Source organism: Clytia hemisphaerica, unplaced genomic scaffold (assembly GCF_902728285.1).
Source record: "Clytia hemisphaerica strain Z4C2 unplaced genomic scaffold, Clytia hemisphaerica genome assembly, whole genome shotgun sequence".
NCBI classification, from domain to species: Eukaryota; Metazoa; Cnidaria; class Hydrozoa; order Leptothecata; family Clytiidae; genus Clytia; species Clytia hemisphaerica.
Window position 1 is genome coordinate 685,415 of NW_027103741.1, and position 235,085 is coordinate 920,499.

Below are 235,085 nucleotides of genomic sequence, written 5' to 3' on the forward strand. Positions count from 1 at the left end.
GTTCGTATACAAAATTTCAACATCAATGAATTTTCAACTTCAACAAATTTCAACTTTCAATTTCATCAATTTTCAATTAAATTTCAACCAAATTTTCAAGCTCATTCAGGGATATTCATTTGGGCTAACTTGGTAAGATTTTATTTATTTATCATATTTATCAAAAACACTTTGTAAAAATTTATTCATAGACTTCAATGACACATGGTTTTATCAATATTTCTTTTTCTGTTGAATTCTCAGTGTGCTATTTTCTTGCGAGTTCATGTGTCATTTTTTCTTTGTGCGTCTCATTTGCTCATTTTCTGTTTGTTCAATCACATTTTTCTCAGTTTTCATTTACGTCATTTCAGTTTAAGTATCTTATAATTTCAATTTTCAAATTTTCAAATAGTCAATCCTTGTCATTATTTACTTTTCAATTCAATAGTTTGAACCTGTCAATCGTTACAAACGTCTCAAGTTTTATATCCCGCCACAGGGTTAGCAGTGTCTGGTAAGCGTGGTAAATTCTCTATCCTAGGGTAGGTATCTATCCAGGGATAGGGCCCATTCCGAATAGTTTGGAGGGTTCACTTTTCTCTTCTCTTACTTCTTCAAATTATGTACTTTCAAAATGCTTTAGAAATACGTTTGGTTGAACTCCGTTGAAGTATCAAAACAAACTTGTTGTCAAAGAGATTTAACAGTAAGTGAAAATACAGTCAAGAAATCAACCGCCCCAAGATCTGACCAGTCGTCCCAAGTTAGAGCAGTTGACGGTAGCCAACAACACTATGCCAAGTGTCGTGATTAGCTTTAGACTGTCCAATATTTCTTGTCCAAATGATTTAAAAAGCATCGTTTTTTTACTAATGCTGCTTTGTTATTTAAGAATCAACAAGTAAGCCTGTTAGTGTACACTTAATATAGACAGTCTATGCTTAAACTCCTATATAAAGATTACGGGACTTGGAGTCCGGGCCAATTTTATTTACTTTCATTTTCAGTGGTTTCACATTCGATTTCCAGCCATCTTAGCAACGGGGTGCTCGTCCATAGTTTCAGGGGTTTGTGCAAAAAAACAAACATAGAAAGTTTTCCAAATCCCCTATTTCAATTCAACCAATAAAAAATGAAACTTTTACATGTTTCACTTTTTTGCACCAATTCTTAAAAATGAAAATATTTAAGATTTAAAGTTCTTTTTTTATTCAATGATTTTTTACGGCACTTTGTTGACAATCTAACTCTTGCATCTAATTCCCGCTTTCTTCAGTAAATTGAAGATGGGAAAAAACTTAAGCCTTAGGATCACAGATTGAAACAAATATATGAAGGCTGAGATTTTACAGCCCCCCGTCGTGCAAGACCTGAGAGGCCAAGGGTGCCAAAAAGAAGGGCCATAAGAAATGCAGCAATCTCATTGGTGGAAATTTGGAGCAAAGGAGCACCTGGAAGCAATCAGTAGAAGAGACCACTTTCGTTTTTTTGGTTGAAGATTTCGATATATACTTCTCTCACAGGGATTACTTGTCATTACGATGTGTTGTGTCAACTTGTCAGCATTGTATTGTTGTAAAGGGAAAGATAGACTAGCCTGGTTTCTAATCCTGATATAGGAGTTTAAGATTAGACTGATAGAGATATGTGATACTGTGATCATTTGGTCCAAATTTCAGCAAAATCTAAGAGGGTGAGGTATCACACTTTCTTTATTCTGAAGATTTAAAAAAAATGGCTCTTAACTGTGAGCAATTGAGGCATAGATACATGAAATGCACAGATTGGCACATTTAAGCATATGTCTAAAGTTCACAATAACGACTTTCTTTTTATAACTGAAACCAAACCTCTCTGGCCACTAAGCAAAGAAAAACAGTTTCAACCTTTCTATCAATTTCAGCTGATAAAAAGGGTGTCCAAATTAGAGGAGGGATGTTGACATTAGACCAAGTTACGGTACGCCGGTACGCAGCTTCGCTCGCAGCACATTCTGATAAATAACGAGATTGCTCACGAGAATTTTTAACCCGCGCGAGCAAACCCGCACCTGTCAATCATTTTTTAGACCTGTCATCATTTTTTAGCTGCTTTTCTTTTCACTTGTGGTTCTGAAAAAAATAAAACCAGAAAAAGTTTGGTCAATGCTGACAAAATAACACAAACTCCAACGCACCGTATAGGATTCGAACTCTCGAAAATGACTTTCACAAACTTCCCAGCTCTCCGCCTTGTCCACTCGGCCACTCAAGATGTAGTAAACCGTGAACAATGATAAAAGATATCATATCTTTATTTGCCAAGACCTGTATAATTTCATTTACCCTGTCAAGGTATTAACTTCTTAAACAAATGATTTTAGATCATTTCCAACATGCGGGAGCCGATCGCCGATTCTCAACAGTAGACAGAATTCACAGAGGGTACACGCGCGGGCGATTAAACACGATCGCTCGGAATGCGGGTCAAAAAATTCCTGTGAGCAATCTCGTTATTTGTCAAAAAGTTTCGCACAGCTTTACTCTACCATTTTTGTTTTGGTTTTAAATTTGTATTTTAAGGACCAGACAGGTCATTCATTTGAGGGCCATGCATGTTAGCCTCCACTGATGCAAGTTACCCTACTTCACGGTATGTGACGTAAAGATGCTTCACAAATCAAAGTACTTCCACTAACTGTTATCTAGTCCACCTTGTGTGAATAAGATATGAATTAGTTTTCATCAACGACATGCAGGCATCAGGTAGGAATGAATGGATTAGTGGAAGGATTTCTCATAAATACCGTGAGTGGTCCTAAATCCGACAGAGTTGCCTATAAATCTGACAGACTTGTCTAATTCCGACACCCCAAATAACTGTTATGAACAAAATTCTATGATTCTGTACAAACATTCCTTCTCCAAAGTTGAGCCATAAACTATTGCAAGGACTCTCGAAACAAAACATCTAACAAGATTATCAATTAATGTGATCAAGAAAGTGTGAGTTGTAAAAATAATTACCTCTATTATTCTGAATGATAGTGAGGTCAGGTAGCACATAAAAACGCAAAAATACTTCAGATGGTGATTAAAGCATGAAATTTGGCACAGATGATCCTTAGAGGGTTTAAAACTTAATTTTAAACAGTAACACCAAATTTTGCCACCTGGCCACCTGCCAGATGATGTCATCAGATGGCTTGGCAAAAATTTATTTTTTTGAAAATATTTAAAATCGGATGGTATCAGCGGAAAGAGCATGAAATGCTGATGAAAATCGAGGTATAAAACATGCCTTCAAAATCTTCCTATCAAAAGTTATGAAGGTTTAAAGTTTTGTGATGACGTCATCATAAGCCTTTCCAGGCAAAACTTAAAAACCTCGTAATTTTGGTACAAAAAAACCAAATTTCATGTTTTATACATGAATTCATATCAGAATTCATTGCTTTTTCCGATTCCGATGTTCAAATCAAATTGAATTAAAAGCTTTTTAAATCCTACAGAATACTAAAACTTAGATTTTGAGCTTTACAACTACAAGGCAAATCAACGCAGCGTTCTCCCTTCAGGAGCACAGTGTACAACCAACTATTTTTTTTTGATGTTTTAAGCCTTCCTACTGCTTCCTATGTTGTTTAGACCCAAGCATCAGAAGGAACTTCAAATTTTGACATGGATTCGTGTCTAAAACACTAAATTTGGTCAACTAGTTCCGTTATTACGGTATTTTAGGTTTTGCCTGGAAAGGCTTATGATGACGTCATCACAAAACTTTAAACCTTCATAACTTTTGATAGGAGGATTTTGAAGGCATGTTTTATACCTCGATTTTCATCAGCATTTCATGCTCTTTCCGCTGATACCATCAGATTTTAAATATTTTCAAAAAAATAAATTTTTGCTAAGCCACCCGATGACATCATCTGGCAGGTGGCCAGGTGGCAAAATTTGGTGTTACTGTTTAAAATTAAGTTTTAGACCCTCTAAGGATCATCTGTGCCAAATTTCATGCTTTAATCACCATCTGAAGTATTTTTGTGCTAACAGACCTCACTATGAATCTGTTGCTTGTGTTTAAAACGTTAACAATTTATGTAATAAAAAGAAGCACAATTATTGTAATTTGGTTAGAATCATTGTGTATCAAATTTCTCAGTTTAGTTGACACTTTGGTATCTTCATTGCGTCAAAGCAAAAGGTTTGTTTTTATCTTTGAAAGACCCCATCAGATTTAGCCAGGGCTGTCAGATTTAGGATCACTCACGGTACCTATCCTATCTTTTTATGCTTGAAAAATGGATGAAAACCATCAAGTGTCCAGACGGTGTCAATCGAACGAATCGAACGCCGAATCAATTGAACGCAATTGAACGCAATTGAACGCAATCGAATAATTGCAATTCGATTGTCGAACGCAATCGAATCGCAATTGAATATCACCTAAGATTTGCTGTTCGATTGCTTCGATTACGTTCGATACACCTTTCCCGTAATTCGTAAAACTAATGCGCGCGCATTATTTTGATGCTCTCCACCGTTTGGTCTCTGAAGGTAAACAAACTCGTTTTTGCCTGCGTTCCCTTAGGGAAAGTTGGTTTTTTGAGCTTTTCTTAAGTTCTGTCGAACAAAATCCCCTCAAATTTTAGTATGTTCAATCTATTCATGATATTATACCACCCTGAAAATATTTTGCCAAAAGAAGGTTGCTGTCAAAAATTAGAGGCTCAAATGCCACTTTCTCTAACCCCTCACAGGCAAAAACGCAATTTTTTACCTCCCAAATAATTTTATACACAACGGTGGAGCGCACATTTTCCCGGGCCATTTCTGAGAAATTTGAATTACGGGAAAGGTGTATTGTATTCGATTACGTTCGATTTATTCAATTATATTACATTTTATTCGCTTTGGTAAGGTACTTAAGCACTCGGCCGCCCGCTAAAAGCCCTAACAGAGTGATCCAATTTAATTTAATCAAACTCATCAAACATAAACCTAATCGCACGAAATCAAAGATTATTCAACAATCGAACATAGTTCAACTATCAATCGAACCAATCTAACCTTACTCAAACGCACTTGAACACAATCGAATATTACCCAGGAATCGGCCGTTTGATTGAGATTCGATTACGTTTGACAATCGAATCGCAATTATTTGAGGAAGTGTCAAGGACTTTAGAATCTTCATCAAAAGTTATACATGAGTTTAAATCTACACGAGTTGAATCTAGTTTGAATTTTGACATAAAAATCATGTCACCTTCAACCTTCCAGTGAACATCAGCAAAACAAGTCAAATTGCCTCATGTGATGTGGTTTTTATCGACTTCTTGAGTGAATTTGCTTCAAACATGAATTTTTGACGCTACCATATTGGTTTGCCGACTTTCACTTTCACTTTCCAGGAGATCCAGATCACGTGATCCTGGAGTCTTGCGCGTGTGCTGCTCTATCTGATCTAGCCTAGAGAATAGTTACATCCAAAGTAAACCAACATAATACCCCAACTAGATCCAGTCCCTTTTTGGAGAAGAACACAGGAAGCCATGGCGGGGGGGGGGTACGGGTTTGACGGTGTGACGGTATCGACGGTATTAACCCTTTTTTCTGTCGGTGATTTGGTGTTTGAAGAAAAAAGTGACGGTATTTCAGTGTCAAACATGCCATGCCCGGGGGGGGGGGGGGGGTACCATTGAGTTTCAAGCCCGAAGGGCTAGAGGTCAATCTCCTTGGTAGGATTTGAAGCCAACAAATCCTACCAAAGTTGCGCGGCCTTGAGCGACCCGCCTGGTTTTTACACAAATGACGGATTGAAACTAAAATTTACCGCTTCATTTTGAAAAATATATCACTCGAAAACAAAGGAATTGCTAGATTCAATCCGTCATCAAAAATACGGCGCATATTTTAAGGCTTCAATTTTTCTTGCCTGAGAAAGGTTAGAGATTGACCTCTAGCCCTTCGGGCTTGAAACTCAATGGGGGGTACTAGGGTTGGTGAATGAGGGGTATGTGCGGACGGGACCTCCGAAAACCGACCCTTAGAGAGACCAAATGTTAGTGAAATAGTGACCCTTACTTAGAGAGACTTTGTCGAAAAATTTTCTATGATTTTCAAAAATTTCCTACCCTTGGTGAGACTTTTTTGTAATTTTGTTCTCTCAAAATCAAATTTTTTTTCTAAAAATCGTGATTTTTCCCACCCTTAGAGAGACTACTTTGAAATTTCCTGATTTTTATAACCCTTAGAGAGACTTTGAAAGGTGAAAAACCCGAGCCTTACCGTCCGCACATACCCAGCATCTATTTTTGCCTAAGTACCCCCCCCCCGGATGATGCCATGCGGTAACCAAATAAGGATTTTACCCCAGTCTGGAAATTGCGGCTTGTGCGCCGGAGATCTCCGGCGTAGATTTGAGGTCCCTCCGGCGTAGATTTGAGGTTTGATATCTGCTCCCGTCAACTTTTCCCAGTTAAGTAGGCGCAGCTCCGGCGTAACATTTCCCTCCTTTCTAGACTGGATTTTACCAAATTTTTCTGTCGGTGTTGACGGTAATCCAAGAAATGTGCGTCGGTATTTCGGTGTCTGCGACCCCCGTACGCCCCCCTCCATGACCAATCGATTGACCAACTCTTTTAAAATTTGGGAGGTATTTTTTTTGTTTGATGGGATTTTTACAGGCTCGGCGGAACAACTATAAAAGTGGGGAGGCCAAGGAATTATAAGAGGCACTGGATAAATGACTCATAAAACGGCAGAGAGCGACCATTGTGTTTCCTTTGTTTCAGAAAAAAATTGATGTTCTAGCTATGTCCGCAAAGGTCAACTGTCATGGCGGCTCAAATGTACCTGATTTTGAAAAATGTTTATTAAAGTCTATTCACGATAAGTGTGCACTCTTTTTTCATTTACTTATAACCTTTGAAGGAATTCTTCAATGTTTATAAATTTGGTATCATTGGAAAGATATTAGTTAGTGGAACAATTTGAAATAAAAAAATCTTTAAAATAATTCTAAAAATGAAGATGAAAATGAAGAAGAAACAAGCTAGATGCCGAATGGACCTACCTGATGATGAAAGTTAGATAGCAATGCGAGGAGAAAAATGAAAAAAAAATCAGTCAGAAAATATAGCGTTTAGCGAAAATGCATAACGCAATAAATTCATCATTGATTGTTGATGGGGGGAGAGGGAAGGGTTGTAGGGAAAAATAAATAGAAAGTTCTGGTCGCAAAAATCAGTTTTATTGACAATTGAATCATGCTTGATGGTGAGCATTGTTATCAATAATGTTTTTGTGTAAAAAACATAGAAATGAATATAAGGAAAAAATCCAATGAAAATCTGCAAACACGGCGATTTCCGGCATTTTCAACCGGAAAAAATTTTTCTCAATAAAATAGAACTCGGTCATGTTTTGGGCATTGTTAATACGCATCTTTGAGCAAAAAATCAGAAAAAACCAATGATAAAATCTTGGGAAAATGCCAAAAAACAGTTTTTCCGGCATATTTCCGGCATTTTCGGCCGGAAATGAATTTTTCTCACAAATCGGACTCGGCCATGTTTTGGCAATTGCTAATACGCATCTTTGTGCAAAAAATCAGAGAAAACTATTGATGAAATCTCGAGAAAATGCCAAAAAACCGGTTTTTCCGGCCAGAAAAGTACGTTAATTGAAAATCAGGCTCTGTCATATTTTAGGTATTGCCATTTTGCATCAGTGTGCAAAATTTCATGAAAAAATATAAAGTACAGCTCGAGAAATTCAAGAAATACCGTTTTTCCGGCGAAATTAGGCTGTTCCGGCGATTTTTAGAAAGTTCCGGCTTCAAAAATCACTCTTATTGACAATTAAACCATGCTTGATGGTGGGCATTGCTACAAATAATGTTTTTGTGTGAAAAAACAACGAAATATAAGGAAAAAGTCCAATGAAAATCTGCAAAAACGGCGATTTCCGGGATATTTCCGGCATTTTCAGCCGGAATAGAATTTTTCTCAAAAATCGGACTAATCCATGTTTTAGGCATTGCTAATACGCATCTTTGTGCAAAAAATCAGAAAAAACTAATGATGAAATCTCGAGAAAATGCCAAAAAACCGGTTTTTCCGGCATATTTCCGGAATTTTCGGCCAGAAATGAATTTTTTTCGAAAATCGGGCTCCGTCACATTTTGGGCATTACCATTTTGCATCTTTGTGCCAAAAATTAGGAAAAACTAATGAGCCAATCCCGAGAAAAGCTAGTAACGAACGGACGAACGAACGAACGAACGAACGAACGAACGAACACGGGTTAATTTATAGGACCTCCAAAGGTAGGTCCAAAAAATGAAGATCTTGTAGAAAAGTGATATAACTATCATTTTCACTGAAGTGAAACCTTGATTATCGAACGTCATGACTGTGAAAAAATTTCTCAAAAATAATCATTCAGTCAAACGATATCAAACTAAGTTATAAGCTGATTGACGTCTAAAAACGCAGTTTCTGCTGTTTTCTGCTGTTTTTTGGGGTCAATCACTTATTAACTTTGTATCATAACTTTGTATTGAATAGATATTTTAGTGAAATTTCTTCACAGTGATGACGTCCAAAGATCAAAGAATCTCTCCACTGAAAATGAAAGTTATAGCACTTTTCTACAAGATCTTCATTTTTTTCTTCTTCATTTTCATCTTCATTTTTAGAATTCTTTTGAGGATTTTTTTATTTCAAATTGTTCCACTCACAAATATCTCTCCAACGATACCAAATTTATAAAGATTGATGAATTCCTTCAAAAGTTATAGGTAAAAGAAAAAAGAGTGCACACTTATCGTGAATAGACTTTAATCTCATTTTAAAAAAGTTCTCTATAGCGTTTTCTTTTTGTACCTTTGCAGGGGAAAAACCTTTAAGTAAGGCTAGAATATCAAGCCGGATACATTTGTGAAATCTGATGTGAGAAAACATCATTAGACAAGAAAAATCAAACAAAATGCTTATAGTAACACGAGATTTTCAATTGGGAATATCTTTCCAAAACCGTTACCACAAGAGCTAAAAAGTAACAAACATTAGATATGAGTGTCTTGGTGTCACTGTGGTATGAAAATCTTTTGGAGGCACTTGGTGGCAAGGGGTCTTTTTTGTGGTTGAAGTTTGAGAATTTCCAATAATATCATTACTGCGGACATAGCTAGAACATGAGAAATCAGCAAAATCAGCTACTTGTATATCCAGTGTATAATAAATCCTTGGGGAGGCTGAAGGCTAAAAATGAGATAAAATTCGGCTACTACTTAATGTATCTTGACTATAACATTAAGGAGATAATATCTACCGTATTCCTATATACCTACATTCCTACATTCCTATATTCCTATATTCATACATTCCTATATACCTACATTCCTATATTCATACATTCCACTACATTCCTATATTCATATATACCTACATTCCTATATTCCTATATACCTACATTCCTATATTCATACATTCCTACATTCCTATATACCTACATTCCTACATTCCACTACATTCCTATATTCATATACCTTATTGGAACTAATTTTCGCGGGTTTTAATTTTAGCGTTTTTCGCGGTTTTTCGTCAAAATCGCGAAAATTTGATCCCGCGAAAAATTTTGAGAGTTGAAAACCGCGAAAATTAATTCCCTCGAAATACAATTTTTTCCAATTTTATCGAAAAATTTGAAAAATCCCTAGGAAAATGAAAGAAATTTGTCCAAAAAAGGGCAAAACCGCGAAAATTAAAACCCGCGAAAATTCCAGAATGGAAAAAACCGCGAGAATTAAAACCCGCGAAATGCAATTTTTCGGATATTTTTTTTCGACCGCGAAAATTAGTTCCCGCGAAAATTAGTTCCAATAAGTTAGTTGATGAAAATCAGTTCACTACGCACGTGACGAACAAAATGGTCCTTTGGGACCAAATTGTTCTGTAAAATTGTGTTCTCTACGCATTCCCTAAAATGAGGAATATTATAGAAAACAGCTACATTAAGTTAGTTGATGAAAATCAGTTCACTACGCACGTGACGATGATTGTGACGTCATTAAGGGATTTTCATAACTGAACTCACGTTAATGGGATTGTATTACAATAATTCGCAATTTCATGGTTTCCGATTTTAAATCGGATCATTATATCGGAAATTCTTTTATAAGTTTACAATATGATTCCGATTTGATTGACTTATTTAAAGAGAACGTTTTCCCTGATTTCAATATTAAAGTATCTGACCCCTTTCTGTAAACCGTAAGCCCTTCCTTCAACCCGTCATTTTCCAGCTAAATGGCTCATAAGCCCTTGGCCCTTTATTTTTTCAACATCCTTACACAAATAGCTATTATATACAAGGGTGTCTGGCGTTTTAAACACCCTATAATAGACTTAAATAATTCCAAAATAATTTAGACTAGTGTACTTACCCTTTTGAAACTTATGTACTCGCATGATTTCACTATTTGAGTCTGAACCATTTTTGAAAGCCTTTAGCCCTTCCTTTAGCCCGCCATTTTCAAGCTAAATCAATCATAAGCCCTTGGCCCTTCTTATTTTGACATCCAATTCAAATGAATAATTTGCTTTCCTATTGGTGGAGGGCGCCCAACCCACTCTTCAATGAATAAAGACTTTGTTTCTCTAAGTTTAAACCTCTTTTTGAAAGAAATTGAGTCTTTTTTATCTGCGTAGTAGCATGAATGGTTGACTTTTGTATCATGTCAAAAGGGTATTGTCTGAATCAGAACCCTTATTTTACATCCTTGGGCCCTTCTTTGAGTCCGCCGTTTTTAAGGTAAATTGTTCATGAGCCCTTGGCCCTTCATTTTTGGGACTTTGATTCCAAATTATTTTCGCACCCATGGGTGGATAACGTTTTGACCACCCTTACATAAACTTATACCATTTTAAAAATGTTTACTGTCTGGATTCTGAACCGTTTAGGTTAGCCGTTAACCCTTATCGAAGATATGAATATTACCATAATTCAGATATTAATAACGTCAATCTAGTCGAACCCAATTTCAATCTATTTTTAAACCCTTCAAATTCCCTTGCAAAACCCGTGGAGCCCGTGGTTTGGTCCGTCCTTTTCGCTTGGATTTCCTTGTGGGCCCTCGAGCCCGTCACTTCAGAGAAATAGAATATAACGACACCCTGGGGTGGTTGGGCTGGTTGGCGTGCTACACCCACCAAATTTGATTTTAATTTTTGAAATCCTTCAAAGTCCCTTGCAAAACCCGTGGAGCCCGTGGTTTGGTCCGATCTTTTTGCTTGGATTTCCTTATGGGCCCTCGAGCCCGTCACTTTAGAGAAATAGAATATAAGGACACCCTGGGGTGGTTGGCGTGTTACACCAACCAGATTTGATTTTAATTTTTGAAATCCTTCAAAGTCCCTTGCAAAACCCGTGGAGCCCGTGGTTTGGTCCGTCCTTTTTGCTTGGATTTCCTTATGGGCCCTCGAGCCCGTCACTTCAGAGAAATAGAATATAAGAACATCCTGGGGTGGTTGGCGTGTTACACCAACCAGATTTGATTTTAATTTTTGAAACCCTTCAAAGTCCCTTGCAAAACCCGTGGAGCCCGTTGTTTGGCCCGTCCTTTTTGCTTGGATTTCCTTGTGGGCCCTCGAGCCCGTCACTTCAGAGAAATAGAATATAAGAACACCCTGGGGTGGTTGGCGTGCTACACCCACCAAATTTGATTTTAATTTTTGAAATCCTTCAAAGTCCCTTGCAAAACCCGTGGAGCCCGTGGTTTGGTCCGTCCTTTTTACTTGGATTTCCTTGTGGGCCCTCGAGCCCGTCACTTTAGAGAAATAGAATATAAGAACACCCTGGGGTGGTTGGCGTGTTACACCAACCAGATTTGATTTTAATTTTTGAAACCCTTCAAAGTCCCTTGCAAAACCCGTGGAGCCCGTGGTTTGGTCCGTCCTTTTTGCTTGGATTTCCTTGTGGGCCCTCGAGCCCGTCACTTCAGAGAAATAGAATATAAGAACTCCCTGGGGTGGTTGGCGTGTTACACCAACCAGATTTGATTTTAATTTTTGAAACCCTTCAAATTCCCTTGCAAAACCCGTGGAGCCCGTTGTTTGGCCCGTCCTTTTTGCTTGGATTTCCTTGTGGGCCCTCGAGCCCGTCACTTCAGAGAAATAGAATATAAGAACACCCTGGGGTGGTTGGCGTGTTACACCAACCAGATTTGATTTTAATTTTTGAAACCCTTCAAAGTCCCTTGCAAAACCCGTGGAGCCCGTGGTTTGGTCCGTCCTTTTTGCTTGGATTTCCTTGTGGGCCCTCGAGCCCGTCACTTTAAAGAAATAGAATATAAGAACACCCTGGGGTGGTTGGCGTGCTACACCCACCAAATTTGATTTTAATTTTTAAACCCTTCAAAGTCCCTTGCAAAACCCTGGAGCCCGTGGTTTGGTCCGTCCTTTTGCTTGGATTTCCTTGTGGGCCCTCGAGCCCGTCACTTTAAAGAAATAGAATATAACAACACCCTGGGTGGTTGGGCTGGTTGGCGTGCTACACCCACCAAATTTGATTTTAATTTTTGAAACCCTTCAAAGTCCCTTGCAAAACCCGTGGAGCCCGTGGTTTGGTCCGTCCTTTTTGCTTGAATTTCCTTGTGGGCCCTTGAGCCCGTCATTTTAGAGAAATGAAATATGAAAATAAAATATGCTTGTTGAATTTTTAAGAGGCCCGTTAAGACGGGCCTCATGGATTTCAAAGTCTATTTAGAATAACAAGAGGCCCTTGATGACGGGCCTCATAGATACAAGAGGCCCTTGATGACGGGCCTCATAGATACAGGAGGCCCTTCATGACGGGCCTCATAGATACAAGAGGCCCTTGATGACGGGCCTCATAGATACAAGAAGCCCTTGATGACGGGCCTCATAGATACAGGAGGCCCTTGATGACGGGCCTCATAGATACAGGAGGCCCTTGATGACGGGCCTCATAGATACAAGAGGCCCTTGATGACGGGCCTCATAGATACAGGAGGCCCTTCATGACGGGCCTCATAGATACAAGAGGCCCTTGATGACGGGCCTCATAGATACAAGAGGCCCTTGATGACGGGCCTCATAGATACAGGAGGCCCTTCATGACGGGCCTCATAGATACAGGAGGCCCTTCATGACGGGCCTTGCGTATTTATCAAGTATTACATGTTATTCTATGGAACTAATTCAAATGATTTCGAAATTCTTTCAAAGAAACGACGGGTCGAAGGGCTCATAAGCAATATAGGCTAAAATAGAAGGGCCTCTCACGGGCCAAATGGGCTCAACACGGACTAAGACTTTGAATTCAGAAATGTCAAAGTTTAAGTTCTTAAAATGAAGGGCCCAAGGGCCTGTAACAAATTTTGCTTGAAAACGACGGTCTCAAAGAAGGGCTCAAGGATTTACAACAAGGGCTCAACTTTTGAGAGATTTACATAAAATTTCTAAGTTCAAATGGGTGGAACGCCAACGCCTTCCACCCTTTTCTTAATGTCAAGATCACAAAAATGAAGGGCCCAAGGGCCTTTAACCAATTTTGCTTGAAAACGACGGTCTCAAAGAAGGGCTCAAGGATAAACAACAAGGGCTCAAATTTTGAGAGATTTACATAAAATTTCTAAGTTCAAATGGGTGGAACGCCAACGCCTTCCACCCTTTTCTTAATGTCAAGATCACAAAAATGAAGGGCCCAAGGGCCTGTAACCAATTTTGCTTGGAAACGACGGTCTCAAAGAAGGGCTCAAGGATTTACAACAAGGGCTCAAATTTTGAGAGATTTACATTAAATTTCTAAGTTCAAATGGGTGGAACGCCAACGCCTTCCACCCTTTTCTTAATGTCAAAATCACAAAAATGAGGGGCCCAAGGGCCTGTAACCAATTTTGCTTGAAAACGACGGTCTCAAAGAAGGGCTCAAGGATTTACAACAAGGGCTCAAATTTTGAGAGGTTTACATAAAATTTCTAAGTTCAAATGGGTGGAACGCCAACGCCTTCCACCCTTTTCTTAATGTCAAGATCACAAAAATGGAGGGCCCAAGGGCCTGTAACCAATTTTGCTTGAAAACGACGGTCTCAAAGAAGGGCTCAAGGATTTACAACAAGGGCTCAAATTTTGAGAGATTTACATTAAATTTCTAAGTTCAAATGGGTGGAACGCCAACGCCTTCCACCCTTTTCTTAATGTCAAAATCACAAAAATGAGGGGCCCAAGGGCCTGTAACCAATTTTGCTTGAAAACGACGGTCTCAAAGAAGGGCTCAAGGATTTACAACAAGGGCTCAAATTATGAGAGGTTTACATAAAATTTCTAAGTTCAAATGGGTGGAACGCCAACGCCTTCCACCCTTTTCTTAATATCAAGATCACAAAAATGGAGGGCCCAAGGGCCGGTAACCAATTTTGCTTGAAAACGGCGGTCTCAAAGAAGGGCTCAAGGATAAACAACAAGGGCTCAACTTTTGAGAGATTTACATAAAATTTCTAAGTTCAAATGGGTGGAACGCCAACGCCTTCCACCCTTTTCTTAATGTCAAGATCACAAAAATGAAGGGCCCAAGGGCCTGTAACCAATTTTGCTTGAAAACGACGGTCTCAAAGAAGGGCTCAAGGATAAACAACAAGGGCTCAAATTTTGAGAGATTTACATAAAATTTCTAAGTTCAAATGGGTGGAACGCCAACGCCTTCCACCCTTTTCTTAATGTCAAGATCACAAAAATGAAGGGCCCAATGGCCTGTAACCAATTTTGCTTGGAAACGACGGTCTCAAAGAAGGGCTCAAGGATTTACAACAAGGGCTCAAATTTTGAGAGATTTACATTAAATTTCTAAGTTCAAATGGGTGGAACGCCAACGCCTTCCACCCTTTTCTTAATGTCAAAATCACAAAAATGAGGGGCCCAAGGGCCTGTAACCAATTTTGCTTGGAAACGACGGTCTCAAAGAAGGGCTCAAGGATTTACAACAAGGGCTCAAATTTTGAGAGATTTACATTAAATTTCTAAGTTCAAATGGGTGGAACGCCAACGCCTTCCACCCTTTTCTTAATGTCAAAATCACAAAAATGAGGGGCCCAAGGGCCTGTAACCAATTTTGCTTGAAAACGACGGTCTCAAAGAAGGGCTCAAGGATTTACAACAAAGGCTCAAATTTTGAGAGGTTTACATAAAATTTCTAAGTTCAAATGGGTGGAACGCCAACGCCTTCCACCCTTTTCTTAATGTCAAGATCACAAAAATGGAGGGCCCAAGGGCCTGTAACCAATTTTGCTTGAAAACGGCGGTCTCAAAGAAGGGCTCAAGGATTTACAACAAGGGCTCAAATTTTGAGAGATTTACATTAAATTTCTAAGTTCAAATGGGTGGAACGCCAACGCCTTCCACCCTTTTCTTAATGTCAAAATCACAAAAATGAGGGGCCCAAGGGCCTGTAACCAATTTTGCTTGAAAACGACGGTCTCAAAGAAGGGCTCAAGGATTTACAACAAGGGCTCAAATTTTGAGAGGTTTACATAAAATTTCTAAGTTCAAATGGGTGGAACGCCAACGCCTTCCACCCTTTTCTTAATGTCAAGATCACAAAAACGGAGGGCCCAAGGGCCTGTAACCAATTTTGCTTGAAAACGGCGGTCTCAAAGAAGGGCTCAAGGATAAACAACAAGGGCTCAACTTTTGAGAGATTTACATAAAATTTCTAAGTTCAAATGGGTGGAACGCCAACGCCTTCCACCCTTTTCTTAATGTCAAGATCACAAAAATGAAGGGCCCAAGGGCCTGTAACCTATTTTGCTTGAAAACGATGGTCTCAAAGAAGGACTCAAGGATTAACAACAAGGGCTCAAATTTTGAGAGATTTACATAAAATTTCTAAGTTCAAATTGGTGGAACGCCAACGCCTTCCACCCTTTTCTTAAAGTCAAGATCACAAAAATGAAGGGCCCAAGGGCCTGTAACCAATTTAGCTTGAAAACGACGGTCTCAAAGAAGGGCTCAAGGATTAACAACAAGGGCTTAAAATGTACAAAAATTACTTCAAAAAGACTAAGTCAAGTTGGGAGGAATGCAATCCACCCAATGGGTGCAATTAGTTTATTCTTCAAATGATGAAGGGCCCAATGGCCTGTAACCTTTCTTGCCTGAAAACGACGGTCTTAAGTAAGGGCCTGAGGGCTTCTTAGAAAGGGCTCAAAATGTACAAAAATTACTTCAAAAGTGGGTGGTTAAATCACCAAACACACTTAGATTTAGTAGGAGGTTCAAAAAATGAAGGGCAAAGGGCCTTTAATCAAATAACCTTAAAAACAAGGAAGGATTTGAAATGAAATACACACAATCTGAAATACTCAAAGTTGAGATGGGGTGTATATACCGCCTAACACCCTCAACTGTTAAATTGATCTTGAATAAGATCGCCAAAATTGAAGGACCAAGGGCCTTTAACCAAATTACCTTAAAAACAACGGACTTGAGCAAGGGCTGAAGGCTGACAAAAAAGGATTTGAAATGCGGAGTACAAACAATTTGAAATACTTAAAGTTGAGATGGGTGTATCTACCGCCTAACACCGTAAACTGTTAATAGCTGAAGGCTGAGAAATAAGGATTTGAAATGCGGAGTACAAACAATCTGAAATACTAAAAGTTGAGATAGGTGTATCTACCACCTAACACCCTAAACTGTTAAATTGATCTTTAATAAGAGTGCCAAAATTGAAGGTCCAAGGGCCTTAAACCAAATTACCTTAAAAACAACGGACTTGAGCAAGGGCTGAAGGCTGAGAAATAAGGATTTGAAATGGAGTAAAAACAATCTGAAATAATAAAAGTTTAGATGGGGTGTATCTACCGCCTAACACCCTCAGGTGTTAAATTGATTACGAATCAAGAGTGCCAAAAGTGAAGGACCAAGGGCCTTTAACCAAATTACCTTAAAAACAACGGACTCGAGCAAGGGCTGAAGGATGAGAAATAGGGATTTGAAATGGAGTACAAACAATACTAAAAGTTGAGATGGGGTGTAGCTAACGCCTAACACCCTCAGGTGTTAAATTGTTTATGAATCAAGAGTGCCAAAAAAAGTCTTTTTTTAACTATCAAGTCCAATAGAGGGAGGTTCAAAAAATGAAGGTCTAAAGGGCTTATGATAGATTTAGCTCGAAAATGAAGGGCTGAAAAAAGGGCTAACGGCTAAGAGAAAGGGGTCGGATTCAAATATTGAGATCATCTGAAATATTTTAAGCCTGACAAGGCAAGACATTCAAAAAGTGTCAAATCTTTTTTAAACTATCAAGTCTAATAGAGGGTGGTTAAACACCTAACACCCTTTGGTATAATAATAAATTCGAAAAGGATGAGTAAAGATCAATTTTAACGGCTCAGGGATAAGGGGTCAAACTCAAATAATGAAACCATCTAAAATATTATAAGTTTTGAAAGGGTGCATACATACACAAGTCTAAATCATTTTGAATTAGATTAAGTCCATTAAAGGGTGGTTGAAACTCCAGACACCCTTTGGTCTAATCAAGGGCTTATGATCGATTTAGCTGGAAAATCACGGGCTGTAGAAAGGGCTAACGGCTTACAGAAAAGGTTCATACTCAAATAGTCATCTGAGTACATACATTTCGATAGGGTAAATACTTTAGTCTAAATCATTTTGGAATTGTTTAAATCTAGTATAGGGTGGTTAAAACGCCAACCACCCTTGGGCGTGGTAATCAATTTGGGAAGGGGGTTCAAAAAGTGAAAGGCCAAGGGCTTGTGAATGATTTTTCTTGAAAATGACCGGTTGAAGGAAGGGCTAAAGACTTACAGAAAAGGTTCAGACTGATATAGTGAAATCATCTGAAAAAAGACTAAGATTGAAAAAGTTGAGTGTTTGCCGTTATTCTCAAAACTTAAAATCATTTGAAATTATTTAAGTCCATTGTAGGGTGGTTAAAACGCCAGAAACCCAAGGGTTTATGATTGATTTAGCTTGAAAATGACGGTTTGAAAGAAGGGTTAAAGGCTTACAGAAAGGGTTCAGAATCAAATGTTGAGATCATCTGAAATAATGAAAAGTTTAGAAGGGCTAAATACACCACCCATCAGTTCAAATCATTCTAAAAAAAGTCCATAAGAGGGTAATTAAAACGTCATACACCCTAGGGTGTTAAAATCAATTTAGCGAAGATGTTCAAAAAATGAAGGGCCAAGGGCTTATGGCTGATATAAGTTGAAAATGACGGGTTGAAGGAAGGGCTAAAGGTTTACTGAAAGGGTTCAGACTCAAATAGTGACATCATCTGAAATATTTTAAATTTCGAAAGGGTGCATATATACACAAGTCTATTTTATTTTGGAAAAGAGTTCTTAAACCAGTACTGAATAGTCTACACTTTTTATTATCATAAATCAATAATTCTAAAATGATTGATGTCATCTGATAATTAATCAAAAATTGGTAGTATGAAAGCCAAAACAATGTCAATTCCTCATTTAGATATTTGATTCACACATTGATGAGACTTATACAGTTGATGAATACATCAGGCATTTTAAAAAGAGAGTAACAATACGATTTTGATTACACTATTATCAATTTTAGTACTCTAATTTAGGTAAAAACATAAATCCCCATATTGTCATAACAGTGAAGGCTTTGATAGGATTGTTAGTGCAAAATTGCAACTACAATGCTCAGTTAAAGACACCCATTTTCTAGATTTTATTCAAATTCATTCATGTTGGTGAAAAGCTCAATGATAAAAAAGCTTATACTAAGTTCAAATTTATGACAGAAAATTCAGTACCCTACTATTACTTCAACTTTCAGTAAAGAAGCCAAAATTTTGATCAACAGAATGAAAAAAAACAATGATTTAAATGTACCTTTTTTATGCATAATGACTTGATATATTACAATGCTATTCTTATATACAAACTGAATAGAGCAATAAAAGAACCCTTTACTAATATGATGAAAACTGCAATTATGACATTGAAAATGGTATAAATATTTTTGGATTTTACTAATCATGTTATCAATTTATGTGGATAATTTACCTTTTATTCATGTTAACTTGTGCCTAGGACTGCAAAGTTAATTATTGTTCTCATTAGGTTTCAATCTTTCCGAATTGAATTAAACCGAAACTAATTAAAAGACCTTCAAAAGTCAAAAAGCAATCTGAAATCAGTACATTTAATACTTCTAAGGTTACAGGCTAGATATTTGAGTTCAAATTGATAACATATTATTATATATGACATATATACTATATATGTTATAATATAATATAATATAATATAATATAAAATGATATAATATAATATTTATATAATATATATAATATATTATATTATATTATATTATATTATATAATTAAGTATGATGTCATATTTGATTTAAAAGAGACTAGCCTGTAAACCAATTCATCGGATGTTTCTGAAGTTAAAGGTTGGATTAATCGAAATCAAAACCACCGTTAAAAAAGAATGTTTTGGCTACAATACTTAGCAGGACATGATACATTACAGTATATATCACAATATAAGTTATATTGTATAAATATTTTTTTATTCTAAAATCACTTATCAACTATGGTATATCTTATAATGGAAACTGTTTCTTGAAGGCTGCAGAGTTTGATCTTATCCTCAATGAATCTCTGGTCCTTGATTGGTGAAACTGAAACTCCTTGTCCTTTAGAATAGAAGCCCAAGCTGCTCGGCCATACTTTTGGATACCTAAATTCAAAAAATGGTCCTCTTCGCTTGTAAATTTGATATTCTTTGTCTTTTTAGTCGATGCATTTGTTTCATTTACATTTTTTGTCGCCATTATTGGTGCCATTGCTTTCAATGGTAGTTGTGAAATTAAGGGTGCTGTAGTGGTTGTAGGAGTCGAAGTAAAATCTGTTGATGTATCAAAATCATCATCAATTGGTTGGTACGGATCAAGATACTTAGAACAAGTGGGTTCTTGATTAATTTCTGTTGTTTGGTTGGCTGCAATTGGTGGGATTGTGGAAATGATTTCTTGACTTTTTTCTAACACTTTCGGATCAAAATTACTATCCAGATTGTTGAATAAATTAATAAGATTGTCTGTATCACCTCTTCCTCCTTTCGTCATTTTATCCATGCATTTTTTCCCTTCGATTGCCACCTGTCTTGAATGTTTCTTCTTATAGTATATCTTGGCAACTTGTGAACTGTGTTTCTGGTCCTCTGATACGAATCTCTGTTCTTCAATTGATAACCTTTCACTGCTTTCTGTTTCAATGATTTGACGGTATCGAGTTGGATTTATATATCTCTGGATTGCTTGATGAACGATCATGATCATTGCATTAGTTAGTGACTGAAACTGAGTTCCATTCGACGATATCAACACATAATCACAACTAGGTGACAACCGAGGTCGAACAAATTCGATATACATGTCAATAATATCTAATACATCTTGTGTAAAAATCAATGTATCGAATAGGTATGTTGCCGAAGTTTTAAATTCAGTTTGATCGACAAAACCTTCATTTTCCTTGGCCTTTTTAATCATGTTAACAGTCAAGTACTGAAAGGTCATTGGTCTCGTACACTTAACTCTGAGAAACAATAAGGTAGTGATAAATCTTGTAGAGAAAACTAAATCACCTTTTGTAACAACACCGTTTTGTCGACAATTTTCTATTACTCCTTTAAATTTTGGTAGGTGAAATGGTACGACCTGCTCCATTTCCTCAATTGTAGCCCAACTGTCTCTTGCCATTAAGGTCTCTAAATCTAAGTTTCGAGTACATTCTACATTCTTTCTCTTTCGGAGGTTCTCTTTTGCTCGCCTTATGTAAACTTCAGTAATGGTAAAACTCCTCAAAGTAGCATCAGACACGCCACTCGCCTTTCTAAAATCTACCATGTCACCAATAGCTTTAACATAGTTCAATGAACCGGAGGAGCTCATCTTCCATGATTCTTCTAAAGTTTTCAAAAACGATATGATAATGCTTGCTGATCCAAGACAACAATCGACAAAGTCATAAGTAAAATCAATAGAGTCGTCATTATTACCAATAGCCTGCATAAAGTATTTCATTGTTCTTTTACCAACTTGTAGTGCTTCTTTTTGAGTCTTTCCACCACCACAAGAAGTTGTCAACCATTGCATAAAATCAAGGCCGATTCCTTCCTCAAGTGAAAATGAAGGTTTCTTGGCAGTGAATGCTTTTTTCCTATTGGTTGGAACTTCTTCAAACATGTTTTCTTTCTTTACTTCCGGTTGTTGATCAAAGTAAAAGTACCAAGGATGCTTATTATTGATGTGTTTGCGCAATCCTCGAGCACTTTTGTAGTCAGCATGTAAACAATGTTTCAATAACGGACATGGAAACGAACCTTTGTTGTTTGGTCGAATTTCCAGTTTTCTTCTTCCTTGCGCAGCACCCTCTAGAGATTTCCAATCCACAAGTAGATTTCGACTGACCTTCATGGTCAATCTGTCTTTATGATTTCGGAATGATTTGCAGAGTTTTTATAGAGACAACAATCTCACATTATTGATAGGGGGCTAAAACACTGAATTTGATTTGTCAGATCTTAAGAATAAAAAGTTTCTCCTTTGTTCAATGTTCAATTGTGTATTAGTTTACCCCCTGTTCCTTTTAGACCAATGAAAAATCGCCGCCATTTTGTATCCACGTATCAATGTGCTCTCACTTAAATTTGCGCGCTAATGATTTATGTAATAATTACGCAATAGAACGAAGGCGTTGTTCCCTTTATAGATTGAACAAAATATGCCAGCAAGTAGTGGAATAACAAGTTCCATAAAAACACTGAACAAAATGATCACTTTAGTAGAGACTGAAATGTGTCTAAATATAGTGTCCATTTAATTCTTTAAAAAGGAACAGAGAACAAAGCAGTCAATACCAATTTACAATGGAACAAAATGGACTCAAGTTAACAAATTGTTCCATTGATTAACTACAATTGAACAAAATGGTCCTTTGGGACCAAATTGTTCTGTAAAATTGTGTTCTCTACGCATTCCCTAAAATGAGGAATATTATAGAAAACAGCTACATTAAGCCATTTGATTGTTTTCTATTCCCTGCGCGAATAACACAATATATTATAAAAGGAACCATTTTTTGTTGAAACGATATAAAAGGATGCGAAAATTTTGTGTTTTCATTCCTAAACACACATTAAGAGAGAGAAAGAGTGTGTGTGTATGCAATATTCTACAACATGACTGGAAAACCTGGCCATGCCCTGCAGAACAAAAAGGTGATTGCTGCTCTGGAAAGCAACATTATTTTGAACGTAAGTGAAATTAAGTTCCTTATAGTTTTTTGTCAGTTTGCAAGTTTGCAAACATTCTCTTTTTTCTTAATACTACTATCTACTATTTACACCAAAGACAATTTTAGATTTCAATTTAGTTTGTAAAATATTTAATTTTTGATCCACCAAGTTAGTTTTGCTAATTTTTCAAAAATTCAAAAGGAAAGCCATTCATAATATTTCTTTCGCTGTTTTGACTCGTAGTTTATTCAGTTGAATATGTTTTTTAATATAAACCAAATATTATATGTTTCAGATTCCAAGAACATGCCCAACGATCAGTTTGCGCGTTTTGTCAAAGGAGGGGGAAGCACTGGCACTACGTCAAGAAATGGACGTGAAGATTGCACAAATCGCTGGTGTCGAATTTGTAATTTCGTGCCTGACAGGCACGGAAAACAATAAGAAGTCAAAGAAAATTTTCGATAAACAACAAGAGAAAGATGAGGAACAAAGCACAATAAAGAAAGGAGTGGCTTATTTTGTTGTGGTGGCGACCGGCGGTGTTGAAGATGGAATCAGACAGGTGATTGCGTCCGCTGGTTTCCAGTCTCAAATTTCTTTTATATGTCCACGTGGTGACAAACGGGAATCAACAGACCGTTCTTTGAAAATGTTGGCTTCAGTAATGAAGGTATGTTCATTTGCAAAATAAATTTCACACAGAACGGAAAACAGGTGATATTTCCAAAACTAAAACAAGAGTAGCAATAAATTCTGAGATGACAGACTACGAAACTTTGAAACATTGATAATGTCGTTCAAACTAGATTGAACTTGGTAGCCCTGTGTAGCCCTGATGTAGCCATGATGTAGCCCTGGACTTTTAGCTTGGAAAAGGTTGGGTAGCCCTGGATATTTAGATATGTTTTGACTTTTTTTCACTGAACTTGGTAGCCCTGTGTAGCCCTGATGTAGCCATGATGTAGCCCTGGACTTTTAGCTTGGATAAGGTTAGGTAGCCCTGTAGCCCTGGAAATTTAGATATGTTTTGACTTTTTTTCACTGAACTTGGTAGCCCTGTGTAGCCCTGATGTAGCCATGATGTAGCCCTGGACTTTTAGCTTGGAAAAGGTTGGGGAGCCCTGTAGCCCTGGAAATTTCGATATGTATAGACTTTTTTTCTACTGGGACGATAACGAAAGTACTCGATATTTTCAACTGAAAGACTTTGAAACATTGATAATTTCGTTCAAACTACATTGAACTTGGTAGCCCTGTGTAGCCCTGATGTAGCCATGATGTAGCCCTGGACTTTTAGCTTGGAAAAGGTTGGGTAGCCCTGTAGCCCTGGAAATTTAGATATGTTTTGACTTTTTTTCACTGAACTTGGTAGCCCTGTGTAGCCCTGATGTAGCCATGATGTAGCCCTGGACTTTTAGCTTGGAAAAGGTTGGGAAGCCCTGTAGCCCTGGAAATTTCGATATGTATAGACTTTTTTTCTACTGGGACGATAACGAAAGTACTCGATATTTTCAACTGAAAGACTTTGAAACATTGATAATTTCGTTCAAACTACATTGAACTTGGTAGCCCTGTGTAGCCCTGATGTAGCCATGATGTAGCCCTGGACTTTTAGCTTGGAAAAGGTTGGGTAGCCCTGTAGCCCTGGAAATTTAGATATGTTTTGACTTTTTTTCACTGAACTTGGTAGCCCTGTGTAGCCCTGATGTAGCCATGATGTAGCCCTGGACTTTTAGCTTGGAAAAGGTTGGGAAGCCCTGTAGCCCTGGAAATTTCGATATGTATAGACTTTTTTCTACTGGGACGATAACGAAAGTACTCGATATTTTCAACTGAAAGACTTTGAAACATTGATAATTTCGTTCAAACTAGATTGAACTTGGTAGCCCTGTGTAGCCCTGATGTAGCCATGATGTAGCCCTGGACTTTTAGCTTGGAAAAGGTTGGGTAGCCCTGGATATTTAGATATGTTTTGACTTTTTTTCACTGAACTTGGTAGCCCTGTGTAGCCCTGATGTAGCCATGATGTAGCCCTGGACTTTTAGCTTGGATAAGGTTAGGTAGCCCTGTAGCCCTGGAAATTTAGATATGTTTTGACTTTTTTTCACTGAACTTGGTAGCCCTGTGTAGCCCTGATGTAGCCATGATGTAGCCCTGGACTTTTAGCTTGGAAAAGGTTGGGAAGCCCTGTAGCCCTGGAAATTTCGATATGTATAGACTTTTTTTCTACTGGGACGATAACGAAAGTACTCGATATTTTCAACTGAAAGACTTTGAAACATTGATAATTTCGTTCAAACTACATTGAACTTGGTAGCCCTGTGTAGCCCTGATGTAGCCATGATGTAGCCCTGGACTTTTAGCTTGGAAAAGGTTGGGTAGCCCTGTAGCCCTGGATATTTAGATATGTTTGACTTTTTTCACTGAACTTGGTAGCCCTGTGTAGCCCTGATGTAGCCATGATGTAGCCCTGGACTTTTAGCTTGGAAAAGGTTGGGAAGCCCTGTAGCCCTGGAAATTTCGATATGTATAGACTTTTTTTTTTACTGGGACGATAACGAAAGTACTCGATATTTTCAACTGAAAGACTTTGAAACATTGATAATTTCGTTCAAACTACATTGACCTTGGTAGCCCTGTGTAGCCCTGATGTAGCCATGATGTAGCCCTGGACTTTTAGCTTGGAAAAGGTTGGGTAGCCCAGTAGCCCTGGAAATTTCGATATGTATAGACTTTTTTTCTACTGGGACGATAACGAAAGTACTCGATATTTTCAACTGAAAGACTTTGAAACATTGATAATTTCGTTCAAACTACATTGAACTTGGTAGCCCTGTGTAGCCCTGATGTAGCCATGATGTAGCCCTGGACTTTTAGCTTGGAAAAGGTTGGGTAGCCCTGTAGCCCTGGAAATTTAGATATGTTTTGACTTTTTTTCACTGAACTTGGTAGCCCTGTGTAGCCCTGATGTAGCCATGATGTAGCCCTGGACTTTTAGCTTGGAAAAGGTTGGGAAGCCCTGTAGCCCTGGAAATTTCGATATGTATAGACTTTTTTTCTACTGGGACGATAACGAAAGTACTCGATATTTTCAACTGAAAGACTTTGAAACATTGATAATTTCGTTCAAACTACATTGACCTTGGTAGCCCTGTGTAGCCCTGATGTAGCCATGATGTAGCCCTGGACTTTTAGCTTGGAAAAGGTTGGGTAGCCCTGTAGCCCTGGATATTTAGATATGTTTTGACTTTTTTTCACTGAACTTGGTAGCCCTGTGTAGCCCTGATGTAGCCATGATGTAGCCCTGGACTTTTAGCTTGGAAAAGGTTGGGTAGCCCTGTAGCCCTGGATATTTAGATATGTTTTGACTTTTTTTCACTGACCTTGGTAGCCCTGTGTAGCCCTGATGTAGCCCTGATGTAGCCCTGGGCTTTTAGCTTGGAAAAGGTTAGGTAGCCCTGTAGCCCTGGATATTTAGATATGTTTTGACCTTTTTCTAGTGGGGCGAAAACGAAAGTAGTCTTGAATATTGTGACGTAATACTAAATATTGTTGAAGATCTGAAAATCCAGGGCTACAGGGCTATATAAGCTCCTTCAACCTAAAAAGCCAAGGCTACAACAGGGCTATGGCAGGGCTTCGCAAGGCTACCCGTTTATTTCATTAGTCTCATGTTTTTTTTTGTTCAATGGAACTATACAACTTTTGGCACTTTTCTACTGGGGCGAAAACGAAGGTAGTCTTGAATATTGTGACGTAATACTAACTATTGTTGAAGATGTGAAAATCCAAGGTTACAGGGCTACATAAGCTCCTTCAACCTAAAATGCCAAGGCTACGACAGGGCTATGGCAGGGCTACCCAAGGCTACCTGTTTATTTCATTATCCTTATATTTTTTTCAAAGTCAAGACAGCCTTTGCTCTGAAAATTTAGGATTTTAGCATTTGGGGAAATTTTGGATTTGTGTTACTTCCCCTGGGAATAAACATTAAGTAACCTTAAGTTTTTAACAGAAAGACCTTGAAACATTGATAATATTTTATTTAAACTGAATTAAACTTAGTAGCCCTGTGTAGCCCTAATATAGCCCTGATGTAGCCCTGGACTTTTAGCTTGGAAAAGGTTAGGTAGCCCTGTAGCCCTGGAAATTTAGATATGTTTGACCTTTTTCTAGTGGGCCGAAAACGAAAGTAGTCTTGAATATTGTGACGTAATACTAAATATTGTTGAAGATGTGAAAATCCAAGGCTACAGGGCTACATAAGCTCCTTCAACCTAAAATGCAAAGGCTACGACAGGGCTATGACAGGGCTACCCAAGGCTACCTGTTTATTTCATTATCCTTATATTTTTTTCAAAGTCAAGACAGCCTTTGCTCTGAAAATTTAGGATTTTAGCATTTGGGGAAATTTTGGATTTGTGTTACTTCCCCTGGAAATAAACATTAAGTAACCTTAAGTTTTTAACAGAAAGACCTTGAAACATTGATAATATTTTATTTAAACTGAATTAAACTTAGTAGCCCTGTGTAGCCCTAATATAGCCCTGATGTAGCCCTGGACTTTTAGCTTGGAAAAGGTTAGGTAGCCATGTAGCCCTGGAAATTTAGATATGTTTGACCTTTTTCTAGTGGGCCGAAAACGAAAGTAGTCTTGAATATTGTGACGTAATACTAAATATTGTTGAAGATGTGAAAATCCAAGGCTACAGGGCTACATAAGCTCCATCGACCTAAAAAGCCAAGGCTACGACAGGGCTATGACAGGGCTACCCAAGGCTACCCGTTTATTTCATTAGTCTCATGTTTTTCTGAGTTCAATGGCGAACTATACAACTTTTGGCACTTTTCTACTAGGGTGAAAACGAAAGTAGTCTTGAATATTGTGACGTAATACTAAATATTGTTGAAGATGTGAAAATCCAAGGCTACAGGGCTACATAAGCTCCTTCAACCTAAAATGCCAAGGCTACGACAGGGCTATGACAGGGCTACCCAAGGCTACCTGTTTATTTCAATATTTTTATATTTTTTTCAAAATCAAGACAGCCTTTGCTCTGAAAATTTAGGATTTTAGCATTTGGGGAAATTTTGGATTTGTGTTACTTCCCCTGGAAATAAACATTAAGTAACCTTCAGTTTTTAACAGAAAGACCTTGAAACATTGATAATATCTTATTTAAACTGAATTAAACTTAGTAGCCCTGTGTAGCCCTAATATAGCCCTGATGTAGCCCTGGACTTTTAGCTTGGAAAAAGTTAGGTAGCCCTGTAGCCCTGGAAATTTAGATATGTTTGACCTTTTTCTAGTGGGTCGAAAACGAAAGTAGTCTTGAATATTGTGACGTAATACTAAATATTGTTGAAGATGTGAAAATCCAAGGCTACAGGGCTACATAAGCTCTATCGACCTAAAAAGCCAAGGCTACGACAGGGCTATGACAGGGCTACCCAAGGCTACCCGTTAATTTCATTAGTCTTATGTTTTTCTGAGTTCAATGGAACTATACAACTTTTGGCACTTTTTCTAGTGGGTCGAAAACGAAAGTAGTCTTTAATATTGTGACGTAATACTAAATATTGTTGAAGATGTGAAAATCCAAGGCTACAGGGCTACATAAGCTCCTTCAACCTAAAATGCCAAGGCTACGACAGGGCTATGACAGGGCTACCCAAGGCTACCCGTTTATTTCATTATCCTTATGTTTTTCTGAGCTCAATGGAGCTGTACAACTTTTGACACTTTTTTACTGGGGCGAAAACGAAAGTAGTCTTAAATATTGTGACGTAATACTAAATATTGTTGAAGATGTGAAAATCCAAGGCTACAGGGCTACATAAGCTCCTTCGACCTAAAAAGCCAAGGCTACGATTGGGCTATGACAGGGCTACACAAGGCTACCCGTTAATTTCATTTAGTCTCATGTTTTTCTGAGTTCAATGGAGCTATACAACTTTTGACACTTTTTTACTGGGGCGAAAACGAAAGTAGTCTTAAATATTGTGACGTAATACTAAATATTGTTGAAGATGTGAAAATCCAAGGCTACAGGGCTACATAACCTCCTTCGACCTAAAAAGCCAAGGCTACGATTGGGCTATGACAGGGCTACACAAGGCTACCCTGTTATGTTGATAGTCTCAAGACTTATTTTTTCTTACGTCTGTTTTTTTACCATTTGCATTTGTCTTTAGGATCACAAAACAACTTTTGGCACATCGCTTGCGACCGAGTTGGGCCAGCGGACGGCTAACATTATCACTTACTGCCAAAAGTATTTTGTGTTAGTACGAAATTGGGCAGAAAGATTACGGACTGCTGGTGTCCATTTTGACGTCATTTGTGGAGCACCAAACTCCTGGGAAGAAATCGTCGACAATTGGGTGCCAGGAACACAAATTGGCCGTGCATTGGAGTCGTTGAGAGAAGCTATGAAGTCTGGTGATCATGCAGCTTTCCGAGGAAGAGTGTACCGGAAGTATGAAAAGGGTAATTTCATACTTGACATTTTTATCAATGACCTTTCCAACGCTTTTCTATACACCTAAGTCATTATCTAGATATTAATACTCATTTCACTCCTTTTCTTTCAGCAAACTTTGCCTATCACAAAATAGGTAGCGCAAAGACTTATCTTAATTCCATCATTGTCATTCCACAAATCCAAGATGCGATCATGCAACACAAGGCGGCATTACTAGGGATTCTGTCCGACCCTGGATGTAATGTAAGACATATTATTTCTATACACGTCGATACCGATTCTATATAGTCGATTTTTCTAGCTTTGCTAGCTAACAAACAAACAAACTTGGCTTTGTTTTGGCTTCTTCAATAAACAGAAGAAAAGGAAAAAATCAAAACGTAATAGTCTGCATTAAAATACAAAGAACTCGATTTTCTTGGAATAGATTTTAATTGTTCAGGAAAATACTCCAAATTTACGATTCTCGTGAAAATGAGCTCTCACCAAACAATATGAATATGATGATATATGAAATATTTTATTTCTGAAATATTTTAATTGCATTAAACCGTGTTTTATTTTCAGGCAATCAGTCAAATTGTATTCGATCCCGATATAATCGAAATAAGCGGTGGACTGTATTACAAGCTATCAAGCAGATCTCTCACGTCATGCCCCTACAAACCAACAGATAAAGGACGCATTTCGCCGCGTATATTTAAAGAAGTACCGGACAAAGTGGATAAAACTGGTGGTGTTTTTGCCGACGCTGTGAAAAACAGTTTTCCAGATATTAAAGAACAAATGGAATTCATTGTCAAATTTTACCAGTGCTTGCTTGCATTTCAGCTACCACAAAAGACAACAAAGCTGGCACTGGTTGGTCCAAAAAATTCAGGAAAAACCTCGTTCGTCAACGTTGTCAGAGGATTGACCCATCCTGAATTTATCGCCTCTTTGTCAAAGGAAAAGATCTTTGGCATGTCTATGATCAACAGTGACACTCAATTCATCTTTATCGACGAGTTGAGTTCCGAAATCATGGCTGGTGATCAAGCCAAAATCCTTCTTCAAGGTGGTCCAATCACTGTGCCAAGAAAGCATGAAGAACCTGAAATCGTTGACAACCAAGCAGGTGAGCCAAGAAAGTTATTTTCAAGAAAAGCTTTATGTGCAGTAAACAGTGACAGTTCTAGTACATATTTTGCTTTTAACGCATCTGACTTTTTGTTTGTAAAAAGACTTGTCCTTTCTGTTTTAAGGAATTTTCGTCACATGCAACGCGAAACCAAATTATGGCGATGATCAGAGGAACGTGGAAGACAGACTCAATTACATGGACACGGTACCATTGGCAGTGACGGACACAAGCGCTCCAGAGTGGATCTTGGATCACAGCTTCGAAATCTTGCTGTGGATGGTTGATCAGATGAAGAAATACAATTGTTACGTGGCAAGAAAAGAACTGTTTTTCGTCCGTGATGTCACCGACTACGTTCAACCAAAGGTAAAATTCAAAGTTAACATTTGTGTTAGTTGGTAACAGATACTCGGCGGATTTATATTCTAAGGCATAGAAACAAATTTTTCATTCGTAATTCTATTTTTTTAGATCACACTTTGTCTGCCACAAGGAGATTTGATGAAACTGGCAGGGGTACGTTGTGAAGCTCAACAGCAAAACGCTCAAAATCATGGTAAATATATTATATTTCTAATTCCCAGTAGCAATAATCGAACAATGGTTTTTCAAGATTTCACCAAAAGGAACCGTCTCATAGTTGTGCTCAATTATTTTTCAGATTGTAATACAAGTTCTTCGACGAACTCGAGCAGCGAACGGGTGACAAATGATCGACCAGGATGTTCGAAGTGGCACAACGATTCACCTTCGAGTGGCTCTGAAGGTGCCATTAGTAAGTTTTTTCACTCATAATCTTTTGAAATCTAGTGTAATTTATTGGCACTGCATCCATGTGCTGACTAAGTATCAAATCCAACAATGAACCTTTTAATTCGAATTTAATACATTTTTTTCTTTTATTCAGCTAAACGTTTTGAGAGAATCTCGAAAAGAAGGCTCACAAAGAAGAGACGTATAGAAGAGAGTAGCGAGGATGAATCGGAAGAAGGTAATTTACAAAATATACTACAGATATACTTTATATCTAGATATATCATTATATATTTTTATATTATATCATTATAATGATATCATATATCAATTTACTCTCACAAACACCACAATCATAACATGTGATTTGAGGCTTATGGATAATCTAAAACTACCTAAACTTGTGGCTAACATGGCCTGAACATAAAAAAATCATCTGAATCTAAAATGGATACCGAGACAAATTTCTGATGCTAAAGTGTGCCATTCTTTTTATTGATTTAGAACAACCACCAAAACGCCAAAAGCCGTTAGCAGAATCAATAGCGGATAAAGAACGTAAAGGTAAATTATATTATATACATGGTGTTACAATCGGATTTTAGGTACATGAAAACAACAAAATATTTGAATTTCAATTAGTTGTGTCCAATACCTCATTTGGTCTGGCTGATTTTTTACTAACCTTTTTCCCTGCATTTTTAGATCATGAAAGTTTAATGAAAGATGTCAACGAGACGATGAACTACCTCTTGGCACAATTGGACTATTTTTCTTCGTCTGGTGAGTCAAATATTGTCAACATAAACAATGTAGTTTAAAAAAAAGAAACCAGGGTTCGCGCATCGGCTTGTATGCTTAGAAAACTGAATCTGAAAGGGAATTAGAAACAGGAAGGGAAGAATCTGTTTATTCTTCTTTCTTATATTTTTATCTTAATAATGACATAATATACATATATAAAGAACTTTTTCAACATTTAGACGGTGAGCAATCGATCGATTTTGAGGCGACCTTCATAAAAACAAGCCGTGCTCATTTTGTTCATAAGGCCGAGAAGAATGATAAAACCATCTTCAGATACGTGGACATAAATACACCAAAATACTGGGCAGAGATGACTCGGCTCATCGTCAAGTGGTTTGACAGAGGAACAAGATTGTCATTTGCGCATTACAACACATTCGATGACAATTTCATGAGGCATGGTGGTTTGGCGAGGAGAGGGGCTGTTCCGACTATTGATGCTTGGTTTTTGGTGTCTGGAAGGGTTCGGAACGGCTTTGACATCCTTGGCTATTTGGACACATTCCCTTGGATCGAAAAGGAGTTAGAGTCGATCCGTCGACACCTCGACATCATTGTAAAGAGAAAATTGATTTAAATCTTAATAAAACCTGTCTATTTTATTTTTTGGCATACCTTTGATCGAAAATATTCTGAAAAAACTTCTCTCCTTTTATCAATATTCCTGAATTCCTGAAATTTTGTTTTAATTTACAAAACACAAAATTTATAACAAAACAGTAATTTGCTACCTACGAAACAGAGATTTACATTACATAGCACAAATCAAAGTGAATAAAATTTAGGGTAAAATTTAAAAAATTAAAACAACAACAGTTATGCATCCAACATCCAACAAACAGCAAATATCCATATTTTAAGTGTTTTTAATTTTGGCCTTCTCTCCAGTCTTTTCATCACAACAGGAAGCTTTCTTTTTCTTCTTTTTTGAAACTTCTGCGTCGCTCCCGTCTGCATCGCTCAGCAGCCAAGCTGGAGTGGTTCGTTTGAATCTGACTTTGTAGATTTTTTTTCTGCCCATGTGTTTGACAATTTCGTCCACAGTCTTTAAATTTTCTGGTATCTCATTGTCTGTTTCGGACGTAACATAGTCTTCGGAAACCACCACAACGTCACTCATGATGTATGTGACGAGAATGAACTGATTTTTTTATTCAAACGTTTCCCATTTTATAGATTTTTGGTAAGGTAGACCCCAGTCCTTTATTGTAATTGAACTTTGATCGACGACGTGTACAAATTTCAATGGTTTAAATCTGCTGACTATGCTGACACCTTTAACCCTAAGAAACAATCTTTCTTTCTTGAAAATAGAAGAACATGCTTACAATAAATATCATTTGTGCATGTTTTGAAAATTGATAGACAACAAAGCTCTTTGAAATTGGATAGCCCTGAGTAGCCCTGTTGTAGCCCTGTTGTAGCCCTGAAATTTTAGCTTGGCAAATGTTGGGTAGCCCTGTAGCCCTGGTAATTTAGGATTTGTGACATTTTTGACGAAACCGAAAGTAGTCTTACATTTTCAACTGAAAGGCTTGGAAACATTGATAATCTCATTTAAACTAAATTGAACTTAGAAGCCCTATAATGTAGCCCTGATGTAGCCCTGGAGTTTTAGTTTTAGTTTTTAAGGATTAATCGAATTTGTTCTTTTCTTTGACATATTTTTTTATAAATAAAAAATATTAGATTAAATTTGATCAAATTTTACAAATCTTACAAAAAATATCAACTGTCATCATCAAATAGTTTTCTAAAACAGGCACTGTCAGATCTAACCCTTAACGAGTCTCTAGTTCTTGATGGATGAAATTGAAAACTTAAGTCCTTTAAAATCAGGGCCCAGGATTTACGTCCGTACTTTTGGATACCCTGTTTTAAATAACGATCCTCTTCGTTAGTAAATTTCACATTCTTTGTTTGTCTCTTAGTAACTTGTTGTTCAGCAACTTCTCTTTTGACGACAACATTATCTTTTGGTACATCTAAAACATGACGAGAGCTGTTTGCTGACATTGCAATATCTTCACCCTCCACTGTGTGTGTGATTGTCAGGTCTGTAATTTCATCAAGTGATTCTCTTATTGGCTGATACGGATCTCTTTCGGTTTGATTTGTCGTCTGATTGATGTGAGAACTTGAACCACGAAAACTAGGTTCTCCTCCCTCTATTATACGCTGACTCTGGCTCAGAACCTCGTTGTCGAATGAGCAAGAGATGTTATTGAACATGCTTACCAGGTTTTTGTTAACGTCCGTTCGCGCTTCCTTTGTCATCTTGTCCATGCATTTCTTTCCTTCGACTGCAACGATTCTGGATTGCGTCTTCTTGTAATGTACCTTTGCAACTGTCGAACTGTGCTTTTGATCCTCAGTAATAAAATGTTGCTCTTCTAGATTGAGTCGTTCGCTGCTTTCCGTTTCGATTATTTGCCTGTACCGTGTTGGATTGATGTGTTTGCCAATTGCTTGATGAACGAGAATTGTCATAGCAGAAGTCAGTGACTGAAATTGAGTGCCGTTTGTTGAGAGCAGTAAGAAATCACATTGCGGATTTAAACGAGGTCTTATGTGTTCCAAATACAAGTCGATTATTTCAATTGTGTCGTCCGATAAGATTAAAGTGTCAAAAATGTACCTGAAAATATAAAACAAAGAGTTTTATGTTATGATTGTGTTTTTTCTGTTTTTCATCATATTCAACACAAATACATATTTGCCAACTTTTACTTTCATGATGATGATATGTAATGATCTATAATAGCTTTGATTAAGAAAAGTTTGATTCGGTGTATTAATTATAATGGATCTATTTTGATTAAATATTGATACCTTGATGCTGTTTTAAACTCTCTCTGGTCTACAAATCCACCATTCCCTCTTGCTTTGTTTACCATTCCGACGGTAAGAAATTGATAAGTCATAGGTCTTGAACATTTCACTCTCAGGAACAATAAAGTGGTAATGAATCGAATGCAAAATACCAGTTCGCCTTTTGTTAAAAGTCTAGCTTCTTCACTATTGGCAGACTTTTGGATGATCGTTTTGAACTGTCCCATGTGATGAGGTATGACTTGCTCCATGTCTTCTAACGTAGCCCAACTATTTCTAGCAATGAGAGTTTCCAAATCGAGGTTACGATTACAATCAAGGTTCTTTCTTTTACGAAGGTTTTCAGTTGCTCTCCTTAGATACACCTCTACAACAGTAAAGCAACGTAGAGTATTATCAGATACACCGTTTGCCTTTCTAAAATCGATAAAGTCACTAAGAGCTTTCACGTAGTTCAATGCACCTGAAGGACCAACCTTCCAATTAGTCTCTAAAGTTTTCAAAAATGAAATAAAAATTGAAGCTGATGACAGACAGCAATCAACAAATTCGTTTGTCAGCTCAATGTCATTTTCATTGTTTCCCATGGCCTGCATAAAATATTTCATTGATCGTTTTCCAATTTGCCGGGACTCTCTGTTGCTTTTTCCTCCTCCACAGGGTGTTCCAAGCCAGAGCAAAAAATCGTATCCTATACCTTTATCGAGTGAAAAAGACGGCTTACCGGCAGTCCAAGCTCGTTTTGTAACTCTAAATGTGTCAACCATGTCTTCACGTTTAACCTCGGGTTGTTCATCAAAATAGTAATACCATGGGTGCTTCACGTTTATGTGTTTTCTCAATCCGCGGCAACTTTTGAAATCTCCATGTAAACAAAGTTTTATTGGACAAGTGTAAAAGTTTTGCCCATTTGGACGTAATTTTAGCGTTCGTTTTCCATGAGCGGCACCAACTAAAGTCTTCCAGTTGACCTGCAGTCGCCTTGAGCGACGCATCGTGAATGAAAGGAGCAAAGTTTTCCCTTTTTATGTAATTTACAAATTTAACTCTGTTAGGGGGTTTGAAATATAAAATTTCCATTGATTTAGAAAAGGGAGAAGCATCTCTCAAACCCCCTTTAAAAAAATGCCCAATGAGAAACGTGCGCGCGTAGCAGATACCACCAATGAGGTACGATTGGAAATTAAAATTCCCACGGTAGCGAACAATTTGAGTTAATGCAAAGATCAAATTGATCTTAATTAAAAGAAAATGATACTCGTTTTTGTAACCAACACACAAAAAGAACGAGAGAACACTAAATTCCTACACACTATGAACACTTTATTCCCTAGACAAGGAACTATTCGTACAAGCACAAGAAAAGAACGATAAATTCATTTGCACTATGTACACATTTTATTCCCTAAACGGTGAACAATTTATTCAGTAAAAAAATCTGAACAGTTTGTTCGATATTAAAAGGAACAAAGGAACGTTTTCTATACCTTTGAAGTTATAAAGAATAAACTATTCTTTAGAGAACATTTTATTCTTTCAAAGAAAACTAAAAAGAACAGAAAGTTCCTTTGGGAACAAAAAGTTCATTGAATAGATGTTCCTTGGGAGTTCCCTAAATACAGTGTTTGACCAAAGATCAACTACATTAAGCCATTTGATTGTTTTCTATTCCCTGCGCGAATAACACAATATATTATAAAAGGAACCATTTTTTGTTGAAACGATATAAAACGATGCGAAAATTTTGTGTTTTCATTCCTAAACACACATTAAGAGAGAGAAAGAGTGTGTGTGTATGCGATATTCTACAACATGACTGGAAAACCTGGCCATGCCCTGCAGAACAAAAAGGTGATTGCTGCTCTGGAAAGCAACATTATTTTGAACGTAAGTGAAATTATGTTTCTTATAGTTTTTTGTCAGTTTGCAAGTTTGCAAACATTCTCTTTTTTCTTAATACTACTATCTACTATTTACACCAAAGACAATTTTAGATGTCAATTTAGTTTGTAAAATATTTAATTTTTGATCCACCAAGTTAGTTTTGCTAAGTTTGCAAAAATTCAAAAGGAAAGCCATTCATAATATTTCTTTCGCTGTTTTGACTCGTAGTTTAATCAGTTGAAAATGTTTTTTTAATATAAACCAAACATTATATGTTTCAGATTCCAAGAACATGCCCAACGATCAGTTTGCGCGTTTTGTCAAAGGAGGGTGAAGCACTGACACTACGTCGAGAAATGGACGTGAAGATTGCACAAATCGCTGGTGTCGAATTTGTAATTTCGTGCCTGACAGGCACAGAAAACAATAAGAAGTCAAAGAAAATTTTCGATAAACAACAAGAGAAAGATGAGGAACAAAGCACAATAAAGAAAGGAGTGGCTTATTTTGTTGTGGTGGCGACCGGCGGTGTTGAAGATGGAATCAGACAGGTGATTGCGTCCGCTGGTTTCCAGTCCCAAATTTCTTTTATATGTCCACGTGGTGACAAACGGGAATCAACAGACCGTTCTTTGAAAATGTTGGCTTCAGTAATGAAGGTATGTCTATTTGCAAAATAAATTTCACACAGAACGGAAAACAGGTGATATTTCCAAAACTAAAACAAAAGTAGCAATAAATTCTGAGATGACAGACTACGAAACTTTGAAACATTGATAATGTCGTTCAACTAGATTGAACTTGGTAGCCCTGTGTAGCCCTGATGTAGCCATGATGTAGCCCTGGACTTTTAGCTTGGAAGAGGTTGGGTAGCCCTGTAGCCCTGGATATTTAGATATGTTTTGACTTTTTTTCACTGAACTTGGTAGCCCTGTGTAGCCATGATGTAGCCCTGGACTTTTAGCTTGGAAAAGGTTGGGAAGCCCTTTAGCCCTGGAAATTTCGATATGTATAGACTTTTTTCTACTGGGACGATAACGAAAGTACTCGATATTTTCAACTGAAAGACTTTGAAACATTGATAATTTTGTTCAAACTACATTGAACTTGGTAGCCCTGTGTAGCCCTGATGTAGCCATGATGTAGCCCTGGACTTTTAGCTTGAAAAAGGTTGGGAAGCCCTGTAGCCCTGGAAATTTCGATATGTATAGACTTTTTTTATACTGAGACGATAACGAAAGTACTCGATATTTTCAACTGAAAGACTTTGAAACATTGATAATTTCGTTCAAACTACATTGAACTTGGTAGCCCTGTGTAGCCCTGATGTAGCCATGATGTAGCCCTGGACTTTTAGCTTGGAAAAGGTTTGGTAGCCCTGTAGCCCTGGATATTTAGATATGTATAGACTTTTTTTCACTGAACTTGGTAGCCCTGTGTAGCCCTGATGTAGCCATGATGTAGCCCTGGACTTTTAGCTTGGATAAGGTTGGGTAGCCCTGTAGCCCTGGATATTCAGATATGTTTTGACTTTTTTCACTGAACTTGGTAGCCCTGTGTAGCCCTGATGTAGCCTTGATGTAGCCCTGGAGTTTTAGCTTGGAAAAGGTTTGGGAGCCCTGTAGCCCTGGAAATTTCGATGTGTATAGACTTTTTTTCTACTGGGACGATAACGAAAGTACTCGATATTTTCAACTGAAAGACTTTGAAACATTGATAATTTCGTTCAAACTACATTGAACTTGGTAGCCCTGTGTAGCCCTGATGTAGCCATGATGTAGCCCTGGACTTTTAGCTTGAAAAAGGTTGGGAAGCCCTGTAGCCCTGGAAATTTCGATATGTATAGACTTTTTTTCTACTGAGACGATAACGAAAGTACTCGATATTTTCAACTGAAAGACTTTGAAACATTGATAATTTCGTTCAAACTACATTGAACTTGGTAGCCCTGTGTAGCCCTGATGTAGCCATGATGTAGCCCTGGACTTTTAGCTTGGAAAAGGTTTGGTAGCCCTGTAGCCCTGGATATTTAGATATGTATAGACTTTTTTTCACTGAACTTGGTAGCCCTGTGTAGCCCTGATGTAGCCATGATGTAGCCCTGGACTTTTAGCTTGGATAAGGTTGGGTAGCCCTGTAGCCCTGGATATTCAGATATGTTTTAACTTTTTTCACTGAACTTGGTAGCCTTGTGTAGCCCTGATGTAGCCATGATTTAGCCCTGGACTTTTAGCTTGGAAAAGGTTGGGTAGCCCTGTAGCCCTGGAAATTTCGATATGTATAGACTTTTTTTCTACTGGGACGACAACGAAAGTACTCGATATTTTCAACTGAAAGACTTTGAAACATTGATAATTTCGTTCAAAGTACATTGAACTTGGTAGCCCTGTGTAGCCCTGATGTAGCCATGATGTAGCCCTGGACTTTTAGCTTGGAAAAGGTTGGGTAGCCCTGTAGCCCTGGATATTTAGATATGTTTTGACTTTTTTTCACTGAACTTGGTAGCCCTGTGTAGCCATGATGTAGCCCTGGACTTTTAGCTTGGAAAAGGTTGGGAAGCCCTTTAGCCCTGGAAATTTCGATATGTATAGACTTTTTTCTACTGGGACGATAACGAAAGTACTCGATATTTTCAACTGAAAGACTTTGAAACATTGATAATTTTGTTCAAACTACATTGAACTTGGTAGCCCTGTGTAGCCCTGATGTAGCCATGATGTAGCCCTGGACTTTTAGCTTGAAAAAGGTTGGGAAGCCCTGTAGCCCTGGAAATTTCGATATGTATAGACTTTTTTCTACTGAGACGATAACGAAAGTACTCGATATTTTCAACTGAAAGACTTTGAAACATTGATAATTTCGTTCAAACTACATTGAACTTGGTAGCCTTGTGTAGCCCTGATGTAGCCATGATGTAGCCCTGGACTTTTAGCTTGGAAAAGGTTTGGTAGCCCTGTAGCCCTGGATATTTAGATATGTATAGACTTTTTTTCACTGAACTTGGTAGCCCTGTGTAGCCCTGATGTAGCCATGATGTAGCCCTGGACTTTTAGCTTGGAAAAGGTTGGGTAGCCCTGTAGCCCTGGATATTTAGATATGTTTTGACTTTTTTTCACTGAACTTGGTAGCCCTGTGTAGCCCTGATGTAGCCATGATGTAGCCCTGGACTTTTAGCTTGGAAAAGGTTGGGTAGCCCTGTAGCCCTGGAAATTTCGATATGTATAGACTTTTTTTCTACTGGGACGACAACGAAAGTACTCGATATTTTCAACTGAAAGACTTTGAAACATTGATAATTTCGTTCAAAGTACATTGAACTTGGTAGCCCTGTGTAGCCCTGATGTAGCCATGATGTAGCCCTGGACTTTTGGCTTGGAAAAGGTTGGGTAGCCCTGTAGCTCTGGATATTTAGATATGTTTTGACTTTTTTTCACTGAACTTGGTAGCCCTGTGTAGCCCTGATGTAGCCATGATGTAGCCCTGGACTTTTAGCTTGGAAAAGGTTGGGGAGCCCTGTAGCCCTGGAAATTTCGATATGTTTTGACCTTTTTCTAGTGGGTCGAAAACGAAAGTAGTCTTAAATATTGTGACGTAATACTAAATATTGTTGAGGATGTGAAAATCCAAGGCTACAGGGCTACATAACCTCCTTCGACCTAAAAGGCCAAGGCTACGATTGGGCTATGACAGGGCTACAGAAGGCTACCCTTTTATTTCATTAGCCTCATATTTTTTTCAAAGTCAAGACAGCCTTTGCCTTGAAAACTTAGGATTTTAGCATTTGTGTTTCTTCCCCTAGAAATAAACATTAAGTAATCTTAAATTTTTAGTAGAAAGACCTTGAAACATTGATAATATCTTATTTAAAATGAATTAAACTTAGTAGCCCTGTGTAGCCCTAATATAGCCCTGATGTAGCCCTGGACTTTTAGCTTGGAAAAGGTTAGGTAGCCCTGTAGCCCTGGAAATTTAGATATGTTTGACCTTTTTCTAGTGGGTCGAAAACGAAAGTAGTCTTGAATATTGTGACGTAATACCAAATATTGTTGAAGATGTGAAAATTCAAGGCTACAGGGCTACATAAGCTCCATCGACCTAAAAAGCCAAGGCTACGACAGGGCTATGACAGGGCTACCCAAGGCTACCCGTTAATTTCATTAGTCTTATGTTTTTCTGAGTTCAATGGAACTATACAACTTTTGGCACTTTTCTAGTGGGGCGAAAACGAAAATAGTCTTAAAAATTGTGACGTAATACTAAATATTGCTGAAGATGTGAAAATCCAAGGCTACAGGGCTACATAAGCTCCTTCAACCTAAAATGCCAAGGCTACGACAGGGCTATGACAGGGCTACCCAAGGCTACCCGTTTATTTCATTATCCTTATGTTTTTCTGAGTTCGATGGAGCTATACAACTTTTGACACTTTTTTACTGGGGCGAAAACGAAAGTAGTCTTAAATATTGTGACGTAATACTAAATATTGTTGAGGATGTGAAAATCCAAGGCTACAGGGCTACATAACCTCCTTCGACCTAAAAGGCCAAGGCTACGATTGGGCTATGACAGGGCTACACAAGGCTACCCTTTTATTTCATTAGCCTCATATTTTTTTCAAAGTCAAGACAGCCTTTGCCTTGAAAACTTAGGATTTTAGCATTTGTGTTTCTTCCCCTAGAAATAAACATTAAGTAATCTTAAATTTTTAGCAGAAAGACCTTGAAACATTGATAATATCTTATTTAAAATGAATTAAACTTAGTAGCCCTGTGTAGCCCTAATATAGCCCTGATGTAGCCTGGACTTTTAGCTTGGAAAAGGTTAGGTAGCCCTGTAGCCCTGGAAATTTAGATATGTTTGACCTTTTTCTAGTGGGTCGAAAACGAAAGTAGTCTTGAATATTGTGACGTAATACCAAATATTGTTGAAGATGTGAAAATTCAAGGCTACAGGGCTACATAAGCTCCATCGACCTAAAAAGCCAAGGCTACGACAGGGCTATGACAGGGCTACCCAAGGCTACCCGTTAATTTCATTAGTCTTATGTTTTTCTGAGTTCAATGGAACTATACAACTTTTGGCACTTTTCTAGTGGGGCGAAAACGAAAATAGTCTTAAAAATTGTGTTGTAATACTAAATATTGCTGAAGATGTGAAAATCCAAGGCTACAGGGCTACATAAGCTCCTTTAACCTAAAATGCCAAGGCTACGACAGGGCTATGACAGGGCTACACAAGCACAGGAAAAAAATTTCGATTTCCAAGGTTGGAAATTCAATATTTTTGGGTTGGAAATTTTGGTTTTATAATTGAAGGTTGGAAATTTGAGCGATTACCTTAAGCTGATTTGGAAAACGTAAATTACCCATAGGTTTTGTAGAATAAACCAATGCCCTTGAAAAATCAAGTGAAAAAAACCCATGTAGAAATGACAATTTTCCAAGGCTGGTTGGAAAACATGACTTTTTGGGTGGGAAATTTTTATTTTCCAAACAGTTTGGGAATTGTAAAAAAGGTCAAAATCGATGTGAAAATACATATTTTAGTAAATTTGATACCTCAAGTTGAAAAACTAGACTTTTTGGGTCGGAAATTTGTGTTTCTCCCAAACAGTTTGGAAATCGTTAAAAATCCATGTGGAAATTACATTTTTCTAAGATTGAGATCCTTTCTTGGAAAACTAGACTTTTTGGGTTGGAAATTTGCGTTTCTCCAAACAGTTTGGAAAACGTTAAAAATCGATGTGGAAATTACATTTTTGTGAAATTGAAACTCTTTCGATTGGAAAACTAGACTTTTTGGGTTGGAAATTTGTGTTTCTCCAAACAGTTTGGAAAACGTTAAAAATCCATGTGGAAAATACATTTTTGTAAAATTGAAACTCTTTCGATTGGAAGACTAGACTTTTTGGGTTGGAAATTTGTGTTTTTCCAAACATTTTGGAAAACGTTAAAAATCCATGTGGAAATTACATTTTTCTAAGATTGAGATCCTTTCTTGGAAAACTAGACTTTTTGGGTTGGAAATTCTTTTTTTTTTTTTTTTTCGTTCAAGCATTTTCGGAACGTAATATACTAGAGAAATTAAATACAAGTCGGTATTGAAAAATATAAAATATACTATATACCGGAGCCTGTCCCGGCATGGATCTTTTGGATTTAAATAAAATTCTACTAGAATTATGGATTATGTATAAGAAAGGAAAAATAAAAACTTAAACTTCATCTTGAGGGAGTCGTACTCTACCTCTCGATCCACGGATGCATCTCACTGTAGATCTAACGAGCGAGAAGCATATGATAGTTCTAATGCTGTTAGTAACTTTTGAGAAAGTTTCATGTCTTTTGTCTGCTATCATTTCAGCTAGACGCTTGTAAAATAACGTACATTCACGTCCCATCGCACCATTTGCCGCAAAAACAAGCGGAGAAAAAGTCCCATTTTCGGCTTGCAAAATACGTTCACCATATTGTCTCTTCTTTTCGCGTTCATTGGATGATAAGCAGTTCTCAATTTTTGAATTGGTGTACCTTCGAGCAAACGGGTTGAAAACCCTCACATCAAAAAATGCTCTTTGGCCAGCAGTCCAAAAACTGAGAGCGCTTATATCCAGTCTCGCCTCGCGTGAGACATTTGCATGTCTTGGTAGATCTTCGTTATTAAGTTCGTTTAATAGGGGTTCAGTTCTTACATCTACGCACACTTCTCTTAGCAATTTGGACGTAATGTCTCTAATTTCATTGTGTCTCAAAGACACGAATCCTCCCTTCTTGCACGAGAGCGCGTGTGCTAGATCGAACGATGATCCGCACGCGCAAGTTGATGGTAGTCGGTCGAGAGGCCAGTTGTATCGAATTCTGATGGCATCCCAAAACTCTTGCTTGGTCAGCTCGAAACCTTGTTCATTCAAAGGGATGGATGTCAGCCAATTTGAAACACCTTTTTGATTGAGCGTCTCCATCGTTCGTTTGGTGTTGATGTCGGCTGTCTCCAAGAAAGCTCGTAGCTTTTCCTGGTGACGTTGCTGCCGTTCGTTGTGAAGACGAGACTTGGATTTCGCTTCGGGTGCACCGTCATTTGTTTGAAGGATTTGATTCTGCAGTGCCACGGTTGCACTCATCGAGTCTCTGTGATCGTGGCTCGATTCTTCGGCGTAGATTTTCAGTCCCATTCCGCCGAGACGTGGAGGTAAGGAAAGCATTATTCTTTCCTGGTCGTTGATGATGCGTCCACCAGTTAGTGATGGAATCAGTCGGTGCCGCACAGCTTCGTCGACTCTTTTCAGCTCGTCATTGATCGTTGGGATGGTGCGTAGGAAGTACGTCAGCTTATGTTGGTAGCTGCTGACGTAGGCTGAGTAGGCTGCTTGTGGATAAGTTGCTGCGATTTCAGCAAGAAGATTAATCTCCTGGGTCCAATCGTCGATCTTTTGGTTGATGTACTGACTTTTGTTTTCATCCGTACCAATCACCGCCCCGAGGTGCCGTTCGCCATCGGATGTTATTTTGATATCGGTACCAGCAAACTTTTCCTGTGCTTGTTCGAGTTGGTCGGGTTTAACAATCAGCCAAGATTTTGTTGGTTGTGGATAATAACCGTAGGATGGACCGATCTCGAGGAGATGATCCCACCATTTCTTCAATGCGTCCAAGGACCCAGCTGCTGTGATATCGTCGGCGAAGGCGACCATTCGGTTGTGGTTGTTGCCTATACCAATGAGGAGGATGTTAAGCATCGGTGTAACACCCAGAGCGTAGATAGCCATACCGAGTGGATCTCCTTGAGTGGTTCCTTCTTGGGATTTGATTTCTAGACCTCCAACGACGAAAAGTCTAGCTGGGCTGGAGTAGCAGTTCGTAACATATGTTGCGATTTCGGGACAGATATACTTGATATTGTGGATCAGGGCTTCTCGATTGATGTTGTTGAAGGCGTTGGCTGCGTCGACAAGGATGACAGCGTCTGTTCTTTCGTTGGTATACATCCGTCTCATGGCGTGGATTGCACCCTCGCTCCCAGAACTTCGTCCGCACATTTGCGCGTCAGATGAACCACGTACAACGTCTTCAGAGAATGCGGCCATCACAACTTTCCCCATGATTCGTCGGAGGACTTCTCCAACACCTATCGGTCTAAGTCCAGGGTTCTTGTTGAGAGGTACAAGACGTGAAGCAAAAAGTGGTGCTAACGTTGAATCCTTCACATCGATGGAGCATATCTTTCTGATGAGCGCTGCAACTGATTTTCGGAGGTCTGTACCCGTGTCTCCGTAGTCTCTTGATACGAGGATTCGTCTCCATCCGTCCGCATCCAAGCCCGAGGGTCCGGAACCACCACGAGTGATCTTTGCAGCTTCGTACACCATCTTGTCGTCAATGACGTCAAATATTACATTTTCGACGGTTTGAAGTGGACCTTGCAATTTGACGTCTTCTTCAGCTTTACGTCCTTCTGGATGTTTGACTTTTAGTAGATCTTTCGTTTGATCATTCAGTGGTAGGATTCCCCCTTCCATATTGTTCGACAGAAGCTTGATAGCTGAGTTCAAGTTTCCTTTTGATACGTGCTCGCGAAATTTTCGAGAAATGACATTGATGTTTTTCTTTCTATCAACTTTCGGTAGTCTCTTTTGAAGGGTGTCTGCTTCTCGAAACAACTGGTCAAATTCTCCTTGCTGCCAGAGTTTGAGCCTTCGATTTAGTGCATCGACATGATGCTTACTCTTGGAGTTCTTGGCCGGTTTTTGCAATAGAAGCGCTGGCATGATATGTACTGCGTACATCGCACATTCTTTAATCGGGCTGTCGGCTAACCATTCGTTGATCAATCGGGTAGTTTCTTTGATGTAGTCTTTCCCGGTCGAACCTTTCGGCAGCATAAAGATGTTCTTCCTCCAGTACACTATCTTTTCATAGCATTGTTTCAGTTCGTGAGTTGCTTGATCGCCGTTGAGTTGGCCCCACATGAAATGATGTTGTACCATGGGTTCTTGAGGTGGAGGATCCGGTGGTCTGGGTGGTGGTGGAACTGGAAGTGGTTGAACGGGTCCATTGCAAAATGGAAGATGTTGTAAGACGCCGCGTTGTGAACGAAATCTTTGCTGTCCACACCTTTCGCACGCCACTAAATTGTTCACGTTTGTTCGATTGATTCGGTTTTCAGCATTTTCGGTCGGATCAGCTTCGTTTGGCATTTTGATACTTAAAACCGGCTGCGAAAGAATCTTTACAGAAGACAATCACCTTTTGTTGCAAATTTGGTCTGCTTTTTGTATCTGTTTATCTTCTTTTTTGCTCGGTTTTCTTCAATATTACCGGAGCGCTGAACTTAACGACCGTCCGCCATCTTTTCTTAACGAATCTGTGTTGTTTTTCCAACCTTGGGTTGGAAATTTGCGTTTCTCCAAACAGTTTGGAAAACGTTAAAAATCGATGTGGAAATTACATTTTTGTGAAATTGAAACTCTTTCGATTGGAAAACTAGACTTTTTGGGTTGGAAATTTGTGTTTCTCCAAACAGTTTGGAAAACGTTAAAAATCCATGTGGAAAATACATTTTTGTAAAATTGAAACTCTTTCGATTGGAAGACTAGACTTTTTGGGTTGGAAATTTGTGTTTTTCCAAACATTTTGGAAAACGTTAAAAATCCATGTGGAAATTACGTTTTTCTAACCATTTTCTGCGCATGTCCTAGGGAAAACCACAAGCGATTTTTCGCTCAAAACTGTTTTGATATATAGCTAACCTAGATATTAGGTTATAATATGAGCAGTCAAGCTGTAAGTTTCCGTCAGGTGAGGCGTCTCTTCGGAGCGGCCTCGGTCAATCGTAGTGAGTTCGCACAGTGAAGCACATAGGGTACTTGTGTCATAGTTTCAAATAGCGCCCTGCTGAGCTGTGTGAGTGATCTAAGATCAACCACGTATCTGTGCGAACAATAACGAGAGATTGACCGGGAGCCATCGAGCCTAGGCTAGCGAGTGACTGTTCACAAAAACAAAAACCTTGTTTAAGATCTCTTTTCCACATCTCTGCCATCACCTTTTGGATTTTGGCTTTTTTCAACGTGAATTTTAAAAAATTCCAACCTTGTTAAGTTTGGATTTTGGCTTTTTTCAACCTGGATTTACGAAAATTCCAACCTTGTTAAATTTGGATTTTGGCTTTTTTCAACGTGAATTTTAAAAAATTCCAACCTTGTTAAATTTGGATTTTGGCTTTTTTCAACCTGGATTTACGAAAATTCCAACCTTGTTAAATTTGGATTTTGGCTTTTTTCAACCTGGATTTACGAAAATTCCAAGCCATGGAAAATGCAAAATTTTCAACCTTGGAGAATGTCCCACATTTTCAGGTTGGATTTTCCATTGGATTTTATCTTTTTTCCAACTAAGAAAACTTGAAATTTCCAACCTTGGAAATCGAAAATTTTTTCCTGTGAAGGCTACCCGTTTATTTCATTATCCTTATGTTTTTCTGAGTTCAATGGAGCTATACAACTTTTGACACTTTTTTACTGGGGCGAAAACGAAAGTAGTCTTAAATATTGTGACGTAATACTAAATATTGTTGAGGATGTGAAAATCCAAGGCTACAGGGCTACATAACCTCCTTCGACCTAAAAAGCCAAGGCTACGATTGGGCTATGACAGGGCTACACAAGGCTACCCTGTTATGTTGATAGTCTGAAGACTTATTTTTTCTTACGTCTGTTTTTTTACCATTTGCATTTGTCTTTAGGATCACAAAACAACTTTTGGCACATCGCTTGCGACCGAGTTGGGCCAGCGGACGGCTAACATTATCACTTACTGCCAAAAGTATTTGTGTTAGTACGAAATTGGGCAGAAAGATTACGGACTGCTGGTGTCCATTTTGACGTCATTTGTGGAGCACCAAACTCCTGGGAAGAAATCGTCGACAATTGGGTGCCAGGAACACAAATTGGCCGTGCATTGGAGTCGTTGAGAGAAGCTATGAAGTCTGGTGATCATGCAGCTTTCCGAGGAAGAGTGTACCGGAAGTATGAAAAGGGTAATTTCATACTTGACATTTTATCAATGACCTTTCCAACGCTTTTCTATACACCTAAGTCATTATCTAGATATTAATACTCATTTCACTCCTTTTCTTTCAGCAAACTTTGCCTATCACAAAATAGGTAGCGCAAAGACTTATCTTAATTCCATCATTGTCATTCCACAAATCCAAGATGCGATCATGCAACACAAGGCGGCATTACTAGGGATTCTGTCCGACCCTGGATGTAATGTAAGACATATTATTTCTATAAACGTCAATACCGATTCTATATAGTCGATTTTTCTAGCTTTGCTAGCTAACAAACAAACAAACTTGGCTTTGTTTTGGCTTCTTCAATAAACAGAAGAAAAGGAAAAAATCAAAACGTAATAGTCTGCATTAAAATACAAAGAAATCCATTTTCTTGGAATAGATTTTAACTGTTCAGGAAAATACTCCAAATTTACGATTCTCGTGAAAATCAGCTCTCACCAAACAATATGAATATGATGATATATGAAATATTTTATTTCTGAAATGTTTTAATTGCATTAAACCGTGTTTCATTTTCAGGCAATCAGTCAAATTGTATTCGATCCCGATATAATCGAAATAAGCGGTGGACTGTATTACAAGCTATCAAGCAGATCTCTCACGTCATGCCCCTACAAACCAACAGATAAAGGACGCATTTCGCCGCGTATATTTAAAGAAGTACCGGACAAAGTGGATAAAACTGGTGGTGTTTTTGCCGACGCTGTGAAAAACAGTTTTCCAGATATTAAAGAACAAATGGAATTCATTGTCAAATTTTACCAGTGCTTGCTTGCATTTCAGCTACCACAAAAGACAACAAAGCTGGCACTGGTTGGTCCAAAAAATTCAGGAAAAACCTCGTTCGTCAACGTTGTCAGAGGATTGACCCATCCTGAATTTATCGCCTCTTTGTCAAAGGAAAAAATCTTTGGCATGTCTATGATCAACAGTGACACTCAATTCATCTTTATCGACGAGTTGAGTTCCGAAATCATGGCTGGTGATCAAGCCAAAATCCTTCTTCAAGGTGGTCCAATCACTGTGCCAAGAAAGCATGAAGAACCTGAAATCGTTGACAACCAAGCAGGTGAGCCAAGAAAGTTATTTTCAAGAAAAGCTTTATGTGCAGTAAACAGTGACAGTTCTAGTACATATTTTGCTTTTAACGCATCTGACTTTTTGTTTGTAAAAAGACTTGTCCTTTCTGTTTTAAGGAATTTTCGTCACATGCAACGCGAAACCAAATTATGGCGATGATCAGAGGAACGTGGAAGACAGACTCAATTACATGGACACGGTACCATTGGCAGTGACGGACACAAGCGCTCCAGAGTGGATCTTGGATCACAGCTTCGAAATCTTGCTGTGGATGGTTGATCAGATGAAGAAATACAATTGTTACGTGGCAAGAAAAGAACTGTTTTTCGTCCGTGATGTCACCGACTACGTTCAACCAAAGGTAAAATTCAAAGCTAACATTTGTGTTAGTTGGTAACAGATACTCGGCGGATTTATATTCTAAGGCATAGAAACAAATTTTTCATTCGTAATTCTATTTTTTTAGATCACACTTTGTCTGCCACAAGGAGATTTGATGAAACTGGCAGGGGTACGTTGTGAAGCTCAACAGCAAAACGCTCAAAATCATGGTAAATATATTATATTTCTAATTCCCAGTAGCAATAATCGAACAATGGTTTTTCAAGATTTCACCAAAAGGAACCGTCTCATAGTTGTGCTCAATTATTTTTCAGATTGTAATACAAGTTCTTCGACGAACTCGAGCAGCGAACGGGTGACAAATGATCGACCAGGATGTTCGAAATGGCACAACGATTCACCTTCGAGTGGCTCTGAAGGTGCCATTAGTAAGTTTTTTCACTCATAATCTTTTGAAATCTAGTGTAATTTATTGGCACTGCATCCATGTGCTGACTAAGCATCAAATCCAACAATGAACCTTTTAATTCGAATTTAATACATTTTTTTCTTTTATTCAGCTAAACGTTTTGAGAGAATCTCGAAAAGAAGGCTCACAAAGAAGAGACGTATAGAAGAGAGTAGCGAGGATGAATCGGAAGAAGGTAATTTACAAAATATACTACAGATATACTTTATATCTAGATATATCATTATATATTTTTATATTATATCATTATAATGATATCATATATCAATTTACTCTCACAAACACCACAATCATAACATGTGATTTGAGGCTTATGGATAATCTAAAACTACCTAAACTTGTGACTAACACGGCCTGAACATAAAAAAATCATCTGAATCTAAAATGGATACCGAGACAAATTTCTGATGATAAAGTGTGCCATTATTTTTATTGATTTAGAACAACCACCAAAACGCCAAAAGCCGTTAGCAGAATCAATAGCGGATAAAGAACGTAAAGGTAAATTATATTATATACATGGTGTTACAATCGGATTTTAGGTACATGAAAACAACAAAATATTTGAATTTCAATTAGTTGTGTCCAATACCTCATTTGGTCTGGCTGATTTTTTACTAACCTTTTTCCCTGCATTTTTAGATCATGAAAGTTTAATGAAAGATGTCAACGAGACGATGAACTACCTCTTGGCACAATTGGACTATTTTTCTTCGTCTGGTGAGTCAAATATTGTCAACATAAACAATGTAGTTTAAAAAAAAAGAAACCAGGGTTCGCGCATCGGCTTGTATGCTTAGAAAACTGAATCTGAAAGGGAATTAGAAACAGGAAGGGAAGAATCTGTTTATTCTTCTTTCTTATATTTTTATCTTAATAATGACATAATATACATATATAAAGAACTTTTTCAACATTTAGACGGTGAGCAATCGATCGATTTTGAGGCGACCTTCATAAAAACAAGCCGTGCTCATTTTGTTCATAAGGCCGAGAAGAATGATAAAACAATCTTCAGATACGTGGACATAAATACACCAAAATACTGGGCAGAGATGACTCGGCTCATCGTCAAGTGGTTTGACAGAGGAACAAGATTGTCATTTGCGCATTACAACACATTCGATGACAATTTCATGAGGCATGGTGGTTTGGCGAGGAGAGGAGCTGTTCCGACTATTGATGCTTGGTTTTTGGTGTCTGGAAGGGTTCGGAACGGCTTTGACATCCTTGGCTATTTGGACACATTCCCTTGGATCGAAAAGGAGTTAGAGTCGATCCGTCGACACCTCGACATCATTGTAAAGAGAAAATTGATTTAAATCTTAATAAAACCTGTCTATTTTATTTTTTGGCATACCTTTCTTGAATAGTTGATCGAAAATATTCTGAAAAAACTTCTTTCTCCTTTTATCAATATTCCTGAAATTTTGTTTTAATTTACAAAACACAAAATTTATAACAAAACAGTAATTTGCTACCTACGAAACAGAGCTTTACATTACATAGTACAAATCAAAGTGAATAAAATTTAGGGTAAAAGTTAAAAAATTAAAACAACAACAGTTATGCATCCAACATCCAACATCCAACAAACAGCAAATATCCATATTTTAAGTGTTTTTAACTTTGGCCTTCTCTCCAGTCTTTTCATCACAACAGGAAGCTTTCTTTTTTTTCTTTTTTGAAATTTCTGCGTCGCTCCCGTCTGCGTCGCTCAGCAGCCAAGCTGGAGTCTTTCGTTTAAATCTGACCTTGTAGATTTTTTTTTTGCCCATGTGTTTGACAATTTCGTCCACAGTCTTTAAATTTTCTGGTATCTCATTGTCTGTTTCGGACGTAACATAGTCTTCGGAAACCACCACAACGTCACTCATGATGTATGTGACGAGAATGAACTGATTTTATATTCAAACGTTTCCCATTTTATAGATTTTTGGTAAGGTAGACCCCAGTCCTTTATTGTAATTGAACTTTGATCGACGACGTGTACAAATTTCAATGGTTTAAATCTGCTGACTATGCTGACACCTTTAACCCTAAGAAACAATCTTTCTTTCTTGAAAATAGAAGAACATGCTTACAATAAATATCATTTGTGCATGTTTTGAAAATTGATAGACAACAAAGCTCTTTGAAATTGGATAGCCCTGAGTAGCCCTGTTGTAGCCCTGTTGTAGCCCTGAAATTTTAGCTTGGCAAATGTTGGGTAGCCCTGTAGCCCTGGTAATTTAGGATTTGTGACATTTTTGACGAAACCGAAAGTAGTCTTACATTTTCAACTGAAAGGCTTGGAAACATTGATAATCTCATTTAAACTAAATTGAACTTAGAAGCCCTATAATGTAGCCCTGATGTAGCCCTGGAGTTTTAGTTTTAGTTTTTAAGGATTAACAGAATTTGTTCTTTTCTTTGACATATTTTTTTATAAATAAAAAATATTAGATTAAATTTGATCAAATTTTACAAATCTTACAAAAAATATCAACTGTCATCATCAAATAGTTTTCTAAAACAGGCACTGTCAGATCTAACCCTTAACGAGTCTCTAGTTCTTGATGGATGAAATTGAAAACTTAAGTCCTTTAAAATCAGGGCCCAGGATTTACGTCCGTACTTTTGGATACCCTGTTTTAATAACGATCCTCTTCGTTAGTAAATTTCACATTCTTTGTTTGTCTCTTAGTAACTTGTTGTTCAGCAACTTCTCTTTTGACGACAACATTATCTTTTGGTACATCTAAAACATGACGAGAGCTGTTTGCTGACATTGCAATATCTTCACCCTCCACTGTGTGTGTGATTGTCAGGTCTGTAATTTCATCAAGTGATTCTCTTATTGGCTGATACGGATCTCTTTCGGTTTGATTTGTCGTCTGATTGATGTGAGAACTTGAACCACGAAAACTAGGTTCTCCTCCCTCTATTATACGCTGACTCTGGCTCAGAACCTCGTTGTCGAATGAGCAAGAGATGTTATTGAACATGCTTACCAGGTTTTTGTTAACGTCCGTTCGCGCTTCCTTTGTCATCTTGTCCATGCATTTCTTTCCTTCGACTGCAACGATTCTGGATTGCGTCTTCTTGTAATGTACCTTTGCAACTGTCGAACTGTGCTTTTGATCCTCAGTAATAAAATGTTGCTCTTCTAGATTGAGTCGTTCGCTGCTTTCCGTTTCGATTATTTGCCTGTACCGTGTTGGATTGATGTGTTTGCCAATTGCTTGATGAACGAGAATTGTCATAGCAGAAGTCAGTGACTGAAATTGAGTGCCGTTTGTTGAGAGCAGTAAGAAATCACATTGCGGATTTAAACGAGGTCTTATGTGTTCCAAATACAAGTCGATTATTTCAATTGTGTCGTCCGATAAGATTAAAGTGTCAAAAATGTACCTGAAAATATAAAACAAAGAGTTTTATGTTATGATTGTGTTTTTTCTGTTTTTCATCATATTCAACACAAATACATATTTGCCAACTTTTACTTTCATGATGATGATCTATAATAGCTTTGATTAAGAAAAGTTTGATTCGGTGTATTAATTATAATGGATCTATTTTGATTAAATATTGATACCTTGATGCTGTTTTAAACTCTCTCTGGTCTACAAATCCACCATTCCCTCTTGCTTTGTTTACCATTCCGACGGTAAGAAATTGATAAGTCATAGGTCTTGAACATTTCACTCTCAGGAACAATAAAGTGGTAATGAATCGAATGCAAAATACCAGTTCGCCTTTTGTTAAAAGTCTAGCTTCTTCACTATTGGCAGACTTTTGGATGATCGTTTTGAACTGTCCCATGTGATGAGGTATGACTTGCTCCATGTCTTCTAACGTAGCCCAACTATTTCTAGCAATGAGAGTTTCCAAATCGAGGTTACGATTACAATCAAGGTTCTTTCTTTTACGAAGGTTTTCGGTTGCTCTCCTTAGATACACCTCTACAACAGTAAAGCAGCGTAGAGTATTATCAGATACACCGTTTGCCTTTCTAAAATCGATAAAGTCACTAAGAGCTTTCACGTAGTTCAATGCACCTGAAGGACCAACCTTCCAATTAGTCTCTAAAGTTTTCAAAAATGAAATAAAAATTGAAGCTGATGACAGACAGCAATCAACAAATTCGTTTGTCAGCTCAATGTCATTTTCATTGTTTCCCATGGCCTGCATAAAATATTTCATTGATCGTTTTCCAATTTGCCGGGACTCTCTGTTGCTTTTTCCTCCTCCACAGGGTGTTCCAAGCCAGAGCAAAAAATCGTATCCTATACCTTTATCGAGTGAAAAAGACGGCTTACCGGCAGTCCAAGCTCGTTTTGTAACTCTAAATGTGTCAACCATGTCTTCACGTTTAACCTCGGGTTGTTCATCAAAATAGTAATACCATGGGTGCTTCACGTTTATGTGTTTTCTCAATCCGCGGCAACTTTTGAAATCTCCATGTAAACAAAGTTTTATTGGACAAGTGTAAAAGTTTTGCCCATTTGGACGTAATTTTAGCGTTCGTTTTCCATGAGCGGCACCAACTAAAGTCTTCCAGTTGACCTGCAGTCGCCTTGAGCGACGCATCGTGAATGAAAGGAGCAAAGTTTTCCCTTTTTATGTAATTTACAAATTTAACTCTGTTAGGGGGTTTGAAATATAAAATTTCCATTGATTTAGAAAAGGGAGAAGCATCTCTCAAACCCCCTTTAAAAAAATGCCCAATGAGAAACGTGCGCGCGTAGCAGATACCACCAATGAGGTACGATTGGAAATCTAAATTCCCATGGTAGCGAACAATTTGAGTTAATGCAAAGATCAAATTGATCTTAATTAAAAGAAAATGATACTCGTTTTTGTAACCAACACACAAAAAGAACGAGAGAACACTAAATTCCTACACACTATGAACACTTTATTCCCTAGACAAGGAACTATTCGTACAAGCACAAGAAAAGAACGATAAATTCATTTGCACTATGTACACATTTTATTCCCTAAACGGTGAACAATTTATTCAGTAAAAAAATCTGAACAGTTTGTTCGATATTAAAAGGAACAAAGGAACGTTTTCTATACCTTTGAAGTTATAAAGAATAAACTATTCTTTAGAGAATATTTTATTCTTTCAAAGAAAACTAAAAAGAACATAAAGTTCCTTTGGGAACAAAAAGTTCATTGAATAGATGTTCCTTGGGAGTTCCCTAAATACAGTGTTTGACCAAAGATCAACTACAATAAGGTATGCTGATATTTAGGCTTTGACTCTAGCTGGGCTGCTGAGGTGTTAGAAAAAGTCTCTAAACATTTCAACTTCCCTTAGCGACTCGGTCAAAAGACCAGCAAGCCCATGCATACAGATCCATTAAGGTCTGCAATTCTATAATATTTATGATATCCAGGAATAACCGAGAGAACTTTTTTTCTTATCCAGGTCCTCAATTGCCTGAACTATCAGCGAAATCGAAGATCTCTGCTAGCTGATTGGCTAAAGCAGTACAAATATATCTCGCTTAACGGCCTAACGGTTCGGAAAAATTAATTGGAATAATCTCGGAAGTCGTAAAATAATTCTAATATTGTATTTACATCCGTATGCTCATAAAAATATAATCATGCTCTGATCACCAATAGAAACTCCAGGTTGACAGATATGAAAGAAAACTTCATCACCTGTTTAAATGCGACCTCAAAGGAAATGGAGTAGATAACGGGACATGCTGTCTATTTTTATTAAAACATAAATTTCATAAGAACATACGACTTAAGGCGAATTCGAAGTTTTTCTTATGTTTAGTCATATATCGATCCTATCAAACTTAGTATTCTGCTTAACTTCAAACCTATCTCGCTTTTTCATTCAAAAATCAGAAATAATTTTGTTTTGGCCTAAACTAACCATTTTGAATAATTTATCATATTTTTTATGTTTTATCATAAACTTTGTTTGCAGGTCCACATCAGTATATATACCACTTCATAGCCTATTTTATCAAATAAACCAAACAAAAATAATTAAAAAATCTGACTCTGGCTCTGTACCGTTATACTGTTGGCGTTGCTGAAGCCATCGCCATCACAAAATCAGGAAGATCAGATTCAGGAAATGGCTTCTTGTGGCTAGATTTCCGGGCTAGGCATTGTAAAACATTATAGATTCTAAAAGCATTCAATTTTTTAGGAACGTATATCAAATCGCCGTTTATTAGATCATCGCTAAGAAGGCCTTAAAGGTTTTGTTTTTAATAAGAGTCTTATCGTTTGCTTACTCATCAATTTTAATTTACAAGCTTTTTCATATTGCATTGACAGGGATGTGGAGCAGGATGGGTCAGAAAGAGGCAAAGAAAAACATTTTTTTGTTTACATCAGCATAACATAACAATAGGGAGATATTGTCTTGATATGAAATATGTGTCTGATATGAAACGGAAACGCTTATGTAAAATAAAACCTTTAAACCAAAAAGGTCTTATAAAGCACACGAACCAGTCAAAATATACCAGTTCTAGTAAAAAAGCGTGAATCACATGCAAAAGACGGCGGAGAGTGTTTTTGCAGGGAAGTACAGGAAATCATCTTAACTCTCATTATCTTCATCATCACATTAAGGAGAAAATTATAATCCCCTCCAATTTCCCATCACTCGTTCACTATGAGACGCTAATGCAGACATGGAGGAAATTGCTTTCAGCTTATGACTGGATCAAAACGTTAGAAGATGCTTTCATTGCTTTGAAGATGAGATATTCTTGTTTCAGATAGACCCCACTCGATTTTGAAAACAACCTTACGTTCTGCCAAAAATCAGATCTCTAAAATCGGGCCCTTACAGTGCAGGAAAAAATTGGCTAAAAATCTACCCTCGTCATAGTGAAATTTTTCGAAATCAATGTTTTGAAATTTCTCAAATTTTACCACAAAATTTGGTATTTTCTCAAATTTTACACCCTTACAGTGCACTTTTTCCCACTTGCTCACAAATCAACCCTCACAGTGCAATTTCCAAATTCCAAAAAACCTACCCTTAAGGGCCACACGTCCGGTAGGTCACTTACCTGGAGTGCCCCCCCCCCCCGAGAGACCCCCCTCCTACAGACCCATTAAGATTCTTTTAGCCAGTTGGAGTAAAAATAACGTACTGAAATTCAGGACTTACATTGGGCTCTTCCAGAAAAAATCCGTTCATGGGGGGTGGAGGATATATTATTTTTTTCATGAAATACCCCTGGACATTTCGATTTTAAACCCCCTGGACACGGGTTACACCCCTGGACAAACATCAAATCAACCCCTTGAACACAAAAAATTACCCCTGGACATTGGAATTTACCCCCTGGACATTGCAATTTTTTGGTATTTTTTCAATACCCCTGGACAATTCATCCTCCACCCCCCATGAATGGATTTTTTCTGGAAAAGCCCATTACCATGTTTTTTATGGCTTGGGATTTTAAATTTCATTGTTCTTAGCTCAAAAGATTCAGTGGGGGGATGGCACAATGTTTTGGAGCGAGGCTTTGTTTATTTAATTTTTCTCACCAGGGACAGAAATTGGATATTTGCCAATTTTCGAGTGGGAGCAGGTCCTACAGGGTCTGTGAGAAGGGGACGTGTATGACAGAAGATTTCGTAAAATAAAATATCGATTCATCGAGTCAATTTTGTAAAGGAAATACAAAAATCTCGAACAATAAGATATCAGCTAAAGTCTAAATAAAAACAAAAAAGGTCTGTTTAAATTTTGGTTCAAAGGGAAATGTCAGAACAGGCCAGCGAAAGAGGTCTACGAATTGAGTGCAATCAGTTTTCGAACTTTCATATTGTGGCAGAGGAAAAAAATTCAAAATAGTTTTACGTGTTCACTCAAATCTGATTAAAATTTGGCATACGCAAAAGATAAGTTATCATATCTGATAACATTAATGTCTGTTTCGTACTTACAAAAATTTCCTCAATGGACTTTGGCTTCGGTGATTAGATTCCATGCCCACGTCAGTGTCACTGCTCAACCTTTAAGAAAAAACTTACTACGAACCCATACAGTAGAGTCTCTTTACCTCGAACCTATGTAACTCAAGCAAGCCTTTTAGTTTCATTGGTTAACAATACCTTAAACCTTATTTCATAACTTTTTAATAACTCGAACAAATTTGTGATCCCCGTGCGTGTTCGAGTTATGGAGACTTAACTTTTCAGAGAACGCGCCAAGAGGAGTATTGGCCGGTGATCGGTAATTCGGTTGAGCACGCAAAAGTAACCAGTTTTCTATGTAGAATACTAAGCTTTATATACCCTCATCGACCAAGCTGTACCCGCCATCTTTGATCAGAGCATTTTGAAAAGTGGTACCTTAATAATGATAGCAGGACAATTTATTTTATAATCAATTTTCAGTTTTATAATCTTTTCACCTGCAGCGAGTAGTGCTGTCATTACACTTACAAAAATTCCGATCAATTGCTTGGCCGGCATCGAGAAACTTTTTCCAGGTCAGTGGTGTTGAAGTTTTTCAAGCTAAGTAAGTTACAACTTCCACCATTATGGAAGCAAATACTCGGTTTGCGTTAGGAGTTCGAACATAAATGAGCTTAATTGAACAAAATAATTCGAGCTTAAATAATGGCGGATTTTCGTTGCGTAACATTAGCAAAACCTCTGAAAAACTTGTTTTTCACGGAACAGTGATTGGTGTTACCGCATTTCTTCCGCATTTCGAACCCCTTAAAGCCAAATACTTAAGTGTGACAGTTGGAAGAGTAATAAGGGTCCCGCGTATAAGCTGTAAAATAAGTTGACGACCTCTAATGCGATTTTCAAGGGAAATTGGATTTTCAAATAAAAGAGCGTTATCTTTTTTGTTGACGAATTTCTTGTCGACGGTGACTTGGTGAAATTTTATCGAATAATGGAGCGTATCGATGGTAGAGCTTCGAATTAGAGAGCGTCAACTGTAACTTATAATGGCCCAGCTGACACACAACGTTTTTTCGACGCTTATCTAACGTTCACAACGTCCATTTAACGTTAAATGAACGTTGAAACAACGTTGTGTGCCAGCTGAGGGTTAAGAAATGTTTACGGAAATAAAGAAGCCAAGAAAAATAGGAGGAAAATTGTTCAGTCATGATGAACTTCCATAATATTTGCGTGACCCTTAAAAAAGAACAACTTTCTATCGGAAGGGGGTAGAAGTGCCCCTCAAAAAGTGTCTGAGAGGGTTATTAATAGGCTTAGGTTGTTTTTAACCGTTTTCCATACACGTTTTGTTTTATAAGAACAAAATATTTAAGAACACAAGTCTTTGATGGCCGAAATCTTAAGAATAAGTTAAGAACATTTCAAGGCTTTGCGGACTTTAAAACATCAAATATACGAAGTGGTGAAAATAAGAACATATTAAGAATATTTTTAGGCTTAAAACTTAAAAGTTAAGAATATCCAAAAGCTTAAACAAATTTGGATGTTCTTATGAAAAAACTTTACATTTTTCATGTCAAGTTCGTTTGCACTGTAAACATATTTGAGATTATTGCTCCTTATTTGTCCTTCAAAAGCTTACAGTAATTGATTTGTTGTCCTCAACTAAGATTGTTAGTTTAAGCAAACAGTATAAACGCTATTTTGATATTCTTAAAGATCTGAAATTTTCTTTCGAACTATAATTAAACCACGATAATTTGTTTGTTAAAGTTTCTAAGAGACATTTCTACTTTTACTTTTTACACCTCGTTAATACTCCCGAAAAACAACCGCGTTTTATCAACCTCTTTCGTTGTCATTCAATATACACAAACATTTTCTAGAACAAAACACAGATCATTTTATTTTACTGTAAACAATTTAGCCTTTCCAGGGAATTCGCCCCCGAGAATTTTGCACCCCAGATCATACTCCTGGAAACTTAGGCAGGGGTCAATTATTTATCTTCTTTAATTCATTCTTTAAAGTAATAGCCCCCCCTTGCCCCCCAGTTGCTACGGCACTGCTAGTCTCACAGACCTACTGGGAACCCTTCCCACTTGAAAAATTGGCCAAAATATCGTTACAGTGTAAAATTATACTCTAATTATGTCCCCGCTGAAAATAATCAGATAAGCAAATCCTCACTGCAAAATATTATGCTATTTTTTTATCCCTACTAAATTTTGTGGCTAGAAGACAATGGAAATTCAAATCCGTAACCATAAAATACATGGGAATATCAATCCCCATTGAGTTTCCATCCGTTGTTTTTATCCCCACTGGCTGATCCCACCGGGTCTGTGAGGTGAGGGTGTATAAGTTGGCTTGCTCGTAAAAATCCTTGCGAACAGTTTTCAAAATTCTTCAAAATAACAGTTTCGACCCAGGGGTTTATTCCCGTCAAGGTTTCAAGTCAAAGCTTATAGAATTAATGAAAACGTCAGGTTGGGGATACGAGTGGTGTTATTTCGGGTTAAATTCAAAGAAAATAAATTTCATACGAAATGATTGGGGACGTGATGTAGACCAGTATTTTCACGTAAAAAGAAGCAAAAAATATTTCCTTTGATCTCAAATTTGCGTACATCATATGTCAGATTTCGCTGCTTAATAATACCCGAAACAATTTTCTTTTTGAATGTTTAAGCGCAGTAAAAGAGAAAGGCTTTCGTCATTATGAAATCTCACATCAATTACGCGATTACCGAAATGAACATTTGATTACGTAAGCCATAGCTTTCAACACAGAATGGGTTAACAGTGACGTAACTTTAACTTGAACCTCTATAATCGAATTTTTCCTTGACTCGAACTTGTTCCTTATCATTCTTCGTCCCTTCAGTCAACCAATGCCTTATACTAAATCTTACTCAATACTGTATCTCGAAATTTCCTTCACTCGAACTTCTTTCACTTCTTGAAAGTTTTTAACCATTTTTCGGCAAAATATGGTTCGAAATTTTACACCCTTAGAGTGCAATTTTCCTCCTTTTGCTGATTTCGACTCTGAGTGCCCCCCCCGGATGCCTCTCCTCTAGAAGCAACTGTTGCAATATTGTTGGGTGTTGCTGTTGGGCGTAAAAGATTCATCATTCAGAAATGGTAAACAAAGTATTGTATTTAATAACAATTATTTTGAAGAATCAGCAATATGCAAACTAACTACGCATGGACCTTAGACACTCAATGAACAGAAAATACCACACTGAGTGACGTCACTGAAACATTTATTAATGGAAAGATATTTACAGCGATAATAAAAACAAACAAACAAAGTTGTTTATCCATCTCTGGGTGTTTCGTTTATCATAAGATACTTCGTCACAAATCAGAAGTAAACAAAATATACGAGAAAATGGGACGACGGCCGTTGCAACTGGGCCTCTCCGGTCTGTATTAGCGAAGGTAAGCAAGTGTTTATTTAGACGATTTAATGTGATATCGTAGGCCTGTACATAAGATTTCATTTGTATGGTTTTCTTTGGCAAGTTATGTACAGGCCTACGGTATCGCACTTTACGGTCAAAATAAACCCGTGCTTAACCTCGCTATTGTCAGATAAACTAGTCCGTTACACGTTGTTTTATAAGAAAAAACTATATAAGAACTTGACGTCTCAATGTCTAAAATATTAAGAACAATTTAAGAACATTATAAGACTTTATAGACTCTAAAAAAAGCCATATATGATGAAGTTCTGAGAGAGAACGTAATATCGTGAAATGAAAAAGCAGTTGAATTTACTTTTTGCTTATTACTAAAAAAAGCTATCGGTGCTCTCAAAGAAGGGATAAAAAACAAGTCTTATTGGCAAGCTGTGTAGCCTATAGCGACAAAATGATGTCTCTACTGACGGTATACACTTTTAATGAGAACATAGGATGTTCTTAAAATAAAATGTTCTTATCTTCAGCATTTTGAGTTTATTTTTGTCAGTCGTATGTCCTCAAAGTCTTAAAAAGTCTCCTCAATGTCCTTAAAATGTTCTTAAATTGTTCTCAATATCTTGGCCATCGGAGCCTTATGTGTGGGGGGCGTACGGTTTTACGGAATTGCGGAAATCGACCCTTTTTTCTTCGGAATTTCGGAAATCAGGCAAAATTCTTTCGGTACTTCGGAATTCTGAAATTGTTTCGGCATCGGAAACCCGTGAATTTTTGCTTCGAAATTTCGGTATTATAAAGTTTTTATCCCCTTTTTTCGGAATTCATACATGAAAAATCAAAAATTAGTCAAAACGGGGGAAAAAACCCCAAAAATCGGTATCGGAATTGCAAGTATTTCTTTACGGAATTTCGGAAATTTTGGCAAAACTGTCCGGTATTTCGGAAATCGCAAACCCCGTACGCCCCCCCCTTATGTGTATACACTAATGAGTTTGAGCTCAGTATAGAACAACTTTGAGAGAAGTTTGTTGATGTACGATTTTGGCTGCTCTTCATTTCCAGGGTGATCTTTTGAATTGAGTATAACAAGATTTTCGACTTGCCCTCCCTTCTATTAACCTTGTACAAAAGGTGACCTAATTATAGCGATCACTGTTTCTATAAGTGGAGGTGTTTTCCACTGCCCAACTTCTCAGGCTTTTTCCTTTCTTTCATTCATTTGATGATTGGTAGACCACTAACTAATCAATAGGCTGCTCCACGGATTATATTACTGTCTGGGAAGGAGACCAACCATCACGAATGCTGATATTCGTTGGTTTAATTGCTACGTCAAGAGAAAGAGAACATAAAGCTAACACAGATATCTTACGAAGTTACTCCGTCCCTTGCCGAAATTATGCATCATCTTTGCAAGTAGACAGTAGAGATGATGTCGACTGTAGGGGAAATATTCCAACTGTATCTTGACTTCTCACGTCTGATTTCATTTCCTGAATTGCTAATTTCAATGCAAAATGGTGATTAACACAATCATCAATACTATGTACTATATGTAAATACATTTATCTTTTACGAAATGTAAACAACGTATACCCCAGTTCGGTTCCGGCAATTCTTTCAAGTAAGACCATTCTCTCGCCTCCTCGCTACATAGTATTATATATAGATGTCTAAGACGAGTTTCATCTAAGAGGAACAAACGTGAATACGGTTTTTTTGGGGGGTAGGTGTTGTCGTAAACACAGACTCTATCCACCGCGCAACATATTACGTTTTATGATATACAAACTATATTATATCATAATAATATATTATACGGACGATAGCATCGTCTAAGTATCATATATTGATGCATCTGTGCTAATCAACCTTTTGCATTGAAATTAAGATTCAGGAAATGTAATCAGACGTGAGAAGTCAAGACACAGCTGGGACACAACGTTGTTTCAACGTTTATCTAACGTTCACAACATCCATATAACGTTAGATGAACGTTGAAACAACGTTGTGTGCCAGCTGGGAGGACACAGATGGGATATTTTCCTTCAGTCGACACCATCTCACCCTTTCAAACTTTTGTAAAGGATAAATACAATCAAATTAATACCACTAATATAACTTGCCATACAACTGTCTTTTCTCCGGAAGTCATCAAAGAGTAATAGAATCAACTTTCTAACAACACGATTTGGACCGTGACAATGGTAGTACACAGGAATTTAACGGGGAGCAATGCATGCAGTATTTTGTGGTGTTTTTAGAATCAAATGAAGATTAAATTATCTGCGAACCATTAAAAGTTGAAACAATAGATTTATAAGTCTGCTGATTCAATGTGTCAGTCATCTTTGATCCTGAGGATTTTATGATATTATGTGACACCCAGCTTCCTCAAATGTCAAAATAATGAAATCAAAATACAAAGATACCTCTATAACTCGAACCTCTATGACTCGAATTTCTTCTTAACTCGAACGATTTATAAACCAGTCCACATAACTCGAAATTTCCTTAACTCGGACGATTTTGCTGGTCCTCTTCAGTTAACAAAGCCTTATAACCAGTCCACATAACTCGAAGTTTCCTTAACTCGAACAAAGTTGTGTTCTCCGTGCGTGTTTGAGTTACTGTGACTACACTGCACTTTGTAACCGGCTCAATATTATCCTATTTTATCATCGAAGAAAGCATTATGTGGAATTCTAATTTCCGTAGCCTATAGTTCTGTGTAGGTTAAATTGTTTAATAATATTCTAGCTGATTTTAAAACTTTGACTTTGAAGGGGAATTGAATCGAAATGAATTTCCTTAATCCCTTTTACTTCAAGACATAGACATCAAGGACATCAAGATCTCAAGGGTTTTTATGTTCGGCAGATAATAATGCGGTTTTTTGTCCGTCAATTCATCACAACATTTTATTGGAAGACCACAGAAGAATCAGTGATGATTGAAACATATTTGATGCAGGAGTGTTGTGTTTTACAAACAATTCATCTTATGTGTGATCAACCTCTATTATTTGGACATGCACAGTATGTAGACGATTGATGTTGATAGCAGTTGACCTTTCCTCTTGTCGTGACTTTCCACTCAAATGTCGATACCATTGATGTGTGCATACCACTCAATGTTTGTATAATAATGTACCAAGCTTTTATTATTTCTACCAATTGAGCTTGTGTTTCTGCACGAAAAACAGAATAGTCCGGAATATGTTTGAAATAACTTCCGATCTCAACTAAGCATCGATCAATACATCGAGGAATGATTGCAACATTTCCGCGACCACGTTTAGTTAAAGATGGTGTTAGTCCGAAATTCACCAAATCATGACATTCAGTTTGATACAGATTCAGCTGACTAATGTTCACATATCCATACAACGTTAAGATGAAACGTTGAAAGAATGTTGTGTGCTAGCTGGAGAACCGCCAGGTGTAACCGTGGACTGGATTTCGCTGCACAGAGGAAGCAAAGAAAAACAGTACAACAGTCACAGAGACACATCATTTTTTTAAATAAGCAAGTTTCTAACCCTATACCAGGCTCACATTACGCTTGGCATTCTATTGTTCTTAAACAATAGAGCCATTGCTTGGCTTGAGTACCAAAAACTGAGCCTGTATAATGCTCATAAACGGGTTATAAACGTTATGCTTATATAAAAAAACACATATTGGATTTGATAAACCACTAAGATGGCCACACGCCATGGAACAATGAGGGCGGATGTCAAAAGAGAGTAATTAGTATGATTGGAGAGATACTTGGTCACATCATAACAAATACAAACTTTTTCCAGCTATTTCGGTTGACAAAAACAGGAAAATCCTGTTTCAAAATTGCCAAATTTAAGTATTAGGCAAGATCGGAAAAACTTTAAAGAAATATTTGTCTCTCTGCGGAGCACGACACTCGTGCTAATTTAGTGGTTAGCCGAAAATATGCCATTAGTGAAAATTCACTTTAATCGGGTAACTATTCTATGACGGAAATCGGTCAGTTGAAATGAAATTAATTTCCATCCAAAAATAAAAAAGCCATTGATTGTAAACATATTTAGCGAATAACTTGGCAACTATAATACACTTGCGGTTATTTTGAGGTGTGTTCTAGACATTAGTTGTAATAATTTAGTTTCATTTTACTAAAATTTGAATAAAGCTTGGTTACAATTGTAAATTGATTATGTATCTTCTTAAATATAAAGAAAAACCAAGTGAAAGGTCCGTCTATGTGCCGAAAACACTGAACACTGAAGTAAAATTGTACTTGATTCTCATTTGATCGAAAGAGACATTAAGATCTTTGTATAGTTTCGTCAACTTTGTATAGTTTCGTCAACTTTGTGTAGTTTCGGCAACTTTCCATGTATAATTGCAGCCTAGGTAACTTAGCCCGTATTAACAAGGCTAGGAGGACACACGGCTTATGGAAACATAACGTTTTCGGTGCTTTAAAGATTTTTCATATGTACGAATTTTAAGTTTGCCTTGGAATACTTGTTATTCAACCACAACTTACCATCAGGTTTATCCTAGTGATTGAATCAAACTTACAAGATTTCTAAGCTAATGAAATCCTAGTAGTTCGCAAAAAGAATATTATTTAGGCGGTGTAAAGTGTCTTAAATGATAAAAATCTGATCATTGGGAAGGGAGAAAGGTCAAATATGTCATGATGAGTACAGTTGGATTAACGAATTGTTCCGCCTTATATTACAAAAATGCATATGCAAAGAAATGTGTCGCATTTTTGTATCTACAAATGAAGTTAGCAAGCTTCCCCCGTTCGCAAGTCGATTAAAGCAAATAAAATAATTTGATTTGTAGGGATTAAAGGATACTTAACTTTCTCATCATCCTTTTAATGCAATCAAAGCAAATAAGCGAATGATGATATCTCTCTGCTGCAACTAACCAAAAGTTTTGAGACTTTGTCATTTCTGATGATTTCGAAATCTCGACCGCAAATAACGGAACTTTCGGGAAATGCTAAACCTCCTTCTTCTAATACACGGTTTATTATAAGAACATATTCTGATAAACTATATTATTCATGATAGATGAATAGGTCAAGAATATCATAGCCATGGAATTTGGCAACTGAACCTAAAATTGTGATTTTTAAAGCATTTTTATCTGTACAATGCCATTTATCTTACAGCAATACCCAAAACTTTCACCAAGTTCAGTTATGATTTGGATCCTAACCTATAAAGAAAACCTTAAATTAATATTTCAATATGATATTTCCCAAAAAGTTAAGAATATTTATGATGCAATAGGAAAACACCATTCTTATAAATAAAAGAACGTGCAAGATAACATCTTTATTGGAAAAGTAGCGGTTGAAATGCATCATCAAGAAGTTTGTCATGAAGTATACATGAAGTGGTTCTTAGCAATTTCTTTAGTCACGGGATCAGCAAAATATCACAACCACGACGAACAATTTAATGAAAATAATCTGTAGCAGTGAAAGTCGCTCTTACCAATCATGGACTACATAGTAGAGATTTTGCTAAGCCACAATTAAGGCTGGGTAGCATTATTGAAATATTACTGAAATCATAGTCACAGGTCCCTCAAATAAACACAATGCGCTCATTGAAATTAAAATCTATGACGAATAGAAGCCACAAATTTGTTAATATAAGCTGACAGTGCAGATCTCTGTAACTTAGTAGCAAATTGAATTAAATAGAACAGAAAAGATTAGCATGATCCCATATTATCAAAAAATCCATTTCACACATTTCCTTGACATCAGTTCCATAATCTTTTGATGGATTCAAACAAATGATTGTTTGTGGACTGGTGGGTTTCATTGAAACATGACGACAAATTGAACATTAAGTAGATTGAATCATGTTGCAAGAGATGTGAGAGAAACACTGCATGTGATATTAACCCACACCTTCAAGTGCAAATCACTTTTGCAAAGAAACTATCTATAAAGCCCACATGGTCTCTCCATGTTGATAATTTGTCATTTATGACGTCATCCTTGGGACTAATGTACATAGAGGAGCTTTCCTTGAGAATTCGCAAATCATCATTGCGAAATTGAGGTTCAAAGATCGAACCCTGATGAAGTATATAGACCTATCATATGGGTCAAGTTATATGTTTGCATGGGCTTTAAAGATTTGGAAATCCTTCCTCCCTTATCTTGAAATTTATATCTCCCGCACGGCTTACTTCGATTAAGAAATTCGTTGTGACGTCACTTTGGGACATTTCGACCACGCACGCGTACGTTGATCAGGTCAGATCCGTTAATGGAAGAATGATGTCATAACTTTGGAAAGTGGCCACCGGAGGGAACGTGTTAAGAAAGCGGCTCTTTAATTGACTTGTTGAGACCATTATAAGAGAAGGAAAAACTGAACTAATATATTGTATAGTACCCCTGTAATCAAAAGTTATTAGGCAATATTCTGTGAGGTAACATGCTGTGTTTACTTTATTTTCTTTCGAGTATCTGTAAGTGCCTATGACACGCATTACCCGAGAAGAAAAAGTTAATGATGTGTGTACAAAAATAGCCACACCAAGAAAGAAAAACAACGAGGAAAAGCAGCAGTTAACATGTCAAATAACGGCTTATCAACACTGCATGGTGCCCATTATTTATTCCTCTAAATCATTTATTTTAATCTGACCCTACTGTCAAACATCTGAAACACTCCCTCCATCTCAGAGACTATCTAACGAAAGATATTTTATCGTACGAAAACTGAGAACCGAAAACCATATGAAGGGAAAAATACCCAACAATTTCAGCCCCACTTTGTCAACTATTATTCAATCCAAATTCGAAATTCAATAGAAAAATTACACTCCAATGCCATTTCTACTGGACTTTTTGAGCTTGGAACAAAAGATTTCTATCCCCATTGGGATACTGAGAGAAACCTTTATTCCTGGCGCAGTGGCAACAAATTCCAACGGGATATGAGACAGGGGTGTGAGACAGGGATATGAGACGGGGGTGTGAGACAGGGGTGTGAGACAGGGATGTGAGACAGGGATGTGAGACAGGGGTGTGAGGCAGGGGTGTAATATAGTAAGTTATAGTAAGATTTTCGGAGGATCGTCTATTGGCCCAAAAACTTTCAAAAAGAAACATGCGAAGAAGAGTGATTAGTTTTAAACAAACATAACGGATTGTTGTCTCAAACGTCGCCTTTTTGTTGTTCTGGTTGTCATGTTTGTATTGTACACACGTTCTTTTATAAGAACATCCAAATTTTTTTGAAGTCTTCAGATGTTCTTAACTTTCTGAGTTTTAAGCTTATTTTCACCATTTTATGAGCATTTTTATTTAGTTTTCTAAGAAATCGGCCATTTTAGAGACCGCAAAGCCTTAAAATGTTCTTAACTTGTTCTTAACATTTTGGCCATCGAACCCTTATGTTCTTCATTAGTTTGTTCTTATAAAAAATAAAACCTGTATGGATCACATCAACACAGATTTGTTAAAACAGACTGTTTAGTGAAGTCAAAACCACTGAAAACCTCAGATTAGATGTCGAACCCTAGAATGAAGTAAGCCAAGAAAGGATATTTCAAAACGATGGTTTTCTAATAAGCTCCCCTAGCTGACGGAATATCAATCAGATGTCGTGGGCTATGTATTTATTAGTTCTCAGTTTATAAGGAGATAGAAAGAGAGAAAAAAATGAGATAACTGATATGATCAATTAAAAGCCTTTTTCCTGCGATCACGTGACTAAAAAAACAATTGTTTATGAATGGACGAATTTGATTGGCTGTTTAGAAAACACACAACATAAAAGTAAAGTTGATGGATGATTATAAAAAAAGACAGAAGCGTCCTTTCGGTTAATATCAAAACAAAACTTTGCATCGCTCGGTCATAGTTTTAAGAAAAGAGGCTTAAAAAGCACAACCTCGCGATTTTTGTTTATATTTTGAAGTTTCAGTGCTGCTGTCTTCACTACGTACGTTTTGTATTGCAATCAGATCGTTATTAAATCAAGATGGAGTTTTATATGATTTGTTTTTTGTTGTTTTCAACGTGTTTATTGGTTGTTGTTTCCAAGCCTGCAAAACCTAGTAAGTAATTCATGTAGATTTACATATTGTATCTCTGTATGGACTAATGCTTGAACCCTAGCCCAAAATAGTCTTTTCAAGGCTTGCTAATAACTATTCTTCAAGCCATACAACTATTTTTGTATGGACTAATTCGTAGCTTGATGCTTGAATCTTAACCCAAATTAGTCATTTTCAAGGCTTCCTAATAAGCTAATAACTACTCAAGACTTACTCCATACAGTATAGCATTTTTGCAGAACAATTTTGTAGTCTGAAACAACGTTAGGATACTATGCTATGGCCTTGGTGAGAAAGATGAAGGATTTTCTTGGCATGAATTTGAATTCTTCAAGAGATTAACCAACGGGGAAGGAAACTCGACATGACTGGGTCCTAGCATATGATAAAAATCTCATTCCATCCAAAACCGTTCTTTTAATTTCCTGCTAATTTCTATTTTTTATCAAAATAAAAAAAACTTGTCATAAATTGCAACATTTAGAACATTGTTACAATACATCAATAACATGTAATTAACGTTAACTGCGTTCATCCAAGCAAATTGATAAAAAGCTATTGCATAATTTCTTAATGTTTTGTTTAATATTGACTTCATAATTAATTGCAAATAAAGCGTGCTGTTTCTTGCACAGTTCTCCGGGTTGGCTTTTCCAACCCAACCTTATACAGGGTGTCCGAGAAAAAAAGTATAATAGCAAAACATGTTTTGAGGACTAAAGGTATTTTATGTACTTTGTATTATTGCGTATTAACAAAAGATAAAGGGAGAAACAAACTTTTTTCCAGACACCCTGTAGTAAAATTTCGAGGTAAAATTCAACATTTAAAAGCGAGGGAACCCATAAACTATAAAAATGTTTTAAAAAGGAATATCTTTTTCATTCAGTAATGAACGGAATCTAATACCAAGCCACAGGAAACACTCAGTTTGCGCAATTTATAGATCACAATATAAAACATCTTTTCTTTGGTGAACCACATGAGGGCCAAGCATCAAGGACATACTTTTCCCACAAAATCCCCTCTCTACTCTAAAGCCCTCATTTTTGCATTTCTATTCTACCTAATCCTTTTTGCATACACGAACAAACTATATAAGAACGTAAAAGGCCTCGATGGCCAGAAAATTAAGAACAATTTAAGAACACTGCGAAGCTTTGCAGACCCTAAAACACCCAATTTCTTAGGTACTCGCACAAAAAAGACTCACAAAATGGTGAAAATAAGATCACTTTTAGGTTTTAAACTATTTTAAACTAACTATTCAAATTGAAAGGATTTAGTACATCAACGTTATATCAAAATTGTTTCTACTGACATCCGTTTCGTACTTCATATATACAAAACAACAAAAGCTTTATATTAAGAAAATGTTTTGTTGTTTTTCTAGATAAGGGAAACGGTGTATATTTTTGAAACAAGTGTTTGGGGAAGGTTTGTTTTAAGATTTTTCATCATAATAAAGAGCTATCATTATATTCATCTCAAACTCATTGAAGGATTGTTGATACGGAACTTCTCATAAGCTACGGATGTCCATTGTATAAGCAGCCACAAATTGACGGATTGTTGGTACGGAACTTCTCATAAGCTACGGATGTCTATTGTATAAGCAGCCACAAATCCCATTCTCAATTTCCCGATAAACCCTTCCATTGTGACAACACAACTTCATTGATCGCTTTTGTAAAGTGATCCCCACAAAACTGGATCAGGAAGTGCTCACATATACGCAATCACAATGGCAGAATACAGCTACTTAAAGCTGAAAAACCTTTATTTGATGCCAAAAGATTGAGCTAATCTCGTTTGAGGCATATCAATCTCATGCAAGTTTGCATTGACTTTCGCAGGGTGCATTTTTCTTACCATTGACGTCAAAAGAATAAAGCCCACTTCCGGACTATTGCAAAGTCGCCCTAGTCTGATGCATGATTTATTGTTTAGAGCCTCGAATGTATATTATGGGTGTTGGCTTTCAGAAACCCGAGCAAACAGGATCAATGTTAAAATTTCCAGGGGATAATGTATATCAGACCTTAAAATAGACGAAGAAAGTTTGTGATTGTTTTAAAAAGTTTGATGAAAAACGAAAAACCGCTAAGGCGATATAACGATTAAACAAGGGTATTAAATAAAAAAAAATATTCTCACTTGGGAGACTTATCAAAATGTAACTGTCCAAAAATTTCACTTTTTATTATCTGTTGATAGAGTGTCTCACCGTATATTTGAATAACCAGGAAAACATATATCATTTTATCATCAAAACATCAAAACAAGTGAAATTGATAGCCCCCTCTTAAAGAAGATTTATCAAAAATATCGTGGGTAGACAAGAAAAATCAGCAATAAGATTTTTATCATGTAATCTTTAAAATGAAATCAATATCTTTATGTTTACCAAAACAGTAGAATTGAAAATAAAACGTTCCCCAGATAACGGAAGAATTTCAAAATATTGGACACCCAGGCTAGTTGTAAAACATATGATTGTGTAAGTTAGACCATCGGCTAAATACTTCCTAAACGACTTAACTTGACCTTTACGTATTTCACCCGGATTAATTTCTTTTAAAGTGACAGTTATTTTTTTTTACTTTTTTCGCGATGTATTAAGAAAGAAAAGGCGGCGAATCTTAAGAAGCTAACGGTCTTACATGAAAAGAGAGATTTTGAAAAATGAAGTGTTTTGATCTTCTGTCAGTAAGTTTGAAAAAGATGTCAACTTTTTTATAAAGTAAGAAAAATCTTTAATAAGGTGATGACATACAGCACATTCAAACACTTTTGCGACCGCGACGTCCATATAAAGTTGTTTTAACGTCCATAACGTCAATATAACGTAAGATGAACGTTGAAACAACGTTGTGTACCAGTTGGGTGTCTCGCTAACCATTCCAGACAAGTCGCAGGTCACGAGATTTTTAGCCATTCTATAAATTATTCGATCATTGTTTAATTCAGGAAATAAAAAGTCGATAATTCGTGGTTAATGATGGTATTTAGTCAAAAGAAAAGAAAGCAATCAGCTTCATTTGTTGAAAGACCACCTCTGGTTAAAATCAAATAATCTTATTAAATGTCGAAAGAGACTTGAAGCGTCCAATCTTTCCTCTCATCCCCTAGGTAATCATTTTGCATGAACAAGCAAAAGTCTTAACTACTTCATAATCCTACCAACTGATGGCATTAACATTCCATTCCACTTTCAAGAAACTGTCTGTGAAAGTCATCATCAAGAACTTGATAAGCCACTAATAAGACAAATACAAGTTGTGACCTTTCTACTATTTTAAGTGACCATAAATTGATTGCAATACTGTTTTTCAAAAAACTCATGAAATTAAACAGCAACAGTATATATATTTCATGTATTTTTGAAGGAAAATCCATCTCTAAATCTTAGAACTCAACATGAATAAGACAGCAGCAGGATAGATTTCATGTATTTTTGAAGGAAAATCCATCTCCAAATCAAACTCCTGAGAGTTCCATGAATTCATCATTTAAAGAGAAATATGTATTTTTGAAGGAAAAAAGATATAAAATCGCAATTCTTTTCTGTATGGGAGGAGGTTGTAAATTTTTATGGGGGAAGAAGAAACCAAACTAATGATATTTTTTCATTCATCTTACAGTTCTCATCGAAGGAGACATCGTCCTCGATCCGAAATTACGAAAGATTCGCGCTAACGCCATCATTCACGAAGAAGGAGAATGGAGTTCACATAAACGTGTCAAACGGGGCAACACGCTCACCAACAAGAAACCTCATGAACATCGATGGAGAAATGGTTTCATCCCTTATAAACTATCATATGAATTAAGTAAGTTTTGGAATGATACACGTTTTTTATTATAAAAACATCCAACATTTTTGAAGCGTTTGGGTTTTTTTTATTAGCTGTTTATCCATAAATTGTTCTTAATATGTTCTTATTTTCATCATTTTGAAAGTATTGAGAAGAAGAAATTAGGTGTTTTAGAGTCCTCAAAGCCTTAAAATGTTCTTAGCTTGTTCTATATAAAAACATGCTAGACAGTTATTTCATTACAGGACAGACTAAACTTTTTAGTCGAAACAAAAATCTCTCGAACAATCTCGTTTAAAAATGACAGTAAATCGTCTTTGCGAGATAAACATCTTATATGCCTATTGTCAGTCTGCGATAAGAGTGAAAAGCTGAAAAACGAGGAATCTTAGAGTAATCACCTTATCTGGGTAGTAGCTTAGGAAACAGTTAGAGGTGACGTCAGCAGACACACGGAGTCGATAAAGGTCGACTTCATTATACATTAACGGTAATTGTAATTAATGATTCGAATATTCATGAACTATCTTTTCCTTTCTTTCTGTAGGTGACATAGCAAGAGAATCAATCAAGGAAGCATTTTACGAAGTTGAAAAATATACATGTATTCAATTTTCACCGTGGAAAGGTGAAGATGACTACGTGGAATTCGTAAAAGGCGTTGGGTAAGTTTCAACATCACTAATTTGTAGTCCCTTGTAGCCTGGATATCCAAACTTTCCTTTTCTGGTTTACGATCTGATCCTCCTAAAAGATTTTGCATTCATTTACCAGAGACATGTACTTTGGTGATTCAAATATCGCACGAAGATAAGAAATGACCTACCCTGGTAGGCATCTTTAGACCAAACTGTAAAAAACAGAAATGTCAAAATAAGAAAATAATTTACAGCTCGGATATCCATGCTATATATGTAGTCTCTAGTGTGGGTGGATAAGGTGTGAAATATGAGTGCTCAATATTACCCCTTGTACAAATGATCAAACGCTGATTTCAAAATGGCACTGGGATATTTCTTCAAAAAAAGAGCACAGTTATTTGTCAGAAGTGCAAACCAAACGTCAGTTTTAAGCTAAATAACATACCTAAATCAAAACAAACTCCCTAATATTTTTCTACCGAATTATCCAATGCAAATACACAGAGCCCAGTGGTCGAACTAAAACAAACAGAATTTGATCTTATCTTGCGGTTTGGTGGTTGTGACACTTGGTGACAGCCACGAGCCGCTTCCAATCACACTCTTGACTTGTGACGTAATTAAATAGCAGAATACTGAAGAGGCCTGTCTGTTCCACTTCAAAACACTCTTAAGTTGCGGGATTTCATCTTAACAACATTTTATTTTGGTTCCTTCTACGGGAAGCCTAATCTCAAAGCGTGCCGAAACTTACTCATCATCTTCTATCAATTTTCGCTTAGAACTGTTACACTCTAGCATGCTAGACGACTTATTCCGACATAGTAGAAAATAGCAAACCATTAAGAATGGCTAAATTAAATTTTTATACAAACTGATGTTATCTCGTATTACAATTATCGTATTATCAAGCACCACCACAAATGTATGTATTACATGAATTAAAACGACTCCAGTCTATAACAAATTATTAATTTTCATTATAGATGTTACTCCAGCGTTGGAAGACAAAACGGGCGACAAGTCGTTTCAATTGGTGAGGGTTGTGAAACAACAAAAACGGTTGTTCATGAGTTACTTCACACTGTGGGAATGTTCCACGAGATGAGTCGGTATGACCGTGGTTTATACGTCAAAATCTTGTGGTGGAACATACAAAGAGGTGCCGAGAAAAACTTCGCTGTTTATGATCACGGTGTTATCGATTCAATGAATTTTCCATACGATTTTGAAAGCGCAATGCATTATTATAATAACGAATTCACTAAAAATGGACAAGATACGATCCAGTCTTTAGAGAACCCCAAATTAAGAATCGGTAATTATCATGGCATGAGTAAAATGGATGTCAAAAAAGTATACCAGTTTTATAAGTGTTACAAGAAGAAAGAACGTCCGCAAAAGAACGAATGCAAGGACAAATATAATTGGTGTAAGAAATATGAAAATCATTGTTCCACGCAATGGTTCGCTGAAAGTTACTGTCAGAAGACATGTAAAGTTTGTTTATAGAATCCATTATAATCAATTATCATTTATTTTTAATTAGGTAGAATTTTTCAATTTTAAAATCTGAAATGGTAGTACTGGACTTATGAACTTGAAGATTCGCTTAAGCTTCAAAAGCTATAATTTTAAAATCTTTAAACACATGATATTCGTGACGTGATGTTTTATACGGATTAGCCCGGGCGTTTGTCACTAGTTTTATCGTTTAAAATTCAAAATCAGTGGCAAAAACCCGGTCTTTTTTTGGGTGCTTCTATATAAAACATAACGTCATGAATATCGAGAATAGTATTACTGAACTTATGAATTTAGATTCGGTAGAGCCTCGAAAACCAATTCTTAAACGCATGTCATTTGAATTAAATGTTAAAAGTTTGTTGCGAAATGTTTTAATTACACGCTTTTTTTTTTATAAGAATACACTTTATAAGAATGTCCATGATGAAAATGGCCAAAAAATTAAGAATATGCTAAGAATATCACCATCATAGAATTTTGCTACTCAAGCTAAGAATGCCATTTTTAGACCATTTTTTAGTCAATTAGGATCCTAACCTAAGAACCTATTTTAGGATGATTTTCCCAAAAAAGTTAAGAATATCCATGATGAAATGGATTTACACCATTCTTATAAGAAAAAGCGTGTAATGTTTGCGTTTGCTAAAAGTTGCCATGAGTACTATCGTTCAGAAAGAAACAATTTAATGTAATATAGAATAATGTAAATATTAAAAAATATATATTTAGAAACTATACATATTGAGAGATTTGTACTATATCGAGAAGTATTGTAGATTTTATTGCCAGGTATCGCCTATGGGTGCCGAAGTTGATATTTTTAAGGCGACGGCATCTATCCACCAAAAAAATTGGCTTATTTTATTTATGAAAAAGAGATTATACATTTATATATGCTTTGTAAATAATATCGGGTGCTTATATAAAAATGAAAACAAGTTTGAAAAAAAAACACAAAAGAAACATTACAATTGATAATTTGCGCATTTTTTTATTGTTCCCCTTTTGCTGAAACTACTGAAGTGGGAACAACCTTAGTCTGGAGATCCATACTCTCTATTCAAACTTACACCACATAAAGTAAAATCCCATCAGAAGCTACTCATTGAACATATGGTATTTTTGACCCAGTTTGAATTTGTTTACATTTGGTTTGAATTTTGTGCCAAAAACCGTTGATAAGGTTAGCCAATCAGATTCGCGCACAGACTTTCAAAAACGTTGCCAAAAATATTTCGTTTTGCTCACTTTTCACACCCTTACAACATTTAGAGTGCATACACTTTTGGAAGCCTGAATTGTTAAACAGGGTTCATTTCGTTGTCGTCGACTAATTTCTTGTATAAACTCCTCCCAATATTTGTGTAATGTTGAATCATCTGCACTTGCAATACGAAAGATTTGCAATTTATTTGCCCCACTAGCTTTGCAAATGTTATTTCAGATTTATTTATATTTGAAAATTTTGTAACAAGCTTTTGATATTTAATTGAGTTGAGATGGAACGTAAGACCTTTTTGATTTTCTTTACATATGTGGCAAACCATCACCATCAGCTGAAATGAGATCTCTGGTTCTCTTAGCCGTCTTCGTGACAGTGTCCTTTGGTAAGTTACAACTTCTTTCTTTTAAAGGTTTTGTTTTGATTAAAAGGTCTGACGATGCTGATGTAGTAAAAACAAGTGCGACAAGATTAGAAAAAGGTTTTAAAAAAATGAAAATACATTAAAATAAAAATAAATTTGTTCGAAATCAACTTTGCTTTTATTTTTTTTACAAAAGCAATAGAATGTGAGGTCACATCTCAAAACAACTTTCGATCTTTCACTTGTTTGCAGGATATTGTTGCGTAAAAAAGTAGCTTTAATTTATCTGACTCAGCATGAAGACACTGCCTTAAAATAGGCTCCTTCTGTTCCCATAGAAAACCTTTCATAAAAGCATTACACTTGTTTTCTTTCATAAGAACAATTCTTTAAGAACAACGAGACTGAAAATCGCCAAAGAATAAGAATAATTTAAGAACTGATCCTGAAATTACTCAATTTCAAGCAATTTAATAATAATAATAATATATACCTTCCTATAATATAGGACTAGGCCTCAGTGAAGCTGAGGATCACAGCACAATAGTTTGACAGAAAAAAGAAAACACTATCAAATTTTACTCAAAATACTACGCCATTAAGGCGGTCACAAGCCAAAACATCCCAACCATCAACGTTTATATTAGCAAACCGCAAGGATTTCTTCAACGACCTTCCAAAAGTGAATTTAGGGCATCCTCTAGGTCTTTTAGAGCGAACCCAACAGGTTAACATCTTACGAGGGAGTCTTTCCCAAGGCATTCTAAGGACATGACCAATCCAACGCAGTTGTTGTTTGACAACATAAGAATCAACTCGTTTGAGATCAACTCTGCGAAGCAAATCATCTGTACTAATGTGCTCTTTCCAGGTGCGAAATCGGTTTACATGACACATAGCACGAACACAACGATTGTGAAAAGCACGTAATTTAAGAAGAATTTTTTCGGAAAGACACCAGCTTTCTGACCCGTAAAGAAGAATGGGAAGAATGCATGTCTCATAAATTTTACCCTTGATTTTATCTCTGACATTTTTGGCCCCAAAGACAGACTTTCTGAGTGCACCAAACGCATTACTGGACTTTCTAATTCTCGCTTCAACATCCTTGTCGTCTGTACAGTCACTTGAAACGATACTTCCAAGATAGCTGAACTCTTGAACGATTGGTAAGTATCTATCATTGATGATAATGTCTGACAGGTTAGCGTTATCATAGCAATCTGGTGAAGTGTAGAGTGAATACGGTTTTGAACAGAATAAAACTTCGGTTTTAGAGGTCTCCCTTGGTTCAAGGGCACCGGTGTGAATTTCAGTTCCGAAACGATCAAAATGTTCAATCATACCAATAGAACCTTCAACAATATCTTTACGACTATTAAAAATAACAGCAGTGTCATCGGCGTACTCAGAGTCAAGAAGAGGAAAGGATTCTCCTCTTGCAGTATGTCTTCTCCCGGTCATCTGCGTGAAGCAAGTTAGGGTCAAGGTAATAAAAATTGAGTAAAAGGCCTAAATCAACATAAAAGGGCTTGCGGAACGAGCGTTCTGTTTTCGCAAAGCGAAGAAATTTCAAAATGTATAAGAAATCGAAGAGCTTCAACAATTCTGGATGTTCTTATGAAAAACAACGTGTAAACCAACAGAGGAGGCTGTAAGTAGAAACAACTTCTTTTTCGTGGAATTTCTAGCTGGCAGATGCTTCCAAGGTACTGGATAACATCATATCATTTCTTCATTATTATTTCAGCTTGCGAGGACAAGATCACCACCTGCTACAAACTTTCGAAAGAATTTTGTCAATACAAATCATGGCGAGAATCTTGTCCACGTTATTGCAACGTGTGTACCCCACCTACTCAACCTCCAAGAGAACGTTCAGGTAAGAACAGAAAGCTGTCATTGAAACTAAGATATTTTCGGCACCTGCTTTAAAGTCTATTCGCTTCAAGTATGCAATGGACTTTGTTTTAGCGTCAGGTATAACCGCGATCTTTACTTTTGAGATAGATTGAGTTAGTTTCCTCGCAATATTGCAGAGTTCTTGGTTAATTTCCTTTTTATTCGAGAAATCGAAGTGCATCAATTTTTTTTCTAGTTTTTGTGCTTTACAATGTCTCAAATTGACAAAAACTAAAGGTGATCAATTTATTGAGGGAGTTCCCCTTTGATCTGTTATAGATTGCCGTGATATTAGCAGTTTGTGTTCAAACTACAACCGTTACGAATACTGTAAAAATGGTTATTATCAACGAGTGTGCAAGAAACGTTGTGGATTATGTTCGAAGACAAAGAAGACTACACCAGAGTTGGCAACAACACCAGGATTGACAACACCAGGTTTGGCATCAACACCAAAATTGGCATCAACACCAGAATCGGAAACAACACCAGGATTGACAACAACAAACATACCAGCGAAACATACCTCAGAAATTCCATCTGGTAAACTAATTTTAAAGGGTGTAGTAACTGTAAATTATATTTCAAAAACGGATTAATTTTCGTCCTCGCGTGGATTCGCGGTATTCGCGAATTTTGGCCGCTTTAGCCCTCGTAAAAATTACCACAAACCGTTAAAACCCTAAAATTTAAACTAAAGAGTTTTAAAGGTGAAAATGGCTGATTTACGAAAGGTTGTCTGCGAGCGAAAATTTAAATGTACGATTCTCTGAAAAGGGGGCTGAAAACATTCCTTACGAGAATTTATCTAGCTTCCTACACCACCCTTTCTTTTACTGTTGGACGTTACACAATAATTTCTTGATCCCTATCATATATATGAAAAAAGAAACGAAGAAATTGTTTCGAGTTTGACATTATATAAAGCTAAGACTAAGATCCGACATATCCTATAAATCCAATACCATTTCCCTGTTTTATTTTCGTTCCATAGGATGTCAAGACACACACAAGGATTGTCGGTACATGAAGAATCTCTGCAACAATTACGAATTCGTTCGAGGATTATGTCCCAAACTTTGCAACATGTGTTAAATTTAACAGATCAAAAAACTAAATTATTAACTTTTGGGCACCAAAGCTGTACTAAATGCAAATAAAACGATTAACTTACCGATAATCAAAGAAATGTCGAAGTTTTTTCAAGTTTTTTTTCTATCAAGTTTAGCCTCTATGTCCATCTCAGAGGTCTGGATCACATAGTGGCCAATCTCAACCAATTCTATCAACCTCAAATTCTTGGCTCATACATTTTGAAAATTAGAAATATGTAGTGTATGTATGTTTATTTTGAGAAATTTTTTAAAATTGTACACGTCTTGTTATTATTATACCTACAAGCATAAATAGAGCATCAATCATAATCAAATATAAAAAAACGGCGAAAAAATTCTCATTTTCCTTCAGGTCCTTCAGGTTTCTTCTGGTTTCTTAAATAAAAAATTAATATTTGTAAAATCTAAAAAAACATCAGTAATCGTCTGCGTCTATTATTTCCGCTGACAAGAAACTGTATTGGAAGGTTAAACTTCATTCAGTTAATTATTCCTTGGCTATATTTCACCTCTCTATTGACAATTTCTTTGGGAATTTGTTTGGGAATTCACCAGGTGGGAATCTCACCCGCGGAATTTTTCGGATACGGTTATCGTTCATCTCAGATTTAGATGTGCTTTTAGCAATCTAGAGACGCTTATTTCTAAGTTTTCTCTCCCAAAAGAATAGGCTATTTGCCTAGATGGACGAAAACGACTTTTTGACTCCACCTGCTGCGCACACTAAAAATAAATAATTAAATCTGCGACCACAGCAGTCACAGGGAACCTGAAGGCATTTCTTACGTTTGTTATCAACCCAAAGATATGGAAGGGCTCCACTTTTCCTCACTGGATTGCCCCATTTTTATTGATCCTTTCTTTAATTGCTAAGCATCAAGCAGAGAGCCATCAAATTAGCTACCAAGTACCATTTTTTATACTAAGTACTAAGTCTTTGGTGTAACCCGGGAAAAGAACCAACGACCTTGCGCGACGTAGCCTTTGCACTATGGTCGCTGCGCATATTTTGGTTTCAACTCAAGAATAAGCAACGGTTCAAATTTCCAAATGTTTTAAGAAAAACTGATCATAAAATCATTTCTTTGGTCAAACAGCTCTCAGAGTTTAAATATTAAAGTGATATCTTGCAAACATTATTTGTTTAGTAAGTAAATTTCAATAAAATACAAAGACAGGTGTATTGATGCTGTCTTGTTAAAGCACAAACACAAAATCAAATTTTGTCGAAAAAAGGCAGGTTACATGTTTGGTGAAACCACATATTTTTCACAAAATCAACATGAAGAGCGTTGCGATCCTTATGCCCCTGTTTGTCCTGGATGTAGGTAAGTGAAAAACTAGCCAGGGGGAGGGGGTCGGGGGAGGGCGTCACTCAAGTTAAGCGATTTACACATTTTTTTATAAGAACATCCAAAATTTTTGAAGCCTTCGGATGTTTTGAATTTTTTGAGTTTTAAGCCTAAAAATGTTCTTAATGTGTTCTTATTTTGACCGTTTTGTGAATATTTTTTTACCATTTCACTAAAAAAATTGGGTGTTTTTAAGTTCACAAAGCCTTAAAATGTTTTTAACTTTCTTTGAAATTTCTCTTTGAAATTTTGCCATCTACCAAAAGAAAAACAACAAAGTTTTATTTCAAAATTGAGCAAAAGCTTTTCGATTAACTTCTTAACTTGTTCTTAACATTTTGGCTAGCGAAGCCCTATGTTCTTATATAGTTTGTTCTTATAAAATAAATGTGTACCGTAGGTGCAGACATAGAGTTGATAATTTGGGAGGATTTTGCACGATAGAAGAAGTTTAGAAAAATAAAAAAATGGTTTTTATTTTTAGCAGACAAAACGGTGGAGGGCAACAAAATATGCGCTTATTACTTATCACCGAAATCCAGGAAATTTTTAACCAGCCTCTTTAAAAGTTTTACGGCAGGGTTAAAAAGAATACTCTAAATAGAATACCTCAGTGACCTAGTGGACTCCGAAGACCCACCGGGCTAACTTTCAAAAAATTGAAATTACAACCGTGTTTATTTTCTACAAAATAGAAATTCAGAAGGAATTGTTGCAAAGTTTGACTTACATTTCTTTGGGATGATGACAAAGCATTAGCGACCACTTATTTGCGTTCAGCAGTGATCTTCATTTCTGTACTATGTTCACTGCATCAACATCTGACCTAACATCGAAAAAAGGAGAGAAAATAAAGTATTTATTATCTGGAAATGAACTGATTTAAATGTCTAAGACTGCTTCGTCATCGTGGAGTAGTTTAAACCATTGGTTAGCCCTAGGAGAGAAGTTTGGCAATAAAAGAGTCTAGATTGCCTGAAAACGTACCCGGGGGGAGGGCACTCAAGGTAAACGTCCTACTGTCCTATGTGTGGCCCTTAAAGGTCCTTTCCAAGCTTCCCAAAGTACACTGTAAGGGTCGAAATGAGCAAAGATTAGAAAAAGTGCACTCTGCTCAGACGGCACACAGCATCAAAACAACGTCCATGTGACATTCATAACGTCCAAAAAACGTTGTTTGAACGTTGAAACAACGTTTTGTGCCAGCTGAGAAAGGGTGTGAAATTTGGAAAGTCTGACCATCTGAAGTTTTCAAGAAAATGCACAATTTTTCGCCAAAATTTGCTCAAATTGGCTAAACGTTTTTTAATCGAGTGACAATATTAAGTCAATGTATGCCAGACTTATTAGGGAGACAAATGCCCTTTCTGATAATCTTGAGTGGTTTCGGTGGTAGGATCCTGTCTCTTTAAAATAATACAATGCTATACTTTGTAAAATACAATGGCCTTACCTTTGTTTATATTATATCGACACAACTTTTCCACCAACGACAATGATCAGTTTTTCAAACATTTTTATTTTTCATTAATATTTTTTTTTGTATCGGCTGAAAAGAAAACAGCAAAGTTTAAATATGCATGCACCTTGTGTATTGTATTGTGGTCATTGGGCTCTTCCAGAAAATGTCCGTATATGGGGGATGGAGGGGTGGAGGATAGTGTCCGGGGATTTTGAAAAGTCTAAAAAATTTGTCTTGTCCAGGAGGTACAGTAAACTTGCTCTGTTTGGGGGCAATTTTGCTTTGTTTTAGGGTATCTTTTAATATCCAGGGGGTCAACTGATGCTTGTCCGGGGGTTAGACCTGCTATCCGGGTGTCAAAAGTAACAATGTCTGACGGTAAATGTCCAAAAAATGTTAAATCCTCAACCTCCCATATTCATTTTTTTCTGGAAAAGTCCATTTTAGTAAAGTTCTCGTGTACAACTTTTGTAACCTGATGAAAAAATATCATTAAAATCAATGTCTCGTTGGAAAGCTAACTTTGAGTGGATTAATCTTTTTGATCGATTGAATTTTTTATTATTATTTTTATTTTAGCATTCGGGACAGCGGCAGACACTGAAGGTATATTTAACATCTATTGAAAATGGGCCATTCCATTTTAGCCCATTTTATAACCATACACGAGGGTGGACAAACATTTCCAGGGGGTAATCCGGGAAGAATTTTCAGGAGTTCTAAAGAAGTGTTTTTTCGTGTTTCCAGGGGGTAAAAGCTATATTAAACTTTCCAGGGGGTAAACGACTGATAAAAAGAAATTTCAAAGAAATTCGTTTTGACTTGAAGAGTTCGTCCACCCCCCTGTTTGGAATTTTTTTGGATCAGCCAAATGAAAGACTTTGATCCTATCAAGAAAAGTTTTTAGAGCCGGCCGTTGCATGCGAAGATGGTATACAGGGTGTCGTAAATATTACTTTTTGACATACACACACACACACACAAAATTTCTACTTGTAACACAGGACTTTTTTTCGGGACACCCTGTATGTTGTCGTTTTAACATATTTAAGCAATGTTGAAAAATTCATGTACGCACGCGCATATATTTTATATTTATATTTACTAAAGATTCGCTGCCAGCATAGTAGCCCTGGTCAGAATTCTTGATAAAATCTTGGAAGAAATTTCAAGATCTGACACATCACAAGATCTTGCAGGATCTTGGAAGAACTTTCAAGCTCTCTTACCAAGAATTTTGACCAGGGAGCGTTTGGTTCAACTTCATTGTATTGACATTATCTTTATAATCATAATCTATAATATTTTTAGATTGTCGAAATGTGAAATCATATTGTCACTATATTCCCAAATCCATCATGTGCCATTCACTTTTGAATTGGAAATGCAGGAAGTATTGCGGATTGTGTGTCATCAAAACCACTAAAAGACCAGGTTACACTTCCTTGGTTACACTTCCTTGGTTACACTCGTTTTACACATAGATATATAAAGCCCGAATTGGACTTGATGTCAAGTTTTAAGCTCTTCCAAACAAAAAAGTGAATATCGCAAAAAATATTGCTGCTATTGTTTTCGAAAACCTGCGAAGCTTCTGATTGGCCAAGCGCTGAAATTCTATTGTTATGTCACGGGACCTAGGTATTCCTACCTAACCTCGGCACACTTTTCATCCAAGGCACGACATCTGGCCTTCCGGGCTTTATAAATCTATTGGTTACACTTCCTTGGTTACACTCGTTTTACGCATAGATATATAAAGCCCGAATTGGACTTGATGTCAAGTTTTAAGCTCTTCCAAACAAAAAAAGTGAATATTACATTTCTGTAACGAGCAGTTCAACTTAATTCTTCAGTACTGTCAGAAAGACCATATTCACACGTTGCCGTTCCGTTGCACTCCGGTATGACTTTCGTTACGGATCGAGTGTGTTCATATTGAAAAAGGAGACGCTCCGTTCCGATGAAAAAAGTGGAGCGAAACCATTTCGATCTGTTTTGCTTTGTAACGTCTTTTGACGTTTACACTTGTTTCGGAACCGTTTCGGAACCGCTTAGGAACGGAACGGAACCGTAAGGTCTGAATATGGTCTAAGTTTAGAGATTTGTTTCAGTAAGTCAAATTCAAACGCAATTTCATCGGCTTCGGCTTAAACAGAAAAGGTCGCTTTTGGGTTCGTTGGAAAGCTCTTTTCAAGATCCATCTTTTAAGCGTGTTGGAATGAGGTTCCAATAAAAATTACCAGCAACCGAAAGAATCATCCATAAATTAAGGAAATTTAGCTGGACAGTACTGAAAAATTTCTAATAGTCTTCTCGGTAGAACTGTCTACGCTATAACACCACTGTCTGCCATCTAGCTATATACTGATACACAGTTATTGGGGTAAGAGTGTTGATCAGGTGTGAACGACTAGGGGACAAGGTTTACGTAATCTCAACTCCTCCACGACGTATCGATACCTAGCACAGTCACTGATGCTTCAGCACCCAATTCCCTTCCATTAAAAAAATATTTCGCGAGGACGCTTTTTAATGGAGTCTTTTAAGTATCTGGGATTTCAAAGTTTTTTTTTAAATCGTTTTTCAGAGACTACAAAAAGAATGACAACAAAACCAACAACGCCATCAACAACCACCACAGAACGTGAGTCAACAGTTGATTAAAGATTCTAGAAGATGACTTTACAATGTCTTTTCACGTACCTGCGTGAAGAAAATGTTTATAAAGGATTAGCAGGCGAAACTTATTAAGTTTCATATGGCATTTAAAGAGAGACTTACTTTCACCGAGTTACACCATGTCCACCTTTTCATCGGAGCGGAACTTCTCCGGTTTATTGCTCCGAAATATTCCTAAACGATAATGCACATTCCCCTTTCGGTAACGAAAACTATACCGGAGTAATACGTAACCATGACGTCTAAGTGGTCTTAAAATTAGCAATATATTTTGATCGTTTTCAGAGACTACAAAAAGAATGACAACAAAACCAACAACGCCATCAACAACCACCACAGCACGTGAGTCGACAGTTGATAAAAGATTCTAATTTTCATAACAAGATGATGATGAGTGAGGACGCTTTTTAATGGAGTCTTTTAAGTATATTTGGGGTTTTAAAAGTTTTTTTAAATCGTTTTTCAGAGACTACAAAAAGAATGACAACACAACCAACAACGCCATCAACAACCACCACAGCACGTGAGTTAACCATTGATAAAAGATTCTAGGATTCTAGTTTGAATTATTAATTTTAACTTATAAGTCTTTTAAACAGGCCTTATAGGATACACTTTCGAACTTTCATTTTACTCTCATTTTTAACAATGACTAGATTGCAGAAGCCTCTGTCCCTCTTGACGATTGAAGTGTTTGAGGCTATATTAAAAAAGGCTTTCCTCCACCGAGTTAGTCTTTTAACGTCCCTGCTTTTAGAAATTGTTTTTTGATCGTTTTTCAGAGAGTACAAAAAGAATGACAACACAACCAACAACGTCACCAACAACCACTACACCACGTGAGTTAACAGTTGATTAAAGATTCTAATTTTCAACAAGGTCTTTGGTGATAAAGACTTAAGTCTGCCTGGGACCACGACTTATGTGAATTTATCGAAAGTATTGAGAAGGCACCCTAAAAATTAAAAACAATTTCAGTTTTGGCAATGACTTATTTTACCACCATCTTAGGATCTTTTTGAAAACAATTCCGAAGGGACGAGCTGCCCAAAATTCGTCAAAATTATAGTTCCTCTACATCCCATTCAATTATTTTCTCTTTATTTTGCAGAATGTCGAGATCTTAGTGTACTTTGTCCATCAGTCCAGAAGAGCTTTTGCAAAAACAGTGTTTATCAACAAACCTGTCCAAAGCATTGTGGGATGTGCTCACGCCCTTCTACAAAAACCACTGAAGGACGTAAGAATATGACATATATATAAAAAACATCATGAAATCATCATTTAATCAAAATTGTTTTTGGAAAATTAAGTAGAAATAAAGTAGATAATTTTGAAAAAAAGAAGAATTCAGTCAGTACCCCTTCAGTATCCTGTCCGGGATAGGTATCCTGGTATCGAGAAATACAATATAGAACTATTAAAGTCTATCCTCACAGATAAATCTTCAGAGAAAGGCACACTTTGATCAAGCTGAGATAGGTGACATCAACTCAAACAAAATCGTGTAAATTGATCTATAATGCCAGACTTGAAGTTGTTTCAATGTACAAGCTTTTTTTTAAAGAACCAGTAAATTTTGACTCAGGCTAGGCTGTTCTTAAATTTTTGAAATTTTCAGGCTTAAATGTTTGGACGATGTTCTTATTATGCCTAGTTTCTTTACTTAAAATCTGTTAAAATCAGTAGTTTTAAAATTTCTGAAATCTGAGGCTCAGATTGTTTCTAATTTATTCTTCGGCCAATTTTTAGCCTCTTAAAAAAAGCGCATAGTTATCTATTATTATGTATAGGGGTTTAAATAATGGTTGTTTTGTACTAGTAATAACATGGTTTAGAGGGTGATTTGGGATTAATAACCCCGAGGTTCATTGAAAACATTTCAAAATAGCCCGAACGTAGTGAGGGCTATTTAAAAGTGTTTTCAATGAAACGAGGGGTTATTAATCCAAAATCACCCGAGAATACCATGTTATTCCGCGTTAATTATATGGTCAAAAAAAGAATTGAAGAACACTCAATCGCTATTCTTTTCGAAACTTATAAAAACATTCGAAACTATGAATAAACATTCGACTGACACTCTTATTTTGATTGGCTTAAAAATTTCTTACGATATTTTATTAACCAATCAAAATATCGTACGATACTTATATATTATCTTTCAACCAATAGAAATTTTTGTTTACATCAGGGCGATTACAAAAAAGCGGGGCTATTACGGATTTATCGCCCCGCTCGTCCTTTACAAATCTAAGCTAAATGTAATCAACCATATAATTAGACACTTTACACAAACTTTAAACCAATTATTTCAAGACAAAACGTATTTTTCTACACAACCAGTTACTTTTCTTAAAACTACTTCTAAAAAACCTTCAACCTCAGCGGTGCTACCAACAAAACAGTTTACTACGACCACGGCTTCAACAATCCCAACGACAAGAAGATTGACTACAAAGAAACCTATCACCGTAGCAACGACCATGTCTACAACACCAACCCAAACTACAGCAAAACCTTTAACCGTATCTTCAACGACCATGTCTACAACATCAGCCGTAACTACAACCAAACCTTTAACCGTATCTTCAACGACCATGTCTACCACAAACAAAATTACAAAACCTACAACCTTATCAACGACCACTCCTACGCCGACAGCCCAAACCACAAAAAAGCCATTTACAAAGCAGACAACTAGAAGATCAACCACATTGGTACCTGCTACACCAGACAAAACAAACGCACCACCACCTAAAGGATCTTGTGGATATTCTCAAATCCCTCAATCTAGAATCATCGGCGGCAAAGATGCAAAACCTCACTCATGGCCCTGGCAAGTTGGAATTTACAGGTGATAATCATAGATTTATAAAGCCCAAAGGGCTAGATGGCGTACTTTAAATAGTTGAAATGTGTGTCGTGGTTAGCTAGAAATCCTACATAGGTCACGCGACATTACAATAGAATTTCAGCGCTTGACCAATCAAAAGATTCACGGGTTTTCGAAAACAATAGCAACAATATTTTTTCCGATATTCACTTTGATTTGCTTTCTTTGCCCTGTTTAAGCCATTGCTTAAAGCTTGACATCTAGCCCTTTGGGCTTTATAAATCAATGGTGATAATCAATTTATTGGACAGTAATAAAAATAAACCTTATCGTTATTTGACGTCTTGGTTTGTCTGATTCAAACTCTATAGATAACTTCCTACAAAAAAACTTTTCATTGGAGTAGGACGAGCAAAAGCCGTGACTTTCTTATAATATAGTTAGACCAAGTTTAGTAATCTAGACCTTTTAGGTATTAGAGTGTTAAAAAATAAGTTTCTGCATCGGGTAAAGGTTTGTTTTTGGAGATTATGTACTGGTGAAGACGGTGATTTTCTCATTGACTTTACAAAATTCGTACACCCCTGTTAATGAGATCATTTCTCCGTTCCTGGGTAATCAGTAAGTAGGGCACTTGATTTGAGTTTTCTTCAAAGTCAAAGTGAAATCACAAGGAAAAAAAATTTCTTAATTCCAAAGGACGCTTCCTTATGAATAGGGCGATGATTAAGGTAACTTTTGGGATGTTGCAAAACTTGTAATATGAGTTTTCAAAATTTCATTAAAAGCTATTCGAGATGACATTTGAGATTGACATTCTTATTTCAAAACGTGTAACATCTTCAATAAAGGTATTAAACTAAAATTGGACTGAAACTTCTATAAAAATGTTATGTAGCCATAACTTCAGTTAAAAGCATCGAAATGTTGTGTAGTTGTCTTTAAAAGGACTAAGAAATGATTGAATGGTAATTTAAAGTTTGTTAGGGCTGGTTTCCATTCTTGAGGAAACTTCTCCAGAAAAACATCCAAACTCAGGCAACTGCGAACTAGAAATTGGCATATTTACTTCCTGATTTGACACCTGTATCCCTGATGCCAGATAATGAAAACCACAGATTGCTTTCCTCTATTATCTATCAGAAAATATCAATGTCTCCAGTAGTTAGAAATCAAATTTCGATACTAAATACAGTTGACAAGAAATTTTTCTGGTGTATCGCATCAAATTTTATCATAACACAAAGTTTGTACCTCATTTAAAGTTGTTTTGGTAGGTCCCAGTCTTGTGTCAAAATTCAGTGAAAATACCCAAATTTTCCCTATATTTGCCCCAGGTAAACCCCCAAAAACCTTTTGCTAATGATGATCACCAATCTATCTTGAAACTTTTGGCTTTGGCTTTAGTTTCAAAGCAATAGACCTTATCGGATTTTTTGATTTTTATAAAAAGCGATGCATTGTGGGATTGTTTCGAGTGTATTACAATAGAAATCTCTTAGGAATTCCTCGAGGGAATTCTATTGAAATACACTCGAAACAATCCCACAATGCTTCGTTTTTTAGAAAAATCAATAACTCCGATAAGGTCTATTGGTCAATTTATTCATGAGATATGGCAAATTAAATCATACATGGAAAGATATTTTCCTTATCAAATCCTTACAAAGGTTAAAAAGTACCCCCTAAACTCGGGCCCAGTATGAAAAATTGACTAGGAGTTAGCTTTGGGGACCGACCATTTCTTAAACTAGGATAATTGAGGATTCCAAAAATGTATAGTTTATCCTGTAGAATCTTGGGTTAAGCAAAATGCCATTTTTCAGGTTTGGCTCCTTTTAGCAGCAGTATTCCCTTCTTTAGAAATAGTAAAATTAAATTTGGTTTACAGAAATGGTAAATATGCTTGTGGAGGAACGCTTATCGACAGTCGTTGGATTGTGACCGCTGCAAATTGTGTTTACAGAAGACCTGTCAAAATTTTCACCGCAAAGTTAGGTAATACTCTGAGGTCTCCATAGGAGAACCCAGGACAAATTTTATTTTCTGGGAACAGAACCCCAGAAACGGCGCAGTTCTGCGTCTGAGCAAATTTATCAAATCACTACAATTCAAATACTGTCAGATCTCTCTAATTCGACTCTTAAATTCGAATTAAAATATTAGCCCCCTCAGATGGAAAATCATATAAAATACTTTCTGTAATTCGAATCGTTCTCTAATTCGAAGAAAATGCTTGGTTCCTTAAAGATGGAATTAGATAGAGTCAACTTTGATCTCATGAAAACTAACAAAGTGAATTCCGATTAAAGTATCAACTTAAAACAATTTAGCTCTAGTTTAGACGGTCAACTTTTCGCCCTGCCTATTCTAATTGTTAATTAAAGTGGGCAGATAGTTTGTTGTCTAAAGTCAATGCATTGCCCTCTTTTGACGTCAATGCAATGTCTTCTTTCAAACTTTTTCAAGTAAAGATTTTAACTGCCCACTTTTTGCCCACTTTTCGCCTACTCTAAGTCTAACAGGTAGAATAGGCAGGGCAGAAAGTCGGCCGTCTAAACTAGAGCTTAGTATCTTCTGATACCGTAGGATGGGTAAACTTTCTCATTCTCGGGAAAATCTTTCCTATTGCCACTTTACAACGGAAAAAGTCCAACACTCTGCATGGGAACAAGATAGCTTAAACTTGAGTGTTATCTACGCATATGTACGCAGCAAGTATGCCGGTATGCCTGTAAAAACAGCAAAAAAGATCCCAGAAATATGCCGATGTTTTCCCGGTAAGAAGAAAGTTTAGCTATCCTGCGGTATCAGAAAAAAGAAACGTAAGAGAAAAATCCTTTTTCGTAATTTTCAATCACTAGGTGATCACAACAAAGATGTAGATGAAAATGAACAAACGATCCAAGTATCTAATTATATTGTCCATGAAAATTACCAAAACCCGCGGTTGAGTAACGATCTAGCTCTCGTGCAGCTTGCAAAACCAGTGATCTTTGGAAGAAATGTACAACCAATATGTTTACCGAAACAAGGAGAAAGGACAGATGTTGGAAAGAAATGCTACGTCACAGGTTGGTTAAAAAGTTATGGCTGAATGGAGCAAGGCTTAGTACACGTTTTTTATAAGAAGATCCAAAATTTTTTAAGCCTTTAGATGTTCTTAACTTTTTTAGATCTAGCCTAAAAATGTTTTTAACATGTTCTTATTTTCGCCATTCTATGGGTATTTTTGTGCGTTTTTCTAAGAAATTGGGTGTTTTAGAGTCCCTAAATCCGAAAGATTTGAAATTTTGGTGAACTATGCAGAATTTTGAAACGGAAAAGCTTCTTTATATACTTTTCCAAGACGAGAGTCCATCTTAAACAGAACATCTTTTGAAAATTGAAACTTCGTCTTTCTTATTTGGGCGACCATCAAGTAATAAATGAACAATAGGCAAAGCAAATAACCCAAACATTATTTGAATGCTGTGCCGCTTGTCCCGTAGTCTGTACACAAACTCAATATCTACGGCTAATTTCAAAATTCATTGCCTACGCTACGATAATCGTGAGATACTCTCTGGTACAGAGTACTTGTCCCGCAAAGAAAACTCTAAAATACATTTTCTTCTCCCAAATCAAATCTCAGGTTGGGGCAAGACGAGCAATCCTGGGATGGTGAACAACATTCTCCAACAACTTCCAATGACGGTACAAAACAAAACACGATGTTCAACAATGAACAGTAAATATGCACCATTGACTGATCAAATGTTGTGTGCAGCCAATACTGAAGCCGTAGAGAATCAATCAGGTATCGTAATGCTTTCAGCCACCCACTTCTCACAGACCCGGTAGGATTTTTTCAGCCAATGGGGATAAAAATAACGGACCTAAAACTCGATGGGGATTGATATTCCTGTTTTTTATGGCTGGGGGTTTCAATTATTTAGTTTTCAAGTTAAAAAATTCAGTGGGGATGAGATTCAAGAATCTCATAAAGAGAATGCCTTTTAAAAGAACTCTCATCATTCAAAATTCTACTTTTGTCACTTTTCTTTCTCTAGTTTGTCATGGAGATTCCGGCAGTCCGTTCGTTTGCCAAGAAAGCAATGATTCATGGACATTACATGGTTCGGTGAGCTGGGGATCACCACAATGTGACATCAAAGATGCTTTCACTGTCTTTGCAAGGATCAGTGAATTTAGAAATTGGATTGATCAAAATATGAAATAGAAATAACTGTTTTACTCGAAGATGATACTTTCAAAGAAAAAGAGTTCTAAAGTCTGAATCATTTTCTTCTTCATTCCCTTTTGTTCTTGTACTTTTCTGTTTGATAGTACATACTCAAACACTCAAGGGGAAAACATTTTTGTTCGAATTATGGAAATTTCGAGTTATGGGGTAAGGTTTATAAGGTATTGTTAACTAAAAGGATTGAAAACTTGTTCAAGTCAAGGAGACATTTGAGTTACAGAGGTTCGAGTTAAAGGGGCTCCACTGAATTCAAATTTGATTATCTTTCCAACAAGCACAAAACCGTAATCTAATTCGAATTCTATCAAAAATTACAACCGTTTTTGTCATCACTGCAGATTATATTGAGAGAGACTCTGTAGTGTTTTTTAAATAACCTCGACACAGCTCCTTCTCATAGGCCCGATAGAATTTTTTCAGCCAGTGGGGGTAAAGGGGTAACGGATTGAAACTCAATGGGGATTGATATTCCCATATTTTTTATGGATAGGGATTGAAATTTCATTGTTTTCAAGTCAGAAAATTCAGTGGGGATTGGAGAAAAGCATAATATTTTGCGGACAATAATTGGAGTATAATTTTCCACTGGGGAAGAAATTTTGATCAATTTTTTCAGGAAGGGGTTGTTCCAGTGGGTCTGTGATAAAGGGGTGTCTTGACTTACGACTGGTTATTTTTAACTTGTTGAAAAAAAAAAACGAATACGATTCATTGGTTTCTAAAAGGTTTTCGAAAGGTATTTTAAGAGCTTACAGGACTCTCGTCCACTCGGCCTCCGTTGCATGCCAGATTACTGGTAGAGTTGCGAGTTCTGAACAAAATACAAAATTTGAAATTTTGTATTTCCATAAAAAAATATAAAGTACAGCTCGAGAAATTCAAGGCATACTGTCTTTCCGGCGATTTTTAAATAGTTCCGGCTTCAAAAATAAATTTTATTAAAAATTGAAACATGCTTGATGGTGGGTATTGCTATTAATAATGTTTTGAATGAAAAAACAACCAATTATAAGGAAAAAGTCCAAACGAACGAACGAACGAACGAACGAACGAACGAACGAACGAACGAACGAACGAACGAACGAACGAACGAACTACGAATTCTATGGAATGTCACGTGACTTAGGTAGGATTTCCTACCTTAACCACGGCACACTTTTCAGCAAAAGTACGCCACCTAGCACTTCGGGCTTTATGAAGCTATGGATCCTACTGTTACACGATTAGGAGTCAGAGTTCAGTCAGAATCATTTCACTGATATTCATAAACCACAGAAGAATTTTAAAAGAGAACTAGAATATGTAATTATCAAGCTTAAGATAACGTGATGTCCATCTTCGATTTTTTTATTGAAACATGCGCTACAAAATAATTTTTAAGTCCGTCGCAACAGGCTAAATTTCAAAGGGCTGCTCACAAATTTTGATCAAAGTTGTGTGTGTAATCAGTTATATAGACTGCACAGGAAAAAATTTTCGATTTCCAAGGTTGGAAATTCAATATTTTTGGGTTGGAAATTTTGGTTTTATAATTGAAGGTTGGAAATTTGAGCGATTACCTTAAGCTGATTTGGAAAACGTAAATTACCCATAGGTTTTGTAGAATAAACCAATGCCCTTGAAAAATCAAGTGAAAAAAACCCATGTAGAAATGACAATTTTCCAAGGCTGGTTGGAAAACATGACTTTTTGGGTGGGAAATTTTTATTTTCCAAACAGTTTGGGAATTGAAAAAAAAGGTCAAAAATCGATGTGAAAATACATATTTTAGTAAATTTGATACCTCAAGTTGAAAAACTAGACTTTTTGGGTCGGAAATTTGTGTTTTCTCCAACAGTTTGGAAAACGTTAAAAATCCATGTGGAAATTACATTTTTCTAAGATTGAGACCCTTTCTTGGAAAACTAGACTTTTTGGGTTGGAAATTTGTGTTTCTCCAAACAGTTTGGAAAACGTTAAAAATCCATGTGGAAATTACATTTTTGTGGAGTTGAAACTCTTTCGATTGGAAAACTAGACTTTTTGGGTTGGAAATTTGTGTTTCTCCAAACAGTTTGGAAAACGTTAAAAATCCATGTGGAAATTATATTTTTGTGAAATTGAAACTCTTTCGATTGGAAAACTAGACTTTTTGGGTTGGAAATTTGGTGTTTTCCAAACAGTTTGGAAAACGTTAAAAATCCATGTGGAAGTTACGTTTTTCTAACCATTTTCTGCGCATGTCCTTGGGAAAACCACAAGCGATTTTTCGCTCAAAACTGTTTTGATGTATAGCTAACCTAGTTACTAGGCTATAATGTGAGCAGTCAAGCTGTAAGTTTCCGTCAGGTGAGGCGTCTCTTCGGAGCGGCCTCGGTCAATCGCAGTGAGTTCGCACAGTGAAGCACATAGGGTACTTGTGTCATAGTTTCAAATAGTACCCTGCTGAGCTGTGTGAGTGATCTAAGATCAACCACGTATCTGTGCGAACAATAACGAGAGATTGACCGGGAGCCATCGAGCCTAGGCTAGCGAGTGACTGTTCACAAAAACAAAAACCTTGTTTAAGATCTCTTTTCCACATCTCTGCCATCACTTTTTGGATTTTGGCTTTTTTCAACCTGAATTTTCGAAATTTCCAACCTTGTTTAGCTTGGATTTTGGCTTTTTTCCAATTGAATTTACAAAAATTCAAACCTTGTATTTCGGCTTTTTTCCACCTGGATTTTTGAAAATTCCAACCTTGTTAAATTTGGATTTTGGCTTTTTTCCAACTGAATTTAAAAAAATTCCAACCTTGTTAAATTTGGATTTTGGCTTTTTTCAACCTGAATTTTCGAAATTTCCAACCTTGTTTAGCTTGGATTTTGGCTTTTTTCCAATTGAATTTACAAAAATTCCAACCTTGTATTTCGGCTTTTTTCCACCTGGATTTTTGAAAATTCCAACCTTGTTAAATTTGGATTTTGGCTTTTTTCCAACTGAATTTTAAAAAATTCCAACCTTGTTAAATTTGGATTTTGGCTTTTTTCAACCTGGATTTACGAAAATTCCAACCTTGTTAAATTTGGATTTTGGCTTTTTTCAACCTGGATTTACGAAAATTCCAAGCCATGGAAAATGCAAAATTTCCAACCTTGGAGAATGTCCCACATTTTCAGGTTGGGTTTTCCATTGGATTTTATCTTTTTTCCAACTAAGAAAACTCGAAATTTCCAACCTTGGAAATCGAAAATTTTTTCCTGTGCTGACTGGTCACATTTCAAAAAGGTTTTTCATTAATTTTCGAGTGATCATTAATTTTCTTTCTGAAATGAAGGCAAACGGTTCTTTAAAATTAAATATTGAGCTACACTGAAAATTTAATATCTGCCAAAACTTAATATTTACGTTTTGAAGAACGATACAATCCAATAGGGTATAGACTTTAAGAGCAGGTGCATGTTTGATATTACTTAGCGCAAATAAGAGAACAAGTCTCGTTAAATTAAAGTTGATGAAAAAAATAGTTTGAATTTTTGTTACACCGTAGCCTGCAGTTTGATATTAAAAATACCATTTTAAGATGAAAACTGCAGCAATCATTGTGATTTTGGTCGCCCTCAATGTTGGTATGAATCTTTTTTTGTCGTCAGACATTCATTCATTTTGATTTCAACATTTTCAAGGCCTTTTTTACGAAGTTCAATATGCTCGAGATTCCTTTTTAAAGCAGGGATGAAAGATTGAAGGTTGTCGAGTCGTCGAGAGTCGACAAAAGGATACATTTGAATTTAGTTTTGTGATCAGTGGCGTGGTGGGAAAATTTCTCTGGGATGGCCAAGGCAAATGTGGCACCCTTTTTAAAGATTTTTTGTGTGCGAGCGAAGCGAGCCAGAAAATTTTTAGTTTTTGAGGTGATGAGGGGTGCCATTTTTATTTCGATGTGGGCGCCTGAAAAATCCTAATTGGCGCCCCTTATTTTAGGCGCCCCTTCTCAAAAGGGCTCCGCTGGGGGGGCCTGGCCCACTGGCCCCCCCTGCCACCACGCCACTCTTTGTGATGCAATATTATTGCATTCTTTACTTTTTAAATATTTTTCTTTTGTTACATTTCAGCAACAGCGACACATAAATCAGGTAAATTTGTTCATCAAGCAAAAAAAAAAAAGCCAAATAACACGTCATACTTCATAATTTTGCCCTTTATATAAACATCCAAATAATTATTTTTTCCTCTTTGTTTAACCCTTTAAGTGCCAATGTCAGTTGTATATATCAGACATGGGCTATATATGTAGGAGGACGAAGCCCTCCTGTAATGCCCAGTTTGAGTTAAAAATTGTCATTTTTTTCTAACTCGTAGGAATTGAATTAGGCTTCATGGTCAAGCAAAAAAAAAATAACCAAAAGTGAGTCTTTGCAGCGAGATTTTAAGCCAAAAAGTCAAAAAAATGCAAAAATTTGACAAAGATCCACTTTTTTAAGATCTTGACCGTTTTTTGACCATTTTTGGTCAACGAGTGATCCAAGAACCTCCAAATTTGGCCCTGTTTTACTTGATTCTTTGACCTTTAACCGTGGCACTTAAAGGGTTAATAGCAAGGTCTCAGCAACTATAAGCCATTGAGTCCTTGATCACGCTATCACGCCAAAAATATTCTCTCATCACGCAATATTATTGTCGTGGCGCTCTTTAAGAGGGTGGCGCTGAATAGAGGAACTGCAGTACTCCATTTTATATGTTATAGGATGTCGTGATTTAAGCTCGACCTGCTCGAAGTACAGCAAAACCAACTGTAGATCGAGCAAGTTTAACAAATATTGTAAAAAGTATTGTGGATTATGCTCGTCAGGTAATGTTTCAAAGCACGGATTTCTAATTTCATGACTGGATGTGGCTTACCATAAAAACGGATTTACAAGATGGCTAGTCATTCTTCTAATTTAATCCGTCCTCTAATTAGTACGAATTAATTATTTTGGCAAAATGAAATAATTTATCTAACTCTAATTATTAGTACCTTAAGGGAAGAAATTTTCGCGAGAAGAAATTTTCGCGGAATTTAATTTCGCGAATCAGAGTTTTAAAATGGCAAATTTCGCGGAATTTAATTTCGCGAATGAGTCGATTTCAAAAGTTTCACGGAATTTAATTTCGCGGTTGAGGGAATCATTTGTCTACGAAAAGCCCTATTTTGCCCTAAAAAGACCAATTTTAGGGGTGATTTTTTTAATTGTGAGAATATTCGTGTTTCGCGGAATTTTATTTCGCGGTTTAGCCATTTTGGTGTGTTTCGCGGAATTTAATTTCGCGAATTACACCCAAATTCGCGAAATTAAATTCCGCGAAAATTTCTTCCGCGAAAATTTCTTCTCGCGAAAATTTCTTCCCTTAAGGTACGAGTCCATGATCACGAATTTCTGATTTTCCTCTAATTTAGTACGATAAAGGTCAAATTTTCCTCTAATTATAGTACGAATAGTAAAAATAAACGAATTTTTTTTGTTTCAAAGACACTTCAAAGACAAGGAGGTATGGAGATACCAGCTGATTTCATTTTCAAAACGGTCAATGCAAAACTTTACAGTCAAATGAGAGAGAAAGTTCTCAAGGAACTGGAAACTTTTGAAGAAAAGAGAAAAGTTGGTCAAAATAAGAGTTTGAAAAAGAAAGAAAAAATAAATAAAAAGTACCAAAAAGTGTGTTTTTAATTTTTCAACCCCTAATTTAATACGATTTGATATCTCTTTTACTCTAATTATTAGTACGACAATCAACGTCAATTTCCAAGGTATTTTATTTCCTCTTATTATTAGTACGACCCCTTCAAAATAATTATTTTTTCCGGAGGATTAAATTAGAAGAATGACGGTACTGTACAATGCGTTAACTTACGGATTCATGATCCTTGTAGATACACTGCATGTTTTGTAGAGGTCTGTGATTCAGACTAGGTGTAAAACGACATAATAATGCTTTTATTCCCCTGCTTGACATTTACATGATTCGAATGTTTTAAAATTCAAAATAAAAAAGATACAAAAAACTAGTGTTAAACATAATCGCCCCCAAACCAAAAGAAAAACGGTCATAATCTAGGCTTTCATATTTTTTAAACCAAAAAATAGAAGTTGAAGAGGAAACAACAACAATTTCACTTTAATCTTTACAAGGAGATTCAAATCTAAAATTGTGCCCGATTCTTGAAAATCTTCATCGTGGTAACAGTGTTGATGATCGACCCGACCCGCGTAAAATTTAGTCGCATTGTTTCCACCAAATCTCTTTACTCTTTAGAATGTCGCGATTATAGAAGATATTGCTACAAGGTCCCCAAATCGTCTTGTATAAAGAGTGTTTATAAAAAAAGATGTCCGAAACATTGTGATGAGTGTCCGAAACCCACCAAAAGTATGACAACAAGAACGGTAACCACTACAAGAGAAGGTTAGTTTTCCTTACTTTTGGCTTTCCATCATTCTCTTGCTTCTCATCAAAGGTTCAATAAGAATACTTTCGTTTATTGAAGGATACCAAGTGCAAATTACTACCTTATCTGTGGAAAATTTCATCGTCTAAAAGAGACGAAAGAATTGCTCGGTTACCAAATCTTTAGCCGACGAAAGTTTTTAACCGACGAAAGAATCCGAGGTAATCGATAAGGTATTATAATGAAATTCACAGATTAAGGACTGACGTTCCTTCTGATAGTGAACTCGAAATCTCTGGCTTGCCAGGCAATTAATCGTTTTGTTGCTACAATCGGAACCGAAATATTTGGTACAAAAGGGGAATTCCCTCAAAACTATAAAACCGCAAGTGATTTTTAAGTGCTTTAAAGTACGGTTAGAAAGTAGAGTTTTAAATCTGAGTTTTAACATTAGACTTGAGGCTTAGGAGGACCTTATAGGATCCCAGTATCTAAAAGCTCAAAAATGTTCCAATATGGCAGCCACTTTAACCCCTCCCAAATCGAAAAATTCACTGGGACAAAGTGGATGTACTGAAATTGCAATTCTCGCCCGAGCTTTAAAATTGTGGAAAACTTTAAAATACCCAAAATTATCAATATATTTGGGCGCTGATTGTAGACTAAGTGATATTCTTTGTGATCTAGCGCCAAATCCCAAATCAATCCAAGAACTTTTGTTTATTATTTAGAATGTCGTGATCAAAATAAATTTTGTCCTTGGGTCCCAAAAGATTCATGCAAAAGGAGTATCCACCTTAAGAAATGTCCTAAACATTGTGGCTTCTGCTCAGAGCTTACCACACCAATGAATACTAAATCAACAACTACGACAACTTTTTTCACTAAAGCATCAACAAGATATACAACCAGGAGCACAACACCGACAAAAAAAGCTAAGACAACTAGAAGATTTACACGAAAACCTAGGACAACTAGAAAACCTACAAAAACAAAGCTGCCAACAAAAACCGCAACACCGACGTCAAAACAAACGACACATAGGAAAACGACAACAAAACCAACCGCAAAGATATCTACAACAAGGACGCTTCACACAACAAAAACATTGACAACACAAAGAACAACATTTCAAACAACAACCAATACAATCACAACAAAAGATAAGTTTACAAACTTACCAACAACACACCACCTATCCACCGCAGCCACCACCAGAAAAACCACATCAGCACCTAAGACAGACAAAACAAACTCACCACCACCTAAAGGATCTTGTGGATATTCTCAAGTCCCTCAATCCAGAATCATCGGCGGCAAAGATGCAAAACCACACTCATGGCCCTGGCAAGTTGGCATTTACAGGTATGAAGCACAAATATATGCCCGAAGGGCTAGATAGGCAACTTTAAGCTTTCTCCAGCAAAAAAAAAGTGAAGCAAAAATTTGACTTTTTAAATTCCGTGCCGATGGATAGGATCTAGCATTTTAATTGTTTTCGGAGCGCGAGATCAAAAAAAGTAGGCGGCAAACGCTATTTCGCATCTCTCAAACCAGTAAAATTGCTTGTCGTTACGTGATTTCTTTGGTAGGAAATCCTACCAAAACTTGCTTCACTTTTCGATAAAAGCCGCGGATCTAGCCCTTCGTGCTTTACAGATCTCTGATATGGAGCCTTCTTATTTTTGTGTAACCAGTCTGATTCGCAGTCCTTTGCAGTAAGAAAGATTTTTATTGAGAACTTAACCTTCCCTTTAATTATTGAGCATCAAGTAGAGAGACATCAAATGTCATATTTTACTATAAGTATGAATTCATTGGTACAACTCGACCGGGGATTGAACCTACAAATTTGCACATAGTAGCCGAATGCACTACCTTTGCACTACGGTCGCTTTACATAATCTGTTGAGAAGAAACGTCTACTTAACAACACCTTAAATATTCTTAAACAGAAATGGTAAATATGCTTGTGGAGGAACGCTTATCAACAGTCGTTGGATTGTGACCGCTGCACATTGTGTTTACAGAAGACCTGTCAGAATTTTCACCGCAAAGTTAGGTATGGAATTCTCGAAATCGTGATATTTTTTGCGTTTTTGCAAGTAGTGGCAAAATGTAAGCTAAAGATGAATTTGCCACTACTGGCAAAAAATCAGGATGTTTCCTAAGAAAACTTTTGCTTATTTTCAGCCCTAACTTATGCTTATTTATATGCTTCGACTTCAATTTGTTGATTTTCTTTTGGTTCATGAAAATTTCATTGATTCGGCTCAAAGAATGAAGCAGCACTGCCCTAAAATAAAAACATCTTTTCGCATACTTTAATCGGTAGGAGACCACAACAGAGACATCGATGAAGGAGAACAAACCATTCAAGTATCTAATTATATTGTCAATGAAAATTACCAAAACACACGACTAAACAATGATCTAGCTCTCGTGCAACTTGAAAAACCAGTGATCTTTGGAAGAACTGTTCAACCAATATGTTTACCAGAACAAGGAGAACGGACAGATGTTGGAAAGAAATGCTACGTGACAGGTTTGTAACACCCAAAATAACAAACACTTTCAAGAAGGCTTGACTGACAGACAGCTACAAGTTATTAAGTTGAAGCTAAAAAGATCATAAATTTGGATTTAATACAGGTTAAGTCGCGGTTTAACTTTTATTTGATAATCGCTACATCATTCTAACTGCTGGGTGGTTGCCCTCCGCCAACTGAGTCTACTTTGCTCGTAGCCGCTGCGGATTTTTTTTCCGTCAACGAACGAAGACCTACGCTAGCGGCCGAATACCTTTAAAACTTTAATGTGCGGTTTTCCAGCGGCCGAAGACCTACGCTAACGGCCGAAGACCTACAAATTTAATGTGCGATCAGTTTTCAGCGGCCGAAGACCTACACAAACGGCCGAAGACCTGCAAAACTTAGAAATTTGAGAATCTAAATCTGAGCCAGCGGACGAATACCTTTCTTTGCCGCATGAAAGTTTTTCGCACCAAACTGCCGTTCAAGCAATAAATTTTTAATATTTCGAGAAATAAATTCTTTTCGTGATAAGTCACATGAAAACATAATGGTACTCTTGTAAACATGGAGAGGGATTTGATTGCTGATATTTTTGAGGAAATCGAATCAAAGTACGAAATTGTTACATTTTCTTGTGATGAAAATCATGAAACTGATATTGAGATAAAATGTGATATATCTTTCAGCACAGATCTCAAAAATTTTATTGAAACCTACTCAAAATACACGGGTGAAACCTTGAAAATTAGGACCCGAAAAAAGAACACTGAGAAGAGTATCTATTCGGAGCGAGTGTTTTATAGATGCTACCACGACAAAAGGTACGAAAAGACAAATGATGTCAAGTCAATATTGGAGAAGAAACCAACCAAAAGATTCAGGAATACTTTTTGTCCCTTTCAGATGTCGGTTAAAATACTTAAAAGTGATTCTAATGAACAAGCAACTCCATTTAGATGTACCATAGATATAGAGCATAAACACAATCACCCCTTAAATTCTCTTCATGCTTTAAGCTTTAAATTGATTTCAGAGGAAACGCAAAATCATATCAAAAAGCTATTTGAATCTGGTATGACTCCATCACAAGCATATGCTGAGTTTCTAGGTGAATTTCGTAGGAAATGTGCTACCGAGTACCATTATGTTTTCATGTGACTTATCACGAAAAGAATTTATTTCACGAAATATTAAAAATTTATTGCTTGAATGGCAGTTTGGTGCGAAAAACTTTCATGCGGCAAAGAAAGGTATTCGTCCGCTGGCTCAGATTTAGATTCTCAAATTTCTAAGTTTTGCAGGTCTTCGGCCGTTTGTGTAGGTCTTCGGCCGCTGAAAACTGATCGCACATTAAATTTGTAGGTCTTCGGCCGTTAGCGTAGGTCTTCGGCCGCTGGAAAACCACGCATTAAAGTTTTAAAGGTATTCGGCCGCTACCGTAGGTCTTCGTTCGTTGACGGAAAAAAAATCCGCGTAGCCGCTTGATGTCATGTTCATAATGGCCATCGCAACTCCTTGTCGACGCTGTAACTGGAAGCTGAGAGGAAAAATATTTTTTGCCTCCTTCTCTCCCTGCAGTAATGGTTGTAGGCGATCCTCACTTATTTATGCTAATATTGTATTTATCGGGACAAATTTCCCCTAAAACTTATTATTCGAGGATTAGCCATAATTTTACGCTAAACCTATATCTACCGACTCACACTTTACTTTTCAGCCGTCTGACTACTTGATTGTTTTTTAATCCTAATCTAAATCATAGGCAAATGGAAAGTTAAAGTCATAACTTTTGGAAATCCCTGTAGTGAATTACAGTAAATATATTGTTTAGAAAACCCATTCATAATTAAAGTCCATTGGAAACTTCGTAAGTATAGTAAATCCCTTGAGAATGGTTTCCACATGAGAGCAAAACAGAGTGCACACGATTGAGTTTCAAGCCCGAAGAGCTGGAGGCGAGACTTTAACGCTTCTCAGGCAAGAGCAATTGAAGCCACTTATTTCCCATCCAAACGCACAGAGAACGCGCTGTAATCATTACGACAGATTGTATCTAGCGGTTCCTTTGTTTTGGATGACTACATTTTTTGAAATCTAGCGATAGATTTTAGTTTCAGTCCCGCGTTAGTGTAAAATCTACGCGCGGGCGTTCTGGATGGGAAATAGGTGGTTTCATTTCCCATCCAGGAGTCTCGCCTCTAGCCCTTCGGGCTTGAAACTCAATAGTGCACACCCATAGCGAAGGAACTTTTTTTCCTTTTCCCAAATCAAATCTCAGGTTGGGGCAAGACGAGCAATCCAGGGATGGTGAACAACATCCTTCAACAACTTCCAATGACGGTACAAAACAAAACACGATGTTCAACAATGAACAGCAAATATGCACCATTGACTGATCAAATGTTGTGTGCAGCCAATACTGAAGTGGTAGAGAATCAATCAGGTACAAGTCTTACTTCAGGCACCCAAATATCTCACAAAATCTTTTCAACATCTTCTCTGATGTTGAATACAACTACGGATCCTTAATGTATAGAAGTTTGCATAGGACCGAAATACAAATACCTCCTTCGTCGATCTAGGTATGTGAAAACTACAATAACATCAGTGCCGTAGCAGCTGGGGGGGGGGGGCAAGGGGGCTATGACCCCCCCAATAATTTTTTCAAAAATTGTTATTTTGCAAAAAGCAAAGTTTTTCTTTTTTAATTTGTCATAATTGTCTTTATCTGCATGGTTTGAGAAGTTCACTAAACTTCAGCCCCCCAATATGAAAATGCTTCCTACGGCACTGAACATACAATACACCATTATTATTAAATTATTGACACCCCTTTCTCAGTGACCCGATGGCCTGTGTGGATAAAACGGGAGGAAGGTTAATATTTAGTTAAGTGGGTGAAAATCTCTTTGATGTTTTCAATGTGATTTTCTAGGGATTCTAGGGATTCTAGATTGCAGCGAATCATTCATTAGCCGTTAATGTTTTTCGATGTGGGGTTTTAGTATAGTTTTCCAAAATAGCCATAGAGTTTTGGAGCATTTTTTTCTAAAGGGAAGTGCGAGGGGAGGGTGGGTTCCTGTGTATTTGTGATGCAAAAGTGCATACAATCAGATTTTGAATCAATTACAAGACAATAACATTGTAAGCAATCAAACAACCTTAAAATTCTTTCTCTAGTTTGTCATGGGGATTCCGGCAGTCCGTTCGTTTGTCAAGAAAGCAATGGTTCATGGACATTACATGGTTCGGTGAGCTGGGGATCACCACAATGTGATATCAAAGATGCTTTCACTGTCTTTGCAAGGATCAGTGAATTTAGAAACTGGATTGATCAAAATATGAAATAGACTTTTTGCGATGTGATGTTTTGCGATTTATAGTTAAAGACACAATAACATTGATTTAAAAAAGTGTTTCTATTTTTCCCTCTTCATGGAATCCGTTGCCTGTACACAGACCCAGTATCTACGGCTGATTTCAAAATTCGTTGCCGTACTACGAAGCGATAAACGTGAAATACATTCTGGTACAGTCTGACAAGGCTCTTAATTAGAGAAAATGGAAAAGGAAAGTACTATGGTATGTAGGGTAGTTATGATATGCACCAACAGGTGATTGGTTGTAAGTGACGTAAAATCTGTCAATATGTCACTTTCAACCAATCAGCTGTTGGGTCCGGTGGAAGACATTGCAATGATGCATATCATTAATATTTTCCTCGACTGACAAGGGTAGGCCGACCCCGACCAGGAGGAAAAAGTGGGTCGTATTTTGATTTTAAGCTAGGCTTAAAAAAGCGAGTTTTTTTACATACAGTTGACTGCACGCTTTTTTTATAAGAATGGTTTTTTTTTTCATTTCATGATGGATATTCTTAACTTTTTTGGGAAAATCATCCTAAAATATTCTTACAGCATTCTTAGGTTAGGATTCTAATTCAGACTAGATTTAACATTTGATAAATTTACCTAAAGCATAAAATGACAATTGGCAATTTATAATTGAAAATTATCTAAAAATGACATTCTTAGCTTCAGTAGCTAAATTCCATGATGGTGATATTTTTATTCATATTCTTAATTTTTTGGCCAATTTCATAATGGATATTCTTATAAAGTATATTCTTATAAAAAAAGCGATTACGTATTAGTTATCGCATAGTGCAGAGTGCAATCCCAATATGGGATTTATTTTTCGAGTTCTTTTATTTTTTGCTCCTTATTTTCACGAGCCTTTAGGCGAGTGATAATAACAGCAAAAATAAAAGAACGAGAAAAAAAACCCATATTGCACGAGGTATTATGTGATAATTGGTTTATCGCAAAGACTTGAAAAATCTATCTTTTTTTATTTCTCAAAGAAATTGACGTCAAAAAAATGAAGCATTGATCATGTTGCATTGATCAGTGCAATACAGAGTTTATGTATTTGCACTTTTGAGAACGGTAGAGTGACTGAAGCGATTTGGAAAAACCCGCAATTCCACCCCGCAAAATCGAGGACGGTAAAAGTGCTGATTTACCGTCGTCCTCAGCTGGTCAGGATCTACTCAAATTAGAACCTTACCGTCTCCGTCGCTGAAAAACACACATACATAAACTAAACTCGCTAATAAATGAAGCGCGACAGTGCAAATAAAACGAACAGTGCAATAGATGAAAATATGACGTGTATGCACTGTAATGTAACCAATCAGATTGCAGATATTTTACACGTCATGCGATAATTAAGCAATAGCCGTGCATTAAATCTATTCTATAAGTTAGTGATGAATTTATTTACCTTAAGTGCGTGAAATAGCATAATTAATTGAAGCATCTAAAACCTGTATATTAATTGTACCATCACTTCCAGAATTAGCGACATTGTCTAAATTAATACCCATAGATGAATTCTCATTTTGGTTTAAATTCAAATCTGAGTTTTGATCTACAACAAGAGTTCCATTAAGTGTTAGTGTTTCGTTATCATTGAGTACACTGTCTTGGAGGTTCGGAATCTCCATTTTGACTGTCGGTGGAGTTTGTAGGATCAGTCCTGCGTTTGATGTAGTAATGTCTTTAATGTTTAAATTGGATCCATTTTGCGGTGATACTTTCTGGTTATTTGTTGTCACAGGCCGTGCATTTGTATTTGTAAAAACACTGGGATGTTTGTTCCTATTAGTTCTAAATGTAGACTCGATTTTGGGTAATATCATTGCTTGGTTTATTGTCTTCGAAGAATCTAAAGTCAGTTTTTGACTTGTTTTATTAGATGATTGAAGATTTGACGAGAAAGAAGATATTTCTTGTTGTTTTAGTGTCCTAGATGGTTCCAGGGTCAATTTCTTATTTGAGCTATTAGCTGATTGTAGATTTGATGCAAAATAAGGTACATCTTGTTGGTTCAGCGTCCTCGGCGGTTCCAGAGCCAGTTTCGGATTTGAGTTACTAGCTAGTTGTAGACTTGGTGTGAAAGAAGGTACATCTTGTTGGTTTAGCGTCCTCGGCGGTTCCAGAGCCAGTTTCGGATTTGAGTTACTAGCTAGTTGTAGACTTGGTGTGAAAGAAGGTATATCTTGTTGGTTTAGCGTCCTCGGCGGTTCCAGAGCCAGTTTCGGATTTGGGTTATTAGCTAGTTGTAGACTTGATGCGAAAGAAGGTATATCTTGTTGGTTTGAACTATTTACTAAGCGTATATTTGGTGCGATTGAAGGTGTATTATTTAAATGGTTTGATGTTCTCAAATGTACTGGTAAAACATACCCCGGCAGCTGGTTAGTCGTTGTGGTTACTATTGATTGAGCAGCATTTATCAACGACTCGAACGAAGGGACATTTTGATTGGAGGCGCTTTGATTTAGTTCGTGCTGATTGGTTGATAGAGTAAATGAAGAGTTTTGATTGGTCGATATGGATGGTGTGAGAACAAGGCCAACACGTAAAGGTTCGTATGTCATGTTTGTAGGGAACGTATAGATTTGAGTAGGGACGGTTTCCGTATCTGAAAAAACAAGCAACATGCTGAATGGACCTAGCTGATGATGAAACTTAGATAGCAATAAGGAGAAAAACAATCATTAAGAAAATATAGCGTTTAGCGAAAATGCATAAAATTTCATCATTGATTGTTCATCATTGATTGTTGATAGGGGGGGGGAGGGGTTTAGGGAAAACAGGGGAAAAAAGAAATAGAAAGTTCCGGTTGCAAAATTGCAAAAGTTTTATTGACAATTGAATCATGCTTGATGGTGGCATGGCAATTTTTTTAAGTGAGAAAAACAAAGAAATATATGGAAAAAGCCCAAATCAAATCTGCAAAAACGGCGATTTCCGGCATACTCCCGGCATTTTCGGCCGGAAAAACATGATTCTCAAAAATCCGAATCGGCCACACTTAGGGCATTGCTGATACACATCTTTGTGCAAAAATCGAGAAAAACGATTAATGAAATCTCGACAAAATGGCAACAAACCAGTTTTGACGGCATATTATCAGCATTTTTGGCCCAAATTTTTTATCTTCAAAAATCAGGCTCCGTCACATTTTAGGTATTGCTATTTTGCTTCAGTGTGCAAAATTTCATGAAAAAATATAAAGTACAGCTCGAGAAATTCAAGAAAAACCATTTTTCCGGCGATATTCGGCTGTTCCGGCGATTTTTAAGAAGTCCCGGCATCAAAAATCAGTTTTCTTGACAATTGAACCATACTTGATGTTTGGCATTGATATCAATAATGATTTTGCGTGAAAAAACAAAGAAATATCAGGAAAAAGTCCAATGAAAATCTACAAAAACGGTGATTTCCGGCATTTTCGGCCGGAAAAATTTTTTTCTCGAAAATCAGACTCGGCAATGATTTGGGCATTGTTAATACGCATCTTCGACCAAAAAATCAGAAAAAACTAATGATAATATCTCGAGAAAATGCCGAAAAAGCAGTTTTTCCGGCATATTTCCGGCATTTTCAGCCGGAAAAAATTTTTTCTCAAAAATCGGACTCAGCCATGTTTAGGGCATTGGTATTAGGCACCTTTGAGATAAAAATTATGATAAAATCTCAAGAAAATGCCAAATAAACAGTTTTTCCGGCATATTTCCGGTATTTTCGGCCGGAAAAAAATTTTTCTCAAAAATCGGACTCGGCCATTATTTGGGCATTGTTAATACGCATCTTTGAGCAAAAAATCAAAAAAAACTAATGATAAAATCTCGAAAAAATGCCAAAAAACCAGTTTTTCCGGCATATTTCCGGCATTTTCGGCCGGAAAATTTTTTTTTTCCAAAATCGGGCTCCGTCACATTTTGGGCATTGCCATTTTGCATCATTGTGCCAAAAATCAGAAAAAACTAATGAGCCAATCCTGAGAAAAGCTGGTAACAGACGGACGAACGAACAGACGAACAGACGAACAGACGAACGGACGAACGGATATCGGTTAATTTATAGGACCTCTACCCCACCAGGGTAGGTCCAAAAAACAAAGGTTAAATGGAATGGGATGATGAGTTTGCCAAAATGTATTCGTTCGTCGCGTTGACAGACAAAAAAAAATAGGTTGACCTTGAAAGAACCATAGATTTATAAAACCCAGGCTAGATGTCGTGCTTTGGCTGAAAAGTGCCGAGGTTAGGTAGGAAATCCTACCTAGGTCACGTGACATTACAATAGAACTTCATTACTTTACCAATAAGAAGCTTTGCAGGTTTTCGAAAATTACTTTTTTTGCTTGGAAAAGCTTAAAGCACGCCATCTAGCCCTTCGAGCTTTACAGAAATCTGTGGAAATAACCTTAAATTGAGTTTGGGAATATCTAGCAGAAAAAAGGATCGATGGCTGTAAAACAACACTCACTATGTATAGTTAAAGTTATAGACGTCACCGCCTCTGGTTGGTCAGGTTGAGTTGTCCCTTCATTGTCCACATGTTCTGCTTTCACTTTCGATTTCTTTTTCTTTTTTGTTTTCTTTTTACATTGTTCCAATATGGCGTCAACGTAGGGGCCTTGTAAATGAGTTAGGATCTCAAGAAATGAACATGTCTTGTAGTTGGGCACCTGTAAGAGTAGATAACGAAAGGGACGTTAAGAAGTAAAATGTCACAGATACCTTATATAAAACCCTAGATAGAGGTTTTCAACCCTATTTGAAGCAAAACAAGAAGCCCAGAGGGCATGAAGGCCCAGCGAATAAAAATATGAACTGAACAAGTCTTGAGTAGCAGAGGGGATTTGAACCTGGAGCCGCTAACACAAGCCATAGACGCCTTAGACCATTCGGCTATCTCTTATTTACAACTGAGTAATAATTCATAATATTTAATCTTATATACAGAGATGTTACTTTTTTTCCTAACACGTGAACAACTGAACTGTTCACATGATAGAGAAATGTAAAAACAACTTTTTTTTAAAAGAACATCTTCCTAAAGAGAAGAAGGTTTGTTACGGTTATTTCTGTGTAAATCACATTGTTTTTCTTAAAACGTACTACATCTGTTATATTCTTATAGTTTTAATAGTTAATTGTATTTTCTCCTTTTATGTTTTTAACCAATAAAGACGATTTCAATTGTTTTTTACTCTGTCAATCATGTTCTAACAGCCAATCAAATCGTTCATAATATGTACTAGCCTGTGCTGTGTTTGAAAACGCGTATCGCCTAGTAAATTGTTACACACTGACACCGGGCAGAATGCTAATGAAAGGCCCAGTACGCTAAAGCTAGCTGGGCCAATAATTCGCCATCTTGAATGAAGTGACGTCAATAAAGTCATTGCAGTGTCAAAAAAATTTCAACAGTGAAAACCAATGTTTCTACTGTGGTCTACTGATCTGTGGTCTTAAGGTTAAGATGTCGGGTTAATTTGCTTCACCTGCCGTTGCTTGGGAAACACAGAGTAGCTATATCCAGGGATTTATATAAGATATCTGTGGTAAAATGTAAACCATGTGTAAAGCAAGTGTCAGTAAACGAGACAATAAGATCACGTGTGAAGCAAATTTATAGAGCAATACAGAAACAGCTAAGAATAGCTATCTTGATAAGTTTTTTGCTTTGTTTTGACGTGTGACATTTGTTATTTTTTGTGTAAGGAAAGACGAAACCATCCTCCAGTTTTGCAAATTTACTTTTTCGATTTTTAGAAAAGCATGGCCGGTCGGGCCCGTAGAACAATAACTTGATTTAGTCTCGCCTAACGCTACAGACAGTTTGTATATAATTTGTATATGTAATCACATGATAACGATTGCAATTTTCGAATTGTACGAGTTATTATGTGATTACGAGCTAGTCGCACAATGGGTTTCACTACTTTTTCCCAGTTAGGAAAGTAAATTACAGAAATTACACTAAAAGTTTTATATTTTTCTCTTCTTTCCATCTATGTTTTTCTTTACCTGTTGTTTATAGGTTTTTTTTCTAACAAAATGGATTTCGAATGCAATTAAAACGTTCGATGAAAAAAAAAGTAAGAAAAAACATTAAAATCAATTTTATAAACATTAGCGCCTCATTGGAGAGTGTGATTAACGATTAATTGCTCTCTACAGGATGCAATTAACGATTAATTGTTCTCTTTGAAGGCGCGCCAAATAAGAAAAAATAACTCATTCTGCGATTACACGAGAAATTTGATGTCAATTCAATCAAAATTCAATCTCTAGCTTAAGCGCATCGTAGACTTTTTCACGCTACGACCGTTATATGTATTTGCGCTTTTGAAGACGTTAAAGTGACTGAAGCGATTTGGAATATCCGACAGTTTTGCCCCGCAAAATCGAGGACAGTAAAAGTGCTGATTTACCGTCATCATCCTCAGCTGGTCAGGATCTAGACAAATTAGAACCTTACCATCTCCGTCGCAGAAAACCACACATACACAAACTCGGTAATGGAAACATCTATGACGGCTTAAAATAGGGAATTTATGAATCTGTGATTTTCTGCGGAGGAGACGGTAAGATTCTAATTTGTCTACATCCTGATTGACTGGAGACGACGGTAAATCAACACTTTTACTGTCCTCAATTTGGCAGGTCAACACTGCGGGCTATTCCAAATCGCTTCGTCCACAAAAGTGCAAATACGTAAACTAGATAATGAAGATGGAAAAGCATACTTCTTTTTTCAGTTTCCACCATTTCATGCGTAACCATTGCGGTGAGCGAACGCTGAAACGAAAGTAGCAAAAAATATCAGTTATTAGTTATTTTTCACATGACTCTTTAAAGTCTATACAGGCAATGTCTTTTCAAAAAGCATGTTTTGTGACGCAAAAAATGAAGGTTTTTATTTTCAATCAGAAAATATAACTTTGAGCAAAATCTAACATCTATTCAAATACCCGAAGTTTACTTGCCATCAAGATCTAAAAACTCCTTATACTTGAATATTTACCAGTAAAGTTGACTCTTCCTAACTCGATCTTCAAGGTACTAGAAGATTTTCTTCGAATTAGAGAAAGGTTTGAATAACATAGAGTAACTTATATCTCCAGCTGAGGGGAAAATTCTAGTTTGAATTATGAGGTAGAGAGAGGAGTTGACGGTCCGAGCATTAAAAGGTCAAGAAAATACTATAGAATCGATAAATTTCTGAAATGGAATTCATCGACCTGGAGTAAAAATTACGTACGAGTTTTTGTTTTTATAAGAACAAACTATATAAGACCATAAGATTTCGACGACCAATATATTAAGAACAAGTTGAGAACATTTAAGGCTTTACTGACTTCTAGAACACCCAACTTCTTAAGGAATGGCAAAAAAATATTCAAATAATGGTGAAAATGAGAACATTTAAGAACATTTCAGGCTTCAAACTCAAAAAGTCAAAAACATCTAAAGGCTGGCAAGTCTTTTGGATGTTCTGAAGAAAAAAAAACAGAAACGTTTAATTCAAATAATGAAACTCTCACCTTTCCCAACCGTTCGAAAGTTTGGCCCAATCCAAATCATTTTCACAGGTTACGCATGCGTAAGCCACTCTACTGATCAGTTCAATCTCGTCCGTCTTGATCCATTTCTTGCCACCAGCTTCTTTCCAATTCAGAAAGTTCAGCCTAATATTTCAACAAGAAATGGTAGTTTAAAACAGTTTACAAGTCTTGAAATGACAAAAATGTAACTTTTTGGCATTTAATGCTATGGAACTCGAAAAATGAATATCCTCAACAGGGCGGGTATAGAAAATTTCTGGAGAATCAAAGAAAAAGATAAAACAAACCCAAATATTATATCAATTACCACTTCCCGAAGCACTGTTTCTCATTTCTAGTCCCTAATTTCTCAGCCACCAATTTCCAATTGATTCCCGTGGTCACACTTTCACCAACTTTTGTCTTCGTGAGTGTGTGAACAGTTTCGGACAAGAGTTTTAATTCATCGTCTGACCAATGACCTGTTGGAAAACAAAGATTATATTGTAGGATTGAGAATTTTTTCTCTAGGCTGGTATGGGGAGGCGTTAGTTAAAGTCTGTCCAGATATAATTGGCAGTGGAAACAAGAATGCCTGTAACTTTTGATAGTCAAATATAATTATGGAAATTTTTTTTGCTTGTTTTAGAGAATCAAAAGCGCTATATTTAAATGTATTTTTGGTTGAAAAAATCGCGATTTTTAGTGGTTAAATTTGCGATTGCAAAAACTGAGCTTTTTTTCTACTTATGCTATAACGTTCATTTTTACATCAGTGGTAGTTCAACCTTAGGTTAAGAAGTTTCTTAAATTTCAAGGGAAACAGAAAAGTCCTTCAGAAGATATGGGACCCGAAATACCCCTTGGTAGCACTTTTCTGTGAAATATCAAATCTCCAACTTATTACTAAAAACGGGGGTTATATGTTATCATGTTTTTTGAACAGTGCAATTAAAAGTTGGAAAATGTTAAGTGTTGGTTCATTGGTACTATTGGTATCATTGATTATTTCGAAACGAAGTGAAATCACAGTATATAATTGTTTTTATTGAAAAGATAAGCATGAACTTATATTGCCTTTGTTATTTTTAAGTCATTAAAGAACTTTGCTAATTCCCAAAACACTAAACACAGTTTGGCTATGAGGTCATTAAAAAGATCGTAAAATGTGTTATGATCGAAAAACTGTTTTATCAATCATATCACTACCCCCGTTTTAAGTAATAAGTTGGAGATTTGATATTTCACAGAAAAGTGCTACCAAGGGGTATTTCGGGTCCCATATCTTCCGAAGGGCTTTTCTGTTCGCCTTGAAATTTAAGAAACTTCTTAACCTAAGGTTGAACTACCACTGATGTAAAAATGAACGTTATAGCATAAGTAGAAAAAAAGCTCAATTTTTGCAATCGCAAATTTAACCACTAAAAATTGCGAATTTTTCAACCAAAAATACATTCAAATGTAGCGCTTTTGATTCTCTAAAACAAGCAAAAAAAATTTCCATAATTATATTTGACTATCAAAAGTTACAGGCATTTTTGTTTCCACTGCCAATTATATCTGGACAGACTTTAGAAAGAAAATTGCAAATCAAACCAAAATGCAAAAAGAAAATCATTATTGGCAATAAAATAGACCTAAAATCACGCATTGTCGTGGTTTAATAAGGACCAAAATAAAGAAGGCCTATGATCCCAAAAAAGTGGAAGTTTAATCTATTGTTCAATTATGAATCGAAGGGCTGCGGTTTATAGGTTTAAAATATCCCTGAAGTTTTTGAGCTCCTGGAACAGTAGTAAGAAGTGAGCGCGATCAGTATCGTTATACACACTGCTTTGGAAATCTACATATAGAAGATATACGGATGCGTATCACTTACCTTTGACGAGGATATCACGATACTTATCGTATACACGTTAAATAAAAAGGTGACAGTGGCGCACCAGCGGTCTACTTAAAGCTTTTTGATAGACTGGATGGCGCGATTAAGTGGCCCGGTAGTATATGGTAATACGCTTTTGCTTTAGTCTACTTTACTGGACTCGGCGTCGTAAAAAAATAATCAAAAAACGAAGTTCAGCTAGAATCTGGTCTACTTCTAGAAGTAGATTTTAAGCTTCTTAAACAGATATCATTGATGAGTGGAATGAAATTGATTTTGATACGGACTAAAAAACTCTTACCAGTATTCTTCTTATTTTTTAACAATCGAATTTTATCTTTAACTGAAGCCGCACTTCTTCCCATCGCTTGCCCTATGTCTGTCCAATTGCCTAGAAATAGATGTAAAAATATGATAAGACGATTGGTACGCTATAGGTCCAGTTCTTATTGCATAATGCGCATGTTGTAGAGGGACCTGAGAGTGCCGTGTACGCAACATGCCTTCCAATAACCGGTCCAATCGTGACCAACTTATAATTTCAATCTTTCAGCCCCTTTAGTTTACCAAGGGTAAATCTCTTCCTTCCGAAAATTGAAATTCTGTAAAAGCCCCCTTTTCGGGAAATGTTGAAATTCTTCAGCCATCCTCAGTCGAAATGGGGGCAAAGAGCAAGGAAAAGGAAATTTTGGTGTGAACAAAATTTCGCGAATCAGAATCTTTTTCACCCGATTTCTTTCACTTTCCTATGGATTTTGGCAAAAAAAAAAACACCCTCATTTCAAATTATAGGCGAACGAGGGGTAGCATACTTCCGAGTTCTTCGTGAAGCTCCATCAGTCTATCTTCTTCTTCTTTGTTATACTTCCCCGCATAATTCCTCGTGTCGTAAATTCGCCTGATCTTACGGTAGATGGCAAACAAAGTCCGATTCAAACCTTTATCTGAATAGAAAGCCGAAAGTCATTCCTTGGTGGAACCTCTAACACAATAGTAGATAAGAAGGTTTAAAGATTCAATCACACAAAGAAAACTCTCATCCAGACTTTTCTATAAATAAAGAAAATAATGCAGGCCATATTCTAGAAGGACAGGGTAGCGTCAGATTTGCAGCTAAAAAGTGCACATTTTCGTGTGTTTTTTCATGAAAAGGCCCATATTTTAATATGGTAATAATGGGACTCCCAATTAAAATCCTATATCCTTCCGCTTCGTAAGATACGAGTTTTGAGTACTGTAAGTGTTCATAAAGAAGGAACTCGAATATACAGTAAGTCAGACAGCCTTGACTCAAAATAATGATTTCAGGTGAGTCTGACAAAATGTCCGATCAGGGTTTGGGCAAAAAAAAGACCCTACAAGGGTACAGCGACTCTCCGAATATATCTTTCTCTTTAGAACTGTCTAAAAGCATTATTTAGTTTGTACACCTACCAACCCTTAGCGTTTTTGAGGAGACTGGTAAGGAGAATACAAGGAAAATTCTTCTCGACGACGGTATCGAAAACGCAAGTGAAAATGTAAGATACCCTTGCATTGAAGCGATAAAGTAACGTCAATATAGTTAAGTTATTCGAATGCTAGAAATAGTTTGCACTCTACCTCAGAGAGACTCAGGAAAATGTTGCTATAGTTTTGACGGGAATTTGCTTGGTTTAATTTAGTTGCAGCCAACAAATGCCATATATAACATATGTTTCTTGTAAATCTAATATTGCCAGTCCCCTAAAAAGCCGACTACGCCGCTAAGGGTTGCTAAGTGTATTACCAGTATCACTTACTAATTTCGCGATAAAAACTTCTTCTTAAATCTTTTATTTCCGAGTAGATCATCAAGGTTGGGTCGACAATACTGTTTCTCTAGAGGAGGGATGGAGAAAGAAAGAATTTGTTAAAGCCATGCTGACAAATCTTGCAAAAGCAATAAAGAATGTGATTATTAGCGAAAGAAGAAAGAATGAATGGAGGCGTTCATCAAGTACCTGGGAGTGAAGTTTTAGTTTATGTAAGTATCTAAATGTAATGTAATATTCATCAGGTGGCTGTTGGCTGAGTCGTGAGTTACTTAGTTTTTTCTATTTGCTCTAGAGCCTGGAGATTGAATACTGAGTTGGAGCGCCATACCTACTCTATGCTCCAGTTTCCTTACTGGCTAGATCAGATTACCCAATCTAAGTGCCTCATTGAGTTGCCGGTGACCGGGAATCGGACCGACAACTTTCGGCTTGTGAGGCGAATGCTCTATGGACTGAGCTACCCAGGCACTTTACATTACATAATAAAGCTGGTTCCCTTCACTTTTCCCAGAATTTTAAAAGGAAAGAAAGATTATAATTTGTACTTCGCAGTAATTATCAATATTGGTTCGTAGTAATTCCTCTTCTTCTAAGCTCCACGGGCCATCTTTCCATGCAACACCTAATTAGTATGGGTGAAGACAAAAATGATTATACATAACATTATGCATTATTTATGACCACTGAACTCTCATTGTTAAAAGAATGACATGGAAAAGTACATAAGTAGATGTCATTTTTTTCAGTCGGCAATTTCTACGGAGCTAAGGGCGGTTATTATTTCGTGACCAGTTCAGCGTAACTGAAAATGCACATCCCAGTTCAACAATTGTTTAAAAACACACGATAGTCGAGTGAAAATGAAAGCTCTCCAAAAATTATTCAAAAATTTATTTGTCAGGGCAATTGTTTTTTTAAGTCTTTAAGTTCACATTGAGAACACCTGAAAAATCCAGAACCTAACAGTTTTTAGCCAGTACCTCACCAAAAATATTAATGTTGACTTACGCATTATCAAAGATAATAATTTTTAGAAATTATTCACCTTGTTCTTTGGCGGCTTCTCTGTCAACTCTTTCAGTCAACCAACTTCTGTTGGCGACATAATTATCTTTCACTTCCACTGTTTCCAGTGGCCTGTTCAACACCTGCGTTTGGGAAGATAAAACAAAAACGATTAGCCCCCTGGCTAGGTAATCAATTTTATTGGGAAGAAGGAAGATAAATTTAAATTTTGATGGGTTATTTATTAAATTCGTTTCATAACATCAAAAGTTATGTTCAATTGGATAAAAAAGTTACTTTCAGAAAGTGCTCGAAAACGTTAAAAATCGACGACTTCTTTCCCATGGAATAGGAATGGTTCTTTTAATTTTTTTAAATATCGAGAAAATTAGTTTTAAAGAGAGAAACTTTTTTGTGGCACACCCAGTAGAAGGAAAATGAACTAGGAAAATCAGTTCAATGTATTAATGAATTAAAGCAAAAGAAATTTATTGTATTTTAGAAGGTATCTATGAAAGAAACTGGATCTATTGTATCTCAAAAGGAAAATCAGGGAAAAAGTATGTTATTTAATGAAAATAATTTCTCTTCGTCATTGGCAAAAAAGAAAAGATCATATCGAATCTTGTTGATTGCAACTCACAATATAAATTTGAGTCTTGTATTGGCATATTACAGAAAAATTCAAGTTATAGAAAGTATGCTATAGGTTGAGACGTTGATTAATTCAATTTCATAAGAACTCAAAGGATTCAAATAATTAGAAAGAGCATATTGTACCTCAGCTGGTAAGGAAGATTTCCGATATTTAGCCGGAATATGTCGTAGTACTGTCTCGGGCTGAGATTCTCCAGCCATTGGGAAAAGATCATTTAACTAAAACGGGAAAAAGAACTCGTTTTATTGAGGTTGTTATCTCGTAAAATAATTGAAGCAAAAAAAAAAAAGGTAGGGGTACTTATTTTAGACAGGGTTTGGCTCAAAGATCTATATCAGAGAAACCAATATCAGCACCTCATCGGGCTTCCAATAAGCATGTTCAGTTTTAGAGACACGACCACCTTTTTTATCGATTCTGGTCGTCGACAAGCGCGATTCGAATATTTTGAAAATTGAAAGTTCAAAAATATAAGGTAAATTAGTAAAAAGAAAAGGCGGACTAGTCGACTTCAAAACTGCACACACTTCCACGGGAAATCTGTGAATAATCGATAGGGAGTTGGAACGTTCGTCAAAATTCTGGAACGTTAAAAAATACGTCCTCTAGAGTTCTTGGCATATCTTAAACGTCTAGGAACTTTCCTTCCTGTTTTTTTACCAGAACTTTAAGTCACATCTGATGACAAATATCGTATTACAATACAACAATACTTTTTCAAGATAAAAATGATAAAATTCTATAAAAGGTTGATGAAAAAGAAATATTTTTTTAACAAAACAACGTAGAATAACGTAGAATCTTCATCTATCCCTCCAAACGATACCCATGTATGTGCGTTTTTCTGAGACGGAGACGGTAAGATTCTAATTTACATCCTGACTGACTGAGGACGAAGGTAAATCATCACTTTTACTGTCCTCGATTCTGCGGGTCAGAACTGCGGGTTATTCTTTACCGTCCTCAAAAGTGCAAATGCATATTTACTCGCTAATGGTGTACGAGAAAGAAAGATGGCTACTATCAATGATTGTAGTGCTTATACACAAAACTAAGCTCTAGTTTAGACGGCCGACTTTCTGCCCTGCCTTTTCTAATAGACCTTATCGGTGTTTTTGATTTTTCTAAAAAAGCGATGCATTGTGGGATTGTTTGAGTGTATTACAATAGAAATCTCTTAGAAATTCTATTGTAATACACTCAAAACAATACCACAATGCATCGCTTTTTTTAGAAAAATCAAAACTCCGATAAGGTCTATAGTTAGAGTGGGCAGAAAGTGGGCACAAAGTTGGCAGTCAAAATCTTTGCTTGGAAATTGAAAGAATACATTGCATTGACGTCAAAAAATGGCAATGCATTGGCTTTAGACAGCCCACTTTATGCTCACCTTAAATTCACAATTAGAATAGGCAGGGCGAAAAGTGGGCCGTCTAAACTAGAGCTAACCTCGTCTTCAGTGAAGTTTGTATTCTTCTCCATTACTGGCTCGTCATCATCATCATCATCATCATCTGTAAGTTTATTCTGTGAATCATCAGCATCATTATCATCATCATCGTCGTCAGCATTTGTACCATAGAACATTTGAGCTGGCAATATGGGACCTGTGATGTTCTCATTGTACAACCCGAAAGCATCGTCATTTGTATTGATATGGTTATCTACAGTAGCACCAGAATAAAACAGTCAGATATTTACTTCATAAGAATCTTCGAAAATCTGGGTTAGGGAAAGTGTAAAAAGCCACACTTTAATTGCAAAATTTTATCCGTTACATCCGTTTCTTTTGGAAAATCTTTGTGAGTTTATCAGTTTTAGTCCGCAGGATCTTTGTATCATTGAAAGATAAAACATGACGTGCTAAAAAAACTTTCAAATTGGAGGATTTGTTTTATTTAACAAACGTAAACATAGACAAGCGCTGGCTCATTTACAAAATCATATATTTTTGTCTACATTGCAAAGACTTTATTAAAGCCAGGTTGCAGGAAAAATATATATGTACAGTATCACAACATACCATCCATCATTAGATTGAGAGCGTTGGCATTGACCGAAGTGAAGCTTTTACTCATGTTGTTTGATAGTCCAATAAACATTTGTGATGGGTCCATTGTAGCTCGATCTAATAAAAACAAAGGGCATAAGTAATAAAGTATCAGAGCACTTAGTATTTATACGACAAGGCTCTTTACCCTAAAATATAAATCCGAGAGGTATCACTGATAAAATTATGTCAAGTTTAGCACTTGGAGAATGGTGTCTTAAAGTTTTAACTGGTCGAAAGCAACGAGATAAGAAAAGACCTTTGGCAAAACTACTGCTGAGATTTTTTGAATTATATCACTAAACATATCGATAAGTCTCATCGGATGGGGAGATTCATCTCATTGAAGGGGCTTGCCAAGTTAGTTGTTGTATTAGCCGACGTTTATGTAAAGTCCCACAGGGGGTGAGTACTTAGGCAAAAATGGGTGCTGGGTATGTGCCAATAATAAGGGTTGGTTTTTTTATCTACACATATATACATGACATTCTCAACCGCCCTCCCCTAGGGTGTAAAATAGAAAAAGGTGCTCAAATTAAGAGACTTAAAAAAAGAAACTTAAAGACATAATGATAAATCTACTCACCAAACCTATCAATAGAGTCTGAAAGTAAATCGATTGCACTATCATCATTAATTCCATGCGAGTCATAATCAATAATGGGTAACATAGGTAGTTCACTGTCACTATTAGCACGTCGTTTACGCATCGATCGTCTCCATGATGGCCTTGATGAGGAAAGCATTTGTGAACGATTCTGTTGCAATGGTTGTGAAAAGAAGTCTGCTAAATTCGTGTCATTAATCATTGTTGCTAATTTATATTTTGTCTTTTGATATTGTTTCGTGTTACTTTAAAAGAGAAAATACATAATTTGAAATTTTAAAACTACTCAAGTAAGAAAATACTGAATCAATTTTCAATTCTGATGGTACGATTCTGGACTATTATTAGCAAACAAAACACAAACAAAGTAATAGTGGGTTCATCTGATGATTTTATAATTTCTTTTTTAACAAATATAATGGGGAGTGGCTTGGATCACGAGAATTTACGTTTGGTTAACTTTATTTAACTAGTTTTAAAAATAGTAAAAACAACAGCATAACAATACAAATTAGAATAATATAAAATTTCAAAGATACACACTTATACGTAGTACAAAACCCTCCAAACTTGAAAAATACTGATCCTAGAAGCTTATGCTTTCCGAGTCTTTCAATTTGACTGCTTTAGCTTACAATAAGGAAAATTCATGTGATTGCCTCAATCAAAAGGATGTCCTTTCTTAGCACCACTCCCATTTTGAAGACACTTCCAATCTTCGTCTTAGCTTTTTCTGAAGGTACCATCTCCTGACCAAAAGAAATTTGAGTTGAACCATGCACAATAATAAACTGCGAGATGGTCTCATGTTGACAACCTCATCCATTTCTGCAAGTCTTCCTTAAGGATAGGAATGAAAAGGAAGTTCAGAATCGCTGATTGAAATCATATCTTTACTTATAGCAGCGAAAGGGAAAAAATGAGAGTGAAAATATGGATTGTCCACATTAGACCAACTTATGGTGCAGAAATTGCATAGAATTACAATCACACCCAATCTTGAGTAGGAAATGAAACATTTTCTAGTGGTGGTTGTAATGAAACTGGCAGCTGTGATGGCGGAGGAAAGCCGGATGGTAGTCTATATTTTGGTTTTTCATCATAGATATCTTTATGCTTTTTCTTCCATTTTTCAACCCAGTTATTAATTTTATCAATATCAATTGTTTTCATGCTTGAGTTATTCTCAGTCTCACGTTTAAGTTGCATAACATCTTTATGTGAATATCGACAATTATCTCCAAAATCACAATGGCCTGTTTTGAAGAATCTATGACAAGGATTCTTTGTGGATTCCTCTTGTAATATTGTAGCAGCATCCTTGAATGAGTCATAATAAAGTTTTTTTGCTCTCAAATGCTGACTTGACTTCAAGTGTTTTTTGCGTACAGACAGAATATCAGCAAAACCTCTGTTGCAAAACTCACACCAATAGTTTCGACCCATGCCTTTATTATTATATGCTATTATCACACTATGATAGATAGATATAACTGTTGTTTTAATTTGAAATAACAATTTTGACAGTTTACCTAAAAGACTTTTTATCAGGTTTATGGGATTTGAGTGCAGCAATAGTTAAAAAGGGCGCCCTATCAGTGAAAGTTATTGTGACCAGGGGGAGGGGTCAGGATCCAGATACCAAACCCAGGGCCGGGGAGTGGTGTCAAATTTTTTTCAAATTTCTAAAAGTCAAGTTGGTATCAATACCAAAATGAGGGGGTGGGTCCCCCTTTTTTCAATTTTTGCTGAATTTGAAATTGGTATCTGACTTAAAAAATGTTGTATTTTAATGTAAGTAAAAAAACTTATTTGAATCGTTTACACTATACCCTGATTCCATATAAAAGCATTCTTCGTTCTATAATTGAAGTTAAATTTTTATTTAACTTTTACTGCTCTCAATCCTTTCAATCAACCAAAATTCATTCAAAACTAGAGTTGAAAAAACTGAATCAAGCAGATATTAGAACTTTTTTAGTCGTGATAAAATTTTTCTGTACTTGTACATAATGTTCATCATAATATAGGCTATGTTACAATGCTAATACAATGAGTTTTTTATCTAGTCTAGTTTATCAACTAGTTTTATGAATTTGATACATTTTGCCAATTTAGTTCAAGAAACTTAACTTACGTTGTGTTAGAATGAGAAAAACTTGTTTTCATTTTCAGTAGTCTAAAGTGTGGTACATTATATTTAAGTGATTAATAAGAGGAATGTTCTTTGAATAAAAACATCCACAGATTTTGTTTAGTGTCCTTTGTATGCAGTATCCTATGCATACAACCTCTTGCATTTTTACTGATTGCCAATTTAGGGGGTGGGTCCCCCCTTTTTTAGAAAATTAAGGTTTTCAAGTTGGTATTGATACCAATTTAGGGGGGGTGGGTCCCCCCTTTTTTAGAAAATTAAGGTTTTCAAGTTGGAATTGATACCAATTTAGGGGGTGGTGGTGTCTACTACTTTCAAATCTCGAAAAGTCAGGTTTTTGGGCCCTGGGTTGGTATCCGGATCCTGACCCCCCTGCTGTGACATGTTATGACAGAAAGTATGATTGATAAACTTGGTGGAGTTATCAAAACAAATTTGTTGTCAAAGAGATTTAACAGTAAGTAAAAATACAGGCCAGATTGTCAACAATCCCATGTTTCCACCAATCGTCCCAAGTTAGAGCAGTTGACGGTATGGAAGTATCAAATTTGTCTAAGTTTTCCAGAAAACAAATCAAAACTGGCCAAGAACAACAAGCCATCTTTGTAGATTTTTATTTTTTTTGTTAATGTTTTGATTTAAACAGATGATTCAAATGAAAATCTTTGATTTTATTAAGGCACCATTTACACTAGAATAACTAGAAGGAGTGAGTGTTACGCGGACAGGGCAGATATGTTGTAGCTGCGGTTGTGTGGTGTGTTGGGAGTTCAGGCTTATGACCCTGCTCTGTCTCAAATCGATTTTTAGAGTGCCTCTTATTTTGCTAGCAACTTCCGAATGGAGGTGGAGTCTGGATCGCTTCGCAACCCCTTTGCAATAAGGCTAGTTCTACTATAAAACACTATTTCTCTCTGGAAGTTTCCAAAGCTCTTCCAGTGCTTCTGGAGAACGTGATTTTTAACAAGTTCTAAAAACTGTTTAAACATGGTTCACAAAAAATGAAATATTTGTCCCCGTACGTTTGGTTTGGGAACGCGAAAACGAACGCGAACTACCCATGTCTAAACTTTTCAATACAGTATATCTCCAGAAGTAACAGATTTTTTGAAATTCTATAAAAAATACCAAGTTCCTGAATAGTTTGTCCTGTGAAAAAATCATAACCATCAGTCAAATAACTCGTTCATCTATTTAAGATTGAAGACAAAAATTTGTGAAGAAAAATAAACCTTGAGCACAAAAAATACTTTTTTAAATACTTTTTTCCACCGAAAAACAAATAACTTTTATAGACTTACCTTCCCCAAACATTGAAAAAGCCTCTACTAATTACAGTAAATGAGATAAGATAAGATAAAACCTTAAAATCAACCAGAATTTACAACCTTTCTTCCAAAGCAAAAGACGCGCTTTTCTCATCGCCATCTTGTTTTAGAATGAAAATTATTTCCGGTCCCAGTTCCCACGGTCTTTTTTCATCCAATCAGATTGCGCGATTTCACTTTCGCTTTCTCTAGTCCAATAAGACTGCGGGATTTGAGTCATGTGACATCTCTATTAAAAAACCCGCGCAGAATAAAATAGAAATACAGGGGGTCACACTACTGGCTACAGGAACTGAAAGCTAGCAATTAAGGCCAATTGGTTTTTCTAAGGACAAAAGGTATAGAAAGCTTTACTGAAGGAGGGATAATGCTGGGACTATCTATTTAAAAGATATGGACAAAAAAAGGCACTTTTTTGGGTGATAATTAAGATTTTACTTAGAAACTTTAATTCTCTTACCCCCGTCTCGGGCCCCCCTGATATGAGCAAGGGAACCATGTTGGCCACCCCTACTGAAAATTTCAGATCAAAACAAACAAGGAATTAATTCCTGTAACTCGAAGAAAATTGGAAAAAGCTGGTTTTTGACTGTTTCTGATCTTTGAAGTGCTATTTTTTGGTAAAAGCTATGCAATTTATGTTTGGATTTCTAGAAAGCTTACCCATTCATTGTTAGTACATTTTTTATTTGAAAGTAATCTCTTCGTGGAATAAAAAGATATAGTCGAATCTTGTAGGGTCATTTTTCAAAAAATTTTTGCCAAATTTGATTTTCGCATTTCTCCATTTTACCCTACGCAAACGCACGTGGGATCGATATGTGATCGATGGATTACTTAACGATCCAGATAGGAGATCGATAGAGGATCGATACTGAAGATTTTTTTAAGCTTATGACAGTCAGGCACATCCTGGCAAATGAACGGGGTGAGCATTTGCATGGGGTATTCGTCACCCAGTGTAAATGAGATAGGCAGTCGAGCACACTGTCATATTTTAAACGACAAAAAAATGAGTAATCACATCATTTAGCGCCACACTAAACAAAAGAAAAAAAGAAAGATCAAAGGCTTAAAACAAAAAGTACTTAAAACTTTCAATAACACGTCGTGGTGAAAACAAAAATACGATATTCGTTTAGCGGCTCTTATAAGGAACACATAGATATATATTTCTGCTACCCCACAACTTGCAGTCGAAAAATTGAGCAAAATATTGAAAATATTTCTGCGGTGAAGTTTTTCAAATTTCCTTATAGAAATCTCATGTTTGGCACTCCTACACGGTAGAAAAAGTGAAGAGATGAGAAATATGACGTAAACACGATGCAAGTAGTAATTATATTCCCAAGTGATTACGAAAAGTTATTCTTTCAACAATGGTAAGTTTTTTATTACGTCTATTAGGACGTCTTTGCAGATTCCTGTGAGAGTTACTTTAAGAAGGTCATTGATATGCGAATGAATTCAAGGATATTATCTAAGGCCCTCTTTATATCACGATCAATAGGGGATAAAAGCTTGCTTTTTATGCTTTCTCACAAGCATTAATGTATATTAAGGCAACGTAAAAAGCTCGGTAAAATAGTGGGAAGAAATATTATTTTATCAGGTACGTATTATCCCTGTATCACGCGAGTGGTATTTTAGCTCTCCCGCCTCTCGCACCTCCCTGTCTCACAACAAAGGAAATATACCATATTACATCCCTGTCTCATGCGAGTGTGCGAGTGATGTTTTTTGTTGCTTTCCTATATCCCTGTCTCACAACGAAGGAAATACACATCCTGTCCTTGTCCGAATACACATTACATCTCTGTATTGTGCGAGTGGGATTTTTTACTTTCTCGTCACTTTTGTCTTAATGACGCGACTTAGAATACCGCTATTATTACCCTAAGTCGATTAATTTTCGCATGTACTTTTTTTAGAGAATTGAGAATTTAAAAAAATTCGCTGCGAAGCAGCCTCTTTTTCACTAGATTTCACCAAATTTCTTTAGTTTTGACGGATTTTCAATTTATAGCAAGAACTAAGTTTTGCGTAAAGGGCCAAAACTCATGAAAATTACGAATTTACCATTTTTATCGACCTCTAACGTTAGAGGTCGGCCATTTTCAATTACTCCACGCGAAGTTATGGCGGCAGATATGTAAGGTATTTGAGTACAGAATTTCACCGGTTTGGGGACTGTAATGTAAAGATCTTCTAACACCACATGATGGACATTTAAAAATGTTAGAAAGGTTTTGAAACGCTTTTGTGTGTCAACTGTTTCATATTTGATCGGTATTAAGATGTGGTTTTGCCAGTTGAAGATTAAAATAATTTGAATATATTGCTTTTTTCTTTCTAGATATTCCAAATGGACTTGCCGAATAATGGTACAGCTATCAAGTATCCCGGATCGAGAAGTCAACGCATCGTCATATTGCACATACAACATTAATTAGGAAAAGGTATTTCGTTCTCGAATGTTTCACCTGGTTTTATCGTCATCCTTTATACCATTTTAATATGTATCTTTTCTTCTAGTAAAATAATTTTGTCATACACCCCTATTTAAGGTCGTTGACTTCTATCTAAAGATAAGCTCAATAATCTAATGAAGCCCTGAATATACCGCAAAATTAGTTTCATGACAATTTTTTTTAATTCATTCGTTGCCTTTTATAGGGACCACTGGGTGAACCGATAATCGAGATCGTTCTCAAGTAGACATGACTCTTAATTGTCAACTTGACTAAAACACGACAGAAAAATCGTTTGTTCACCATCGAAGCGCGAAGAACTATGCACCCGATTGTATCCACAGAGATTATATATACAAATTCTTTTATTACACCCCTATATCAGTGACCCGGTCAGCTCCACTCAATGATGAATTACCCGGTGAAAGAAATTGCATAGAACCCAAATCAAAGATCTTATTTATGGTCTTACCGTCTTACCCCGGTCAATCTCAGTTTTTTTAAGAATTCTTGAATATTAGTTGAAAGTCAATTTTTCCCTACCAGAGGAAGTTAAAGGTTATCACTTAGTGAGCTTTGGAGATCCTATATTAAGACCCGGTGGGTTTCAAAACTTCACTGGGTCACTGAGAAAGGGGTGTTCTATTATATATGAAATATAGAAAATGTACGTCTATGCGTGTTAGTAAATGTCCCGGGACAATGTATATCATCCGTTTATGAATTGGGGAGAGAAAAACTCCATATTGAGTAATTAAGTCATTCTGAGGGGCTGAGATAGCCGATAGAACTTTCCAAAGGGGATAAACTTGAAAAATTTGGGGGGAAATGATGAAAATTTCGAAAAGTTAACAAAAGTACACACCGTCGCAATTTTTCCCCGACCATTTAAAACCCCAAATTTTCTTCCCCGTTAAGATATTTTGCAATAGAAATTTCCCGCTGTAGGTCCCCACCGGGTTCTGTGATACGAGAGTGTTGTGCAGATTATTATGTTCTTCTATTGCTCGCTTATCCTTCTGACATGTGATCTTCACAGCTTTGGTAAAAAAAAAAAACGCAAAGCAAATGCTTGATGAGTTTTTTTGTTCTTATAAAAAGTCTTCGTTTCTTGCTCCATCTTGATTCCAAAGAAGACAGGCCCTAAAAATGAAAATCGGAAAAATGATCAAATTATATCTAATCTCACTAATTATGCCAATTAACTAAGTGTTAATAACATTTTCAAGTTTCAATTTATACCGTTGCAAAATCAATTTGCTTGCGTGTTTTCGAGTTTTTGGATATCGTGGGATTTGAAGATTTCTAGTGTTTTAATTGCTTTGATAGATTCAAAACACAAGTTACTCTGCGGTGGAACATTATGAAGTTCTCATTCGATAGGTCTTTTTGCTTTTCTTTTTGGCCCAGAGCTTTAGCGTACTGGGCCTTTCAAGAGAGTCGTGCTCGTGTGTTACGCTAAGCTATTAGCCGCATTCCGTCATATAATAAAAAACCATCCAGGCTGTTTGGCTATAATGGAGAGGCTTGAACAGATAAATAAAACAATAATTGAGATCTACAACTTCGCGCTATATTTTTTGTTCGGGAAAGACTAACAGGTTGGTTTAGAACTTAGATTTTCGTTCAGACCACAATGTTCGTTATTTATAATTCAATCAGCCTATGCCCAGACTAGCTCTCAACAACGTGGTTGGATTTCTGCGAAACTTCCTTTCAAAATCTTATCGAGAAAGAAGAAGGATGCTTGTATACAATTTCTGTTTAAGAGCATGAGTCTGCTAATGTCACCCATTTTCGGTTTTGTCAACTTTTCAACTTTAAGGCTCCAGTGAAAAATCTAGGTGCATGCAATAATGATACCAGCTGATGTTTTTTATCAGTCTTGATACTGGCAAGCTTAAACAGTCATTTTTTCACTTTACAAAGTACACAATTTTTTTCAGGACAGCTTTTTACATCAAAATGTGAACGGAAAATGAGGTTTTTAGCAAATTGTCTAAGTTCATTATTTAATAATCTAGCCCAATCATGTCTGATCATACTTAATTTTTCTTTTTATTACAGCCAAGGGATATGAAAAACAAAACCTACAAAAAGATTTTTCAAAATGAAGTTTTTCCCAGAATAAATGCAAAAAGTTGCGGCCATAACTTTTTCCGTTCACAAAGTTATGTCCGCACACAATTGATTTGCTAGAGAAGTGAAAGTGTTAATATCTATAGTTATTTGATTTTTAACCCTTCCCATCCATTAGAGAACCAAACCAAGTAACACTAAAATACCAGTTGTCCTTCATTGAAAAATATTCCATTTTGAAGTGAACAGAGTATGATTTCCGTTCACAATTTTGAGTTATGTCCGCAAATTATTTTATCCTTTAAATTTTCAAAGGAGTTATTCTTACTCAGCTGAATCATTTTTCTATATCAAGGGTCATATTTGGGGTCATTTTATACAAATTTGAAGTCCCAAAGGCTATTTGTTGGGAGACGGTGAAACAAAATAGTTTCTCCAAAAATTAGTTATGTCCGCAACAAAAAGTTATGTCCGCAACAAATCATGAAGTTTTCTCAGCCCCCAAACACCATTTTTAGGTTTCTTTGACAAATTATTGCATTTGAGGTCATTATAAGTTGGTTAAAACCAGAAAAAAGTCTGATAATTTTCCATTGGCAAGATTTCAGTTTTTTCACCTCATATCATATGTATTTCATGTTGCGGACATAACTATTTCATCTAAAATGTTGCTGATAAAGTGTATTTGCAAGCTGGCATGATGTTTTATTATATGGAAGTAGTGCTTAGGCTATTAGAAATAGAAAACAAATACTCTGATGCCAAGTTGAGGTCCAAAATTAAAATTTTAACAGAAAAATAACCTTTTTGTTTCTTTGAAAATGATGGTTCTGAGCCTGTGAGCTTGAATAACGGATAAATCATGCATTAATTTGCATATTAAATTCATTGTGTAGTGTTCACACAACATAATCTACTACACATTCACTTACAGACTGGTTAGAATTGCTCCAATTGTTCAAAACAGAGTCATATTCTGTAGCAAATTGTATGTTGCGGACATAACTATTTAAAGTATTTTATCAGATTTTTGACCCCCTTAAGCAGTTATACTAACACTTTGACAATACTAAAGAGTTACATTTGTAAAAACCATGCATTTCCTTGTTTTTTTAAATTTTTTGTGTCCTCTAGAGGGTCGTTCTTCTATTAGAAACATGAGAAAGTTCTAATATCATTGATAAGTCTTCTTTTGTTCTTTTCAAAGAAAAACATGTAATAACTGAAATCAAACCAAACCAAATCTTTTGGTTTTATATTGATTTAGTCTCTATAATATTCGTTAAATTTTGGCAATAGAAAAAGACACTCCAAAATCTTTAATTCAATGATGTATAATGTTCTAGGGTTCTACCCTAAGAAGAAAAAGTTATGTCCGCAACACAGCATTATTATACATTTAACCCTTTCTATTGAAAAAGTTTAGTGACTCTCAAGGAAAAATCATATTTAATGATTATGAAAATGTACAACAGTTGATGTCAAGCTCAAATCTTAACTTTTAAGATTAGATTTTAACAAAAAATTATATATGATTTGGATTCTCTTTTACAAATAAATCTTCAATTTTCAGGAAATCATAGTTACAAAGACCTTTCAAGACAACAAATTTCAATGATTAAGTTTTGGTTCAAGTACAGCAAAGTATTAAAAGCCAAATAATAACTCAATTTAATGTTTATTGCTGATTTTAAATCAAATTTAACAAAAAGTTATGTCCGCAACCAACAAGGTTTCATTTTCTAATTTTTATTGGCTAACTGAAATATAGCAAACTTTTGGTTTTTTGGAAGCCTTGTGATGAGTCCTTCAAATCTAGAATGAAACTACCTGACCATAGCCAGTTTTCTTTTCATGAAGTCAAACTTTATGGGAATATTTTTTAGTATTTTAGATTTTACTTTGAAAAAAGTGTCAGAATTTGAAAAATATGCCATACTGGAGGGTAAAAATTGCTTTTCAATGCAGCTTAATATATTAGCCATGAACTGAAATCTAAGACAAGTATTAGATAATGCATATCTTACTTATCTCAAATTAAGTGTAAACTACAAAGAGTTTTTTGCCAAATTTGTCTGATTATAACTACTCTAGGTTAAATTTATGGACCAAGCCAGTTTGATTAAGCCCTGATACTTATGTTTTCTGAAAATTGAAGTCATTAATAAAAAAATTATCCAGGAACAAAAGTGAAATTCAAAACTTTATTTTTTCCAAATTTTTTCACCTATTTGGGTGACATTACCAGACTCATGCTCTTAATTTTTTTGTCATTCAACCGTGTTGTGGCAACATCTCTCCTGCTTCCAAGTACCATGAACAATAAGGATTATAATGTTTGAAAGGTATGTTGGTTTTTCCTTGCTGTCAAAATAGATAGCACTTAGACCTTTTTATTTAAACTTCGTCATCTTTATTGGGCCATTCCAGTTTTTATTCGTTACCCCCCAATGGACGACATGGAATTTCCGTAGCAAATTGCTTTCAAGAAAGTCCAGAATTTCCGTAACAAATTTACAAAATACCTATCAAAACCGTGGAATTCCGTTACTGTAACCAAAAAAGTCATGGAATTCCAATACTTTAATGCAAAATTAAGTAAAATTCATGGAATTCCGATACTTTCTCTTCAAAGTTTGTCTGGAATTCCGTGCCAAAATTTATTTCAAAAATTGATGTCATCCATTAGGGGTTTTTTTTTCTGGAATGGCCCATTTACCCCTGCAGACGACATAGTTTTCTGTAAAAATCAGGGCCTTGGAATTTCCTTTCAGACCCCTGCGCTCAATAGGATGAGATGTGATTTATGGATTACTTATTGATCCGGATTGGGAGATCGATCAAAGATTGATACTCAAGATTTTATAGGACCGTGCCGACGCACCGGACTGTCTGGTGTATTTGTCCGGTGGCAAAAAGTATCCTTTCGCTACACCGGACGCAATAAGTCCAGTGTCAGTCCGGTGTTACATACAGGGAATTTTGGACGCCGGACATTTATGAAACAAAAAATTAAGAAACACCGTACGCACCGGACTGGTCATGTCCAGTGTTTTGATTGTCCGGTGGGAAATAATATCCTTCTCCGACACCGGACATCCGACTTCCTTAATCATTTAGACTTAAATTCTGTGTCGTCTACCCCGCCCCCCCATTTACAGACTGGAATGGTAGACATTTGCATACGCTTTGGAACAGGGGTGGGGGGAACCCAAATTTGGACATTTTCAGTGCACAAATACAATGTGGACAGCCCCAATAGTGGTTTAAATTTTCCTATCTAGGTGGCAAGCTAAAATATGTTCCGTTCACATCGCCCAACCGACTCACCTTCAAAACATTAATCCCGAGTCGTACAAGTCGGCAAAATGTCGGAAAAAGTTTTTGATAGCTAAGCACTTCTTTGAATCATCATTCGCTACGAGTTTTTGTTTACTTAACCCACATTGAGTCGCGTTCGAGCTTTTTCATGTACCCTTATTGAAATTTTCAAGTCGAAATTCGGCGACGCGGTAGGGCCAATACCCCCGAGAGCCAAAAATAAGGTCTGCTTTTAAGGTTCTCACATGCGCGCGCACATTTAATTTGGCAAATTAAAGATGGTGGCAAGAGATTTTGTTGATTGCCGACTTGATTCTTTGGGATTTACTAGATTTAAAAAACCCGACAAAATTTACTACTGACCGACCGACTGGATTTGAAGATGACGCGAACGGAACATGTTTTAGCTTGCTGCCCTATTGCGTGGATACAAAATAGGGGATGCATAACATTTTTTATATTGTTGCTGTAAAATCAAAAGGTCTACAGTATTGCTGGTATTTTATTGGTTTGATTGTCGTTTGACTGGCTAGTTCGAAACGCAGGTCACAATTTTTCTCAAAAGAACGTGGCAATAGAGCAACAGTACTCTGAGGCCAGAATTCCCTCTCACCAAACCATTTTCAAAAAGTGACCCAGGAGGGGAGTGGGTTTGAGTCTGCCCTAAAATTTAAGAACCTTTGTTTTAATCCCAGATGCGTCCAAAAAAGCAGTAGCACAAAACAAGTCAGGAGAAGTTTTAACTTAGGTGAGAACTGACTTGGGTGTAATCAGTGAAAAATACTGTTATTTTCAGACAGATACTAATCTTTTTGTTTTCTTTACAGTGTCCTGCGCTGGTCTGCTCAATCAACCTTAAAGACATGGGCAACAGAAGATCAATACTGATACCCAATTTTAGGTGAGTTCTCTGTCACTTTCTCGGTTTGAAGTGGAAGATAACGCTTGAGTGATTCTAAATAATCACACTTTTTCCAAAAACATACCTGACCTTTACTATGAGCGTACTGAGGCCACTTTTTTCATCTACTCTTCAAGCCCTACCAGTTGGTCATATTAGATATGAGAATTTCTGACCTCCAAATTTTCGACATCAACCCTGTGGATTTCTAAATCCTACGTATCAGTGAGCAGGGGGGGGTCAAGCCTCAGGGTACTAAAGCATAGCCTAGAGAGGGTACTTATCTAAAAAAATTTTTGACTCATACCACCCACCCAAATAGTACCCGGGTACTTAATGACTTTTCCCTTCTAGACCCTATACCCACCCAAAAAGTACCCGGGTACTTAAGGACTTTTCTCTTCTAGATCCCATACCAACCCAAAAAGTACCCGGGTACTTAAGGACTTTTCCTTCTAAGACCCTATACCGACAAAAAATAAATTTATTACTTATTAATCTTTCTCAATTCTACACTCATCAAAATTAAACCCACCCCTATAACTGTTAATTTTAATTTTCCTTTACTATTAGCCCAACTAATAGCCCCACCAAAGTCAATTTCAAAGTATGTCAATCCACAAATAAAAATTTTTCTCTTTGTTTTTATTTCAAAATGTTCGAACACTTTGTTATGATATGATTCGAAAGTACTTAGTGCTCTGTTTACATTGAGAGATCAACCTTGTTCTCAAGTGATACATTGTTTCTTTTTTCTTAACTAGCTACTCGGTACTCGGCAATCATAATGAATGAGGACTTAGGTATTCATCAAAATGTTGTACAGTTACAGTATACAAAAGGCAAAATATTATTTCCCAAGTAAAACGCAGGAAAAGCCTCTTCAGGAGCTTTGCTTTCTTATGGGCTTCTGATTCACAAGCTTCTGATAAAAGATTCGAACGTCTAGGAAACTTTTCGAATGTTTTTGTAGTAGAAAAGAAAAAATGTAAGAGAGAGAGAGAAAATATATCAGTGAAAATAAACACTCAGAAGGAGTTCATTACATCACTATTTCACGTGAAAACATAATAGAATAGAAGGAAAGGGAAACACTCAGATGGAGCTCGATCAAAACAAACAAAACAGGACCTTGGCTTTCACTTTCACTTCAAAACTTTTCCCTAACCTTTCTTTTTCTTGGCAGGTCTTTTTATGTTTTGATATTACATCAACAATATAAAACAATTTAAAACTTTCTTTTCATCGATAATATTTTTATATAGCAGAATCATGTTTTTATCCGTTCTTCGTGTCAAATTTTATGCTAGAAGTAACTTATTTTTAACCATCCAATGATGGAATAAAAATGTCACAGGTTTTTAACAATACTTAAGTCTCAAAGCCCTTAAATTATCTTGAAAACAAAATAAAACTACTCACCAGTACTCACCAAAATTGAGTCAAGGTACTTATTTAACAAAGAAAGTTCACATAAGACCCACCCAATTAGTACCCTGGTACTTGTTTGATTAAACAAACTTGGCTCCCCACCCACCCAAAAAGTACCCGGGTACTTATCAAATTTTTTTTGGAAAAACACCCACCCCACCGGCTATGCTTTAGTACCCTGAGGCTTGACCCCCCCCCTGCAGTGAGAATAAAAAACACTAAGAGAATTGTTCTATTGAAAAGTGGTGCGACAGCAAGTCATCGCCTGGTCTATTTCCTCAAGATTAGTCAGTCATAGTCCAAACCCCTTCAAAAGTGCAAAAGAGGTGGGTCTGAGAGAAAAAGTTTCATAGAAAGGAGATGCAACAAATATTTATGTTATATAATTAATGAAACTCCTTGGCAGTGATAAAATTAAGTAATTATTCTTTGTAGGGAGCTCAATCGCATAGAATCACATCAACAGATCAATGTTGCTTTATTTTAGCACACCCCTTTTAGTTGAAGATCTTGGGATGTATACATTTAATATATTGAATTTTTTCTGTTTTAGGTGTCATTGCATCATCATCATCATCAGGTGGAGTGCAACAATAGTATAAATCAGCGAACTTGCATCTATTCAGCTTTCACGGATTTACTTTGGAAACTCAGCTAAACTTGAATCTATTCAGTTTATACGGATTAACTCGACAAACTCGTTTAATTGTTACACTGATTTATTCGGAAAACTCGGCTAAACTTGAATTTACTCGGCTGACATTGATATACTCGGCATCTACTCGGTTTACTCGGCTCAGATTTAAATAGCGAATTCAACCCATCTTGTAGCTTTCTCAGCCAATCCGAATTCCTTGAGTTTGCTAGGTTTAAAAGAAATAAATACATTGATATTGTTATTTAACTCTCATTTCTTGTACCTGTTCCCTTCTAAATTTTCCAAAGCATGATTTTTGCGATCCCACTGTGCGAAATTTGTGCGAGTAAGGATTGAAACTCGGCCTTCAAGGAAGCGAAAACAAACTAGATATGCCAAAGCCCTGTTTATTGGTTTTTAGACTCTGGGCCTTCATGCCCTTGGGCCTCTTGTTTGTATAGAGATGACTTGAAAAGATCGCTCAGTACTCGACTGATAGGACGTCTCAGGCTAAAAGCGTGAAAATGAATAAAAATGAACTTCAAACTGAAAAAGGGAAAAAAGGAAGAAAACTGGGAACTTTATTTTTTCGTTAAAAGTTTCTTCAATCTTCGAAGACAAAATTGACCCATGGAAAAAAAATTTCATCTATGCAGTTCTTTGAAATGAAGCAAAATATTTCCAACCCGGTTCAATTAAACTGGGTATTCGGCGCTATTACGTCACTTTCGTTTTCTACCCTGTTTATTTGCCAATGGTCGCAAGTGAAAAATACCCCGTTCATTTGCCAGGATGTGCCTGACTGTATGATTAGTTATCGATTATTTATCGACCTATCATTGATCTTTTATCGATCTCATCAACCCTATCGACTCATACTCGATTTATGATCTCTAACAAAACGATTAACGATCGATGACGAATTGATTAACGATCGATATGACGAATCGGTATATACTCGATTGAAATACTAGCTCGATAATGGATCAACGAAGGATCGATACTCAAGACTTTTTAATGGCTGAATCTTCCATCGATCTCCTATCCGGATCGTTAAGTAATCCATCAATCATATATCGATCCGTCATCGAGCCGTTCCGATGATCGATCCCATCGAGAGCGCGGACATCTGGTTTTAAGGGAATCAGCACCATCAAATTTAGAAAGAAACACATCAAAGAGTTTATCAGGGACTTTAGAGCAAAGCTTACTTTAACATAAAAGACAAGTTATAGCTACCAAATATTGAGCATCACACAACCATCATCTAGTCATCCTTTCCTGTGTCTGCCACCTTCTGCCTGAAAAGCTTTATTCTCGGGAAACTCGCATGTCAGCCTGAACTGTGAACGCACGCAACTTTGCCAGCATCTTTGTTTTTACTTTTTCATCATGTATCCAGCGTGTAGGAGAACTTAGCGACTTCTATTCCTCCTTTTTTGGATTTCGTAACCTCCCTCGGTTTGCTTTTGGTATTGCTCCACAAATCTTTGATTCGACTCCCGCTAAAAAGGAAACAAGGTAGAGCGGGGCACAGGGTCCTGAAGACAGGACACATTAAATGGCTGAAATCGTCGTCACGAAGAAAGGGAAATCTGCTGAGAATTATTCTGCAAAAGACCAACCTTCTTCTTTGTTTTTCTGTCTTAAGTTTCTGTTTATCATGGCTCATATTTTTGCATTTATGCTATGTGCTTTTATCATCTTCCTCTCACAACCTGGGACGTGTAAGTATGTTTCATTATAAATTATAAACTACTTCCTTTTCAAGAGCAGCCGCGGGTTAGATTTTTTTGAAATATATCTGTTCATTTTTCCAGGAGAATAAATTTTATGGATAAATCTAGGAGAGACTTTCCTCAAAACACCCAAGTAAAATCCAGGGGTCGCCTTAAAGACATCTTGATCTGTTCTCACATTTCAAGGAAAAACATGTATATATATACAATACACCTTTCCCGTAATTCGTAAAACTAATGTGCGCGCATTATTTTGATGCTCTCCACCAAGCAATGTGAGCTCTACCGTTGTGTATAAGATTGTTTGAAAGGTAAACGAACGCTTTTGCCTGCGAGGAGTTAGGGAAGGTGGGTTTTCAGCTTCTAACTTTTGATAGCGATCTTCTTTTGTCAAAAGATTGCGGGAAAGGTGTATTGTGAAAAACACAACCAGATGCCAGATTTTTTTCCCAGGAAGCTTCATAATTTTCTTAAAAGGTCTCATTTTCTAGAAGCATTTTAACCTACTTAGAGAATAGCTGTTATATTTTTCCAGGAGCGTAATATTTCTACACAGAACAGATATACCTTTTCCAGGAGGAGTCCCAGTTTTTCCCAGAACAGATACAGATAATATAATCCAGGAGAGATTCTAGCATGCATATTCCAAATTTAAATGTAAAAAAAATGAGTATAGCTGGCAGTTTTTGAGTAATTTACATATTAAAACGTTTAATTTAAAAATTAGAGGAGTGTTTCTTCCAGGCTCTAAATAAAAGCAGCTCAAACTGCCCAACCTGGAAGAAACAAGTAACCCCACACCTGCAACCTGCAACCTGCTGGATGTGACTAGCTCTCGATCCTGATTACTTTTTGGGAATTAATTTATTACCCATCTGCCTGGCCTAGCTTGAAAACAACCTTAGGCATAAACATTAAATGTTAGATAAATCATGGCATGAACCCCCCCCCCAGCCCGCAGGGGGGGGCTACAACCAAAATCTTCCTGAAAAAGGCTGGGGGCTAGATTTTTTTTCAATTTCAGGGGGTACCTATGATCTCTGGGGGTATCTAACTTTTATGCAGTAAGGTCTGGGGGCTTGGGAATTATATTTTATCTTGCTTTTATCTAACTATAATTATTCTTTTTAATTGTAAAAATATACAATTTTTCTCATTTCTTGACATATACTCAAGTCACAGGGGGTACCAATCACAGGGGGTACCTACTAACGTCTGTTGTATGGGGGTACCTAAAATTCAGGGGGTACCTATTTTCTTAGGGGGTAGACCTAAACCCCTGGTCCATGCCATGTAAATCATATTCCTTACTCGTATTGTGTTTTCTTGGCTCCAGAAGGCGATAACTTTTACCCAAATCAACAATTTGACATTAGAGTTCTCAAAAAACGAGTCTTTTCGAACAGAGTAAGTTTATGTTTATGTTTATGTTTCTTTTCTTTAAAGTTGATGCAAAGTAGTACAATGTGTACTTAGCTCGAGGCTAATCAATATCAACTATTAATTACAAATCTATCTAGAATGTTGATACTCAAGATCAACTATTATTTACAAATTAATTTAAATTCAATCAATGAAACCAACGCCATGGATAAAAGTGCGACAGTTTCGGCAAGGACAAGTAGTGGGCCTCCATTGCTTGATTTCTTTTTTAAATTCGTCTAGGTTTTTAAGTTTTTTAAAGTCATCAGGAAGGGTAGCCCAGATTTTAGGTCCCAGGAAAGCTAAAGACGATTTTCCATTCATTTCACTTTCAACTACTCTACTACGAAAGGAATTCCTTTTTCTCGTTTTGATCTTACATTGGTTTTTGAGAAATATTTTACTTTCTGATTCATTGAGTTTTGATTTAAATAGCTCTGTGGATAAGGATTGAATTGCTCGTTGATGGAAGGTGGAACCGTTGTCAAGTTTCAACAGATCATCGAATGATGAGTTGTAGTCTGAGTAAACGATTCTCAAGCATCTTTTATGTAGATTGTTGATTTTATCCTCTAGAGATCTGCTATGAAACATCCATATGAGAGGACAGTAATTGAAGTGGCATTTAATGAAAGCATTCATCAAGCGTTTCTTTTTTTCTAAAGTGAGATATGTGCTCATTCTGGCTAAGGCGGTTATTTTCAAACTAGCTTTCTTGCAAAGATTTTCTATATGCGATTCAAACGTTAAAAGATTATCGAAGGTTACTCCAAGAATCTTTGACGTTTTGGTATTGAAAACAGTTTCTTCTCTAATATTTAGATAGAGCGAGTCGTCAATGATATTAACTATTAGCTGACATTTGTCAGCATTACCAACCATTTGATTAATCGAAAGCCATGTGAAGATTTTTTCTGCTACAGAGCTTAGTTTACCACTTACTTCAATCCAGGTAGGAGCACTAACATAGGGTGTCGTATCGTCCGCATAATTCGCAACCTTGGTATCCTCAATGATGAAAAAGAGGTCACAGATATAAATATTGAAAAACAGAGGGCCAAGGATTGATCCCTGGGGAACACCATCCTTGATCTTGATCCAGTTACTCAGTTCGTTGCCTACTTTTGTCCTTTGTTGCCTATTTTCTAGATAACTCTTGACTAACCCAGTGGAAAGGTCATCGAACCCGTATGCACTGATCTTTGCTACAAGTAATTTGTGGCACATGCAGTCAAAGGCCTTAGAAAGGTCGATGAGCAGTGCCCCAAAAACATCTTTTTTGTCATTGGCTAGCTTCCAGAGCTCTTCCATTGGGAGAAGAGAGGTTTGAGTGGAATATCCTTTCCTGAAACCACATTGTTGTTCATCAAAGTAGTGCTCAAAGTATTCTGATATTTGATTGTGATATACTCTTTCGTAAATTTTGGATATTACCGGCAGTATACTTATTGGTCTATAGTTACTTTTATCGTTTTTAGAATTTTTCTTGTAGACTGGGGTGACTGTCGCGAACTTGGAAATGTTGGGAAAAATACCTGAGCTGAAGGAGTCATTTATGCTTATAGAGAAGCAGCTTGCAAATAAGTGAGAGTATTTTTTAATTATTTTCGCTGGTATATCATTTTCCGCTTGAGACTTATTTGTCTTAAGGTTACTAATTATCTTCTCTACTTCGTCTTCGGTGGTGTTTCTAAACTTGAAGGAGTTTTCATTGTTTGATACCTTTTCTTTTATTTTGAGTATACTAGGGTGGTTTCTAAAAAGCATTATTTCATTTTGAAGAATATTATCAGAAAGTTCATTGAGAGGCACTGGTTCTGTTGGTGGTTGATTGAGATTTAATTTTTCAGTGATATTTATGAAGAACTCATTAAACATTTTTCCAATTTCTTTATCATCTTTAATCAGTTCATCATTTTCGACTAAGGTTATTTTCTCACTTATTGGTCCTTTATTAGAGAAAAAAGGGCGCACAGTTTTCCAAAATCTTTTATTGTCAGTGATTTGCTTTTCATCCAGAGATTCATAAAATCTTCTTTTAGTGTTTCTCAGGAGATATAAGCATCGGTTTCGCTGTTGGTTGTAATTATATTTGTTAATGTTAGAGGGGTCTTTTCGTTTACTGTTATTAAGTCGAGATCGATGCATCATGGCCTTTCGTAGTGATTTTGTCATGAAAGGTTTATCATTACCTCTTAGTATTTTAGTTTTTATCGGTGCTTCAGCGTTTAGAAGATTTACTACACTTTTCATTTTATGTTCAAAGTTGCGATTCGACTCAAGTACTTGTGTTAAATGATTTTTGAAAAGATCTTCGTTAAGATTTTTGTAGCATCTATATTTAATGGCTTTAGGTGGACACTTTTCAAAAGTGGTTTTTAAGACGCTTATTGTGATGTTGTGAAAGTCCGATAGGCTATTAGATACAGAGGAAGAGCCCTGAAAACTTCTTTGGTAATTTGTTAGCATCAGATCAATGCATTTTGGATTTTCTGCGTTTTTGAAGCACGTAGGTTCATTTATCAAGCTAGAAAGCTCCCTGCTAGCAAGAAACTCAGGCATTTTATGTTTGTCGATTTCACAATTGAAATCCCCCAGTAGTAAAAGTCGGTCATGATCTCCTATAGAATCAAGGCTATTTTGTAAAAGCTCTAAATGTGAATTTATATTGTCTACATGCGGATTATAAGAGCAACCCAGTAGCCATTTTTTCTTCAGATTGACCTCGATGAATATAGCTTCATAATTCTTGTCTTTTAATACGAGTTTAGAAGGAATGCCCTGACGTACGTAGAGTAGAAGACCTCCTCCCTGTTTGTCCCTGTCCAAGCGATATGGACGCGAGTAGTTTTCAATAATGAAATGATTTTCAGGGAATGATTCGTCAATCTTAGTTTCAGATACCAAAAAAATGTCTACGTTATCTTTGATAACTAATTTGAGACCTTCAAATTTGTATCTTATCGAGTTGATATTAAGATGTCCTATGATGACGTTTGCGACGTTATTAATACGGATTTTTCTCAGAGCCTTTTCTTCGAATTCATAAGACTTTTCCGTTGGTTTGTCAAGCAATGGGGGACCATCTACATACCTTTCACTGTCACCCTTTTCTTTGTTGTTGGATTCATCGTTGTCTGTACTGTTTTTGTCGTTTTCATTGGTTTTGTTGGTGATTTTTATGTTTGTGTTTTTTCTTGGTATTTCTTTAAGGTTCGTTGTGTAGGGTGTTAATGTTGGTTTTCTCTTCGACGAAACTTCCTGAGGCCGTAACCGTTTTTTGAGTTTCCCCGAACGCGATGTACCCATTCAGTATCGTCTAGGTTCAGATTATTTGCTTTATCCAGCCATTCCTTTAGAACTGCTCTTTCAGTTCGAGTTAGGTCTTCCGTAATGCTTATTCCTTTATAGTCGTCATTTCCTTTGAGGGCTGATAGGCTGTGAAGGAGGGACAACTTTTCTTTTTCTGAACCAAGGACAAGTTTTATTGGTCTCTTTTTGTAGGTTTCCTCGGTGTTGGTGCATTCACGACATCTCCTGAGGTAAAGAAGGAGAATTCTTCACATTATGTCCCATTGTACCGGGTGACTCAGAAAAAAGTATAGGGGTTTGACAGTGTAATACACTGGATTAACATTATAGTAACTAGCAATTAGCTGACCCTACGAGTGCTCCATTGAATTCAATGATTATAGACACTTTAAAAAGCCAATTGACGATTCAAATCAACAAATTAGATCGAAGGACAACCTTTGAAAGCAAATGGATTGTATACTTTAATCGTAGAACTTTTAGTGAGACTAATTTTAGCGTTTTAGCGAGTTTTCCCTATTTTCGCTAAAATGAATCTCGCTAAAACACGTCGAATCGACAGATCGCTAAAATTTATCCCTGCGAAATTTCTGAAAATATTGTTTTGATACATTGTTATCAATAGGAAGGGTTTCAGTGCAAAGAAATACTAGAAAACGAATATAGTCAATAATGTAATACAAGTATTCGCTAAAATTTGTCCACGCAAAATCATTTGAAATCGTGATTCGCTAAAAAAAATCAAAAAAAAATCAAGATTTTCCTGACGCTAAAATTAGTCTCGCTAAAATTTCTACGATTAAAGTATTCGATTATCACATACGTATAATCGAAAGACTATGCTCATTCTCGAACCGAATTGCCGAAAGCCAATTTCCCTTGGATCGCAAGTTATCGATTAGTTTCTTAAGTATAGATTTGATGCTTATAAGAAAAAAAGGCCATTGGGCAGTTTGTTATAAAGTTGAAAAATACGGTCCTTATTAAAAGGTATGCTTCTGTGCTAGGTATCTAGCGCCGTTGATAACTGAAGAAACATATCAACATCTTCTGACCACCCACCGCCGCCGCAGAAAGACTATCGTAATATATCGAAATTAATAATAAATCCCTACTTACTAACGCTTTTGATTATTTGAAAGCTCCATATCCACGTCATATTCGTGTTTATTTCTATTTTTACATCTTCGTGACCTCGCCAAAACACCACGCTGCATTAGTTCGTACGTTAAAATTCCTTCGTCGTCGATTTGTGTAATCAATGCAAAATTCATCTTGAAATTATTTTTGTTCTAAGTGAAGTGAAGTTCTCGTGTGTGGTTTATCCTTATATAAAAAGTTTTGGGGAATCACCTTTTCGTATGAAATCTTTTAACCAATCAAATATACTTTTTGTCGGCCCATTCTTTTTATCTACCACCACCTGCGTGTATATTGTTGTATTAATTATCTCCCAATTATCTGTAGATTATATACTGTAGAAACAATTTTTTCTGAACACTGTCAAAATACTAATTACATAACAAGTAATTGCTGTCAAATAATGTCGGTCCTTCAAAAAGCTCCAGAAGTGTGAAACTTGAATTTAGAAAGAAAGATAGAAAATTATGGAATATAATTGGTTGGAATTAGAGACACTTAGTCACCTGCCTGTCAAAGAAAAAGTTAAGCGGTTATTAATATGCTATGTAATGTGGGGGCGTACAAGAATCTGTGTCACCGAAATACCGACGATTTTTTTGAATCACCGAAAAAACCAACAATTATTTAGCCAAACACCGACACACCGACATAAAATTTTTCGAAACAAATGAATTCTTTTGCCGTTTTCGTGTTGTATTTTACCACCTTCTTCAACTTTCATTTGAATATTTGGCCAAAGTATTTTTTACTATATCTCTGTTCTACAGGTCTCATGACGGATATTTTCCTTTAAGTAAAGTATGTATTACATCAGGCCATGCATGAGGTGATCATACGAGCATGCTGACGCATGCAACTCATTAGCAAGTGCGAAAATATCCCCGGTGGTTATTTATAAAAACTTACCCTTAAAAACATCACAACCCGTAAGTTGGATTATATGAAAATCTAATGTTTTGCAAGAATTTTTCCAAATATCAACTGCAGCGGGAGAATTTTCCGATTACTTCGATTGTATGTATGTGACGTTTGAGCACCCAGGCGTAATGCCAATTTTAATGAATGTCTGTACTCTCTGATCTCTAATACAATGTAGACGTCTCCCCCCTGCTAATTAAATTTTTAGAAATTTTTTTACCCAGGACATTCTCATTTCCAATCCCCCCCCCCCCGCTTATTATTTTTTGGGAAAATGTTTTTGAAAGTTCCTTCTTTTGCACTAATTCTTCTGTATGTAAGTTTTACATTTTTTCCAACCCCCCCCCCCCAGCAATTAAACTAATACTTTTTTCCATTGAGTAAATTAATCTTTTTGTGATGTTTTGATGTGATTATTTTAAATTTTCATCCTTAAGGTAAAATTTTCCTGGATCTTTAGAAAACATCAGTAACATAGGCAAACGGCGGCCACCCAAGGGTAATCGCGGCCACTTATTTTAGAGGCTAAATTTTACACGTTTTTAAGTGGAAAAAAGGAAAGATTTTTTATAGCTTTGGAAAGCTCAGGATTTCTAATTTCCAAAATTACTATACCTACATACAAAAAGTCTGAGACAAAACTCAATTATTCTCAGCCCAAAATCTTTTTAAACTTTTCAAAAAGTGAAATGCAAGGGCATCTTTCTATTTTTTCCAAGGGTGGCCGCGATTTTCCTACGAATTTTGCAACCATACATGTTGCCGTTCAATGACTTTTAAAACTTATAAATTGCTTGGTTTTTAAAAACAATTGAACTACCATTCGATTACTGATGTATTTTACTATACTCAGCCGAATTTTCTAACGAAATAAACAAAGAGTCTTGGAGAAATCCTGACGTTTGTACAAAAATCCAATGGAGGCAGTTATTTCACTTTTTTGCACTTTTTCAACATACCCCAAAGAAATCTCGCCTAACCGCCTCTAAATCTTCTTCTTTTAGAAAATCAAAACAGAATTGAAAAATCTTTACTCGTTATCCTGGGATTACGTTTTAGTGACCTTATTTTTTGACTGGTCAGCGGTTGATAAAGGTTTGCGCGATGACGTCACCACCTGTACGGTGACGTCATCCAATTCAATTTTTCCTGTGAGGTCCTTTCAAGGTACAGTATATGGCCCGCCCCAAACGGAGACGGCCCCCAAAACGAAGGTTTTCATTAAAATGAAAATTCTGACTTGTAGATTCTCAGAATTGAACGATTTTTTGTTATTTTGAAAGAATGATGGTTATACTTAAAAATGAGCATGTTTTTGCTGGTTTGAGACAGATTCAAAATAACATATTTGCGTCTAAAGGAAATATTTTAACACCTAAATTAGATAAAAATTGCATATAACTCACTCTAGCTCCTTGGATATTGAAAATAAGTTATGAAAACGTGGTATAGGAAACTTTCTACATCTAATGACGTTCAGAAAATGCAAATACATCTTTCACTTTAGAGGCTGGGTAAAAGATATAGCATCTTGAAAGTCAACCAGGGGTATACTGTAAAAATTTTATCAGATAAATCTATGCCCAAAACCCTCTAAATCATATTTCAAAACTATGTTCAAAATTTGTATTCATATCTTAAAGATATCTCGAGAAATCGCTAAAGTTTCAAACCTCCGTTTTGGGGGCCATTAGAAAAAAGCTACATATCTTTAAGTGATTGAAAAATATTGTTGAAATTGAAAATTTTGAAAAAGAACTTCCAGGAAATAAAGTAGAGATGTAAAAGATTTTCATGCAGCAAAAATTTTTGTAAAATCTCTTTTCCCCTAGATTTGAGAGAAATTTCAAATTTGATCGCCGTTTTGGGACCACATACTGTAAGGCCCATTCCTGCAAAGTTTCACGATTAAAACCCAACTAGATCATAAGTTATTAAAGCCTGGTGGAAAACACCCTCCCTCCCCCTTAGGGATACTACTCTCAAAAAAGCTTAGGGTAAATAGGGTTAAAGTTATGTATATACCTGTACAATAAAAATATAAATTCACAGATTGCTAAAGAAAGAAATCGAGCGAAAATAGGAATTTTGAAATAATAAACTAACTTATTGCTACACGGTGTTTCATGCTATGCAATCGTCAGGCAATTGGTTGCGGTTTTTTTTTTGCAACCATATATACCTGTACATAAACAACAAAGATGAAAAATGACTCGCTCAAAAATGAAAATATTATTTAAACACACCATTATTATCCATAAAGCGGTCATTAAGTAAGCCATTAAATATTCGAACGGCGGGCGGTATTGAAAGGTTCTATGACTCAAATAGTCAACCCGCGCTGAGAACAACTAAGGCGTCGCGCTTCAGAGGGCTAAATATCAAAACCGCCCTGGTTATAGGGCGATAACGTCATTTGCGGCCCGCTCAGAACTTTATTGAAGTCGTTGCATTGAAGCGAAAAGACTAAACTAACTCCGCTTCGCGTCGGGCCAAAATAACACTCTCGGGCTAATAATCAAACTGCGCGGGCAGAAAAATAACAACAACGACCTCAAACCGAATGCTATTGTTATATTATTCCGAAGGAATTCAGCTTTGAAGGGGTTATTTAACAATTTTTATGGGGGGAACATGGATTTATCGGACTTTATCGTGCCAAAATTTCAAGTTTTATTTTACACAAACGCGAACAAGGAATGGTGTGAGTTGTTTCAAAGTATAACATTAAGAATAACACTCTCCCTTTGAAACGGCTTTTCACATTTTCAAAAAGCTCCAGAAGTGTGAAATAACTTGAATTCCAATTCCAATTATGGAATATAATTGGTTGGAATTAGAGACACTTAGTCACCTGCATGTCAAAGAAAAAGTTAAGCGGTTATTAATATGCTATGTAATTGCACCCCAATAAAAAAACTTCCCTTTCTTCCCTGCCCAACTTATTTACACGATAAACAATAGTAAACGATTTTACTAGTTACCAGGCTTAATGATTTGAGGATTCCCAGGATTCGAAAATTACTATTTATTTGCATGTAGTGGATTTTTGAACTAGTAATTGGGATCTAGTAATTTGTTCAAGTAGTATCACGGTAACATAATGGCAGCGAATGCAGTACATCGGGGATTCATGCAAAGATGGGGTGCCCTACTTTTTGGTCGTGATAAGGCAGCAATTATTCACTTTCTGCAAGCTAGAAGTTGATTTCTGTGCGAAAAGATTGTCCAAATTGCCAAAATCCAATGCACATGGAAAGAGATGCAAGATGCACTGATGGTTACCGCTGGTAAGACTATTTAATTTTTTTGTTAAACAGTTTTTGTTTTTTTTTTGTTTATTTTATTGGTCTATTTTAGCCATTTCAGACCGTTTTAGCCCCTCTTCGGGGACTGTAACTTCTGATACAAGAAAGATATGAAAAATCTGACTGAGCACAGATTTGAAATCACCAAAGTTTAAATATTCTAAAAAGTATTACAGTACTTCATGATTTCTAAATCAGTAGAAAAAATCTTCATTTTTTCTTCTTCACTTTCATCTCCATTTTTCAAATTTCAAAAAATTTGATTGATTTTGAGCTGTAAGGTACCGGGTGTTAAAAAAACGGAACAAGTTTGAAAAGTTGTGAAAAAATTTTACAAATGCTATCGACTTAATTTGTTAGGCTAACTTAAATTTTGAGTTTTTAAATTTGCTTTATTCGTTCAAAAGTTATGAAGAAAAACGACAAATTTTCTTTTAAAATAACATCAAAAAGTTTTTCCGTTTTTTTTAAACACCCGTGTAGTTCATAAAATTTTAAAATTTTAAGGATATCAGAAGATTTAGATATCCAACGATTTTATATCAGAACAAAGTGTAGAACATTCATAGCCAAAAAACGTTGTTTGGAATTTTATTATTCTCGATGATTTGAAAATTTGAGAAGATTTCTAAAAGTCTCGAAAAGTCAAGAACAGCGCCGAGTCTCGACCAAATTTTATCCGTTCTTATAAAATAGTGTGCGCCTTGAGAGTCTTTAAACATGCATAAACAAGTATTATTTTCATTTTTAGGCTGGAGTAGGACGCGTTGCCCAAAATCCGGTATGGGTTTTTGGCTTGGCCGATACGAGGTTTGTACCCGCCAAAGGATATATGGAAATTGTCCCAAGGAGGAATCGCGCTGTTTTGACTGGGGTGATCAATCGTGTCCTAAATGCCAACAGCATTATCCATAGCGACGAATGGAGGGCATACATCAATCTCCCACAATTCGTTCCAAATTGTATTGGCCATGACACGGTTAACCATACGTACCACTTTGTAGATCCTCAAACAGGGGCTCACACGCAGGTAAGCGATAATTACTACTCTTTAGAAGTTGAAATTTGTCTTCAAATTTCTCATATATTTCTGAACGGATCAAAAGTTTCAGACCAACAAGCTAGAGTTAAAATGGCAAAAATGGGCGAAACGGGCCAGCTTTTTGGAGCTATAACTTTACATAAATCAAGTTAAGATTATTTCGTTAGAAACCTATTTCTTATATTTTTAGAATATAGAGTCATATTGGAACCGCTTCAAATTGAAAATCAAGGCTATGAAAGGGATCAGGCGTGTTGATCTTCAAAGTTACATGGACGAGTTCATGTGGAGGTAACTAAAAATTTAATAGTTTTTAGAAATTATGTTTAAAGGTTTTGTTTTGTTATGCAAAGTTTTCGTTTGCTAACTCAGCTTTTTTAAATTACAAGCTATTTTGTATTGAATAGACATAGATGTTTAGCAATTTTCGATCGAAAACCAAGAAAATTCAAAATATTTGTTTATCTCAGCGAAAAAAGACAATATGCCGACTCTGGTCTAATATGAAATATATGCCCAATCTGAGACAGAGTTACTTAAGCTAATACAAAGCCTTTATTTTATCCAAAAATAATTTAAATAAACTCTGTTAACTATTGACTGTCTTGTTTTATTACAGAGATTGGTACGGACTTGACCAGCCATTCGACAACATCATCGCTTGTATTAATATCGACTACCCCCAAACATGATTTTGATGTTGCTCCAGCTATTTTGTTTATTCCCTTGTATATATATTTCATAGTACTTTTTCAACATGTGAAAGAAAAGTTGAAAGTTGAACATCTTTGTCCATCTTCTTATTGAAATAACCATAAAACTTCAAAGTGGCCTAAATACTTGTAGCTTGAGAGTTAGACAATCGTTTTGGTACCATTAGAAGGCTATTTTTATTCTCTTTCTAAAAGCATTCAGTCCATGCCCCTTTAAATTAAGCGGTCAGGAGTTATTACCAAAAGTCTGTGGTTGGTATTTTGGATTATTCTGGACACATAAACTAAACACGTCTTCCGATTTTAAAGGTTTAACATTGTCAGAGCTCCGGATAGATTTTAGGTATACACGGGGTAGATGATATTTACTTGTGGTTTTGGACCTTAGAAAGGTTATTTCCTTAACATTGAACATTGGGGGACATTGTTAAACTGAGTCAAGGGGGCATTGTTAAACCGAGTTAAGGGGACATTGTTTAACTGAGTTAGGGAACATTCTTTAACTGACTCAAGGGGATATTCTTAAATTGATTTAGGGGAGATTCTTGAACTCAGAGTTAACTTTTTTCTATTGTTTAAATCCGCTAATTTCGCCATTTTTATCCGTTGGCATGAGATTTTCAGTAACGAGATACTCTACAGTCTTGGTTGAATCGTTAAACAGTTTCGGGTGAATCGTTAAACAATCTTGGGTCAATTGTTAAACAGTCGTCAATGTGAATAAACATCTTTGTCAATTGTTAAACAGTTTAATCTTGGGTTAATTATTAAACAGTTTTCGGGTGAATCGTTAAACAGTTTCGGGTTAATTGTTAAACAGTTTCGGGTGAATCGTTAAACAGTCTTGGGTCAATTGTTAAACAGTTTCGGGTGAATCATTAAACAGTTTCGGGTTAATCGTTAAACAATCTTGGGTCAATTGTTAAACAGTCTTGGGTCAATTGTTGAACAGTTTCGGGTGAATTGTTAAACAGTCTTGGGTCAATTGTTAAACAGTCTTGGGTCAATTGTTAAACAGTCTTGGGTCAATTGTTGAACAGTTTCGGGTGAATCGTCAAACAGTTTCGGGTAAATTGTTAAACAGTTTCGGGTGAATCGTTAAACAGTCTTGGGTCAATTGTCAAACAGTTTCGGGTGAATCATTAAACAGTTTCGGGTGAATCGTTAAACAATCTTGGGTCAATTGTTAAACAGTCTTGGGTCAATTGTTAAACAGTCTTGGGTCAATTGTTAAACAGTCTTGGGTCAATTGTTAAACAGTCTTGGGTCAATTGTTGAACAGTTTCGGGTGAATTGTTAAACAGTCTTGGCTCAATTGTTAAACAGTCTTGGGTCAATTCTTAATCTGGTGGAGGGCAGATCGTTAAACAGGTGGGCAGATTCTTTATCTGGAGGGGAGTACATTCTTTATCAGGTTTGGGGCAGATGCTTTATCAGAAAGGCAGATTCTTTAACAATCTTGGGTCAATTGTTAAACAGTCTTGGGAGAATTCTTTAACAGTTTTAAGTGCCTTTTTTCAATAAATCTGGTCAGTAAAATCATCGTTGGGCGAATTCTTTATCTGGCTCGAAAACTGATAAAGAATTCAACCAGCGCCCACGGAAACCTTACCTGATCCTGAAATTGTATTGAAAAATTGGTTTATCCCAAAAGATTTGCTGATTTTATTGCTTAAACAGGTTTTGCAACAAGATCACCTTGAGATCAGTGAAGTTCCCCCAGTCAAAATCTCCTAAATTTATGGTTTCCCCCCCCCCTCTTTATTTTCCCCCAGCAAATTTCAAATTTTTCATTTTCCCCCATACTTTAAAAAAGGGCCAAAATCAGAATCCCCCCCCCTTTATAAAGGGGGGGAGGACACTATGTCCCCCGATTTTCCGATTTGGAGCTATCCGGCATTTTTGTGAGGTGAAGTTGACAGCTATGAAAATATCTATCAAACCGTGGAATTCCGTTACTGTAACCTAAAAAAATCATGGAATTCCAATACTTTTAATGCAAAATTAAGTACTGAATTCTGTGCCAAAATTTATTCAAAAAATAGATCTGTCTAATTAGTTGGGAACTATCGGGCCATTCCAGAAAAAAAAACATCACCCCCTAATGGACTACCCATTAGGGGGTAATGTTTTTTTTTCTGGAATGGTCCGATAGTTCCCAACTAATTAGACAGAGCCTAGGTTGATTACTTTGTTCTTCAAAATGAACTCAAACTCAATCATTGAAATAAAAACGATAGCAGCTCAAAACCTTCAATATGTTCATAACAGTAAAAGCCTTGATCATGAGGTCTTGTTACACTCCTGCTTTAATATCATCGCTATATAACACTAGCTGTCATAGCGTCAGCCTGGGTTTAGATCCCAGGCAAAAATTAGGTCCCTCCTGAGTTTTAAGTCCCCCCAAAGATTTATGAATGTTTTGTTTAGCCCCCAGGACTTTTGAGCCTAGACACTTTCTAAAATTTGATCCAGTAAAAAAGGGTTTTCCAATGTAAATTGAGTTCAGTTCTAAGTTTTAAGATAAAATATTTTGCACACTTTGTATAAAAATATCGCGGCACAGGCGAAAATCTTTCAGATCCATGAGCTTCAATTTGGGTAATTGAAGCCAACTATTAAGCTGAATTATTTTAGCCCCCACCTTAAGTGATGAGATTTTAGCTCCCCCCAATTTCATAGGTCCCCCCAAAAAAGTGGTGTACTTCGAGCCAAAATTTAGAGTGTAACTAGCAATACTTTTGCAGTACAATACTTTTTGTGTATCAAAGATTAATGCTGCAAAAGTGCTATATATATCGTTTACTTGACTCACAAGCAAAAAAATGTGCTGCGAAACTACTAAAGGGATTCATGAAAAAATAAACAACAGACAGCGCTTTTTAATGAAATTAACACTTTCAAAAACTATGAGAAATTACCTAAATTTTTGAGTTATAGATGAAAAGATTTGAACGGAACCAACTTTGGAAACTAATTTAAAGAACAACTTTCCAAGAAAAAGGTGCTTCAAGCATCAGTCATTAATTTATTGACAAATTTAAAACTTACTTTAATTCCCCTTTAAGAAACAAGAAACAATTTTCTTGGGTAACAGTGAATTTGTAGATTTGAGGGTGCTTCACCTTTTAAAAGAAGAAAATTCGTGGAGGGGGTATTTTTATTGTTGGAGAAGCCCTGAGAGGTTATGTACTAGATTGGATGTTAAAAAGGTGTTATATTTTACTATACTAAGATATATGGCAAGGTCTTAAGTATGCTAGCATGGTTTCATCACCCAATCAAACTTGGGGGGATTTAGAATTTTGTCAAATTTATGATGGACAGGTATTTTTTTTTAAAAATACGTATAGTGTGGGGCTAAGGCCGATGGGGCGAAAGATTTTATGATGGGGGGTTATTTTTGTGTATAAGTATTTTCGTATTTTCTATTTTTAACCATTGTTAAAATATTTTAACATATTGATAGTTTAGTTTTACTTTTATTTAAACATGCAAAAGCACATATGCGTAGGAGATACCCTGCAAAATTTATGGGGTTATGCAGACGTTTATGACATATTCATTATCTTTTGATAAAATAAAGACAATAATAACAGTGTCGTAAAAACCGCTCTCATCCATAAATTTTGCAGGGTATCTCGCTACGCCTATGAAAGCAAGATTCCTCTACGTAACTATGAGTAAAATCATCGTATGCTGTTTCTTGTATTTTTATTCAGAGATGAGGGGAAAAATGACAAAAACCTTTGATGGGTCCTCAAGTTTTATTGGTCATGGAAGGGCTAAGGCTGATTTAACCTTTTGATTGATGGGGGATTTAAAAAGCTGGATAAAACCATGGCTAACTGTAGTTAAGTTAAACACAGCTGCATGGTGGGACCTCCTTTAACTCTAAGATAGGGTAGTTAAACCTCATCATACTTTTACAAGGTAAAAAAGGTAAAACCAGATTTTAACGTCCCGCCCTATATGAGTGCAATCCTCCAGAGCCAGAAATCTGAAAAAGAGCTGCCCTCCAAAGAGAGCGGCACCCCAAAGAGTGGCACCTGTCAGAATTTTATAGGCATGTTAGCCATAATTTGATGTTTCATTAGAAGTTTTACAATTTTGAACTTGTAGTTGTAGCAAAGAAATTATACAGAATCAAACCATACAACCCAAATAAATAAACGGTAATAAAAGCTGAAAAATCTGTAGGTTTAAATGCATTTGAAAGATTTCCTTTATTCAATACTTCATAAGACCATTATCACAGCAGGTGTGGGAATCGTGAAATATTTAGTAAACTCCTTGTAGCTGTAGAATAAACATAATATTCAATTCAGGCGCCTGGGAAAATTATTTTTGTAAACATATTCTACACAGTAAATCCTTCTTCTAGCCACCAGTCACTTAAGTTTTTTTAAGATGTCCAAGTTTTATACCTTCTCTTCAGGAATAGCATCAAATAGAATCTCCATTTCAGTTCATTTTGATATCAATAATACATGTTTCAAGGAAATTGTATCCAGACAGAAGGCATATATTTTCATATTAATTATCAGTCTTACTGTATGTCTATTTTTTCATGGAAAATCTGTCAGTTATCGTATTTTCCAAAGAATTAGGGACATCGTATGTTACATGTATTTTGGATGTTATGGAAGGTTCAGAGTGGATGTTTTTAACAATATGCTTGGTTGGACTGTTGATGTTGCTTATTTTTTTGTGCTCATTTGAAAGCATATTTTTTAATAAGTATGTGGTCTGTATTTGTCTAATCCTCACTTTTATCACTTGTTTGACTTAATGTATTTATTATTTCCGCAAGCAATTCAATTATGCTAATTGCATGTCAAACCCGCCTATTTTAACTGTCGTAGTTCAAAAGCTTAATATGGTGCCAATTAACTGAATTTGTTCCCTATTCTAAAACTCTATTTTAAAAATGCAATTTGTAGTAAATTGAGGATTTTCTGTGCATGGGATTATGTATGGTGCTTGTTTCATGTGACTAAAGATTGTTTTTCCAAGATTAATCGTTGACAACATTTCATGAAATATTCCCCCTTTTTTTCGGGGGGGGGGGGGTTTACTGGAAGGTAGAAATGAATTTTGAGATCAGGAAAAATGGTAAACAAAATCTTCAAAGTTCAAGGATTTGTTAGCCAAAGCGTCTAATAGAACAAATCATAAGGGGCTGTCAATCAAGACATTTTTACATGTAATTTAATATCTTTCCACTTCTGAAACCCACATTATCAGCTCTTTTGTTTGATTTTTTGCAATGTAATAATAGTCTATAATAGTGATGAAAAGTTGATTACAAGTGCGTTTAAAAATGCTTAGTCAGCATGATGAAGAGCTTTTTTTATTTAAGACAATGTTTTGTGTTCAGATATATGATGATATAGAAAACTCTTTCTATCCTGTTTTTGTTATAAACTTTAGATGGCTTGCTTCTTAAGTAATAGACATGCTGTGTTATAATCGTGTCATGTTTTAGGAGAATTATTGCAAATCTCGAAATCTCACTTTTATATATATTACCTAAGTTTGGTTTACTGCAACGTGTAGGTTTTTGATGCTGTAAAGCTTTGTATGAAGTACTTTTCTTACTGATCTTTGCATTTTATTAGTTTCTCATTTTTGCAACCCGTTGCAACGGAGAAGGCTAATATTTGTCTATGTCTAGATCCTGACCTACTGAGGATCGCAGTAAATCAGTGCTTTTAGTTTTCCGTACGTTTTGGATTAGCTTTCTTTATTTTGATTCAAATATGTAAGCAGCACGAAGAAAGGTGAAAGTAAACAAACTCTATTATATTATCAACGTGCGCAGTTTTCACTTAAGGACCAAATTTGTAAAGCTGACATTGTAATTATTATTGGAATGCTAATTATAAGAAGTAAAGCCAAAGAATAAAGCCTCCTATCATGAAAGAGAAAAACTTTTTATCAAAAAGTTTCAAATTGTTTCAAAGTGTTTTTTTAAAGCTGTTTAGGGTAGTAGGTCATGGAATATTGGTTGCCTATTTCATTTGCCTAGCCTAGCAAATCTGAAAGCGTGGGATGGCAGATTCATGATGTATGAGAAGAAGAAAGCTACATTTTTTCTCAGAATTTTGACTAAGGGATTTTAGTTTATTTAAGGGGATTATATTGTAACATTATGGTCTAATTTTATACGGCTGTAAAGAAAGGAAACTCTTTCAGATTAAATTTTGTCAACAAACAAACTTTTTGTTTGTAATCTGTTTGACCATTTTTTCCTGTAAACTATTTTGGAGTCAAACATTTTGCTCCATAACTCGAACACGCACGGGGAACATAATTTATTCGAATAATGGAAATTTCTTATTTATGGTTTATAAGGCATTGTTAACTGAAGGGACTAGAAAACTTGTTTCGAGTCAAGGAGAAATGCGACATACAGAGGCTCGAGTTATGAAGACTCCACTTTGTAGTATTTTAATTAACGACAGCAAATACTTTCTTCTTTCCAGCTCTGTTCTCATGGCATCCGACGTTGATGGTCCTTGGGGTGAGAATATCACTTCCTTACGTTCTATTTTAGCCTTTCGGTGCAATATTTTTGTTATCACAGATTTTATTTCAACTCATAATCTGAATCTCTACAAATTCTGACATTTCCAATACTGTTTTTTCCTCGCAGTTTTCGAATTCGAACGGGAACGTATTTATCATAATCAGGATCCTTGTAAAACACCAGGTGTTTCTGTATGAAAAATAACTTAATGAATATTAAGAATTCTTCAGTATTACTGGATATCTGTCCGAGGGATGTAATCTTTTATTAATTGTTGAATTTTGCTTTTCAGTTTGGACTGTTCATGTTCGAAGCCATCCTCTTATTTTCACCATACAGCTCCCTGTTGGGTGCATCTGATCGTCAACTGAAGGTTAAATATCATTGGATTCTTCAAGTCCTCGCTGCATTATGTTTCAATCTTGGATTCGCAGTCATTTATTACAACAAAAATCTAAACAATAAACCCCATTTTACCTCGTGGCATGGCAAAATTGGATTCTGGGCCGTTGCTATATCAACGTTTCAAACGATGGTGGGGCCATCTTTAATTTACTATAACAACCGGATTTTGAATCCGATGGGTACATCATTGGCCTTACGGAAGAAAGTACATGGCGTTGTCGGAGCTCTCGCTTTTGTCTTAGGAGATGCGACCATGGTTTTGAGTTTGTTTTCCAATTTTATGGTTAAAAATACCAGTGAGACATCGTGGTATTTCCTCTTAATCTTGAAAACCATAATGGCTTCTGTAGTTGTTAACCAGGCTAGTTCGAAGTATGTTTTCAAGTCTAAGTGAGACAATAACTAAAGGTAAAATAAATTTTTCCAAAAAACCTGATTGAGGTAAGCATTTGAAGCTCACGTTGAATGTCAAGTGTTGGTAAATAAGTTATGATAAACCTAGATTAATAGACAGGTTTTTACAGTACTTTTTACCATTATCAGAAATATAAATATATACAGATATCACATTCGCATTCAGAAGCAACTATATATGAAATCGGTTATTTATAATTCCTTATACTCGCACCTTATTTTAATATTCTATAACATGAAACAATGTTTAAAATTTTCTATAAATATGATAGATTTTCTTAACTTTTAACATTTTTTAAACACCATGCATAATTATTTGATATGTCAAAAAATGTCTGATATGGTTTTTTTTGAACTCGTCTCATACCAGTCATACCAGCTTGATTGTATGACAGACATCAATTCTGCCAAAAACTGTCAACGGAATAAAACTGGTCATACAATTTAAACCGGAGGCGAGGCAGGGCGAGGCACCATTGTAATGGTCGAAATGAGAGAAAGTACGCTCTAAGGGTGGATGAAAATGTTCCCGTATTTAATCAAATAATCTAGTTGAGGCGCTCTAATTCGATCTTCAAGGGGAATTGGATTTTCATCGAAGCTCACTTAGAGTTTATCGAATAAGGGAGCGTCGTTTATGAGAGTTTCTTGTTGACGGGGACTTTAAATTTCATCGAATAAGGGAGCCTATCCGATAGATAATCGAATAGTAGAACGTCGACTTAGAGAGCGTCAACTGTATCTATTATGAAGGAATTTTACGTTTTTTCTCTCTTTTCTTCGATCCTTTCCACAGTAAAAATTTCATACCTTTAATTTCTTGTATTTTATAGTGCTAAAAATAAAAAGTAACCTTAAAAAGCTTTACCAACTGAATACTTGAAATCACATCAAAATGGCTGAGTCAGCAAAACCAATGGGAAGAGAAGAATCTGTACCAGACTTGAAAACTTATGTTGCACAGAAGAAAGATGTGAAATGTGTTGTCTTACTCGGTGCTTCTGTAAGTATCACATGTACCTATTTAAAACGCCAGGTGGGGCTTCTCTGTCCCTGTCTGAAGCATAATAATGACCCATCTTTAAAAGAAGCTTGCTCCTTGCTTCGCGTCATGCTAGTTGTTTATCTTGATTTGTTTAATTGCTGGTACAAAACTATAGTCTGCTACCGTGGTCTGCTCACTACTACTGATTAAAGTTTCCGCATTATTTTGCTTTAATTGTCGTCGCCCTGGAAATTGAGCTTTTTGTACCGTGACATTTATTTGCCACGACAATTTTCTGGTTCATTGAATTTTGAAATACTGCAATACAAGTCAATACTCTTTAAAGTAAAGTTACTCTTAAAATGAACATAAATTCTAAGTAAACAGGACATACTTGATTTGGTGGCAGCTTTGGCTCGGCCGATTGGCTGAATGTTGAAAAATTCATGTGTTCTTTAAATTATTATCTTAAGAAATTACTGTAATCAGACTGTTTCTTTTGTTATTTAGGGCGATTTGGCCAAAAAGAAGATCTATCCTACCTTATGGTAATTTGATATATTTTCTTCAGAAAGTTCTTCTTGAGGATTACAAAATAATAATATTGTACTGACTGACGTGTTCCGTATTTCTTCAAAAAGGCTAACGGTGTTCTTTTAATTTACAAGATTTTAGGTGCGGCACTCACAAGAGAGCTGCGATCATGAGGTGAAAAAGAAAATATTTTCTAAATTTGAAGTTTTTACAACTCTATACCTGTTATTTTTTATATTTCTTTCGCAGGGAGTTGTTTAAACACGACTGGCTGCCAGCGCACACTTTCTTCGTCGGTTACGCTCGTTCCAAAATTACGGTTGACGAAATCCGAAGAAGATGCGAACAATACCTTAAGGTACTTAAGAAAATTTACTTTGTTTCGATTTCTATAGGCTCTTTCATAAATTATTTTAAGTGTAACGACTGCTTCGTTTCAAAGGGGACAAAACCTCTTAAGTCTTCAAGTGGTTTCAACTTCTTATGAACTCCCATGGAAAAGCAATATTTTGAAAACGAGATAAGCGTGACGTAATTTATGAAAAGGTCAATCGATAGGCTAGATTTCAGATTAAAACTTTACTCCGAAAAGACTTCTGTACTGAAACCTATGAGGTCTTTTCGGAGTAATTGTATATAAGGGCTACTAAGACTACACAATAAACAGCGACAGTAGCACAAATGTAGAACATTCGCATACGATGCGTAAGGATGCTTGTTTCTTAACTTCATGCAAAATCACGTGAATTCTTCCATGATTGCAGGCCATTATATTATAATTACAACGAACTCGAAAGGCCTCTTAACACTTATTTCGTACTCATAGGTTTCAGAGGCCCAAAAAGAGAAATTGGAAGAATTCTGGAAAGTCAACAGCTACGTTGCCGGTGGTTACGACGACCCTGAAGGATACAAAGCCCTCAATGATCACATTCGAATGAAAGAAACTACCGCTAAATCGGATCGTATTTTTTATCTGGCATTACCACCCTCCGTCTTTATCCCTGTCACGCAGAAATTACACGACCATTGTGAATCTCAAACGTAAGTATCTAAATTTAGTTTATTCATTTTCTGTTTATTGAACACTTCTCATTTATGCCTAAAAAAACTGTTCTTATTTTTGGAACTTTAAGCCTCAAAATTTTTTATCGTGTCCTTATTTTATGTGAGCCAAACTCTAAGCGACCTTAGTGCAGTAGTAGAGCATCTGGCTGCGGTTCGCAAGATTGTGGGTTCACCCAAGCCGGGTCATACCAAAGATTTCCAAAGTGGTACTTGATGCCTCTCTGCTTGATGCTCAGCAATTAAGAGAAAGATCAAGGGTAAGTAAGTGGAGCAATCCAGGGAGAAAGTGAGAGAGAGTGGAGCCCGTCGGAGACTTATTCAAACCTCGTCACTGTTCTTATAAAAACAATAAACGATCTTTTTTATAATAAGAAAATCTATTATTTCAGAGGATGGACGCGTATCGTCATTGAGAAACCGTTCGGTAAAGATTCGGCATCGTCAGCAGTTTTATCAGACCATTTATCCAGTATTTTTAAGGAGAATCAAATCTACCGTATCGATCATTACCTTGGTAAAGAAATGGTCCAGAATCTGATGGTGCTCAGGTGAGTGAGATAAACTACTCTTGTCTCCCGAATAGACGCCCCCCGCTAATTGTTAATTGAAAAAAAATCCATCCCCCCCGCCCTTATTAAGACCCCCCTGTAATTAAATTCGAGTAATTCAATATTTTATTACAGTGTAGAAAGACCTTAAAATTGTGAAAATTTTCCTCTCCGTTAGTATTGGTTCTTATTTTACGTGTTTATTTGTTAAAGTTGCTTGTTGTTGAAATTGATATCAGTTAAAAAAATTATGTCTTCAAATTACCCCCCCCCCCCCCCGCTTGTTAGAATTTAGAAAATTTTCCTACCCCGCTGCTTATTCGGGACCCCCCCCCCCCGTCTATTCGGGAGACAAGAGTACTGAGGTACAAAAAGTCTAAAATCTGTCAGATTAAATGAAAGGACATCATATAACGTCAGATTAGATGAACGAATTTCCTTACCATTTACTTGCACAACATTGAGCATAACTTTTGAGAAATTTTTCTTTTTATTCTGATTTGTCAGCATAGAGGTGCGCCTCCTTTCTATATCATAAAATGGAACATCTTTAACTTTGTAACAATTTCTGAAAACCATGTGTATCTCGAAGCCTACTTATGTTTTCTTATGGGTTAAACTAATTATCACGATCTCTTGATGTTTTCTTTAGATTCGCGAACCGTTTATTCACACCGCTTTTCAACCGTGACAACATTGCAAGTGTGACCATCACGTTCAAAGAAAACATTGGCACGTATGGACGAGGTGGATATTACGATGAATTTGGTGTCATCCGGTATGTTTTCTTTGCAGACTGGGATCTATTTGGTAGGAGTCTTATTTAGGCCTGGTGAACGACGAATTTTACCGGTCAAAGACACCGAAAAAAAATTCGACCTGCTGGTTTAAAACTTGGAGTGGCGCTTTCATTCACGATAATTTGTAAATCTTATATGAAAGATCTTTAAATTTCATCAGATTTGAATTAAGAAATTGAAAAAGGTTGTTTTCCCAAATTTGGGACAACTCTCGACGGCAACTTTATACGCGCCATGCATCCATATGTCAGAGGGAATGCAAGCAGCCTACAAATTTTCATGCTATTAAAGTAGCTGAAAGATTCAGAAAATATTTCCTTAATTTGGAGACTTTATATATTTGAAAATGTTTTTTTCTTTCAGTGATATTATGCAGAACCACATTACGCAGGTGTTGTGCTTAACAGCAATGGAGAAACCCGCTTCCAAAGATGCTGACGACATCAGAAACGAAAAAGTGAGAGAATACCATTTTTATGTCTTTTTTTCTTTCATCGGCATAACGTGAAAGGAATCTTCGATTCTGGCGAAAATTCTTTTCATAGTGTGCAGAGGGGTCCAGTCCCCAGCATTTTCAGGGGGGGGGCAGTTCTAGTACACAACACTCCCCGAATATTTTTTGAAAAATACAGCCCCCAATCAAGCAAAAATGGTTTAGTCCCCCCCCCCTAGGGGGGGTGCATTCTATGCTTTTTTAGCAAAATGAAAAGGATATAATAAACCAGAGTCAACACATGAGTGGTATATACAGGAAAGTCTCTTCAGGGTACGCGTATTAATCTAGTGGTTATCGGTCTTTAAATACGCCCTGGAGGCTAGGGTTCGATTCCTATTGGATTTTGCGAGGATTCTAAGAGTAGTGATTTCGAATGCTCCAGAAAAGGGGCTCTGAACATGCAAATGATTTTTTATTCCTTATTTTCCCAGTTGAAAGTGTTGAAGTGTATTAAACCACTCACAATGGATGACATTGTTCTCGGCCAATACAGTGGAAACCCTGACGGTAAAGGCGATGAGAAGTTTGGATACAGTGACGACGCAACCGTACCTAAAGGCTCCAAGACGCCGACTTTCGCCTGTGCTGTGGTCAATATCCAGAATGAACGTTGGGACGGCGTCCCGTTCATCTTGAAATGTGGAAAAGGTAAATTTCGACTGCTGAAAAGAATTACCACCTCATTGGTGTGGTAGAAAAAAACTTAATATCTCCTCAGTAGGGAAAATGACGAAATGTGACTGCTTTAAGAACGACACAAGAAGAAAGAAGGCTACCTTAACGGTATCATTACTGTCGGTCAATCTATAAACCAACAAGAAGCCGAAGTGGCATAAAAGCTCAGCGACATAGTTTGTTCGCAATATGAACACTTCGTACCAAAAGGCGAAATCTCTTCCAAAATAAACTTAGATTAAAAATGCACTACTTCTTCAAAAAAAAAAACGAATATACAGCACCACGGTCAGCGACATACTAATGAAGGGCCCGATGCTGGGCCAATGAAATCTCTCATTTTTAAGATTGTTTTGACCAACATTGAATAATTATTGTACTATTAGTGTATCACTTTCTACGAAAATCCCGATAATCTTTTTCAGCCTTGAACGAGAAGAAAGGTGAGATCCGTATCCAGTTCCGAGACGTGCCCGGAGATATTTTCGATGGTGAAACAGTTCGAAATGAACTTGTCATCCGTGTACAACCGAAAGAGGTGAGTTTTTAGTGTATCTTATCGGCCCTTTTTACGCCGGTCCTTTATAGGCGTTATTTTTACGTCGCCGACGTAATTAGGGCCGATGGAAGGGATTGGAATTAAATTGAAGTCGGGTTAAAAATGGAAAACATGATTTTCGGCTTAATAAAGGCAGACGTAAAAGTGGCTGGGGTAAAAATTGGCAGATGAGGTATATAACTTTCAAAAAAATGTTGAATTTTTATGAAATAATGGTTAGTTGAATTTGGCTGGGAATCTAATTTTGCGAAATAATAAATGTTGAAGGTCTTTTTTTCTTTTAGGGAAGGGGCCGATTTTAGCTGAAATCGCAAAATTCGCCAAATTGAATTCCCGCCAAAAATGAATTCACTTAAGGCACTTTAAAAATATTTACGGTGTTTTGTTTTTTTCCAGGCTGTCTACTTCAAGATGATGACCAAGAAACCAGGGATGTTTATCAACCCGTTAGAAACTGAATTAGATTTATCATACTCTGCACGATACAAGGTAATAATTTTCTTTTTCTTCTTTTGAAAGATTTGAAAGAATTTCTTCTTAAATTGTAGCCATTCTATTATCGGTCAAAGTTAGGGTCAGCGGCATTTCTATCCAATATGATAGCTTTATTTGGTAACATGTATAAATATGATATAAGATATTTGATACTGATACGCCCCCTGATAGAATATTAGGTTTTGAAGAAAAGGTGTTACTTGTGTTTTGCTTTTTCTGACTTTTATTTTAGATTACTACCTGTCACCTTACCATGTTACATTTAAAAATCAGATTTTATCAATATCTATTCTGATTTTTTAGGATGTTCACATGCCTGATGCTTACGATCGTTTATTATTGGATGTGTTTTATGGATCGCAATTGAACTTTGTCAGAAGGTAATATTTCGCCATGTTTAAACTTCTATATCTTTTTACTTGAAAGGGAACTAAGTTTACTAAAAATCCGTTTATACCCCAAGGAAAATGAACGGAACTTATTCATAACCTCCGCTATTTAGTTCCCTTTAAGATGTTGCTTTTCTGATTCCACTTTGTAACAAAAACCTTCTTGAGGAGTGTTTATAATCTTTATTTGTTGGCCGATTTTCAAAAGTCTGGAGAGCAAATACAAAATTTTGACAGAGTGCGATGACATTTGCAATGTACGAAAAATATGTTTTAAGTTTTAAGCTAGTGGCTGAGTTCTGCTTCGTTGTTGTTTTTTTTGTATTTTGTTGTGCTCCATTAAAATTAGCCTGAGTAAAGCGCCTAATACTCACTGTCTCTTAAACGAAACCATTGAAATGAAATTATATGATTACATTTCTTTCAGTGACGAGCTAGCAGAAGCATGGCGCATTTTCACACCTATCTTACACGAGTACGAATCAAAGCCTGAACACCAGCCAATTAAATATCAATTCGGAAGGTATAAAACCTTTATTTCTTTTCCATTTTCATTTACTACCTTCTTTAGTGCGGTATGCAAAATAATGCATATACAATAAACCTATCAACTCTTAAGCGCGGTCGGCTTTTTAAGTAGACTGGTGATGAATTTTCAAGGAAATGACGTCAAAATTCTTTGCTTTTGAGATTGTCAATGCAGGGGAAGAGCTGGAGTTTTTATAAGATACTTCACTAATTGGTCATTTGAAGTGATAGAGATGACTCGTTCTTTACAAAAAGTAATAAGATTCTTTTATTACTGGTTAACGACCAACCAAATTAAATAAGAGCTTGTAAAAACTCCAGCTTGTCCCCCAATGCAGCAGCTCATTCTTCTCCTGGCAAACAGGAACCCAGTCTCCTCACGCTTTAAAGGTTGATAGGTGTATCGACTCTCTTTCTAATTCGACGTCGAACGAAATTAAGAAATTCGAATTAGAGAAGAAATAATGAAAAATGAGGTCACTGTATCATTCTTTAGCCCAAGGTAAATCGCTCTCGTCATAAAACCTTTCGTTTGAATTTGTCCAGGCAGCAGCTTATATGTTTATTGCCGATTCTTTCAACTTTCCTACTATAAGCATAGTTTCTGTGGTAGCATGTAGCATTATGACATAATGCAGATTCTCTTTTGCGGATTACGTAAATCAAGTATGTGCATATTATGTTTCAAGTTCAGGAAATTTTGCGTTGAAATTGCGTTTCGGAGGAAGCGCCCCTTGCGACGAATGCTCATCACACAAAAACTTCTCCATGTCATTTATGGATTAGGTTAAAAGACCTTCTGCTTTAGCTACCGTATACCTTGACAGAAACGAGTGCTTCATGTTGTTTTTTTTAACAAAGTGGAATGGTTAAGAGCTAACCAGGAATTCTTAGCGACAATGTGTTCGTGTTAAGTAAGTGATACTTTACTGGGATATTTTCACAGTATTTCGCTTGTGTAAAAATTGTAAAAATCTTTTTAATGTTCCAGTCGTGGACCGAAAGAATCGGATGAGCTCGCTAAGAAACATGGTTTCATTTATTCTGGCACTTATAAGTGGGAGAACGTTTACAGCAGCTTGTAACGCAAATGAACTGTCCCATTTTATTTTATTAATATTATTAAAAACAGAACAAAAAATAATGTAAATATTAGAATATGGAAATTTAAAAGAAAGCTTATTTTACGTCAAAAATTGAAAACGTAACCAAACTAATAAACAGCTCCCTCACAATCATAATCGGGTTAATAACACTGAAATGGTTTCCACAATGGGCTTTGAAGCCCAGAAGACGCTTATCATAAAGCGATAAATTCTCTCATTGGCACATTCTTATTTTACCAATTTATAGGGTCCCCAAATATTTAAGCCCAACATTTCGGTCACATATCGTTTAAATCGAATCATGGTGATTTAAAAAAATGAAATCGTCGAACGTTGTGAAAAACGGTTCCCCAGTTTTCTAGAAGATTAGAAAGTAAATTGCAATTTGATTGGTCCAAAAAATTCCTTTTACCTCCAAATGAAAAAATTTTATAAATGAGTTTGTGAGTTTAGTCATGAAACGATCAGTGTTGCAACTTTTCCGTCTGTAGACGGATATCCGTCCAGTTGAGATACAAATATATCATTTCCGTCTTGCCAGTAAGAGGGTTTTTGGTTCAAATGACCATCTATAATCCTAAGGTTTCCGTCCATATTCACAAAACCTAGTTGCAACACTGAACTAGTTCTCTTTTTTCTCATTTTTTTCTCCATTTTTATAAACTTTTATAGTCGTGGACCAAAAGAGGCAGACGAACTAGCCAGGAAACACGGCTTCATTTACTCTGGTACATACAAATGGGAAAATGTGTACAACAAATAAGCTAGAATTAAGCTTACTCTCTTGGTATGATTTTTTTTGATAGTCTATTTTTGACACTTGTAAACTTTAGTATCGTACACGTAATTGCACTATTTTTCAAATTCAAAATCAGGGAGGACTCATAAAACTGATGTTTCATAAGTGCTACTTTAAAAAAATCAGACCAATTGTCTTTGAGCAGAAAGGTGTAATTATTATGCCGAGCCTTCTGGTCTCTCTCCTCAAATTTACACTCCCCAGCTAAAAAATGAATACATATATGAGATTAGGAATATCATTCCTAGCCGACTTGGTCAAAAATGCCAAAGAAATGCCTGGATTTGTCAGTATAATATGATTTGCGAATATCATTATAGCTGTCAACAATTTCTCAGTCGTTTTTGGACCGCCTACTAATCACCAATTGATTAATAACGATCCCTAATCCAATATTTTTCTACACGCAATATTTCTTACATGCACTGACACTAATTCACCATCTTCTATTTTTTTTGTTAATTTTTTGATTGAAGAGAATGCTTTGTTATTGTTATTATATTATTTGATAGATATTATTTCATAATTTATTTGTATTTTTTTGCTTTGACTTGTTTGGGAAATAAATTTTCGTTTTTTACGAATTAATTAACTACTTATTGAACTACAGTGACTGACGCTTTCGAATTCGACGTTTTATTATTCGATACGCTTCATTATTCGATGATATCGATAGTCACCGTCAACAAGAAACTCTAATTCAAACTCTCATGAATTACGCTCTACAATTCGATAAGTGCCCTTGTAAATCGAATTAGAGAGCGTCAACTGTAATTTTTTTATGAAAAATCTTTTGAGTGAACCATTCCAACAAGGCCCATGGTAAATGGTGAAAATAAAGCTTCAATAATGAATTTTTTTTTGAAATGTTGGTGACCACGCCTTCAATCAGCAAAATTTATGGACTGAAAATCCTTCTAAACTAGAAAAAAAACGACATATTCGATTTCAGATGTAAGAATGATAGAAATGCGGAAATTTCACAGAATGTGCATAATTAATTGAAAATTGTGGCTTAATTTCTTCAATGTTTAGGGGCTGTGATACAAGGGTATTCTTAGGTTGAGTTTTCTTTATATTTTTATACCATTCAATTAAATATCTTTCACTCCAAACAAAAATAATGAAATAAAAATATAAATAGTTTATTAAAAAAATATAGATTAGTAAGTAATAAGTAAATTAATATTCAGTGATTGCTTCATATCATCTACTCGAGTACACTTTTTCCTCAGCAAAGGTAAATGTCTCAATGCGTAGGGGAAATAAAATATCTACAAGCTACGTAAAATTCATGTCATAGAGCCTTTGTTATAAAGCTTTGCTAGGGGACTAGTAAACTTGTTGAGGTTGCACAAATTCGAAGAATTGTTCGAGTTATATAAAGAATTGTTTTTCGATTTTTAAAACATTCGAATTGTACATGTCGATGAAACACGTTTTTTCATACGAACAATCTTTATAAAAACATAAGGCTTCGATGGTCGAAAAACAATCAAAGTCATGATATTTGAGAAAAAAAGGGAAATTCCCACGAAATTTTACAACCACAAACGATTTGGAAGCGCTCTAAATTAGGTTGGACGGGTAGAGTTTTAACTCTAAGTTTAAACGCTAGACTTAAGACTAAGGATCCACAAGTTCAAGAATGGCCCAATAGGACTCAGAATATAGCATGGAAGTCAATAAACCCCTCCCGAATTAAAATGTTCAAATAAATTTATCAATTTGTCCAAAAGCGATTATTTCGCCCGAACTTTAAATTGCTGAAAACGAGGAATTAACCAAAATTCCCAATACATTTTGACCAAGATTGTACGAAGAACATTTTAAGGCTACCCTTCCTATTTCTTTGGAAATTGCTCTAAAAATGTTGAAAATAAAAACAAGTTCAATTTTAGGCTTAAAACTTAAAAAGTTAAAAATGTCCGAAAATATTGGACGTTCTTATAAAAAACATCTACAAATTGACATTATAAATCGTCACACATAGCGGTTGTATCAGTTATAAAGGTCACTCTTGGAGACAGGTTATTATTCAAATGCTCACATTCTGCACTGTTACCAGATCCTTTTGTTTTCATGACAAAACGATCATATAATGTTTTCACACTTTTCCATCTTCTGTCCCTCAATAAGGACAACTCACGTCGGAAATCGCGACGGTAATAGGCGTACATCAAGGGGTCCAGACACGGGTTTAACAATAAGATAAAATAAGCAGTGTTCATCCAAGCAGCCTCTGGATAAACTTTCTGATCAACAATTATGAGTTCAGTTATACAAGTCGGTATCCAGCACAAGAAAAAACTAATGGCCACCATAACGCAGACTTTGATTCCCTTTTTATTCGACGGTGGCCCTTTAACGCCTTTCATTTTAGACTGTATAGTACGAATGATGGCAAAATAAGCTGCTCCAATTAATAATCCCAAGATTAGAACCATAGAGAATAGAGTTATACCGTAATAGAGATTAATCTTAGCTCTAGCCATTGGATCAATATTCGGGTTAATTTGCCAAGCGAACGGCATGCATACGCAAAAAAAGGTCCACATCCATGCTACAAATATGAACAATCTGGCGCGTGATTTTGTAAAGTATTTTGGATACTCAAAGGGGCGCATTATCGATACAAATCGATCCAACGCAATGAGTACCAAATTAAAAGTCGATGCTAACATATTGAAACTTAATACTGAACCGCAGAATAAGGAACATTGTCCAACTCCGGCTGATGGTCCTTTCGCCATTATCCTTAATAGAGCACAATATTCACAGGGCGCTATTGTCAATCCTACCAATAAGTCACTGATGCTTAAAGACATGACAAAATAGTTCTGTTGGGTTCTTAATGGGCGGTTATTGGCAAATAACCATATCAACATTGCGTTTGCCATTATGATTAATAGAGATTCCATGCCAAGAAAAATCCAGAAAATTAACGGGTATTGAATCGGGTTATCGTTGTTCAATCCGTTCTCCCCGATTTCATGATGGGGGTTATTGGGATAAATGGTAGCCACTGTTGTTGATATATTGAAAGATTCATTCATTGTCTATTTTCTTTGTTCTATGTACTTGTTTTTTTATGCTGAAAATGATAAAAGTAGATTATAAAAAATCTTTTTTTTGTAAGAATAATTTTATAACAACAATGAGCCGAATACATAATAAGAACAATTTAAGCAATTCAAAGCTGAGCCTTTGATTGCTAAATTTCAAGCATTTTTAAAGTAGTAAAAACTTCGGGTTTAAAACCTTAAAGTATGTCTATTTTCACCTTTAAATACACGCTTTTTTTTATAAGAATACACTTTATAAGAATGTCCATGATGAAAATGGCCAAAAAATTAAGAATATGGTAAGAATATCATCATCATAGAATTTAGCAATTGAAGCTAAGAATGCCATTTTTAATGCATTTTAACCTGTAGATTGCCAATTTCGATCCTAACCTAAGAATACCATAAGAATATTTTTGGATGATTTTCGCCAAAAAGTTAAGAATATCCATGATGAAATGAAAAAACACCATTCTTATAAAAAAAAGAAGCTTGTAAGTGAGGCTCAAGGTGCCAAAAATTAAGAAGCTTTTTCTTCCCACAACCACCCTGTAAATGACCACCCCCCTATTTTACGTTTAAATAACATAACCCACCATATTTTAATCCCGCCAACATTCATCTGTAAATTCCAGTACACAGTTAGCAATCCCCCAACATGTGTATCTATCTGCCTCTTGTCTCCTTCGAACTCGGATTGCGTAAAAAAAATACCTGAACTCGAAGCCTAAGTCAATAAAACATTTTTCTATCAAAAAGTACAGTGTATAAAACAATATGTAAGTGAGAGCATAGAGGAAGGAAAACGAGACCAAATTTTAGGGGAATGTTGAAAAAAGGGGGATGGTTTTTTCGCGTTTTCTTGAGACCATAAATTTCATTGCTTTCGGTTTGATGATAAATATATCTTTACAACGTGTGAAGTTATACATCTGTTGTGATATTTGAATTACACTCTCCAAAGTTAATAAACGTAGACAAAACTTTTTTCTATATCTTTCCCTCTTCCCTTTTTTAAGGGTTCTAGGATTTTCCTCAAATTACAACCAATCGCTCAATTTCAAGAAAAATGTTAGTTCTTTCTTGAAAAGGAAAATACTATCTTAATCATGTAAACTGTAGCAACAAGTAAACCACGATTCTTCAGGATTCCGGGTGCTCCTTATAGATATACTACCTGGGCTTTTGTAGAGGTCTGCGATTCAGACTATTATTTGCTGTGTAATTTCCCGTCTCAGACGAAATACACGCTTTATAAGAATATTGATGAAATTGGCCAAAAAATTAAGAATATGCTAAGAATAACACCATCATGGAATTTGGGGAACTAAACCCAAGAATACCGATTTTTAGAGAATTTGACCTGTAAATGGCCAATTATCCCTCAGCAATACTAAAAGCTTCCACAAAAATACCAAATCTTTGCTCAAGGTATGTATCACATGTTAGATTTAGGATGGCTTGGATCCTAATCTATAAGAATACCGTTAGAATATTTCAGGATGATATCCATCATGAAATGAAAAAACATTCATTAAAGAAAATAGAAGCCTACCTTGCACTGGTCAACAGAGAAGCCCGATAAGCATAGTAAGGTCTAGACTTAGAAAAATACTGAGAACGAGTGATGTTTTCTCCCTAAATTTCTCCAAAATATTCACAATGTTTTCGAGTGCAGTCTGATTCTCCTTATATAGGACACAATCCCCCTTTCTTTGTCTTTCTACTTCTCACATTGTCCTATGCGGAAAAAAGAAGTCCATGGCCAACTTTTTCTACACGACCCCCGTTTTTCTATTCTTACATCATGGTGAATTCGTTGTTAGATATTGTTTTGTGCAGGGGGCTGTAACTTTCCTCCTATCGATATGTTGGAATTCTACTTGTAAATACGTGCAAGGAAGGTATTTTTCCGCTCCAATTTTAGCACTGAATCCTTTTAGGCATTGCACACGTATTTTGAGGGTTATATTTAGGTATCTTTTATCGCACGCTTTGTGTTCTATCAAGGGGAGAAGTAAAATATTGCAATGCCATATGTGTTTTGTTCGTCAATGGTTGGTTATATTTTTAGCAGATCGAAAAAAAGTCATTGCCTTTACCTGTATTACTATTCTGCTAAACATAATTCTTAAATGGGCATACTGCAATCTTTTTCAATGAAAAATTAACACTCCGTACCTTTTCAAAACATTCCTTATGAGAGGAAAGATATAGCAAAAAGCAAAATCTCGTTGGAAAGATAATTTTGAGTGGCTTGATGTAAGCTTTGTTGAATTCCCTAAAAATTTGAAAATCATCACGTCCTCTTTGCTTAAGGTCGTTTATTATTTCGCGAAAACAGAACAATATCTTTTCTTTTTCACACGATTTTACATGCACAAAAAGGTGTTTTGCGTACGTACATTTCCTTTCGACCCAAGCCATCCCTTATCCCTTTAGTGCGTAAGTAATAATTGGACGACCCCAGAGGGTCGAATGGCTGACTGAGGACCCCTCTCTCTTAAGTAAGTTGTCAAATTAGAGTGTTTTCTTTGGATTATTTGGGATTATTTATTCACTGTTATTTTGATGTTCACAATGCCCAATTGAAATGTCATTTTGAAGTCTTGAAAACTCTTTTTCCAAATTTCCAAACCACTAGTGGAAAAATATTTTCGTCCCATGGGAGATGAAAATCATTCAAAAAAACTTAAAAAGGCTTGATTCCTTAGTGAAATGTTTCGACAGATAATGATAAAGTTTAACCAAAATTTCTTGGAAAGTCAAAATATTTTCATTTATTCTAATTAACTTGTGGCGATGGGGTTTTTTTCAAAAAGATGGGAGATTAAATTGATAAGGTCATTTTTCATTTTCAAAACTTTTGGTGTGAAGGCTGGGCTATGTGGCCATATTTTTTTATCAGATTGTTCTAGGCCATAAAGTTAGACCTCCCATTAATTGTATGTTCCCATTTTTGCAGGTTTCCATTATAATCTTCATTTAGTTATCTCAAATTTTTTTTTCTTCGAAATGTTATCACCATAATCTTGAGTTTCAAACCTTGAACTTGCAAAAGTCATTCGAAAAGTCGTTAGAAACCTCTAAGATAACTATCCCCATGCCTCCTTTCCATATTAAATTTCCCAGTGTAAACCCCAAACACATCCTTATCCCTACTACCCACTATAACTCCTGTTGAAAAGTCTAACAGAGCTGTCTTTTTGTTCCCCACACTGAACTCTCATCCCTGCAATGTCCTTAGTAAATACACAATACTTTTTATAAGAACATTCAAAATTGTGTCAAAGTTTCCAATATATTGGTTTGATACTAAAATTTGTTTCGTGTTGTTTTAATCCTAAATTTTTTTTACTTTAGTTATTTTGTCAGTATTTTGAGCAATTTCACTTCTTGTTAAAAGAGCATTGGAATGTTCTTAACTTTTTCCAAATGTTTTGACCATCGAAGCCCCGGGGTACGTGCGGCGAAAAAATTGGCTTTTACAATCTCACCCAATCTCAGTAGTGCATTTTTCTCAAATTTTAAACTCTTTTTTATTTTCCTGGACTTTCCTGAAATATCCACCCTTACAGCCTTAGCACCCTTAAAAACTTTTCATCTCAAACGTCTACCCTTACAATGCATTTTTCCTATCTTGAAAACCATACCCTTAATCGCCACATACCCGTCAGTCAAGTTGCCTGACTGCCCCCCCCCCTCCTACCCCCGAGCATCGAAGCCCTACTTATGTTCTATATAGTTTGTTCTTTTATAAAAAACGTTTATCACATTTCAAATACTAAATCTTAAAAAATTATACTTTCCAACTAAAACAATCTCTCGTTGTCTGCTCACCATTTTGTCCATTCGTTTAAAAAAATATTCTTAACTTGATTTTTACAGTGCGCTACTAAAGATCTATTAAACCCTTTCTAAAGTTGAAAAAAGACCCTCTCGTTTTAAGTTTTTCATTAAAAGTCGAGTCCCCTGTAGCGATTAAAGTAAAATATTTTTTTCCAGAGTTTTGTGTCTTTAGAGCGTTGTGATTATACAAAGCCTATCAGAAAAGATAGACCTGTACCATAATCACCATCCAAAAGAATTTTAAAAAGACAGATTGCATGATTTCTAATACATGTTTTTTTATAAGCATTGCACTTATAAGCATATCTAGGCTCAGATATGGGGAAAAATTAAGCATATGGCAAGCATTACTTGAGCTTACGAAAAATTTTTTCTTGGTTTTGGCTTTTATTGGCTGGAGGCTTAAAGTCTATTGATAACTTCTAAGATGTTAGTTTGAGATTGCTCTTATCTTATAATATCAGCCCCATGTCCTTTTATACAAGAAGAATGATGCTTAGAGCTGCCAAATAATAAGAACACTTAAGCTTGGAATGATTGAAATTTAAGCATGACTTAAGCATATTTTAAGGGTGAAATTAGTAAAATTCGAGTATTAAACCTAAGATACCTCAGTTACACGTTTTTTTATAAAAAACTATACATGAACATTAGGCTTATTTTTGGACTCTAAAGCACTCGATTTCTTCGGAAAATCGACGAAATAATCTAAAAAATGATGAAAGTTAAGAACATGTTAAGAATATCTTTAAGCTGAAATTTCAAAGAGTTAAGAACTTCCGAGGGCTGAAAAGATTTTGGATGTTCTTATAAAAAAACGTGCATGACAAAGAAATAAGAACAATTTTAGGCTGAAAGTGCCAAAAAAAATAAGAATAGCCCAGAGTCAATAAAAGTTTACTGGTTCTCATAAAAAAAGTGTAATAGTTCAGGAAAACCCTGTAGTGTGTACAGTCTAACATTCGCAACTTATACTTTTTTTCTGGAAAGAACTGTGTTGTTTTGGCTTGTTTATTTGAATTGTGAAGATAATCTCTGTTGGAGATTTCCCCCTTTAAACTGAGATCTCGTCATAATGTATGACTGTATTTTGTCTTCTTGGACGTCTGGCGAAGAATTCGGTTTAAACTCGTGAATACATTAAGAGAAAACTGAAATAGGATGATGATGATTCACAAAGCTTTTAAAATACAAATTGAGGAACGAACCCCTAACATTTGTCTGCTACATGTTCTTTTTTATTAGAAAAACTTTATAAGAACAATGAGGCTCAAAATCGCCAAAAAATAGGAAGAATGCTGAGCCTGGAATTTGTAAAATACCCAGTGCCGTAGCAACTGGGTGGCAAGGGGGGGCTATGCCCCCCAATAATTTTTTCAAAAATGGTTATTTTGCAAAATGCAAAGTTTTTCTTTTTTAATTTGTCATAATTGTCTTTTATGTGCATGTTTTGAGTGTATTTTTAAGCAGCAGAGCTCAATTTTCAAAATTCCCCTTCTCGGGCCAAACCATGGTTGGCCCTCGCGGTGTCACTAAACTTCAGCCCCCCCCTCCCTATATGAAAATGCTTCCTACTGCACTGACCTCAATTTCACCTAAAAGAGCACGATTAAAACATTTTGAGGCTCAAAGTGCCAAAAAAATAAGAACAGCCGAACCTCAGCAAAACTATACTGGTTGTTATAAAAAAAGTCGTATTATGAGAACTGAATAGGAGTTTGAAAAGTGGACCCTGTCAGATATGAATGTTTGGTAAATTTGGGACCCTGTCGGAACGAAAAATCGGAAGAAATTTCCCATCTTCACCCTGAAAAGTGGCAAAAATGACGAAAAAAATGTTGAAAATTATTAAATTTGGGACCCTAACAGATATCTTCAGAGCCTAAAATGTACAGTTATCTGGCTTCACCCAGATGGTGAAATTTTCATTCGACACGCTAAGCTCTGAAGGTCGGGAAAGTTTTCAACATATGGAAGGTTTAGATTATTTTTTATTATTTTTTTTTTTTTATTAATTGTCTTTCAGGCTCTTCCATATTTTACAATGGCTATTCGTCCTATGTAAAAATAATCATATTTAAATAAAAAGATAATTATATTCTATGAAAAAAATATGCTGTAGAAACAAAACACACAAAAAAAACAACTCAAGAATACTGACAGAGCTCACAAAATTGCAGATTGTAAAACCGTAAAACTGTAGAAACAAAACACAAAACAAAACTCAAGGATACTGACAGAGCTCGCAAAATTGCAGAAAAAAACAAAGAAATAAAAACAGAAAGTATAACTTGTTGGTGTTGTAGTGGTTTATTAGGAAAAGTTCGGTTGAGTTGTAGTAGTATTAAGTGGCTAATCCTGCGACAATTTCAGTGTTGATCAGACCACCAGACTAAAATATCAAGTAAATATTGTAAGGTAAATTTTAATAATATAACCACTAGACCTCATGATCATAGAATCTACAATATATTGGCTTGAAATAGGAAAAATTTTGAAAGTGAGTGAGGTGCCAAGAAAAAAAAAAAAAAAAAAAAAAAAAAAACGGACACGACCCGAAAAACGTTGCTAAGACTTGAACATGATGAGAAATTGTAGAGTTGAATACTGCTAACTCGAACGAAGAAAACTATAAGATTAAGTAATGTATAGATTGCTGTGAGGTTACCGATTGTAGAAAAAAAAAAAAAAATTAGATATAACGTGTATAAAATATTGCCAGACTACGATCTAATAAATACTTTTTTAAAATATTGCGAAATTTGGTGATCAGGTTCTTCCCTGATCGCTTTTGGAATATCATTCAAAAGGCGATTTGCCTTGCCAACAAATAATTTTTCCGATACATTAGTCCTCGTATTTAGATTCAACTTCCTCAACATTACGAGTATTCGTCCAGCGACTCTTATTTAAACCTTTTAAGTACGATGGAAACTCATCCTGGTGAATCGATTTGTGTGCGAGTTCAAAAGTTCAAAATAATTTGTGCTGGATCGTAACAACCAAGCTGTACTACATCTCGATTGTAGATATCTCAGCGTCACAAAGCTGCAATTCTGATAGCAGTTTATCAAGTTTTTTCAACTGGATTTGTGGCAGGTTCCAGAACAATGAACAACAGTAGTGTAACTTCGATATAAGAAGGGCTTCGGCCAGTTGCTTCCGCAGACGAAAAGTTGCTGTACGACGAAGATGGCGTAGCACGTATAATTTTGCGTAAACTGATTGACAGAGTTTATCGATATGAGTTTGCCAATTTAGATTTTGATCGAATTGGATGCCAAGAAGTTTATAAACGGTAACTCGTTCTATCAGTTGGTCTGTGTGATAGATATGAAAGGTTGCGTGATCGGGGTTCATGAAATCGTGAAGGTTTGACATTCTCAGTGTTGACAGTAGCATGATTTTGGTTTTTTTGTTGTTAAACGCCAGATTATTAGTGCTTGACCATTCTCTAAGTTGGTTTAAACGATGTGTTAAGTTGACGATTGAAGCTGGGAGGTTTACTGTCTTACAGTGTTCATAGATAGTAGTGTCGTCTGCATATTGGTTTTTACTCCCACCATCAACGTTATCTTGTAGGTCGACGGTATAAAGGTTGAATAGAATTGGTCCAAGTATAGAGCCTTGAGGTACCCCAAACGATACAGTTCCGTAGTCAGATTTTTTGTCGTCAATCTGGACGAATTGGCGACGATTACATAAGTACGAAAGCATAAGCATGGCAGCACTGTTCGAAAAGCCTATCTTTCGTAGTTTTACCAGTAGCGTTTTGTAATCGACGGTATCGAAGGCTTTGGAATAATCAAGAAAGGCGGCTAGTGTGACTTCGCTTTTGTTCATCGCACCAATGATGTCGTCTCGTATCTTCATTAGGAGCGTTTCGGTAGAATGACGCTTGCGGAAACCAGACATGGTTTGTTGATATATCTGGTTTCTTTCGATGTACTCAACGATCTGCTTTGCCATTAAACGTTCGTAAAGTTTTGATAAGATAGGCAAAACAGTGACGGGTCTGAATTGGTCAGGATGAACGGACTGTTCAGTTTTTTGGAATCGGTGTTACTTTACCGATTTCCATTGCTGATGGAAAGTGGTTTGAGCGATCCCTGTGTTTATGATGTGAGTTAGTGGTGACGCTAGATGGTCGGCGATAGGTTTGATCAGCGATACTGGTAGATTGTCATACCCGGCAGAGCAGTCACTTCGAAGATTCTTTATCTCTTTGACGACTTGATCATAAGTGACGGGTTGAAACTCAAATTCCTGATCAACCTCAGTGGCGAAATTTCGAAGAAGATGTTGGATTTCTTCAGTGGAAGTTGGTTGCGATCCAAGGATTCTTGGTGCCGTGGATAGGTAGTGTGCATTTAGTACGGATGGTTGGATATTTATCACACTTTTTGTTGGATTGAGAATTCGATGAATCAGCCCTCCAGATTTCTTTGGTTTTTTCGATGAAAGAAGTCTGCGGTAGAAAGTCTTTTTAGTGTGTTTTATCTTTCTTTTTAATGCATTGCGAGCGTCACGAAATTCGTTCCAGTCGGAGTCTGATTGAGTTCGATGAGCAGCGATGCGCTTCTCGTGGCAGCTTTGCTGTAGATCGTTGATTTGTAAGTCTTTCATCCAGGGTGCTTGCGGACGAGTGACTTTGATTCTTTTTAAGGGTGCGTGGCGTTCGACGCACTCAAAGAGTAGATGATTGAGTGTGCTTAGACTATCATCTGTACAATCGGTTGCATAAACGAGATTGAACGGTAGGGTGGAAGCATCAGCTACGTATGTAGGTAAGTTGAAGTTTCTCATGTCACGTATTACTTTATACCGTGGTTCGAATCGGGCGACACGAGTGTTCAAGCAGGCAAACACGGCATCATGATCACTGATTTCTGGTGTTGGTAGAACTTCGCAGAATTTGACTTTGCATGACGAGTTGGTCGAAATGTGGTCAATGAGCGACACTCCTTTACGTGATGGAGATTTGACATGCTGGGTGAGGTCGAACGAACGAAGGGTTTCGAGATACGAATCTTTTATTTGAGAGTTCGATAATAGATCGATATTAAAATCACCCGTTATTACCACGTTTCCCGTCCAGTCAAGAATAGCTGTTCCAACGATTCTGTCGAAGCTTTCAAGCCAATCCGCTTTTTCTTGGTTCGTGAAGTTCGGTTGATACGCAACATTGAGGAGTAGTTTAGAATGTTTTTTTTTTTCCTTCAATTTCAACCCATAGATGTTCGAGGGCTGGGTTGATGTTGGTGATATCTTTGCGTATTTTGTGCTTGATGTCATCTTTGATGTATATACCGACACCACCACCACGCCTGTTGTCTCGGTTATGATAGTAAAGTTTGTAACCTTCAATTTTAACATAATCAAGCAAGAAAGGATTGTCTTTTAGCCAGGTTTCGGTGAGTGTTACCGCATCGAATTTGTATTTATTAACAAAGAGCACAAATTCATCGAACGTGGATACCATGGACTGTGTATTGATGTGAGCGATGCTAAACAAATTTCTATTTTCATTGAGTTTTTCGAATTGTAGATCTTGGAATTGTTCTTGTTGGATCTCTTGATCAATAAGCGAAAGATCTCGTACGTTGCAGAATGGTAATACAGATGGTAAGCATTGGGAACACATCCAACCAGTGATTGTCGAATTGCGCTTTGGGTCGACGCATCGAAGATGGGTCTTTTGTTGGCAGCGACAGCAGGTCACAAGTTTACTGTTTTTGCGTACTGTTTTGGCACACAAAGTACATAGAGATGGCCCAGGATTGGATTCAATATCACCTGACAAAAGGATATCGGTACCTGAGATGTCAAGCTGGAACAAAGCAATATGGTTGGCATACAAGCGGATCGGTGCACATAATATGTGTTTGTTGTTATTTTTCGAAGCAGCAAATCTCGATCTGTTGGGCGAATTTTCCGATCTGCGCGACAAAAAATATACCAGGAGAAGCAGCGTGACAATATTCTTCTTTTGTTGCATATTTGAGCGCACTAAGCTGCAAATTCGTCAAATATTTAGCGAAAAACTTTTTACGTTTTGAACGTCAGTTGCAAAAAAAAAAAAAAAAAAAACTCTGAATAAATTATGGAATTTTGCAAGACCGCGTCAATGATTTTGCAGCAGGAGGTCTGGTAACCCAGCCCTCGTTTTCGGGATTGGCGGGTCCAACCGAAATATTTCTGGCTTCATGTGCAAGGGTAGTTGAACCCGACTAGGAATGCGGCGCATCAAAGGCTGACTATCATTCCTTACTCTTAGGCTCCAAATAAACGGGGGGGTTCGAATAAACGGGGGGGTTGGAAAATTTTCTAGATTTTAATAAACGGGAGGGGGGGACCTAATTGCCGGGGGGTTGGAAATTGTACTTCTGAAACCCAAGAATAAGGTAAAAATAGGCTAAAATCAGGCTATTTAGAGCAAAATAAGGGGCCTTCTCTTTGACAGCTGAAAATATTCTTAGAGATTAATAAACGGGGGTGTCCTAATAAGGTCCGGGGGGTTGGAAAATTTTCGAAAAATTAGCAAGCGGGGGGGGGGGGGGCCCGTTTATTTGGAACCTAAGAGCACCGATGGAAAATTGGCCCGCTTTTTTAAAGCTTTAGCGTGGGAGGCCGCCAATCCACCGTCGGAATATCAGATAAAAAAAGAAACCCTGACCACGTGACCGTGCCGTTCCCAATTTTGCGGGAGTGCCTCCCCCAGGATTAGGCTAAAAAAAAATCAAACCTTTGAGGAATTTGTTGCTTTTTACAAAGAATAACGTGTATCAACATTTGCAATCAGAGGAGAACTTAAAAAGGGTGTTAATATGAATAAGCACCTCCCACCATCACAAGCCGTGGGGAAAGTGATAATGGAAAATTTCAACAGCACCTTAAAACGGTGACAAAATCACTCAAATATTTGCAATCTCAACAGGAAAAAATTTATATTTATTTTCCATTATCAAATAGGAAAATAATTGCACACCATACAGACGATTTTAGAAGCTCTAAAAGGTGTCCATAACACAAATGTATTGACGGTTTGAGTCTTTCAAGTAAATTTCCTGAAAAAAATACTAAAAACATTTCATTCGTGTATCTACCAGCGATGGTCGAAAACCTCATTCTTAACTAACATACCCCAACTATAAAGATCGGCCGAATTCTTGTTCCAGATACTAAAAATACGTTGAAATTTTAACCCCATTTACCCAAGAGCCATCATATGACATAGCTCCGAAGTGCGCATATTTTGCTCACTTTTAGCCATTTTTGCCTGTAACCTTTCGAAGTTCCAAGTTTCAAAAAACATAAATTCAAAATACCTTCAGTGGATAAATTTTGGCGTGGTTTTAATTTGGCGATTGGCCAAAATACGATTTTTGGCGGGGATTTAATTTGGCGATAGATCAAGTTCGTAAAGTTTGGCGGGGATTTAATTTTGCGAATTGGAAATTTTGTCACACTGAAATGGGTGCAAATTACTCAAAAATATACTAAAAAGTTGTGATTTCTCACATAATTCTATTTTTGTTAAAATTGGCGGGGATTTAATTTGGCGAATTGCCGAATTAGGAAATTTTGGCGAGGATTTAATTTTGGCACAATTCACCAAATTCACCAAATTTAATCCCCGCCAAAATTTATCCACTTAAGGAAGATTTTTAGTGCAGTTGAAAAAAGTCTTCATTTTTTTCATCTTCATTTTCGGAAATTTTTAAAAGATTTTAAATTCTTAAAATTATACGCTTAAGATTAATTTTTCCAACGAGCAATATATCAAAATGTGCGGACTGCCCATTTGTTTGGAACAGACTTTACCTTGGTAGGTTACCTGAGAATATAAAACACTTAGAGGAAAAACTAAAAAGGGAAGAACTTGAAGACTCTCTCTCTCTCTACCTTTGAGACTTGAGAAAGACACTGCATGAAATAAAATCCTGACAGCTTCTCTATATATTCTTAATAAGTGAGTTCTTCAAATTTGATTTCGAGAAAAAAATTCTGGTTCTATATTTTACAGTTTATCTTAATGAAATCAGATTCAAACAAAATTTTTAGATATTTTGTATTATTTTGGGAACATTTTATTATGCAATTACTTTTGCCAACTACTACAGTGTGGTAATTAATCAGTTTGAAAACAAATTTTTAAAGGGCTTCCTACGCATTTTTAGGATGATGACGTCATTATCAAGGTGGTGGCTAAAATAACAGAAAAAATATAGTCAAAATATTTCCAGAAGTCTTATTTCAAGTAATTTTTTAAACCTGAAAAAACTTTTTTTTCCTCAACCAGAGGAATGTAAAGAGATAGAAAAACAGCTTCTTCAGGACAATAGACAAACGGCTCGTCATATACCCAGGTCCTTTGCCCTTAAGGGAGTTTGTTTCGAGCTAATGGATTTCTTTTGTTGTTGCTTTAAAAAAGTTGTATAATTGTGGTATATTCTTTTATTTCAGGTCAAATTATGCGTAAACTTTTGGGGCTTATATTTTGGGGGGACCTCTTTTATACCAAAAGATACCTATATTTTCTTGGTCAGAATTTTCTGGCGATTCTAATAATATATCGGCATCATGACTGCATAATTAGATAATTAAAAGCTAAAGTGCACGAAAATAAGAAATCAAATCTGTCTTTGCTGAATTTCTATCAAATTTTTTAGAAATAATTTGGTATCATTGTGATGAGAATTTTTCAGACTACAAGTTATTGTAAAATTTGTTACTGGATACTGAAAGTTTAAAAAGTATGTAATGGATCAAAAACGAAAAACATAAAACCACTTTTATAAACACAGCATATAGAAACCAGCCCTCTTCGCACGTCGAGCCTTTTTTTTTCTGAACTTTTTGTAACGACCAAATTAAAGCTAAAACAAAGGAGTTTTCAATAGACACGATCAGAACACTTTGGGTAATTAAAGAAGCACTTTTCTATTACATCCCATTTCTCTGCCTCAACCAATTAAATTTGTTTTGATTTCAACCCCGACTTAACCCTTTACAAATAAATTCAGACTCAAGGCTCATCTTTTTCAACTCAAAATGTTAAGAAAACATTTTGGCTGATTTTCTTTTTTTAAGAATCACAATGATAAATCTTTTTTAATTACTTCAAAAATACACAAAAGCCCACATACACAAAAGCCCCCCCTAACATATAATGCCAACACAGTTCCTTTCAAAAATACATGAACAATGCTAAACAATTTTCCTTCAAAAATACAAAAATAATGCAGACAAAATTTCGCTCGAAAATTCACAAACTGTACCGATATATTTTCCTTCAAAAGTACACATGCATGCCAATAGAGTTCCGTAAACAAACAATGACAATTTACAAACACTGCTGATAGATTTTCCTTCAAGAATACACAAACAATGAAATCAAAATTTCATTCAACAGTCACGAAAAAGTGGTGACATATTTTCCTCTTAAAATACACATACAATGTCACATATGTAGTTTCCCTTGAAAATACACAGATGATGATATCATAGTTTCCTTCAAGAGTACACAATTAATGATGCTTACATTTTCACTTTTGTGGATCCAAATATTGAGTCATCTCAAACGATGAAGAAAGCTAAAGTTTTTATACTTTATAGTTACTAGAAAAATTCATGTTTCGTAATGAAGGATTTAGGAGATCGTTGTTTTATTGCATTTGAACAGGTGTTTCAATAGTACTGGTACGTTTGTCTACACAATTCTAATATTAAGATTTCAATTTAACGGACGGCTCTTATAAAGACTGTAAATGAAGATACTGTGGAGTCTCTTCAACTCGAACCTCCATAGAGGGGGTTTGTAGGGGTTCAAAATACCGTTTTCCCGTCAAATTTTTTGCTGAATCCCGGAATCCCGAAAATTGAAAAAATAGTAACACCGTCACACCGGTTTGTACAGGGCAAAAATGTACCTAAATACCGTCATCGTCTGATTTTAAAATACGGTTTTCCTGTCTTTTTCGTCAAATCACGTAATACCGTTCTAAAAAAGGCCAATCCCGTCACACCGTAAAAGTACAAACCCCCCTCTATAACTCGAATGTCTCCTTAGGGCCTCCTTAACATGGAACAGGTTTTCTCGTCCTTCCAGTTAACAATGCCTTATAAGCATTACTCCGATAACTTGAAACTGCCTTAACTCGAACAAATTTACGTTCCCTGTGCGGTTTCGATTTATGGAAACTGAACTTTACTACTGCTTACTTTTTCACTTACGCTTATGTATTCCCAAGACTGACACATGATGTACAGTACTTTAGTTCCTGCGTTGTTTCCATAATCCATGCTCATAAATAAAATCATAAAGTCCTACCTTGTAAAAAATATAAATGATCTCAAAATATATTTTTTCAAGCAGTTTCAAAAAGCAGAACTACGATTTTTCATGCCAATCATACTTCTGCTTAGTCAGATCCCTTAAATTTGATTGGCTTATTCTCTCGCCAACTTTGAAAAAAATGTCTTGAAAAAAAACACAATAATTAGCTTGCAATTGATGTAATTGTTATATTGCGTCAATCATGGTCGATCTCACCAATTGAAAGTTCCCCTTGAGAGATAAAAGATAAAATAGATAAAATATTTTGTAAATCAGAACAATCGAAAGTACACATTTTTTTTATAAGCAACCATGTTGCTAAGGCTCGATTTCTTCACTATCTCCCAATGTAAAATCCATTTAGATAAACTGTGGCAAACGATAGCCCTTGACCAAATAAGTATAAATATGATATAATATCAGGGGTGATCAAAGCAAATTATCCCAGAAAATGAGCTAGAATGCTAATCAACCCCCCGGGGGGGGGGGGGTACTTAGGCAAAAATAGGTGCTGGGTATGTGCGGACGGTAAGGGTCGGGTTTTTCACCTTTCAAAGTCTCTCTAAGGGTTACAAAAATCAGGAAATTTCAAAGTAGTCTCTCTAAGGGTGGGAAAAATCACGATTTTTAGAAAAAAATTTTGATTTTGAGAGAACAAATTACAAAAAAGTCTCACTAAGGGTAGGAAATTTTTGAAAATCAGGGAAAATTTTTCGAAAAAGTCTCTCTAAGGGTCACTTTTTCACTAAAATTTGTTCTCTCTAAGGGTCGGTTTTCGGAGGTCCCGTCCGCACATACCCCCCGGGAATCAACCCAAGCGCTGACCCGAAATTTGGAGTTGCTTATAAAAAATGTGTACCGCTTTTTACAGTTGGCAGCTTGCAAGAATTTCAATACTTACGGGGGATGTACATAAGGCTTCGATGGTCAAAATATCAAGAACAAGTTAAGATCATTTTAATGCTTTGCAGACCCGATTTTAAAGGAAAATGGACCGAAATACTCACCAAATGGTGAAAAGAAGTAAAAGCAAAGCTAACGTTTTGAAAAATTTCTTATATATATCAAAAACTACAGTCAAAAACTAATTAACTAAGAAAGAACTATACATCGGTGATCAAGTACCTTTAAATAATCCTAAGAAAATCTGTCTTCTTGAATCGAAATCTTCGTTTTTAACATTCGAGTCTTTCTCCTCATCTCCCTCTATTTTTCTCTTAAAACTTTCACTTATTTTTCTTTAATATCTCACCTATCTTCAAAGCTGTCAAGCCACAGTACGAAATACACAAAAGAAGAAAGAAAGATGCGTCAATAATGCTTCATTTATTCCCATAGCAACCGCCCTGTGTGTATAATTTGATATATTTTATCTACGATAATGCGATGTTATTTTATATGAAAAGTGAAATTACGCCTTGAAACAAAAGGACACCCCTGCCTCGTTTCAATGACCAAGTGAGAGTTAACGGGATGAAAAATCAGGAGGCGGGGACTCCAAATTTTTAATATACAGTACTCATTACTGCAAATTCAAATTCCTTAAATCATTATAAGTTCCCAGTGGGGATCAATCTCGTACCCAGAGTGACTTGCACCACTGTTTTTGATTTTACTGATGGACATGATACAATCGTGAACACTATCAGAATCATGAAAAAGCGAATTAAGGGACTGGTTGACAATCTTCAGGCAACTAAAAAGATGGTCACCAAAGTGGCATGAAATTGCCAGTAGCAGAATAAAATCTTTTCTTCCTGACTGGCATCGCTCTACTTATGTATCGAGCACTGTAAAAAACTGAAGAAATACTTACGTACTAATATCGAATTCACTAATGAACCAAAATACTGCTTGTGAATTATTGTGTAGCGCTTCTTTCTCTCTGTTCTTATAGGTAAATGGCGTCCACCCCTTACTTTAAATAACAAATTATCAATTTTTTTCGAAAATTAATAAACTACAATGCATGCTGTTTAAATGCCAACCCCTTGTCTATAGTATTGAATTTGAAATAAGGCAGCATCAGCAAACAGGTTTTATCATTTTGAATGGAGACGGTCTCTTGTATACGTCAGAAAACGATTTCCTAAGGTATTTCCAAGGTATTTCTTATACCATGTTTCTTTGTAAAAACAAAGTATATAACCTAGTAAGACCAAAAAGAAACATATCGAGACTCTAAAACCTGCAGTTTCTGGGGGTAATTGCACTAAAAGTTTGAAAAGAAGAACATTTTTAACCGTTTAAGTAAAGAACACACTAAGGCTCCAAAGACGCTTTGAACTTCTTAAATAAATATGTAGTATAAAAATGTCATTTGTGTAGTTACCAAAATCAAAACCAGAAACATTTCGTCAAATAACATATTGGGTGAAATCTTTGTCTGAAAACATCTCTCAAAGATAGCTCTGCTTCATGCAACCCTTGTATGATTGATTCCCGCTCGGAAGAAAATCGGGCTTACAGAGTTTCTCATTTAATTATCCTCATTACTTTCAAATATCATGTTAAATAATATATATATGAAATATTTCATATCCATCAAAAACTAAACGGGAGGCGGAGACCAATTTAACTTTCTAGCGATGGGCCTTCTAATTAATTTCTTGATTTCGACCTCGGGGGTACTTAGGCAAAAACGGTGCTGGGTTTGTGTGGACGGTAGGGTCGGTTTTTTTCACCTTTCAAAGTCTCTCTAAGGGTCGGAAAATCTTCTTGATTTCGAGAGAAAAAGTTGTAAAAAAGTCTCTCTAAGGGTCGGTTTTTAGAGGTCCCATCCGTACATACCCCTCATCCGCCTACCCTGGTACCCTCCCCCCCCTCCAGATGTACATGGATCTGAGACACCACTGATTGTCCTTAGTTTGTTCTTACGTCCTCCTGGTCAATGTTCTCGCAAAAAAGGCGTGGCTCCTCATTCAATCTTACAACCAATAGAGCCATAATTTCCTCTGAAGGTTGCGTCACTTCGTAACTGGATATAAAAAGCAAGCCTTAACCACCTTCTAAGATCTTCAAATCATTTAAACCCGAAAATCTTCTTTACACCTTTTCAAAATTCCTAAGCAAAATAAATAAAATGTATTGAAATCCGAAAACTATTTTTAAGAAGCTCACAAGGACTTAAAAGAGATCTCTAGCGGACTTCTGGCTACTATGCAAGCTCATGGTAAGAGGATCTGCCCTGGTTTGCAGTACTATTTTGAGGTTTTTATCGAAATTTTGTGTAGATATTGAATGAGCTTATTCACGCTTAACGCGACACAGCTTTGAAACGATCTGCTTAAAAAGTGAAGTCTGCCATATTCCACCGCGGTTCACTTATCAGCGCCATCCAGTCCATCAAAAAGCCATAAGTTGCCATGAGCTAGATTAAACATCGACTTTCTACCAACTGTTCTAAAAATCTAACTGCTCCTCCATTTACTTCATCATCTAAATAGCACAGGTTGTCTGTCTGTCTGCCTAACTATCCATTAAGATAACAACATGCTCTTCAGAAAGAAAAGCATTTTCTGATTCTCATTTTATATAGTGTATAAAACAGAGACCGGCTTATCGTAGTAGGATTTTTGAAAAGGCGTCTTTTTCAAATAGCAACTGTGTTTTTATTGCGAAAAGGGATGTCGCCTGTACTAATGTTTTGACTTTGTGACTGGGATAACATTAATTGGATGAAATAAAAGTGGGGTGATAAGGACACAGCTATTTTTTGGAATCTGTCCAGGAAGGGCTGCCGCCTTTTTATGTTTACCTCCTTCTAGATCCGGAGATATAAGCATTTAAAGTTTGAAATAGCGATTTTCTTAAAAAAACTTAGAAAAAAAGGACCGTTGCAAGGTTAAAATGATTGTACACTCTTTTTCTTTTTCTTTATAAGAACTTTTTTTTTAAGAACACCGAGGTTTAAAAAGCCAGAAAAATTAGAATGATTAAAGAATAAAGCTGAGTCTAGAATGTCTGAATACCGTGAAAATTACGGGTCAAATTAATAAAAATAGGGTAAGAAGCCTAAAATGCCCAACTTTCATCCATTATGGGACTAGAACAAACCATTTAAGCCCTAAAAGTTTAAGTTACCAGCTCATACAAAAAATGAGAGCACACTTCGCTTTCCAAACAACGAGAATTAAAATTCTAATAAGAAACTCTCGAATATCCAATGCTTCACGCATGAGTCCCCAACAGAGGTACCATCATGCCAAATAATAGTTGTAATCATGTAACCACACCCTCCACACACCAATAAAAGTTCATCAATCATGACAGCCCATTCTCACAGACCTGGTAGTTTTTTTCAGCCAGTGGGGGTAAAAATGACGGACCAAAACTCGATTTGGATTGATATTCCTATATTTTTATGGCTGGGGATTTCAATTCTATATTGTTTTCAAGTCAGAAAATTCAGCTGGGGTTAAAAAATAGCACATTATTTTGCAATGAGCATTTGCTTATCTGATTATTTTCAGCGGGGATAAAAAAAGAAAATAATTTTCCACTGGGGACGGTATTTTAACAATTTTTACAGTATGAAGGTGTGCCAGTGGGTCTGTGAGAAGGAGGTGTATCGTGTATCACGTTTTTTAAAATTATAGATTACGCCAACACTAAAAAAAGACCCAACACGCCATCACGCACTCACGCCCAACCTACGCCCAACCGGTGATAACTCAAATAAATAACTTACAACTTCTAAAAATCTAACCAGTTTTTAATACATGAAATCATGTCAACGTTCTTACACAGAAAATACACACTACAAGTTTCATTTTCGATTCAGAGAGAAGATGAAGGCTGTACAATATGAATTTCATTCTTTGATCTTTTCTGAATTTACGTAGGTCAGAAAAAATATAATAGCTGCGGTTCTCAGTATCTAACCTCTGGAGTCAGGAAGTTGCTAAGTCACCTAATATAAAAAAAAACGTGAAAAGTATAATGAATATACAATTCAGTTACTTTCATGTTTTTTTCTTTTCGGAAATTCACGCACCGTCAATACTTCATTTATAAACTTGCATCTTTAAAGAAATTTTTCACAAGCGAAAAACTTCCTGATCTGATTTTTTGAATTTTTTCATTTTTCTTTCCGTTTGTTATGTGAAGGTGCTTTTGCTTCTTTTTCTTCATCTTCGAAATGTGAAGCTTCATTAGCAGGAAGAACACAGCCAGGAGTCACTCCAAGGTCTACATCCGTCGGCTATTAGTTTTTGAAAAATTTTCGGACCCCCTTCTCGTTTTATTATAGCCCCTATGGAACATGGAAAAATTTACTTTTGTGGATGCGACGAACAAAATCTCACAGATGGGCAAAACTTATCTCTCAATTCTAACAAACTCACATAAATACTTATCAAAAATCACGAACACCTCTAACAATCAGATATCTTTCCAGCATCACAATGAGTATGTCTGATAGCTAGACAATGAGTTGACTGCAACAACAAAAACATCCAAAACAGACCTCATCGGAGTTTTTGATTCTTCATAAAAAGCGATGCGTTGTGGTATTGTAATACACTCGAAACAATGCCACAATGCATCGCTTTTTTAGAAAAATCAAAAACTCCGATAAGGCCAAGATTGTTAGGAGCTGTTTAAATTCCCGAGTTTAGGGAAATCAACAAATAGATATTAAAAGTAAACAAAAATACACATTATTTTATTTTATAGAACATGCAAAGCTTTCCGATGTCCTAATTTTTTTAGTTTTAAACCTGTAAATGTTCTTAACATATTCTTATTTTCACCATTTTGTGAGAATCTATATTCATTTATTTAAGAAATCAGGCGTTTTAGAGTCCGAGAGCCTTAAAATGTTCTTAATATTTAAGCTATCGATGCTTATGTTCTTATATAGTATGTTCTTATAAAAAAGGTGTAGAGCTATTTGCACTTACACTTTTGAGAATCAAGGCACTTCATAATTTTGACCAAAATAATTTTTCCTTTTTGATTTTTTTAGATAGTTTGGAAAAATATTTACCTCCTAATATTTGGAGATCTTTTTGGAAATATTTGATGTCAAATATCACATTTATCAAAAACCACGAAATCTTCAAAGCATCAAAATTGTCAACTTGTCAAATGTCAACTTTGAAAATAGATTATCTTGGTAAAATACCTATCAAAAATATCTATACTCCTACTAAGCCAATCTCCCGGGCGAGTCTCCTCGACGAGTTTGTTTGAAAAATGGACTCAACGTGGGACTCGTTTTTTGAGAATTTTGCTAAAATTTGCGAAAAAATGTGACCCTGAATGGGCTGACATTTACGGCACACCCCTACCCCAAGTAACCCCCCGGGCCACCTCTACAACGTATACTCAATGTAAAAGTGTAAAAGAATTCCTTAAAATGAAATTTCCAGAGAGTAAAGGAATTGAAAGAAGGAGAAACAGGATAAGGGTTCAAAAACTGAACGAATAATGTAACGTATATTTAATATCAAATACTTATAGCAACTAATTTTGGTAATTTGGTATTCTCTTCGAAGAGAAAAATCATACTCACGCACTTTGCTTCTGTTCCTTCTTCATTTTATATCATGTAAAAAAAACTCTTTTTTTTCTGCAAAATTTTCCTCTAAAATGTCCCCTCTTGTTTTTAAAATCTAAAACAGCGATTTTTGAATACATTATATTACAGTATAGTTCCAAGACCAAGCACGATACCCAGAATGCATTAATTCTTATTAAAAAATGGTCCCTTTTTTTCAATTGAGAATGAAATCCCTTTCCGACATTTATTTATTTCAACTCTTTTGTCTTCCAAGTTTTTCCCCAATTTAGCCACAAGAAAAGTCTCAACAATTTTATAAGCACAGTAATCTACAAAAGAAATACATCCCTTTTTTTTTAAGAAAATGAAAGTGCCATACTTAATCTGAAGAATCTAAAAATACTTTTATTTTGCTATAATTTATTGCCAGAAGTATGTGTAATACCCAATTTTTTTACCTAACAACACTGATTTCTAATCCTTTGGACTTACTTCTCTAGTTAATTTCATTTAATTTGGTATTGTTGACAAGATTTTGAGGACCATGTCCAGTTTTTATCGTAAAGAAATAAGAAAAAGCAATTTAACCACATTTGGTGGCATGGAGGTACTTTGAACCTTGTTGGCTCTGCATGCAGAAAATTTTCTCTGTAGCCAAATTGTATCATTTGCAGAAACGCCAAGAAGGTTAATGAAAAGACTGGCCTTTACTCTTTTCGGCCTTGATTGATCACTTTTCAGAAACTGTCAATCATGTCAATCTATTACGAAGGCGAAAACTCTTACGCCGTTCCTTACTTAAGCTTTTTTGAACTGTTTTAGAATAAGGGTCGGTATAAACAGGGTCAGTGTTTAAGAGCTGTCACATGTCACATGACGTTTGTGATTAGAACGTCCTTTATTTAACAAAAGTTGTTGTGCTTACAAAAAACTTCATTTTTAAAAAGACTGCTTCTCAGATCAGATTTGAAATCAAGAAGAAGGGGTGCAAATAAAAAAAACCTTAAACCACAGCTTATCCTCTCTTCTAAAACTTGGTACCGACATATTAAATATACATTTATTCCCAGAAAACAAAACAAAAAATTTTAAATATTCTACTTATAACCATGTTTCACCCTGAAAGGGAAAAATGAGATTTGATTTGGTCCCAAAATCTTCTTCCTGATACGTGATTATACGTGGTTATCTTTGAAAATAATGTTTCAATCGACCATTTTTGTTGACTACTATAAGTATGTTATACACCCCTGTCTCACAGCCCACCGTGGGGATATGGGGTTAGAAATTCTATTGTTCCAAGCTTGAAATATCCTGTGGGTATGGTTTTGGAGAGTAATATTTTCCATTGGGTTTCGGGATCACATTACGAATTCCCATTGGCGCTGAAATTGTAGGGTTTTTTCCACCGGGGATGAAATTCAGACCATTATTGTATAACTACTACAGTATGATGTTAAAAATCGAAAATAGAGACTCAATCACTCGAAACTTTGTAATTGAAAAATGTTTCAACACTCCTTGGCACGGAGGACATTTTTGTCTTCTTCGAAATAGAGAAAATGTTTTATACCCCTTTCCAGCTGAAAGGAACGACGAATTTTAGTTCGAATTATAGAAAGATTCAAATTAAAAAAATTCGAATTAGAGATAGTTAACTGTATACTTATAAGTGATGTCAATTAAAATCAAAACAGTCTTTTTTCACAAATGCTCTTAAATATCATCAACTTTTGTCACGTTTTTCCCTAGCTATAGTTGAAGCACCCCCTTCTCACAGACCCACTGGGACCCCTTCCCACTGGAAAAATTGGCCAAAATATCGTTCCCGTTGGAAAATTCCCAGAAAATCCTCACTGAAAAATATTAGTCCGTTTTTCCATCCCCACTGAAGTTTCTGGTTCGAAAACAATGGAATAAAAATCCCCAGCCATAAAAAGATATGGGAATATCAATCCCATCGAGTTTTGGTCCGTTATTTTTATCCCCACTGGCTGAAGAAATCCCACCGGGTCTGTGAGAAGGGGGTGTGTGGTCAGGGTAAGTGGAGAGATCCAGAGAGGTAGATAGCTATCGAAATAGAAGCTTTCGGGTCGCCTTCGACTGCGGTCGCAGATTTACTTACTACTAAAGCGACTTCTGAGTTCTTTAAACTCTAATGCAAGACTCCTTCAAACTTCTAAAATTTCTTTAAGAGCTACGACAAAATTCAGATAATTTCCAAGCATCATTTCTATAAAGTTCAGAAAGTTTTAAACTGCAATTATGGCGCTCTCGAATACACTCTTCTCGGGATGCATAAATTTATTGTTGTCCTCGTTTTCAAACAGATTTCATTGCTATAAAATTACATATTCACAATGATAATTGTTGTTGTTTACACCTCATGAGACATTTTGAATTTCAAATACTTTTGTTTTAGAGTTAATGTTTGCCTTTTGGGAATTTAAATAGGTATGAATGTATAATTTCATAGCAATGAAATCTGTTTGAAAACGAGGACAACAATAAATTTATGCATCTCGAGAAGAGTGTATTCGACGTCCTTCTATTCGATACGCTCCATTATTCAATAATATCAAGAGTCACAGCTAACGGGAAACTGGCATAAAGGAACGATCTACTATTTGGCGTTCTCTTATTCGATGAAAATCCAATTCAGCTTGAAAATCGAATTAGAGAGCGTCAACAGTATCTTTAGAACATTGTAATACATAACTCATCAAATTTTAATTATTTTATGCCCGTCACCGAACATGAAATTTTAATTGCCAAAATTACCAAATTTTCAACCCTGTCATCCTGATCACACATACGATCTGCAACATATAATCTGGACATACAGGTTGTGTTGAATTCAAAGTTGATGAGAAGGCAGATTCTTTCGAATAAAAAAACGAAGCCTACAATATGATTACCGTTTAAAAGGTAGTTTAAAATGTAAAATTTTACCTTTCGAACCCGATGAGATGGAGTTTTTATAAGATGCTTTAATAATTGGTCTTTTGAAGTAATAACAAGATTCGCACAAATGCGACTAAATATTTCCCCTTACACTTGCAGATGGACTGCCTGATCGAGAAAAAAAAAACGTTTCAACTTGAGGCCGTCCAGGCTTGCGCACCGCACTGGGCTCGACTTGAGTAACTTTCGAATTATTTATTATTTAAAGGTCTGATTGTATCAGTTTAAGATTTTGAAAAAAATGAAAACTCGACCCCAGCCCCAAAAATCAAAATTTTCAAAAAAGAAATATGGTTTGTCTCTTAGCCAATCAGATTGCTTATATTTTTCAAGTTCAGGAAAGGAAAGCAAAGTTCGAGTTATGGAGCCAAAAAAGGGGAAAATTCGATATATGGAGGTTTTTTTATAAGAGTTTATTAGGAGATTTTCATGCTGCCAACGAATTTGTTCGAGTTAAGGAGACGTTCGAGTAATAGAGGTTCGAGTTATGGAGACTCTACTGTATTTAAGAAAGTAAGCTCATCTCCAGGATAAGATGATAAAAACTTCGGGCATTACGATACGCTTATAAAAAAGTGTAGGCTAAAAAAATAGAAAAAAAGGGCTCGGTACTGAAAGGGTTAACAGCATAACTTTTTTAACTCTTTTTTTATATGAACAATCAGGCTTAGACTGAAACAATAGGTCTATTATTCTAGACAATAGAAAAAATAAGAACAAGCCTAGGCTTAACTCAAATTTCATGGTTCTTATAAAAAAAGAGCGTAATGAGGGTTTATAACAAGAAAATGTCAAAGTGAGGAACGTTGCATATTGTAGTCATGTGTTTTAAAAATTACACTGAATGTAAACCTCAGATTAAGCACAAAATGTATATTAATATATGTATATTTAAAAATGTATAACAAAAGAACAGTAAAGCTAAGTTTGTTAAAAATCGAGGAAACCAGCACAAATGGGATAGGCCAAATCAGCAGTTTTTATTGGAATCATAAAGGCAAAGGTCAAGGAATTGCATTGTGACCGTTTTGTCATTTTTTTGGCAATGACTTCTTTAAGGGGCCATTCAAATAAAGTCTGTCTCGAAATAATTTGCAGCTGGAAACAAAAATGGCTGTAACTTTTGATAGAGTTCGAATCAAGTTGCAATTAAGTGCTTGTTAAAATGATATTCGTGAGTGGAATATTATCAAGTAAAAAAATTGAGAAAAAAATGGAAAATGAAAATGAAAAATGAAGAAGAAAAAAATCAACTTTTTGTAGAAATGTGATATAATTACCATTTTCACAGGAGTGATTCTTCAATCTTAGATCATCATCACTGTCAAAAAAATTTTCAAAAATATTCATTCAATCAAAAGATATCAAAGAAAGTTTATTGCTGGTTGACTCTATAAAATAGTAAAAACTGGTAAAAAACGACAAAAAAACAGCCTTTTGTCGATCAACCAGCAATAAACTTTGTTTGATATCTTTTGATTGAGCAAATATTTTTGAAAATTTTTTTCACATTGATGATGATCTAAGATTGAAGAGTCACTCCTGTGAAAATGGTAATTATACCACATTTCTACAAAAAGTAGATTTTTTTCTTCTTCATTTTTCATTTTCATTTTCCCTTTTTTTCTCAATTTTTTTACTTGATAATATTCCACTCACGAATATCTTTTTAACGAGCACAAAATCGCAACTAGATTCGAATTCTATCAAAAGTTACAGCCATTTTTTTCTCCAGCTGCAAATTATTTCGAGACAGACTTTAGTACGTTCGTCGCTGAGGGGGGGAGGGATAAAAATATCACGTGACTTTTGACGGGAAAAAAATCAAAACAAACTTATGAGAACTGATGGGAGGCACAAAAAATTATCTTCCTTTCTCAGAAAAAAGCTATCATTTTTTTTCAGCTGAAGGCTTCATATAAGATTTTTATAATTACTCCTAGTTATCTCAAATTATCTAAATTTCCCTTGGCAGTAGCAACTCAATATGATTTGATTTATAGGTAAAAAAGAAATGGTTTGAAAAACAAAGAGCACAGGATAATTTTTATAAGTAGATGTAAAGATGTTATTTTTTATTGAAACATACAAGTGTCTGAAATGTTACAAGAAAATCTATGAAAATTTTAGATTACCTTAAGTGGATAAATTTTCGCGTGGACTAAATTTCGCGAATCAGCCTCTTTTTCACCTAATTTCTTTCATTTTCCTAGGGGTTATGGCAAAAATCATAATTTTAAATTTTTCGCGTGGACAAAATTTCGCAAAAATGGCCAAAATACGCGAAAATCGCGAAAATTAATCCACACGAAAATTTATCCACTTAAGGTATATATATAGAATTTTTAGTCCAAAAAAGGTTCCTCAAAGCTTTGTAATAATAGCACCAAAAACAAAGGCTCCTATGTCTTCTCTTTAAAATTATATAAAGTTAAGGAAAGAAAATACTCATAAATCTCTTTGACAGGCCTTGACACGTTTTGACGAAACATGGAAACCTTGAAACAATGCTTTCGTTGACAACCTATCACATAAACACTACTGAAATTCTATGAAATAAACACAAATTAATTGATAAGAAATGAAATTGAAATAACCTATTACTTACATTGCCAGACGGTGTCAATCGAACGAATCGAACGCCGAATCAATTGAACGCAATTGAACACAATCGAATAATTGCAATTCGATTGTCAAACGCAATCGAATCGCAATCGAATGTTACCCAGGATTTGCCGTTCGTTTGCTTCGATTACGTTCAATTATATTCGATTATGTTAGAGTACGTTCGAATGATTTAGATTTTATTCGCTTTCGTACGATACTTAATAAGCGCTCGGCCGCCCGCGCTAAAAAACTCTAAGGGAGTGATCCAATTTAATTTAATCGCAATCAGACTCAAACTTAATCGTAATCAAAGCAATGGAACATAGTCAACTATTAATCGAACCAATTTAACCTTACTCGAACGCAATCGAACACAATCGAATTTTACCCAGGAATCGGCCGTTCGATTGAGATTCAATTACGTTCGACAATCGAATCACAATTATTCGATCGCGTTCGATAACGTTGGATTGGTTCGATTGCAATTTCTGTTCGAAGTTGTTCGATTGACACGTCTGGACATTGGAGCACTATAAGATAACACTACAACAATCCAAACAAGAAATGACGTCGCCGTTAAAACATTCAATAATATACTTTAAGCCAAGATGCAATATGTTTATTAAATACACGCTCACAGTATCTCTAGTCAGGGAAAACAATCACACATTCTAAAGTGTCTTTAGTCAGGAAAACGACCAAAACAATCACACAAGTTTCGAAAGTTTAGAAAATCCACAAAAACTCTGACCTCATAAATGTAAGAACCAAGCATTAAAGACTTTGTTTTGGGGTCACTTGGTAAACAAATCTCATATAACTTGTTCCAGAGATATTGTCCATATACGAGTTTGTATTTCAAAGCAAAAATATTTCTCGTACTGCCCATTTTTCTCATCAATTCTTCAACTTGAACCAGTTTCACATCTCAATAGAATGTTAATACCATTTTGCCAACCATTTAATGTCCAAAGTTATGGGGATGTAGCATTTTCTTCATGTCAAGCAAATGTCTCTGAAATCTTTAAGTTGGTTGGTTTGGTATTCGGAAGAGGTAATCCATGGATATCTTTGTAATCAATGACGAAAAACTCTTGAAATTACTGATGATTACAGTTGAAGTGTTAGCCTCACATTTCATGTAATTATTGGTCGCCAATTAGATGAAAATTGTATATTTTTTGTTCGTTAGAAAAGAGTTATAACTTTTAAAAAGACAAGAGTGAATTTTCGTCCATCTTGTATTTTGATCCGACTTATTCGTGTCTTGATTACTCAAAAACATATGCCTAACATCAAGGTAAATCCGTGCGATTTTGTCTGAATAACTAAGGCAAATGAAAACAAAAACAAACTTCGCAATGTGGTGGCGGATTGCCCCTTTAAGGGCGCAAAAAGGGCGTAAGTAGCCAAGGATCGGAGAAATGCCTTTTTAACTAATATTTCCCCTTATAGCGGGGAAATATTCAAAAATGACGTGTTCTTTATAAAAAGTAACAAAATAGTTTTGTTACTGGTTAACGACCAACCACATCAAATAAGAGCTTGTAAAAACTCCATCTCGTCCCTTCGAAACCCAAGAAAAAGCACTTCACTTCTAACGTTTTCCCTCCTTTAAATTCAGTGTTACACGCATCCGACTTTATCATGCATTTTAACCATCATCACGTTACTTCATCATTTCCTTACGTTTCCAAGGAAATCATAAATCACATATTTTACCCCTTAAACCATCATGAAAATCTGGATACACATTTTTGCACTTCTGTCATCAAAACATAAGAGACAAATACTCCGAAAAGCGTCACATGGATGTTAAAACAACGTCCAAAAGACTCATGAAATACTTTAAAGACGTTTTTAATACGTCTTCTTGCGTTGTCGCTTATTTTGTCAAAAACGGATATGAATTTTAGGACTAATTCGTGAAATGTTTCTTTCTTTAGGACTATTCAGAAAATATGACGACATAATTAATCAATGGGATCTGTATACGATTGATCTTATCCTCTGTAATGAGAAAAATGCTTACGTCACTTTCGTTTTGTAAAGATTACGTCATATATCATCTTTCCCCAGAATGCTTTACTTCTGTGTGACACCATTAATACCGCTAACTTTCTTACTATACCAGAGAGTACTCAAGCCGAATACATACAATAATTTTAATGTCTCGTAGAACATAAAATCAATATATTTGATTTAAATACATGTGCGACTTCCGTATGAAAAACCGAAAAAGATCGGTGATGGTTCATCAATGTACATGTTATTAAGTAGTAAGTCACTGAAGGCTTCTCTTTCGTTAGTCATCTACCCGAGCGCCACTCTTTCTCCCCGGATTGTTCCACTTACCTTTCATCCTTTTATTAATTGCTGAGCATCAAGCAGGAGATGTCAGAGAGAAATCAGGTACCATTTCTAAGTACGAAGTCTTTGGTATAACAAACGTACAATCAACCATTGAGTCACATCCTATCACCTTCAACGCCTTCAATACATCAATGAGTAAGCAATGCTAAGAATTGAAAGAACTATTCTAAAACAAATTGATATCATAACGGAGGAGCAATATTTGAAATATTTTTACATAATGGTTTCTAAAAATGTTATAAATCAAATTTCTTAAGCTTCCATGGCCTATATCCTGCACATTTCGCCGGCTTTCATTAAATAAAGTAGACTTCATCCGTACTTAAAGTCAATAAGCCATGCAAAGTTCAACTGACCGCAAAGATTATTTCTTTAATCTATGGAAGCCATATGATGGTGACTTAGTTCGACCGCCATAGCTTTAAATCCGATTTCAAAAATGACCGCTTCATTCAGTTCATGGCTTACTTAGTAGTCAAAAGTAGTAAAAAGTATCATGTGCGCTTCTGACCCTGTTTTTAATTGCTGCTTACTCCCTTCCATTCTTTAAAGCCATAAAATCATCTATCTCCCATATGAGAATTTAATACATTTTAGCCTATGATTTTCTTAGTTTTAAACCTTGAACCTTACTTATGCTCTTATTGAAAAAGAGTTGTGAAAAAGAAAAATGTTCTCTATCAGAACAGTTCTTGCTAATTCTAACGGAAACAAGAAATTAAATTTGATTGTTTTGAACTAGAGAGTCTTCCATGAAGTGTTCAATAAAACTCAGAAATGACTTCGACAAATGAAAATTAGGAAGAGCTAAGATTGTATTCCTCGAACCTGAGCTGATTTTGTCCGATACACGCTTTTTTATAAGAATACACTTTATAAGAATTTCCATGATGAAAATAGCTAAAAAATTAAGAATACGCTAAGAATATCGCCATCATGGAATTTAGCTACTCAAGCTGAGAATGCCATTTTCAGAGCATTTTCAATTATAAGTTGTCAATTACCACCAAGTAAGGCTCACTTCTTTCCCAAAAATGCCATTTTATGCTTGGGCGTATGTTCTAAATGTTAAATCTAGTCTGAATTAGGATCCTAACTTAAGAATGCTGTAAGAATATTTTAGGATGATTTTCCCAAAAAAGTTAAGAATATCCATGATGAAATGGATTTACACCATTCTTATAAAAAAGCGTGTAAACCTTAAGTCCACAAGGTATACAAAATTTACCCTGTACTCTCGGGTACCTTATAAGCGTCCCCCCTAATCAATTTTTCAAATCAAATTTTCCACTCAGAAAATCTTTATTCCAACGCTCCCCCCACTTATTAATTTATGAGAAATGCTTTTGAAAGTTCCCTCTTTTGCCCTAATTCTGCTGTATCCATGGTGTACACCATTACAATGTCTTCCACTGACCCAACCGCTGATTGGTTGAAAGTGATGTATTAACTGATTTCACGTCACTTTCAACCAATCAGTTGGGGTCCGTGATGTAATTTCATAAGACTGCAATGGTGCATATCATGAATTAGCCTCTTTCTCAAAAATTTTCCATTATTCCAAGCCCCCTCCCCGCGCTTATTACTCTTGTCTCCCGAATAGACGGGGGGTCCGAATAAGCAGGGTGTAGGAAAACTTTCTAAATTCTAATAAGCAGGGGGGGGGGTGGAATAAGAGGGGGGTAATTTGAATACAGAATTCTTTTTAACTGGTATCAATTTCAACAACAAAAAAGAAACTTTAGCAAATGAGCACATAAAATAAGAACCAATACTAACAAAAAGGAAAATTTTAACAAGTTTAAGGTCTATCTACACTGTAATAAAATATTGAATTCTTCAAATTTAATCAGCGGGAGATCTTAATAAGAGCGGGGGAGTGGTTTTTTTTCTTAACAATTAGCGGGGGGACATCTATTTGGGAGACAAGAGTAAGTTTTGAGAATTTGTTCCACCCACCCCGCTTATTCCGGATCCCCCGTTTAATTGGTACCCGAGAGTATATAAAAAGAAATGCCTTTTTCATCAACTTTCAAAAAATTATATCATATTTTCATGGCATTCAGCAACTCAATCATGTTTCAGAATTTCACAAATAATTTCTTTTGTGTTTGGCTACAAAATACTCTTCTTCATTAAAAATTGGAACAAAGTTATCAAATATTGCACCAGGTGTATCTAAAAGTATACAGTCCTATTGAGCGTTGAAAGAACTGAAAGGTGATGGATCAAAAATCAAAACAACCCGACTAATGCAAGAATTTTCAGCCTGCCATTTCGTCAGTATAATTTGTATAATACCTGCCTGGTATATTATTTGCAATGTCCGTCTCCAGGTGTAATTTTGATTCTTATTTATAACACGACCACCCACTACCAGTCAGACTCTACATCCCTCAAATTACTTCACATTGATAAAACCAAATCAATAAAGTTTAATTCACACAGACTCGTCAATAAACATCAAAAGATGTGTGAAATTTTCTTAACAACAGATATTATGGGTAGATTTATTTTCATACAAACCATTGATAGAAACGTAGGTAGTCTCTTTATTGATACCTGGATTTTATGTACTGTAGAGTTTCAAATTACGCGGGTGTAAGAACATCAAATACACGCGCTTTCTTTATATGGTTATAAGAATGGTGTTTTTCCAATTCATCATTAATATTCTTCACTACATTGGCTTTTTTGACGTCAAAAAAAAAAAAAAAAAAAGTCAAGGTAGCGCCTTCAACCGTTTTTTGTTTTTTTGTTTTTTTTGTTTTCTTTAATCAACGCACGGAGGCGATAGATAACTCAAGATAACTTAAAATGAAATAAATCTAAAAAGAAAGCAACACACTTCCTGCAAATAACCTAAAAAAAATAACCTGAAAAAAAATAGACTCATGAAATTGAAGACAAGAAGCCCGTTAGGCGTGAAGGCCCAGCAAAAGCGTAATTTACGCGATTTCCAAAAATTCCAAAAAATGTTTAACAAGATTTCAGGAAAGGGATGTCAAGGATTTAAAATTTTACTGCGTCGAGCAAAATAAAATGAAAAATAAGTCGACAAGGATAATTCTCCCTTTCTTCATTTCTTAGAACAGGGAAGTGAAAAAATAAACGAAACATAATGTACAGTAGTCAATCAAAAATAAATTGAATGTTGAAAGCTCGAAACTTTCTACCCGAAGGTAAACAATCAAATTCAAAATATCATTAAATTCAACTTCCATAAGAAACAACATCATTGCATGAAAAAAGTTCTAATCTTGTTCAAATTTACACATGAGCTGCATTTTAGTCTACATTTACCATGTCCATATTCCATTTAAAATTAGTATTTATAATAATTCTGTGTCGAGTTTGAAAAATCAAGCCGCCAATTCGTAAAACACACAAGATCCAGAAACAACCATATTCACATGTAGCATCATGGAAAAAGTTCCAATCTTGTTCAAATTTACACATGAGCTGCAGTTTAGTCTCCATTGCCATATTCCATTTAATCGGTATTTGAAATAATTCTGTGTCGAGTTTGAAAAATCAAGCCACCAATTCGTTGAACGAGACAGATCTAGAAATATATAACCATTTTCACACGTAGCATCATGAAAAAAGTTCCAATCTTGTTCAAATTTACACATGAGCTGCAGTTTAGTCTCCATTGCCATATTCCATTTAATCGGTATTTGAAATAATTCTGTGTCGAGTTTGAAAAATCAAGCCACCAATTCGTTGAACGAGACAGATCTAGAAATATATAACCATTTTCACACGTAGCATCATGGAAAAAGTTCCTATCTTGTTCAAATTTACACATGAGCTGCAGTTTAGTCTCCATTGCCATATTCCATTTAATTGGTAATTGAAATAATTCTGTGTCGAGTTTGAAAAATCAAGCCACCAATTCGTTGAACGAGACAGATCTAGAAATATATAACCATTTTCACACGTAGCATCATGGAAAAAGTTCCAATCTTGTTCAAATTTACACATGAGCTGCATTATAGTCTCCATTGCCATATTCCATTTAATATCGGTATTTGAAATAATTCCGTGTTGAGTTTGAAAAATCAAGCCACCAATTCGTTAAACGAGACAGATCTAGAAATAACCATTTTCACACGTAGTATGATTGAAAAAGTTCCAATCTTGCTATAATTTACACATGAACTCCATTTTAGTGTTCATCAGCAAATTCCAGAATCAAGTCTTTTTGAAAACAAGAAACTAAAAGTGAAAGTCAGAAATTGATTTAAGGTATAGAATTTTCACTCAGAAAGCTTTATGAAAACTATAACATATGACAGAATGTTGAAAAAGTTTACAAAAAAAATCACTACAAAGTTTCTTTGGTTTGAAAGTCTCTTGACCACTAAAGCAAAGAAAATGTTCAAGAAAGTAAGAATCAACACATGAAATCAATCTCCTCGCTTCAACCGCCATCTTGTATCTGTTTTGTTTTGAAAACGTTTGTTGTTTAAGGAGCGCGAAATCAGAAAATATATCTTTTTTAGCCAGTACCCGACTTTCGCAAGCTTTTCCCTCTCCAGACGGCAAAAAGTGTGTTACTGGTATAAAGCGCCGTTTCTACCAAAACGGACACACAGAAGGAAACACTCTCTTTAAAGGCCCACTCGCTAGCGCTGGGCCAAAAAACTATTTATGGCCTCTGCATCAGCTGTCGTGTTACTGGTGAAAGGCGAAGAGCGTCTCCAGGACCTCGAGCCTCGCAGACACACCACACTTGATTTTACTAAACTGAAAGAAATTTTTCTTTTTATAAAAAAAGAAGTCTCTGATAAAGAAGATTTATTCTTCTCGGCGATGAGTTCGCTTAATCTCCCATAAAAACGCTTCGTCTCTTTACTCATTCCACCACTGGAAGAGAAGACAAGAGGAGTAAAAGTTCCATTTTCCTGGTCAAGGACTCGTTTCACATATTTTCGTTTCTTCTCTTTCTCCATCTGCTTCATAGTGCTAGCGAGATTTTGGCTTTGGTAACTTCTGGCAAAAGGGGAAAAGACCCTTACGTCGAGAAATGCCTTCTGTTGCCGTTGCCAAAATCCTCTTAGCATTATGTCAGCTCGAAGTTCAGGATCACGATCGAATTTCTTCTGGAGAACCGGCTCTTTCTCCACATCTTTGCATACGATGGATGATAAGTTGGCCGTAATATTGACCAACTCATTATGGCGCATATGGATAAATCCTCCCACCTTACATTGAAGGGCATGGTCCACGTTGAACTTGCATCCACAAACACAATCGGTTGGTAGGTTTTTCATATCCCAACCATAGCGTAAGAAAATTGCTTCGAAAAATTCTCTTTTCGTCAAGGAGAATTCTTCAGATTTTGTTAGCAGCGATGATAACCACGCTGATGCACCATGTGAACATGCGATGTCGATGGCCTTCAATTCGTTTGGTGAAGATCTCGTTTTCAATTCGTTCAGCTTTCGTTCATTGAATGAAGTCTTGGAATCAGGTGGAGAATCAGGTAGATCATTCGAGTTACCTGCAACCATATCAACGTTCTGGTTAATGATCTTTCGAACAAGATCTTGCGTGTGTTTGATGGATTGCTGGAATTCGATTCTACAACTCTCCGTGACGTCAATGATACCTAATCCACCCAACTTCACTGGTAGAGACAGCAATTGACGTTCATAGTCGTTACAGGTTCTGCCGTCGCACAATGCAGGGATGAAGTGATGTCGAATTACATCTTCTACTGGTTGAAGAAGTGTTTTCACGTCGGGAATGGTTCGAATGAGGTAGTTGAATTTGTGCACGAAACCAGCGGTGAATGCACAATACGCAGATTGAGGATACGCTTTCGAAATCTCGGAAAGTAGTTTGAGCTGTGAAACCCAGTCGTTCACGAAATCTGTGACGTATTCGATCTTAAATTCGTTTGTTCCAACTGCTGCACCCAAATGGCGTTTTCCTTCTTTCGTGATATTGATACCCGTACCTTCAAATATGACTTTTGCGAGCTCATACTTGCCTGGCTTTACTACTAGCCATGATTTCGAGCTTTTTGGAAAGTAGCCAAGATGTGGACCAACGTGTTGAAGCTTTACCCACCATCTTAGAAGAAACTTCAGTTGACCAGCAGCACTTAGGTCATCAGCATATGCGACTTGGTTGATGTTGTTTGAGTCGATGTTTTCCAACAAGGGGACGAGTGCTAAAGCGTAGAGAGGCATGGCCACAGGATCTCCTTGGGTTGTACCTTCTGACGAACTGATTTCATATCCACCACTGACAAAGAGCCTTGCACTTGACGAGTATGTGTTGCTGATGAAGGTAGCAATCTCAGGACAAACAATTTGAATGTTGTGAATCATGACTCGTCGATTTATTCGATTAAAAGCGTTGTCAGCATCAACCAACAAGATTCCATCGCAATTTTCTTCTTCGAATAAGGTTCGCATAGCATGGACTGCCGCCTCACAACCGGACTTCTGGCCACCACATAGCTGAAGATCTCCAACACATTTCAAGATGTTTGGTTTTAAAGCTGCCACAACCGACTTTCCAACCAACCGTCTCAACACTTCTCCAATCGCAATGGGTCTCACACCTGGGTTTTTATCCAAAGGAATCAGTCGACTTGATAGCAATGGGTTCAGGGAGCCATCCTGCCAAAGTTGGGGCTTGTAACATAACTTGCGTGACAGTTTGGCGATGGCGTCACACAGATTCATACTGTGAGCTCCGAAAGAGGCTGATGTTAAAATCCTTCTCCAACCATCCGCATCAAGAGTTGATGGACCCGCAGCACCTTTTAACTGGCAAGCAAGTTTTTTGATTAAAGAGCCGTCGATTTTTTCGAAAACATATTCTTCAATTTTATTGAAGGGTCCTCTCAGCAGGTACTCCTCATGGCGGTCTTCTCCTTCAGGGTGTTTCGTTTGTAGAGAAGACAGCGTTTCGTTTGTTAGAGTTAGAACGCCGCTGGATTCAATTTCTGTCAGGAGACGAAGTGCAGGAGCAACCTTTCCTTTCGACATCAGGTCATGGAAACGTTTCGCCATTTCTTCGAAAGAACGGGAACCGGGGTTGACTTTTAATTGAGATTGTATGTATCGTGCTTCTCGAACCAGGGCGTCAAAATCTCCGCTTTTCCATAAATGAAACCTTCGTTTAAGGGCATCGGAGTTTTCCTTTGATTTTGAGTTGCGATGAGTTTTTTGTAGAAGCAGACATGGCATTACCATTAATGCCTTGAGCGAAGATTTTTTGAGTGGAAAATCGTTGACCCACTCGTGTATCAATCTGGTCATTTCATCAATGAATTCTTTTCCGATTTTTCCACTAGGGAGCATGAAGAGATTTCGTTTCCATTTGACACACTCTTCATACGAAGCATTCAAAACCTGGATGACGGTGGTCATTTTTGGCTGTTTTTCTCCCACTTGCTGAGCAACCTTGTTGAACAAGGGTGTTTTTTGATTGGTATATAGACTACACAACATTTCTTTTACCATATCAACCTTTGAAACATTTTTCCAAAAAAATTTGAAAAATTTTTTTGAAAAAAAAATTTTCACGTGACCGAAAAATGACGTCATCAAAATTTTGAAGGAAAAAAAACTTCGAAATAGCGTAAAAGTAATACCTTCATCCGATAGCTCTTGATGAGTAGTGTTCGAAAATGGGGTCACTTTTTATATAGACCAATTCCAAAGTCGAGAAATTGAATTTTTAGTTATGCCCATATAAGGTAAAAACCAACGATCGATTAGGTAATTTGGCTTGGAAATGCTTAGGGGGGTATTTAAACAGTATGTTCCCGATAAGCTACAGACTTGAAATTTGGTATGAAGTAAGGTTAAACAAAAGCAAAATTTTTGGGCTTGAGACTTTTTCATTTTAGGCCTTTATCTTGTTGCTAGACAACATTCTTTAAAGTTTAAAAAGACGGGGGTCAAAATCGGGTTTTTCCGGTATTAAAAATCGGGAAATCGGAATAAAAAAAATTCTAAAGCTCAAAATTGTTATTTTCTCATAGGGAGTCTCCCTACCAAATTTGGCGATTTTACGACAACTCTAAGAGGGTGTTTAAATAGGGTGTGGAGTTTCTAAAACTAAAGTTTTGAGTAAAATAACTTTTAAACTTTAATTTTCTGTAGAAACTCTCATAAAATTCAATCTTTCCGCTTATTTTTTGAAAAAAACTACGCCTTTAACTCTCTTGGAATGTTACTTTATCAAAAGAAAAGATGATTTTCAGTCGTTTAAGCCAATAAAAATATTTTTGACAAATTTTCGACATAACCCCCTGGAAATTTGCCAGTTTTAAATTTAGCAACCTCGTCCCAGTCTTCAAAAAGCTTTAAAACTCGATATTTCGGCTTCAGATTTTTGTAGAAATAAAAGTGACCCCATTTTCGAACGCAGAATTTTCCCTTCTTTCCAATTAAATTGGTTTCAAAATTCAAAAACAACTTTTTAGATTCGTTTTTTTCAAAAAACTGCCAAAAAAGGGACTGGAAACGAGTTTTGAAAATTTTCAAATTTTGAATTTTTTTTGGAAAATCATAACATTTATGAATATCCATTGGTTTGGCAACATAAAAACAATATATAAGCTAAATTAAGGCTAGTGGGAGAGTTTTGACCATATTTTGCCGCCGTGTTCGGTTGTATGGTCTCCCCAGACTGATTTTTCTTTGGTCTTACTTTGATGAACATCTTTTGACGTCACAACTTTCGACGTTGACGTTGCAGCAACTTCCTCTTTTTGTTCGAGTGGTTCCGACGTCAATTCTTTATTTTTGTTGAGTGACGTCATTTTTTGGTTGATAGTTTCTCGTTGCACTGCAGGATCTTCAGCTTGAAATTTCAGCGGACATTTTCTTTCATGATTTGACCTTCCCGAAGATTTTGAAAAGGATCTTGTACAACCCCATTTACATACATATTGAAGTCCTTTAGATGTTTCTTTAGGTGGCTCTTTAGGGGGATGAGGTTTCTCTATCTCTTTGTTATATTGATCATGATATTTATCAGCGGTCGTGGCGGCGGGATCAGCAACAGGAGCATTTACCACCAATTGTTCTGATTGTATAGCACCGGTTGAGCTGTAATTTTCAGGAAAAAGCTTTCGCATCAAATCTTCCATTTTTTGTGGCGTTTTCAGGCTGTAAGTCTAGACTCTTCACTCTTTGAGACGCGTCGACCTCTTGGCTACAGAGGATTTTTCTTCGGGCTGTATTTTCGAGCCAATCAGTCTATTTCAACTAATCTTCTGTACCCTGGCTGCGGGCGTCTTTTCTTCGAGGCTTAGTTCGTCCTCCAACTTCTGCTACCTGGCTGCGGCAGTCTTTTCTTCAGGATTTTCTGACCTTGTCTAGAACTAGAACCTTGAATTTGACAGCTATGGTTTTCTCTAGCGATTGAATATTCTAACACGTCCACCATATAGTGAATGAATGATGAAACGTCTGATACGAATTTTCGTGACGAACAGTGATTCAGGAAGTCAGCAATAATCTTTATTCGCAAAAGTCACCACGATTTCCCCTTTTGGATGGCGCTTTTTTTTTAAATCAATTTTTCCGCTTCAGGAGCACGTCCGCCATCTTCGTTCAACCGCTTTCAAACACTCAAGGTAGCGCCTTCAACCGTTTGTATTGTTTAGACCTGACGAAGACCTGCACCAAGCAGGTCGAAATATTGTTTACACGAAAAATATATACAGAATGACGATTAAAATGTTATTTAAATTATAATCTACATTCGTATCAAAAGTATGACGCTAAAGGCAATCTTACCATATTCTTAATTTTTTGGCCAATTTCATCATAAATTTACTTAATAAAGCATGTTGTTATAAAGAAATGAAAGCAACCCCTGTGTTAGGTAAGTTGATCGGCTCAAAGAACGCACTTTCTCTTAACAGTATGGTACCGGCTTTCTTTCCACCGTCCAAGTGCCAAAGTCCGATCAAAGTCTGCTTCAGAAAGCGTCTTATTAAAGTAGCCTTTGCATCTTTACGGGCGAAGTCTTTTGAAGTCTATGGATCATTTTCGGTTTAAAGCTTAAAATATTCTTATTTCTAGAATCGTGTGAGTTTTCTAGTTGTTCCCTATCTAAGAAATCTAAATACCAAACTAATATACCGATCCATACGTCATGAAGATGTTCTTAGAATGTCTTTTTTTTTTACTACTTTTATAGACACATGGCATTGGGCCCATGAAGACGCGATAATAACAAATTCTATTTTATCAAATTGTGCCCGGTCTTCTGAAAAATTACTAATCATTTTTAGTGATTGAAGAACATTTGGCAAATTCTTAAAAAAGTTTATTCAAGCCATGATTGCCAGGCTGATGAAGTATCAAGAATTCATGATTTTCAAGACTTCATGTTTACCGTGAAAAGCACAGGTCAAAATCATATATTGACGCTGTGCCGACGAATTGAGATTCTATTCATCGCGCAATCAACGAAGTACCCATGACGACCATCCAAGATCTTGGATGAAGTTCAAAGTTGATATTTTTATTCCCGTCGTTGAAAACACAACAAAAAATATCATCAATGCTTTTTAAAAAGAGTCAGTGATAGAGAATCATAACATAAAGTCTGTCTATTATTTCGATTCAATTAAAAGTGACATTTCCATAATTAATAGTTTAGTAATTACTGTTATACATTTGGGGATCATGTAAAAGATTTCTTTCGAAAGAAGCTCACTTCGATTACACTTGGAGGTTTCTGGGGATTTCAAAAATAGTAAACTACATACTGATACAGTTTGCTAGACATTAATATGGTAATATTTGCTCTTCATCTTTGATTCATTCTACAGTGATTAGACTGGCACTAATACAATAATGACCGGTTAGTGAGGGCTGTACTGAGAAATATTGCCCGAGGTCAAGTAACGACCGAGCTTGCGAGGTTGTTGCCTTGACCGAGGGCAATATTTTCAGTACAGCCCGAAAAAAACCGGTCATTATTGTATTTGTTAACCGTTTCCTTCAGCTTCAATTGATTTTTAGCGCTTTATCCAGGAAAAATAGCGAAATAAAGCGAAAAAAACAAAAAAGCGAAAAGAGATAAAAAATTGTTATAACTTCTGACGTCAGAAATAAAAAATGAGAGAAATGATGTCAACGCATTGTTCATTTTCCTTTGAAAAAGTGACGTCACAATGAATTTTCCTAACGACGGGCAACTCTGGACAATGTAGGCCCGTCGTCATGCGAAAAGAACCAATTGCATTGCGCAAAAAGCCGTGTTGCCCTTTTCGAAAAAGTAACCGGTTAACAAATGCGCGATAATACTTCTATTATTGGTCTTCAGAGGTTAATATTTTCTTTGAAAACTCAACCTCTGAAACTCAGGGTACCCATGGAGGCAAGATAATGACAAATTTCATTTTATCAAACTGTGCCTGGTCTTCTGAAAAATTACTAATCATGTAAGTAGTGATTAAAGAACATTTGGCATTTCTTAAAAAAGTTTATTCAAGCCATGATTGGCAGGCTGGTGAAGTATCAAGAATTCATGATTTTCAAGACTTCATATTTTGTTCAAAATTACTGACAAACACTCATTTTTTCCGGTGTTTCCGTATAAGATATTTTGTCGTGAATTGCACGTCACAACATTACATCTTAAAGAATTCATTCCATTGAGTTTAAAGCCCGAATGGTTAGAGTATAATCTCTAACCTTTCCCAGTCAAGAAAAAGTGAAGCCACTTATTTCCCATCAAGAACGCGCCTAGAACGCACCCGCAATCATGACGACGAATTGTATCTAGCGGTTCCTTTGTTTTTGAGGACTGAATTTTTTTAAATCTAGTTATAGATTTTACTTTCAATCCGGCGTTTGTAAATAAACCACGCGCGAGCGGTTTTGGATGGGAAATAAGTGGCTTCATTTCCCGCATCCATTATTTTCTAATCGTTGAACCGAAAATAACCTTATTTATTTACTAATTCTTCGGATAAGAAAACTCAAGAACCCAAGAAATTCATTGTCCTCAACAACAAGAGAAACCCACCAACATTCAATAGAAAACCTACTACAGATAATTCGTCTACAAAGGAGAAGAATACGCGTTATCCGGATGCAAAACTATCAACTACAACTACATCTTATAGAGCGCGGCGTCGTGAAAAGGAGAAAGCAGAAATGGATAATATATTCCAGGTAAGCTTTTTGAAAGGCTGAGTTGCATAGGCCATTTTTGCTCATTGTCCACGTTAAATTGTTGGCAATAAATCAAGCTATTATTGCGTTTGATACACTAAACGATTTAGCAAGTTATTTACTACCATCGAAGATTCTACCTTTTTTGATTACTATAAAATAAACTTTTAAATATACTAAAAAGAATCCTTTGAAATCGGCAACAAGTGAATGGTTCAGGTAAGACAAGGCATCAGTTTTGGGTCATGTTTAGTGAATTTACAAAATGCGCAAGATCAGAGATCAGTAAAAAAAGAGTCAAATTCTTGTTGTCAATAAGGAGGTGATGGCATGGAAGCGTAGACCTAGAAATCAATAAACGCAACTAAAACGCAAAAATATAAGTTCTATCTTCTTTCTTTTGATGAACACTTCTGTTATGTTTACAGGAATATTTTCCGCTGGAGAAAGAAATTGATACATCGTCAACTTTCGATATGGATCGCATCTCCATGAGGAACGAAGAACGACTGAAGAAATTTAAACAAATAGAATCCAATAACCACAATGACAATGGTAACATAGCTTTCACATTTTGCTCGCATTCTTTTGTATTTGAAATATTTGAAGTATAAAGATGATTGTTTATACTCAGGTTAGTAGCGTGGTAGGCCGACCTAATTTGAGGTAAACTGGGAGGCAAATAGTATTTAAGCCAGCGAAATTAGCACGAAAATTGTTGATTTTTGGGTAAAAACTGCCAATCTTGAAGTGGAAAGTTGCTAAGGGGCGTTGAAGTAAGCGATCGAAGGCGCCTTTTGGCCGCCAAATCGGCCGCTGAGGAGTAGCTTCCCCTACCCCTATCATTGTGCTGCTCGCTCAGGTGTACATTCGAAAAAGTTTTATCACAAAATTTACTATAAAAATAACTTATTTACTATAATAATAGAAAACGTAAAATGTAGAAGCAGCAAATATATAGAACAGAAAAAAATGAAGCGACTGCTTAAGTAGAAATTTTCGTCATCTTTCGTGACTTCATCAGCATATAGCTCAACAAAAAATGATATCCTTTTTATAATGGAAGCTAGAAAGGCTAGAAATTTCACAAAAACGTAAATAATAAAAACAATTTAAAAGCTATAACTATGTACAATAAAATATCATAAAAATTCTATTCGATTGAAATTCCCTAGATACAATAATAAAAATATATTCCTATGAGACTGCATAATAATACCGCAGTAATAATACAAAAGAAATGGCTAAAATTTGAAAAATTAAATATTAAAAGAAAATTCGCAAGGGAATATGCACGCAGACGTAGATTGAAGTATAAAAAACGACTAGAACTCCCTTCTGGGTTTTTCAGAGAAATAGTCTAAAATAAATAAAATAGAAATCTAATTACATCGGATAAAACAGTAGATCACCTAAAGTGTATAAAATAAGCAAATATGTCTTAAAATACAACCCCCAAAGGGTAGCCCCCTAAGGAGGTCAACACAGTTAAGTGTAGCAAAAGGCGCTCGATACTGAATACAAATGTAATCATAAAATAAAATAAAATGGAGTTTATTGGGTCACAACTTCACATTCATTAAGACCATTTGGGAGAAGTGTTTTAAGTTTGTATTGCCAAAACCTCTCCCGTTCACGGGTATCTTCAAAATTTCTACCCTGGTCGATAAGGGTAAATTCAAAATCAGAAAACCCAGAATGGCCGGGGAGATCAAAATGATTATGAAGATGTTGCTGAGAAACAATGTCAGTCTTATGCCGTTTATTGCAGGACTTATAGTTTGCAAATCTAGCCCTAAATTGAGTTGTACAGCTACCGACATACTGAATCCCACAAGTTTTGCAAATAAGAAGATAGACGACATTAGTTGAGCTGCAATTCAGATGAACTCCTCTAATGTCATAGGTCTTATTCTTGTTATCTGCAAAACCTGAGGTTTTCTTGACAAAAGGACACATTTGACAGCGGTTTCCGTCACATCCTCCACTTGAGCCTCGGTTGCCGTCTGGAGATGAAATTTTTGCACGGACTAAAAGATCTTTGAGGCTTTTACCTCGACGAAACCCAACTATGGGGACATCACGGAAAACCTTTTTGTGATCTTTATCACCTGTCAACATGATCTGTAGTTTCCTAAGCAAAACTCCAAGGTTCTGGAACGCAGGGTGAAACGTGACAGTAAGTGTTAGTTTATATGTTTTCTCACGTTTCTCCTGACGTAAAAGATCCTTGCGCTTTTGTCTGCGCGCATCCAGAACCTTAGTTCTAACTAACTTCTGATCATACCCACGTTTAATCAGCCACGTCTCCAGTTCGTTGCAGCGTAAGTCGAATTCATGGGGCTCCGAGCAGATGCGATTAAGTCTAAGAGCCTGACTGTACGGAATCGAAGTCTTGGAGTGAATGGCATGACAGGACGAAGTATCCAGATACTGGTGAGTATCTGTTGGCTTCATGTAGAGATCAGTAGCTAGTTTATCCCCCTTGCGATAAACCCTTACGTCCAGAAAATTTAAATATAATAACTAACTAACTAACTAACTAACTAACTAACTAAATATATACTATAATAATAAATAGCGTTTGAATCCGCTAAAGAATTCTTAGCAACATCGGGGTTTATTCCTCTTTGGTCTTAGTAATAGACAGGGGGCTTGGGGCTGGATTTATTAGTAGAAAAGTTGAAAAATGGTGGATGTGTAAGGCAAAGAAGTTTTTAATCCCTCCGTGCATTTAATTCTTTTTCTTTCTCCCAGAAACCGAGGACAATAACGGCGATGCAGATGATATTGTTCGCAAGTTCATGAACCAAACGTAAGGTTTTAGACTCCTTATTTTTATCACATTCAAGGACTTACTTTTTAAAACCACTAATGATTTGGGAAGTATTGATATTTTTTTCTACTCTATTTCTGTTTCTAAACTCGAAAATGCCTATTTGAAATTATACAGTGATTGATGTCTGTCTCAGTATAGTCTGCAATGGAAAAAAAATGCGAGTTTAATTAGAGTGGAAATATGATATCGAAATCAAAAATAGAAAAAAAGCGACAAATGAAGATGAAAAATAAAGAAGAAGAAAATGCACTTCTTAAAATAACAGCGTTATAATTACCATTTTTGCACAAGTAATTATTTGATCAAAAAAAAGTTTATTACTGATTGCTTTTAAAAATCGTCTTTGAACAAACTCTTTGATATGAAAATTGTGATTCTGAAATATAGTAAAATTCAGCAAGAAGTTAACTTTCTTCTTTACCGTAAATCCTCAAATAAGCGCCCGGTCGCTTTTTTATTTTTTTAGGCTCTAAAGGGGGCGTTTATTCAAGCAGGGCGCTTATTCGAGCGGGGCGCTTATTTTTTTATTTCAGAAATTCGTATATCAACAAATTCGGAATCTGCCTAAACTTAACTGTTTCAAAGGGTTGATTTTTCAAAAAAGGATGAATAAAAGAAAAATTGGAAAAATCCAATTGACAATTTCTATCATTTTATTCTTAAGCGCTTTCTTTCTTTTTAAGACACAAGTATTTACTCAATATCTTATTCAATCAATAACAATATTCGAATAAGCGCCCCTCCCTGGAAGGGGCGCTTATTCGAGCGGGGTGCTTATAATATTATTTTAACTAAAAGAGGGCGCTTATTCGAGCGGGGCGCTTATTCGAGGATTTACGGTATTTGTAATCTTCATTTTATTATGAATGTTTTTGAATTTTTTCTATTTGATAATATTCCACTCCTGATTATCTTTCAAACAAGCACAAAACGCCTGTCTAATTTGAATTCTACCAAAAAGCTACAGCCTTTCTCTAGAGCTGATTATTTTGAGACAGACTTTATGATGGGTGTTAGTCATTTAGATTCGTATTCAGATATATAGGATATGTTATCCTTGTCGCTCTATCTACAATCAGCGCCGAAATATTTGACACAAAAAGGGAATTCTCTCAAAACTTTGAAACAGCAAGTGATTCTCAATTGCTTTGAAGTACAGTTTGGAAGTAGAGTTTTAACTCTGAGTTTTAACATTAGACTTAAGACTTAGGACCTTAGGATCTCAGGATCTAAAAGCTCAAAAATATTCCAATAAGGCTGAGAATATAGCCTGGAAGCCACTTAACCCCTCCCAAATCGAAAAATCCAATGAAGCAAAGTGGAATTACTGAAACTGTAATTCTCACCCGACCTTTAAACTTTGAAAAACGTTAAAATACCCAAAATTGCCAATATATTTCGGCGCTGATTGTAGATATCAATCTTTCCCATAATACCTTTCAGATGAATTTCTATATCCAAAGGTGGCTCTTCAAAAGGACCACTTTTGTTTTCACACCCAGTGGCGTGGTGGAAGGGGGGCTAGGGGGGGGGCCAGGCCCCCCCAGCGGAGCCCTTTTGAGAAGGGGCGGCCATAAATAAGGGACGCCAAGAAGGATTTTTCAGGCGCCCATATCGAAAGATTGACAAATGAAAAAACAAAAATGGCGCCCCTCATCACCTCAAAAACTCAAAATTTTCTGGCTCGCTTCGCTCGCAACTCCCTTTTTTGTGTTCATAATGGGCGTATAGAGAGGGGCGCCAAAAACAAAAAATCTTTAAAAAGGGCGCCATATTTGCCTTGGCCACCCCAGAGAAATTTTCCCATCACGCCACTGTTCACACCGATAGTATCATATCCGCTACACTTTGTTTAGTGCATTATTTCACCCTATAAAGATGCTAAATTATCATTTCGCGATGAAGAAGAATCAAATCTCTCTTATGTTTAGGACACTCCACGCAAACGTTCATGATGCAAGCGAAACAAGTTTACCTTCAAGCAGTAAATTTTTATAATACCTAACTCTGGATTGGTTAGCTTTTCCTGACAGTAATCTTTGACATAATAGCGAGCTTTAAATAATTGATAATGTCTAATAGTTTGACATCAAGCTTTAAGTTTCGTGCAACCAAAACTAATTTTATTCCAAATTATTATATCAAAAAAATCAATTCCATGGTCAAAAAAATCAAACAGCTGGTATGTGGAGGATTATTTTCCTTGCGGTTTTTACTGGTTTACTAGTTCTCTTTCATCCCTCAATGATAATATGGTATCAGTCAGTTATTATTCGCACTATGCAGTGCTCTTTCATCCCTCAATGTTGATAATCTTTTTGTTCTGTTTCCTATTATTTTTCTGAAAAATCTCACGGTAGTGAAACTTTCTGTTCCGCAAGAAACATATCACACATATAGTGAAGACCTCTGTAAGTGTAAAAAGTGGATTGTCAACTTTTTCTTGACCGAATATTTTTTTAATTTTGAAATGTCACCACACCCGGCAAGACAACTTAATTCCAAAGATATAATCAATGGATTGAAAAGCAACCTCATGCCATTGGTAAGTACTAAATTATTCCATTTAACAAATTGAAACTTGATTTACGAAACGCTTTGAAAGTTTGCTTTATTTTTTTCGAATTTTTTACTCTAATGAAATAAAAGTTTTGCTCGGAAAAATTTGGGTTGTAAGAACACAAAAATGGGCACCCCTGTATCATTACGCAATATTGACCTGATTCTTTTTCGTTTCTAGATCAAAAAAGATGATTCCGTCACAGCCTATCGTATTGTGTTCTCGGAAGAAAACAAATTAAAAATCACAAACGTCCGTTACGTATTGGACGATATACTTGCAAATTTGAACCTGAAATTCTTTGTTTCATGTATTTCTGGTACGGAATCGAACCAAAAGTCCAAAGGGGCACAGAGGAACTCGACCTACCGACCATGCATTGCGTTTTTCATTGTTTATGAAAAGGCGCTATTGAAAGAGCACGAAATATTTCAAAATCGACGACGCTACTGGATTCGAATTCGAAACCAAGCCAATGACCAGCAGAACGCAAGATGAAAGAGAGGCCATTCTCGCAATGCTGAAACAAACAGTTAAAGTAAGATGCTTAATTTAAACTCTTTGAAACTACATGTCTTTTTAGCAGCTGGGCAAATATGTATAAACAGATTTTATCAATGTCAAATATTTCTTTAAACATCCTTTATAGCCTGCCCATGAATCAGAAAAGTATTTTAAAAATCTCATGTTTCTCTTCAGGATCACAGCCAAGAGTGCATCATGAATTTGATTAATGAAAGCATGATTCATTGCTTCAAAAATGCCAACCCCAAACTTTCTGACAGAGAAGCTTCTGAGAAATCTAGAGTTGAAAACCATCTTCCGTGCCGTCTTCATTGCAATGACGCAAGAATTGCTAAATCATTTGCTAATGCTAGCAAAAACCTACACAAATTGAAGCACATGTGCGAATTCTTGGACAGTATCAAAGAGTTACCCGAAGTACCACCCTCTGGACCATTATCAAAGGCTGCACATAAAATCTCTGCGCTCATGACAAAATTAAACTACAGACTTTATCGTGGCATGGTCTACGCAAAGCCAGAAGAAGGTAAATCTTATTTGTTTCTTTTTAAATTTTCACGTCAAGCTTTTTTTTTTGGAAATTTTTTTGAGAAATTGAAAGTTCTGACGGAATGTCAAAATCTTAATCAGCTTGAAAATTCTCAGACTACAAATATAAAAACTTTGTCATAGGACTCTATATTTTTAAGTCGAGAATTTCAATGCAGGATATCTTTTACTTTATAGCCAAATTCACGTTCAAACTTGTGTGTGATGCCGATGAATTCCTAAACAAACTTCAAACAAACCAAAGTCTCAGAGAGTGCATTCTTTCAAATCAGACAAATCTTTTGAAGCAAATGTCAAACATACACACTGTGGTAAGAATCAGTTTTCAGAAATCTTAGAATTTTCAAACTTGTTCTATTTATTTGATCAAATGTACTAACTCATTGTCAGACCGTCGAATAGACCGTCAGACCGTTTGTAGGCCGTTAGATTTGTGAGACTTTGTACTTGAAGACCGTAGACCGTCGATTTTAGAGGTGATCGCTTTTGAAACTTGATAGAAACCTTTTTCTCTTTGAATTTTCAAACTATTTTTCAATTTTGATAAAACGCACTAATACACAGTCAGACCGTCGAATAGACCGTCAGACCGTTTGTAGGCCGTTAGATTTATGAGACTTTGTACTTGAAGACCGTAGGCCGTCGATTTTAGAGGTGATCGCTTTTGAAACTTGATAGAAACCTATTCTCTTTGAATTTTCAAACTGTTTTTCAATTTTGATAAAATGCACTAATACACAGTCAGACCGTCGAATAGACCGTCAGACCGTTTGTAGGCCGTTAGATTTGTGAGACTTTGTACTTGAAGACCGTAGACCGTCGATTTTAGAGGTGATCGCTTTTGAAACTTGATAGAAACTTATTCTCTATCTTTGAATTTTCAAACTATTTTTCAATTTTGATAAAACGCACTAATACACAATCAGACCGTCGAATAGACCGTCAGACCGTTTGTAGGCCGTTAAATTTATGAGACTTTGTACTTGAAGACCGTAGGCCGTCGATTTTAGAGGTGATCGCTTTTGAAACTTGATAGAAACCTATTCTGAATTTTCAAACTATTTTTCAATTTTGATAAAACGCACTAATACACAGTCAGACCGTCGAATAGACCGTCAGACCGTTTGTAGGCCGTTAGATTTATGAGACTTTGTACTTGAAGACCGTAGGCCGTCGATTTTAGAGGTGATCGCTTTTGAAACTTGATAGAATCTTTTTCTCTTTGAATTTTCAAACTTTTTTTCAATTTTGATAAAACGCACTAATACACAATCAGACCGTCGAATAGACCGTCAGACCGTTTGTAGGCCGTTAGAATTATGAGACTTTGTACTTGAAGACCGTAGGCCGTCGATTTTAGAGGTGATCGCTTTTGAAACTTGATAGAATCTTTTTCTCTTTGAATTTTCAAACTTTTTTTCAATTTTGATAAAACGCACTAATACACAATCAGACCGTCGAATAGACCGTCAGACCGTTTGTAGGCCGTTAGATTTATGAGACTTTGTGCTTGAAGACCGTAGGCCGTCGATTTTAGAGGTGATCGCTTTTGAAACTTGATAGAAACCTATTCTCTTTGAATTTTCAAACTGTTTTTCAATTTGATAAAACGCACTAATACACAGTCAGACCGTCGAATAGACCGTCAGACCGTTTGTAGGCCGTTAGATTTATGAGACTTTGTACTTGAAGACCGTAGGCCGTCGATTTTAGAGGTGATCGCTTTTGAAACTTGATAGAAACCTATTCTCTTTGAATTTTCAAACTGTTTTTCAATTTTGATAAAACGCACTAATACACAATCAGACCGTCGAATAGACCGTCAGACCGTTTGTAGGCCGTTAGATTTATGAGACTTTGTACTTGAAGACCGTAGGCCGTCGATTTTAGAGGTGATCGCTTTTGAAACTTGATAGAAACTTATTCTCTATCTTTGAATTTTCAAACTATTTTTCAATTTTGATAAAACGCACTAATACACAATCAGACCGTCGAATAGACCGTCAGACCGTTTGTAGGCCGTTAATTTATGAGACTTTGTACTTGAAGACCGTAGGCCGTCGATTTTAGAGGTGATCGCTTTTGAAACTTGATAGAAACCTATTCTGAATTTTCAAACTATTTTTCAATTTTGATAAAATGCACTAATACACAGTCAGACCGTCGAATAGACCGTCAGACCGTTTGTAGGCCGTTAGATTTATGAGACTTTGTACTTGAAGACCGTAGGCCGTCGATTTTAGAGGTGATCGCTTTTGAAACTTGATAGAAACTTATTCTCTTCTGAATTTTCAAACTATTTTTCAATTTTGATAAAACGCACTAATACACAATCAGACCGTCGAATAGACCGTCAGACCGTTTGTAGGCCGTTAGATTTATGAGACTTTGTACTTGAAGACCGTAGACCGTCGATTTTGAAGGTGATCGCTTTTGAAACTTGATAGAATTTTTTTTCTCTTTGAATTTTCAAACTGTTTTTCAATTTTGATAAAACGCACTAATACACAATCAGACCGTCGAATAGACCGTCAGACCGTTTGTAGGCCGTTAAATTCAGAGACTTTGTACTTGAAGACCGTAGACCGTCGATTTTGAAGGTGATGGCTTTTGAAACTTGAATGAATTTTATGGAAGACAAACTTTGATCTTTGAATATCTATAGTTTAATCAGGTAAAGATTTCTGATCGATGATTTCGGCTTCTTTTAGTTGTCTGGATGGTTGGATTCCTTAGATTAATTATTTTTCTAATGATTTTTTTTGTTTTCCCTATTAGCTCTTTCCCAGAATCAAGATCAACTATGACTATATCGAGGTCAAAAACAACCAATACCTGAAATTATCAAGCAGGGCCTACGTTGCTTGCCCATTCACTGATGATGAGTTTGGAGTGATAAGTCCTCGTAACTTTTTTAATTTCGACCCATTCCGAACCGAATGTCACGGAGGATACTTGGCTTCTGCAATCGCCCACTGGTTCCCAAGTCTCCCCGACCAAGTGGACCTCGCCCATCGGATTTATCAATGTCTCCTTTGTCATCAATTTCCAGACAAAACCAAGAAATTGACATTGGTTGGAAAAATTGATTCTGGCAAAACGTCACTGATGAACCTCTTTTCATCAATCATCCCGAAAGAAAAAATCGCCATTTTGACAAAAGAAAGCACTTTCGGTTTGTCTATGATCAACGACGACACGGAGCTTCTGTTTGTGGATGAGTGGTCAAAGGAGATGACACCACCTGACATTGCTAAAACCCTATTTCAAAATGGAAGATTCCCCCAAGCTGTCAAATTCAAAACGCCGAGAATGCAGACCATGCAGGCGGGTGTTTTCTTGACCTGCAACGAAAAGCCAAAGTTCGACACTCAGTGTGACCAAGAGTCTGTCGAGAGGCGATTGGCAATATTTGAGACACGGGCTTTGAGCACTCTTGACCCTGCAGCCCCTGGATGGATCAAGGATAATGCCATGAATTGCTTAACGTACATCATGAACCTGGTCAACAACAACATTGAGATGATTGACAAGGACGACTTGTCCTACACGCTGCCGGTCAACGTTAAATGCGAGTCCACTGTTTTAAAAGAAAATCTCGACCAAAAGCAATTAGAAGGGATCCAAACGTGTTTGATCGATCAAGACAAGTCTGTTGGGTTGGCAGAATCGCCCATCGATGGATTGGAAATCTTCCATCTAGAAGAATTTGACGTTGATAGTAAGTGATCATTTTTCGTTTCATTTCCTGGTCTTTAGATTCTCTGTGATATCTTCATATGTTTTTAAAATGACTTTGCCCATAAAGTTCCATGGAAGCCAGATGTATTTCAAAATATACTTTTCGCTTTTCTCAGAACAATCGGAAACTTGTGGATCACAACAGCTTGACGACGTAGATTTAGTCACAACTAAACGTCCAATGAAGGATGGTATGTCTAATTTTTGTTTTGAAATTTTCCTCAAATGGCCTTATTTAATCATGGCAGATTTTATTCAGCTCATTGGCTTACACACAAGTCTATCTTGAAAGCTTGATAGTACGACATTTCGTTAACATGAATGAACTTCAGCGGAAGCATATTTGTGAACAGTTCTTTTCGTATTTTCTCTCAGATCAATTCGACACGGAATCTCTTATCGGGTTCATTTCCACAACAGATGTCGACTCGGACATAGAGCCCCCAAAGAAACGTGCACGTAAAAACTGGTTCAACAGCCCACAACGAGAGACCGACAAAGACGCTGTGGAAAGTGTTGTTGAATATCTCGTACGAAACGGTAAGAGCACTTTTTTGATGGTCTTTGTAATCCAAATATGTTGCTTTGCAGGTATAAAGTAATTTAGCTTTAGTTCATTCTCCATGCAGCTTCAATTTTTAAATAAGAAATTTTTGTTATTTCAGTTTCATCAAAAGACGTCAATGGATCATCGACGTTGAAAACACAAACTAATACAATGCCTACACAGGATGGTAAGTGAACTATTTACGCTATCTCCAATTTTTGAAAACAAAGGTGCTCTGATTGGCCCAATTTAAGACAACACATAACAACTTGTGGTCCCACAAAGTGAGAAAAGTTTTTTCTCTTTTTAGCGGTCGAAAGTCCCATCAAAGACAAAACGTTCATCAAGTCACCAAGACGCTTCAAGGTGGAAGATATCAATAAACCCGAGTATTGGCGTATGGTTCGTTCATACCTTCATCACAACTTGAAATTCAAGACGTTAAATGGACCTGTTGCTCACTCCTTGTTTCGTCTCTTTGAAAAGTTTGAAGGTGCATTGAAAAGTCCTCGACCACCAACGATGGCTGATCCAAAGCTAGATGCTTCATTCTTGGTTATAAATAAACAACGCCCAAACTTCAATGTATCTGGATTTTTGAAAAAGTATCCTTCCTGTGTTAACACCATCAAAGATATACGTGGGAAAATTGGTGTGAGATACAGCTCATCTATTTTATAACTCGTTTTTAAGATATACTGAATATTGATTTTTTCTACTTACTCAAATCTCTCATCTATTCTTAAAAGTATTGACATCCCAAATTCGACGGTCTGATGGTTTCCCCATAGAAACTCTTATAAATCCACCAAGCTACCCCTGGTCTACTGGTCTACAGAACGGTCTTTATTTTCAAAAGAGTATAAATCGAATTTGAGGTAGGACTTTGAAAATTTTGATGCTTTTTTACATTCCCTTTGACTCTGGAATCTCAAATTCGACGGCCTGATGGTCTCCCAATAGAAACTCTCATAAATCCACCGGGCTACCCCTGGTCTACTGGTCTACAGAATGGTCTTCATTTTCAAAAGAGTATAAATCGAATTTGAGTTAGGACTTTGAAAGTTTTGATGCTTTTTTACCTTTCCTTTGACTCTGGAATCTCAAATTCGACGGTCTGATGGTCTCCCAGTAGAAACTCTCATAAATCCACCGGGCTACCCCAGGTCTACTGGTCTACAGAATGGTCTTCATTTTTCAAAAGAGTATAAATCGAATTTGAGTTAGGACTTTGAAAATTTTGATGCTTTTTTACATTCCCTTTGACTCTGGAATCTCAAATTCGACGGTCTGATGGTCTCCCAATAGAAACTCTCATAAATCCACCGGGCTACCCCTGGTCTACAGAATGGCCTTCATTTTCAAAAGAGTATAAATCGAATTTGGGTTAGGACTTTGAAAATTTTGATGCTTTTTTACATTCCCTTTGACTCTGGAATCTCAAATTCGACGGTCTGATGGTCTCCCAATAGAAACTCTCATAAATCCACCGGGCTACCCCTAGTCTACTGGTCTACAGAATGGTCTTCATTTTTCAAAAGAGTATAAATCGAATTTGAGTTAGGACTTTGAAAATTTTGATGCTTTTGTTACCTTCCCTTTGACTCTGGAATCTCAAATTCGACGGTCTGATGGTCTCCCAATAGAAACTCTCATAAAACCACCGGGCTACCCTTGGTCTACTGGTCTACAGAATGGTCTTCATTTTCATAAGAGTATAAATCGAATTTGAGGTAGGACTTTGAAAATTTTGATGCTTTTTTACCTTCCCTTTGACTCTGGAATCTCAAATTCGACGGTCTGATGGTCTCCCAATAGAAACTCTCATAAATCCACCGGGCTACCCCTGGTCTACTGGTCTACAGAATGGTCTTCATTTTTCAAAAGAGTATAAATCGAATTTGAGTTAGGACTTTGAAAATTTTGATGCTTTTTTACCTTCCCTTTGACTCTGGAATCTCAAATTCGACGGTCTGATGGTCTCCCAATAGAAACTCTCATAAATCCACCGGGCTACCCCTGGTCTACTGGTCTACAGAATGGTCTTCATTTTTCAAAAGAGTATAAATCGAATTTGAGTTAGGACTTTGAAAATTTTGATGCTTTTTTACCTTCCCTTTGACTCTGGAATCTCAAATTCGACGGTCTGATGGTCTCCCAATAGAAACTCTCATAAATCCACCGGGCTACCCCTGGTCTACTGGTCTACAGAATGGTCTTCATTTTCAAAAGAGTATAAATCGAATTTGAGTTAGGACTTTGAAAATTTTGATGCTTTTGTTACCTTCCCTTTGACTCTGGAATCTCAAATTCGACGGTCTGATGGTCTCCCAATAGAAACTCTCATAAATCCACCGGGCTACCCCTGGTCTACTGGTCTACAGAATGGTCTTCATTTTCAAAAGAGTATAAATCGAATTTGAGTTAGGACTTTGAAATTTTGATGCTTTTGTTACCTTCCCTTTGACTCTGGAATCTCAAATTCGACGGTCTGATGGTCTCCCAATAGAAACTCTTATAAATCCACCGGGCTACCCTTGGTCTACTGGTCTACAGAATGGTCTTCTTTTTCAAAAGAGTATAAATCGAATTTGAGTTAGGACTTTGAAAATTTTGATGCTTTTGTTACCTTCCCTTTGACTCTGGAATCTCAAATTCGACGGTCTGATGGTCTCCCAATAGAAACTCTTATAAATCCACTGGGCTACCCCTCGTCTACTGGTCTACAGAATGGTCTTCGGTTTTTGTAACATTTTGTATTGGGTTTAAATAATCAAGAAACATTCCTTTTATTTTGACTTTTTCCTTTTCTTTTTCCTTATTATAAATTCTTCCACCTCCACTGTCACACTAGTTCTTTTGGTTCTCGTTTTCAATATTTTCTCATCTTCTCCACTTTTTCGTTCTTCATCCGAAGATATCACAATGACGTCGGGCTCTGAAAATAAAGAAAAAAACATGAAAGTCATGTTCTGTCCAAAACTTAACCTTTAAGACACATAAAAGGACGAAATTGAAAACGAGCTGAGCTTGTAAGAAAAAATCAAAAAGGTCACCTTTTGGCTTTGGTCCATACAGCTTGATCATAGTTGATTGGCTAAAACAGGCACAATTTTGCTGTAGCATTTCCTCCTCTTTCCTCTTTTGTAAATCTGTCATTTTGTCGGAAAGGACAAGTAGAGTGTGTAATATTTCCATCTTCAGTGGTCCTTTTAACAGGTCCAGAAATATAACCCGAATTGGAAAACTACCGGTACACAAGAAATCGGGGAAAGTTTTAAAAGTTTTGGTACTCTACCTTATAGAGAGAGAAACTAAAATGGTGTAATGGTCTATAGAACGGTCTTCACTTTAAAGAAAAATGGTATTGACCTCTGTTGGAAACACTTAAATTAGTTTTAAATTTTTTTACAACTCTAATTTTGAAATTTTGACGGTCTTGGAATAAGAGATTTTAAATTTTTTCAATTTAACATATCAAAATATTTAAAAAACTGGCATAGAAGGGAGGATTTAAAATTGAACCATTCCAAATTATTTCAAACAGTATCAATGAAATTTTCAAAATGAAAAACACGATTTAAAAAAAAAATTAAGTAAATTTACAAGTCTGTGCCCTACGACATAATGTTGCACCCTGTCTTGACGAATGAAATGAGAATTCAGGATCAGCCAGAATCTTTGACCATGCACACCCATATTTCTGAATTCCTAGTTTCAAGAATTTATCTTCTGTCGAAGAAAATGCTACTTTTTTCTGGCGTTGACCTTTTGCTTTGGTTCGATTGTTTTGTGTAACAGAGTCTGATTGTGTGATATCAAAGTGCGGGGCTTGAAGAGTCGATGTATCTAAAATTTCTGTAATTTTTGATAGAGCATTTCTTGATGGAGTCTCATCAGTTAATTTTTCCATAACTAGTTTCCCTTTCGATGCAACATCTCTAGATTGAAGTTTTTGATAGTGGACTCGCGCGACAAACGAAGTATGTTTTTGGTCTTGGGAGAGAACATGCTGTTCTTCGACTGTCAATTTCGCTGCGCTTTCCGTTTCAATGATCTGTCGATATCTAGTTGGATTGATGTACTTTCCAATAGCTTGAAAAACTAACCTTCCAAAGACGTCACTTAGACGTGAAAGTTGCGTTCCGTTCCTAGTAATTAGAAGATAGTCACATGTCGGATTCATTCTTGATCTAATACATTTGATGTATCCATTGACAATATCTAAGACTTGTTTTGTAAAAATTAAGGTGTCGAATCCGTATTTTTCCATAGTTTTGAACACTGTTTGGTCGATCATTCCATTTTGGTCAACATTTTCAATCATTTCTACAGTCAGATATTGAAAAGTCATAGGTCTAGTAGCTTTTACCATAAGGAACAGAACTGCAGTGAGAAACCCAGTACAAAATGACAGATCGTGTGACGATGGACGAAAGTCCTTAGTTGAGGTACTAAGTAAAATTTGAGTAAATCTTTCGGCATGATGAGGAATAACTGATTGCATATCTTCTAGGCTTGCCCAGCAATCGATCTTAGACAAATAATCAACACTAAGCAAAATGTTCCACTCACATCGCATTTTTCGAGCCAGCGTTTTCTTAACACGGTCAATATAAATCTCTGATACCACATAGGTTTCGTTAAGTGCTGTGCTGTTCATTCTCCTAAAATCTAGAACATGCGACAAGGAGTTCATATATCCTATTAAACCAGCATAGCCAACACACCAATCCTTTTTTAAGTATTCGATAAAGTCTGAGATAGAAGAAATTGAACCGACACAATAATCTACGATGGTTAGTGGTATGTCCCACTCAGGGTAGCAATCTTGACAGCAAAATTTTAAAAATTTTAAAACTCTGCAACTAACTTGGCTTGACTGTTTATAGCTTTTAGAGCCACCGACGGCACTACACAGCCAGGATTTAAAAGAAATGTCAAATGAACAGTCTCGATTGAAAGATGGTATATCCGTAGTCCTACTGCGTTTCGTTCTTTTTAGGGTTGTAGATGTCACAACCTGCTTTGGTAAAACATCCTCCACATTTGGCTTTTCGTCAAAAAAATAATACCACCCATGCCTCTGATAAACATGCTTCCTGCAACCTCGTTTTGTTTGGTACGATTCACTGTCACAATTCTTTACAGGACAATTAAATAACCCATCTCTATCTGGAACCAAACTCAAGCGTTTTGGTTTAGAAGCAGCTCCTACAGCATCTTTCCAAATTTTCTTTGATAAAAGTTTCTTTGGCATTCCTTTTCCACGCACAATATACAAATAAAACCAATCTCGACCGAATTCACTCATTCGAAAAGAAAATTGCATAAACTTGTAAAAAGTAGCAAAAGCACCCCGATTTGTATTCAAAACAAAGAAAATCCGGGGACATCCTATCACTTATAAATTCTGAATTCGAATTAGCATAATTTAACAAAATTTACATTTTAACCAATCTCTATCCAGTAAACGAGTCGGTCGTTTGTACCCCCAGTCTTTCTTGAAAATGAAATCGTAAGAACGAAAAGACTCACTCAATATAGACACCCCCTTGAAACTTCAAAAAATGCAGCTAAAATTACTAATCTCAGCTCTTTAAAACGGAGGTACTTGATGAGAAATTTCTTATAGATAAATGGGAACTACAAAGCCTACTAAAACCCCCTAATTTTCTCAAGCAATCAAGCTTTTAAAACGAGACTCTGAGAATATCCAGGGTGTAAAGAGATGTAATACAGTTTTTTTGAAGAACGTATATCAAAACAGTCCTAATTCGTCCCCTTTTTGGTCAGTAAAATGCTCATCCAAAATAAACGGAGTAACGTTAGGTAAAATACGCTTATTCAAAGATTTTCTTATAAATGACAATAATTTCGTCAGGAACGAAAACGACCTCATTAGATGCTCTCAAAGGACCGTTTATTTTCTTTCGATTTCTAGTGAAAAAGGAATCAAAAAGTCCTTAATTGAAACACAGAAAGGAACGTTTGTAACAATTTAAATGAATACCAAAGCAAATATACTACAATCTCCTTTGAGACGCCTTGTACCTTTTAAAGTATTCCCATCCATAAAAATGGCAGATATACATTTTGGAAATTAAAAAAAAAACAGTTGATTTTGACTTGAACAAAAGGAACATAATTATTATGAAACGTATATAAGTATTTACAACCCTGAACATAAAGAATAATGATAACTAAAGAAAGTTTCAGATTCAGCCCGTAATCCGAAATGCTATGCAAATTTTAACGCTTCATTTTTTCTTGCTTAGGAACTTAGGTTAAGTATTCGCCTCTATCCTTCGGCTTGAAACTCAATGAACTCAGCCATATCTTTTGAACAATATGGTAGCATCTATTTCGGTTTCACCATCAGAATATTTTTAATTTTATTTAGATGAGTGAAAATTATAATTTTTGAAATATAAACTGTATATAATGGAATGATAAATTTATGTATTTAATGACAAATATATGAGAAGAAATTAATCGCTTTATTTATTACATGCAAAATCTCATGCAAAAAAGTATTAGAATTTGATGGGTAACTCTATCCATAGTCATCTGTTCAGTAGCTCAAAAAAAGTTCTAAGTAAGTTATTGAATTGAGAATTTACTTTTAAAAAGAATCAATTTGAAAAGTTCTTTGAACTATCACCCATGGAACTTCGAATAACCTGGAGTCCCGGGGGAGGGCACTCGATTCAAAAACAACCATTTGTGCGGCCCAAAATTGGCCTTTGAAATAACCCTTACAGTGCAGAGAAAAATTTGCAAAAGTTGAGCAAATTTGAGCGAAAAATCGACCCTTACAGTGCATTTTCTTGAACATTTTTACCATTTTCAGGCAAAATATGATCAGATTTTCGAACTTTTACACCCTCAGAGTGCAATTTTTCTCATCTTTGCTGATTTCAACCCTTACAGTGCACTTTGGGAAGTAGCTTGAAAATATACCCTTAAGGGCCGCACGTCTATGATGGTAGGTCATTTACCTTGAATACCCCCCCCTGGGCCTGGAGTCTACGGTATGTGCCCTATCACATGAGTCATAAAATGAGGTATGAATGAGTACTTTAAATTGGGATTTAAAAGGGCATACACAGAATGTTTGCTGCACAAAGCTATTAGAATTCATATACCTTAAACATTTTTTTTCATTTTTTTAGATATCAAAAAAATAATTTATATAACATGTCACAAAAAGGAGGCTACAAGTTAAACTTTGTTCATCTCCAGCTAGACAATACAATTTGTTCCATCTATCGATTGGTTTTATGTAATCCAATGCAAGCTGAAAGGTGTGGACATCGCTACTGCAAAAGTTGTCTGTATGACCTGCCAAAGAGGTGTGTATGAAAGCTATTAAACAAAGCTTGTTCTTTCGACAAATCACTATGAATTTTGTTTAATTGTTATGATTAAATTTACTTTGGCTCTCAACCAGGGACCTATGTTCTTATTTTTTATGATTTTAGGCAAAGTCTTGAAAAAGTATTGATCGGATTGTAAAATTTATCATTTTACTTCGATTTCTTGCATTTTTAGAAATGGATTTCATATCTGCCCTCAAGATGGCTCTGAAATGAAGGTAAATCAATAATATTAACAGCAGCTAGCAGGCTTGGGAGAAGGTGTATAAATTATGTCTGATTGTCTGAATGATTACTCATTTTGTGAGTTGTTCCCCATTTGCCCAATCATCAACAGTGATTGTAATAATGCCCGAGGGGCACTAGTTTCAAACACGACCGTATGTGCAGTCCAAATTTAGAAATTTCGGATCCTTACAGTGCAGAGAAAATATAGTCGAATTTAAGTTAATTTGGGCGAAAGATCAACCCTTATACGGTCTTCATTTTTCTCACCTTTCTTTCAACCCTTAGAGTGCAGCTTTCTTTCATCTTTGTTGATTTCGACCCTTACAGTGCACTTTGGGAAGCCTGAAAAACGCACCCTTAAGGGCCGCTTACCTGAAATAATGTATTTCACACCGAGTGAGCCTACGACTTCTCGCTTGTCGTGCAATAGTCGTATACCTTCTCAATTTAAGTTTTTTCATTTACCATTTCTCAGTTATTTCAAGATAATGCTAAACAAATGGAAATTTTAGAGTTACTTGTAAAATGTCCGAACAACCAATCTGGATCGTGTAATTGGATCAAAGAACTTCATTTAAGGGTATGGTGTCCATTGGGCTGGTTTTTTTAATAAATTTTCAATATTATAATGAAGTAATTGATGGGAGATTATTAACAACTTTAAAAGAATGTCAGGAAACAAACATACGGCCTAATCATACATTAAAGATATTTCTTCAGTTCAGCCGAGTCTTCTTAGTTTGAATCTTTATTATTCAAAGCTTTAAAACTTAATTCGAAGTAAAATATTGCTACCCTCAATTGGAAGATCGTTTAAAAAAACTCCGACCTGAGTTTTTTATAACTCGAAGACAATTCTTAAATCTTGTTGAAGATCGAATTGGAGAGAGACAACTGTCTTTTCAAGTTTGTTCTTTAAGCCTTATTTTTACCGGAAGATATTTTCCAGGTTCATCTAGAAGTCGAATGTCTTTTTGAATTTGTGAATTGCACCAACTTCGGTTGTACTGCCAAGATGGAGAGGAGATTTTTGAAAAACCATAAGTTGAGTGATTGTAAATACCGTCTTGTATGATGTCAATATTGCTCACATCAACACGCAAAATACACGGAAAAGGTTGATATAAATTTCTTTAAGGTTCAATTTGGTTCATAAAATGTATTTTGCACCCATGTAGGGTAGTACCACCTCTATATTCACCCTATTGGTATTGGCATATCATCTCTTGATACAAAAGGTTCGTAGAAGAAAGATCGTTTTTCGAAAAACAACACTTTAAAAGCTATATTGCCTTAATTAAACCTTAAAGTTCACCTTATTACTTCGAGGGTAAATTTTGGTTTTATCTTTTATCCAAATAAAAATTTTACCCGGAATGATTTAACATTACTTTCAAAATCCTTTCATTTAGAGTCATCTAAAAGTCTGCACTGAAGTCCCAGTAAGTGGTCATGATTGTTACGAAGACGCTATACCAAAATCAAGGGTGAGAAACAGCCTTAATATTTCTACAATGCCGTCTAAACGCGCGCACTTTATCTATCAAAACTTCCACGCTATTGGTCAAAAGAAAAATGAAGCAATTCCATTGGCGCGATCTGAAATAACAGTTGAAAAAAGTAGAAATGTATTCAACTTTTTTTTCCAGCGCGCGCTACATTTTTATGACGTAATCTTTTTTCCAACAAAAAGAATTGAAGCCAAATCGCAGCGTGCGTAAGTTGAGACCGGCCTTAACAAAAGACTTTTGGATGTAGATGTCGTAGTAAATATGCCTTCAAGGGAAAATTTTAATATGAACAAACAAAGGTTTAGTGTCTAAAGCACTATTTTTACAAAGAAAAAATATTGGAAGCAGCTTTTTAACACGAGTAGAGCAGGATATGGTGTTTGGAATGTTTGGGACACAGCCTTAGTACAAGCAAAACTATTTCGAAAAAATAATCCTCATTCTAGATTGGCATTCACCGTTCAAAGGAATGCACCAGGCGAAAAATCTTTGAGGCGATAGAAATTCAACTCAAAGACCAAACAGCAGAAATGAAGAAATTACAGGATATAATTCGTCAACAAAAAGTTGAGATTGATCAACATAAAACTGAGAATCAAATGTTGAAAAAGAAAGTCTATCAACAAGAACAAACTATGTCCACTCTTAAACGTGACCAAGAGGACATGTGCGGCAAATTCAATCGGATATGTAATGTCATTCGAAAATGAAACAGGGTGATTATAATTATGGATGATCCTTTTGTAACTTTTTCATCGGACAACTAACAGATCCGATTATTTCTGCTTATTGACTATAACAATAAAGCCAGCACTAATTCGGGCCTGTAACTCATCAGCAATGGACAGGACGTACAATAGTTTTGTTGCTGTATACATATATATTATTTCATATGTATTTTTTACCGACGTGTTGATTTTAGTTCAGTATAGATATTTTGGATTTGATAAAACAGAAAACTGTAAATAAACATTTGGATATTTTAGTCTATAATAAATCTTTTCGACCGCCGGAGGCGGTTTCTTTCATAGTGGTACGCTAATCTCGTTTTGCCTTGGCTCGTTACTTTGTCTGCCATTTACTTTCGGCTTTTTTAACTAGATTACCCAGGTGTTTTTCTTTTTTTCCCCTGATTGTCTTTTATTCGGAATTGAATAATCGAGACATGAAAAATGACTATATTGTAATCTGCTTTCAATGAATAATCTAAAATGTACTGGAGATAACATGTAGGTGTTAATAATGTGCGCGCGCTCTTTCGCAAGCGTGATGCGTGATGGAAGGCGGTCGTTTCAGTGTGGTTTAGATCCCACACTGTGACCTAGTTTATTTCCTGTCAAGTGTTTTACAACACATGTACAATAGCATTTGAGGTATTTTTTCATTGTGAATCTTACGAGATTTTAGCGAAAAGGCGACAATTAGAGGGACGACTTATTCGCAGACTAAAGAAAATTTGTGTTTTTTTTGCCCTTAGTGAGACTATTCTGATTTGTTTTGTTTTCGTAACTCATTAGAGAGATCTGAGAGAATAGTCGAAAAAAACCGCGACACTTAACAAGGTCCAAACTGCCTAAGTCCCCTTCTAGGATTTTGTAAAGATTGTTTTTTATTGTTCCTTTTACTATTCCTATTTACTATGTTTTATTTTATCGTTCCAGGAAAAGAAATGAGAAAAGATACAATGTTGTGTAATAATGCGATGCCGGCCCTGGCCTAAGTCGACACCACACTATTAACGGGTGGAGGACTAGTTCGAACATTAAACAGAGAAGGGGAGACTGTACGTATTTCTGTGCATGCTATATACTATCTTACATCTAAAAGAGATCTTACCTGACGCGTTTCCAGAAACCACCGACTCCGATCATATCCGAAACTAGACTCCCAGATCAGGCGATCTGAGCAGAGTACAACACTTTCAAGTTCATTCAACCGTAACGAGGGCGTTACGGGCGTGTAAGGTGGTTTCTGGGCGTAGTACAGAGGCTATAGAATCGCCTCTGTACACCCCTCCCCGCCCTGTTAAACAGGTTGGGAGCGGTTTCCCCTACTACAATTCAAATAAATACCTGGGATGACCAGGGCGTTTCCGACTGAACCAGTACAATAGCAAATCCTATATAATAATCCTAAAAATACTATGAAAATAAACATTAAATAATCTAAACTCTAATGATAAATACTATTCCTATAATCCACATAATATAAGGTTAACTGTTTAAATAATAATTTTTTTCAAGAACATATTTATCTTATGACCTAAGTAATATGAGGTATAATAAGGGAGGAGGGTGGACATTTCCCAATCAACATAACATGAACCATATCATTCCTACTCTACGGGGTCTAAATGACCCCAGAATAGTGTTCTCTCTTCGTGCCAAGGCTAGGATAGAAATTGTCTGTTGTCTATGGTGATGGTTGATTGGAAGGGAGGGTGGAAACCATTGTAGCAACTATTGTTTTCTCGTGGGAAAGTTCTACGTTTTTGTTTTCAAAACAGTTCATTTTGTTGTGTTGCTCGGTATTATTTTTGAATGTTGCTTGGCGGTATCTGATTGGTAGATTCTTTTCAACCAATCGTTGTGACTGCACAGAGACTGTTCCGTGGGAAAGTTATTCATTTTTACTGAAAAACATATCATTGTTGTTGTGTTGTTCGGCATTACTTGTAATGGGTACTTGGTGGTATTTGATTGGTAGATTCCTTTCAACCAATCGTTGTGGTTGTACGGAGAGTATAGTTTCTTTTAGCAGTAATATTCTTTCATTGTTTCTTGGATACCCGTGAAGATGGATCGACGTTTTACACTACTTTTAATACCAATTAACGGGCGTTGGAACGTCGTGTGGTCATGTACCACATGTAACTTGACAAATATAGCCATATGTCCTGGCTGCTTGAATACAAAAGAATTTGAAGATCGGAATGGGTCCGTCTTGGCCACCAGGTGTTGTGGCCGAGTTTGGCGCGGCTGCGAAGATATCGTCTGCTGCTATTGTATTCCGGTAAGTGGTTTCTTTTCCTCTCTCTTCTTTCAGGGGGTTTCGTCCATCGTCGGTCCTTCTGGGTTGGTTTAAGGTTTAGTCTTCGTTTTGGTATTTCTGTTTCCCAGCCTGGCATCCAACTCCATTTCCACACTATTTCAATTACTTTCACGGCCCTCCTCCTTTTTACCTATATCAATAGACTTCCCTCTCCCCTCTAGGTGAGATCTAGTCGAGGCTGATAGAAAAAGTACGCGACTCATAGCTATCGCTTGTCAATGAATTCCCAGTCCGGCTTTATTCTATTTCTATAGAACCTATCTCTTTATTTATATTCAGGTCGATCAATTTCTAAATCGCTGACGAATTTCACAGCTCAAATTGTCACTGCAAGGTAAGATTTTCGATGTGTTAGAGGCATACAAAAAAAAGGCTTTCCACAAAATAGATCTCTCTCAGTTACTGCCTACGTATATAAATCAATTCAAAATGCTGTTATATAAAAAATCTAATCCCTAGTGCCTGTGTTCCTGTCCTGATTATACCCTCTTTTCGTATCAGACGCGTAGGAAGAAAAATCGAATTTTAAGTCTCAAAAAATATTTCTAGCACTAGTGCAAAATTTTCTCAATTCCAATAAAAATTTCTCTTTGGGATAAGAACACACGGCGTGTGAAGGATGAGGGTACGTGTCCGTATTACGACTATCGAACGCAAAATTAAAAAACTCAAAAAAACATTTTTTCAAATTAGATTAAAGAAATAACTATACTTACACCTCTGTGTCCTTTCTGTAGCTCCACCTTTGTGCTTCAAAAACTGCAAGTAATCGTAATTATTATTATATTTATAGGCAATGACTGCTCTGTATTTACTTATGTTGTTTTTCTTTTATTGTTCAGGTAACCGACGAAACGAAGGCAACGACTAATGTCCATTTTCGTTAGAGTGTGGTGCAGTCATAAAAATCGCCTGATTCTCTGAGTCCCAACCTCGCTGCAGACCCCAGTGAACAGCATTATACTAACTAAGACCGTGATGATAGAGTTAGAAATTGAAAAGTTAGAATCGTTCTCGTTCCTTAACGACGATCATGTTCAGGCTTTCTTTTCGAGTTGTTTTATTTTCTCCTTTCTTTTCCTTAGCTTTGGCTTTATTAGCATTCTTTTGTTCTGTTCTGCGATTGAAGTCTACAATGAGGTTTGGGTCTAAAATATTTTCGCTAGGCTCCCAAGTAGCCTGCGACAAGGGATACCCTTGCCATTTCACAAGATAACTCGTGATTCCAGATCGCTTTCTTTCCACCCTATAACCTGGTCTTCCTGTCCGATTTCCACTGTCGGATCTGGGACGCGCGGCATAGAATCGAAGGGGGATGCAATCTAACGGGACGTCGCAAAATTCGTTCTCTCCTTCGACCTCTTCGTCTGGTCTTTCACTGGTAGGCCAGCGTCCAAGATTCAGAAAAGGCCTTAAAAATGGTTTTATGTCTAAACTCCCAAAAATTCGGTGAAAACTAGGTGCTGTAGGAGAATTCGTTTAACTAATCCGCTTCTTTCAGTCAATAAAAACAGTTAACGGGTCCAAAATGCATTCAAAAACCGACTTGTACCATAGAATGAAATATCTTTTCACAAGTTCAAAATAATCATACTTATATACACACTTGATCATCGCTTGGTTTTCTTTTATCATCCTGTGAAAAAAATCATCTCATGATTATCTAAAAAACACAGTTTTGATTTTTAAAACACTTGATTATCTTGACACCTTTGCATCTTCCAAATAACGGATAAACTCGGACTTTTTCGAATACTCAACTTTTGTACGGATTCCTGTCATTCCTAGCATTTGCAGTTTTTTTGCATAAAAATGTCAATTCTCATAACAAAACAACTTATCTTTCTGCAACTATTGCAAAATCTGCCTCAAAAATTTCAAATTCTCTCCCAAATGACATCATACACACTCTCGTAAATGTACGCCTCACTTACTCCAATAATAATCCGTAAATAAACTACGTGATCACGTAAATAACATCTCACACTTTCGCAATTAGGCTACGTGCTCACTCAAATAATATCTCACACTCTCGCAAATAGGCTACGCGCTCACGCAAATAACATCTCACACTCTCGCAAACAGTCTACGCGCTCACGTAAAGAATATCTCACACTCTCGCAAAAAGGCTACGCGCTCACGCAAATAACATTGCACACTCTCGCAAATGGGCTACGTGCTCACGCAAATAATATCTCACACTCTCGCAAATAGGCTACGCGCTCACGCAAATAATATCACACACTCTCAATTAGACTACGCGCTCACGCAAATAATATCTCACACTCTCGCAAATAGGTTACGCGCTCACGCAATTAATATCTCACTCTCTCGCAAATGGGCTACGCGCTCACGCAAATAATATCTCACACTCTCGCAAAAAGGCTACGCGCTCACGCAAATAATATCTCACACTCTCGCAAATAGGCTACGCGCTCACGCAAATAATATCTCTCGTTCGCGGAACTTCAAACGCTTGCAGTAAAATCGTAATATCTAGCCCAAAAAAAAAAACAAACGCTCGCGCTGAAAAAAATTGGCAATTCGCACGCGCGCGCAAAAAAAATAAAAAAATCCCATGAACTTGGACACAAGCGCAAACGCAAACGCAAAAAAAAATCAAATCCATCACAAAGGCAATTCTAACCTGCCTTTTAAACGATAACAAACAGTAACACTCTAGACTGCTTGCTGAAATTCAAATAATTACTAAAATCAAAATCCATCCTTTTCAACAACAGGGCTATAAATGAGAGGTAGAAACCCCGACGGCTTCCATTTGATTCGTGCTAAGAAAATTTCTCATTCAGATTTGCTGAAATTTTTCAAACAAATTCTCTAAAGAATCGTTGTGACGAAAAAAACTTTGCAAATACAGCACGAACCATGCGAAAGGTACTTCTTACTACTCACCATTCAAACTTAATTTCATTCAAAAATCATTATTCATTTTCGAAGCTCAGTAGTACTAAATTTTCTGTGAAATTGGAAATTATAAAAACGTATACCCTTTAAAATACAATTTTACAACAACCCTTCTTTATAGATTGGTGTTATTCCATAGCATTTGATATTTCTGCAACATTCGATCTTCAACATCTTCATCATGTTTCTTTAACATCCAATACCAAAAAATAGATCCAAACGCATCCTCTCATCACCTACTTCTTTGCCAAAATTTGGATTACCTGATTCATTTTCTTGAAAATCTTGTTTCCGTGTTGTTCTCTGCGGATCTGATGCATCATAATCACATATTTTACTTATTCCTGAAACGAGAACCCTCCCCAGAAAAAACAACAAGAGAACAAGAAGAGAACAAGAAGAACAAAAAAAGAACAATAGAAACTTTAGCTGAATCCTATCAAAAAAGTTCGATCTGGATTACTCTGTTTGTTTTTGTTGTTTGTGTTTATTTTAATGTTTCTATTTCTTATCACTCATATTCAGCATTCACTTTAATTTCTGTTCACTCACAACTAATCATTCGCTTGTTGCACAAAACTTCATGGTTGGCCCAACAAACTCAGTAACTTTGCTTGTTTATAAACAAAAATTAAAGGGATCGCTGCGAAACAATCTCAACAATCTTCTGTTATTCTGTTTGGTCATGAGCTAATCTTGTTCAACTTTCATCAATTCTATTTTTAGCTTGTTTATCATACCAAACAGTGTTTCTATTTTAATGTACAGAACTGCGCACATTCTGTACAACTAATTTTCTCTGCAAATTTGCAATTCGACTTTCCCCGAAACTTCTCGAAAACCTAAATACGTATATCTACTAAACCTCCATCATGATTCCTATATATCTCATTAAATTTCTATTATCCCCCAACGTGACTGTTCCACGCTCGGGCGCTAAGCTATGGTCACACGTGGTCCAAAAAATCGCAATACTCTATCAATAACTCAAATAATCTTCTATATAACTCTGTAATTCATACTCAATTCAATATTCAAAGTCCAAAAAAATAAATAACCCCCCACACTCGTCATAACTCTCATTGCCTCGAGACATCATTCTGAGCTTTAAACTTATATAGCGCGCGCTTCTCACATTCACTCAACTTTCTAGACTGCCCCACTGTCTGCTGAAAGAAAAAAATAATCGTTAATTTATATTTGTACATGTAACACCTTAATAACTCTCTCTACTCTCTCACACAACCATCTAACCTCCTATTCAATCAACATGTTATAGTTACACTGGAACGGGCAGTGTGTCCCTTGGGTAGTTCTCCTTATATACAAGACGCCCGTCATTGCCTCGACCTTGTTGGAGTAGTCTATACCCGTGCGCACATTAAAAGTGTTTTTTTTCTAATTTTTTTTCAAAATCTTTGAGGAGAAAAAAAGTCGGATGACACCGATATAGTGCGCTCCAGATACTATATCGCTACGTTATGTAGATACAGACCGAAGATCGATGAAACCAAACGAAACCCCT

At 36.2% G+C, this 235,085-nt stretch overlaps 15 protein-coding genes and 2 long non-coding RNA genes across 19 annotated transcripts; 13 read left to right on the plus strand and 4 right to left on the minus strand.

Annotated features, from left to right (window-relative positions):
- The first annotated feature begins 22,218 nt into the window (after positions 1-22,218).
- On the plus strand, positions 22,219-32,079 carry LOC136805239 (uncharacterized). Its single transcript, XM_067061818.1, has 12 exons — positions 22,219-22,320; positions 22,598-22,975; positions 28,501-28,795; positions 28,900-29,033; positions 29,358-29,907; positions 30,035-30,279; positions 30,385-30,469; positions 30,575-30,688; positions 30,821-30,904; positions 31,171-31,230; positions 31,372-31,449; positions 31,650-32,079. Exons 1-12 carry the CDS (start codon positions 22,246-22,248, stop codon positions 32,048-32,050), a joined length of 2,499 nt encoding a protein of 832 aa, XP_066917919.1. The 5' UTR covers positions 22,219-22,245; the 3' UTR covers positions 32,051-32,079.
- Positions 32,080-33,190: 1,111 nt separating this feature from the next.
- LOC136805240 (uncharacterized) lies at positions 33,191-34,471 on the minus strand. The gene is made up of 2 exons (XM_067061819.1): positions 34,306-34,471; positions 33,191-34,111 (listed from the first exon to the last, which is right to left on the minus strand). Exons 1-2 carry the CDS (start codon positions 34,395-34,397, stop codon positions 33,202-33,204), a joined length of 1,002 nt encoding a protein of 333 aa, XP_066917920.1. The 5' UTR covers positions 34,398-34,471; the 3' UTR covers positions 33,191-33,201.
- A 12,549-nt stretch (positions 34,472-47,020) lies between these two features.
- LOC136805258 (uncharacterized) lies at positions 47,021-50,478 on the plus strand. Its single transcript, XM_067061836.1, has 10 exons — positions 47,021-47,223; positions 47,327-47,460; positions 47,785-48,334; positions 48,462-48,706; positions 48,812-48,896; positions 49,002-49,115; positions 49,248-49,331; positions 49,598-49,657; positions 49,799-49,876; positions 50,078-50,478. Exons 1-10 carry the CDS (start codon positions 47,166-47,168, stop codon positions 50,476-50,478), a joined length of 1,809 nt encoding a protein of 602 aa, XP_066917937.1. The 5' UTR covers positions 47,021-47,165.
- A 1,311-nt stretch (positions 50,479-51,789) lies between these two features.
- LOC136805259 (uncharacterized) lies at positions 51,790-53,728 on the minus strand. Its single transcript, XM_067061838.1, has 2 exons — positions 52,734-53,728; positions 51,790-52,549 (listed from the first exon to the last, which is right to left on the minus strand). The coding sequence occupies exons 1-2, from the start codon at positions 53,726-53,728 to the stop codon at positions 51,790-51,792; spliced, it is 1,755 nt and encodes a 584-aa protein (XP_066917939.1).
- A 14,589-nt stretch (positions 53,729-68,317) lies between these two features.
- Positions 68,318-75,540, plus strand: LOC136805241 (zinc metalloproteinase nas-6-like). The gene is made up of 4 exons (XM_067061820.1): positions 68,318-68,582; positions 72,227-72,415; positions 72,948-73,065; positions 74,028-75,540. The coding sequence occupies exons 1-4, from the start codon at positions 68,507-68,509 to the stop codon at positions 74,551-74,553; spliced, it is 909 nt and encodes a 302-aa protein (XP_066917921.1). The 5' UTR covers positions 68,318-68,506; the 3' UTR covers positions 74,554-75,540.
- Positions 75,541-76,104: 564 nt separating this feature from the next.
- LOC136805243 (uncharacterized) lies at positions 76,105-91,783 on the plus strand. The gene is made up of 13 exons (XM_067061822.1): positions 76,105-76,175; positions 82,565-82,591; positions 83,297-83,419; positions 84,576-84,632; positions 84,953-85,009; positions 85,134-85,190; positions 85,450-85,506; positions 85,779-85,907; positions 87,056-87,524; positions 89,395-89,501; positions 90,368-90,577; positions 91,138-91,302; positions 91,556-91,783. Exons 1-13 carry the CDS (start codon positions 76,130-76,132, stop codon positions 91,723-91,725), a joined length of 1,674 nt encoding a protein of 557 aa, XP_066917923.1. The 5' UTR covers positions 76,105-76,129; the 3' UTR covers positions 91,726-91,783.
- LOC136805245 (uncharacterized) lies at positions 77,003-79,470 on the plus strand. The gene is made up of 4 exons (XR_010846365.1): positions 77,003-77,323; positions 77,905-78,036; positions 78,336-78,599; positions 79,051-79,470. It is a non-coding gene; the product is annotated as an uncharacterized lncRNA (long non-coding RNA).
- Positions 91,784-95,215: 3,432 nt separating the features above from the next.
- LOC136805244 (chymotrypsin-C-like) lies at positions 95,216-104,449 on the plus strand. Of its 2 annotated transcripts, none has more exons than XM_067061823.1 (9): positions 95,216-95,339; positions 95,826-95,846; positions 96,458-96,562; positions 98,008-98,157; positions 98,872-99,505; positions 100,096-100,202; positions 100,476-100,685; positions 102,953-103,117; positions 103,855-104,449. In XM_067061823.1, exons 1-9 carry the CDS (start codon positions 95,294-95,296, stop codon positions 104,022-104,024), a joined length of 1,608 nt encoding a protein of 535 aa, XP_066917924.1. In that variant the 5' UTR covers positions 95,216-95,293; the 3' UTR covers positions 104,025-104,449. The 2 variants fall into 2 exon arrangements, with proteins under 2 accessions (XP_066917924.1, XP_066917925.1); XM_067061824.1 differs by having other exon boundaries at positions 95,217-95,339; positions 99,031-99,505.
- A 972-nt stretch (positions 104,450-105,421) lies between these two features.
- Positions 105,422-119,822, minus strand: LOC136805247 (cyclin-D-binding Myb-like transcription factor 1). The gene is made up of 14 exons (XM_067061825.1): positions 119,560-119,822; positions 118,947-119,051; positions 118,373-118,587; positions 117,046-117,141; positions 116,306-116,408; positions 115,806-115,882; positions 115,246-115,324; positions 114,277-114,408; positions 113,766-113,855; positions 111,911-112,064; positions 111,583-111,726; positions 110,785-110,836; positions 108,516-108,717; positions 105,422-106,662 (listed from the first exon to the last, which is right to left on the minus strand). The coding sequence occupies exons 1-14, from the start codon at positions 119,780-119,782 to the stop codon at positions 105,461-105,463; spliced, it is 2,874 nt and encodes a 957-aa protein (XP_066917926.1). The 5' UTR covers positions 119,783-119,822; the 3' UTR covers positions 105,422-105,460.
- A 4,285-nt stretch (positions 119,823-124,107) lies between these two features.
- LOC136805246 (uncharacterized) lies at positions 124,108-126,224 on the plus strand. The gene is made up of 3 exons (XR_010846366.1): positions 124,108-124,445; positions 125,420-125,522; positions 125,740-126,224. It is a non-coding gene; the product is annotated as an uncharacterized lncRNA (long non-coding RNA).
- A 9,200-nt stretch (positions 126,225-135,424) lies between these two features.
- On the plus strand, positions 135,425-155,146 carry LOC136805248 (transmembrane reductase CYB561D2-like). The gene is made up of 3 exons (XM_067061826.1): positions 135,425-135,630; positions 153,989-154,026; positions 154,325-155,146. The coding sequence occupies exons 1-3, from the start codon at positions 135,465-135,467 to the stop codon at positions 154,829-154,831; spliced, it is 711 nt and encodes a 236-aa protein (XP_066917927.1). The 5' UTR covers positions 135,425-135,464; the 3' UTR covers positions 154,832-155,146.
- On the plus strand, positions 146,379-147,510 carry LOC136805266 (uncharacterized). The gene is made up of 3 exons (XM_067061843.1): positions 146,379-146,775; positions 146,978-147,078; positions 147,407-147,510. The coding sequence occupies exons 1-3, from the start codon at positions 146,578-146,580 to the stop codon at positions 147,477-147,479; spliced, it is 372 nt and encodes a 123-aa protein (XP_066917944.1). The 5' UTR covers positions 146,379-146,577; the 3' UTR covers positions 147,480-147,510.
- Positions 155,147-155,687: 541 nt separating the features above from the next.
- LOC136805249 (glucose-6-phosphate 1-dehydrogenase-like) lies at positions 155,688-164,425 on the plus strand. 2 transcript variants are annotated; one of them, XR_010846367.1, is made up of 14 exons: positions 155,688-155,854; positions 156,347-156,384; positions 156,620-156,728; positions 157,197-157,414; positions 157,828-157,986; positions 158,639-158,764; positions 159,150-159,243; positions 159,714-159,930; positions 160,383-160,495; positions 160,913-161,005; positions 161,315-161,391; positions 161,828-161,923; positions 162,920-163,501; positions 163,661-164,425. XR_010846367.1 is itself a non-coding variant. In XM_067061828.1 (13 exons), exons 1-13 carry the CDS (start codon positions 155,747-155,749, stop codon positions 163,795-163,797), a joined length of 1,539 nt encoding a protein of 512 aa, XP_066917929.1. In that variant the 5' UTR covers positions 155,688-155,746; the 3' UTR covers positions 163,798-164,425. The 2 variants fall into 2 exon arrangements, 1 of the variants encoding a protein (XP_066917929.1); XM_067061828.1 differs by lacking the exon at positions 162,920-163,501 and having other exon boundaries at positions 163,707-164,425.
- Positions 164,426-164,900: 475 nt separating this feature from the next.
- Positions 164,901-166,923, minus strand: LOC136805250 (adenosine receptor A2b-like). Its single transcript, XM_067061829.1, has one exon. It carries the CDS (start codon positions 166,887-166,889, stop codon positions 165,807-165,809), a length of 1,083 nt encoding a protein of 360 aa, XP_066917930.1. The 5' UTR covers positions 166,890-166,923; the 3' UTR covers positions 164,901-165,806.
- A 40,276-nt stretch (positions 166,924-207,199) lies between these two features.
- On the plus strand, positions 207,200-212,891 carry LOC136805260 (uncharacterized). Its single transcript, XM_067061839.1, has 5 exons — positions 207,200-207,208; positions 207,505-207,705; positions 208,134-208,260; positions 210,463-210,520; positions 212,476-212,891. Exons 1-5 carry the CDS (start codon positions 207,200-207,202, stop codon positions 212,540-212,542), a joined length of 462 nt encoding a protein of 153 aa, XP_066917940.1. The 3' UTR covers positions 212,543-212,891.
- A 995-nt stretch (positions 212,892-213,886) lies between these two features.
- On the plus strand, positions 213,887-219,188 carry LOC136805251 (uncharacterized). Its single transcript, XM_067061830.1, has 7 exons — positions 213,887-214,155; positions 214,356-214,489; positions 216,957-217,899; positions 218,036-218,110; positions 218,295-218,459; positions 218,585-218,653; positions 218,777-219,188. The coding sequence occupies exons 1-7, from the start codon at positions 214,008-214,010 to the stop codon at positions 219,145-219,147; spliced, it is 1,905 nt and encodes a 634-aa protein (XP_066917931.1). The 5' UTR covers positions 213,887-214,007; the 3' UTR covers positions 219,148-219,188.
- Positions 219,189-225,642: 6,454 nt separating this feature from the next.
- On the plus strand, positions 225,643-228,510 carry LOC136805267 (TNF receptor-associated factor 3-like). Its single transcript, XM_067061844.1, has 6 exons — positions 225,643-225,821; positions 226,021-226,063; positions 226,549-226,653; positions 227,023-227,190; positions 227,486-227,560; positions 228,031-228,510. Exons 1-4 carry the CDS (start codon positions 225,667-225,669, stop codon positions 227,146-227,148), a joined length of 429 nt encoding a protein of 142 aa, XP_066917945.1. The 5' UTR covers positions 225,643-225,666; the 3' UTR covers positions 227,149-227,190; positions 227,486-227,560; positions 228,031-228,510.
- The last annotated feature ends 6,575 nt before the right edge of the window (positions 228,511-235,085 follow it).

Coding starts and splice junctions, on each gene's coding strand:
- LOC136805239 (XM_067061818.1), top strand. CDS start 22,246: ATGACTGGAAAACCTGGCCATGCCCTGCAGAACAAAAAGGTGATTGCT. Junction 28,796..28,899: donor GTACCGGAAGTATGAAAAGG/GTAATTTCATAC, acceptor CTTTTCTTTCAG/CAAACTTTGCCTATCACAAA. Junction 30,280..30,384: donor CCGACTACGTTCAACCAAAG/GTAAAATTCAAA, acceptor CTATTTTTTTAG/ATCACACTTTGTCTGCCACA.
- LOC136805240 (XM_067061819.1), bottom strand. CDS start 34,397: ATGACTTATCAATTTCTTACCGTCGGAATGGTAAACAAAGCAAGAGGG. Junction 34,112..34,305: donor GAGTTTAAAACAGCATCAAG/GTATCAATATTT, acceptor TTATATTTTCAG/GTACATTTTTGACACTTTAA.
- LOC136805258 (XM_067061836.1), top strand. CDS start 47,166: ATGAAGTCTGGTGATCATGCAGCTTTCCGAGGAAGAGTGTACCGGAAG. Junction 47,224..47,326: donor GTACCGGAAGTATGAAAAGG/GTAATTTCATAC, acceptor CTTTTCTTTCAG/CAAACTTTGCCTATCACAAA. Junction 49,116..49,247: donor TGGCTCTGAAGGTGCCATTA/GTAAGTTTTTTC, acceptor TCTTTTATTCAG/CTAAACGTTTTGAGAGAATC.
- LOC136805259 (XM_067061838.1), bottom strand. CDS start 53,728: ATGCGTCGCTCAAGGCGACTGCAGGTCAACTGGAAGACTTTAGTTGGT. Junction 52,550..52,733: donor GAGTTTAAAACAGCATCAAG/GTATCAATATTT, acceptor TTATATTTTCAG/GTACATTTTTGACACTTTAA.
- LOC136805241 (XM_067061820.1), top strand. CDS start 68,507: ATGGAGTTTTATATGATTTGTTTTTTGTTGTTTTCAACGTGTTTATTG. Junction 68,583..72,226: donor TTCCAAGCCTGCAAAACCTA/GTAAGTAATTCA, acceptor TTCATCTTACAG/TTCTCATCGAAGGAGACATC. Junction 73,066..74,027: donor GAATTCGTAAAAGGCGTTGG/GTAAGTTTCAAC, acceptor TTTTCATTATAG/ATGTTACTCCAGCGTTGGAA.
- LOC136805243 (XM_067061822.1), top strand. CDS start 76,130: ATGAGATCTCTGGTTCTCTTAGCCGTCTTCGTGACAGTGTCCTTTG. Junction 85,010..85,133: donor ATCAACAACCACCACAGCAC/GTGAGTCGACAG, acceptor ATCGTTTTTCAG/AGACTACAAAAAGAATGACA. Junction 91,303..91,555: donor AGCCGTAGAGAATCAATCAG/GTATCGTAATGC, acceptor TTCTTTCTCTAG/TTTGTCATGGAGATTCCGGC.
- LOC136805244 (XM_067061823.1), top strand. CDS start 95,294: ATGAAAACTGCAGCAATCATTGTGATTTTGGTCGCCCTCAATGTTG. Junction 95,340..95,825: donor TTTGGTCGCCCTCAATGTTG/GTATGAATCTTT, acceptor GTTACATTTCAG/CAACAGCGACACATAAATCA. Junction 99,506..100,095: donor TGGCAAGTTGGCATTTACAG/GTATGAAGCACA, acceptor ATTCTTAAACAG/AAATGGTAAATATGCTTGTG.
- LOC136805247 (XM_067061825.1), bottom strand. CDS start 119,782: ATGATTAATGACACGAATTTAGCAGACTTCTTTTCACAACCATTGCAA. Junction 113,856..114,276: donor GCTTCACGAAGAACTCGGAA/GTATGCTACCCC, acceptor ATCTATTTCTAG/GCAATTGGACAGACATAGGG. Junction 106,663..108,515: donor TATAACTTTAACTATACATA/GTGAGTGTTGTT, acceptor TTGTTTTTTCAG/ATACGGAAACCGTCCCTACT.
- LOC136805248 (XM_067061826.1), top strand. CDS start 135,465: ATGGCTGAAATCGTCGTCACGAAGAAAGGGAAATCTGCTGAGAATTAT. Junction 135,631..153,988: donor CCTCTCACAACCTGGGACGT/GTAAGTATGTTT, acceptor TCTTCTTTCCAG/CTCTGTTCTCATGGCATCCG. Junction 154,027..154,324: donor CGACGTTGATGGTCCTTGGG/GTGAGAATATCA, acceptor TTTGCTTTTCAG/TTTGGACTGTTCATGTTCGA.
- LOC136805266 (XM_067061843.1), top strand. CDS start 146,578: ATGGAAATTGTCCCAAGGAGGAATCGCGCTGTTTTGACTGGGGTGATC. Junction 146,776..146,977: donor AAACAGGGGCTCACACGCAG/GTAAGCGATAAT, acceptor TTATATTTTTAG/AATATAGAGTCATATTGGAA. Junction 147,079..147,406: donor ATGGACGAGTTCATGTGGAG/GTAACTAAAAAT, acceptor GTTTTATTACAG/AGATTGGTACGGACTTGACC.
- LOC136805249 (XM_067061828.1), top strand. CDS start 155,747: ATGGCTGAGTCAGCAAAACCAATGGGAAGAGAAGAATCTGTACCAGAC. Junction 155,855..156,346: donor TTGTCTTACTCGGTGCTTCT/GTAAGTATCACA, acceptor TTTGTTATTTAG/GGCGATTTGGCCAAAAAGAA. Junction 160,496..160,912: donor TCCGTGTACAACCGAAAGAG/GTGAGTTTTTAG, acceptor GTTTTTTTCCAG/GCTGTCTACTTCAAGATGAT.
- LOC136805250 (XM_067061829.1), bottom strand. CDS start 166,889: ATGAATGAATCTTTCAATATATCAACAACAGTGGCTACCATTTATCCC.
- LOC136805260 (XM_067061839.1), top strand. Junction 208,261..210,462: donor CAATAACCACAATGACAATG/GTAACATAGCTT, acceptor TCTTTCTCCCAG/AAACCGAGGACAATAACGGC. Junction 210,521..212,475: donor CGCAAGTTCATGAACCAAAC/GTAAGGTTTTAG, acceptor TCTTATGTTTAG/GACACTCCACGCAAACGTTC.
- LOC136805251 (XM_067061830.1), top strand. CDS start 214,008: ATGTGCGAATTCTTGGACAGTATCAAAGAGTTACCCGAAGTACCACCC. Junction 217,900..218,035: donor AGAAGAATTTGACGTTGATA/GTAAGTGATCAT, acceptor CGCTTTTCTCAG/AACAATCGGAAACTTGTGGA. Junction 218,111..218,294: donor TAAACGTCCAATGAAGGATG/GTATGTCTAATT, acceptor ATTTTCTCTCAG/ATCAATTCGACACGGAATCT.
- LOC136805267 (XM_067061844.1), top strand. CDS start 225,667: ATGTCACAAAAAGGAGGCTACAAGTTAAACTTTGTTCATCTCCAGCTA. Junction 225,822..226,020: donor CTGTATGACCTGCCAAAGAG/GTGTGTATGAAA, acceptor TTGCATTTTTAG/AAATGGATTTCATATCTGCC. Junction 226,064..226,548: donor AAGATGGCTCTGAAATGAAG/GTAAATCAATAA, acceptor ACCATTTCTCAG/TTATTTCAAGATAATGCTAA.